At 39.8% G+C, this 220,530-nt stretch overlaps 3 protein-coding genes and 2 non-coding genes across 8 annotated transcripts; 1 reads left to right on the top strand and 4 right to left on the bottom strand.

Moving 5' to 3' along the window:
• Positions 1 to 30,172: 30,172 nt before the first annotated feature.
• On the bottom strand, positions 30,173 to 33,535 carry RPL12 (ribosomal protein L12). Its single transcript, XM_074211117.1, has 7 exons — positions 33,363 to 33,535; positions 32,191 to 32,264; positions 31,563 to 31,661; positions 31,319 to 31,400; positions 30,946 to 31,032; positions 30,322 to 30,434; positions 30,173 to 30,225 (listed from the first exon to the last, which is right to left on the bottom strand). The coding sequence occupies exons 1-7, from the start codon at positions 33,397 to 33,399 to the stop codon at positions 30,220 to 30,222; spliced, it is 498 nt and encodes a 165-aa protein (XP_074067218.1). The 5' UTR covers positions 33,400 to 33,535; the 3' UTR covers positions 30,173 to 30,219.
• On the bottom strand, positions 30,656 to 30,784 carry LOC141510680 (small nucleolar RNA SNORA65). Its single transcript, XR_012475108.1, has one exon. It is a non-coding gene; the product is annotated as a small nucleolar RNA SNORA65 (small nucleolar RNA).
• Positions 31,111 to 31,243, bottom strand: LOC141510679 (small nucleolar RNA SNORA65). Its single transcript, XR_012475107.1, has one exon. It is a non-coding gene; the product is annotated as a small nucleolar RNA SNORA65 (small nucleolar RNA).
• Positions 33,536 to 34,772: 1,237 nt separating the features above from the next.
• LRSAM1 (leucine rich repeat and sterile alpha motif containing 1) lies at positions 34,773 to 74,966 on the top strand. Of its 4 annotated transcripts, XM_074211113.1 has the most exons (25): positions 34,773 to 34,888; positions 35,395 to 35,489; positions 36,822 to 36,878; positions 39,187 to 39,231; positions 40,709 to 40,789; positions 41,901 to 41,969; positions 50,817 to 50,901; positions 52,629 to 52,750; positions 53,524 to 53,614; positions 54,224 to 54,354; positions 54,611 to 54,640; positions 55,896 to 56,018; positions 57,452 to 57,591; positions 58,247 to 58,291; positions 59,605 to 59,675; positions 60,624 to 60,723; positions 61,455 to 61,542; positions 62,381 to 62,455; positions 64,760 to 64,840; positions 66,759 to 66,854; positions 68,243 to 68,341; positions 69,284 to 69,415; positions 72,581 to 72,659; positions 73,172 to 73,317; positions 73,539 to 74,966. In XM_074211113.1, the coding sequence occupies exons 2-25, from the start codon at positions 35,418 to 35,420 to the stop codon at positions 73,662 to 73,664; spliced, it is 2,184 nt and encodes a 727-aa protein (XP_074067214.1). In that variant the 5' UTR covers positions 34,773 to 34,888; positions 35,395 to 35,417; the 3' UTR covers positions 73,665 to 74,966. The 4 variants fall into 4 exon arrangements, with proteins under 4 accessions (XP_074067214.1, XP_074067215.1, XP_074067216.1 ...); XM_074211114.1 differs by lacking the exon at positions 50,817 to 50,901 and having other exon boundaries at positions 41,901 to 42,021; XM_074211115.1 differs by lacking the exons at positions 34,773 to 34,888; positions 35,395 to 35,489; positions 36,822 to 36,878; positions 39,187 to 39,231; positions 40,709 to 40,789 and having other exon boundaries at positions 41,934 to 42,021.
• Positions 74,967 to 76,613: 1,647 nt separating this feature from the next.
• Positions 76,614 to 181,638, bottom strand: NIBAN2 (niban apoptosis regulator 2). The gene is made up of 14 exons (XM_074211112.1): positions 181,407 to 181,638; positions 126,686 to 126,816; positions 114,630 to 114,758; positions 112,700 to 112,805; positions 110,520 to 110,687; positions 97,295 to 97,410; positions 94,827 to 94,931; positions 94,157 to 94,319; positions 92,578 to 92,765; positions 91,681 to 91,836; positions 90,747 to 90,863; positions 90,546 to 90,653; positions 89,177 to 89,288; positions 76,614 to 80,439 (listed from the first exon to the last, which is right to left on the bottom strand). Exons 1-14 carry the CDS (start codon positions 181,459 to 181,461, stop codon positions 79,763 to 79,765), a joined length of 2,331 nt encoding a protein of 776 aa, XP_074067213.1. The 5' UTR covers positions 181,462 to 181,638; the 3' UTR covers positions 76,614 to 79,762.
• Between the last annotated feature and the right edge of the window lie 38,892 nt (positions 181,639 to 220,530).

The following is a 220,530-nucleotide window of genomic DNA, read 5'->3' as shown; positions in this document are numbered from 1 at the left end:
CGGCCCAGGATGCCCTCGGCGGCCTCCGGAGGGGCCCCACCTCCCGAGAAGCCCGGGAGCCCAGCCGCCGGGCCGGCCTGCACGGCGCAGCCGCGGCCTCTGTCGCCAAGAACGCGAACCCGCGCGTGCCTCGCCCTCCGGAGATGAATGGAAACGGCCTCTCTCTCTGAGTCGGAATCAAGACGGGAAAAGGTTCCTTCAGAGATTTAAGAAACCGCCATCAAGTGGCCCTGGTAAAGTCGTGGCGGCTCTAGGTGGCCTAGGGGATAGCGCGCCGGCCCTGGAGTCAGGAGGACCTGAGTTCAAATGCGGCCTCAGACACCTAATAATGACCTAGCCGCGTGGCCTCGGGCAAGCCACTTAACCCCATTGCCTTCCAGCCCCCCCCCAAAAAAAGTCCTGCTTGTCAAACAACGTGGGTATCAGACAGCGTAATGGTTTGGGGGTAAGGAAGACCTGAGTTTGACTCCCACCTCCAACATTAATAGTCATTGACTATTATTAGACATTAATAGACATTAATGGTTATTCAGGCAAGTCACTTTAACTGATCTTGGCCTCAGTTTCCTGATCTGTGAAAAGGGAAGAACACTTACCCCAATAGCATTGTTGTGAAAATTAAAAGACAATTTTTGGAATGCAAAATGCAAACTTTAAAAGGCTATATAAATATTATTTATGATAATAATAATTATTATTATTGTTATGCGCACCTAGAGAGGTTGAAAAACAAAATGTTCATGGCACTAACTTGTCATTCCCCCCACCTTGAAAAAATATCAAGGACCTACCTTGAGCACAAAGAAACCTAAAGCTGGCAGGGACCTTGGAAATCATCTAGTCTGTACCTCTCAGTAAAAAGGAGTATTAAGTGCGGTCCAGAGACAAGCCTACTGTAAATTAGTAGCAGAGTTTCTACCAGAAGCCAGGCAGGACTCTTGCTTCCTAGTTGTCTTCTCTTGTCACCACACACTGCTCCTGGAGAGCTTCCATCAAAACCCCAAGAACTACTTACATTCTTGACCACTTTGATAATTCAGTGGCTCAGTGAACTCGGTCATTTGTGGATGAATTGATTGATTGATGTTCCTTTCACCGGTGCATATCTGAAACTGTTGCCTGCCACCTTTCTTTCACTGTGATTCTGGGTCATTTCTTTCTATAATCTTTGCACAGAAGACCCACCCAATATCCTTTTGCAGGGACTTTTAATGCTTGGTGAATGCCATACAAAGAAAAACAGAAAGATTCAGAGAGATGCTTAGGGAAGTCAACAGGATCATTATTAAATTAGATAATGTATATAATATAATTGTTCAGTTTTTCAGTCATGATTCCATTTGGGGTTTTCTTGTCAAAGAGTATTTCCTTTTCAGCTCATTTAGGAAACTGAGACAAACAGACTTAAATGACTTTCTAGGGTAAGTGTCTGAGGCCAGGTTTGAACTCACAAAAGATGAGTCTTCCTGACACCAGGCCTAGTACTCTATCCATGTGTCAACAAGACATTCAGTATACCCCAATGTGCATAAAGGGCTTTATAAATACAATCAATGTTGATGAGGATGGGGTTGATGATGATGATGATGATGATGATGATTCAAAGATTTTCACTGTTTCATAAAAACTAAACTAAAGTAAACCAAAAGAGAAATACTTTTTTGGAAAGGAACACAGTTCTAACATATTCTTTATTTGTTGTTTATCAACCCACCTTGTAAAATGCTAAGAATCACATGTGATGGATGCCCTTTTCAGATGGATAGGCAATCCCAGCTCACAGGATCACAGAATTATAGACTTAGAAATGAAAGGAATTTTAGAGGAGCACTATCCCATCTTTTTATTTTACAGATGAGGAGACTGAGTCCTACTTAAGGACAAGGTCACATAAGTAATAAATGGCTGTAAATTTTTTCCATTAGTCTTTTATATGCACACTCACTTCTGGGCATTAAAAAAAATGCTTTTCTTGGCGCTATACAGTGAGGGCAAACACTGACTCTGAAACAGTCAAAGAATACCTGTTCAAGGGTGAAAGCCTTATATAGATGTGTGACAGTTCTACTTCAGAAATCTTCCATTCTCAGAATTTCTAAAGAAAAATTTTCCTTTCTATTGTATCCTGCCAAGAGGCACACCCAGAAAGCAAGCTCACCAAGCTTCTACAGGATTTGGTATTATGCAAGCCTTTAAGGACTGGGTCTTTATTGGCCAGGCCATTATATATCTATTGGGTAAAGTAGAACTTAATTCGTCTAAGACATTTCACAATTTACATTCATAACATTTTTGTGAGAACACTAGAATTAAAAAGATATACCTTCAAGAGAAGCTCAGAATTATCAGACAATTTCCCAAAAGTAATTATCTATCCAGGAAAACCCAAATAGATAAAAAGTGTCTGTTATATAGATTATGATATAATAGTTGGATGAACAACCCATTAAACTGGTCGCTTGTGACCTTAAGTGCCTTCAGTGCCTTACACAAATTCTTCAAATGGACAGTGAACTGATTAGAAGAAGGACAGGTTAATTGTTAGTAACTTTTTAATAAAAATGTTTCATATATATTCTTAGATAGCAGTATAGTATCTGTTATCCCTGATTCTGACTATATGATTCATTCTTCTTCTTTTAGTCAGACATGTGCTCAGGGATATATTTTACATCATTCCTTAGCTGCAAGTCATGATTTTCAATATGTTGAAAGTTTGAATTTATGTGTCTTTCCATTGCTCTTTGCAATTTGCTTTCTGCAATTGCTCTCTACAATTCATTACCAATATATTAGTGGGTTCATGATTGTACATGTATAAACTATATCAGATTACTGGCTGTTATGTGAAGAGGGGAGAGAAGAGGAAGAGAGAAAATTATGGAACTCAAAAGCTTATGAAAAGATGATGATATTGTAAATTATCTTTGTATGTAATTGGAAGAAAATAAAATAAAATGACATTCAAACAAAAAGTTTATTGGGGTTAAATAATGGTACATTGGATTATAGAATGCAACCCAGTCTTTCAAGTGTAATTCAGTCTGACTTCCTCCTCCTATTCAACTCAGGGAAACTCATTTGTTGTTCATCTTCAGGTTCCAGTCCTAAGATATACATACTGATGGGGGAGTGGGGATGGGGAGAGGGGTTCAAGGAAGACTAGCACCTCTGGTAGAAAGACTTATTGAATTCTTTTCAGGGCTTTGGTGTCCACCAGTCATTAGCATAGATTGTGGCCACACCCTAGTAAAATTATCTTGGCTGACGGGCTAAACCAGGATAACGGGTTAAACAACAGGCCTCAAACCCATTGGTGAGTTAGAAGGTGAAACATGTGAAGACTGCATTCCCTTTAAGATAGGCAGATAAGAACATTTTGTTCCACCTGCCAAGAAGGTGACTAAAATAGGCACAGCGAAATGCTTAGAGCTTGATCAAATATCATGATAATGTTTGATCTTTGTTCTCAAAGAAGACCATGACATCAGGGAAGTGATTCCATGACAAACAAGAGAATTGGATTTGACAGAGGGGCTATGCTAGGTCACCAGCCTCACTTTCTTCTCTGGAGTCATCTGGGTCCAGTGGCCAGATATGAATCAGGACAACTGGAGGTGGCCCTGAATTCTAGGCAATCAGGATTAAGTGACTTGCCCAGGGTCCCACAGCTGGTAAAATATCAAGTGCCTGAGATTGGATTCAAACTCAGGTTCTTCTGACTCCAAGGTTGGTGCTCTATCCACTCTATCACCTAATTGTCCCCCACCTGACATGTTGATTGTCTTGGCAATCTACAAAAGATTAAATCAAAATCTAATTTATAGATTGCCAACATTTAATAATGAACTGTCATAAACCAGGTGGCTTAGAGTTGGCTCCATCATCAAGGTCATCCATTGCTTCCCAGCTATCACCAGTCATTCTTGACTTTTGTCCTGTCACTGGATTTTAATGACTCTGGAAGAAAGAGTAAGGCTTTGTACGACTGCCTCACTTAAATTCAATACCCATGCAAGTCGAGATATGACTTAATAATATAATTAGTCCTCCTCCCAAAAGGACAAATAACAATTCAATGGGCTGCCTATCCAACTGAGCTCATCTTGTGGATAATACATGTATCAACAGATTTCTCCCTTGTGAAGGGCTAGATCATTTCTTTCAAGTAAGTTTTTTCTGTGCTGAAGGAATGAAAAAGAATTGTGTCACATGCCCTTTTGTGCTGAAGTTACAAGTACAAAAGTAAAGATAGTCTCTACCCCCAAGAAGTATGATTCTAGAAGTAGAGCAATACACCTTTGTGTTGAAGTCACAGGAATAGTGAATGGGGTCATATTTGCTAGATTGACACAACGCTTCTAGAAGTGATGGAAATTTTGATTTGATCATGTTTCCCCAACAATGGACATGACCAGGTAGAATATATGGGAGAAAACTGGTTTTGCTGATAAGATCTAATAGTCCATTTCCCATTTTTTCCTATTGACTCAATTTTTACACCATATTTTATCTTCGAATTCAGCTTTCTCCTGTGCTTCAACTGTAAAAGCTCTCTCTACCTGCTCTATTAACTGAGATGGTTCATGACTGTTATCAGTATCATTTTTCTATACATGCAGTTCATCCTCATTAAGTCCCTCATATTTCCCCCCCTCTCCTCCAATCTACATGCTTCACCTGAGTCCTGTATCTGAAGATCAAACCTTCTGTTCAGCTCTGGCCATTCCAAAAGGAACATTTGAAATTCCCCTGGTTCATTGAAAGTCCATCTTTTTCCCCGGAAGAGGACATTCAGCCTTGCTGGGTAGTTGATTCTTGGCTGCATTCTAAGCTCTTTTGCCTTCTGGTATATTGTATTCCAAGCCCTACGAGCTTCCAATATAGTTGCTGCTAAGTCCTGTGGGATCCTGACTGCAGCTCCACAATATTTGAACTGTGTCCTTCTGGCTGCTTGTAATATTTTCTCTTTGACTTGGGAGTTCTAGAATTTGGCTATAATATTCCTGGGGGTTGGTTTTTTGGGATCTCTTTCTCGGGGGGATCAGTGGATTCTCTCCATTTCTATTTTGCCCTCTGCTTCTAGAATATCAGGTCAATTTTCCTGTAGTAATTCTCTGAAAATGATGTCAAGGCTCTTTTCCTGATCATGACTTTCAGGTATTCCAATAATTTTTAAATTATCTTTCCTAAGGCTGTTTTCCATATCAGTTGTTTTTTCAATGAGATATTTCACATTTTCTTCTAATTTTTCATTTTTTTGGTTTTGAAGTATTGATTCCTGATTTCTGGAAAATTCATCAATCTCCCTGAATTCTATTCTTTGTCTGAAGGATTTGTTCTCCTCAGAGAGTTTTCTTATCTCTTTTTCCATCTGGCCAATTTTGCTTTTTAAAGCATTCTTCTCAATAACTTTTTGAACTGTTTTATCCATTTGACCTAAGCTGTTTTTTAGCATGCTATTTTCTTCAGCATTTTTTTGGATTTCCTTGACTAAGCTGCTGACTTCATTTTCATGTTTTTCCTGCATCTCTCTCCTTTCTTTTCCCAGTTTTTCTTCCAACTCCCTCATTTGATTTTCAAAGTCTTTTTTAAGCTCTATCATAGCCTGAGCCCAATTTCTGTTTTTCTTGGAGTCTTTAGATGCAGGAGCTTGTGCTTCCTCATCTTCAGACTGAGTATTTTGATCCTTCTTGGGCTCATTTGCAAAATATTTCTCAGTGGTCTTCCTCTTGTTTCTTTGCTTGTTCATTTTCCTGGCCTAAACCTGTTTTTTGGGGTGCTTCCTGAGCTTTTGGGACACTCCCACAAGGATCTCAGTGTGTGAGGTTCTGTCCTCCCTCCTGGTCTGTGAATGACCATAAGCGCCCCCCTCTGCCATGGGGCTGAGGGCTGAGGTGGGGGGGCCCTGTTGTTCTATGGGGGGGCCTAGACTGAGATCAGGATCTGAATGTGGTCAGAACCCCAGAGTCCTGTTCCAGAGGCAGAGGACAGAGCTCTGCAGTCTCTCTTCACTCCCCTCCCTCAGCTCAATGGGCTCATGCCCTGGAGGCTCCTGCTTACTGGCTCCGCCTGCTTCTGTTTCCAGGTCTGGGCTGCCAAAAGACCAAGCTGCTCGCTGTGTGCCCTGAGGGCTGGGCTCCAGGTGCTCGCCCTGGCAGAGGACCCCAGCTGTTACCCCACTTTGTGCCAGTGCTCCCAGATATTTCACATAATAAGATTTTTTTTTATTACAATGAGCTATTGCAATGATATGGAAGGGGGAAGGCAAGGGGGAATGAGGGAACCTTTGCTCTCATCAGAGATGGCTAGGAGAGGAAACAGCAAATATACTCAATGGGGTATAGACATCTGGAGTAAGAAGGAGGGGGGAGCAGGGGGAAGGGGTGGGGATGTGAATAAAGGAGGAGAGGATGGACCATGGGGGGAGAGTGGTCAGATACAACACATTTTCTTTTTCACTTCTTGCAAGGGGCTGGGATTGGATGGCCTGCCCAGGACCATAGGGCCAGGTGGATTCTGGGCCTAAGGATTGGTATGGGGGCTCAGGGCTTCTTGGCCCCAGGACCAGGGATTTATCTGCTGTGCCACTCAGTGACCCTACAGCAGAGTCAGAGTGAAAGGAGAGAGAAAATATAGTACATGGTAGTGGAGAAATAAGAAAGGAGGGAGTTGCGATCAGCAATGGCAACTTTGGAAATATATGGAAGTAACTTTTGTGATGGACTTATCATAAAGAATGTAATCCACCTGCAACAGAGTTGTTGGAGTTGGAACACAGACTGAAGCACATTTTTTGTTATTATTATTATTTGGGGGAGGGTGTAGGGCAAGTGGGGCTGGGTGGCCTGCCTGGGGCCACACAGCAGGGTGATCTTTGGGTGTCTGGGCTGGATTCGGACCCAAGTGCTCCTGGCTTGAGGGCCAATGCTCTGTCTGCCACCCAGCCACCCCTACTATTATTACTATTTTATTTTATTATGGGTCTTTTTTTTTTTCCTTCTTTTTGGTTTTTGCAGGGCAGTGGGTATCGGGTGGCTTGCATGTCACACGGCTGGGTGATTGTTGGGTTTATGAGGCTGGATATGGACTCGGGTGCTCGTGGCTCCAGGGCTGGTGCTTCGTCCATTGCGCCACCTGGCCATACCTACAATTATTACTATTTTTTTTTTATTTTAATTTTTTTCTCTCCCCTTTACATTTTTCGCCCGAGCAAGTCTATCTATATTCATGGGGGGGAGGGGTATTTTGTTTACTTGTAAACAAGAATATTTTATTAATGTAAAAAAATTTGTACAAAATGAGAATAAAAAATAAATTAAAAAAAAAGTTCTAATAGTCCACTGGGAATAAATGCAGTAGGGCAGTTAAGTGGCTCAGAGGACAGAGCCCTCAGCCTGGAGTCAAGGAGAACTGACTACAAATCCAATCCTAGGCACTGGCTAGCTGTATGATCCTGGGCAAGTCACTTAATACTGTTACCTCAGTTTCTTCATCTGTCAAATGAGCTGGAGAAGGAAATGGCAAATCACTCTATCCCAAATGGGATCACAAAGAGTCAGACATGACTAAACAATAGAATTTCATCTGTAAACATTTGCTATTCCTTTCTCATATATTTTTTTTGGTTTGTTTTTTTTTTTTTGTAAGGCAAACGGGGTTAAGTAGCTTGCCCAAGGCCACACAGCTATGTAATTATTAAGTATCTGAGACCGGATTTGAACCCAAGTACTCCTGACTCCAAGGGCCAGTGCTTTATCCATTATGCCACCTAGCTGCCCCCTTTCTCATATTTTTATTAAGGATGAGCTTAGTACTTGCATAGCATGTTCTCATAAGAATGTTTAAGAGATGAGAAGATAGACATGTGAGTGAGCAACTGTTTATTTTGTCATCTTTTTTAATGATCATATTTTTTAAAGATATTTTCCATTTTTTATAATTTCCCCCTTTCTAAAATGTTTTGAAAATTTATCTCTGAATATTATTAAAATTGTTTCACCTTAGAAATATGTTAAACATGATTTCACATGTATCGCCTATACCAGATTGCTTTTCATCTTGAGAGGAAGGGGAAGAAGGGAGAGAGAAAAATTTGGAACTCAAAAATCATATAAAAAACTAATGTTGAGGGGCAGCTAGGTGATGCAGTGGATAGAGTACTGGCCCTGGAGTCAGGAAGACCTGATTTCAAATCCAGTCTCAGAAATTTAATAATTACCTAGCTGAGCTGGGCAAGTCACTAAACCCCATTTCCTTGCAAAAAAAAATGAATATTGAAAAGTATCTTTCCATGTAATTGGAAAAAATAAAAATTATCTACCAAAAAAAAATTTCAACTCTAGCACTGATTTCTTTCTCTTTATGTATCTGGCTATTTCATTTTCTTAAGTATATTTGTCACTTTTTCATATTATATAATGGAGTTCCATTAAGATGGTTCTATTATGTGCTGCAATTAAAATAGATTAATACAGAAATAGAGGTAAACTTATTTTATTTCAAAATTATTTGTTGTTCTCTCTCTACTTCCATCTACAAATACTTTTTAATACTGTATTTCCCCATATATAAAACGCACCTTAATTTTGGGGCCTGAAATTTGAAAAAAATGTATTTCACAAAGTTATTGAACTCGTTTTATTCGTCGTAAAATTCATAAAACACTGTCAAAACTCCCATTCATTATCTCATTCTCATCTGTGATTGATGAGGATGAGGCTTTGACTGCTTTCCTGCCTGTACTCTGGTCTGTGGTTGACCACAAGTACACCCTGGACAAGTCTGGTGCATGAATGAATGCTTAGTCTATTGTGTTTCATGGTCCTGAAGCACCAATTGTGTCCTCCTTTGAAATCAGTCACTTCTTTTCATCAGCAATTCTTGCTTCATGCTGAACCATCATTGTGGACACAGAAATTCCAATGGCCCTTTGCTCTTCAATCCATCTCTTCAACTTCCCTCTCTAACTCAGGCTATTTGTCTGACTTGCCTCTCATGGCCTTTTTCTGCCCAGCCTTTTTCAATAGGGTGTCTTTTTCCCATTAACCAGTCTACCATTGTTTTCTCAGTTGGAGCAGGACCAAAATGACATTCAGCAGCAGGATTTCTATTCACTATTGCAAACCGGATCACTTTGAATTTGAATTCAGCACTGTAAGAAAATCTTTTCTGAGCCATTTCTGGGCAGATTGTGACAAAATATAATGTACTACTGGCAATGAAGGCAAAACAATGAGCACAAAGACAATAAGCAGGAAAAAGTTTGAAAAGCAAGTAAAACAATCTACAACCACTGTATAAGACACTCCCAGTTTTTAGACCCCAAATTTTTCAGAAAAAGGTGTGCCTTATACATGTGGAAATATGGTACTTTATAAAAAATATCTTTTCCCCCAATTACATTAAAGAAAATTTTTAACATTCCTTTAAAAAAAATTTGAGTTACAAGTTTTCTCTCTCCATCAATGCCTCCCCCTTTAAGACAGTAAACAATTTTTTATATATGTGCAGTCATATAAAACATATCTCCATATTAGTCATTACTTTTGATACTCTTGTGAAGAAAGGAAATACAATTTGTCTGCCAAGCTTGTTATTCAGTATAAGTCAAGAAGACTTTACTGGTTTAAAATGAGTGCAAATAGCAATTGTTTTTTGTTCTGGTCGGTAATATTGAGGGTCTTCCCCTCCCAGATAGATATTTTTGTGATAGCAATTTAGGCCATCTTTTTTTTCTCGAGTCTGACCCAACATGGAATCGTTGAATGAGAATGGCCTCAGACAAACTGAGATCTGGGGAAGACTTTAATTTAGAAAGGTTATCATCCACTCCATCCTGAGTCATTGCCAGTCAGTTTGATTTTTGTCCTGCCAATGGAATTTGATGCCTGTGGAGGAGAGAGTGAATTTAAAGACTGTATCACTCAGCCTCACTCTTAAATTCAATTCACTTAAAATTGAACACACCTTTGTAATGTCATTGATCTTCAAGAATTAAGTATGGGAGGGGCGGCTAGGTGGCATGGTGGATAAAGTACTGGTCCTGGAGTCAGGAGTACCTGGTCTCAGACACTTAATAATTACCTAGCTGTGTGGCCTTGGGCAAGCCACTCCCTGAGTGCTCAGCCCACTGAAGGTAAAGGAGTAGAGGGAGACCTCCAAGGTCTATCCTCTGTCCCTGGAACAGGACTCTGGGGCTTAAGCCACATTCAGATCCTGGTCACAGTCTAGGCCCAGCCATACAGCAGGGACCTCCTTCATAGCCTCAGAGCAGAGGGGTGAGCTAGTGGTCATTTAACAGACCAGGAGAGCAGTCAGAGCCTCACATACTGAGGTCCTTGCAAGAGGGTGTCCCAATAGTACTCAAAAGCTCAGGAAGTACCCCCAAAACCATGCACAGGTTGGGGAAATGAGTAAACAGGAAAAAAAAAGGGAACCTGACCATAGACAATTACTTTGGTCCCATGGAGGACCAAAATACTCAATCTGAAGATAAGAAAGTCCAAGTTTCTGCATCTAAAGACTCCAGCAAAAACGGAAGTTGGGCTCAGGTTATGGCAGAGCTCAAAAAAAAGATTTTGAAAATCAAGTAAGGGAGATAGAAGAAAAATTGGGGAAAAAAATGAGAGAGATGCAGGAAAAACATGAAAATGAAGTCAGCAGCTTAGTCAAGGAGATCCAAAAAAATACTGAAGAAAATAACATTTTAAAAAACAGCTTAGGTTAAATGGATAAAACAGGCTAAAAAGTTATTGAGGAGAAGAATACTTTAAAAAGCAGAATTGGCCAGATGGAAAAGAAGATAAGAAAATTCTCTGAGGAAAACAAATCCTTCAGATGTAGAATGGAGCTAAAGGAAGCTGATGACTTTGCAAAAAATCAAGACACAATAGTTCAACACCAAAAGAATGAAAAATTAGAAGAAAATGTGAAATATCTCATTGAAAAAATAACTGATCTGGAAAACAGATCCAGGAAATATAATTTTAAAAATTATTGTGTGGGGCTGCTAGGTGGTGCAGTGGATAGAGCACTGGCCCTGGAGTCAGGAGTACTGGGGTTCAAATCCAGTCTCAGACACTTAATAATTACCTAGCTGTGTGGCCTTGGGCAAGCCAGTTAACCCCATTGCCTTGCAAAAATCTAAAAAAAAAAATTATTGTGCTCCCTGAAAGTCATGATCAGGAAAAGAGCCTTGACCTCATTTTTAAAGAATTTCTACAGGAAAATTGCCCAGATATCCTAGAAGCAGAGGGTACAATATAAATTGAGAGAATCCATTGATCTCCCCAAGAAAGAGATCCAAAAAAAAAAACAACCCCCCCAGGAATATTACAACCAAGTTCCAGAACTCCCAAGTCGAAGAGAAAATATCACAAGCAGCCAGAAAGACACAATACAAATATCATGGAGCAACAGTCAGGATCACACAGGACTTAGCAGCAACTACATTAAGGGCTCATAGAGCTTGGAATATAATATTCCAGAAGACAAAAGAGCTTGGAATGCAACAGAGAATCAACTACCCAACAAAACTGAACACCCTCTTCCAGGGGAAAAGATGTACTTTCAATGAAACAGGGGACTTTCAAATGTTCCTGTTGAAACAACCAGAGCAGAATAGAAAGTTTGACCTTCAAGTATAGGACTCAAGTGAAGCACAGAGAGTGTAGGAGAAGGGCAAATTATGAGGGACTTAATGATGATGAACTGCATGTTTTCCTGCATGGAAAGATGATACTGTTAATACTCATATGAACCTTCTCATGAAACAGAGCAGGTAGAAGGAGATTTTATAGATGAGGCACAGGAGAGAGCTGAATTTGAAGATATAATATATTGTAAAAATGGAGTCAATGGGTGAAAGGGAAATGTACTGGGAGAAAGAAAAAGGAAAGGTAGTATAGGCTAAGATATTTAATATAAAAGATATTTTATGTAGCTTTTGCAATGGTATGGAAGGGGGGAAAGCAAGGGGGAATGAGGAAACCTTCATAAATGGCTCAGAGGAAACAGCATACACACTCAATAGGGTATAGACATCTAGAAGAAAAAGGTGAGAAGGTGGCAGCTAGGTGGCACAGTGGATAGAGGACTGGACCTGGAGTCAGGAGTACCTGAGTTCAAATCCAGCCTTAGACACTTAATAATTACCTATCTGTGTGGCCTTGGGCAAACCACTTAACTCCATTTGCCTTGCACAAAAGAAAAAGAAGAGAAGGGGGATGGGGGAGGGGAGGGGAGGGGGGATGTGGGTGATAGAGGAGAGGGTAGCTAATAGGAGAGGGTAGTCAGATATAACATATTTTCTTTTTTACTTTTTGCAAGATGCTGGGATTGGGTGGTCTGTCTGGACTATGGGGTTGGGTGGTTGTTGGGTCTTTAGGGTGGGATGTAGGCTTGGGACCTCCTCATCCCAGGGTCAGTGCTCTGTCTGCTGCACCACTCAGCTGCCCCACAGCTGAGCAGGACAGAGTGAAAGGAGAGAGAAAATATAATAGATGGTAGTGGGGAGGAATGAATGGAGGGAATTGCAATCAGCAACAGTAACTGGAAAAATATGGAAGTAACTACTATGATGGACTTATGATAAAGAATGTGATCCACTGGAGACAGAGCTGATGGTATCAAAACACAGACTGAAACACATTTTTTTCCTCTTACTTTATTTCTCATGAGGTTTTATAGTTTTGTGGGGGAGGGGTATTATATTTACTCTTAAGAATATTTCAGTAATGTGTAAATAAAAGAAAAAAATAAAATAAAAAGAATTAAGGATAAAAATGATAAACAGGATGCTCTCAGTAAAAAACTTACATGAGCAGAAGCAATGGGAAATGTACTACATACAAAGTAACAGCAATGTTGTAAGATGATCAATTGTGAATGACCCCCCTTTTCTCAGCAATGCGTTTTTTGAACCAAGAGAACTCTGAAGGACTATGATAAAGAATACTATCCATCCCAAAGAGTGAAGGATGAACAGCAGCAAAAACATTTATATCTGTATTAGTTGATCCAAATGATTCAGAATAATTCCAAATGACTCATAATGAAAAATGCTATCCACCTCAAGAGAGAACTGAACTCTGAATGCTGACAGCAGCATATTGCTTTTCACATTCTTAATTTTTCTTTCTTTTTTTTTGCAACATGGAAATATGATTTGCATGACTTCATATGTACAATGGGTATCATTTCTGCTTTCTCAGTGGGTAGGAAAGTGTTGAAAGGAGGAAAATGCTGAATTCAAAAATGTTAAAAATCTGTTTTCTTTCACAGTATAGGCTTGCATGGAAATGTGTTTTATGAGATTACACATTTATAACCTATGCATAATTGCTTGTCTTCTCAATGAGGAAAGAAAGGAAATGGTGAAAAATTTTGGAACTCAAAATTTGAAAAAAAGAATGGAAAAAATGTTTTATATGTAATTTGGAAAATATTTTAAAAAGAAAAGAAAAAGAAAAAAGAAAGTGATACTGTTGATGAGGGGAAAATACTGCCCTCAGGGAAAGGGATAGGGAAAGATGATCTATGGGAGATGTTTGTTCTAGGTGAAAAACTCAGTTAAGAAAGGCTATATTTTAATTCACAGGTTACTGCAAATTTCACATGTTATTACAGAAAGTTCACAAGTTACTTCAAAAAGTTCACAGGTGACCACAAATAGTTCACTGGTTAGTCTCTGAAGAGGTAGTGAGATAGCAGCTACTTAAAGGACAGACTGATTAACAAGAGTTGAGACTAAAGTGCTCAATGGAAAAAGAGAAAAAGGAAGGAAGCAGTCACAAGATGTGACTGGGTTTAGACCCATGTGGATACATCATGGAACTGAGACCATAATGGTAGGACAGGGTGAGAAAGGAATAGTAAAGCTAAAAATGGAAAAGAGAAGAAACTTAGAGGAAAGAAAGGGAAAAGAAATGGCAGGGAGAAAGGAGAAAAAAAGAGAAGAAAAGATTATATCCATATAGATCTAGCCACAAGGAGCTTGGCAGCCTCAGGGTTGAGAGGTCTGGAAGCCACTGATCCAATCATCCTGCTATCTGTTCCCAGATCTCTGGAGCCAGTTCACCACTGTAAGACCTGGGCTGCACTGTGCTCCTCTTTTACCCTGGTACAACAGACCCTTTCAAAAGGAAGAGTCAACGATGGTGGCAGGAGAATAGACTCTCTTAGGCATTCTCTCCAAAATATTTCAAAAACCTTAAAATTACAACTCTAAATTTTCGAGAGACAGAACTCACAGAAATATTCAATGAGGCAATTCTCCAGCCTAAGGTAACCTGGAAAATAGTGGGAAGGCTTTGTTCCATGGGGTTGGAGGGGCAGAGTGAAGGAGCTTCAGACTTCCAAGAACAACTCTGGGGCTCCTGGGTCCCTGGGAGCTCCAGCTCTTGGCAACAGAAGTAGTTTCCTGATCTGCACCCCAGGGAGCACCAAGCACAACTTAGAAGATCAGCAGGGTATGATCTCTGCAAGAATGAGAGCAAAGCCCAGGCCAGCATGTCCCTTCTCAGTGTGGCAGCAGCCCTCAGTGCAGCCCGGATCCCAAGAAATAAAAGCAGGCCTGTAGAGCCACCCAGCAGCTGCTCCCTAATTGCTCAGCCAGGAAGGTAAAGGAGTGGAGGGAGACTGCTGAGGTCTGTCCTCTGTCCCTGGGACAGGACTCTGGGGCTTTGACTACATCCAGACCCTCCTGGTCACAGTGGTCTGGGCCCCAGAGGGGTGAGCTTGTAGCCATTCAACAGAGCAGGAGAAAAGTCAGAGCCTTGCATACTGAGGTCCTACAGGAGTGTCCCAATAATACTCAAAAGTTCAAGTAGCACCCCCAAACCAGGCACAGGTTGGGGAAATGAGTAAACAGAAAATAAAAGGAACCTGACCATAGACAATTACTTCGATCTCATGGAGGACCAAATTATACAATCTGAAAATTTGTAAGTTCAAGCTTCTGCATCTAAAGACTCCAAGAAATATTGAAGTTAGGCTCAGGTTATGACAGTCCAAAAAAGATTTTGAAAATGAAGTAAGGTAGGGGCGGCTAGGTGGCTCAGCTGATAAAGCACCAGCCCTGGAGGCAGGAGTATCTGGATTCAAATCTGGTGTCAGACACTTAATAATTACCTAGCTGTGTGGCCTTGGGCAAGCCACTTAACCCCACTGCCTTGCAAAAAAAAAAAACCTAAAATAACAAAAATGAAGTAAGGGAGATAGAAAAAAATGGGAAAAGAAATGAGAGAGATACAAGAAAAACATGAAAATGGAGTCAGCAGCTTAGTCAAGGAGATCCAAAAAAAATGCTGAAGAAAATAACATAGTAACACAGTTTACGTCAAACGGATAAAACAACCCCAAAAGTTATTGAGGAGAAGAATGCTTTAAAAAGCAGAATTGGCCAGATGGAAAAGAAGATAAGAAAGCTCTCTGAGGAAAACAAATCTTTCAGATATAAAATGGCACTAAAGAAAAGTTGATGACTTTGCAAGAAATCAAGACACAATAATTCAACACCAAAGAATGAAACACTAAAACAAAATGTGATATATCTCATTGAAAAAACAACTGATCTGGAAAACAGATCCAGGAAAGATAATTTAAAAATTATTGTGCTCCCTGAAAGTCATGATCAGGAAAAGAGCCTTGACCTCATTTTTAAAGAATTTTTGCAGGAAAATTGCCCTAATATCCTAGAAGCAGAAGGTACAATAGAAATTGAGAGAATCCACTGATCTTCCCCAGAAAGAGATCCAAAAAAGAAAACAAAAAAACAAAACCAGACTCTTTCCGCCAATTTTCCAAGTTGTCTTGGGCTGGAAAATTTTTTCACTCTACTTTTTGTGGGTTCTGACATTCTAGCATTTGTTTAGAGTCATTATTTAAAGGTATTTGGAATGGTTTCAGGGAGAGTTCAGGCAAGTTCATGACTTTATTCTGCCATCATGGCTCTGACCCCTCCCTCCCCAACCTGGTTAATTCTTCAGACAATATATTAATATAGGTATTTCCATTTCATAAAAAAAAAATCTACTCTCCTTCTGATTTAGTTATTTCTGTCAGTGGCACCATCATTCACTTGGCTTCTCTTGTTTGACACCTTGATGTTATATTGACTTTTCCCTCACCTTTCATATTTAATCAGTTCTGAGGCTGATCCTACCTTTCCCTTATTTCTTGCCTTCTTTTCCTCTCTATCATCATTGCCAACACCCTAGGACATGTACTTATTACCCAGCTTTCACAATAGTTTCTTAACAAGTCTTTCCATTCCTATCCTTCCTCACCCATTCTCTTTAGGTTCTGTCAAAATCATCTTTCTTTTGTATGTAGACCTGCACATGTCACTCTACAGCTCACAATCTTTCAATAATTCTCTACAATCTACCAAATAAAGTTTAAACCTGCATTTGGATGTCACATCAGCAAAAGAGAACTACTGATATCCCAACAATTACAAGTGTAATTCTCCCTATAAACAGGAAGACCTATCAACAGAGAGTCATAATTTTATATACATACCTCTAGACTTAACAGAAATAAATTCTTAAAGCAAAGATGTTGTGTGAAGATGATGTTGATACCCCTGCTCAATTTAACCAGCATTTGCTCACTTCTTTATGATTTGATATCAGTGATTATATTAGTGAATTAAGGAAAATGATATTAAGTTTGAGTTAATTGTGTTAATTAATGCTGTTAGGATAGGACTTTTGATTGATCCACCATGTACTGGTGATTCTATTAATTGTATTTGATTTATCAGCTAGTTTCATATCATTAGACCTAAAAGAATGTAATTGTTACATTATTCTAATCTCTGACAAGTAAAGAGCTTGTAATAAGATTCTTTTGCTTCTCCACTCCTATGAGTCACTGTGACCCATTCCCTAGTGACTCTTGCTTCAAAACCACAACTTTTTTGGACCCTAGGACATTGTTGGTTAACCACTGGTCTTATGAACTGTTTAAGATGCTGAAACAGGGTCTCATATTGACATTATAACCTGTGGAAAATCCCTACTGAGGTGCCTGTAGTTAATGAGCAGCAGTTAATGACATTAAAGACCTCCTGACAAGATGGTTATGATTGATAGACATTTCCCTTAGCCAACCATAAGATTTGCCCACTTCTGGAATTGACCAGTCATAGAATTGTACTATCTTATTCTGTTTTTAGTATTCCCTCAATGGTTATAAAAATAAATTTTTTTTTAGGTTTTTTGCTAGGCAATGGGGTTAAGTGGCTTGCCCAAGGCCACACAGCTAGGTAATTATTAAGTGTCTGAGACTGGATTTGAACCCCGGTACTCCTGACTCCAGGGCCAGTGCTTTATCCACTGCACCACCTAGCCACCGCCCCTAAAAATAAATTTTTCTTCAAGCATTGGGGTCCCTCACTATGAGAAAGGTCCTAGACCCAACTGATTGCTTTCCCTAATAAATTGATTGATCATGCTCATAGCTCTGAGACTTTTGCTTCAGATTAGAATTTTCTGACTCACAGTTATGAGGCATAAATGACACTATATATGTAAAGCACTTTTCATAAAGTGCTATATAAATGTTGGTGGTTATTATCATCATCATCATCATTATCATCATTGTGTTCCTACTGTCATCAGGCCTTCAGTCTGATGATTTCATTCTCTTCTCCTTCTTCTGCACTTCTAATGAGATCAAGCAATCTTTATAGAGCAAAGTTATACCATTTATTGGACTCTCTAAGGAAAATGTATGCATACATACTTTAAAATTTTATCTGCACTTTCTCAAGTCTGTTGATGATGTTTATCTTTCTATCTCAAAGATGGCCATGACATCAGGGCCTTTTTTGCCATGAGAAAGAAGTGAACAGGATTTGAGTGAGGGGGGGCTTATGCTAGGTTACCAGCCTCACTTTCCTTCTCTGGAGCCATATGGCCAGATATGAATCAGAACAACCTGTGGTGGCCCTGGATTCAAGGCAATCAGAATTTAGTGACTTGCTCAGCTAGTAAACATTAAGTGTCTGAGGCCAGAGTTCAACTTGGTGCTCTATCTACTATATCACCTAGCTGTCCCCCAGTTGATTTGTTGATTTTCTAGGCAATCAAAAATAGATTAAATCAAGTCATAATTTATAGATTGCCAACAATTTAATAATGAACTGTCACAAACCAGGTTGGGTTGAGCTAGTTCCATTACACTCCTGCTTTGAAGCAAAAGTAATCTGAGCCTAGGAAGAATTGGTCTCCCTTTGGTGGGCCTACTCTGTGGAATTGTCTCTGCCCTCCTTGTTCCTTATTACAACTACCAGGTTCCTTCTCTACCATCACTTGGTAATATCTCTTCCTTGGAGGTCCACTCATTCCATATATATTATCTGATCAAGATTCTGGTTAATGTAATCTACTGATTTCCAGGACATTCCTTCTTTCCTCAAAGATTTCACTACCAGGCTCCCATTCTTTCCTTATTTCCTGCTCTCATACAAGAGGACTTCAATAGCCTTATTGATATTCCCTAAAATATCCTAACCTCCCAGTGCCTCAATTTACTCATTCCTTATTATTCCTTTTTCCATCCTATCTCAGTCACACACATTGGTCATGCTCTTGTTCTTGCCATGATACACAAATACACCATTTCATGAACTCTGAAATTTCTTTATCTGATCACAATCTCTTGTCATGTCACATCTCATCCTGTCCAAACCCTGTTTTTCATCCATACTCTGATCCATCCCCCCACCCCACCCTCCTCTTATCTTAAGTCTCTTGTCTTTTTATTGTATCTCAGATTTTTCCCTGGCAGGATTTAGTTTTGGATCACTCTCATTATCTGCTGTCTTGGCATCTAAAACATGTGTTGCTTAATAAAGGTGGGGAAAAACCATGAAATCATGCTGACCAGATTCATTATAAATTTATGTTATAGGACCTCCTCTGGATCCTCTTTGTTGCAAGGCAATTCTTTTACAACTCTCTATTTAACTCACTGTCCCACTTGCCACAGCACCTTTTCCAAACTTTTTCATACCTTCTTAGACTTTCTGGGGCTCCTCTTTTCACCACCCTCTCAGCTGAGATCCTTGATTCATATTTTACTGAAAAAATTTGAGACCACTCATTGAGGATTCTCTCTTCTCATATCATATCATTTATCTACCTTCTGCCACTATCCCCTCCTTTAGCCCTATTTCACATGAGGTGGCCCTTCCTGCTAAAACAAGCCCTTCTCCATGATTAAGTGATCATCCTTTCCATCCCATTTCCTCCAGCAGATTTGTCTATTATCTCCACTTTCTCAGTCTTCAATCTTTCCCTGTCTACTGGCCACTTCTCTCCTGCTTAAAATGTGCTCATGTTTCCCCTTATCCTCAAAAAACCCCTCTGATCCATCTATCTTTGTTATCTATTGCCCCTTATCTCTTGCCTGCCTTTGTGGTTAAACTTCTTGAGCTTACAATAGTTTTTTGTCTACAATAGAGGTCTCTATTTCCTTTCCTCTTCCCTTCTTCTTAACTCTTTCCATTCTGGTTTTTCAAACTCATCATTCAATAGAAAATTCCAGGGATCTGTTCTGAGTCCTCTTTTTTTCTTTCTCCATATTATTTCACTTGATGACAACATCATATCCTATGAATTCAATCATCATCTTTATTCTGATGATTCTCAAATCTATTTATCCAATTTTAACTCCTCTGCTGGTCTCACTTCTTTAACTGCCTTTCACATATCTTTTTTTTTTAGGTTTTTTTTTGCAAGGCAAATGGGGTTAAGTGGCTTGCCCAATGCCACACAGCTAGGTAATTATTAAGTATCTGAGACTGGATTTGAACCCAGGTACTCCTCCAAGGCCAGTGCTTTATCCATTACGCCATCTAGCCACCCCTGCCTTTCACATATCTGAAACTTGATGTCTTAGACATCTTAAATACAAAATGGTAAGAACTCATCTTTGTCCCCAAATCCTGACTTTTTCTTCCTTTACTTCCCTATTACTGTGAATATCACTATCATCCCAGCCACCTAGGTTCAGTCTTAAATATATATCATCTTTTATTTTTTCTCTTTTTTTCCACCCTCCTGTGTGACTTTTTGTCAAGTCAAATCATCTTTTGAATTCATCTCCTCCTTTCCTCTGACACTGCACTACCCCAGTGGATTTCACTATCTCATGTCTGAACTATTAAAATAGCCTCCTGGTTGGTATTCCCGTTACAAGTATTTACTTACTCTAGTCCATTGGTGTCAGACTCAGATAGCAATAGGAACCACTAAACCATGCATAGGATCCCTATGGGAAGCAAATTGACTTAGGAAACCCCATATTATCCTTGCTTATGTTCTATTGTATTTTCAGTTATTTTATTAAATATTTTCCACTTACATTTTAATCTGCTTTGGGAAGCTCTTGGGAATATTGTGTATTTGATAATTCTAGACTAAAGCTTCCTCAAGGCTGCCTATGAGATCTTTCCGAACCATAAGTCTGATCATGTGACCCCCTTATTCAATTAGCTTCAGTGACTTCCCATTGCTTTCAGAATTTGAATATAAAAACCTTTGTTTGGTGTTCAAAACCTTTCTGGTGTTCTTGTTCTTTATATCCCTCCACCCACAATATACTTTGCCATCCAATGACATTGCCCTCTTTGCAGTTCCTTGAACAAGACACTCCATCCCTGGACTCTGGGCATTGTTATTGGTTGTCCACCATGCCTGGAATGCTCTCCCTCCTCAACCCTACCTCCTGACTTCCCTGGCTTCCTACAAGTCCCAGCTTAGTTCTCACCTTCTGCAGGAAGCCTTGTCCAATTCTTTCATTCTGGTGCCTTCCCTCTCTATATTATCTCCAATTTAACATATAAATAGTTTGTCCATAGTTGCTTGCATGTTATGTTCTCTGTTAAACTTTGAGTTCCCTGAGAACAGGGACTGTCTTTTGCCATTCTTTGTAAGCAGTACTTTGCACAGTCATAGGAAATAGGCAATCAATAAATGTTTACTGACTGACAAATGGAGCATTTGGTATTCTTTTTTTGTTTGTTTTTTGTAAGGCAATGGAGTAAAGTGACTTGCTGAAGCTCACATAGCTAGGTAATTAATAAGCATCTGAGACCAAATTGGAACTCAAGTCTTCCTGACTCCAGGGCCAGTGCTCTATCCACTGTGCCACCTAGCTGCCTTTGGTACTTTCTTATATATGGTCATTAATACATGGGATGTCTCCTATGTTAATACAATCCAAACATATGATTATTCTAACAAAAGGATAAGAAAGAAAATGTAAAACTAAACAATATTGCTAAAATTAGACCTAGTACATATGGTGTTATCTCAATGCAACAAGTCAGAAACATACTATAATTGCTCAGAACCAAGTTCTGGACTTACACATAGATTGGATTTAATCATGGATGCCTCTTACACAAATCTTCCTTTGTTTTATGCCCTCAATTTGTTTTTTTGTAAGGAAGAACAGAAGTTCTCTATAAAAAGGGAAAATGTTCTGAACTCCCATGCAATAAATCAAGCTGGAGAACTATCAAGGAAAGGCCTTATTCAACTTGACAAAAACCTACAATGCAGAGAGGACTTTCCACTAAACCCAGGAAATGTCAAAACAACTTTTCCTTTCAGGAATTTATCTTATCAAGAGAATCACAGGAGGAATTTACTACCCTCTTTCTACACTGCTATTCTGGTATTTACAGAAGTTATGTGAACATTATCTATCTGCTGGGTCATGATAAGAGACAAAGACAGATATGGAAAGCTAGAGATTCCATTAGCTACTTCATATATATCGCAGCTCATTAAAACTAAATAATTAGACAGTGAATAAAAGATGTTTGTATCCTCATGGAAACTAAAAGACAATAAATAATGACTAACAGACAATTTTTAACTGTCAGTGTCAGTGCCAGTGATAAGTACTGAGAATACAAAGAAAACCAAAAGATAATCCTTGCCTTGGAGAAGCTCACAATCTAATAAGGGAGATAGTTATGTAAAAAAAATCTATCTTCAGGTTCAATTGAAAATAATTAATAGAGGGAAGGTACTAGAACTAAAAAGTGTTGGGGGATGGGCAAGGAAATGGTTGGTGTTGCCACAAAGATCAGGGTTCTTGGAAATAAAAAACTTACAACTAGCCCTGAAGGTGTGAAAGCTCAGGATTTTTTATTTCCCAAGCCTGCAAAGTTCAGATTAAACTTTTTTCCTTGCAGAAATAGTAAGTTACTTAAGGACAGGCTAAAAAAATAAAGGTCTGGGGGAAAAAATAGACAGGCACAATTGATGTTTTCCTAATATTAAAAAACAAATATTTCTCCTTCAACAGGATTAGGCAGTGTTCCCTATAGAAGATGGGAGGTAAAAGGTCAAAAGGTACACCCTCAGTAAAAAGAAAGATGCCTCTATAAATCGAAGTGAATGCAAAGTCATGCATTGAAGGAAGATACAGCAGAGTCCAAGCTGATTCCAGCAGTGGGTAGTGGAGAGAACAAGTCTTTTTATAGAGTTTTGGATATAGGAGGTAGGGTGGTATGGTTTCTATAGGGACTGGGAGCCATTGGAGTCTCCATGGAAGCTGCATTTTGTCTGGGGGCTCACCAAGATGAGATTGTGCATTGTTTGGAATTTCTAGGAAAGGACATGATTATAGGGCTCTACTGGCAACAATGAAACTCAGGCCTGGATTCAACATTCCAATCTTTTTGTTTTAATTTTACTAAAAGGGGGATTGGGGTCGGAGGTCAGTTCTTCTGGAGCTACTTCCAGTTGAGGACAATGATGTCATCAGATACCACAGAGGGTAAAAGATGGAACTGTTGGTAGCCTTGTGCCTGAAATAGCATAATGCATTTGGCCATCTGAGATGTTGCAGTGTTTACTGTTTTGTGGATGAAGGATATAAGCATCTGAAACAAAAGAGGACCTAATAAGATTGCCAAGACGACCATGATTAGTGGGGTTAATCTGGGAAGGAGCCAAGGGAGTATATGGGAAAACTGAAATTGTTAGCTGATTTTTACTTAATATGTGAGGCTCTTGTCAGTTTTTTAGCAGCATCCTGAACCAATCCAGACTTATCAACATAGAAACAGTATTCTTTGTCCAGGAACAAAGGCCTCCCTTCTTGGCAGTAAGTCCAAGCCCCAACTGTTTTGAAATGTTAGCAGGGGCGGCTAGGTGGCACAGTGTATAAAGCACTGGCCCTGGAGTCAGAAGTACCTGGGTTCAAATCCAGTTTCAGACACTTAATAATTACCTAGCTGTGTGGCCTTGGGCAAGCCACTCAAATCCATTTGCCTTGCAAAAAAAAAAAATGTAAAAAAAAGTTACAGAAGCTAGGGAATCCAGTTGCTCTTTAATTTGTAGGAAACTTGGCTACATCAAGAGTTTCCTGAAGATCTTCTGATGATAGCTGCTTAAAGTTATACAGAGAAGTTATAATACCTATAGCCACTAGGTATAAGAGTGAGGGTCCTTGGTACCTTGTGTCTTCAAGGTGGCAAGGAAGGGTCTGGTTCTTGGGGCTACTTCAATGTGGGGCAAGAGATAGATCAGGGAACAAATACTTGTTCAGTTGCTATGAAGACAAAGATAGGCTGTGTTCCCATAGAGAAGATCCCATCTTCTTTCCAGCATATACCAAGGTGGAAAAGAGGTGAGCAAACTCATTCCCCTTCCCGTGGCAAAGTGAAAGGGAATTCATGAGGGCCAGGCATGTCATAGGTCTTGGCCAGGGATCCTGCCCATGGACTTGATGGGTTGGGAAAGAAGTGGGTAGGGGAGATACAAAGGCCTCCTTGAGGTGGAGTACAGATATGACTCTGACAGGTTTTTTTTTTTTTTTAGGGCAATGGGGTTAAGTGGCTTGCCCAAGGCCACACAGCTAGGTAATTAAGTGTCTGAGGCCAGATTTAAATGCAGGTATTTCTGACTCCAAGGCTGGTGCTCTACCCACTGGGCCACCTAGCTGCCCCAATCTGACAGCTTTGATAAGCTCAGGAGGGTATCAGAGCGAGCAGAAGCCCTAATCAGTGGGGATTGGAACTGTGGGAGGGATTTATGTCCTACATGGAGGGAATACTGAAATTGAATTTTCTTGCTTTTGGGGAAGGCAGTTAATCTGAGTTAGCCAGGGACCTTGCCATATGACCCCTTTAGAGAGGTGGCTTGTTTTTCATCCAGTGTATATTCTGAATTCAGGGAAGGCAAAGCGGTATGTATAGGGTTGGCCTTCTCATTTCCACTTGTTACAGAGGTAGACATGTCCTGATGGCAATTCACTTAAACCCATGGCCTTGCAAAAAAGGAAAAGTAAGGAAATCCCTTTCTGCCCAGATAGAGGCATAAGAATGTTTAATATGAAAAGCATATTGGCAATCTGTGTAGATGCTGTTTCCCTTCGCTAGAGAATTCGAATTAAAGTAGTCTTCATTTCTGTGGGATAATTAAGGTGAGAGTCTCAAGTTAAAAACGGACAGAAACTTTCTCACTATTGTTTATAAGACTTTAATTCCAGGGGCAGCTAGGTGGTGCAGTGAATTGAGAACCAACCCTGGAGTCAAGAGGACTGAAGTTCAAATCCAATCTCAGACATTTAATAGTTACCTGGCTGTGTGACCTTGGGCAAACCTCATTGCCTTAAATAAAATAAAAAAAAATACTTTAATTCCTATAAGGACTCATCAGAGAAGGGAAGAACAGCATTTTCCCTATATTTACACCAGAGGGATCTTGGAATTCTTCAAGTCAAGAATAAACCTAACAGGATACAAAACAGAATTATTCTGTGAAAGGAATCAATTTCAATATACGGGCTCTGCCTACACTATTCTCTACTTCAATTCTGATAAACATTGGTTTATTTTAATATTTTGTGGAAAGGTGATCATCACAATTGGTAGCATTTTAAGCATTCTAATATCTGAAACTCCAAGTTAAAAAAAGGACATTTTAAAATGTATGGACCTTCTTATGTTCATTGCATTCAATTATGGTGATGACCATAAAGAGATTTTGAACTTTATGATTCAATGTAAAAATCACATATATCAAAGTGACAACACAGACTGCCTCTAGGAGTATATAATAAATCAATAAATTATCCGAGGAGCTCAAATCCAGGACAGTTGCCCAAACTCTATCCATTGATCAGATTTGTCACAACCTCCACAATCTCCAGCTTTGAAGTGATGAATCTTCATAACTGCAACACAAAAACGAAAGGGACTTAATCATTTATTATGTGGATATCTATCTCACAGTGCTGTTATGGAGAAATAATAATTGAGTTTAAGCTTTGAATTTACTTGAGCAAGTAATTTGCTCTAATAAAAGTAGAATTTATATTAAAAAAACTGCATTAGGGTAGCTAGGTGGAATACCGGCTCTGGAGTCAAGAGTACCTGAGCTCAAATCTGGCCTCAGACACTTATTACCTAGCTGTGTGGCCTTGGGCAAGCCACTTAACCCCATTTGCCTTGCAAAAACCTAAAAAAAACCTGCATCAGACAATAGTGGGGTGAGTGGGCATTTTTGCTTTGCTCCCATTTTTATTGCTTCATAAGAATTATAATAATTTTTCAATAATTCTTTATCTAGATTATTTGTTCATTTCTTGCTTACTTTTCCTCCTATAATTAATGTGGAACTTTTTCTTCTGTTTTTTTTATTTTGCATCAAGATATTATACTATAAAAGTCTCTCTAGACTTCTCTGTAATCCTAATACTTATTAGTCTTAGGTTGTACTCTGGTATTCCATTACCATTAATAAATTATTTAACCGTTTTGTTATTTTAAAACTTTTGAATTGCTTCCAGCCTTTTTTTCCTCCTCTAAAAATTCAATAATTTTACATTGAGATTTTTTTCAGAGATGACATGACTATGTGACATAGAAGATGACAATCTCTAAGAAATTAAGAATGACCCATTGGATAATCAAAAACTACATAGTGTAGGTATCATCTGTAGCCAACCACCCACAATAACCTGTATACAAAAAGGGATGAAAAAGGTTATCATTAGTAGAGGAACAGACATCAAATTGGTGATTAATGCTTGGAAAGACTCCATCATTCCTGGTCACAGAACTTATTTAAGTCTGAAGGTTTCTGAAATGCTCTCAGAGAATTTAGGTTAGTGATTCAGCAGGCAGGAGGCACATCAGTTTTGATCTATCCAATGAAGAAACTCACCATTAAGAACAAAAAATCTAGATACAGAATGACTGAAAATGGAAGAAGAGAAAGAAGTACAATAACCAAGCCCAATATTCCAGATGAAGTTTGACTAGTGAGACTATCACTTTTTCATTCCTGGAATTCTGACCTACCTAGAATGGATCAAAGTTTACCATTATATAGTTTTCTTCCTCCTCCCCATCCTAGGATAGCAAATAATCTGATATAGGTTATACTTGTACAATCATGTTATAAATTTCCATATTGGTCATGCTGTGAAAGAATAATCAGAAAAGAGAAAAACCTTTCATCTGCAGGTCTGTAGTTGTTTCTCTGGATTTGGATCCAAGTCTTTTGAGGAGTATTGTGTTCTCATGGTTGGGCTCACTCAATATCATTTCTTGTAAATCTTTTCAGATTTTTCTGGTATCTGCCTGCTCATCATTTTTATGAGTGGGTTTACCATGACATTCATATGCCACAATTTGTTCAGCTACTGCATGTATACATGGTTTGGTTGCCCTTTGAATATAGTTCCAAATTGTTCTCCAGAATGGTTGCTTCAGTTTACAATTCCACCAAAAGTGCATTAGTGTCCCAGTTTTTCCATACCCCCTCCAACATTTCCCTTTATTAAATTAGCCAATCTGATAGGTATGTATTAGTACCTCAAAATTGTTTTAGAACATTTATGACTACAGATAACTTTTAATTTACCTGTTCATATTCTTTGATCATTTACAAAATGGGGAATGACTTGCATTCTTATAAATCTTATTCAACTTAAGAGAAAAGCAAGTAGTACAATAACCAAATCTAACATTGTAGATTAAATCTGACCAATGAGACTATCACTGGAAATGCTTTTCTTAGTGCAGCTCCAAATAATATTTGTGGTTTGTTTTTGAGGTAATCAAGTTTATGTATTATTTGCCCAGGGTCACACATCTATCAAGTAAGCTCAATCCACTGCACAACCTTGCTCCTCCCCGCACTAGCTTTTGAAGCTGCTTTATCAGATTGCCAACTGCTATTGGGCTACTGGTCCATTAAAACTCCTAGATCATTTTCAGAAAAATTGCTAACAATGCTTTCTTCCACTTCTGTGAAAGTCATTCTTTAATTTTATCTTAACATTGCACATATTTCCAGGCAGTTAATAGACAGTTTACTAAATATTAAATTGAACATGCAGGAATAGATTTTGCTTAATTATTATTTGTTACAAGGGCTTTTTAAAAAAAATTTAATTGTGAAGGAGTAAAAGCAGTTTGGGGTTAATTAGAAATTTTTTTTTGCAAGGCAATGGGGCTTGCCCAAGGCCACACAGCTAGGTAGTGTCTGAGACCAGATTTGAACTCAAGTACTCCTAACTCCAAGTCCAGTGCTCTATCCACTGTGCCACCTAGCCACCCCTTAATCAAAAATGTAACCTTCAATACCCATCCAAGAGCAGTCAGATGGCACAGTGGATACAGTGCTGGGCCTGGAGTCAGGAAAATTCATCTTCCTAAGTACAAATCTAGTCTCAGCTACTTCCTGTGGGGCTGTTCTTAGTTGTGTGACCCTGGCAACTTAAACCTGTTTTCCTGTAGAACCAAAGAAAATGGTAAACCACTCCAGTATCTTTTCTAATACCCCAATTGGGGTCAGGAAGAGTCAGGACCGAACAATTAACATGTATCCAAGGACAGGGAATATAAAGAAAAATGAAAGTGTCTTCAAGGGTCAACAGGTCTTGTGCTGATTTGTGATTTTCCAAACCGCTTTCAGAAATAATATAATTTCTATTTAAGTATTTTAGCAATCATATCACTGGCTTTTTGTGCTTAAAAACACTCAAGTGTTCCTTAGTTTCCATGTGAACTTCAAATCCTGCTTTTATAGGACTACTCTGTACTATTACTTTTCCTTCTCCCCATACTTATGGGCAGTTTTTTTGGACATTGCTGTGAAGCAAAGAACTTGATTTCTCTTCTAATCTGTCATTAAAATATCCATCCAGTTAAGTCTAGCTGTCTTTTATGTTCACATCTTTTGTTCCCTTCTTTCCAGTCTAAAACCACCCAATCCACACCCTTCTCTTCTAGAAGATATTCTTCAAATACTTATTTTTCCTAATAGGCAACTAGATGGTGCAGGGAACAGAGGACCAGTTACGCAGTTTAAATCTGACCTCAGACACTTGATACTAATATTAATTTGTGATCCTGGACAAATCACTTAATCCCAATTGCCAAATACCCAGAGCCATCTCTAGTTGTCCTAATCCATATTTGGCCAATGGAACCAGATGGCTGTTACTTCAATCCAAATCATGTGTATGTCATAGTCTTTGAGTTCAAGAGACAAATTAAAACTATTTTCTTCATGCTTCTACCTCTTAGAAATGCCCATGCTACCTACTGTCAAAGGTGAGTCAAAATGCCACTTCCTAATATTATCTGTATTGATTGACCCAGATGTTAATATTTTTTGATCTCACACACACACACACACACACACACATTTTCTCTCTTCTCCAGGAGCATACAAGCTTGCTGAGGGTAGGGACTATCTTGTGTTATTGTAATACCAAACCCATGGTAGTCATTCACTATTTGCTCAGTTAAATTAGGAGATAAGAAACGTACCCTGTAAACAGATACAGATTAGGAAAATTAACAAGGTTCAATTAAATTTCTTCAACCTCATTTGTCAAGTCTGGTTAGGAAATGTTAGTTTTTTTCTGAGGAAATAAAGGTTACACCAGCACTTTCTGAAATCAGAGAATCTTGGGAGTTACCATCCTCCTCTATAAAATGGAAGGGGCAGTAGATGAAAGGGAGTCATTTCAAAACACATCTATTACAAACAAAAGCTAATTACTCCAGTGGGATGCATAGGGCAGGGGCTCCTAAGAAGATTGGTCCTAAAGTGGAAAACTAAAAACCTTGCTTTTCTTTTCCCTCTACCAATTTCTTTCATTTTTTTTCAATTTTCTTTCATGTTCATAAAATAAACTCAACTTCTGCAACTTACCAGTTCCAGGTAGGGAAAGAAGTCTATTACACTTAGTGGCTCAGGAACCAGAAGGGAATTTAAGTGCCCTATTCTCATGTAACATGTGGGTTTCAAGAAAAAAAGGAAGCTTATAAAAGTAAAGCTACATTAATCTGTCATATTTCCTAATTCCTCAACCACTCCCCCTACACTTATAAATAAATAATGCTTCCTTCTAGTTGTTTTTAACTCCCTAAAACCCACAAGGAATCCTTGATAATGCTGGATATGAACAAGTGCTACCACCCAGTGGTGACTTCTGAACTTGCAACATCAACTTGGTCTAATTATTCCTAACACCTGGAATATATAAATTGCTGACAGAACCAAATTCATTTTCTTCAGAAATAACTTTCTAAGAATTCAAGATATTAATTAATGCCATGGGCACATCTCACTCAGTTTTCTCATGTGTGAAATGACAAGGTTCAAGAAAATAAAGTGCTTTCAACAGGTATACTTCTGACACCTTAAAATCCATTCTATTGCTAAGTCTTTGCTAAGCTTTATTATTGAAATTCCCAAGAATGGGAGACAATTTTCAGACAAATTTAGACTCTTAAAAGTTGTTCCTTTAGAACATCGCTTCAATTTCTTGATTCTCAACTTCTAGTTATTGCCATTAATTGAACTACCTAAAGTCTACATTGAAAGGATCCTCATCCCGCAATTATCCATCACATACAAGGTTTTAAAGAAAAGTAGCAGGCTTTTCCCCATTAGTCTGTAAAGACAGCAAACTCTGCTCACTCTTGAGGTCATTTTGGCTAGTTCAGCCATACTTCAATAACTTCCCTGTTATTCTTAACACCACCCTCCCTCCTCCAAATGAACTGAAAAGTAGTTAAAAGTTATTGCAGAGCAAGGAGGCTAAGACAATAAGTTAACAAGTTATTTTCCAGAATGTGTGGTAGCTTCTGACAGAAAAAAATGAAGAGCCTCTGTCTGTTGTCAAATGTTAATTTATTGCAAATAGTCTCCTTTTCAGCTTTTAACTCTGTGGACAGAAGAGAAATATCATCAGTTTTGTATTATTGTTATTATTGTCCCCAAAAAGGATAAAACAAAATTAAGAAGTTAGATTAATACTTACTGCTGGGCATTCCACTGCCCCACTATTGATGTCATCAATGACATCATGAGGATGTCTGCCATCAATGTTGCAGCCCACAGACTGGGCTGTTCCAAGGATCTCTTTAATAGTTCCTGTAACAAAAGGGCAAAACAAGACCTTAAGCTTCTAAGGCCTACAATTTACTCAACCCAGTATTCTCTAAGGTAACAGAATTGAATCAAACCCTGACTTTTGCTTTAAGAAAGTAAGCATTACTGTATCAAGTATTACAAATAAAACTTCCAATACTTGACAAAGCTAATCTGTTTTAGAGCCCAGAGTAGATGGTTTCTTTAAGATTTCCTTAGCTACTCCATGTTCCCAAACTTTCGGCACAGAGTCACCCACAAGCAGAATAACCCTGTTTCCTAAGTTGGGTTTTTCTCTCAGCTCACCACTGGATTGCACCAGCCAACAACATAGACACAGGTGCAGTGGCAGGTGGCTGAGGACAAACAATCACAAATAGAGGTGAGTCCTTCTGCATGACCTTCCTATATACATCCCAGTCTTGGATACTTGCTCAAAAATCCAAGTAGCAGTCTTAATTTTAAAAATGTCACACACATCTTAATTCTTCCTAGTATCTACCATGGTTCTTACCAGAGAGTTCTCTTGCCAAGGATCGGTGCCTCATCTGTCTAGCAATGTTGACAATCTCATCAAAAGTGATGTTTCCACTGTGTTTAACTAGGCAAAACACAAGAAATTCAGTTAATACCCCCCATCATAATGCAGGGCAAAGTAATAAGACCCCTGGACCTAACAAGTTGTTCCCAAGCTTTCGGCACAGAGTTACCCACAAGCAGAATAACCCTGTTTCCTAAGCTGGGTTTCTCTCTCAGCTCACCACTGGATTGCACCAGCCAACATTATCACTGGAACCAGGTGCAGTGGCAGGTGGCTGTATGCAAAACCAAATTCCATACATTCCTAGGGAACACCTTCAATCTCCTCTGCAATAAAATAAACTTACTATTTTTCTGCTTCTTTCTGTCTCGAGGAGGTTCCTTTAGAGCTTTGATGATCAAGGCTGAGGCAGAAGGCACCACCTCAATCTTAAAAAGAGAAAAATTCATTATAACTCATTTCAATCAGGTTTAAAGTTTCAAAGAGTTTATGGGGATTGCCTTATTACAGTTGACTAAAAACCCAAATTACGTGCCCAGCAACCCAGATTCTAATTATTAACAAGAGAAAATTATCACCAAAATAATTACCTGGGCCTGTCTGTTCTGAATGGTAAGTTTTACTGTAATCCTAAGCCCTTTCCAGTCACCAGTTGCCTTGGCAATGTCATCACCAACCTTTTTTGGAGACTAAAATAAAAAAAGAAAAATAATTACATGTACCACAACCCTAATGGGCCTGCCTAGAGATTAATGGGTCGACTGGAGGGACCTATCCTGTCTTCCAAGTAAAATCAATCAAAAATTTGCTATTTTGTGTGTGTGGGTAATTACAAGTGTCTAAGGTCAGATTTGAACTCAGATTCTTCTAATTCCAGGGCTGATGCTCTAACCACTGCCTCCCCAGCTATTTTAAAATAGAGATTAAGATAAGTTGTATAAAGCACCCCTAATTTTCCATGTAAATAGTAATTAAATGGACACAAGCAATTCCTTAAGTTTCACAAAACTAGATAATTCCTCATTGTCACAAGTTTTCCTAATAATTTCTCAAATATCTAAATTTTAATCTTTAGAGATAATGAAACAATTTTTGTGAAGCTTTCTCAGTAATTAATTTACTTTGCTTCAGTCTCTTAAATTAGGTGCAAGTCTGATTACTTAGCAGTCCACTAAAAAAATATTGAATGCAATATAAAATATCCTTACAGTAACTTACCAAACCCAAGGGACCAATTTTTGGGGCCAGAGCTGATGTGGCACCAACTTCACCACCAGTGCACCTTAAAAACACTAGAGAAACATCCAAAGATTAAGACCTTTAAAAAAAAATGAGGCTGTGCATATAAATTACAAGATTCTAATTTTCTGCAGGGAAGGGGAAAATACAAAATATTAAGATAAATGAAGGATGGATGCAAATCTTAATCTTAGTATACTCATGATACCCAAATGTTGCCAATTTGGGCTTGCACCCCCGTGAAGGTCTGAAAACAATAATTAAGAGCATCTTTGATAAACATATAATTCTAAAACTTAAGATTATGGTAATTGTTTGCTGAATTATAACTTTCAAGAGAGTATAATTAATCACATATTTTCTTTTGCAAGCTAAGTGTCTGAGCTCACATTTGAACTCAGATTCTCCTAAATCCAGGGCTAATGATCTAACCACTGCCTCATGTACCTTCCCCCCACAAGTTTTAAAATAGGTTTTATTATGTACCCCCAATTTTCCACGTAAATAGTAATTAAATGGACATAAGCAATGCCTGAAAGTCTCACAAAACAAGATCAATTCCTCACTGTCACAAGTTTTCCTAATAACTTCTCAATGCCCAAATTTTAATATTATGCTTTAGAGATAATCAATATGAGAAATCAGGACGTTATTCTCTGTATGATTACTGAGTGCAAATTGTTTTCTGAATATTTCTTTGAGATCTCTTAGCGAAAAATCCAGCATCCAAGCTGAGTTAAGAGTCCTTTCGGCAAAATAACTGGATTAGTATCGAAAGTGTTAACGGAGTTAGCAGCACTCTGGGTCCACTTCAGTTTTGGGTTTAGAAACCCAGAGCGGCTCTCCTCTACCCCCGCTCCCGCATTTTCCCCTAGAGAAAGCAATCCCAGAACCCTGAGCCCTTCCTACTCGAGCTCGGGAAGCTCGGGTTTGGAGACGCCGGAGTGGGGAGAAGGAGGGGGAGATCCCACAGACCTGGAGCGTCACATGGGGAAAGAAGATTGAGGGGCTCGGAACCCCCTGGGTCCAGGGGCAGAAACTGGCCGGAACACAAGAAGAACCGTGCGCACGCGCGGCAGGAGGCTGGGGGCCGACTTGGCGAGAGAAGTAGGCCCCGGTTCTCCCATTCCCTCCCTGGCCCAGAGACGCACCGACTTTGATTTCATTAGGATCAAACTTGGGAGGCATGGCGGCGAAGAAGGTGGAGGCTCGGTCTCGATGCTGCGGGGTGGCTGCCGGTGTCGGATGAACCCGGATTCGGGACGACCGAAAGAAGTTGCACCTTCACCACCACGAGCTGGAGCCAAAAGACCGGAAATGGCAGGCGTAGAGCCGGATATAGGAAGATCCAAGTCTCGCGAGAATCGTCGCAGCACCGCCGCTGACGCTCCGGGAGCCATGTTGCTTGTGGGCGGGAGCTGGTGGCTGGGAAGCCGGCGATCGCGGTGAGCGGCGGCGGCTGCTTCTCTCGGGGTAGGAGGGGAGGCGGGCACCGACCCTTCCCCCTCAAGTCCCCGGGACCGCAGCTCCTCCAGATCTTGTCCCCGCTCTGATCCGGCAGTCTCGGTCTCCTCTATGGCGGAGGTTTCCTTTCCCCCCTTTGGTTGGCTGGGCGGGGGGTTTTGGTGGGGCGGTCCCTGCCCCCTTCCGCGCCCCGGCGTCTCCCGCTTCCGCCCCCGGCGGACCCCCTGGCCCGTCAGCAATGGGTTCCGCCCCCACGCCCTGCACTTGGGGATGTTTGGGCCTCCCCATGTCTCGGGGCCTCCCGGCCGACCCAGACACTGGGCCCCGAGAGTTGTGGCGAGGCCGCGGCTGGACCTTTCTGCCCGACCTCCCCAGGTGCGGCTGGCAGGTGCCAACCCCCCGCCCGAGCGCTTTGGGCATCTTCGGGAGCGTCACCCTCTGTTTCACACTCCTGTAGACAGACATGGGCGCTGCAGCCCCGGAATTTTGGTTCCACCTCCACCGCTAATTCACCTCCTGACCTTGGGCAAATCCTTTCTCTTCATCTGCAAGAGAAGATGGTCTCCGTGCTTCCTCCTGTAGAGCTGGGGCATCCTGAATCCATAATTGTGCCACATCCTCTTAAGACAGCTTCCGGCCAGGTTAGCCTGTTGCTGCAAGGGAGCATGACTTAACAAGCACCTCTTTGGGCTAAATGAATGGGAACCGGAGGCTCTGTCCCTTCTCTGGTCTGGCCCCCTGGCTTCCTTCAAGTCAGCAAGGAAGCCTTTCCCAGCAGCTCCAGCACCATTACTGTCCATAACTGGGCCTGCTAGTTTGTACATGCTTGTCGCCCCTCCCCGTTGTGAAATCCCTTTCTGTATCTCTCCCCATGTTTACTTGAGTCCCTGATTGAATGGGGTGTAGGGGAGGTTTACATTATGGAATGTAGTGTTCAGTCAGTTCCTTTAACACAGACTGGGGATAGGGGTGGGGGCAGGGGCTCTGCTAGATGTCATGGAATGATCCAAGCCCAAAGTCAGAAAGACTGACCTCAGACACTTGACTGACTGACCTTGATCAAGTCACTTAATCTTGCCTGTCACAGTTTCCTCATCTGTAGAAGGAAATGACAAACTAGTCTGCCAAGAAAAACCACCAAACTCCAAATGAGCAACAGAACTGAAAAGGACCTCAGAGATCATTTAATTCAACCTTATCAGAGGACTTCTTGGTATGGCACAAATGCTTTAAACATAGTAGATAATAATAATAACCAGCCTAGTAGTCATTGTCTTGTTGCTTTCAACTTCAAGGATATGTAATCTTTGCAATGAGAATGATCCTCTACTGATATAGATTGCAATCCTCATATTCTTACCAGTTTTCCTGAGTATTTTTTGACCAAAAAATTAATTACTCTGGCCAAACTTGGTACTGAGCCTGGCCACACTTAGCTAAATTGTTTTCTAATGCTTCTTGGTGGTTCCAGTGTTGGTCACTGTCATCATAAACATACCATGTACAATACATCCTAGTGATCATTGGTCACAGGACAATGAACCCTTTGTTTATGAGCTTAAGGGTCAATATACATAAAAGTTATTTAATAACTACTAGTTGATTTGATTTCTACTGTTATGAGTTGGAGGACTCTTGAAGTTATTGTTTTGTAATTCTACCCAGATAGATGGCTAAATACATTCTTCTGTATTCCTGCTTTCTCTGTTTATTTCATAGAGACTCAGTGATTACCCCAGAGGATGCCCCTCTTTTTCCGAAAAAGGAAACCCTGCGATGAGGCTCGGAAACGCTTTGAATACCAGATGTGTCTTGTGAGTGTGAATTCAGGTCTCATTTTCTCCTGTTCATTCTTCGATTCTATTACTCTCCACTACAACTTACACTCTGCAGTGAACCAGAGAGAATAAGCATCAACTGAAATACTGGGGATATATAATTTGAAGAATGGAAGACTCAGGTTGGGGTGAGGTGGTGGTTATGGTAACTATTTTCAAGAAAAGTAAAAGTGGGATTAGACTTGTTCAATTTAGCCTGGATGTAAAAAAAGTAAGTGGACATATGCATTAATAGGTAACTAGATGGTACAGGAGATAAGAATCAGGCCTGGAGTTAGAAAGACCTGAGTTCAAATTTGGCCCCAAACACTTATTAGCTGTTAATTTAACTGATTGCCTCCCTTTCTTCTGCTGTAAAATGGGGATAGTAATGTGCCCACCAATAAAATTGTTGTGATGATGAAATGCTAAGAAATGTCTCTTTAGAGCCTTAATATCTTCAAAGGGGTTTGAGGGAATTAAGAAAATTGAAGGTCTTAGGACTGTTTTTGTTCTTAGTGTCTGGAGAGGAGAAAGAAAAAAATAGAGTAATGTTTCTAAAGACCTTTCCTCACAACAGTCCTGTGAGTTGGTATGATATGAGAAGGCAGCATGGTTGAGTGAGATTTCTAGATTGGGAGTTGGGATGTCTGACTTTGAATGCTTACTATGCCACATACTTGCTGTGTGACTCATGAAAAGTCAGTTTTACTTCTCAGAACTTTAGTTTCCTCATTTGTAAAATGGAGACAATAATACTTGTGAAACTTACCCCACAAAGTTTACCCTAAGAAAAAAATACTTTGTAAGACACCATATAATTGTGATTATTACTGGCGCTACTCATGGTGTGAATTTCTGTTGATGTAAATTAAGTTTTTGTCTTCTGTTAAAATGTTTAGTTTGGGCTCACATGATTTCTGAGGTCCCTTTCATGTTTGAATCTATGATCCTGCTATATATGGTATTAGGTACTAGAGAAGCAAGAGTAGATGATGTTCAACTAGAAGCCAACTTCATCATAAGCATTTTATAATATTTTTACATAATTTCATAGCATATAATTCATGAGTTTTTTCCAACTCTATTTACTGTTTTATTTGACCCCTTGAATGTCATCTTGTTATAATTTCTGATCTGTTTGATTCTGTGACCCCAGGCAACTGGCTTCTTCCTTCTCATGCCTTGCTTTTTTCTTCATAGGGAAATGATTTCCATAATCCTTTTCAGATCTTAAATTCTGTGATTCTGTGATCAGATTTCCAACTTTCTAAGGTTGCTTAATCATTGTTAATCTTGAAGGATTGTTTGGTAATTTTTTTCTTTTAGGCAAAAGAAGCTGGTGCAGATGACATTCTTGACATATCCAAATGTGAGCTCCCAGAGGTAATGTGATGGTGGTACTTGAGTTATATGTTTAATTTGACTTATTTTCTTGGATTTTCTGTCTTCAATAAGGACAGGTGTTTTTTAAAAAAGTTGCCAAAATGAGATAGTAAAATTGAAATTTCTGTAATTTTTTCCTCAACTGACAAATTACAGGTGATAATTTGACAATGTATGCTTTTCAAAAAACCCCCCAAAAAATTAGAAGAGATTACTGTTAACCTCTTAAAATGCTAGAAGAGTATGGATTGGGGGGGGGGGTTCATGGGTTTTCTGGCAGGCCTTTCCAATGGGATATTTCACATTTTCTTCTAGTTTTTCATTCTTTTGATTTTGTTTTATTGTTTCCTAATTTCTCACAAAGTCATCAGCTTCCTTTAGCTCCATTCTACATTTGAAAGAGTTATTTTATTCAGAGAGCTTTTTAAATCTCTTTTTCCAGTTGGTCAATTCAGCTTTTTAAGGCATTCTTCTCCTCATTAGCCTTGTGGAGTGCTTTTTCCATTTGACCCAAACTGGTTTTTAACCTCTTATTCTTTTGGGTGTTTTTTTGTATCTCCTTCATTAAGCTGCTGACTTGGTTTTCATAATTTTCCTGCATCACTCTTATTTCTCCCCAATTTTTCCCCCTATCTCCCTTATTTGCTTTTCTTTCTTTTTTTTTAAGGTTTTTGCAACGCAAATGGGGTTAAGTGGCTTGCCCAAGGCTACCCAGCTAGGTAATTAATTATTAAGTGTCTGAGGCTGGATTTGAACTCAGGGACTCCTGACTCCAGGGCCGGTGCTCTATCCACTGTGCCACCTAGTTGCCCCTCTTATTTGCTTTTCAAAGACTTCTTTTGAGCTCTTCTATAACCTGAGACCAATTACTATTTTTCTTGGAAGCTTTGTATACAGAAGCTTTGACTTTGTCGTCTTCTGAGTGTATATTTTGCTTCTCTATGGGACCAAAGTAATTTTCTATGCTCAGATTTTTTTCCCCTGTTGTTTGCTCATTTCCTCAGTCTATGACCTGTTTTACTGTATTTCCAAAGGTTTTGGAGGGTTTTGGTCACACACACCTCCCAGGACCTTAATTCTTTCAGTATCTGCTGAGAGGCTCTTGCTGCTCTCTTGGCCTGTACTGTGGTCTGTGGATAATCACAGGCACTCACTTCTGCCCTGGAGCTGTGAGGAGGGTCCCTGCTCCTCTTTGATAGTATGGAGGCCCAGACTGGGCTCTACATCTGAGTGTGGGCAAAGCAATGGAGTCTTGGTAGGCCTTTTCAAAGTGGGAAGAAATCTGTAGTTAGACTGCCAGGGGACCTTGTAACTCTTCACAGTTTTACTCCAAGGTGAGAAATAGTTCCCAGAGGCAATGTGGAACTTTGAAAGTCAAAAAGAGACATTCAAGGCTCTTTTTAATGTGAAACTAAGGAAATCTAGGCCTTCTTATAACTCTTTCCCTTCAAATAAGCTTCACAGAATGTATGCCCGTGGTTTTCTTGGTTGGTATTATGAATATTAATGTATTAATAAAGACACTGTGACAGAAGGCTAAGCTTTGTTTTATTGATCAATAGTTTTACTTTGTTTTAAGTATAAGCTATTAAGTCCCCCCATTTTATGTTACTTTTTTTTTTAAGGGTTTTGCAAGGCAAAAGGGGTTAAGTGATTTGCCCAAGGCCACACAGCTAGGTAATTCTTAAGTGTCTGAGACTGGATCTGAACCCAGGTACTCCTGACTCCAGGGCCGGTGCTTTATCCACTACGCCACCCAGCCGCCCCTTTATGTTACTTTTTAAAACTTATTTAGTATTTTATTTTTCTCCTATTACAGGTAAAAACAATTTTTAGCAATCCTTTGTGAAATTTTGAGTTCCAAATTTTTTCCCTTTCTCCCTTTCCACTCCCTTAGATAAGCTGTGCTTTTGTTTTTTCAAGGCAGTGAGGTTAAGTGACTTGCCCAAGGTCACACAGCTAGGTAATTATTAAGTGTCTGAGGTCAGATTTGAACTCAGTTCCTCCTGAATCTAGGGCCAGTGCTCTATTCACTGCATCACCTAGTTGCCCCGATAAATTATTTTTTTAAATGCTCGATCATTGGTGACTATTGATCAACAATGGCAGGGCAGAAATCAACCTCTACAATTGCTCTCCAAACTCTCAAGATGTGTATCTGGAACCTTCAGCTGCTTTCTTCCAAATGCAATTCTTTTCTGTTTCATTTCCCACCCCCATTGTGTACTTACTATCCTCCATTCAGGGTAAATTAGCCAGTGGAAGGTTATTAGATGGGAGCTAACACTTTACTTTGATTTTTCATTAGATTCCATTCGGGGTTTTTTCAACATGCAAAGTACTACAGAAGAAGGTAAGAAAGTCTTTTAATTTTTAAAAAAAAATTTTGCAAGGCAACAGGGTTAAGGCACTTAAGGTCATACAGCTAGGTAAATATTAAGTGTCTGAGCCCATATTTGAACTCAGGTTCTCCTAACTCCAGGGCTGGTGCTCTGTCTCCTGGGCCACCTAGCTGCCCTGCAAGTCTTGATTTTGAGGGGGAGATTTTGGTGGTTTTTTAAATTTAATTTTTGGCTTCATTAGGTTTGTTTCCATAATTGTTGTTCTGATTGGGATCAACAATAATCATAATTCACATTTCTGTTGGGCTATGAGGTTTGCACTGAAGTTCCCTTGTATATAACAACCCTGTGAAGTGGGTCATGCAAGTATTACGTTTTCATTCTACATATAAAGAAACTGAAACCCAGAGGATGAATTGCCCAGAGTGTGACAAAGTGTATGTTAGAATCAAGATTTGAATCCAGGTTTCTTGACTATTGCTCTAATATAGCTGCTTCTCCTAGTTCAACTCTTGGTCCCTGAGTTATTCCTCTTTAAAATTTCTCCTTTGTCCCACGTCCCTCTCCTAAGAGAGACCAGAACAAAGCCATTGATATTTCAGAAAAACACACCTAACTTTGATCCAAATATTTTCTAACTGAAAATAAGAAACAAGCTTTTCTGCCATGGCTAGATATTTAATTAAGCAGGTTGAATGAGCTACCAGAGACTGAAAAATTGGTGGTGTTAACACAGTCCTTTGTGGGAATATCTGATGATAGTGGTAAAGTGCTGATTACTGTCATCCTTATAGGATGACATACTCACAGGTCAATGTTACAGGTGACTTTAAAGTCATCCATTACAACCTCTTCTTGTGACAGATGAGAAAATAGGGCCCAGGCCATGGGTGACTTCCTATGTTCACACAAACAGCTGAGCCAGAATTTGAACCCAGACCCTCTAGTTTTGAATCAGATGCACTTTGTACTATACAGAATGCGTTTTTTTTTTTTGATAGAGTAGAAAAAGCATTGAATTTAGAGTCAAGATTCCAGCTGTGATTTTGCTACTAACTTGCTCCCATCCTTGGTGCAAATCCATTTCTTCCTCAGGGACTCAATTTCTTCTTCTGTCAAGTATGAGAACTGGACTAGATCTGGTTTCCTTAACCTTAACCTTTTCCTCTTTGGCAAACTGGTGGGCCTGTGGGCCCCTTTTCAAAAGAATGCTTTTAAATAATTGAAGGACTTACTCAATTTCAGTTAGAGGTTAGTGAAAATAAAGATAAGTTTTTTTTTCCCCAACCAAGTTCATGGAACACTCCAGATTAAGAACCCCTTGATTAGACAGTTTCCAAAACCCCTTCAATTCTAAGTTCCATCATGCTAAGGTTGGATATCTGTTTCAAATGTATATATACTTTTCTTTTCAGTCTTAAACTGCACAGGATGCTTTTTTCTGAAACCTTTTAGATTGTAACACTATTCCAACTTATTTCTTTATAGGTGTTGATTGTTCATACAAATTTCCTCACTTCCTTGGTTCCCCCCAAATCTTGCAGCCTCTTGAGCCTTGGAACTATCAAGGTAATATGCTAGTTCTCCTCAAGAACCTTGATGTTGGCTTGAGATCAGGGTCATTTTTCTGTTATTTAGTTGTTAGTAAAACTCTGCTAACTTCCACATGTATATGGTATCATCTGTAGGGATGGGTAACAAGAATGAGAATACACTAAACCTGTGGGTAATTTAAAAGTAAACCATGGTGAATCCTATGATAGTTGGGCTTGTTATCACATAGCCTGATCATATTCTCTCCCCAAATATAACATGTCTGATATATAATCCAAGGTGACCAAGATGATGAGGAGCTTAGGGATGGTGCCAGCAAAGGCTCTTGTAGAGGAATTGAGGATGGTCAGCCCGAGGAAAAGAAAATTTAGGGTAGTCATGAGAGATGTGTTTTAAGGACTTCCTTCTGGAAGGTGGATGATGCCCATTTTGCTTTAATCCAAGGGGTAGAACAGGAAACAGTAGTTAAAAGCTGCAGAGACAGCTTTCAGTTAGGAAAGGAAAAAACTCCTAGAATGGGGCTATATAAAAGGGGACTACTTTTTCATTACTGGAGATGTCCCTGGAGAGGCCAGGAAATACTGGTTGATGATGTGGCAGAATTTTTTTGATCACGTATGAGGTGGCCGTGGTGCCCTGAGGTCCCTCTCCGCTCTAGGGTTCTGTGACCAATTCTGCGTGATCAGTCATCACGTGATTACTGAGGGTCTGCTGAATACCAGGCTTTATAAAAGGATATAAAAAATAGATAGACCTGATCTTGAAGGACAAGAATTTTCAGTTTAATAGGGGAGGAAAAATATCACATGAAAAGTTAAATAACATAGATAACAGTATATGAGACATAAGGCTGTGCATAATTCATTATTGAATAAATGATTACTAATCTAAATTTGATTTCAGAAGAGAGAGAAATTATCCTGGGCAAGTCTTCATGATGGAAATGGAATTTGAGCTGGGCCTAGAGGGATAGAGGTGAATGGACTAAAGTTTCCATTATAAGGATGTCCCCCCCACCTTTACAAAAGAGGTCCCAGGGCATCCTTCTATTCTATGGAAGGTTTCATTTGATGATCTTTCAACTCTTTGACCAGTGGTATGTGAAAGATTTGTCTTCCCTTGGCAGGTGTTAGACCTTCATGATAACCAGTTAACGGCTCTTCCCGATGCACTTGGACAGCTAACATCTCTTCAGGTACCCTTCATACTCAGAACTGTGGTCCCTGAGACTCATGAATGGAACTTTGGTGAGCAGCTGCAGGAAGGGCACATCTCTCCTTCAATTCTGTACTTTGTCCTTGTGGTGTCAAAAAGGCCATAGTGGCATTCTGTCCTGTGGGGCTTGCTCTCCTCTGGCAGAAGGCCCCTTTCCTCTGTGCTTTAGTTAGGAGGTCCCTCTCTACTTCTCAGCAAAGACAGATGATGACAGCAGAAGTAGAGAGTTTGGAGGGTTGTGAGGATTTAGAGGCAATAGTGGTCACTTTGAGATATCAGGGAAGGTTTCTTTGAGGAATGGATTTCAACTCAGGCATTGAATGAGATGTTAGACTTAACTGGAGAGAGTAGAGAAGGGCATTATAAAATAGCATGACCAAAGACTCAGAAGAGAGACCCAGGTGTGTTTAGTGAATCCAGGCAGATAGGTAGGTTGCTGAATAGAACATAGGCCCTAAAGTCAGGAAGACTCTTCTTAATCTGGCCTCAAACACTAAGCTGTGTGACACTGGGTAAGTCACTGAAATCAGTTTGCCTCAGTTCCTCTATAAGATGAGCTAGAGAAGGAAATGGCAAACCAGTATCTTTACCAAGAAAACCTCAAAAGGAATCATGACTGAACAACAACAACAACAACATCACTATAGCATGGAATGTATGAGAATAGTAAGATATAAGGTTGGAAGGTTACAAGATGTGTCTTGGACTCAAAAGATCTGGATTCAGATCAGCCCTGATAATCAGCTAGGAGACTATCCAGAACTTGCCTGTGTCTCTCAGCCTGTTTTTTTTTAACCGATAAAATGAAAACCACAATATGAACATTACTTCCTTTACAAAGTTGTTGTAAAAAAAAGTATTTTGCAAACCTCCAGGACCTGTACAAATAGGTTTTATTGTTTTTGAAGATCTGATCTGTGGTTTCACTAGATTATGGAGCTACTGATGAGAAAACTTCACCTGCCAAAATATTTTTTTTTATTTTTTTTTTCAGTTTTTTTGCAAGGCAAATGGGGTTAAGTGGCTTGCCCAAGGCCACACAGCTAGGTAATTATTAAGTGTCTGAGGTCGGATTTGAACTCAGGTACTCCTGACTCCAAGGTCGGTGCTCTATCCACTGTGCCACATAGCCACCCCACACCTGCCAAAATATTGATGTTTGCTTGGCCCCTTTTAGTTTTAGTAGTGAGTGGTTAAGTGATTTGCTCTGAATTGCACAACCATTATGGATCTGTTTAGTAGAAGATGAATACCAGGCTCATTGAGTCTGAATGTGACTCTGGGACCACTAGACTTTGCTACCTTTCATAATAAATCAGTTGCTTTCTGTGAAATTAAGATGTGTTATGATTTGTAGGTCTTGAACTACAGGAAAAGAAATTTATTAGGCAGAGCATGTTCAGCATTATGCTGTAGGAAGATCAGTTGGAAGTATTTCTTCTTAATTTTAATCATCATTTAGAATTTATTAAGCTTTTTACCATATGCTAGTCATACAATGAAAAACAAAACCAGTCCCTGCCCTTGAGGATCTTTTTTGGCAAAGAGAGAAAACATATACAAATAAATATGTTTGATGTACCTAATTCTTATTGAATCCCTTAAATATCTCCATATCCAGGGATCATAGTCTACTTCTACTATCTCTCTTCTACTCACCTTTCTACCTTCTCTTCCTTACCACTGCCTTTACAGATACATGATAATTTGGAGAGGGTTACAAAATAAGATTGATGCTCCAAGCCTAATAGAAAGTGTACCTTTCAAAATGCCATTTACATCAAGAGTAAAAAACTATAGAGTCTGAATACAGACCAAAGCATATACTATATTCATTTTTAATGGCTTTTTTTTATGGTTTTTTCTTTTTTTTTTTCCTGATTCTTCTTTCACAACATGACTTCTATGGAAATATGTTTAGCATAATTGACCATATGTCACCTGTATCAGATTACTCACTGTTATGGGGAGCGAGGAGGGAAGGGAGAAAGGTAGGAAAATGTGATACCCAAGATCTTAATGAATGTTGAAAACTACTTTTACTTGTAATTGGGAAAAAAATTTTAAAAATATACCTTTCCAACTTTATCTCCCACTCTTCTTCTCCCTAACTCTGTGCTCTAGGGTTGTATTGTCAAAGTCAAATGGAAATGGATCCCTGCTGGCTGCATATTGAATTAGAAAAACCATAAATTAACATTATCCGTGTTGTATTTTTCTTTATTTTGTTAAACATTTTCCAATTACATTTTAATATGGGCTTTACTTAATAATTTGCAGACTGGGAGTTTGCTCTAGGTTTTATATTAACAGCTGGTGGAATCAGGAGGAACCTGATGGTGATACTTGAGTTGGGCCTAAAGGAAGTGAGGAATTCCAAGAGGCAGAAATGAGGAGGGACCATGTTCCATGCTTGAGGCTGACACAGAGAAAGAGATGGAATGTTTTATGTGAGGAAGGGTAAGAAGGCCACTTGACTGGACCAAAATGTATAAGGAGGGGAGCCACATAATTGGTCTGGAAGGGTGGAATGGGATCAGGCTGTGAAAGATTTAAAATATTAAACAGAGGAAAACTAGGAGCCACCAGGGTTTACTGACTAAAGAGCAACATGGCCTGACCTCCATTTTTTGTTTGTTTTGCAAGGCAATGGTGTTAAGTGACTTGCTCAAGGTCACACAGCTAGGTAATTATTAAGTGTCTGAGGTTGGACTTGAACTCAGTTACTTCTAACTCCAGGGTTGGTGCTGACTTCCATTTATGGAAAATCAAAAGGCAGCTGTGTGAAGGATGGATTGGAGAGGGGAAAGGTTGGAGTCAGGGAGACCAAAGCGGAAACTAGTGATGGTCCATTTTAGAGGGTTAATAGAGCCAGAGCTAGGTAAAGGCAGTGGTAAGGAAAAGGTAGAAAGGTGAGTATAAGAGAGATAGTAGAAGTAGACTATGATCCCTGGATATGAAGGTATTTAAGGGATTCTATAAGAATCAGGTACATCAAACTTGTGAAGTGGTTGATGATTAGAATGGTAGTAACCTAGTTAGAAGTAGAACAATTTGGGAAAACTGTTCTAAGAGCACAGTTCTAAGAGCTTTTAGTTAGAATACTGTGGCAATGGATTAGAGGCAATTCTTTCTTCATTTCTTTCTTACTTGCCTAACCTACCTTGGAATCCTCCCCTCCCAATTCTTTTTGTTGTTGCTTTTTTGGACCAGATACAAGTGGCCATTCTTTTCCTCCTCTTTTTCTTCACTAATTGGGTGTTGTCTCAGTCAAACTGAAACCTGTTTCTCAAAAAGATCAAGGTCTCCTACTGTATCCAGGGCCATCTCCAGTCATCTTGATCCATATCTAGCCACCAGAACCAGATGACTTTGGAGGAGAAAGCAAGGCTGGTGACTTAGCACATCCGCTTCTCCCCCCCCCCTTAATCAAATTCACTTGTGTGTCATGGCATCATATTCTTGATGTCATGGTCTTCTTTGAGAATGAAGGACCAGGGGGTGGAGCCAAGATGGCAACAAGAAGGGATTGCGTCTTAGGTGCTCTCTCATAAAACTCATAAGCTAAGGACTCTAATTAAACTTTCAAGAGACAGAACCCACAGAGGGACCCAGGAGGAAGTTCTCCTACTCAAGGTAACCTGGAAAAGAGCAGAAAGGCTCTGCTCCCTGGGGTTGGGGGGGCAGTCCGCCAGAGGGGTGGCCCACCAGAGCGAAAGAACTTCAGCCTCCCAGAGGCAGCAGCCCCAGGGTGCTGGGAGCCGCAACTCGCAGCAGTGGGGGAGTCTCCTGAGTTACACCCCGGGGAGCACCAGGCACAAATTGGGGGAACAGCAGGGGACCTCTGCCAGAGAAAGCACATGGAGCCCAGCCCTCAGGGCACACAGCAAGCAGCCTGGCTAGCACAGCCCAGATCCAGGAAACAGAAGCAGGTGGAGCTGGTAAGCAGGAGCCCTCAGGGCATGAGCCCATTGAGCTGAGGGAGGGGAGTGAAGAGAGAAAGAGACTGCTGAGCTCCGTCCTCTGGCCCTGGAACAGGACTCTGGGGTTCTGACCACATTCAGATCCTGATTGCAGTCTAGGCCCCCCCCCACAGAACAGCAGGGCCCCCCTCACCTCGGCCCCGTGGCAGAGGGGGGCGCATGTGGTCATTCACAGACCAGGAGGAAAGACAGAGCCTCACATACTGAGACCCTTGTGGGAGTGTCCCAAAAGCTCAGGAAGCACCCCAAAAACAGGCTAAGGCTGGGAAGATGAGCAAGCAGAGAAAAAAGAGGAACACCATTGAGAAATATTTTCCCTGTGAGCCCAAGAAGGATCAAAATACTCAGTCTGAAGATGAGGAAGCACAAGCTCCTGCATCTAAAGACTCCAAGAAAAACAGAAATTGGGCTCAGGCTATGACAGAGCTCAAAAAAGACTTTGAAAATCAAATGAGGGAGTTAGAAGAAAAACTAGGGAAAGAAATGAGAGAGATGCAGGAAATACATGAAAATGAAGTCAGCAGCTTAGTCAAGGAAATCCAAAAAAATGCTGAAGAAAATAGCATGCTAAAAAACAGCTTAGGTCAAATGGATAAAACAGTTTAAAAAGTTATGGAGAAGAATGCTTTAAAAAGCAAAATTGGCCAGATGGAAAAAGAGATAAGAAAACTCAGGAGAACAAATCCTTCAGACAAAGAATAGAATTCAGGGAGTTTGATGAATTTACTGGAAATCAAGAATCAATACTTCAAAACCACAAAAATGAAAAATTAGAAGAATATGAAATATCTCATTGAAAAAACAACTGATATGGAAAACAGACATAGGAAAGATAATTTAAAAATTATCGGAATACCTGAAAGTCATGATCAGGAAAAGAGCCTTGACATCATTTTCAAAGAATTACTACAGGAAAATTGCCCTGATATTCTAGAAGCAGAGGGCAAAATAGAAATGGAGAGAATCCACTGATCCCCCCGAGAAAGAGAGCCCAAAAAAACCAACCCCCAGGAATATTATAGCCAAGTTCCAGAACTCCCAAGTCAAAGAGAAAACATTACAAGCAGCCAGAAGGACACAGTTCAAATATCGTGGAGCTGCAGTCAGGATCCCACAGGACTTAGCAACTACATTGGAAGCTCGTAGGGCTTGGAATATAATATACCAGAAGGCAAAAGAGCTTAGAATGCAGCCAAGAATCAACTACCCAGCAAGGCTGAATGTCCTCTTCCGGGGAAAAAGATGGACTTTCAATGAACCAGGGGAATTTCAAAAGTTCCTGTTGAAATGGCCAGAGCTGAACAGAAGGTTTGATCTTCAGATACAGGACTCGGGTGAAGCATAGAGATGGGAGGAGAAGGGGAAAATATGAGGGACTTAATGATGATGAGCTGCATGTATTCCTGTATAGAAAAATGATATTGATAATACTCATATGAACCTTCTCAGTTAATAGAGCGGGTAGAGGGAACTTTTATAGTTGAAGCACAGGAGAAAGCTGAATTCGAAGATAAAATATGATGTAAAGATGGAATCAATAGAAAAAAAGGGAAATGTAATGGGAGAAAGAAAAAGGAGAGGGGGGAATAGGCCAAGATATTTCATATAATAAGATTTTTCTTTATTACAATGAGCTATTGCAATGATATGGAAGGGGGGGAAGGCAAGGGGGAATGAGGGAAACTTCACTCTCATCAGAGGTGGTTAGGAGAGGAAACAGCATATATACTCAATGGGGTATAGGCATCTGGAGTAAGAAGGAGAGAGGGGGGACAGGGGGAAGGGGTGGGGATGTGGAGGATGGACCATGGGGGGAGAGTGGTCAGATATAACACATTTTCTTTTTTACTTCTTGCAAGTGGCTGGGATTGGAAGGCTTGTCCGGGACCATAGGGCCAGGTGGATGCTGGGCCTAAGGGGTGGTAGGGGGGCTCAGGGCCTCTTGACCCCAGGGCCAGGGATCTGTCTGCTGCGTCACTCAGCTACCCTACAGCAGAGCCAGTGAAAAGAGAGCGAAAATATAGTACATGGTAGTGGAGAAATATGAAAGGAGGGAGTTGCGATCAGCAATGGCAATGGTGGAAAAATATGGAAGTAACTTGCTATGGACTTATCATAAAGAATGTGATCCACCTGCAACAGAGTTGTTGGAGTTGGAACACAGACTGAAGCACATTTTTTATTATTATTATTTTGGGGGGGTGCAGGGCAAATGGGGCTAGGTGGCCTGCCTGGGGCTTCATAGCAGGGTGATCGTTGGGTGTCTGAGGCTGGATTTGGACCCGGGTGCTCCTGGCTCAAGGGCCAATGCTCTGTCCGCCACCCAGCCACCCCTACTATTATTACTGTCATATTTTATTTGGGGTCTTTTTTTTCTTTTTCTTTTTTGGTTTTTGCAGGGCAGTGGGGTTCCGGTGGCTTGCATGTCACATGGCTGGGTGATTGTTGGGTGTATGGGGCTGGATGTGGACTCGGGTGCTCGTGGCTCCAGGGCTGGTGCTCCATCCATTGCGCCACCTGGCCATACCTACAATTATTACTATTATTTTTTTTATTTTAATTTTTTTCTCTCCCCTTTACTTTATCACTCAAGCGAGTCTATATTTTTTGGGGGGAGGGGGTATTTTATTTATTCTTAAACAGGAATATTTTATTAATGTAAAAAAACATTTGTACAAAATGAGAATAAATATTAAAAAAAAGGAAAAAATAAATCCAATTCACTTGCAAAAAAAAAGAGAATGAAGGACCAACACCAACAACAACCACTGCCCAGTCCAGTCTGAAGAAATATTGTACTTTGCAATTAGGTTTAGTTGTTGTTCCTCCTGATCACTTTGAAAAGTACATCATAGTTATCTCTGGGTTTTTCAACTGCAGCAAAGAACCAGGTGCTCAGCAGGGATCAGGGAAAGGAAGCATCGTCTCTGTTTTCAGATTGTGTTCAGGCTTTCTGTTCTCATTCTGGATCCTCTACTTTCTCTGGAGCCAAGAAATGATTATAACAACTTGCAGTAGTAGGATAGGGATAATGCAGGCCCAGGCAGTGCTTTTGCAATTAGTTTTCATTTACCTACTGGAGAAGTGGAGGTGACATGTGCTTGACTAAGCCCAAGATGGTCTAGTGTCCAGTTCCTTGGGATTATTTACCAGATCCTTTTTTAGGAGAGTTCAGTTAAGTTCAATTCAGCAAGCATTTGTTAATCACCTGTTGAGCTGTACTAGGCTCTGGGGATCAACAGACAAAAACAAAACTTTCCCTACTCTGTCCTGGGGAGAAATGGCAGGTAGCCTAAGAAGTAAATACAAATTTTCTATAAAAGAGATGCAAAATATTTTCCATGGGATGAGAACCCAACAGTTGATGGAATAGGTACCAGACTTTTGTAGTAGGGAGCCCATGACTATGGGAGACAGAGGGAGGAGGGATGGTATCCTAGGCAAGCCTGGGTAAAGTAATGGAGGTGAAAGAGAAATGAGATATAGGCCTATTTGACTGGTACACAGAGAGAGAAAAGATAGAGGGGAAAGAGGGAAAGAGAGGGAGAGCACAAGTAAGTATGAATAGAGAGAGAGAGAGAGAGAGAGACAGGAAGAGAGAGTAGGCACATAAGCAAACATGAGGTGAACTAATCTTCTAAAAAGAGGCTAGAACCAGATTGTGAAAGACTTTGTGGGGTTTTTAATTTAAATTTTATTTTTTTTCCAGTTACACATAAATAGAGTTTTTAACATTCATTTTTTTTTAGGTTTTTTTTTTTTTGCAAGGCAAATGGGGTTAAGTGGATTGTCCAAGGCCACACAGCTAGGTCATTAATAAGTGTCTGAGACCGCATTTGGACCCAGGTACTCCTGACTCCAGGGCTGGTGCTTTATCCACTTCGCCACCTAGCCGCTCCTTTAACATTCATTTTTTTCTAAGATTTTGAGTTTCACATTTTTGTCCCTCCCTTCCCCTTACCCCCCCCCCCCAAATGGTGAGCAAGCCAACATATCTCCACTTTAGTCATGCTGTGAAAGAAGAACCGGAACAAAAGAGAAAAAAGCATGAGAAAGAAAGAGAACCACAAAACATTTTAAGTGAAAATAGTATGGCCTAGGCTGCATCCAGACTCCACAGTTCCCTCTCTGGATATGGATAGCATCTTCCACCACAAGTCTTTTAGAACTGTCTTTGATCACTGCATTGCTGAGAAGAGCCAAGTTCATCATAGTTGATCATCAAATAGTATCTCTGTTTAGGTATACTGTTATCCTAGTTCTCCTTTGTGAAGGACTTTAAGTACCAAAAGAAGAGTTGTGATTTTATTCTAGAGACAGTAGAGATGCTGAGGTTTCTTGTGCAGAGAACAAACATGATTAGAACTTTGATGTAGAGACATCAGATTAGTTGCAGTGTGGGGATAGTTCAGAGAAGAGAGAAATTGAAGGCAAGGAAACCTGTTAAGAAGCTACAGCTGTGATCCAGTAAGACATGATTTAGTGAGATGTGATGAAGGCCTGCCCCAGTGACTGGGTGAAGAGAGGCAGCACAGTTGACAGTTACTAAGAATGGTAAAGCAGATTGCTTTGAATTTATTTATTTATTTATTTTGCTTTCTTTGAAGGTACTAATGCCTAATGAAATGGGCAAGGAGCATTAGGAAGGACAAGTACTTTTTAGTGTATTGAAGGGCCTGAATAATAATTGTTCACTCTATCATTGAGAGATGAACTTTAAGTATGCCCTTTGAATAGTATCTTTAGGGCTCCCAGGTCCCTCCCGTGGAAGCTCTGCTGTTACCCTGGAGAAGCCATGGCATAGACAACTTGTAGTTTCTTATTCTCTTTTCTCTCTGTCTTAGGTCTTAAATGTTGAAAAAAATCAGTTGAAATGTCTTCCACAGTCCATCGGGGACCTGGCCCAGCTCCAGACCCTCAATGTGAAAGGTATGAGAGCAAAAAAGACTCCCTGAGTTAACTGAATTAGATCTGAGCCATCTAGTGCCTGTAATGCTCTGAGGAAGCTTGTGGCTTAGTGAGTAGAGCCCTAGGCCCAGAGTCAGAGTGTGTCCTTGAGGAATTCACTTAACTTCTGCCTGACAAAAGGGATCCTCTGGAGGGGGAAATAACAACACTCCAGTATCTCATGAAAACCTCAAGTGGGGTCTCAAAGAGTTAGACACCACTGAAATGACTGAACAACAACAACACATGCTTTCAGCAGATATCAAAATTGAAAGAAAGTATTCTATAAGGAAAAGATGCCACAGACTAAATGAGCTTGTGATCAAGAATGAGCCCCACAGTGATTAGAGATAAGGTTTGTCACAAATATTTTGAAAATATATTTTATGCTCATAAAACATTTAAGAATAGATTTTGATATTTTGTTTTCACATTGCCCAGATTTCCTCTCATATCTCATGTCATACTCTTCCCAGAGAGCCATCTCTTATAACAAATTTTTTTTAAATGAGGGAAGGAGAAAAAAACATGCAACAGATCAGATGAATACATCAAAAAAAATATCCAAGCCTACTCCTGATGCTATATGCAGTCTTCTACTCTTAATGGATCTCCCAACTTTGCAGAGAAGGAAGGAGGAGTATCTTCTCATATCCCTTCTTTGGAGCCAAGCTTGTTATTTATTATTTTCAAAACATTCTATTTTTGATTGATTTATAGTTGTTCTTTCCATGTATATTGCTGTAATCATTGTGTATATGGTTTTCCTGCCTCTCTTTACTGCACTGATCAGTTCAGATAAGTCTTTCTGTGTTTCTCAGTATTCATTAGGCATTTCTTATAGCACAGTAATGTGCTATTACATTTAAGTACCATAGTTTATTTTGCCATTTCCCATTGTTCAGGCATGTATTTGTTTCCCAGTTTGTTGCTACCATGAAAAGTACTGCTATATATATTTTGTTGTATTTGGAACTTTCTTTTTTGTCAATGATCTCCTTGGTATATATGCCTTGAAATAGAATTTCTGGGTCTTATTCACTTTATTTGCAGATTCCAAATTGCTTCCCAGAATGGTTGTAGCAACTCATAACTGACATTAACATGTCAGTTTTTCCACAACTCCTCCAATACTGACAATTTCTATCTTTTGTCTACTTTGCCAATTTGTTGGGTATGAGGTAAGATGTCAGGGTTATTTTGATTTGCATTTCTCATATTATTAGTGATTTTGATCCTTCTTTCATTAATGGTTTGCAGTTCATCTTTTTAAAAATGTTGGTTCATATCTTTCATGTTCTGTATTGAGGAATGGCTTTCAGCATTATATAAATTCTGTTTATTTTCTATATTTCATGGATATCAGACATATTTCATATAAAGATTGTTTTCCCCACTTGATCATTCCCCTCTTCCCCACATGGGGCTTTAATGACTTCTCAGATTCAAAACATTTTGATATAGGGAGGAGATGGGATTGGAAGTCAGGCCTGGGGACTCAGGTTTTCACTCTTTCTCAATGCTTCTTAGGCAGGTTGCTTCTCCAGGTAGTGCTTTAGTATCTTCATTTAGGGCTGTCAGCATCTTTTAGAGAGAGTGAATCATGTTAAATGTATTGAATGTGTTGGAATAAGTAACAGAAGATCCCTGGAGCCCCCAGGGCTTCAAGAGTTGGAGTACTGAGATGTGGGCTTGCGGTTTTTCCATAGATAACAAACTGAAGGACTTGCCTGACAGCTTGGGGGAACTTCGTAGCTTGCGTACACTTGACGTAAGTGAAAATCTGATACGGAGACTGCCCCAGATGCTGGCTCATGTCCGGACCCTAGAGGTAAATTAGAGCCATGTTCATCACAACTTGAATTCTATTTGATTTTCTCCATCAGCATAATGGACAGTTCTCTCTTTTAGGAAAATAATGAATCAAATGTTTATTAATCACCTACTATGTACCATTAACTGTGCTAGACCTCAGGGACACAGAAACAATCTTTTAGGGGAGCTAACAGGTACACTTATAAATAGACATAAAATAAACTCTAAATAATTTTGGAGGGGGAGGTTCCAACAGTTGGGAAGGGTTAGGTAAGGGGCACTGGGAAAGACTTCTTATAGGAAGTTGCTCTTGAGGTGAACTTTGAAGGAAACGAGGAATTCTAAGAGGCAGAAGTGAGAAAGTAGTGCATTCTAGGCATGGGGAGCAGCCAATACAATTGCATGATGATGGAAGTTTTGCTTGTGAGGTACAGCAGGAAGGCCAATTTATTTGGACCATAGAATGCTTGAAAGGGAATAATGTATGGTAAGGCTAGAAAAGTAAGTGAGGGTTTTGGCAGCACTTGAAGTGCCAGACAGATGAATTTATCTTTGATTATAGAGTCAATGGGAGCCCTCTAGAGTTTATTGAATAGAGGAATGGGACATGAAATGAAGAGACAGTCCCAAGAATTAAAACCTGGGGGATGTTCCTCACTGTTAGAGCAAGATTTCTTTGCTTTTATTTTTAAAAAGTTCTAGGAAACTAGCCTCAGACTGCTGAATATTGGAAGAAGGGGAGATCTCAGGTATGTTGGAGGCTTTGCTTCCATCCTTGATGTTTTACAGACTTTGAGCCTTGATGCTGCATCCATGGTCTATCCACCTGAGGCAGTATGTAGTTTGGGTACAGAGGCCATCCAGCAGTTTCTCTGCAAAGGTAAAATCTAGGCTTTGGTTTCTGATATTGTTTTGATCACTACATGAAGCTCTCAAACATGAGTAAAGGCATTGGATAGGAAGAGAGACATGTCCAGAGTGTTCTTTGAACCCCTTTGGTATGCTTTATTAATTTATGAGCTAGATCCCAGGATCTTTCTGAAAAATAATTAGTTCTTGGGACAATTTACCAACTTGCTTGGGACTCCAAATCCTTTCCAACTCTTTCCTGTGCCTTCCATTAGATAATCACTCCTGTCTATTCCAAATTTAAATACTATAAATAATTGTTTTATAGTTGGTTTTATCTGCTTCTAGTATCCATATTGAGAATCTTTTCCATTTGGCAAAATCAGGCCCCTACCCTTTTCTGTGTTCTTTTAGTCCAGAGATACATATGCAGGTGATTGTTCTCAGGCAAAAGGGATTGAGTAATCTCATTGGAAAACTTAAATTTGTCAGGGAGAATTTTCTTTTGATTAGAAAATCAATCCATCTTGGATAGTAGATAAGTGATGGAAGAGGATGTTTAAGTTTCAAGACCAACTGGGGGCTCTGGTCTGGCCTTTTTCCTTGTCATTTTGATAAGCCTGATCCAGATTTTTTTCAGAATCTGGACTTGAATACTACCCACCCTCCCAGTTTTTACTCCCAGTGTTGGAAAGAGATGGAGGAGAAACTTCAGTGGATAGTACTGATGGATCAATTTGCAGCTATGTAAAGGAGGAGACTGAGTGGCAGGTGAGAATTGGCATGTTGACTCAGAGACCCCCCCACTCCAGACACAAATACTTAGGGGGCTCATGGTCTTTGTCCACTCCTGTCAGAAGGGTACATAGAAGAAGCCCTAAATGTTTCCTTGTCCTGCCTTGAGTTTATTCCTACAAGTGAATCCTTTGTACTTCAAAGACTGCACTAAAACTGAGCATAAGATGGGTTTGCAGGGGTTCTTGTCCAGTTCTCTTTTTTTTTAACTGCCTTCATTTTTGTTTTTCAGAATAAATTCTTAGATTATGAGAAGAGAAAGGTGAGCAAACATGCTGAAGTCCTACATCTTTGAAAATTGGAAGCCTTCAAAAACAGAAGGGTTTGAATGGACATACTAGAAAAACCAATGTTTCGTTCTCTCTGAGAAGAGAGAATTGAATTATAATTTATATTTTTAGAACTAACAGAACTATCTGAAAAAAACTGACATTGCTGTTCCTATGTTGGTTGGTAGCAGAGTTGTTAGGAGTATTGATCTTGGACCTGGTTTCAATTCCTGTCTCTGACATTTAATAGCTATGGAGCTGTGGGCAAATTACTTACTCTTTTGAGTCTCCCTTTTCTGATCTGCAAAATGAGCATAATATCATCTGTAGCATTCAAATGTATATTGAATATTCCACAAAATTTAAAACTATATAAATATTAGCTTTATTATCATTGTTGTTTAGCCCCAAGGTATGTCTGAAGGACTAGAAGACCTAAGTAGTATTAGCCCCATTCTATACATAAACACTGAGAACAGAGAAGAGGGTCGGTCTCTCTCTCTCTCTCTCTCTTTTTAAGGTTTTTGCAAGGCAAATGGGGTTAAGTGGCTTGCCCAAAGGCCACACAGCTAGGTAATTATTAAGTGTTTGAGACCAGATTTGAACCCAGGTACTCCTGACTCCAGGGCCAGTGCTTTATCCACTGCGCCACCTAGCCACCCCTAAGTGAGTCTCTCTTGAAAAAGTATAATCCAATTCCTCTTATCAGACAGGGTAGAAAAGGCTTCCTGTGGCAGACCAGATGTAACCTGGCTCTCTGCTAAAACAAACCGTGACTGTTTCAATCAAGAAGCTAATGCAGCACTCAAACCAAATATTTCTGTATCCCATGCAGACTTTTTCTCTCTGATAGTAATTTTTAAGCAGTTGGGCTGTAAAAGTATAGGCATTGTTTTTCTCCCTATAGTCTTAGTTTTTTTCTGACCTTTTCTTGGGTATGAAAGAACTATGTGCTATGTTTTAGCTTGATTTTTACAGGGTGGAGCATTAACTATTCTGGTTCTTTGCCCCAGAAATACCTTGAAGTCTGTATATACTTCTCCATCTTCTGTATCTGTAACTACATGCAGAAACCTATAGAGGTTTCTTCACTGTGAAAAGTTGCATATTATGGAGAGATATTTAGGCTTGGGATTTGATCTTTATGTTAACTTACTGACCTAGATTCAGAAGAGAGCAAGATCTGGGAGCATCTCTTTCCATTTTCTTGCCTTGACCCTCTGGATTCCTGTTTTGTTTTTTTTTTAGGAACAAAAAATGCTGGAGAAGTTAGAATTTGAACGTCGTTTAGAAATTGGTCAGCGGGAGCATGCACAGCTCCTCCAGCAAAGCAACATTCAAAAGGATGAGATATTGCAGACCGTCAAAGAGGTGCGTCCCTATCAGGGCCATGGGCAATAGCCAATAGTGACTGTTAGCATGGGCCTGGCTGGTCTATGTTGGATCCCCCAAAGCTTTTTTTGGCAGTGAGGTAAGATCCAGAGAAGTGAAAAGTTTGAAGGCTGTTGTTCTCATATGACTGATCCCCTTGGAGACTTCTTCCCCTCCGCAATCCATTTTTACTTTATCCTATAAATTTGAGATGACTGAGAGACAAGCTAGATTTTTGTGGCATGTGAATACTGTCCTGGTGCCTTTATTTCCCAAGACTTTCCACAGGATTGATGCTTGAGATCACATCTCCCTCAGTTTCACGCTTTATTTAGTGAAGAGGGAAGGGAGAGGGATAGATCCTGCCATAGTTTGACTGACAGTGCCACGAGGCCCATCATTTGGAGATTGTAACTTGTACTGACTACATCCCTGACTGGCATCCAAATTTTTAAATCATTCTACTGTCGCTCTAGTTAGACTTGGGTCAGATTTCCTGACCTTGCTACCAGACAGAAGTTTATATTTAGCACATTGCAGATTTTGTCATCTTCTGTGACATCCTGTGGATTGCCTGCCTAACCTTTGAGTGATCTTGATTTGGGATGAGACTGTGTGGTTAGGGTTAGGGTTAGGGTTAGGGTTAGTCCTGGACTTGGAGTGGGAAGACCTGATATGAATCCCAACTCTGCTTGGTGACCTGGTGACACTAGGCAGATCATTGTGCCTTTTTAAGGACTCAGTTTCCTCATCAGTGATTCATCTTGATAATGGTTGTGTGAAGTGGAAGAACATCAGATAACACACACTTCTCTCTTCCTGGGGAATTGTGGGAGAGCCATGTGTGATCATAGAGCTGGAAGAGATGTTGGTGGTCTTCCAGTCATATCCTTTCATTTTACAGAGAAGGAAACTGAGGCTCTGAGTGATGAATCATCTTTCCCAAGATCTCATGGATACATGGCAGAGCCAGAATTTCCACCCATGTTGTTTGACTTCAGGACTCTTTCATCACAGTGTCCTATTTTATGTTAGTTCTTTGGTACAAGAGAATTCAGCCAGGTGGCAGTATTTCAGGAAATGATTTGTGTATAAAATATGAGGGATCAATAAAACTTTAAAAAAAATTAGTTAAATTGAAGGAATAAAACCAAATCACCTAGGTCCCTTCTAATCCAGCTCCGACTAAAATCCTATGAATCTCTGTTGGACCACAGATGGATTCCTCACCATCTCTTTCCCTGCCATTGTTTTATTTGTATGATGTAAGAAGAACAGGGATTTGTGAATACAGAAACATTTATCTATTCCTCATTTCTGTCCTTCCCTCAACTCTGATCCTAAAAGCTGCTGCATTCCAACTTATTGAGGAATGGGAACTCTAATTCCTGGGATTTTGCAAACTGCCTCAAGTGCTCTGCTTTCTTCCCCAGGAACAATTTCGGCTGGACAAAGGCCTGTGTGAGCATCAGCGCTACCTGGATGGAGAGCGTCAGCGTCTACAAGAGCAATTGAAGCAAACAGAGCAGAGTATCTCAAGCCGGATTCAGAGGCTCCTTGAAGATAATCAGAAGTAAGCCCTCTGGGTCCCCAGAATCCTCCTTCCCCAGCCTTCAGTGGGCAGCTTGCTCCTTATCACATAAAAGTCTTAGCATCCGAGCCAACCTTATATATGGATAGCTTCCTTCATAGTTTGATTTGAAGGACACTGGGAAGGCCCCCTACCAAAAAATACCTCCCATTAGAAATTATGGATACCTAAGATTTTGCCATTCAAGATTCGCTCTTTGGGTGAAAGCATCATTTCTTTAAAATGCAGTTGTCCCAGAAGAGTTGCATATCATCATTATCATTTTAGAGTGATTTGTTCATCAGGGCCTTTCCAAAGTGACTGCCAGCTGACAACAGGTTTTATTCTTATAAGGGAGGGAGCTATCGAGGGCATGTAGAGGTTAAGGTACTGGACCCCTGAGACAAAATGAGGGAATCTAGAGCATGCCACTGTACTGGGGAGAAGAGAGGCCTCAGAAGACAAATTTCCTCTCCATCATTCTGCTGAGAACTAGCTTTGCCTTGCTTGCATCCTCTGGCAACAAGTCTTGATTGCCTTAAGTGCTTGGTCCTGGGGCTAGGTATTTTAATTTCTCATATATGTCAGGGATACAGGAACAGGTTCTTGCAATATTAAAGCGATCTGCTCCTGAGGAACTGTTTGATTCTTTCCACAGACAAAGGAAAAATTCTGAAATCATGAAGTCACTAGAAAATGAGAGGTAAGTGTTTAGCTTATCAAAAGCTTGTGGAGGGCAGCTTGGTGTTGCAGTGGATAGAGCACCAACCCTGGAGTAAGGAGGAACTGAGTTCAAATCTAGCTTGGACATTTAATAATCACAATGCTGTGTGACCTCAGGCAAGTCACTTAACCCCATTGCCTTGCAAAAACCCCAAAAAAATGCATTTTAAGATTTGCAGAGTGTCTGGGGGCAGCTAGGTGGCTAAGTAGATAGAGCACCGACCTTGGAATAGGAAGAGCTGAGTTCAAATTCATCCTCAGACACTTAATAATTACCTAGCTGTGGGACCTTGGGCAAGTCACTTAACACCAATGCCTTGCAAAAAAACCTTAAAAAAAAAGCTTGTGGAAGTTTCTTATGAGCTGTGAGAATTAGGTCAAAAATTTTACTAAAAATTCTCAAAAGGACTGGGAATGGAAGACTGACTCATTTTATCTACTACTGAGAATTCATTTTCCTTCAGAAATGATTGGATTAGAAATTAATTACTAGGGGTGACTAGGTGCCGTAGTGGATAGAGCACTGGCTCTGGAGTCAGGCATACCTAAGTTCAAATCTGGCCTCAGACATTTTAATAATTACCTAGCTGTGTGGCCTTGGGCAAGCCACTTAACCCCCATTGCCTTGCAAAAAAAAAAAAATTACTAGCTTCAGATTATTTTAAAATATCCACTAGAAATTTATATTCTTTTTTTTAAAGATTTTATTTATTTTGAGTTTTACAATTTTTCCCCCTAATCTTACTTCCCTTCCCCATCCCGTATAGAAGGCAATTTGCCAGTCTTTACATTGTTTCCATTATATACATTGATTGAATGTGATGAGAGAGAAATCATATCCTTTATATTGTTTCCATTATATACGTTGATTGAATGTGATGAGAGAGAAATCATATCCTTAAGGAAAAAACATAAGTTTAAGAGATAGCAAGATTAGACAATAAGATATCAGTTTTTTAAAGAAATTTGTATTCTAAGGTCACCTGGATTCCCAAATATCATCAAGGACCTTCATTGACATTTTGACTACTGACATCAATCCACATCAACATCTTGCCTTCTCTATCATTAGTACTTATATAATTGGCAGGATCTCCCTTCTTTCAATATGTTTTTCCTACTGTGAGACTTGCAAATTGACTCCTCAGCACTTCTCATTCCCTAAGAGAATTCACTTAATTACTGATAGAGCTTTGGGGACATAGGTACTTAATTAGAATGTCCAATGAATATCTTCATTTGATATAACTGGATTTGATATTATATTTTTTTGAATGAATGAATACTTTCCAGGATAAAGATGGAGCAACTCATGGCCATAACCCAGGAGGAGACTGAGAATCTACGCCAAAGAGAAGTTGCCTGTAAGTCTTAGAGGCAGGGTCCAAGTCTTAGTTTATGCAGCCATTGGTTATATGGAGAAGAGAAAGACCTGTGTTGGGCAACTGGCAGAGATTTACTTGGCAAATGTGTGGCTGTGGCTTATACTCTGTATTCTGAGGCTAATCAGTTTTTTCTTTCTTGTCATCTCCTGGGAAGATAAAATCTACTCTTCATTATTCAGCGTAATGGAGAAAAGCCTACACATGTCAGAATTATGGTTAATTGAAATAACATATAAATTGTGTATTAGGAATTAGTTTAGGCAAATGAGGCAGCCACTTATCAGCTAAAGTACTAATTTTTTAGTTTAGAATCTCGCATCTAGCTAGCTGGATTTAGAGTGGGAAGACTTGGACCCTTCAGCCAGCCACAAGATCATATGTAGCAAATATTTTCAAATTTGTAAGCAATACAGTAGAGAAGACCAGTTTAATTCTTTAAAAAAGAATTATTTTATTAGAGCATCTGCTTCTCAATTTCTTGCTCCATGTTGTCCCATATTTCAGTTATTTCAGGCTTAGGTTTTCCAAAGGCAATGATGCCATAGAATTCTTCCCTATGGTGTTCCTTTTAGAATAGGTCCATCTTACTGTCTGAGGCAGTCAGGAGGGTTTAGTCCAGAGAAATGGGGTCTAGAAGGAGAGTGGGATGATTTAGGGATAGGGATGTGCTGCTGGTTAATGCATTTGCACTTTTCCATGTCAATTAGAATTTTTGGGGCCAAGCAATTTTTATGAACCAAGTAACCTGATTTCCCTAAATACTGTATTTACTAACATAATGGTTGCATCTCTATTGGGATTATCTAGAGCAGCATTGTGTGAATTATGTAACAGAGCAGTTGCTTAATTGTCAGATGCTAAAGTTAGACTTCCAGTGTCCCAAACCCGTCCTGAAAGATTGTGATAGGTCTTTGATGTTTTCCTCAGCTGCCATGCAACAGATGTTGACAGAGAGCTGCAAAAATAGATTCATTCAAATGACCTATGAGTCTCAAAAGCAAAATCTGGTCAAGCAAGCCTGTTCCAGGTAAGGTCTAAAGGAGCCCTAGACCTGCTCAAGAGGGATGGGGCTGGGCACAGCTGGTGATTGAAATGCCTGTGCCTTTTCTTCCCTCTTCTGCTTCCATGTTATCTTAAGTGAATTGTTTCCTGGAAGGAGGCTGAGATTTAGTGAGAAAAGCACTGTTCTTGGGGCTGGATAACTTGGGTTCATATTCCTGTCCTGCTAGTTAGTAACCTCATAGTCACTCAAGAAAGCTGTCTTTTCTCTGGGCCTCAATTTCCTCACTTCTAAAAATAAGGATTGGTTTAGATAATTTCAAACTTTCCTTCCAACTCGAAGTCCTGTGTTCCCTCTCTCAGTGTCTGTTTCTTTACTTGTGAAATGGTACCCAACTTGTTCAACCACCCTGTATTGGTGGGTTGTGTGAATGACCATGATGCCCTTTAGAAGCTATATACAGGATTAGGAGTGGGAAGCACCAAAAGAATAGGTTGGGCTGTGTTCTGCCTAGCTGAGTAATACTCTGGAGTTTGGAGATACAAAGCCAATTGGACTAAACTAACCAGATTAAGGCATACAGGTAGGTAGAAGTAGGTCCTGAACAATAGTGCCAACATATTTGGAGAAACAGAAACCTAACTTTTCCCACCTCTGCTCAAATGTATTTTCTCTGAATTATATAGGCTATTTTTTCTCTCCTTTCTTCCTGTTTGGATTTGGATGGAGCAAGGCTCATTCACCTGTCTTTCTTCCAGCATGGCGCAAATGGATGAGAGATTCCAACAGATCCTGGCTTGGCAGCAGATGGATCAAAACAAAGCCATTAGCCAGATTTTGCAGGAGGTGGGTTGGGGAGCTAAGCAGACATCTGTCACTTGGATCTTGGAAGCTGGGCCAAAAAGGAGACTGCAATCCAAAGTTCTTGGTGAAAACTTCTAATCTGCCAAAAACCTGAACTTCTAAGTGGTACATGTTAGGAAGGAAAAAATTGTTCCCCCAAGAAAACTCTCCCCTAGGGATTTGGAGATTGCATGAGTAAGATTTTCACTTCTACACCTAAATTAGACAACAAGGACAGAGAACCTCCCAGGGATTTCTGGGTGATACTTTCTTTTCATTGTATCTCCACACAAATTTCATCAACTGGTAGAATGCTGCCTGTGGCCCCTTGAGCATGGATGGATGCTCATTGAGGTTCAGAGTTAGAGTAGTTTAAAAATTGTGATTAGTGGTTAATTATCCAACCACCAATCCAAAGAGTAGGCAACATCAGGTAATAATTTTATCCCTCTACATCTTCATAGACTTACAAATTGGCCTCAAAAATCTCATAAGGTACTATTCTATGCTCTTCTCCCTACCTCAGTCTTTAATTTTCCTTTTTCTTCTATCTCTATCTCTTCTCTTTTTCTAAACATCTTTTCTATTGTGTTTCTCTTTTCTCCTTTCATCTTTTTGTCTACTACCTTTATAATTTTTTTTAATATTAACTGTCAATGAAATTTGATGGTCCCTGAGTTTAACTTTTAAAAGCAATTTTAGGTTTCTCCAAGAAAAAAAATTAAATTCTCTTCCTTTTTTTTTTTCATGTGGCTCACCTCAGTTTTATTCTGAGCCTAGTATCCTCAATGGAAAAAAAGATTCTCCCTCTTTGCTAAACAGAATGCAATTTCTGTTACAGAGTGAAATGCAGAAAGCTGCCTTTGAAGCCCTTCAAGTCAAGAAAGATCTCATGCACAGACAAATCAGAAACCAGGTGAGCTCCAGGTCACCAGAGGTAAAACCATGTGAGATTTCTAAATATTATGTACATCCTCTCAATCAGCAGAGAGGAACCTTACTAGATTGCTGCCTTCGAATGTCTGAAGGGCCATCATGTTCAAGAGGGAACCAAGAGAATGGAGACTGTATGAGTATAAATTACAGGGAAGTAGTCTCTCAACTTCGAATTTTAAAAAATTCTATCCATCTAGAACTGCTTCTGGGACATCTTTTCTGAGTAACAAAGGGAATACTTGATTACTAGAGGCAACTTTCATGAGCCCTTCAAAATGGACAGTGTTTGAAGAGAGGTTGAATGATCAACTGGAATGATATAGAAGAGATTCCTCTACTGAGTTGGAGGTTGGCCTATAGGACATCTTAGTGCCTTCTAAGACTTAATATTTTATGATTCTAAATTTGTCATCACATTGGTTTTTTGGATATTTCCAGAACTTTCCAATTGGGAAAATTTAAGAAAAGGTTATGACTTTTGACAGTATAATGTACATGGAAATAGCATTGCATTAGGAGTGAGGTTTCTAGTCCTGGCTCTGCCACTAACTCATTGGGCAACACAGTTGTTGACTCATTAACGTCTCTGGGACTTGGTTTCCTAATCTCTAAAATGAGGGAATTGGAATAGATAATTTTTAAAAATTAATTGTTTTCAATGAACAAAAATCCCTCTTCTCTCCTTCCCCACTCCCCACCTCCCCCATGAAAAAGAAGAAAACAACCTTTGTAATAAATGTGTATAGACAAGCAAATCCCCACATTGGCCATATTGGACTAGGACTCTAAGGTTCTTTTGAGCTCTCAAAATCTGATTCTGTGCCTGACTAGGGGAGAAGAATCATGCCTCCCAGGGCTTGCTTCACATAAGCAACAGTTCCTTACCTTATCACCTGATAACCACAAAGTTGCCCAGTCTGAAGGGGGAGTACACTTGAGTACTCTTCCTTTGAGCTAGTAAACTTCACTGGGATACCAAAGGCAAGACTGGTTAGTCTCCCTAAATTCCCTTTTGATAATGAAGGATGTTTGTTTACCAGGTATGTGTGTGCAGGAAGGAATTGCTCTGAAAAGGAACTTGTCCATGATTGCAAAGCCTGTCTGCTATAAAATATAGATGGGGAGGGCTCATCCTCCCTATCATTCATGCCATCTTTTGCTGAGGCCCATTCTAGTGAGCTGAGAAAATTCTCACTGCTTCATTCATTTAAAACCATCTACTAGGAGAATTCCGGAGATATTTTTGAGATTCATTCTGATTCCTGTCCAGGAGGACTGGATCCAGGAAGTCTTTGCTATCTTGGTAATGGCACTGGAAAGAACACTGGGTCTTGAACTTTTAAAAAATAGAGAAAATGATGAGAGATAGATTGGGTTGTAGTATTGACCCTGTCTCTGATAACAGGGTAAGGTTAGCTGAATGATTTCACTTCTGTGATCCTCGGTTCCTTTTTCTGTAAAACAGGGATAGTGCTCTACTGATCACACAGATTTGCTGGGAAGATTGCATGAGATGGATGTCAGAGTAAACTGTAAAGTGCAAGGGATTATTATTTTATTATTTGAAAATCTCATAGCATCATCATCATTAAGCATATCTAAATTTCACATTCTTGCATGACTTTTTCTGATATGACTTCCTTTTTTTATTTACCAGTTTAATTTAAATTCCACATTGGCCAACATTAAGCTCTTTTGTGTGACCTCACATGACTGGCTGGGGAGTGACAAGTTAGGAGTAGCCTTGGCTGAATTGGGCTCTGTCTCACATTATGCTCCCGTCATCTCAACTGGCTTGGAACTCCAAGCTTCCCCTTGGGGGCTTTGAAAGGAGACTCTTCCATTTTGAGGAGTTGTAGATAGGGGTGATTTTTGACATTCCAAACCAGCTGTCTCCTAACAGTTTCTGAGCTGGTGCCTTATGGGAAAAGTCAAGAAGCATCTTTCATATTTCTTAGCATGAAACAGGTCTTTCCCTGCAACTCTAACAACTATTGGGGGGAACAATTTAGTTAAAATGGGAGCATGAGATTGTTTCACAGGTAGAGAAAAGGCTAGCCAGAACCCCAGTAACATCACTGCTTCTGGGATATCTTTTCTGTGTAACAAAGGGAATACTTGATTACTAGATAATTAAAAGTACTTAGCAGAATTTCCATCATCCTGAAACTCCTGCCTTTCCCAAAGGGCTAATTCGGGACATCATTTAGGGCTGTTTCCTACAGCAGAGTAAATCATTCCTTTCTAAATGTAAGTTAAAAACACTGTCTCATCTTCTGTTTAGATTAAGTTAATAGAAACTGAGTTATTGCAGTTGACACAGCTGGAGTTAAAGAGGAAAGCCCTGGACACAGAGGCACTGCAGGTATGTAGGGTTCTTTGGTCTGATTCCATCCCTTCCACCTGCAATGGGTCTTGCTTGGGGGATCTCGCAGCCCTGTGCATTTCACTTCTGATTTTCTGCAGCCTCCAAATAAGTCCATGTGTGAGCTAGGACTTTCTGTGGGAGGAAGGCCATTGAACTGACAGTGAAGAACCCTGGGTTCTAGTCCCAGATCTGCCCCTTACTCACTATGTGCCTTTGGCCAAGTCACTTGTCCTCTCTGGACCTCAGCTAAGTCTCTGCAAAGTGAGGGGGTGGACCAGGTGATCTCCAAAATCCCTCCTAGCTCTAATGGTCTATGTTCTGACATTTTGTGTTCTAGGGTCTCTTCCAGTTCTATCATTCTGTTTTATGTTCTAACATTTTATGTTCCAAGGTCCTTTCTGGTCCTATTGCTTCATAATTCCCCAAACCCTGGCTCAGACTCAGTTTAGGTAGATTTGGTTTGTGGTTGTTTAGGCAGAGGTGGGATGGGCAGTTTCTTTTTGGAAGTGCAAGAATTGGGTGAGTTTCCATCTCAAAGCCCCTTCCCACTTTCTTGAACCTTCAGATGCTATGGAAATGTGAGTCATTGTCATGATCATTTTGTGTTTGTTTTGTTTTAAAATGGAACGGCCACTGGGCCCTCCATGAGTTTACCTCATGCTTCCAGGCCTGCAGCTTCTGCCCACTTTGTTGCCACCTGTTATCCTAGGGATGCCCTTTTTATGTTGGAAAAATTCTGGGGGAGAAGGATCAGGGAAAAGCTCAGGCTGCCTCAAAGGATGAGACTCCTGTGTCCTTCCCTTTGATGTCACATTGAACCTCTCTGACAGGAGAATCTTCATATGCCCTATCCCACTGGCACATCTGTCTATAGGGAGACTTGGATTTCCTTAAACTGGACCAACCAACTATTCTTTCCACTTGCTCCATCTTTTTGCCCTTTTGAATGCTGACTCTTATGTCCTTCTCTGTTCAGCATGGCCTTCTGGGAAGTATCTGGAGTAGTCATGACTCCAGAGCTGCCCTCCGAATCTCCTGGTGTGGATAGGCCCCTCTACCAGTTGTCTGAAAGTATTTGTTGTTCCAGGGTTCCAAGCCCAGCTCTTACACTAAAACAGGTTCTGACAAAGACCACTTCCTAACTTGGAACCTCATCTTTCTGCCCTTCACTCACTGTATCAAATGAGGGACCTGGATTAGATTATCTCTTAAGTCTCTTTCAGATCTATCATTTTTATGGCTCTCTCTGAATGAAGGGGAAGAGCAGCAGTCAATGTTCCATATGTCCCTGTCCAGGGCAGAATTGCCAGTCTCTCTTGGTGGTCTGATGGTTGCTCAGTCCAGGAGCCTCTTTTAGGCATTTCCCGGTGGGTTCACTTCTGGGTGACTGAAGTGTGTGAACCATGACATAGTTGAAACAGGTTTCCCCCTCCAGCTTTCACCACCTCATTTGTATCTACCTACAGACTTATTCTACAGTCAGACTACATTACAGGGTGATGCTGGCTTTTCTGCAAGTTATCATTTCTACTTTTGTTTTTTCATTCTCTCCAGCTCCTCATTGATAAGCCCACCACTCAGACTCCCTGTGCCAGCAGTGGGACTCTTGAGCAGGTGTGAGGAGCTCAGAATCCCAGAAAAGCAGAGAGGAGTGATGACCTCAGGCCCACAGCTTGTCAGAACTTGTGCCTCAGCTAGACGTCAGGGAGGATCAGTGGGTCACTGGGAGAAGGGCCAGGTGGAAGGGGTACAGCTCAAGAGACAGATAAGTCTGGTGTTTCTGTCAGCACTCCTTGTTATCTTTGAAGAATTGTCTGTGATTTGGGGTTCTGACAACACTCCCTGTGTGTAAATGGGTATCTGAGATAGAGCATTTTCTTGCAGTATGGAAAAGGAATCTCTTTGTACATTGTAGGAAATGATCTCAGAGCAACGCCGGACCCTCAGCTCCCTACTGCAACAGTTACTCAAAGAGAAAAGTCAACGAGAGGAGGAGCTACAAGGAATCCTGGTGAGTGTCTCTGATGTTTGTATGTATGCATTGTGTGCCTGTCCTCCACAGTAGTAACACTGGTTCCATAGTATATTGGCTTGAGACCATGTTTTAGGATTATCGGTCCCTGGGCTAGATTGATAGCATTATAGAATAAATACAATGATTAAAACTATCTTTCAAGTTAAGTTCATTTTTAACTTTTATTAATATTTTGTTCTTTACCTTATTACCTTTGTTCTTTACCTCATTCTTCTGTATATCCTTCCTCTTTTCTTTGCGAAACCCTCTCATAACAAAAGAAAACCATTCATGTAAAACTGACCCCACACTGTGTATGTCTACATATAACATATTCTGTATCTTTAGTCATCCTCTCTCCTGAGTCAAGTTTTCATTGCAGTTATTGAAGTTGAGTTTTTTGTTGTGTTTATTTTCATTATCATCATTATGTTTATTAATTACTTGGTTCTACTTAATTTATATGTACCAGTTCATGTAAGGCTTCCCTTGTTTGGAATTTCTCATATTTATCATTTCTTTGAGTGAAATAACATTTATTTACCACAATTTATTCAGCCATCAGTGGGTTCCCAATTTGTTTCTAGCATTTTTCTCCTTGATATGCATTTTAACCACATTTTCCTACAAAAAGTCTGGAATGGGCAAAAAGATCTTTCCTCCCTCCCTCCCTCCAGATATGACTTTGCATACCAACAGTTTGACTAGTGTTTTTGTGATGGGTTGCTCAGCAATTTGAGGTGAGTGATTTTGGGACAACTCTTTCAAGGAAAACTACCCTGGTTAAAGAAGTCATTTGCTTCTCAAAGAAGGCAGGTGGATACTTCCCTCTGACTTGTTTTTTTTTTCTTTCTTTAAATTAATTAATTAATTTTTTAGATTTTTTTTTTTTCAAGGCAATGGGGTTAAGTGGCTTGCCCAAGGCTACATGGCTAGGTAATTATTAAGTGTCTGAGGTCAGATTTGAACCCAGGTACTCCTGACTCCAGGGCTGGTGCTCTAGTGACTGTGCCACCTAGCTGCCTCATCCCTCTGACTTTTAAAAACCCAACTGGGTAGCCCCTTTGCCTAATGTCTTGATCAAAGTGCTGTTGTCTTCCCCAGAAACTGAGAGACTCTTAGACCTTCCTCCCTTGTCTTATAGTACAAGCTACTGTAGTGAGCACAACAAGTTGAAGTAGAGCATTCCTGTGACCCATCTACTGTCAATAGTCCTCTCTGAGCAACCCCAAACTATGTCCTTAATGAGTACAGATGATTTTTTTTCAAACTGGAGAGAAGAGTACTTGAAAGCTCCTGGTGACCCTACCTTAGTGTTCCTTTGATGTCAAAGGATCTTTAACTTCTTGATTTGGAACTAACATAGTCTGCTTCTTTCTTGACAGCTGGAAATGGAAGCCAAAAGTGAAACCACACAGGAGAACTACTGGCTCATTCAGTATCAACGCCTTTTAAATCAGAAGCCCTTGTCCCTAAAACTGCAGGTAAATCAGAATACCTGAAAATGGGAAAATTTCCTGTCCAAAGATCATGCTTTTTTTTTTTTAGAACTTCCATATTTGTCATTCTTTAAAATGGGAATAGATTCCCACAGTTGATTCCCTGGAGTCAAGTTGCCCTTTTTGCCAACCCTGTCTGATCTTCCCTGGCAAATTCAGGCAGTAATTGGATGGGAGGAGCAAAAATTCCCCCATTAGATGCCTTGGTAGTAGTTTTTAGTATTCACTCCCAGAGGCCAGATTTGTGCTGGCCTTGCCTTCTTCTTCTAACCTGTATGTTTCTCTTCCCTTTGATCCTGAGGTTGTATCAACTCCTGATCATTGTGTTTATCATGATGGAGGAATTCTTTCCTTTTCATATTGGAAGTGTAGACTTTACTCTGCTTCTCTAAGGTTCTAGAATTCTGAATAGCAGTGTGGTATAGTCTTTTTGAAATGGGATTTTCTCTTATTCCCAAAATGTGTTTACTTAGTAGATATTGGAGGTCTTGCTTAAGCAATGAAAATGGCACAGTGGTTAGAGCACTGGTCCTGGAGTCAGGAGTACCTGAGTTCAAATCCAGCCTCAGACACTTAATAATTACCTAGCTGTGTGGCCTTGGGCAAGTCACTTAACCCCGTTTGCCTTGCAAAAAACCTAAAAAAAAGTTTTTTTCTTTCCTTGTCTCTCCCATTTTTTTTTTTAAGTAGTTGCTGCAAAGTAAATGTCCCTTTGTGGATCAACTCAGAGACATTGGCCCATAGGCCCCAAGAATGGCCTGCAATAGATGAAAATGTAATAGGGAAAAGATTAACAAAATAAATAAAGCTACATACATTAACATAGGTAATGTTAATTTGTTTTTTTTTAAGTTAGTATGATGCCAGGAGGGGATTTTTGAGTTAGATTACATGACTCTAACTGGCCCTTTTTTGCCTTCCCCCCAGGAAGAGAGCTTGGAGCAGCCACTGGTAACCCTGCTGATAGAGCTTTCAGCTGAACATTATTTGCCCATCTTTGCTCATCATCGAGTCTCACTAGACATGCTGAGCCACATGAGCCCTGGTGACTTAACCAAGGTAGGCAATGGAACATTATGTGATTGGGGAATATGGGAGACAGAATGATCATTTTGACCCTGCCCTTAGTCACCTTCTTTAAATATTCTTTACAAGCTTCTTATGGTTGTGCAGGACTGTTTACCTGAATAAGATGTCTGTTGGGTTCCCTATGGCCCATGTGATATACCTTAAACCAGCTTGATCTGTTTTGTGCTAGCTCCAGAAAATTACAAGTTTCCAGGGTTGGTTCAATATTAGGAAAACTTAGTATAATAAATTATATCAACAGCAAACCTATCAGAAATGATATGATCATATCAATAGATGCTGAAAAAGCTTTTGACAAAATACAGCACCCATTCCTATTAAAAACACTAGAGAGTGCAGGAATAAATGGACTGTTTCTTAGAATATTAAGCAATATCTATCTGAAACCATCAACAAGCATTATATTCAATGGGGAGAGGTTAGAGGCATTCCCAATAAGATCAGGGGTGAAGCAAGGATGCTCATTATAACCACTATTCAATATTGTATTAGAAATGTTAGCTTCAGCAATTAGAGAAGAAAAAGAAATTGAAGGAATTAGAATTGGGAAGGAAGAGACAAAACCCTCACTCTTTGCAGATGACATGATGGTATATCTGAAGAATCCCAAGAAATCAACCAAAAAACTATTGGAAACAATTAGCAATTTTAGCAAAGTTGCAGGATATAAATTAAACCCTCATAAATCCTCAATTTTTCTATATATGACTAGCAAGCTACAGCAGGAAGAGCTAGAAAGAGAAATCCCATTCAAAGTAACTTCAGAAAATATAAAATACCTGGGAGTCTATTTGCCAAGACAGACTCAGAAACTTTTTTAAAAACAATTATAAAACACTTCTCACACAAATTAAATCAGATTTAAATAACTGGCAAAACATCAACTTTTCATGGATAGGTTGAGTTAATATAATAAAAATGACAATTCTACCGAAACTAAACTACTTGTTTAGTGCCCTACCAATCAAAATTCCAAAAAATTACTTTAATGAGTTAGAGAAAGTTGTAAGTAAATTCATATGGAGAAATAAAAAGTCAAGAATTTCCAGGGATTTAATGAAAAAAAGTGCATAAGAAGGGGGCTTAGCCCTACCTGATCTAAAATTATGTTATAAAGCATCAGTCATCAAAACTGTCTGGTATTGGCTAAGAAATAAAGTGGTGGACAGGTGAAATAGACTAGGTGCAATAGCAGGAATTGATTATAGTAATCTGCTGTTTGATAAACCCAGAGTCCAGCTATTGGGATAAAAATTCTGCAATAAAAACTGCTGGGAAAATCAGAAGTGTAGTATGGAAGAAACTTAGATTAGACCAACACCTCACACCCTATACCAAGATAAGATCCAAATGGATACAGGATTTAGACATAAAAAAAAATACTATAAGCAAACTAGAAGATCAAGGACTAATTTACCTGTCAGATCTTTGGAAAGGGGAGCAGTTTATGACTAAAGAAGAGATGGAGAACATCACTAAAAACAGACTAGATGATTTCATTTACATTAAATTAAAGCTTTTGCACAGACAAAACCACTGTAACCAAGATCAAAAGAAATGCAGTAAACTGGGAAACAATCTTTATACAACTGTTTCTGACAAAGGACTCATTTCTAAAATATACAGAGAACTGAGTCATATTTTTAAAACAAAAAGCCATTCCCCAGTTGACAAATGGTCAAAGGATATGCAAAGGCAATTTACAGATGAGGAGATCAAAGCAATCCATACTCATATGAAAAATTGCTCTAAATCATTACTTATTAGAGAAATGGAAATTAAAGCTTCTCTGAGGTACCACCTCACACCTCTCAGATTGGCCAATATGACCAGGAAGGATAATAATCATTGTTGGAAGGGTTGTGGGAAATCTGGGACACTATTACACTGTTGGTGGAGCTGTGAACTCATCCAACCCTTCTGGAGAGCTATTTGGAACTATGCCCAAAGGACAACAAAAATGTGCAAACCTTTTGATCCAGCAATAGCACTACTGGGTCTATACCCTGAAGAGATGATGAAAAAGGGTAAAAACATCACTTGTACAAAAATATTCATAGTAGCCCCGTTTGTGGTGGCAAAGAATTGGAAATGAAGTAAATGTCCTTCAATTGGGGAATGGCTTAGCAAACTGTGGTATATGTATGTCATGGAACACTATTGTTCTATTAGAAACCAGGAGGGACTGGAATTGAGGGAAGCCTGGAGGAATTTGCATGAACTTATGCTGAGTGAGATAAGCAGAACCAGAAAAACACTGTACACCCTAACAGCAACATAGGGGTGATGATCAACCTTGATAGACTTGCTCATTCCATCATTGCAACAATCAGGGACAATTTTGGGCTGTCCACAATGGAGAATACCATCTGTACCCAGAGAAAGAACTGTGGAGTTTGAATAAAGACCAAGGACTATTACCTTTAATTTGGAAAAAAAACCTGATATCTTATTGTCTGATCTTGCTATCTCATATTTTATGTTTCTTCCTTAAGGATATGATTTCTCTCTCATCACACTCAATTTGGATCAATGTAGACCATGGAAACAATGTAAAGACTGGCAAATTGCCTTCTGTGGGGATGGGGGTTGGGAAGTAAGATCAGGGGAAAAATTGTAAAACTCAAAATAAATAAAATCTTTATAAACAAAACAAAACAAAAATTACAAGCTGCCAGCAAGTCTGCATCAGCTCCTGTTATCATTGTTCCAGATCAGACCTCTTTCTCCCAACATGTACACTTATAATCTTCATCTCTCACCAGGAATCTCTAGCATTCATTCTCTTCCTGGACACAGTCTGACTTCTCCAGAGGTCCGGTTTCATTTAAAAGCCATCTTTTGTTTCCCACATTGCCACATAAACTGCTGGGGTTTCAAAATCTGTCATGATGCAGTGGTGGGATTTAGCCTGTAGGGGTCACGTTTTAGCGGGTTAGTGTAGCCTAAACCGTGACAGACAGCCAGACCTGGGCCCCCGGTGGCATTTTCTGAGGTTAGGGCTTAGACCATGAAGGGCCTTCTGCAGTGCTGTGGATTCTCTCCCGGACAGAGACCCAGCTATTGAGTTGGGGGTGGGACTAGGTTAACCCAAGATTTGTCTAAATCTGGAATTTTCTGATGCTTTTGCTTCAGATGGGCATTTCTGAAACTGGCCTGCAGTATACACTGATCAGGAGAGCCCAAGAGCTGCTGGATGTGAGAACACAAGCAGGTACTGACCACCAGTCAAATCTGAAAATGAGCATGATACACCCAAATTTCTCAAGAGAAGGCACTTGTTATTATAGAGCCTTACTACTCTTGTTCTTCAGACTTCTGACTGTTCTTGATATTTATCCCTAGTTTACAAAATGAAAAACTGAATTGTAGAATGAGTAAGGTCTGGTCTGAGACTTCTTTGAAAGAGCTATGACCAGCACTGAGATCTTGGGTCCCTTGAACATCACTCCCTCACTACGTGGTAGTCAACTTAGGGGACCCCTGATAGATCTCTTTCCCTCAGAAAAATGGTTTAGAGCAGAGATCACCAGCCTGGGAGGCAGGAAGCTTACTTGTTTCTTCACTTAACTTTTTGGTGCTTCAGTCTCCTCACCTATAAACTGGAGATCTGTTCTCTGCCCTTTTCCCCCTTTACCTCTCAAAATTGTTAGAATTAAGTGAGATAATAGATGGGAAAGTGCTTTGTGAATTGTATCACTCACTGTCTCCTTTGGTGCCATGCAGAGTTCCCGAAGCTTGTTGATGGTGAGGCTGTGGAAGTTCCAGAACCTGCCTCTGCAGAAGAATATCCTGAGGCTGTGACCCCGACGGCTCCCCCTGCACAGCTGGATGTGCAAGCTTCAGAATGTGTAGTGTGTATGGAATGTGAGGTAAGGACTTAGTGGTGGGTGTTGTGGTGGGAGCTGGGAGAAGTATTGGTTCATTCAGTCCCATTTTATTGGCAATAAGCCTCTAATGCTTTTGTGCCAGCCCTCTCTTAGATTATGCTCACAACTTTGTTCTTGTAGGAAATTGTCTTTTTGCTTTGGGGAATCTGGAAATGGCTTTTAGCTTAAAGGATGCTCGTTCTATCTATTTCTTTAACTTTTAGGCCCAGATGATTTTCCTCAACTGTGGTCATGTCTGCTGCTGTCAGACCTGTTGTCAACCCCTTCGGACCTGCCCACTGTGTCGCCAGGACATCATACAATGTCTCCGCATCTACCATAGTGGCTAAGCTGGGGAGTAGACCGTTCCTAGACTACAGAATGTTCCCTGACTTACACCAGGTTGCTGGTATAAGACTAGGGGCCTTTTTTTCTTCCTCCAACCCCTGTCAGAGATAGCATGTGACCCTTTTCCTCACAGCTTCTCTCCTCACTAGCCGGGTTGATGGGCTCTGATTGCCAAGCACTTTTTTTCCTCCCTTGGATAAATTATTTGCTCATTTATACATGCTTTCCTCATCACCAGACCCATGAAAAGTCTGGTTATACAGGGTGCTTCTAGAAACAGGAGTCAGGTTAGAGTTGGGAGAGGAGATACCATAGTGCTCTCTTCTCAGAACAGGAGCAGAAAACTTCCTTCCAGTTCCCATAAAGACTGAAGGAACAGGACCAGCTTACCAGTTCCTTTGTCTATACTTGAAATACAGAACAATTTTAGGAGGTCATGATTTTGACTTAGTATAATTATGAAGGGGATAATGGGGATAATCTATGAAGCAGAAACTTAGGGTTTACTCCCATTGGCTGTTAGTATAGGCCTTTTACTCAGGGCATTAAAAGCCCTATCTTAAAAGAATGTAGAAAAGAGTCACTGGAGGAAGAGAGGGCTAAAGATTCATTGAAGGTATGGAGGACCTCAGTAGGTAAAGCCCGTTTGGGCTTGCCCAGAGGTAGAAATGACATCCTTTGTGTGTCTGGCTGTTCTACATATTTACTTCAAAGGGACACAAAGTGAAGGCTTGGAGGGTCTCTGTCAGGAGGAATCCTAGTTGGTCTTGACTAGCTGCAGAAATGATGCCCTGTTATCATATGTCTTGACTGTTCAACATCTCTGCTTCAAAGCGGTGCTTTTCTAGGTATGGGCCACGTAGCTGACTGCTAAAGTGGACAGGACCCATGGGCCCCTCGGGGAATGGCTAGTAGAGAATGATGGAACCATTCCCCAACGTATAAGATGCAATGTTCAGCCCAGGAAAGCCCAACCTGCTCTGGATGAGGTTTGATAGAGCTACTCCTGGCAGAATGGAATCTCCTTTGGTGAACCAGCTCAGTGCATCTCCTATTTGTGTACACCAAGGGGGCGGCTATCTCCATTGCAAACTGAGTTAGGGCATCCAGCAAGGGCCGCCCCTGGAGGGAGGCAGAGAAGGCATACCCAGAAAAAGCCATCCTTTCCTGTGTGGCCCTTTCTTTTGCCCTAGTTGATTAAAGCTGCTGTCCTGTCCCTTCTACCTCCAGACCCTAGTGCAGTGCATGAGCAGCAAGGAGCTCTTAAGTCTCAAAACAAATAAATTTCCACCTTCCCACCCTCAGTGCCTGAGTTGTCTTTGTGTACTTGCTATGAGCCAGTGAGGGTCATGCTTAATGGGCAGGTAGAGACTATTTCCCTGGTAGGAAAAGAGCTAAGAGCAAGAATAAACTTAAGAGAGAGGATGGGGAGTAAAGGTAGAACCAGAGCCAGAAGGGATCTTGGAAATCTTTAAAAATGGTGAACTCTAGGCCAAGGGTGACTTGTCCAAGCTTAAGCCTTCACTGGCAGAGCCAGGCGCAGTGCTCACAAAATGACTTCCAATGTAGTGCTTTTCCTGGTACGTTGCTGGATCCTCCACAAAGGCCGACAGCCCCCTCCCCCTTCCTTGATCGCATTTGAATCCTGAGAGTTGGATTGAACTTTGTTCAACTTCAATCCTGAGAGTTGGCTTAGCCTAAAAGGAAGAGGGGAGGCTGTCATAGCCTGGCCCCTCTTCTGCGTCTGGCTGGAGGCCAACTCTGGGGGCCTCCAGATTAGTTTAACTGCAGGGAGCATTGGACACAGGCTTTCTGTTCACGGAGGCAAGGAGCTTTCTGGTTCCACAAGGAAGACTTGGCTTCAAGGCCTGGGTGGGTAGAAGTTCAGATGCCTAGAACTTGAAGCCTGGAAGGCACCTTCTGGACAGACAGTGACTTGGGGGAGGGCCTGAGAGGGAAGGCAAGCATGTGCATAACACCTTCTCTCCCTTCAGCTTCCTCCACATGATAGTTTACATAAATCACCTTGGATTCTTTCTCTGCATGTTTGGCTTTGGAGGGTTAGGAATGAAGCTGGATGGAAAGCCTGGGTGGGCCTGTGGCCACCAGGGGGTGCCAGGCTCTCAGGATAAGTGAGGGACAGCCTCCAGGTAGCTTCCAGCCCCACCCACAACCGCAATGTTGGAGGCTGGGCACCAGCTGCTTCCAGCCTCAAGAAAAGCTCTGCACCTCTAAAACCACAAAGGGGAGGAGCCAAACAGCAGAGGTTCCCTGGCCTCCTGCCTCCCCAACACAGCCGTACTTGTCCTCACCTATCTGGCCTAAAAACAATATACACAACAATAACAACATGGTCAATGCAAAGAACAAACACAATTAGAAAGAATGCTGGCCTCCAATGAAGAGATTTGAGAGGACTGCCTCCCTCCCCTCCCCCCCAACCTATTCCCTTCATGGAAGTGTTACTCACTGCACCTGTCTTTGGAATTTTGCAATGTATAGATCAGTTGTGTTGATTTTTTCCTCTTTATTTTTTCTTTTTTCTCCTCCCTCCCCCTTTAAAAAATGTGTTAAATAAGCTAGGTGTCTGAGAGGGGGAAAGAGAAGGATAATGGGGATAACTATGAAGGGGATAATGGGGATATCTATGAAGATATAAGAAACAGAAAACATCAATAAAAACCCATTTAAAAAATACAAGTAGATGAATTCCTCTTCCTGAAGGAACTACTTTGTCCCCTTAGAAGGACAAAGCTGGCACTCTTTTGCCCCTCTCCTCCCTGAAGCAAGTTGAGGTTTTTAAGCTCCAAGTAGTTCAGATTCAAGCTTTAAAACAGTAACCCGGCCTGACCCATCTTCCCACACGCCTGCCGGGGACCTGGACAGAGGCAGTTTACCAATCTGAGCATGTCTCATCCTTCCTCCTCCTCTGAAACAGCATACAATGGGGCTGGCTTTAAATAAAGCATTTATTAATTAGTACGAGCATAAACATTTTATATAATATTTTCAATACAATATCTTGAAAGAGGCAGATTGGAAATACTCCAAGGGAAGGCACTTGTAAGGGATCCTGAGTGGTTCAGGCTGGACCCCGGTAAAGAAAAAAGAAAAAGTTTACAAGGCATTTTTTAAAACGGAATGTTTGTAAAAGATTTGGATTAAATTCATAGTGTGCTTACAAGTATCAACTGTCCATTTCAGAGAGTGAATTCCAGGACCCTGCATTTCAAGCCCTCATTAGGCCACATGGCTTTCTTTGCCTTGCCCTTGAATTGGCTCCACCCCATGTTCCCAAGACTTTTGCCCAGGATGGAAATATGACCCAGCCCCTTACTTGCCCCCTAGCCTCAGGAAGCTGGTTTGCTCCAACAGGATGTGATGGGTCTGGGGGAGGGAGTAGAGGGAAGGGAACAACTAAATGGGGGGGAGGAGAATTTCCTTCCCTGGCCTGCATCCAAGCCACATCCTGAAGAAGCTATTTTTTTCCCTTGTTTTTGTTTTTTTTTCTAATAGAAAAGGGAATATGATTAAGTCACTGGTCACTGGTGGTGGAGGTGGAGGGGTCTGTGAGTGCAGATGGATTTTAGCACAGCTCACAAAAGACTCACCATGATCTCACCTTTCCCAAATCCAGAATAACTTTTCAGGAATAAGGGTCCGATAAAAACGGAAGTCAACTGCAGTGCCAAGAATTAATACACGATGATGTATAAAAAAAAGCCAGGCAGGCAGGTTTGGAAGGAGCGGATGCAGTGACTAAGATCACCTGGTGAGTGTACTGTGTGTATGCGTGCCAGACCAAAGCTGATACTGAGATCCTGTGAGTCACATGCTGGGATGCCCACATCTCTGCAAGAGCTTGGGAGGCTCCATCCACAAACATTAGTAGGCCCCCTGTATTGGTCAGTGACTCCAAAGTTCCCCAAGTCAATTTTCATTTGTGTGAATCTGGGTATTGGCAAGGTATGAAGCATTATTCTCCCAGATTAGCTGGAGAATGAAATATAGAAAAGATCCCTTGCCTAAGCAGACTCAATTCTTTGGTCTTTTCTCTTTTAAAAAAAGGAAATTTACCATGGTCAATTTTTTTTTAAAGGCAAGAGACCATGACCTCTTCCCCATAAGAAATGAGAATGCATGAAGGAAGGAAACAACTCCAAAGAACTGATCACATGCAACCAAAACCCATGTTCCAAAAATGGGATGGGGATGGTGCTAAGGTTGGCTTGGTGATTAAGGGAAGTAACCAGGACCAGGATTCTGCACAATTTCCTCACTCTATAACTCTACCAGGGACATAATATAGTTTGGTCCTCTTGAAATTCCAGATAATACTTGCCTCCACTTCCCTTATCCCAGATGGCTGGGATACCCTCCTACCTAAACACAGTTTTCAACCTCTTTGACACTCCTCCAGGAGAGCTATTCCCTGTAGCCAAGGCTTCCTCCTTTCCTGAGGTCCCATGTGGCCTTAGGATGCTACAAGTCATACACTCTGCACATCTTCCTGGCCCAATTCCTAGTTCACATTCTTATGTGCCTTCCCAGCTTCATTCCTATGTCACACAAACTAACTTCTCCCAGCTCACCCCTCGTATAAATTCCCTCCTGACCAAATCCCTTTCTCCCACCTAACACTTTAACTCTGCTATCTTCAACCTTTCAAGTCCTATGTTAAGACCTAACCACCACTTCAACTACAACCCAAATGTTTCAAAACAATGAATATTTGCTTTGGGAGCATCTAAAATAACATCTAAAATACTCCTTCCTTTAGAACTCATGCACTGGAAAATCTTTCTCTTTTCCATCTCTAGACCTAAAGTCCTCCTGATACATTCTAATGGGTGGAAAACTTTAGAACCATTAGAATGGACCAAGGCAATGACCTTTCTCCTCCCACCTCAGAATGGATACAACAAAACTTGATCCCCTCCCCTGAACTAGAAGATGGGGCTATGTCCTTGACCCCTCCACAGGCTTTTCCTCTGACAGATCAACAACTCCTGGCAGTGCTAACAAGGCAGGAAATTTTCAGCTGGGCAGCTGGTTCAGATCAAGTAGTTGCTGCCATGGCTATCACTGTGCCGCCCTTTGGAAGAAAGGTAACTTGCTGGCTGGGAGGACCAGTGGACACTGAGCATATCACTCATGGCCAGTCCCTCCAGCTGGAGATGAGAGCCAGAATCTTCATCTATCTAGAGAAAACACTCCAGGATGGAGGTGATGAGAGGCTAAGAGAACGTAGCTCTCCTACATTCTCAGAAGCCACTTGGCCTTCAATGAATTCAGACCCCTTTGGTTTCTTTTTCCTTGCCCCTTTCCTACTCCTTTGGGGAAGAAATAAGAGGAAAGGAAAGGAAGAATGGAACTGAAAAAGGCAACTTCCTAGATAAGCTGTGATCTTTAGAATAAGACTGATCACTATGAAGTCAAGGCGAGGGTCAGATTCATTTGATAGCTGCCCAGGGAAAAAGATGGGGATGGGCACCCGTTTCTTCCTAATTCTCCCTCCTACCTTTCTTTTCCCACAGCTGACAAGGGAAAATTTTGACAGTATGCCTGTTGCTGTGGTCAGGTGGTATTCTTCTATGTCTCTTCCTCTCGATCTCAAACAGGAAAAGAGACATGGGATGGACAGTGAAGGGGTTGTGAGGGGAGCCAGGGTTGTATTTTACTTACTGGCCGCTTCCTAATCTGATAAAGTGACTGACTGGACAATGGACTCTCTCACTCATATTTCGACATATAAACACATATGTTTGTGACTTGGGAGAGCAAAAGGATGAATCCTTGGGGAGTTCAGAAAGAACTGAGGTTCAGGGGATCCCAGGCTCCTCGATAATGTGGGGTCCAATTTTTCATCTACCTTCTAGTCCATCCTTACTCCTGAACAAGACACTCTTACAATAGATATTGAGTGAACAACCCCTTACCCCTGTCCTTCCTGGCTTACTTCAAATTCCAAAAGATCAGCAGTGTCCACTTTTGGGAATGGGTTGGAAATGGGGTCTGTGGGGGTAGCTAGGACTTCCCATTGTACATACACCTGACCAGAATCCAGAATCCATGGGGTGAGGAATGGAGAGACTCTGGCCTAAAACTCAGTCTGCACACCTGTGCTGTCTTCTGTGGTGGTTTGGACATATGGCTTATTCCCCTGGCCAGATACCTCTTCCCCAGTCTCCTTGTCACTGGGCTTGGAGCAATTGCCATCTGCTTCTTCCTCAGAGGGGAGATGTCGGATGGGAGTAGCAGGAGGTGAGACAGCCTCCTCACCTGGGATGGAGGGTGGGGACTCATGGTGGGTGTGATTAAGGGGAGACCCCTGATGGTCAGGACTTTTCTCTCCCTCAGACTCCAGGGGCTGGGGGCTCTCCCTGGGAGACGTTCCATTAGTGAGCGGCTCAGCAGCAGATTGGGGGCTCTCCACCTGGAGCTCCTTCACCATTAGGCCTCGTAGCTCTGTGACGTTGTCTGGGGATGCAGGGGAGGAAATCGGCTCCTTCTCAGGCACTCCAGGGGACAGCATTTCTGGGCATGGCTCATAGGGCAGCCCAGCCTCATCATCATGTATCACTGAGACGACCTGCTTTGCCCGTCGCCGTTTTTCTGCAGACAGGTCTGCCTCCCCTGGGCTACCACTGTTGTATTCCTCTCCCCAATCAATGGGGACACCCTCCGCCAGCAGGTGAAGGTTGGGGTCACTGTTGTGCATCACCATGCTGTCCCTGTAAAGGTTGTGTTTCCGCTGTACTGCTGCCTCCTTCACAGCTGCAAGACAAAAACAGAGGATTATTCATTCAATATCCATTCAGTACCCTCCCACTGCCCCCTGATTCCTCTAGGTAGGCCTGTCCCATGGACATGTAACAAACATGTGAGGTGAAGGATACAGAGATGAACAAGATAAGGAACACATAACTAATTGGAAGGGACCTTGCTGATCAAACTCCCAAAAGAATCCCCTCTGTAATACCCAGCAAATGGTCCTTCAGCCTTTCCTTGAAGACTGCCAGTGATGGGGAATACACTGCTTCTGGAGGCAGCCCATTTCCTCTTTGGTGAACTTTGACAGCTAGTTCTCCCTAACCACTCTCTAACCCTGCAGCTCACACCTATTGCCCCTGGTTCTTCCCTCTGAGGTCAGGCTATAGGTCTAGTCTCTCTTCCATGGGATAGCCCCTCTCCCATGGGATAGTCCCTCTTCCATAGGATAGCCCATCTTCCATGGGATAGCACCTCTTTCATGGGAAAGCCCCTCTTTCAAAGGATAACCTTTCAAATACCTGAAAACAGATATCACATTTCTCTTGAGCTTTCTTTCCTCTAGGCTAAATATTCCCAATTCCTTTAGGCAAACCTCCCCATGACTATCCTATGAGGTAGAGCCCAGAACTAAATATCAAAACTCCAGAGGTGATCTAACTAGAGCTAAGCACAGCTGGGCACTCATCTTTTTATCCTTGGAGCTATTTGGCCGCCATAAGCTACTTAGTCTAAGATTCATGGAAAGGCCCCCTTTTTGAGAAAAACTGCTATCAAGTCATCACCTTCCCCACCTATTTGTAGAGCTGATTTCTTGAACCTAAGTTTAAGAGGTTTACAGTTTTTCCTATGACTATGTTTCTTCTTCATTTCAGCCTGTCATTCTAGCCTGTCAAAATCTTTTAGAATTCTCATTTTCATTCAGTGAGCTAACTCCAATTCCATTTTATTTTTTTAGGTTTTTGTAAGGCAATGGAGTTAAGTGGCTTGCCCAAGGCCACATAGCTAGGTAATTATAAAGTATCTGAGGCCAGATTTAAACTCAGGTATTCCTGACTCCAGGGATGGTGCTCTATCCACTGTGCCACCTAGCCACCCCCCAATTCCATTTTAACCCTAATTCCATTTTTATTCCATCTTCCATCTTTGTGCCATTTCTAGATATGCCAACTATGCCATCTATGCCTTTATCCATGAAGTGGATTTCCCAAGGTCACACAGCCAGGTAATTATAATATCTGAGACTGGATTTGAACCTCCTGAATCCAGGGTCAGTGTTCTATCCACCGTGCCATCTAGCTGCTCCCATCTGAAATGAATTTTAATAGCAGAGGGCTGATCTAGCACAGAGCTCTGTAGAAGATCACAGTAGTCTACTAGTGATATCCACTCTTTCCATACTACTGTACTATCTACTAAGCTAGAGGGCAAAGTGACTAGAGCACCATGAGTCCTGGAGTCTGGAGGACGTGACTTCAAATCCAGTCTCAGACACTTACTAGCTGTGTGATCCTAAACATGTCACCTAACCCTGTTTGCCTGAGTTTTTATAGAAAGAAATGGAAGAAAATAGCAAATCACTCCAGTATCTCCATAACTTAAATGGGGTTATAGAGAGTCAAACACGACTGAAACAACTCAACAGCAACTCTGTGGAATCAAAACTAAAATAGAAATAGAAGGAGTTGGACTACTGACTTGGAAAACTACAAATTAACATAATCTATGCTATATTTTATTATTTATTTTGTTAAATATTACATTTTTATCTGGTTCCACCTCACTAGTTTTCCAAGTCACAAGTTTCACACTTCTGAATTAACCTATATTTCTCCATTATTTCCCACAAGAAAAGCATGAGATACTTTTAAAAAGATACTTTCAGAATTTACTTAGTAAAAGTTAAAAATTGTTTTTACATGTAAATTTTACATGTTATTCAAACCAAATCTAAAATATCATTCCCCTGAACCACCTAAATAAAGGAAATAGTCTGATGTAACTCTATTCTTTGTTTTATTTTATTGCTGTCTTTTGTTTTTTGATAATTTTCTTTTCCCCTTTGTAATAAATAATTAAAAGAGAAAAAAATTCATGCAAAACCAACTAACACCCTGACTGCACCTGATGGCATATGCAATATTCCACACCCATAGTCTCCCACCTCCCCATGAAAATTGGGAGGTGCAGTTTCTGGGGACAAGTCTGGTTACTATAATTACAGAATATTTATTCTCTTCTTATTTGTGTTCTTGTTACTTTGTTTTCCTGGTTCTACTTATTTCACAATGAATCATTGCTTGTATATCTCTTGTTTTCTTATGGCACAGTAATGTTCCATTTTATAAATAAATATGTATATATATATATATATATATATTTAGATTTTTGCAAGGCAAATGGGGTTAAGTGGCTTGCCCAAGGCCACACAGCTAGGAAATTTATTAACTGTCTGAGACCAGATTTGAACCCAGGTACTCCTGACTCCAGGGCCCGTGCTTTATCCACTGCGCCACCTAGCCACCCTGTGAACTGGGCTTGATGAAGTCAAGCTAGCTCTTTGTGGTCACCATTTTCTTTTTTAGAAGTTCAGAAACTTTGATAATACACATCAAAATTTTCCCTGGTACTCAGCTCACAGGTTTATAATTTGCTGGATTTTCTCTCTTTGTCTCTCAAATAGAGACATTTCTCCCTTCTCCAGGACTTTCCCACAATAATCTAAATATCAATGACAGTGATTCGACAAACACATCCACCAGTTTTTTCAGTCCCCAAGGATATAATTCCATCTGGGCCAAGTGATTTGAATTAATCAAGAGCAGTTAAATGCTTTCTTACCTAATCTCTTTACTTATCCCCTCCCCCTACTCATTTAGCTGCCAAGCCTTTCAGATTCTACCACTTCAGCATTTCTCCAATCCAATTTTTCCTCTCCACTTGCCCTGCAGTCATCATGGGCTTCATTACCCCTCACTTGTACTACTGTAACTGTCTCCAAAGTAGGTTCTTTATGTCCAGGACTATCCTCTTTCTAAACTCTCCTCCACAAAGCTACTAAACACTAGGTCTGATCATGTCATTATCCAGAGTTTCTTTCTATTTTAGGATAAAATACAATTTACTCTGGCATTTAAAGCCCCACAGTCTGTTTCCAGGTTAGCTTTGCAGGTAGATTAATAATAATAATAATAATAATAATAATAATAATAATAATAATAATAATGATGATGATGATGATGATGATGATGATTAGAGTTTATATGGTATTTTTAGAGTTTGTAAAACATTTTACAAATATCTCATTTGATCATCACAATTATTATTAGATCCATCTTAAAAGGTGAGAAAATGATTCGCTAAGAAGCACATGTAGTTAAATTTGAACTCTGGTTTTCCTGATTCCAGAACTCTTCACTGTGTCACCTAGCTGCCCATTAATATCATTATACATTAATATTTCCTGGGCTATATAGGATGTTCCCTATGTCATGGACAGGAAAAACCTAGACAAAGCCTATCCCTCCTCTTCCCTCACCCCTCCACGTCCAGAATGCATTCCCAACCTCAAGGCTCAGCATAAGTGCCACTAGCTCGAACAATATCGTTCCACTTCCCCTGAATGTAAGACCCTCGGCCCTATCACTGTGTATCTGTTTAGTACAAAACCTATATTTACATCTGTGAATATGCTGCAACCCTTCCAGGAGAGAATAAACTCACTGACAGTGGACAAGGGCGATCTTGTAACAAATACACTCAAGCACAATAAATTCCTGCATTGGCCATGTCCCCCAAATGTTCTGCCTATTGAATCCATTTCCTCTTCTTCAGAAGGTATGGATCATGCTTTTTCACTGGTCTTCTGGAATCAGAGTCACTTTGGTCTTCATCTCCTTTTAAATATCTAAGTTGTTCGGTGAGCTCTTTGGCAACCACATGTCTTCTTTGGGATTGTTTCCCATCATTTCATTGAAATTTCATTCTAGATCTGTGTGTCAAAGTGTGTGATCACAAACTATGTGACTAACTTTCCTCTTTACCATAAATTTAAAGATCACTTCCCTACAGCTCCTGTCATTTATACCACAACCAGTTTCTCAGATGTTGGTGAAAATCAGATCCATAAGAGAATTCTCCTTTGTTGGTTCCTTCACTTATTAAGGCAAGAAAAGAAGTAGGCACCTACTTTTTAGTTGATCTACTTTTACTATTATGAAAAGAACTCTGGAAAACTCAATAATCCAGCAGAGAGGTTACATAGTAACAACAAGAACACAAATAAAAAGAGAATAAATATTCTGTAATTATAGTAACCAGACATCCCCAGAAATTGTACCTTTTACCTTCAATAAGTGAAACCTGATACTACTATTATTTTATAATTCAAGAGGCATTTTCTCTTTCTGTTCCCATAATCTATAGCATACACCAATCATTAAATCATTGTTTGTCTACTGATGTTTGATTTGATTTGTTGCTCTGTTGATGTTCTTTCTTTTTGTTTGATTGATGTTCACAATAAGCTCCAATGACTCCCCAAAACCTCCAGGATGAAATATAAAAATTGTCAGTTTGTCTTTTAAAGCCTTTCCTATCTTGGTTCCTTCTCACTCTCTCAGTCTTCTGCAAACTTCACTTTGCCTTATTTATCCCAGCTATACCATCCTATCTGTTGTTCCTCACACACAACTCTCCACAATTCAAGAATCCTTGGTATCCTCCTCTCTCTGTCTCTCATCCTTCCTGGCTTCCTCTGTCAAAGCCCACCTTGTGGGGAAGGTCTTCCCTTACCTCCTAAGGCCATGCTGTATCCATCTTGTTTGTATACAATTGTTTGCAAGGTGTCTCTTCAATTAGATTGAGCAAGCTCTATCTAGGAGAGCAGAAGTCTGGTTTTCACTTTGTTTTGTATCTCAAAATCTTGCACAATAGTCCATAGCAGATATTTAATAAGTGCTTGTTGATTTTATTCACTCAAATGCTCTCATTATACAACACATCACACCCATACTGGATGTTCTCATACAAATATTTCTTCTTAGTATATGTTACCTCCAAACCATGCTTTTACTGATCTTGTTCCTTTTGAGTAAAGTACACTAGTCACTAGTTTCATCTCTGCCAAGTTTTAGCTATACCTTTGGAGTGAAATGTCTCCTTGCATTAGAAATTCTTATTTATCTTGTTTATTGCCTAAATGTTATACATTTGTATATAGGCAATGAGACCACGGGTTTCATTACTGTCTCCTGTAAGTTTCAAGATGTCTCAAAAGATATTTTTCCTGCATTGCAGCTTTTCTCTATTGTCTCTAGTTTGACAGATATGTGTAGTCGATTTTCCTCTTCCCCTCTACTTTTCAGTCAAAAGGTTGTGTGATTAGTTTTGTCAGAGACCAGGCAAAAACATTCTGAGAAGCCCTAGTAAGCTACTATCCTTGGCCTAAAGCTGTCATATTCCTATATTTTAAGATATGATCCAGAAATTTTAATCAATTGTTCACCACTCCAATCAGCTTTTTCTCTTCTAAACCCCTGACCCTGATAGGGCAGAAGTGTTGAAGATACTAACAGGATGCCTATTTTCTTCAGTTTCTTGCCCCACTTTATAACCATTGGTAATGCTTTCCATTCTGTGTGACAGTGTGTGTGTGTGTGTATATCATTTATGCCCAGATGAATCACAAGAAGTGGGTAGTAATCACTTATTTTGACAAATCCTGGAAAGTTTTCTATAAAAATAATAGCTAACATTTTTATATGTATATATGACTTTAAATTGTGCAAGCCACTTTAAGTATATTATCTTATTTAACCAACAGAACAACTCTGTGAAGAAGGTGCTATTATTAATCCAATTTTACAGATGAGGAAATGGAAGCAGGAAGATGTTAAGTGACCTGCAGCCAATCAATTGTTGAACTGTCTTTTGAGTTTGATCTCAACCCAACATTTCATTCACTACCCTACCTTGTTGCTTTCATGTCATCCAGAAAGACAATACACCTTTCTATCATAGTTATTAGGTCAACAAAGGAACAATCTCAGTTCTTTTTCAAAGCAGGAAATCATAGCCATTAGTACTCATCTCCTTTTCCTCTGACACTGGACTATGTTCAGCCTAATGGCACTCACATCACCATTTTAGCACTCTCTGGAGAACACATCCATCTTTAGAAAGAATCTCAAATTTAATTTTTAGCCCCACGGACTTGGTAGCCCTTCCTTCCTTCCTCTTTTGGGTTAAAGACTTCTATCTACCAACCTCTGGAAACAGGTTCAGTTTCCTCTAGGAAACATCAGCTTCTTTTTTTTTCCCCTTGGTTTTTTCACATTTGTAAGGACTGCATAATTGTCCTTGAAAACTTTGGGTGGAAAGGTATCCCATCAACTTCCCAAATGCAAATCTCCCTAGAAAGTGAGTCCAGCTTGTATAATTTGCAGTCACTTGGCTAAGTCAGAAATAAGAATTCTACTGTGCTTACCCTTTGATCCAGTAAAATCACTATTGCATCCCAAAGAGATCATTAAAAAAAGGAAAAAGATCCTCATGTACCAAAATATTTATAGCAGCTCTTTTTGTGGTGACAAAGAATTAGAAACTGAGGGGATGTCCATCAATTGGGGAATGGCTGAACAAGTTATGATATATGAATGTAATGGAGTAATAAATATTGTTCTAGCTTTTTTTTTTTTTTTTTTTTTTTTGGTTTTTGCAAGGCAAATGGGGTTAAAGTGGCTTGCCCAAGGCCACACAGCTAGGTAATTATTAAATGTCTGAGACCAGATTTGAACTCAGGGACTCCTGACTCCAAGGCCTGTGCTCTATCCACTGTGCCACTTAAGTCTCCCCATAAATATTGTTCTATAAGAAATGAGCAGGGAGATTTCAGAAAAACCTGGAAAGACTTCCATAAACTGATGTTGAGTGAAGTGAGTAGAACCCAGAGAACGTTGTACACAGTAATAGAAACATTGTGGTCAACAATGAACAATCACAGTTCTCTTCAGAAGATCATAGCTATTAATACTCATTTCCTTTTCAACTATGGTAGATGTAGTTCTGATTCTCAGCAATACAGCAACCAAAGAAAATTCTAAAAGACTTGTGACTTAAAATGCCATTCACAATCAGAGAAAGAACTATGGAGTCTGAATGCAGATCAAAGTATACTATTTTCACTTTTTTAAAATTTCTGTTTTCTTTCTTGTGGTTTCCCCCTTTGATCTGATTCTTCTTTCATAGAACTGACTAATATGGAAATATGTTTAACATGATTGTGCATGTATAATCTATATGAGATTGTTGTCTTGGGAAAGATGGAGGGAGTTTTACAAAAATGAATGTAGAAAATTATTCCTACATGTAATTGGAAAAAAATTATAAAAGAAATTAAAAAATATAAATACAAATCCTGTTCATTCAATTATTAGCTCCAGTAAATGCTTCCTGCCCTCCCATCTATACTTTACAGTCTTATATCACCTTTGTTCATCTCTGCTCCCTTTGATGTTACAGTGTAACAAAGTTGATTGAGCATTCAGTTTAGTCCCTTGCTAAAAGAATGGCAGAAGACCCTAGTTCATCCCTGTGCTTCTCCAGTAAAGGACAGAGCATGTGGTGCCCTAAAAGGGCCAGGAAAGATGTTGGGGCTCATTATTCCAACTACAATAAGTCTAGATTATCTTTTCTCTTTTTTATTCCCTTGTAATGACTTGTCAGGCACACCTTTATTTTCCTTCTTTCAACAACTACTAAATATCCACACCCAACTTCCTTTCCTTTCTCTCAGTAATTACTAAGTCATATCCATTTACTTTATTTCCTTTTTTCTTACTCACTTACTCACCTTAGACCTTTTCCCTCAAGGAACTTAAAGTCTTAAAAAAAATTAGCTAGCATTTATAGCAACTAGAGTGGTTTATAATATTATCTTATTTTATCCTATTCTTTCTCTTTTTTTTTTTTGTTTTTTTTGCAAGGCAAATAGGGTTAAGTGGGTTGCCCAAGGCCACACAGCTAGGTAATTATTAAGTGTCTGAGGCTGGATTTGAACTCAGAGACTCCTGACTCCAGGGCCAGTGCTTTATCCACTGCGCCACCTAGCTGCCCCATTTTATTCTATTCTTATCCCCATTATTCAGATATGGCAAATAGGGCAAATAGAGGCTAAATAGTTGGGCAGGGTCATATGGCTAGTCATTGTCTGAAGCAGGATTGGAACTCAGGTCTTCTTGACCCACTGTCTTCTAAGACAGAAGATGAGACATTTACAACCATGAAAATTTCAAGAACAACATAAGATTTAACAGTTCAAGACAATAGTGGAAAAGATGTGGCAGTTGGTGACACAGGAATTGGCAGAGAGGGGATGAAGATGTTCAAGGCCACTCAAGGTGTGATACAGGAAGTGGGCTCAGGTTTCTACACATTAAGACAGTCCTCTTACTGCTCTGTCATTCTGCCTCCATGGCTTCATACCCCAGGACTAAGCTTACCCATCCTTAAATGGCTCATCTGACAACCCCAGTTGAGTTGGAAGTCATTACCTACAGTCCAGTAGTATTGGATAGTTCCAAACTCAAGACTTCTTTGCCAGGAAAACATAAACAGCCAGGAGCCTGTGTGTGTGTGTGTGTGTGTGTGTGTGTGTGTTTGTCTCACAGACACACCAACTGACCTGAGCCAATCCATTTAAAAGTTGCCCATTTGATCATCCCCAGCCAGCAGGGGCCCTTACCCTGCATGATGTCCTTCATGACTGTCTGTAATACGACCTCTTCATATGTGTTCTCCACTAGGATGAACCTGGCAAAGTCTTCAAAGATCAATTCCTGGAACCTGGGGAGTTCCTAGAGAGATGAAAAGGTGATAGTTCAAACTGTGGAAGAGGAACATAATGGAATTTTATTGCACCCTAAAGAATATGAAGAATTCAGAAAAACTTGGGAAGTCTTGGATGAATCAAAATGCAGTGAAACTAAGTGAAGAATCAATATCATGAAAACAACTATTAATACAATGAAATTTAATTAGTACTGAAAGACATGAGGTTGCTCAGATTAATGCAGTTACCAATTATGACTGCAGAGATCTGACAAAGATCTCTTGGCAGACTTGTAGTGGATTATTTGTAGAGAATGAGGCATACATCTTCTCAAGTTGATTACTTTGAATGGACGAAGGATTTGAAGGATATAATGAAGGATACAATGTCGGGAGAGGGTAGTGGGTAGAGGAATTATTGGGAAGAGATAGTGACAAAAGAAAAGAGCATCAATAAATATTAAAAAAGAAAGACATGAGATCAAGTCTATGCAGGGCCAGTCTGGTGGTTTGACTCAAACAGAGCTATCTTGGGGAAGCAGCATAGAGATGCCCTCAGGATTTCCAAAGAACACTTCCTTTGCTCCCTATCTGTCAGGCAAAACTTGTCACTGAGTAGGTATAGAGGAAGCCAACTGGGGACAGCATAGTCTATGGAAAAAGAAAAAGCCTTGGACTGGGAGTCTAGTCTTTCCTTTATGACCAATTTGCTCCATGACTTTGTGACTTCATTTCTGCAAGTCTCAATTTTTTCATCTAGAAAATAATGGCATTGAACTAAACCATCTTCAAGGTCCCTTTCCACTAACATCCTAAGATACTGTCAATCAATCATAGCAAATAATCTAAGATTTCATGATTTTATAATTTTAGCCATTAACAAGTTCAATGCCACAGCAATTTGGGAAATTGGGAAAAGAGAGTTAAGTGACCTTGGATAAATGATCTCCCCTCTCTGAGTCCATTTAACTCATTTTTTTTTTAAAGTGCAGAGTTTTGGGGTTTTTTTTAAGTTTTTGCTAGGCAATAGGGTTAAGTGGCTTGCCCAAGGCCACACAGCTGGGTAATTATTAAGTGTCTGAGACCAGATTTGAACCCAGGTACTCCTGACTCCAGGGCTGGTGCTTTATCCACTGCGCCACCTAGCCACCCCCATTTAACTCATTTTTAAAATGGAATTAACAAAATAATTACTAAAATACTTATATATCTTGAACTACTAGGAGATATTCAGATCCTCCCCACCAACATCTCCACCTAGGGTCCCTTGCTCAGGGTCTCACCGACTTGCAGGTGGGGGCCAGTTTCTTCAGCAGGAATGGGATGGTAATCTGCAACAAGGCTTCTCTGAAGAATTTCTTCCGTACTGTACTGCTATCATAATCGTACTTCTGTCAAGAGAGCAAGAGAGCACTGGTTAGGGTCAAGGGTAATGGGATGTGGGAGGATCTTTCACCAGGGCCCAGGTGGGAGCCTCATCTTACCTTCAGTACACGCTCCAGGATGCGCTGGATGGATTTGCATAGCTCTTCCTTGGTGGGCCCTTTCCCTAACTCCTGGTGCAGGAGTGTCTCAAAGGTATAGACAGCATTGTCCATTTGCTAAGGAGGGAAGCACAGAACCCATACAGAAGTTGTTATCTGAAATCATTGGACATCTCTCCTCACTGAGAAACCAGTCTTATTTAATCCTTAAATTCCCTGTCCTTGGCCCACTTTATCCATCCATGCCTTTCCTGGTAGTTTCCCTGATTTCCCTGAAGACTTAGCTCAAAGCCCACTTTTTATAATTTCTTCTCCTTTCAGATTACCTCCTGTCTACTCTGTCTATATTTTTCAGTACCTATGTTGTCTCCCCCATCAGAATGTAGGCTTCTAAAGGAATTTTTGGCCTCTCTTTGTATCCTTGGTGCTTAGCATTGTGACTGGCACAAAATAAGTAGCTAAGATATACTTGTTGAATAACTATGCATGTATAACCTACATTAGATTACTCTCTTGTCAAAGGCAGGAAGAAGAGAGAAGAGAAGGAGGGAGACAAACGTGGAACTTAAAACCTTACAAAAAATGATTGTGAAAAACTATCTTTCCACATAGTGTGTCTGTGAATAGGGGATAGGGATTGTTGCAAGGCAGGACAAGATTATAGTTTGGTTACATGTATTTATCTTTTTTTATCACTAGCTAATATAGCTATTTATTTCTCTTTCCTTTGTCCAGGGCAGATTCACTGGGCAGATCCAACAAATCAAAACCTGCAGGATCACAGTGTCTGGAGTAATTACCCCCAATTCTCTGGGGCAACATCTGGAGAGACATTCTGCTCTGACCCCTTCTATGTCTCTCTCCTGTTTTCTAAGGCTCAGAGGACAGAGAGGGAGAAGTTTGGGGGGTGGATTTGGGTCTCTGAGGCTCCTACCTCCCTCATGTGGATCTGGGCTCTCTGTTTGAACACAGATGCACTGGAGACATCAAATCGCTGCTGTAGCCCCTCGAGCTTCAGCTGGTCCATCTTCTCATAACAGCTTTGCATTTTGACGGGGTGGTACGCCAGCTGGGAAAGTTTCTCCATATACTGGGAAGGCAAAGATGCTCTGAGTGTGATACAGCATTTGTCTTCCCCAGGGCAGTATCTGATGTCCTCCACCATTCTGACTGAGACATCTGTGATGTCTGCTTAGCTTCAAAGTGTGATAGACACAAACCACCAGGATCCCACACAAGAGGAACCTGAACTCCCATCATGTCAGTGGAAAAGGCGGTAAGGTGTCACTGAAGATAAAATACTAGACCTAGAGTCATGAAGACCTGACTTCCCAACCTGCTTCAGGTACTTATTTAGTGTAGGATCGTGAGTCAGTCATGACTTGGGCTTGCCTCAGTTTCCTCATTTGTAAAATGGGAATAATAATAGAACCTACCTCCAGGCTTGTTGAGGATCAAATGAGATAAAATTTGTAAACCAAAAATGTCATTTAATTCTAGCTCTTTTAGCTTAGACACCATCTCTTTCAACTCTCATTTTATAGATGGGAAACTGTGGACCAAAGAACTGTCTTGTCTAAGGCCATTTCATAAGTTGGTAGCTGAGCCACAATTAGAATCTAGGTCTCATAATTCTTATTCTAATGCTTTTTTTTTTTTAACCACACCATAACTTTCCCTTAACCTCTTTCCACAGTCCCCTTCCCGGGATCTGTCATTCTTTATTAACAGTCTGTGTTCCAAGGCCTTTCCAATTTTGACATTCTTTATCTCTGTAATAGGTCACCCTGTTTGGTTATTTTTCAGTTATTTGGGCATTAAGGGCTTTTACCTCTCCAAGCTTATCGATTCCTCCCTCATTGATGACATTCAGGTTCATATCTGTGACCTCCTTGAAGAAGACATCCCGAACTTCAGTGAAGCCTTGGCTGGTAGGGATCATCAAGGCTTCCAGAATGGAGGGGATGTAAGGCTGAACATGGTTTCGGACACAGACCTCAGCTTTGGGGAGGATGAAAGCTAGACCAAGAAGAATGAGATGAGATTCAATCAAATGTCAGCATTAGAATGGAATGACAATGTCAAACCTGTATCCTCCCACCCAAGTCCCAGTAACCATCACTTCTTCTCACAGAACTACATTAAACAAGAGCATACATGAACTTATTTTTTAATTCTGATAATTTTATTTCTTGTTTTGTTTTGAGTTTTTTTTGCAAGGCAATGGGGGTTAAGTGGCTTGCCCAAGGCCACACAGCTAGGTAATTATTATGTGTCTGAGGCCAGATTTGAACTCAGGTACTCCTGACTCCAGGGCCGATGCTCTATCCACTGTGCCACCTAGCTGCCTCCTGATAATTGTATTTCAAAACAATTGATTTCCTTTGTAATCTTATGTATTTTATTTTATGCATTTAAAATGACTCTGAGAAGGGGCCCATGGGCTTCTCACTGCTCAAAAAGTCTATTACCCCAAACTGGTTAAGAACTCCTGGAATGGAGGAAATTGTTAAAGTCTGGGATTAAACACTACTAGGCAGTGGTGATATGTGTGTCCTGCTTTTCTTACTTCATTGGTAGATCTTGGAAAAGAACTAACTCAAGAAAATAAAGTGATTCTCCCCTCCCCCCTACAACTTGAAATGCTTTCCCACTGCCCTTCCAGCAATATCTTCCTTTGAATCCACTTCTCTCTCTGGGAAATCTTTCTTGAAGCTATTATCCACTCACTTCCTTTCTTAGCAATAAAAAGTCTCAAAGAGTAGTATGATTAGGTCCGGTCTTAGAGTCCCAGGACCTGAGACTACAGCTTTGCTACTTAAAACCTGTTTGAGGGGCAACTAGGTGGCACAATGGATAGAGCACCGGCCTTGGAGTCAGGAACACCTGAGTTCAAATCCGGCCTCAGACACTTAATAATTACCTAGTTGTGTAGCCTTGGGCAAGCCACTTAACCCCATTGCCTTGCAAAAAAAAAAAAACAACAACCTGTTTGACTGTGGGCAAATCATTCCACCTCCTGGTTCTCATGTTCCTCTTCTTTAAAATGAGGATGTTCAACCAGGTGGAGATGCCTTGCAGCTCAAGATTCCTGGTCCTAAGACTAGATTCTGAAGATCTATTCAAAAGGCTTCAGGATTTTCAGGGTATGGAACCGCTATAAAATTAAGAATTACAAGAATTACATCAAAGTACCCATGGTAGCTACAAGTAAACTCACAAAAATGATCAGATTTTCAAAATTCAGAACTAAATGTTTCAGGATTTCATTTTTGCATCTATCACACTGCTAGTGCTTTGGCAATGGGTCCCTAAGCTACAGACTTGGAGAACAGCAAGGGTGGAGTGAGGGGGACGTCTGTGTATGACTGAGGGGCTCACAGCAGTCCTGTCCTCCCAACCTACTGTACCTCGGATTTTGCTAGCCAAATGCTCTTTGGAGGTAATGATCTGGTCCATATCTGTGCGGATGATGCTCTCCATGGCTGGCCGGGCCATCTCACATTTGGAGGCCATAGTCTGAAAGTGGGCTTGAGTCTGCTCATAGACCATCCTGTACACGGCATCTGAGATCTATGGGAACAAAAGAACAATCAGTTTTACTCTCCAAGGACTGCCTTAGGGAGGTTCCTTTTTCCTTCTTCTGCACAGAGGTGAGGGTGGTCTCTGATTTATACAGAGAATCCCTCTTGGGCTCATGACACCTTGTTCCTAAAGGAGCCCACAGAGCTGTGCTCTGCATCATTCATCTCTTCATATCATCATGCAATCCTAGATACTCTAGGGTGAAGGGACCCAACAAAGATTAGGCCTTGTACCTCTAGGGGTTCATTATGGGATTAGGCTAAGTTCTCATAGCACAAAGCCCCAATCAATATAGCAACAGGCTCCTAGGTTGGAGGAAATGCAACAGTCAGGATTAAAGCTCCACCAGGGCAAGAAGGGTTCAGGGTTTGAAATAAATGTTAAATTTTCACTATTTGAAGGTGAGAAAGGCCTTTAGAGAGCTCCTCAATAGTCATATTCAGAGAGACAAGCCTACAGATGCCACTTCAAGGCTATCACTTGCTTTGTGCCCACCTGAATCCATTGCCTTTGTCTCTCCTGGGGTTTGCCTTTCATCCGGGGGCTTATCGCATTCTTCAGTTCAGGACCCAGTTCCTCCATCACCAGATTACTCAAGATCTGCATAGAGAGAGGCAAAGACCCAGACAGACAGACAAAAAGAAAAAGATGATCAGACATCCTCAAAGTGATGCTTCTTAGCTTTCAAGTCTTCTCACCCTTTATTCTCTTCCACATCAGGCAGAATTCATCAACATCTACCTTCCTGCTATTCTTACACATGATACTTCCATTTTCTGACTGAATATCTTTGTACTGTCCCCCATGCTGGGATGTTCTCCTTCTATATTCTCACTTACTGGCTTCACTGCTTCCTTTAAGACTCATGAAGTCCACCTTTTTGCAGGAGGTCTTTTCTGGTCTCCCTCAATCCTAGTGCCTTCTCTCTGAGATTTCCTTCTGTCTACTTTGTAGATATGGGCAGCTAGGTGGCACAGTAGATAATGTGTCAGGTTTGGATTAAGGAAGACTCCTTTTCCTGTGTTGCCTCAGACAATTGCTTACAGGATGTATGACCCTGGGCAAGTCACTTAACCTTGTTTGTAGCTAGGTGGTATAGTAGATAGATCACTGTGCTTGGAATCAGGAAGATTCATCTCACTCAGTTCAAACCCAGCATCAGAAACTTATTGGCTGTATGACTCTGGCCAAGTCATTTAACTCTGGCTTGGTTTCCTTATTTGTAGAATGAATTGGAGAAGGAAACAGCAAACTACTCCGGTGTCTTCACCAAGAAAATTCCAAATGGAGTCACAAAGAATCCGACATGATTAAAATGACTGAACAACAACTTTGTAGATATCTTGTATATATATTATTTGCTATTTGTATGTTGTCTCCCCATTAAAATGTGAATCCTTTGAGAGCAAGGACTATTTATTTTGATCTTTCTTTGTATCATCAGGATCCAGTCTGCCACATATTTTGCATTTAATAAATGCAATGGGGAAGCTAGGTGGCTCAGTGAATAGAATACCAGCCCTGGAGTCAGGAGGAACTTAGTTCAAATAAAGTCAGACACTAATAATTACCTGTGACCTTGGGTAAGTCACTTAATCCCATTTCAAAAACCAAAAAATTTTAAAAAATTTAAAAAAATATATATGTTTTATGACTGAAGCTCAACTTGACTTGCTGAACTGGAAATATAAGAGGTCCTAGCTGGATCCATCACCAAACATTTAGTGCAGTTCAATCATTCCATTTGCTCTAACTCTTCATGACCTCACATTTGAGGATTTCTAGGCAGAGATGCTGGAGTGGTTTGGCATTTCCTTCTCCAGCTCATTTAACAGATGAGGAAATGGAGGTAGACAGGCTTATGTGACTTGCTCAGAGTCGCACAAATAATGTCTGAGACTGGAATTGAACTCAAGTCTTCCTGACTCCAGGCCCAGTGCTCTGTCCACTGAGCCATCCAGCAGTCCTAATTATATAAAGATGTCACTTCCTTCTCAAAAAATCTCCTATGGCTTCCCACTACATTCTGCCTTTCTAGCCTCCTCTCACATGCTTCCCTCTCATGTATCATACAATCACATAATTTTAGATTTGGGAGGAACCTCAACAACTCTCTATTTCCATTACCTGAAAAAGGAGAATCACAATGACAGCAGCTTATGCAATCAAAGGTCACCACCTCCACTTGAAGACCAGCCCAGAAAGGGACTTCTCTCCTCCTCACCCCACCCCCCATCCAAAGCAGCCCATCTGACCCCAGACAGCTCTAGATCATTAGAGAGTGTCTCCTGATATCCAACCTGAATCTGCCTCGTGGTGACCTGCCCCAATTCATTGCTTTTGGCTTTCCCCTCTGGGGCCAAATAGAACCATTATGATTCTGTTTCTACTTGACAAGCCTTTCAAATCTTGAAGACAGTGATCTTGTCCTCCCAGAGTCCTTGCCAGGCTCCATATCCCCATTCCCAAGATCTCCAGGACACTAGGCAATCCTGGCTACCTGCCTTTGGTTGCCTTTCCTAACCTCCATTCCCCCAAAATGCACAGAAGGGACCCAGATGTGGTCTGAGTAGGGCAGAGAAAGATGTGACTAGCACCTCTTAGACTTTTCTTGATGCATCCCAGGACCACAAACACACCTTTGGACCACACAGGCCAGTGCAGCACCCAGGCCTTCAGACAAGCAATACCTCCCCGGACTTGGGCTTGTGTAGTTTAAGGCTTTGAACTCCAGACTTTACATTCACCACCTATAATTCTTAATAGATTTGACCCAATGTGCTACCCCTTGCTGACATCCAATGTGTTTGAACTATTCCTTCTAGTTTGGTGTCTTCTGCAAACTCCAACTGCCACCTCCTCTATGGCTTTTGTGCAGGTTAATAACATAATAATAATAGCTGGTGCAAATGTAAAGACAGTCTCACATCCTGCCTACCCCCAAGATCTCTCCTGGGCCTTACCTGCACCTCGTTTCCACAGAGCATCTCCCAAGTACCATACTGTTCCTTTGACTGACGGTACATGCGGATGGCATCAGTGAATGCTGGGCCCTCAACCTTGGAATCCTCGGGAATGCCTGTCCAAGAGAGAGAGGTCATCTCAGAATAGCCCAGCATCTCCTCTATAGGCTTAGAGATCACAAGAGTGGGATTGAGAGTTGGTCCAGATTCAGCCCGGATTCTGGTCTGAGTCAGTGAAAGAAAGAGTCTTGTAGAACCACTTCTTTTTCCCTCTATCACACTTCAGTCACCAGGCTTAGAGCCTCAAGTTATCTTAATTCCTCCCTTCTCTCTATGCTACCACAGTGAGTTAGTCCCTTAGTCCTATAAATTCTTTTGCAATCTTTTCTGTCTGTTTCCTGTTTTCTAAGCTCCCATGGCATGGAACTGCTACCCTGGTTCTAGACTTCTTTACCTTTTATTAAAATAATCTCCTAATTGGCATCTCTGCCTGAGGTTTCTCCTGCCTTCATCCAGGTGTACCTTCCCTAAAGTTCCCAAGGAGTCATGTACTTCCCTGCTCTAACATCTTCAGGAGTCCCCCCACTGTTTATGGGAAAAAGTTTGAACTCCAAAGGACATTCAAGGCTCTCCATAATCTGGCACTGACTTACTTTTCCCAAATTTCTCTTTCTCCCTGCTACCTAACCCTCCATACCAGAATGGTATGTGCCAAATTCCAAAGGCACCTTTGCTCATCTCATCCTCTCCTACTTCAGAGGTTTCCCTCTGCATCTTTTCTTCATGAAATCCTATTCATCCTTCAATCCCATTACTTACATGAAGACTTCCTGATCTTCTTTCTATCTAGCTCACACTGACCCCCCCCCTTTCTCCTTTCATCTGGGGTTAAAGTGTTTATTATCTCAAATTTCTGTTGCTTGTATCACTGAATCATTTAGCATTTATTATGGGCCTGCTTTGTGCCAACATGTGGTTCATAGCATAAGCAAAGGGAGTGGGGAAGATGAAGGAGAGGCAGAGGGATGGTCTTTCAGGTTCAACCTGGATTGTAGTCTGCACATGATTGGCCTCCATGATAGGTCCATCCCTTCTATATTCCAGCTCTGCCTTCTGAATTCTAACTTCTACTCTGTTGTTGTTTTTCCTTCATTCTCCAAGAGGACCATGACATCAGGGAGGTGTTGCCATGAGGTACAAGCAAATTGAATTTAAGTGAGGGAGTACTGTGCAAAGTCACCAGCCTCGATTTGTCCTCCAGAGCCAACTGAGTCCAATGATCAGATATGAATCAGGATGACTAGAGATGGTTTGGATGCAATGGGAGACCGTGGCCTTTTTATCAGGTCTCAGTTTGACTGAGGCAGCACCCATTTAGTGATTATACTTTAAAGACCAACTGAAGAGCTAGGCAGCCTTCCCTATTTCCAACTAATTTCAGCAAGTAAGTCATTATTTTTCCTCCCTCAGGGCTCAGTTCGCTCCTTGCTTATGCTCTTCCAACATTAATACCTTATTGACTAATATGGAAATAAGTTTTACATGACTGCATATTTATATGTATATATATATAAAATTTAAAATTCTTACCTTTTTAGGGAGGGGAGAGGGAGAAAATTTGGAACTCAAAATTGTCTTTAAATGAATGTTAAAATTGTTTTTACATGTGAATGGAAAATTTCTATTAACAACATTACTATATTATTCATTTTGTCTATATGTATGATTTCATCAGTATAGGGAACTTCTGGTAAAGAAACCCCATCCCTACCAACGCAAAATGCAATTTATAGTCTTAGAAAGTTGTCAGGGGACACTGAGAGGTTATCCAATTATCCAGAATCATACAGTTTGCATATCTCAGAAGTGGGATTTAAACCCAGATAGTCCTAGTTTTAATATTGGCTCTTTATTCCCTATACTACATTTCAGAAAATTTTTTGTCATTGTTAGTATATGCGTTGGAACTATAGTTATCTTGCATGTATCATACCCTGCCCCCCAAAGATGGGAAGCTCCACGAGGGCAAGGACCATGTCTTATGTGGAGTCGGGAAAACCTGAGTTTAAATCAACCTCTTAACACATAACTAGCTCTGTGATCTCAGCCATGCCACTTAAACTCTATGTGCCTCAGTTCCCTTGTCTGTAAAATGAAGATATGTACTATTGTACAGGGTTGTTGTGAGGATAAAATGACCTAAAGTGTTATAAAATGCTTTGCAAAGCCTGGACTACTATCTCAATGCCAGCTACTACTACTATCTAAAGCTTTTATTTCCCACCAGTGTCTAGAGCACAGACATAATACCAAGATATGACCAAGGTAATGGAAGTAGACATGGAAAGCAGGATTCAGATACAAAAGATTGAAAAAGAACTGATATAACTTGGCAACTAACTAGATATGACAGGAAAGTGAGCAAGAAGGAGTCCAACACAGCTTGGGGCTCCCAGCCTAGTGACTGGGAGTGTTCTGGATCCCTGAGCAGAACTAGGGAAGGGCAGGAGACACAGGAGGTGCCTGATGAACTGGGTACCAAATGGCAAAGACACGCTCTCCCCTCCTTCCCTGTCCACAAAGAGAACAGAGAGCCTCCAGTGGCAAGTCTGCTGCCCAAAATGATTGAGCCGGTCAATCATTTGACAACCTTCTTTTTCCCATCAGGAAGGGAATCCTGGGCTGAAGTCTAAGAAACCTAAGAGGACAGGAAAGACAGGAAGTTGCCAAACCCAACCGAGGGGAGAGAGAGTGGTTAAAAAGAAAAACCAAATAAAGCCAAGGCTGAGTCATCACCAACACATGGTCTAGAGAGCCACATGCAAAAGGAACGAGAGAAAAAGGGGAAACATGCATTGTGTTTCAGAAACCTCAACTCCCACTGAAATGAATGCAAAGTGATTCAACACCCCCACTATTATCATCATCACCCCAGCTTAAAAAAGATCCCCTGAACTCTGGAGGCTTTGATTACCTGCTTCCCACCATCTTCACTTCCCAAAAGGATCCTCTCTAGCTGTTCCTCCCCCAACCTTCCCATCCCCCATGGAAACAGCACAGCAGCAGGAGGCTGACTGAGCCCAGCTGTGCTGGCAGGGAACAGCTGGATTTCTGTACTGTGGGAACCACCAGCTCGAAAAGGTTCAGGAGTGGGCGAGCTGGCATCCCTGGCCAGGCAGCAGAGTCCCAGATGCCCCAGGCCCTTGGCCAGGCACAGTAGAGGGGTGTGGGGCAGGGATGGGAGGAAACACTGCTGGGGATGGGGGTGCTGGACAACCCCTTGTCTCTACCTTATTATTCAGTTGGTAGAAGGGAGAGAAGCAAGTGAGCTGGGTGGCAAAAATAATATTAATATCAGCAATAAACAAAATGATTTACCTGTACTATTTAGTTTGCTAGATAGACCTGGGGTTCTTGGTTCATTAAATAATCCAGATTCCAAAACAGAGGAGGTGGAAAGATCCATTCTGTCCCCTTCTCCCCAAGGTTTGCTTTAGGTTCAGTCAAGATGTTGGCTATCTCCCTTCTCTCATTCAAGTATAATCTGCCTCTGAGTGCTGGGAGTGAGGGATAGTCAACTCTCAGGAGAGTCCCAACCCCCAAACCCCAGTCCAGATGCAACAAACTCTTCTCAGAACTCCTTTGGTTCAGTAGCAGGAAGAAAGCTTGTGTTCTACAAAGGAGATCTGGTCAGTTCCCTGTCAATGCAGTTTCATTAAGAAAAGCTGCAAGATAGGGTATAAATGAATTCTGAATCAAGAGTCAAAAGACCCAGATCCTGGCTCTGCCATTAACTTGTTTTAGGACCTTGGACAAGACACCTGACCTCCAATACTCAGTTTCCACATTTAGAAAAACAAGGAAGTTAGACGGAGGGATCCTAAGAATCCCTGCCACACATACTTTTCCTAAGACTGGAAAAGTGTGCAACCTATGGGCTGGGGCCACCCCTAAAGTCCAATGGTTTATTGGAAGTGAGAATCAAAATCCCAAATCTGAGGGGATGGGGAAAAGAGGTACTTGGTTAAAGATGTAAGATTTTAATTAGGCCAATGAAATGTTGCCTGCATATTAAAGGAGTTCTTTTCCACGTGAACCTGTAATTTTATTGCTGTAGCAAATTCTTCTGAAGAAATTCTATCAATGTAGATCTGCAACTGTTCTGTAACTTAATGGTCTTGGAGAGTTACCTGGGCTCACAGTGGTTAAATGACTTGCCCAGAACCACACAACTAATCTTAGTATGTGAGATGCAGTAAATAAGCTCAGGTCTTCCTGACTCTTGGGTAGGCTTCCTAGCCCCTAGGTCAGTCATGTAGCTTCTCACAAATCCATACATTTAAATTCAATTCAATTTAATTTTAAAAAATCAGAGAAAACATGCAACAATCCATCCAATAGCTGAAGGCAGTATAAGATGGGAGTCCTAGGCTTCTCCCCAAATCAGGAAGAGTCCTGGGGATAAGGGGACATTAAGGGTATCACATAAGCCTCCCAGTTTACCTGGAGCTTATAAAGATATAAGGCAGTGGCTTACTGGTGATTTGATTCTTTACCTCCCTTGTCCCCCTAGTGACAGATAAGGGGTCGTCTTCTTTACCCTCCCCAAATTTGTCTCATTCCTGTCCTACTGGCAAAGGGAATGAAAAATATATACAGTATCCTTCTTTATAGCTCAATAACTACAATATATTCCTCCTCTTAGACTCTGTTTAGGCCTCTGAGAAGTAAGTGAATGACTCCATCTTATTATCTTTTAGGGGGGTTTTTTTAGATTTTTTTTTTTGTAAGGCAAGTGGCTTGCCCAAGGCCACACAGCTAAGTAATTATTAAGTGTCTGAGGCTGGATTTGAACTCAGGTACTTCTGACTCCAGGGCCAGTGTTCTATCCACTGTGCCACCTAGCCGCTCCCCCATCTTATTTTTTTTTTTGCAAGGCAAATGGGGTTAAGTGGCTTGCCCAAGGCCACACAGCTAAGTAATTATTAAGTGTCTGTGGTCGCATTTGAACCCACATACTCCAAGGCCAGTGCTCTATCCACTGTGCCACCTAGCCCCATCTTATTATTTTTTTAAAGTTTTATTGATGTCCTAGACATTTCCCAACAAAGGCTGTTCTCCATGAATCTCTACTGAACTGCACTTATTTTTTCCTTTTTATATTTTGTTTTTCTCCCAGTTACATGTAAAAACAATTTTTGACATTTGTTTTCTTTTAAATTTTGAGTTCCAATTTTTCTTCCTTCATTGAAAAGGCAAACAATTTGATATAGGTTATACATGTGCAGTCATACAAAACATACTTCCATGTTAGTCACTGAACAACAAATCAATGGTCAAAGAAAAAGTTAAGCAAAATTGATTGAGGAAATGCTCCTAATCTAAGCAGAGTAATTGAAGGGAAGCACTGCCAGAGAAGGAGAGAGATTTAAGACTGAGGTATGTTATTGGTGTGTTGTCTCTGACTGTGAGCTGGGCACAAAAGAGAACAAAGGGGGCGGCTAGGTGGCGCAGTGCTTTGCAGTGGATAAAGCACCGGCCCTGGAGTCAGGAGTACCTGGGTTCAAATCCGGTCTCAGACACTTATTAATTACCTAGCTGTGTGGCCTTAGGCAAGCCACTTAACCCCGTTTGCCTTGCAAAAAAAAAAAAAGACTAAAAAAAAGAGAACAAAGAAAGTGCATGAGAGAGAGATAGAGACAGAAACTAGAGATTGAGACAGAAAGAGAAACAGAGGAAGAACTCTGGGTGTGTGTGTGTGTGTGTGTGTGTGTGTGTGTGAGAGAGAGAGAGAGAGAGAGAGAGAGAGTTTAGAATAGAATGCAAACTGGTCTGATTTCTCTTTTACTAAATATAATTTCTCCATTCTTTCCTTCAAGGATAGCCCACACTTCTAGACCAGGGATTCTTAAACCTAGTTTCCCGGTGAAGCTTTCCCACAAGGAATATACAGATTTCAGGACATTCTGTGAACTTGGATGGGAAAAAATTATTTTTATTTACATAAAATTGGTTTCTTTTGCAGTTCTATTTGTTTAATTTTATTCATTTAAAAGCATAACTTGTAGGAGTTAATAGATTTCACCAGATTGCCAAAGGTTTTTATAATACAAAATAGGAACCCCTCCTCAGGAGCTTCCTCCCCCAACCCCACACTGCCAAGACTATTAACTATGGGATATGTCAATACAGCCTCATCAATATTGTTCAGGCTCAGAATGTTCCATGCCCAAGGCTGTTTCAGTAACACTGATTAGTTTTACTCTATCATCTAAATGAAAAGGAAACCATGGGCCAAAACATCAAAGCTTTTTTTCCAAGGTCACCCAGTTAATGAGAACCAGGACTAGTATTAATAATAATAATAATAATAATAATAATAATAATAGTAATTTATGCTTATTCCATGGTTTATTGCTTACAAAGCTATTTCCTCACAATAGCCCCCATGTGGCTAGTAGTGTGAGTATCAAATATCCTTATAAATGAAAGAGAGGTAAGATAACATAATGGCTAGAAAGTTGTCCTTGGAGTTAAGTAGGAAGACCTTGGGGATCAAGTACTGGCTCTGACACATACTTACTAGCTATGGGAGTAAGCATAGTAAATATAGACAGTAAATCATTTATTTATTTATTTTCCAAGGCAATGGAGTTAGGTGCCTTGCCCAAGGCCTAGGTAATTATTAAGTGTTTGAGGTTGAATTTGAGCTCAGGTCCTCCTAGCTCCAGGGCCAGTGCTCTATCCACTTTGCCACCTAGCTGCATTCTATAGACAGTAATTTAATCTCTAAGTGGCTCAAGAAAATCTTTATAAATGTCAGAGAAATCTACACTGGTCAAGGGAGTTTTCCACAATAAGAGTTCCCTATGTCAGTGAAATCATTGGCTCAGATCTCGCCCTAGTCCCATCTCCCAGATTCCTTTCCCTTAAAGAAAAATAATTAGGGATGAGAAAGAACACTAGAGGTCAAAGAGACATAGCAGCTTGGTCCAAGATGGTACTCATCTATTAATTGGCAGAATAAAAAAATAACCCAGCTTTCTCAGACACTATTTGTCCTTTGTCTTCATTGGATCAGTCCCTTCCAACTCAAGATTTATGACTATGATTCCTGGGTCATGTTGGTTCATCATTATCCCTTGGTCAAAAGCAAGCATAGTTTTTCTCTTTGTACCTATGCTTTTCCTACTTTTGCTACATTTCTTGCCTTTGGCTGCTAAAAGAGTCTGTGGCCAAAACCCCCTAGGGACAGCTGTTTAGACAGTTCAAGACTGATGTGGTGATGATGAGACTGTCTCTGAACATGTCCTTCTTTCAAGGACATTTTAACTGTGGTTACCACTATTAGCACCTATTAAACTGGACTTCTGAGCTCTCCCCTCCCTGCTTCATCCTGGAAGGCTCCAATGTGAGCAAATTAAAAGTTCTGGACTGAAAACATCATCTGTCCAAGGCTCCCAAGAACATTCCAAAAAGAAAATTTCCCACAATATTCAAACTAGAGAAAAGACAGGGCAGTGATTTTAGCAGAAACTTAAACCAGGTATTCAACAGTTCTAAACAGATTCATGAAATAATCAACAATTATTTACTTAATAAATACTATGCTCTCAGCCCTGAGAGAGAAAAAAAAAATCACAATTTCTTCTATATGCATATCTGTCTAATAAAATACATTTTCATATGTTATCTCATCAAACTCTGTCAAGCATCCTGTAAGACAGAACAGTACCATTATATTGGTTTTACAGATGAAGAAGGTGATGACTAGCTCAAGGTCACATAGCTAGTAAATGGAAGAAACCAGGGCCAGAATCCTGGTTTTCTAATTCCTGGTCTAGGGCTTTTTTTTTTTCTAGAAACCTTCCCCATACAAATACAAGCTACTTTGTAAAAAGAGGGAAGATTCATTGATCAGCTTGGGTTTTCTTGATATCATATTCAACTCAAATGAGCTATTTTGATGGAGGGGGAATGATGGTACCATTCATCTAAAGTGAAGATAATTGAAATTATTTCTTTTGGGTCTGGGAATGAATTCTGGTTTCTCCTCAGTATTTTATCTTATTTAGATTTTGCCTAAGTCTGGAAACGGAATGGTATAGTGAACAGATCAACTGGATCTGGAATCAAAGAGACCTGAGTTCAAATCCCAGCTCCAATACTTCTTGGTTATATAGTATTTGGCAAATTACTTAACCTCTCAGTCACATCTGTAAAATGGGTATAATGCAAGGTTGTTGTGAGAAAAGCTTTTTGTAGACTTTGAAGCATTGATACTGTTTCATTGTCAATGGTTCATAATTTAGTTTTCTTGTTTGTCTCTCTTGCCAATGTGAATTTTAATTTTTGCTTTATATGAATAGTATGATTTCAATTCCTGCTCTCTTGGGAATCACAATGAATACAAAGTAAAATTTATTCTAGTCGATCCTTTTTATTTTTGTCTTTAACTTCTAGATGTGTTTCTTTTACACAGATAATTGTTGTTTTTTTTATTCGTTCTCCCACTCTTGCATTATTGGATTGTTTTATCCATTTATTAAGGTGGTCAAGCTTGTAGTTTAAATTTTATTCCCTTTCTCTTCTTATTGGAACTTTGTCCTTGTGATTGGTTCTGCTTATACTACTTTGACGTAGACTATATCTAGAGGCTATCTCCTTTACTCTGTTTCTTCCTTCCCTCATTTTTCCTTCTTTCCTCTCCTCTTTCCTAGACCAAATAAGTATGAGATTTAAAAATTTTTCTTTCCTCTAATTGTTTATTTTAAATAGTATTCTTTTGCTGAACCTTTTTCGAAGAATTTTTCCTTTGCTCTATCCTTCTCATTACTTCTCTTCTAGCCTACTCCAAATTTTATTTTCTGATTTATAGACTATTCCTTTACCTGTTCCTTCTTTATTCCTTGTGGCCACCATGAAGGTGGAAGCTTTTTGAAGTTTGGAATTTTAACTTATCACATTTACAAGTTTTTACATTTACAGTTCTCCATCTCTCCCAAATTTTTGGTGTTCCCCACTCTTAGAAATATCAATTCATAAAGGAAGAATGTTAACTGGAAGCAATGTCATATAGGAGTTACTCTGTGTCCCTATTACTACCTTTTGTCTTTCCCATGATCATGCTCAGTTCCAAAGGCTAGGTTGACCTCCTGTTTCCTATACTACCAGACTTCTCTGGGTTAAGATGGTGCAAGAAGAAGCAATGAGAAGTTTCTGTGTTCAACACTCTCCTCACTTTAATTAATATCATGTGCATGTCATGTCATCATTCACTTAATATTGTGGTCTTTGATTATGAAGGATAATAAGCATCATTTCTGGTTATGTGATTCCATACTTAATTCCATACAAATTGCCCCTCACCCTGAGTCCTGGCTACCACTGAAGGCCTCTACATCTTCTCTCCTGGGGTAGGTTGGCAGTCACAGAATTTGAGAATTTGAAGGAACTTTGGCAGCTATTTGAGCCACTCATACTTAAAAGAATTCCTCACAATTATAGTCCCAATACATAGTTGTCCAGCTTTTCCTTGAACACCCAGAGCTATTTTTTTTAAACATTCATTTTAAAATTTTCAGTTCCAAATTTTCTCCCTCCTTCCAGCCTCTTCCCTATCCATGGAAAAGGCAAGGAATATAATAACCCATTATACACGCGAAGTCATGCAAAACATTTCCATAATAACCATGTTGCCAAAAAAAAGCAAGAAAAATAAATCAAGTAAAAAAATATGCTTCACTCTGCACTCAGAGCTCATCTCTGGAGATGGAGAGCATTTTTCATCATGGGGCCTTTGGAACAGGAATGTATCAAATAGCTTCTGTGTTAAAGAACCATATCATTGTTGACTAAGATATATTTTTGGTTGCAGCTTGAGATCATTTGTTTTTTGGAATATCTTACTTTATTTCTTGCTTTGGTTTCTTGTGACTGAGGAATAACTTTGGGATATTCTAACTGGCAATCCTTAATATTTAAAAGTGTTCTCCCTAGTGATTATAAAATTTGTTGTTTTATGTTTATAGCCTTAGAGTTTTAAGCACAGTTGTTTTTGTCTTGATGGTCATCTGAGGATTCAATTTATCAGTACTTTGTTGTTGGTAGTCAATAGTTCTGAAGAGTTTTCTTGCATTATTTCTTGCTCTATGACTTTCAGACTTTTTCATGTTCTTCTGGGAGAGCTATGGTACTCATGTTATTGGTGAATGTATCCTGTTTCCAAGGTCAATAACTGAACTATATAGAATGTGTGTGTTTATTTGGTCAATATGGTTGCCTTTTGCGTTTCTTCTGTCAATTTTTCTTCTGCTGTTGTGTTTCTGTGTTCTAAATGAGTCACTTTCTCTTTCAGAGCTTCTATTTTCTTGGAAAGAAAATCTGTCAAATCTTCAAACAGAGCTCTATTTTCTGACCTAATATCTTTCTACAATTTTATTTTCTTTTGATCCATTTTGGAATTTCTATTTGATTTTTCATCATCTCTGGTGAGTCAGCAGAGATATCTTCTGGATCAGGGAGTTTTGGTTCATTTTCCTTCTTAATATAACAATTATTAGTGTTCTGGCTGGTGTTTTATTCAATCTTCACGAGCATCTCTAGTTGACTTATCTACTTTCAAGTAGATTCAAACTAGATTTTTCACTCAGGCTGAAAGACTCAAAGTCCAAAGGATAAGTAACTACCTCCAGTTTTATTCCTCATTCTTTGGTCCTTCACTTCTCTACTTTTCATAGTCTCATAAGGTTCTCAAAAGATTTTTTTCTGAAGCACAAGGAGATGGGGTTCCTTGTATAACCTGTGTATACTATGTAGAGTGACATAGAGACAGTGGAGTTCTTATTTCATTTTGTTTTGTGTGTCTGTTTATTTTATTACATTTTTTACCTTGTGAAATATTTCCATCTCTTACTTTGAGGTTTCAACTTTAGCATAATTTCTTCTTCTGAGGTTTTTGGGTTGCTGAGGCTTGTGAAAAACAACCATTCCATCACTATATCAATCATGTAGCCAGAATTGTAGATTTAACTATTATATGAATGTGAGATCACTATCATTATTACAGGTTACCATTGACAAGTTTGCATTCCCGGAGAATCTGAACTGGCAGGAAAGTAAAATATACCAGATTCCTCTTGAAGGGCAGGGAAGAAGCAAACTTGGGACAAAAAAAATCTGCCCTAGACATGCTTTTGATCAGGAAATTTATCTTGCATGTGACTACATGATAACTTCTGAGGTTTCTCTACTTGGATCACAAACAGCCCCAGGGGCCTTCAGCAGGTCAGAAGCAAGGATTCTATTCTTATGTCAATGCCACCAGATTGAGGGCAGAAAGGTTACAGTCTCAGAGTTGGAAGAGATCTCACAGATTATCTGGTCTAACTATCAATTTTTAGAAGAAGAAACTGAAGTTCTGAGAGGGGAAAATTCAAGCAATAGGAAACTAGACAGGTGGAATCCAGGTCATCTGATCCAAATCTACTACTGTTCATTATCCCTCTGGGCAAATCTGTGTCAGAACAAAGGGTCAAAGGTCCCGTCTTGGTTCCCTGAGTTTCTGAATGGGCCCAAAGGTATCTCTGGACAAACAGATCTGAAAGATCTTTAGCTAATCATGGTTCCATCTCTAATATGCCTAATGACATCACCCCATTTGGGAAGCTGGATAATTGCTCTTTAACTTACCTAGCATAAAAATAAAACAGATCGATTGGGACCCCTGCATATATGGGAGGGGAGAGAAGGTACAGCAATTCCACCTGCGTCACAGTTCAGATCTTAGCCCCAACCTTCTATTTCGCTCACAGATTACTGGAGCCTCAGGCCCAAACTTTAAATAGAGGACTATCCATTTTCACAAGATCCTACCTTTCCCAACATCCTCATCCTTCAATGCAGCCAGGCTGCCTGGCCTCATTGTGGATCAACTGTTTTACTGAAGGGCCCTGAAAACTTTAACTCCACTCAGCCTTAGAGAAGAAGGGAAAGAATAGGGGGTAGATGTTCAACATGAGGTCCCTGGACTGTGGCTTCTCAAATGTGCCACTCCTAGGCCCAGACCCTCTTCTTTCTCCTCCCATGCTCCACCAGCCCCCTGGGGAACAACTGAACAGGCTGCCTTTTGTGAGGTGGGCAACATGCCCAGCTCAAGGTGGCAGAAGCAATTCAGATGTGATTGATGACCTGCTTCTCACCAAGGAGCCCTTTAAATCCTCCCACTGCCCCCCTGCTACCAAATTCCAGTCCAGCTTGGACTCAAGAAGTAGCTTTTGAACTGGCCGAAAGATTAGGGAGGATGGGGTGGGGTAATATGTAAATACCTAGAGTCCAGGGCCCTGTGCCAAGACCCAACCCTGTCAGGTCTCTGTTCCCAGCCTGCAGAGACATGCAAGGTATAACCTGTGCTGGGGCATGCCATGACAGGAGAGGGAAAGGGAAGGGAAAGCAGGGAGCTCATTGGTGTGCTTCTGAAGCAACAGGGATATGAGCTCATCTCACTTGTAGACTTCTCTAAGCTAATGGAGTTGAAAACAAATCCATTCTCCAGGTTTTCAGATTCAAAGTTTAACTGAAAAAAAAAAATAGTTTAACCAAGAAAGTCATCCTTCCGGAATGCAGGGAGAATATCTCCAGGATACTAGGTTACCAGATAGGAAGTCCAATAACTCAGGTTCTTGGGCCCTCTGCACCAGAAAAAAAGGTTGTGACCCTAGTTACTGGAAAAATTAATAGAATCATAGAATCTTGGTACTAGAAGGGAGCTTAAAAACTACCTGTCTTTCTATAGATGAAAAATTAGAGGCCAAGAAAGTTATGTTCACTCATCTAATATCATATGATAAATTAAGAACAGAGTTGGGACTAGAACTTGGGTCCCTTGACTTTCTGCTCCATCATTCTATCTTAAGTTGAGGACCAGAGAAATAAAATAATTTTTTCAGTGACAGAAATGGGTGGCCTTGAACCCCAGGCTTTTGACACCTTGTTCTGTTAGCATCCCATTGCTCTCTGAAGGTGCTCAAGTCAGGACCTATAGTCCAGCCTAATATGTATTTACTTTTTCAAATTTGATGAATTTCATGGAATCAAATTCTAGGAGGAAAAACTTTCTTCTCCATCCCACAAAGATCTCATTCCCTTTCATTTCCCTCTTTAGGAGTTCTTCTTGAAGACCTCTCTCCCCCTCAATCAGGCTCCCTCTCCTGCAGACCATACTCACCATTGTTGCAGTGCCGGACACAGTCCTGGAACACAGCCAGCCACTTTTCCTGTTCGGGCTCTGTCATCACACAAAAGTAATAGTGTCGAGAATATGGATGCCAAAGGATCAGGGGGTACTGGGTTGGGCACTTCAGAATTGGAGCAGCACCAGATTTGGGGACTGGCCCTGTGGATGAAAAATGAAATCATGATAGCATCATGTTATGCTCCTATAGAGATTCTTTCTCTATCAAATCATATTTTATCTTAACAAACCTTTGAGGTACAGAAGAAGGAAAACATGATCCCCCTTCAACACCTGAGAAACCCAGAACAAGTCACTGACATTTAATCCTAGATCTAGAGCTGCAATGGACGTCAGAGATTATCTATTCCAACCTTCTAATTTTGCAGATGAGGAAATGGAGACTAGAGGTGAAATGATGTGCCCAAGCTCATGGAGAAAGGTGCATATCTAGGATTCTTACTCAACTCCTGGGACTTCAACGTCAGCCTTCTTTCTACTAAACTTTGGGTCTGAGATTACCTAATTTTCCTTAAGGGTCATGCACCCACCCTCCCAACACTAATGAGATCCATCTGGATTCACCTATCTTTCTCAGCCCCAGGACAAAATATCCAGGATGAGAACTTCTCTATTCTCCTCTAGGGGACTGGTTCTTGCAAAACCCCTCCTCTGTCCTAGACCAAGTCCCTTGTTTCCAAAGAAGATCACTCGTTTACAACTAGAAGATGTCTCAGTGGCCATTCAGTCCAACTACCTCTCTTTATAGGTGTAGAAACTGAGGCACAGAGAGGTTGAAGTGACTTGCTCGCAGTCACACCAATAGCAATTGACAGAGCTGAATTTCAAAACCAGACTCTAGTCCTCCCAATTCAGCTCTCTTTCCACTACATGAGGGCTGAGTCCCCTACTAGCCAGGCCTTCCTTGGCTGCCATATCCTAGACAAAGACCTTTTCATACCCTCAGACTCCTATGGAAAAAGCATTCCTCTCACTCAGAAGGCCACAAAGGGGGAACCTTTGAATCCATTGGTGTTTGTTTAGACACAACAGATCTGGGGCAGATTACACAAACTTTAGGCTGATCACAGACACATTGCAGCTGTCCCTTCTGGAGAGAGATATTATACCTAAGAGACTAGAGACTTTGCTCCTGGGAACAGACCACAACAACCCCCTCTTATTTCCCAGGGAGGAGGGAACATGATCCTCTAAGCTGCAGACTATCTTTTGGGGGGTATTTTTTCAGGGGAAAAGAGCAAAAGAGGTGGGGGGGGGGTTAAGGAAGAGTTGGGATAGTGATGGGGAGCATTAATAAAGAGAAGAAAACAAGAAGAGAGCCAAGCCTGGGGGTACTGTGGAGGAGACAGGAAACCAGGGTTCTAATCCTAGTTTTGACACTAACTAGCAGTAATTCTTCAACTCTTTAAGTTTCCTGAGCTTTAATACAAGGTTTGAGATAGATCTTGAAGGTTCCTTCCAGTTCTAACACCCCATAAGAAGGTTCAAGAGCAACTACGTGGCACAGTGGATAGTACACCAGGCCTAGAGTCAGGAAGATGAGTTTTTCTGAATTCAAATCTGACCTCAGATGCTTACTAGTTGGGTGATCCTGAGCAAATCACTTGACTCTGTTTGCCTCAGTTTCCTCATCTTTAAAATGAGCTAGAGAAGGAAATCATAAAGTATTCCAGTACCTTTTGCCAAGAAAACCCCAAATTTGGATCATAAAGAGTGATATACCACTGAAAAACATCTAGAGAACAACAACGATGATCCAAGGAAAATGGTGACTATAGTGGATCCTAAGACTTTACTATGAATCCTGCATAACAGAATTGGCATCTATATTGGCCCACTTCCTTTTCTTGACATCTCTTTGAATTCTGGTCCCTCGTTTTCCTTGCTTTAGTTTGCAGAGATGAAGCCAAGTGTCATCTTGGCTGTACAGCTCAGATGTTAGAGCCTGGTGTTTATAAGGTTGAGGTTACAGGTTCAAATCTCATCAGTCATTGAACTCATACTCTGCTCCATGTCCAGTCTGTAACCTGAAGCCAAGACGGTTCTTCTACAAATATGTGCCACTGATCATCAGGCCCTTAACTCTGGGCAAACCCATTCTACTCTAAGAAAGATATTTTAACCCTGCAGTCATCTCTTTCCACCCATATTACCTGGTAAAGAGTTACCAACGAGCTCTAGGTAGTGATCCACTGAGGTGAGGATTTTATAGCCTGCACTGTTGATGATGGCACGGGGTGGGATCTGTCTCTCGTAGGCCTGGAGGATTGAAAAGAATGTCAGTCTAGGAAAGAACCACTGCTGGATTCCAAAGTATATCCCAATTCCTGGCCCCTGGAATGCCATTCTGGCTGCTGAAAGAAGTACTAACCCTTCCCAACACCATAATTCAACCCCAATGGTTCTTTTCTTGAGTATTGCAGATAAAGAATTGAGGGAAGAGGAAAGGAGAGTAATGACTTTTAAAAAACACCAAGGGAAGGAAGTCACTTAATAATGAGTCCAAACAGATGCTAGACAAAGCACTTGTCCAAGAATTCAGGTATCAAATGAAGAAAGAACTTGATGGTTTCTTTGATCCCTTCCAAGGCTAAGGGCCATATTAACAGAGCTGAGCTGGCATTTTGACCTCTACCAGTAGGTGCCACCACCCAACATGTGAAAGTACATTCTTAAAATGTCTTTAAAAAGCTTCAAATTATATAAAATGAAACCAAGCCTGATTTTTATCAATTCTGTGTACCATATTTAGGGACATGATACCATCTGGGAGATGAAATTCAGTTTAACTGCTTAGAGCTTGCTTGAAGGAAAGTTTTGTGGGGAGAGGAAGTAGTAACCAAGGGCAACAATCAATTGAGGCTTTATCTGTCTATTCTGATTATCCATAGCATCCCTTCCCCACCCAGGGATGCAGATAAAGAAGAGGTAGTCAGTTTTCTTTTTCTTTTTCTTTTCTTTTATAACAACCCAGCTGCTCCTTCCTTTCTGTTCCTCTCCTAGAACAACATTTGAATCAGATAATCAATAAGCCTTGCTATGTGATAAAGGTCAGTACAGTACATGAGAACTGAAATCAGGAAGACCTGGGTTTGAGTCCTACCCCTAACACATACTGGCTGTGTGACCATGGCTAAGTTGCTAACCATCTAGTGTTAATGGCAAATCTCTAAGACCATGATAATCTTTCTCAACCCAAGATCTGGCCTGTTTGTTCACTAGTTACACTATAGTGCTAACAGAGAGGTCTGTGTTACAAGTTCAATCATGATGCTGGCACTAGCAGCAAAGAAATCTTTTCCACAGCCACAAACTGGAAGAAAATTGCAAAATAAAGTGTGGTTTAATGGAAAAAAATACATCTTACCATAAGATGTAAGTGCCAGAGAAGGTATATTGGATCTAAAGAGTTTCCTAACCAGGAGTGAGACCACAAATTCAATGTCTATCCTCTCCCTATTTCCCAGGCAATGGTAATACTGGAGATACTGGATGCTACCTTTGCCCCCTTAGGAGAGGAGTTTATATTGGGGCAGGGATAGGGAGAAAAAAGGGAAGGCCTAGACTGGGTGTCCAGCAAGGAGTTGGGATGGGAAGTGGGGCTGAACAAAGCTTTCCTGACAACTCAGATACAGAAAATAATAATAATGATGATGATGATGATGATGATGATGATGATGATGATGATAAAGAACACAACTGAGAAGACAAAAGGCAAAACTACTACTTTCTACTACAATGAAGGACTCAGAGTAGGGGGAGAGCTCACACCAAAGAAAGAAAGTAGGGGGCAGCTAGGTGGTGTAGTAGATAGAGCACCAACCCTGGAGTCAGGAGGACCTGAATTCAAATTTGATCTCAGACACTTAATTGCCTGTGTGACCTTGGGCAAGTCACTTAACCCCATTTCCTTAAATAAATAAAAAAAAATTTAAAAAAAAGAAAGTAGATTTGAGTCTAAGAACTTTCTCCACTGACTTGGTGAAACCAGAAAGTCTGGACCTAGACCCCTTACAGCCCCTCCTCACCCTACAATTGTTCTGTGCCCACTCCAGTCCAGGCCCCTACTTCAATAGTACTTACAGCTTTGTTCTCATACAGCATGAGTCCATAATTGTGTGGCACAAGGCTAAAGCGATTCCTCCATTTTTTGCTGTCTTCCAGGTACTGAAACAGGTTTCCAGAGAAGATGACTCTTTCATCCAATGGCACCTATGAGAGGGAGCACAGAAGAGGTTGGGAACTAGGGTTTCAAAAGGTGCCAGTCGATGAATGGTAGACCTGATGCAAATATACTCACAAGTACTTAGGATCTAGCCTGTTTCCTCACCAATTACATCACAGTGCTAACAAAGAGATCTGAGTTACAAGGTCAATCCAGATACTGGCTACTTGTAAGAACAAAATCTGTTCCACATCCACAAACTGAAAGAAATTGCAAAATGAAGTGCAGTTTAATGGAAAAAGCAATGCACTAATAGTCACATCTGGGTTCTAGTTCTGGTTCTGACACTGAGCTGCTATGTGACCTTTGGAAAGTCACATCTCTATAGACCTCAGAGAGGGACTAGACTGGAAATTCTCTAAGCTCTGTTCTAACTTTAATATTCTATGTTCAAAGGTCTCATCTAACTTTAAAATTTTCTTGTTCTCCAATTCTAGTTTTACCAAGACTATGAAAAGAAGGGCCATTGGAATTGCTATCATGGAGGCTCTTCTCTGATGCTTTCATTTGATAAAAATCTGTTCTGTAGGCTTCCTTTGAACTCTTCCTTATGTTCAGAACTCCAATCAATACAGTGATTAATTTTGACATTAGAGGTCTGATGAATACATCTTATCTTTAGGCACACAGATGCAAATTATAGGTATGAAATGAGGCATGCATTTTCTAACTCAGTAGATTTTTTTAATTAATTTTTATTAAAGATATTATTTGAGTTTTACAATTTCCCCCCCCAATCTTACTTCCCTCCCCCATCCCCCCCACAGAAAGCAATCTGTCAGTCTTTACTTTGTTTCTCAGTAGAGTTTTTTAAATTAAATTTTATTTTCAAATAAAGATTTGTCTTCTCTCTCTTATCTTTTTCCCTTCCCTTCCCCCCAAACCCATTGAGAAAGCAAGAAAAAGAGAATCAGGGGTGGTTAGGTGGTGCAGTGGATAAAGCACCGGCCCTCTAGTCAGGAATACCTGGGTTCAAATCCGGTCTCAAACACTTAATAATTAACTAGCTGTGTGGCCTTGGGCAAGCTACTTAACCCCATTTGCCTTTAAAGAACCTAAACAAACAAACAAACAAACAAAAAACCAGAACCCCTATTACAAATTCTTATAATCAAGCAAAACAAATTCATTCATTGGCCCTGTCCAAAAAAAAAAAACAATCTGTACTATGGGTCCATCATTTTTCTATCAAGAGGAATGTAGCATGTTTTATTGGTCATTGCACTGATTCGAGTCTCTAATTCTTTTAAGGTTCTTTGTCTTTGCAATACTGGAATTACTGTATAAACTGTTCTCTTGGTTCTGCTCACCTCTCACTTTGTATTGGTTTCTGAAATGGTCCCGTTCATTATTTCTTATAGCACGACAGTATTCCATCACATTACTATACCAAAACTTGTACAGCCATTCCCTGGCTGACCTTGGTTTCCAATTGACTTAATTTCCATGATTCTACTTATTCATTATGAGAAGCTTCTCTTGGAAATGAACTGATAATGTAAAAAAAAGTAAAAGAACATCAATAAAATGTTAGAAAAAAAAGAATTTTGTTTAATAGCTGGAAGAGAGGAGGGAATTAGCTTTGACTCCTTAGGATAATTAAGTCCTAAGAATAGCCCATCATGATGGGGTCTCTGGGGAGAACACTAAACTAAGATCAGAAAGCAGAAATGGACCACTCATTCATGCCACAAATATTTTTTTAAAGTGGCTCTGATGTATATCATACTTTGTTCTGGGAATACAATGATGTAAATTAACTAATTCCTTCTCTCAAGGAAATTATATTCTCATGCAGAGGAAGTATGACACATACATAGATAATACAAGGTAGAATGTGATGCAAACAAAAAGAGAGATTCAAACTAAGTTTTCAAGGAAAATTTAAGGATGGGAAGGATGCTCTAAACTGGGCAAAGATTAGAATCAAAATCAGGGAAAAATACAAAAAGGAGGTGGCAACCAAGATGAATCTGGAAGGAAGAAAAGATTCTGAAAAAGAGATAAAGAGGATGGCATGAATTCCACATGTGTCGGCCTGTCATCATTAAGTATTTCTTAAGCTTCTAAGTGTGAAGCTCCTTGCTAAGCACCAGGGATCCAAAGAAAGAAAATGAAATTTAATTGACTTAACTTTTGGTTGTCATGAACCAAACCCAAAGGTCCTCCAGAATAATGGAGTTGAGAGCTAATTGGAGCTAAAGCCAAACAGGCATATTCCAAAATGACTTAATTGGAATAATAAAATATTTTCTAAATTGAAAATGAACCAATGCTTCATTTATTCGGTGTTTCTGCATGGGCGAGGACACAGTCCTGTGCCATTGTTCACCCTCTAGGACCCTCTCTCAAAGAGCACATTCTGAATGTGATTTGATGCTCCTGTTCAGCATCATACATCACTTCCTCCTGCTCTTCAAGGGGGAAGCTCAGATAAATTTTTATTTTTTTCAAATGAAAACCCATTGTACACAAACAATAGGGCTTCTTAAGCTGCTTCCTACCCAGGGATTAAAAATATTTACCAAAAAAAAAAAAAGTGGGGGAGGGGGAAGGCAGTGGCTCAGAATTGTGCATTAGCAAAAATCACAAAACACTGGAAGCTTAAAGATCTATATTTAGACTCTAAAGCAGACGCTAAATTTGGCAAGCACATCTCTCCCCCATTTCTAGTAAGACACAGAAGGATCTATTTTCTTGGTCTCTCAGCTTGGTCTCTTCTGGGGCGTGTCCACTCTCCAGGACTGAGGTCTTTTCCTTGGTTTAGACCCACCCATCCCCCTCTCCTTCAGTTGGTCTTCCTCCCCAGTTTGGGTAAAGCAGATTCTCAGAAGGATGGGACATATGTCAAATCTTCTCATTTAAGACAGGGGCTGATTTTCCCAGAAAGGCTCAGTCTTCCTCTCCCTGGTTCTGCCCCACTAAACCTTACACAGATTATAATAATAATAGGTGAATGTTAGGAGGTTTTCTGGTTTGATGTTATTTACAAAACTGTCAAATAACTAAGTGACAACTCTATTAGAAGTCCAAAAGAAAAAAGAAAATTGAATTTCTAGGCTGAAATTATCTTAGAACAAGCAACACTCTTTGTCAGAAAGCCACATAGAATTACAGACTACTGAAATGTGAGAAAACCAGAAAGATCATTTCTCCTCCACACAAATATTTAAAGCTATAAATGAGGAAGGAACTCAATCTCTGAAAAAAGAGAGAGAAAAATGAACCAAATTAAAGGATAATAGAGAAGAAAGACTCCTGGGAGGCAGTATAATAGAGAAAAAAGAACATGGGATTAGGGAATTAAGAGATTTGTTTTCTACCTTCAGTTACTTAAAGTATGACCTTGGGTAAGTCATTGTAATGTGACGATTATTCTAAATGATTTTGAGAATCCAGTTCAAGCCTAAGACTTCTGATGCTAAAGTCAAGAAGAATTATTAAAACAGAAGACTCTGAAAAGAAGGGGGGGGGATGGAATAGAAACTAGCTAAGAATCCCTGTTGACCTCAGAAATTGAAGGAGGAGAAGGCAAGAAAGGGAATAAAGAATCTTGTTGAATAAACCCTTTCATTGTAAGATGCAGACATTCCTACTGGGGATTCTCAAGGAATGGAGTCATTTTCCCTTGACTTCTCCCCAAATCTCTCTCAACTATCCAGTGGGAAAAGAGACTGAGTCATAGACTCAAAGAATCATGGAATAAGAATTTCATAGTGAGGATAGGATCTTCAAACTCATATAAGTTCATATTATAGATGAGGAAACTGAAGTCCAGAGGGATATAGTGATTTAAAATAATAAATACTGTCAGTGGCAGACCTAGGGCCAAAATGTCATATACCAACTCTAGGATACTCACCACCACCCCAACACACAACTCATCTCATTTTAGCTTTTGATCTGATGGAGTTTGCCTATTATGGTGCTAGTCTCAAGAGATAGAGACATTAGAAAGTGTCTGTTAGCAGTGGGTGGTAGAAATTTTAACAGTAATTTTTTTTTTTTAATCAGGCCTGTAGGATTATGAGTCACTCTTCTAGACTAGAATGTATTTTCCTAATCCAGTACTTCAAGATCCATTCTTTAAGGCTCAGATCATGTTCCTCCTTCTTCAAGCAAGCCTTCTGGGTAGAGCTAATCTCTTCCTTCTCTAAACTCCTATATTGTTTCCACACTATTCATTTCATTAAGTGAAATCTTAATCAGATTCTAACACATATTTAGATGTTGCATGCATAAATATCTTGCTTCCAGTAAGCAACCTCAAGTAGGGGTGATTACCTTAGATTTTTTTCCCTGCATCTCTCACAAGGTAGAAAAAGTATGTTGTGGCATACTTGATTAGATCACTTTAAGGGTTGTGGAAACATCCAAGGTCCAGGTGGTTGATACATGGTTAAGCCCATCATGGGTCCCAGTGAAAATCACTTCCATCATAGTTCTTAGCCTCCTCAAGGACCCAGAGACAGTCTGATCAGGGTTCTCAGCCTCCTCTCTTCTCCGATTGTTAGAACTTCATGCAAAGAGATGTGCACAATCATGCTAAGAAAACACATTGCCATCACTTCCAGGATTTATCCTGGAAGGCTCAGAAAATTTATTTATCATTAAGGGGATTAAATTATTCTTAAACCCTTCATGACTTCCAAAAAAGGAAGATTATTTTGGTAAGGTTTCAAGAAAAGATATATCCTAATATCTATCCCTTGGGTCTAAGGGAAATAGAGCAGAGATCTCCATCCAAATATTTTAAGAAACACACTTTTCTTAGATTCCCTGTATATGATCCTTTAGTAAATTGAATAAAGAGAGAGTGGACAGTTGGAGATTGGAAAAGGGTTGGAGTGGTGATAAGAACCTCATTTCTCCAATTAGGGAAGCACAAGTTCTAGATTCTAAGAATCTTGAGTTTTTCATGCTTTTAATGTTTACCATTTGAAAATATGTTGGGCTGGGCCCTTAATCTCCCTCAATCTCAATTTCCTCATTTGCAAAATGAGGAGTTGGTCAACTGGATCTTAAGTTTTAGATCTGCCATCTTATACATGGGTGATAGGGAGAAATTAGGTTGGAGAGTTATTTAGGGGCCAGATACCCTATAAATGCCAAATAAATGATGATCACCATGTTATAGGACATAATCTTCATTCATTCTTAGATCTCATGTAACTACATCCTCTGAGCTTGGAAAATGACCTGGATTTAGAAGGTCACATTATTCACTTATTAATTTAACAATAATTTCTCCCTAGTCTCCTCTCCCCTTTCACAGGATCATAGGATTGAAGATTTAGAGTAGGAAGGGACCTTAAAGGTCATCTAATCCTACTTCATCTTACAAAACCCAGAGACATTAAATATCTTGCCCAGTATCATACATGTGGCAGAGTCTGGATCAGAACTTGGGTCCTCTGTTTCCAAACTCAGGACTCACTCCTTCCCAATGCTACTCCTTCCCACTTTGCCACTCTCTGTAGGAATGTGTATGCACGTGCATGCATGTAATATTTGTGTTTGTTGTTGTTTGTCCGTTTTCAAAGAGGAATCATTACATCACAGGGTGATGTCTTGACTTGCATGTGAATTGTATTTGAGTAAGGCAGAGTTGAATAAAGTAATTAACACTCACTATCTCTTCTAAAGTCATCAAAGTCCAGTGAGAAAAAGTCAAGACAACTGGTGATGACCCAGGATGTAAGGGATAACCTTGGGATCTTTGATGTCTGACTAAGTTCTAAGTGTTCCATAGCTCTAGGGGAAGTCATATGCTTTTTTTCTCTCCAGGAGAATGTAAGTTTCTGGAGAATTGGGGTTGCTTCATTCTGTTTTTGAATCTCCCACAATGTATGGTACATAGTAGGTGCTTAATAAATGCTCACTGATTGATTGGATAAGTTACCATTTAAAGAACACTATATGCTTTGCAATTATTATCTCTATTTATCCCCACAACCAGGCTGAACCCCTACTGGAGGCACCATGAGCCAGGGTTCCTACTAAAGGGATCATGGTCCCAGGGACTCTTCTAGGTACCATTGGATATAGATCAGAGGTGATCAAGTACAACTCATTTATTTTCTAGAAAAGGAAATGAAGGGAATGTGAGAAGATGAGTGATGTGCCTAGGCACACAGCTAAATGAAAGACAAGGAGTAGCAAAAGGAAAAGAAAGCAAGTTGGATTATGAATTCTTGACTGTGTGCTCACACAGCTAAGTACTGGACTCAGCAGAGAAAGAAGCCTCCAGCAACATCAGTTATCACATGCTACCTGCGCCCTGCCTACATTGCTATCTTCATCTCCCACATGACCTGCTCACAAATCATTGGAACATCTAGAAGTTCTAAAGAACTCAATTCCATATGAGACAGGAAGGCCCATGGATACCAAACAAAGTAATTTGGTACCAGGCTGCATGAACAAAAGTACAAATCAAGAGAGAGGTTGGTCCCATTATGTTCTCAATAGATTGAGATACAGCTAGAATATTGTATTCAGGCCTGAACATCCCATTTTAACAGGAAGACTGACAAAGGGGAGGACAGCAGCCAAGGAAGGGGATCAGGATAGTAAAGAATTTTTGAAGCTAAGGACCTGGAACAAAGGGCTTACCCCAGAGAAGAGAAGGTTTAATGACGGAAGTGACATGACTAACATCTTCCACTATCAGAGGAGTCATCATATAGTCATCATGTATTAGAATTGCTCTATGTCTTGTCTTACTCCAGAAGGTGGGACTAGGATGAGAGCACGGAAGGTCCAGAGAGACAGATTTCAGCTCAATCTATGAATTGAGGCTTTTGAATGATGAGGAGAGTTGCCTTTTTTTAAAAGCACTGGGTCCCCATTACTAGAATAGTCCAAGTAGAAGTTAGATGAGTATTCATCTGTCAGGATGTTGCAGGAAGGATGCCAGGAATGGCTAGCAAGTTGGACTAGGGTCTCTTACAACTCTGAGATGCTATGTCTATAACAACAAAAAGTGTTTTGGAATGTCTAAGTTTTCCATTAGCTAGACATTAAGAAGTAGAAGCTCTCCACACTGTAATCTGCTTCAATCATTTCATCTGTAAAATGGAGATAATGATAGCTTTCCCTTCTTTCACTCTCTTACTGATAAGGTATAAAGATTAAATGAGAGTGATGCATTCTGAACTTTTGAGAAAAATGTGCTGCACAAGCACTGGATGAGCTCAGTCATCTTCATGACTGCTATTTTCCTCCACATCCCTCTGGGGAAGGAGTGTGCCCAACTAATATACTCATGAAGCATACAGGTGGAAGCCAGAGAACAAAAGCTACCATATCTCAGATCAATAGCCACAGGTTCCTCTCTTCTCCCAGAGGGAACAAAATGGAGGCCAAATCCAGTGACTCCAATATCTTGTTTCAACTCCAGGTCTATATTTCCATTGCCCTTCTCTATCACTGGTATTCTTCCTATAGATCTTACTGATGCGAAATGGCAGAATCTCAAAGTTGGAAGGGACATCAAAGGACATCTAATTCAATCTATATCTGAACAAGAATTCTCTTTACAACAACTCCAACAAGTCTCTGCTCAAAACCTCCACCTACTACCTTTTGAGGTTATTCAATAATAGTTATCTTTTGGACGACTGAAATGGTTGGATCCCTTTTTCTTTAAATGGAACTTAAAAAGTCTCCTCTCAGCAACTTTTTTTTAAATTTTTATTAAAGATATTGAGTTTTACAGTTTTCCCTCAATCTTGCTTCCCTCTCCCCACCCCCACCCCACAGATAGCACTCTGTCAGTCTTTACTTTGTTTCCATGTTGTACCTCGATCCAAATTGGGTGTGATGAGAGAGAAATCATGTTCTTAAAGAGAACAGAATTCTCAGAGGTAACCAGATCAAACCATAAGACATCTGGTTTTTTTTTTTCCGAATTAAAGGGAATAGTCCTTGTACTTTGTTCAAACTCCACAGCTCCTTATCTGGATACAGATGGTACTTTCCTTTGCAGACAGCCAAAAATTGTTCCCAATTGTTGCGCTGATGGAATGAGCAAGTCCTTCAAGGTTGAACAACACTCCCATGTTGCTGTTAGGGTGTACAGTGTTTTTCTGGTTCTGCTCATCTCACTCAGCATCAGTTCATGCAAATCCCTCCAGGTTTCCCTGAAATCCCGTCCCTCCTGATTTCTAATAGAACAATAGTATTCCATGACATACATATACCACAGTTTGCTAAACCATTCCCCAATTGAAGGACATTTACTGGATTTCCAATTCTTTGCCACCACAAACAGGGCTGCTATAAATATTTTTGTACAAGTAATGTTTTTACCCTTTTTCTTCATCTCTTCAGGGTATAGACCCAGTAGTGGTATTGCTGGGTCAAAGGGTATGCACATTTTTGTTGCCCTTTGGGCATAGTTCCAAATAGCTCTCCAGAAGGGTTGGATGAGTTCACAGCTCCACCAACAGTGTAATAGTGTCCCAGATTTCCCACATCCCTTCCAACAATGATCATTATCCTTCCTGGTCATACTGGCCAATCTGAGAGGTGTGAGGTGGTACCTCAACGAAGCTTTAATTTGCATTTCTCTAATAATTAATGATTTAGAGCATTTTTTCATATGGCTATGGATTGCTTTGATCTCCTCATCTGTAAATTGCCTTTGCATATCCTTTGACCATTTGTCAATTGGGGAATGGCTTTTTGTTTTAAAAATATGACTCAGTTCTCTGTATATTTTAGAAATGAGTCCTTTGTCAGAATCATTAGTTGTAAAGATTGTTTCCCAATTTACTACTTTTCTTTTGATTTTGATTACATTGGTTTTACCTGTGCAAAAACTTTTTAATTTAATGTAATCGAAATCATCTAATTGGTTTTTAGTGATGTTCTCCAACTCTTCCTTAGTCATAAACTGTTCCCCTTTCCATAGATCTGACAGGTAGACTAGTCCTTGATCTTCTAATTTGCTTATAGTATTGTTTTTTATGTCTATGTCCTGTAACCGTTTGGATCTTATCTTGGTAAAGGGTGTGAGGTGTTGGTCTAATCTAAGTTTCTTCCATACTAACTTCCAATTATCCCAGCAGTTTTTATCAAAGAGGGAGTTTTTATCCCAGTGGCCAGACTCTTTGGGTTTATCAAACAGCAGATTACTATAATCCTCTCCTGCTTTTACACCTAGTCTATTCCACTGGTCCACCACTCTATTTCTTAGCCAATACCAAACAGTTTTGATGACTGATGCTTTATAATATAATTTTAGATCTGGTAGTGCTAAGCCACCTTTGTTTGCATTTTTTTTCATTAAGCTCCTGGCAATTCTTGACTTTTTATTTCTCCAATATGAATTTACTTACAATTTTTTCTAGCTCATTAAAGTAATTTTTTGGAATTTTGATTGGTAGGGCACTAAATATATAGTTTAATTTTGGTAGAATTGTCATTTTTATTATATTAGCTCTACCTATCCATGAGCAGTTGATATTTGCCCAGTTATTTAAATCTGATTTAATTTGTGTGAGAAGTGTTTTATAATTGTTTTCAAAAAGATTCTGAGTCTGTCTTGGCAAATAGACTCCCAAGTATTTTACACTGTCTGAGGTTACTTTGAATGGAATCCTCTCAGCAACTTCTACTGAATTAGTATTGATAACTGGGGCCAAGCAGAAGCAAAGTATGATCTCTCTTCTATAAGACAGTTCTTCAAATATTTGGCTACAGCTATAATGCCCACAGTGAGTTTTCTCTCTCTGAGCAAATATCAATAGTTTCCTCAAATGATCATTTTTTTTAGTATGACCTTTAATTCCATTTATCACCTGAGTTCACTTTATTTGGACAGATCCCAGTTCAGTCTTTCTCCACAAAACATTCCAGATGTTGTTTGACCAAAGCAAAATACAGTGGAACTACAGCTTCCCTTATCCAGGACACTATCTCTTTCATCACAGCCTATGAAAGTGCTGCCTTTTTTGGTTTGTCTTGTTACATACAGGGAGAGATTTTACAAAAATTTAGTAGCATGGGTTTTTCTCATGTCATTAGAGTACTCTGTGAGCTACCACAACTGGATAATAACACCTTTCATTCTGCCAGTCCCTTGCCCCCAAAACATTCTGCACATAAATTCAAACTCCTGAGCCCAACCTAGCATTCAAGGCCCTCTACAATTTGAGCTCAAATTATTTCTCCAGATCATTTATCTCTATCATTCCTTTACAAAAACCCTCTCCTCTCTCAGCCTGATCTCTCTCCTCATTTATCTTCCCAATAATCTCCTTCTTATTTCTCATCCCTACCCTGAAATGGCTAATTTCATGATGAAATTGTAACTCTTCAACAATCAGAATCCTACTACTCTTTCAAACTCAGTTTCTTCCTGGTGATTTACCTTTCCTCAATATTACTGTAATATTCGCTGCATTGCTTACTCATTTACAGCCTACTCTGTAATGCTAGTTATATCCATCTTATTGTCCTCCCACCCCATACAGTCTAGCATAGAGTGCTCAGGAAATGTTTGCTGATTGTAATGTCACTCTCTTAATACCAACAAGCCAAAATTATAAATGCAAAAAGATGGAAAGGCATCAGATGCCTTTTGAAAAGGCAACAGATTCCAGTGAAAAAGATACTGGAAAACACAAATTTTTTACTAACATAGGTTCCAGGGACCATCATGGCTTGCCTGGTTAATTTTCCAGTTTCCTCCTTGTTCCAGTAAACTCAAAATGGGTCAAACAGAGAGAACAGGATGGAAGAGGAGAAACAGGGCTAAGACATGGCAGTCTAGCCCTTGAATAATGAACATCATCCTAATGTTTTTGACTTCAATGGACCTCTCTAGATTTTCTCCTCATTTCTAGGCTGTTTAGTCTGAGCTTGTCAGATTTTCTAGACAGATGGCAAAGATACATACACAGCTGGCATCTTGGCAGGCCAAAGGATTGGCGGTACCTGGTGGTGGAGTCAGTGTCTTGTCCCCACAAACCTTGGAACTTATTTCTTTAAGGCCAACTTAAGTCTCAATTCTTCCAAGAATATTTTCCTGAGCTCTCTAGTCTTCTGTTAAGCATTTCTTAAGTTAGCTAACTGTGCTGGGTTCTAGAGATAGTAATATAAAAATAAAAGCAACCCTGCCCACAAGGAGTTTCCATTCTATTGAGGGAGACAACATGTACTCAGAAAACTAAATATAAAGGAGACATAAAGGTGATTAACAAGTGACTTCTGTGGAAAAGGACATTAGAAACTATATGCAGTCATCTCTCTATCTCCCTATCTCCTGCAATTGTTAGTATGCACCCATTAAAGACAGACAGATGACCAACAATAGAAGCCCGTCCTTGCTGTCTCTCATACTAAACCACAAATTTCCTTCAGGGTGGGAATTATGTCTGGTCTTCCACAGTGCTTGACAGGGAGGGCTTGTACATTATAAGGGTTCAATTAATGTTTCTTTTATGAACCTCTACAGAATAGGTATTCAATTAAGGTTTGTGGAATGGTTTGGTTGACACCAAATCCTGGGTCCTTGGCTTCTTTGGTATACTCTTTGGAGCTGTGAGATACTAAAAATGTGCAACCACGAAACAACACTCCATCAAGACAACAAGATGCAAGAAAGCAAAAAGGTGGTGGACTACAGGAGTCAAATAAGGCATACCCTTTCAGACATGGCCAACACATTTCTTTGTTTTATCTTTATTTATTTGTCCCCAGGAGAGTTAGAGGGCAGTAGGACAAGACATTGATGTAAATTAAAAGAGGAAGGAACTTTAATAGAACACTAAAAAAAATTTAAATCCTCCAAGCAATATTTTAAAAACTAGGATAATACCTTCTTGAAGGGGTTCAATGTGAAATTGAAAAGTCCCAGATGCCAGAGTCAAGTCTACAGTAGTGATATCAGTGATAATGAGCATACCTTTCGCCAGAGCAGCTGGGCCTGTGGCCCCCCAGTGCCTTCAATCTCATAGCGCTTGCTATTGAAGAGAGCGACTCCATATTGGTCTTCGTAGAACTGGAAGAAATCTTTCAGAATCTTCCCAGTTTTTTCTAGAGGGGAAAAATAACCAATAATAGAAATTGTATTTAATCACTGACTTGGAGAAACATTTTCCTGGGGTAATTAAAATAAGATGGTCCCACCCATCACTCAATCTGTGAAATGGGTGGATCTCTGAAGTGTTCTCAGATCTATATACTGCCAGAGACAATGGGTAGGGGACATTGACTTATTTATTAGTTTATCAACAAGGATTTATTAAGTGTCTTGGTAAGCTAAGTAATGTGGCAGATAAAGTACTAGATCTAGAGTCTGATTCATCTTTGTTCAAACCAGGCCTCAGACATTTACTAGCCGTGTGACGCTGGATAAGTCATTTCACTCCATTTGCCTCACTTTCCTCCTCTGAAAAATGAGCCACAGAAGGAAATGGCAACCACTCCTGTGTCTTTGCCTAGAAAATCCCAAATGGGGTCATGAAGAGTTAGACATGCCTAAAACAACCAAACAACAACAAAATCAAGTAAAAGGTATGGAAGTCCCAGACGCAGTAAGTTAGGGTGGACAAAGACATGGAGACAGAAGATGGAAGGTTATGAATGTGGAACAGAGAGTCCAACTTGGCTAGAAGGTAGCATGTGGGAAGGACAGTAATGTATAATTAGTCCAGGAAGTTAGTCTGGGTTCAGGTCATGGAGGACTTTAAAAGTTAGAACTTATATTTTATCCTAAAGACAATAGGGAACTACTGAAGTTTATTGAGTAGGGTGGTGGCATAGTTTACAAGAAAACCACCTTGGCATCTGTGTGGAGGATGAACTGAATGGTACCAATTGACCCAAAGTTCTTTCTCCATTTGACAACCCTGCCTTTGAGGTCCTGAAGGATGACCCTTTTTGTATTACAGATATAGGAGGGCTTTGACAATCATACATATACCATTCCATCTACAAAACCTACTGTGGGTCTCTGAGGGGATACTTCTTTCACAGAAGGAAACTTAGTTATGATTAATCATAGCTCTAAAATAAGAAAGGTGAGGTTTTATGGAACTGCTGAGGAAAGGAGAAAAGGGAGGTGACTTGAAAAGGGAGAAGAATTATTCCAAATCCCAGAAGTATAAAAAGCTAATCATTAACAAAGAAAGGCTCAGCAAAGACAGAATAGAACTGGGGCTCTGAGTCAAGACATTCCCATTCTTAAGGAAAGTGAAAGCAGGTACCAGGCATTTTTTTAAAGTCTTACAAATACTGTTCCCAGGGTTGGAAGAAACTTCAAGAGATCACTTAATACAACTCCCTGCCTTCATACAGATCAGGTGTTACCTAGCTTGGGTTAGCAAGCTCTGAATATGAAGTCACAACTGGGTTCAAATATCTATTCTGTAACTTGCAACCTTGTGACCTTGGCAAAGTCATTCAATCTCATTCAACCCTAATTTACTCATTTCCAACATTTCCAAAATGAGGGTGGGGAGGATGAAATAGATGATTATATCTCCTTCCAGTTCTAAACCCTATGTTCTCCATTTTATTGATGAGACAATAAATGGGAAAGGACAAGCACTAGATCTCAATTATCTTGCATATATTATCCATCTTGCTCAAGGAATAAGTGTTAAGGGGGAACAGATGTGAGAGAGCTGCTTATAAATGTTTCCATTTCAAATGAACCAACCTTTTGTCCCACACTGATCACCAACTTTGTGTTCAGTATAGGGCTAAGGCTCTGCAGAAGAGACAAAAATATCTACAAAGGGATTTCCGTACTCAAAAACTTGACAGCAGTTTAGTTGGGGAGATAGGCCCTATCCTCATGAAATAGCTAAAGAATCATGACTAGAGAGTACTATATAGTTAATCATATTCTCAATCATGTAGTTCAACAATAGGGACTAGAGGAGCTTGGAAGAGGAAGAGTCATTGTGGGGTAGAATGACCAATGAAAGTATTGTGGAGGAGCTGGGTCTTGAAGGAGGAAGGGAACTTCTGGAAAGAGGACTGTGTAAGTGAAGGGTTGGTGACAAGAACAAATGTGTCATATATAGGAATATGATAATTTTCTCAGAAGAGAATTCTCAGTGACCTAAGAGCCCCTGGAACAAGTGCCTAATAACTCAGCATTGTGGGGATTTTCCTTAGAATGGGCATCCATTTTGGAGTCATCTAATAAATTGGACCAAGATATTCCCTTTACTTCCTCCACTTCAAAAAACAAATTTTTGTTAAGGCTGATTTGAAAGATTTGTCTGATTATTAACTCCTTTCCCAAATTACTCTTCTTCCAGGGGCTAGCATGAAAAGGGGTCAGGATGCTACCCTACAATTGTTGCCAAGTAATCAGCACACATGTCAATCAACAGCCAAGGAGTGCCAAGTAGCCAGTGCCAAAATAAGAGCTCAGGACTGATTGATCCTGGCCAAGGCCAGGTGTCCATATGGTCAACAGAGAGATGACAGAGGCACAGTTAGCATTTTTGAGACAATATATACTCAAAAGCAGCTTCTGTACTGAGGCAGAAACAGCTGCACTTAAGAAACTGGAAAATCTGGGGGAAAACTGGAAGAAATTGGGGGAAAGTCAACATTCTTTTCTCAGATTGCCAATATAGGGCAATGGGGTTAAGTGGCTTGCCCAAGGCCACACAGCTAGGTGTTATTAAGTGTCTGAGGCTGGATTTGAACTCAGGTCCTCCTGACTCCAGGGCTGGTGCTCTATCCACTGCACCACCTAGCCACCCCCCAATAGTAACATTATGAAATGATCAAGTATGATCAACACAAACACATCTCCTCTCAGCAGCTCAGTGATCAAGGGCAATCCTGAGAGAACTATAAAGAAAAATGCCACCCATATATGGATTCTGAATGCAAAGTTCTCTCCTTTCATGAAGTTTTCCCAAACTTAACCTCCCTGGCCCTCAATTTCTTTGTAATATGAAGTTATATCTGAAGGTAGAGCAAAACATAATAAACAATTCACTTTCTAAAATTTCTTTTATATATTTTTTAATCTCTCTCATGTTTTCCTGACTTAGTTCTAGTTCTTCTTTCACAACTTAACTAATATAAAAATGTTAAATATCATTTTACTCATATAACATATATCAGATTTTTGCTGTCATGGGGAGGGATAGAGGTAGAAAAATGTGTAACTCAAAAACCTGCAAAAGACTGAATGCTGAAAACTATCTTGGCATATAATTAGAAAATAAACAAATAAATAAGGAAAAGTTTTTTTTAAAAAAAAAAGAAAGAAAAACTGAGTCTCCTTCTGTCTGCAGTACATCCTGGAAAGGGTGGCTTCAGAAAATTCATAAAAGACATATAAATAGATGCAGAGTAAAATGAGCAAAACCCAGAACCATTTATTTAACAATGGACAGAAAAGCAACTCTGAAAGATTTAAGAACTCTGATCAGTATAATGACCAACCAGAATTCCACAGTACCCATGATGAAGCATGCTGCTCATCTCCTGATAGTAAATACACATTTATTAAATCTCTACTATGTCCCAGACACTGTACTAAAACTGAGGATACAAAGAAAGTCAAACAAAACAAAACAATCCTTGCCCTTGTGGATTTCACAGTCTAAAGGGAGAAATAACATGGAGAATAGTAAGTACAAATAAACTATATACAGGATGAGTTGGAAATAATCAACAGAGAGAAGGTACTAGAACAAAGAACAATTTGGAAAGGCTTCTGGTAGAAAGTGGGATTTTAGTTGGGACTTGAAGAACATAGAAGGCTCTCAAACAATTGTTGACTTGCTTACTGGAATATCCTGGGACCCAGTGGAGAGAGCTCTGGATTGTAAGCAGGCACTCATTATATACTAATTGCTAGGTTAGAAGAAGGGAGAGGGGGAACATGACAGGGCTAACTAGATGTGGGCTGGCTCTCATCCTTACCAGCAGCTGAATCTCACCCATTCCAGTTACCATCCTCATATCCAGTGTTCCTTCCAATCTAGCAAATCTAATAAAAACACCTTGCATCTTTATCTTCCTCACACTTCTTTGACACAGGTTGGGGGAGGGGAATGGTATGATAGGAACACAGGTTCAGAAAAAATGGTTTGCCCTAGAATTATATAATCACCACACTCCAACTCTCAACTTGGCCCTTCAGATGTTCTGGGAGCACTATTTCTTCCTGCTAGGATAGCCTCACTTCTTTGCAGACCTATAAAGCCCTGACGTTCAAAGGTTCTGGCCAAGAGGGAAATCAATGGCCCTTCCCGCAGGAGTCAACATGTGGAATGAGCAGGAAGCCAGAAGCCCTTGCCAAAGGGCTTATCTTCCCTAAACCTAAAGTCAGCTACCTGGGGCTTTAAGAGAAACCATCATTGATCCAACAGGAGAAATAGCAGCAGCATCTTTCCAGAGGAACTGAAAGAAGGTGTTTGTGGTTTCCAAGCAAAAGGTAGCAAATGGAAAAAAACCAACCACAAAATCAAATAATCAAGCACCTATATTATTCCCTTAACAACTTCATCATCACTTGTCCTCCCAGAGGGTCATTTGGATGAGATAGGAAAGGATTTGTAGAAAATCTTTATTTTCCCAGGAGGGTAGAGAATAGAAGCGGCCTGGACAATATGCCCAGTGAGGGAATGCATTGCAGTGAGGGAAGGTGTCTCATCAGATCTGCTGAGATTACTTAAGCCACCACCAAAACTACCAAGTACAGTGCTCCTTCCAGTTTGGCAAATCTTACGAAAACACCCTGAATCTTTATCTTCCTCACACCTCTTTGAGATAGGCTGGGAGAAGGGAATGGCATGATAGGAACACTGAGATTCAGAAAGGATAGAATGGTTTGCCCAGGAATCATATAATGAAAAGAACACTGGGAGTTGGAGGATCAGAGTTCAGACCCTGTCTTTGACACTTAATATGTGCTAGGGGATGCAGTGGATAGAACACTGGACCTGGAGTCAGGAAGATCTGAGTTCAAAGCCAGCCTCAGACACTTTACTAGCTGTGTGACCCTGGGTAAGTTATTTCATCCTGTTGACTGGATTACAGGGATCCCTCTATAAAATGAGCTGAAGAAGGACATGGCAAACCACTCCAGGATCTTTAACTAAGAAAACCCCAAATGGGGTTATGAAGAGTTGGATTAACCCGAAATGATGGAACAACAAAAACAATATGGCCTTGAGAGGCTATTTAACCTCTCTGGCCTCAGTTTCTGCATCTATAAAATAAAGGAGTTCAACTAGATTTCTAGGGTCCCTTCAAGTTCTAGAATTATGATCCTAAGACCTTATGAATCATTTTTATCCCCTGCCACCATTCAATCCAAGCTCAGGATCAAGGCCTTCAACCATTGCAATCACAGTCTCCAGTTTTGTCCTAGATTAGACCCTGAGTCCTTAGGTTGTTAAAACCTAGAACTGTTCCAGACAGAAGGAACAATACTCACTTCAGGAACTCTCTGATTACCCCCAAACTTTTCTGTCCTAGCATGAATGTGAAGACAATACCTCTAGAGATATAATGAAGGCTCCAAATTCTACAATTCAAATCAGTAAATATTGGTTGTGCTTTCTATGCACAAACCATCGATGTTAGGGACCCAGAGATGAAAGTTGACGGTCCCTGCCCTTGAGAGATTTGGGTTCCATGATTGTTCACTCATTAAAGAACTATGGAGAACCTCAACTGTCCACTCCTACCTAACCCAAGATGGACTATCCTGAAAGAACCAAGGGACAACATCCTAGGGGTAAATTTGCCAGATGAAATTGGATACAGGCACCGAAGGAAAAGGAGAACTCTGAGATTTAAGGCTAGATGATTGAGAGAATGGTGATGCTAGAGAAAGGTGATAACAAAATAGGGAAGTCAGAGCTAGTTGGAAGGAGAGGGTTCAGCAGTATCAGGAAAGAGTTCAAAGTTGCTGAAGAGCCTGGCAATTGGAAATATAAGTCAATAGCTCAGGAGAGATGTCAGGCTGGGGATGGAGGTTTGAGAGCCTATAGAGGGGACAGAGTTAAAGTCATAGGATCAGATAAGGCCACTGGGAGAGAAGATATAGAAAGTGACAAATGTACTCCTTGGAAAGTACTTGAACTAAGGGAGTATGAGCACAAAGATGATCTGGTAAAGGAGACAGAAAAATGATCGGTTGGAGAAGTTGGAGGGAAACCTGGAAAGTGATGGTATATCATGGGATCCAAGGAAGACTTTCAGTCAGAAAGGACATTGTGGAAATGTTAAGTACTACAAAGAAGTCAAAGAATATGAGGACTGAAAAGACAGTGATTGGTGATTAAGTGGTCACTGTTGACCTCTGAGATAGAAGTTTCCATAGAGAAGTCACATCACAAGACTTGAAGAATGAGTAGTAAGAAATTAGAGAAAATGAGAATAGACAACGCTTTGGGGATATTTAGCAGTAAAAGGAAGGAGGGCATAATGGACTGAGGAAAGGTTTTTATTTGTTTGTTTTAAAAAAGTATTGAAAGAAACCAAAGCTTGTTTGTAAAAAACATGAAAAAAGCCTGGCATTGGTTGCCAAATGAATACTAGATATGATACATGCAACTGGAGTCTACTTTGGGCTAACATGGAGGTGGAACTGAAGATGAGACTAAAAGGAAGAGTAAGTTTGATAGGTAGAGCTAAGCAGGAGAGGCATGATGCAGGAATGGACATGGTGAAGTTGGCAGAAATGGAACACTCAGGGAGGGCCATGGAACAGAAGGCAGGAGATTGAGGTTGAAGCTAGAATGTATTGGACCCTGAATTCTAGACTAAGAAGTATGAATTTAACTAGTTTCACGTGATCCAAATGCTTTACAATTTCTATTTCCCCTGCTTGAATGGTGTCTGCTTTGACACAGAGCCACCAACCTTAAAACTAGCATCCACCTTGCCCACTGTTCAAGGGCCCAGCATACATCTCCAACGTCATTCAGCTGCATGAGATGATTGTATGATCTGTCTTTTTTTTCCCATTCCTTCAGCCCACCCATTCCCTCACCCTCCAAATGCTATCCCTTCACAATTCTTTCATCTTCCAAATTTGAATTACAGTCAACACATCCCTTGGAGCCAACCAACCCTAATGATTTTATTACTCAAATTCCTACCACATGGTCCCCGTATGAACATTGCTAAGTTCTTTCAGAAATCTGATTTTTATTAGACATTTTCCTCTAAATAACTCAGCCTTTTCCCTTGGTCTTTCTCATCCAGACACCTTGTAACTTTTCTTTCTACTCCAATGATCTTGGGAAAAATAAAACAACACGGACTTTCATAAAGCCTTAGAAGTGAAAGATACTGTTGATATTAGCTAGTCCAACCCTTCTATTTTACCAATGGGGAAACTGAGGCCTGGTGGTTTTCTTTTGTTTTTTTTTAAACTTTATTTACTTAAGGCAATGGGGTAAGTTAAGCCCCAGGTCACACAGCTAGGCAATTATTAAGTGTCTGAGGTCATTTGAACTCAGATCCTCCTGACTCCAGGGCCAATGCTCTCCAACTAGCTGCCCCAAGGCCTAGTGGTTTTAAAGTGATTTGCTGATGGCTATTTAGTTCATGGCAGAGCCTGGAAGAGAATAAAAGGTTTTTTGACTCTCTAAGGTCAGTGGGTTTTTTGTTTGTTTTTATCTAAAACATCATTTCCACAACATAATCAGAGGAGATCAGATCTTTTCTTCCCTTTTCGTTTTCTCTTCTGGAGCATTAGGTCCTTTTCCAGAAAGCAATTCCAAGCTTTAAGATTACAGTTTCCATTGGGGCGGGTTAGGTGGTGTAGTGGATAAAGCACTGGCCCTGGAGTCAGGAGTACCTGGGTTCAAATCCGGTCTCGGACACTTAATAATTGCCTAGCTGTGTGGCCTTGGTTGGGCAAGCCACTTAACCCCATTTGCCTTGCAAAAACCTAAAAAAAAAAAAAAAGATTGCAGTTCCCAGTTCAGTGTATTAGGCACCTAATTCAAACAAGGTTCTGTTCTGGCTTTCGGGGTACAAAGAAAAGTCCCTTAAATCAAGGAACTTACAGGTCAGTAGGGGAAATGAGGCATACAGATAAACTGTAATCTATATTGGAAAATTATTAAGAGCATAGAAGAATCAAAACACAAAGGTTTGAGAGATATCAAGGGCAAGGTAAGGTCAAAGATGTAAGAAGTTTGATATCAAATCAGTAAAAATTTTAAACTTCATGAGATGGAAGAAGAAATAGAAGGGATTAAAAATAATAGCTACTATTTATATAGAGCCTACCATGTACCAAGAATGTGTTAAGAGCTTTACAAATATTGCTTCATTTGATTTTCCTAATAATACTGGGAGGGAAGTAGTATTATTATCCCCATCTTACAGTTGAAGAAACTGAAGCAAGGCTAGGTAAAGTGACTTGCCTAGGGCCAACTCAGCTAGAAGTTATCTGAGGGTGAATTTGAAAGATCTTCTGGACTCAGTGCTCCATTCATTGGCTGGAGCTTCAACAGACCTTTTTTTATTTATTATTTTTTAGGGTTTGTTTTTGTTTTGTTTTTTTGCAAGGTAATGGGGTTAAGTTGCTTGCCCAAGGCCACACAGCTAGGTCATTATTAAGTGTCTGAGGTCGGATTTGAACTCATGTACTCCTGACTCCAAGGCCAGTGCTCTACCCACTGCGCCACCTAGTCGCCCCCAACAGACTTTTTTTTTATTACCAAATAACCTTAGCTTGAATTCAATTTACATAATCTTTCTGAGCATCTTCCCTGTGCTAGAAGCACTGTCCAGGATACAGAGATGAGAAAGACATCATCCCTACTTTAAAAATTTAACAAGGGGCAAGGAATATGGATACAACTATGACCCAAGAGAGAATTAAGTAGCTACACAAAATAATATTCATTTTTAGTCTGGGATGGGGAAAATGAAGATCAAAGGAAGAGTTGAGTCTTGAAGGATGGACAGATTTCAGTATGTGGGAATTGGAAGGAAGGATAGGGTATTTCAGGTCAAGGGAATGGTATGATAGAGGAAAAGGAGGAATTGTCCTAATCTGATCAAAGGAAAAGGTTCGGTGAGAGATAATTATTTCTTTGCTGGGTCATCTGAAGTTCCAACCTCATCTTTCTCCCTTGCATAAATCATGCCTGTTGCCATTTGAGCATACTCAGGTTGCTCCTCTGATATTGAATAGGAGGAACAAACCCCCAGATCACTTTCCATTCACCCCATCACAATAGGGGTCACTCTGATCCCAAAGCCCTCTTCCTCCAAGATGCATATTTCAAGAACAATTCACCCCCATGTTCCTAAGCAATAGTCATTGAACCACAAACCAGATCCAGAATATATGTAGAAGGCAACTAACTGGCTCTAGTTTATGGGTGAACCAAGGGAGGCCCAGAGGAGTTTAATGACTTGTCCAAAGGTCATCCAGGAGTCATTGGCAGTGAGGTTAAGAATCAATAGGTCCCACCCAACTAGTCAATATATTATAATATCTAGAAGTGGTAGTAGCTCTGCCTGGTGGGAACTATTGACAAGAGCAAGCAAGGCTGGTTGGGTCAAATGAGGGTTTTTGAGGATAGAGGAGACATAAACATATTACTAAGCAGTAAGGAAACCAGTAGGCAGGTAGCAATTAAAGATTAAGGGCAATATGGAAAATATTTTTATGGCAATAATTATGACAATATTAAGGTCAAATATGAAAAACATATTTCACAATAACACACTAACAAATAAATATCAAAAGCTATTCAGGGAACATAGGGTGGATCAATTCAGTTCTACTAAGATGCCTACAGCATCTTAAAATAAATAAAAAATCTGACCCACATTCTGGTGGAATAGCCAATGTAGCACCCAGATAAACAGGTGGTAATTAAGAGAAAGGTGAGGTGAGGAGAATCTGAACTAAAATAGTGACTGAGGGGAAAAAAAAGAGGATGGAAGTGAGAAAATTGCTGTGGAGGGGTAATGGACAACTAGTTGGATGGGAGAGGGGGGAAGGAGAGCTAGGCATCAAGGCTGTCTTCAAGTCACAAACGTGGGTGACTTGGCTGGCTGGAGCCTCAGTAGGAATGTCAAAGTTTTGAAAAGAGGTAGATGGAAGGAAGGAAGATAGAGTTCTTTATAAGGCACATTGAATGATGTAAAACATTTGGATACAGACGTCCAGTAGGTAGTTGACAACATAGATCGGTAGTTTTCTTTGTGCAAAGAAGATAGTTGTGTATGGATATGTTTACATATAGATAGACACAGATAAGATAGAAATATACAGATAGAGGTATTTGGGAATCCCTTGAACTCATAGTTGATAATATCATCAAAGGAGAGTGTGAAAAGAGACATAGTCCAGTTCATAGCTCCAGGAGACACCTACACTAAAGATGCAGGTGATGATCCAGCAAAAGAGACAGAGTTGATAGCATATGACAGGTGGGAGGACAACCAGGAAAGAACATGAGCAGTCTCATCAAAGCCAAGGAAGGACAGATCATCCAGGAAATGGGATAAGCATCAAAAATCTGCTCAGAGATCCTTCTGGTTGTTACTGCTTACTGAAGTTTTCCAGCTGGAGGGCAGAATGTGAACTGAACCTTGCAGGAAAGAAGGTTTTGAAAGGTAGAAATAAAGACATCAAGGAGCATTTCAAAATGAAGAATAATAGAGGGTGAAGAAGTAGGTAAACTGTCAATATATTCAAGGGATGCACAGTACAAACAGAAGAACATACCCTAGAGTGAGGAAGCTTAGTGGACAGACTTTTAGGTAGAGAAGCAACAAGATCACAGTATTAGTCACAAATTAGAGTTAGAGTCACAAATAAGTCAGATTTTAAGGATGATAGTGCCATTAAACCCTGGAGAATAATGTTTGTCCTTCATTTTTTTTTTTAGGTTTTTGCAAGGCAAATGGGGTTAAGTGGTTTGTCCAAGGCCACACAGCTAGGTAATTATTAAGTGTCTGAGACTGGATTTGAACCCAGGTACTCCTGACTCCAAGACTGGTGCTTTATCCACTATGCCACCTAGCCACCCCATGTCCTTCATTTTCGAAGAAGACTACAACATCAGGGAGGGGATGTCATGATAAGCATGTGAATTGTATTTGAGTGAGGGAGGTTGGCTGTGCTAAGTCACCAGTCTCACTTTCTCCTCCAGAGCCATCTGAGTCCACTGGTCAGCTACAAAGCAAGACGACTGGAGATAGCCCTAGAAGCAAGGCAATCAGGGTTAAGTGACTTGCCCAAAGTCAAACATCTAGTATGAATCAAGTGTCTAAGGCTGGATTAGAATTCCTGTCCTGACTCCAAGGCCAGTGCTCTAACCACTTCGCCACTTAGCTGTCCAAAACAAACCCAGGAGAAGGTAGCTGAGGAACTGGGTTGGGGAGGAAGACATCTTGTTTGATGGAACACGGAGGAGGTGATGGAAGTGCTGGTAAATGTTTGTTGGATGAAGTGTCAAAGAATGAAAGGTCAATGTTAGAGAGGTTTCCACACCTATTGCCTCAGGACTCCCCAGACAAATCTCCTAGCTTGGATAGAAACCCAGTGGCACTCCTACACAAGTACTAATTTGTGACAGTAACCTTGGATCCCAGTCACACCCTACAGCTTCCAGGGCTACCTGATAAAATGACCCTAATCATCTCTGCCTTATAGCCCAGTCAGCCCCCTCAATAAAAGGATTCCTGTGTCAGCCTCGGGTGCAAACACTCTGCTCCTTTCTAATCTCAGGACTCCCTGCCTTCCCTTCTGGGCATGCCTCCCCACCTGTGGTCCATTCTGAAGGAAAGGCTAAATCATATTGCCAAATTAGGGAGGCCATACTCCAAAGGCAGGAGACAAGACAGGAAGGACTGTGTAAAAAATAGCTGAAGGGTAACAGGAGCCTGCCTTGCCCATTTTGGGAATGAACAATAGAATTACAGATTTTCTAAGCTGGAAAGAACTTCCAAATCAGTGTTCCCCACCTTATGTCCCATTTCAATGATTGAAGTCCACACGGGTTAAGATACTCCAAGGTAAAATTTAATAGCAAACTGAGACCAGAGTCTAAGTCTTTGGAGTCCTAATCTGGTGTTTTTCCCACCACACTTTATTACTAATTTTTTAAATTCATCTATATGCATATATTAAGCATCTACTATATATTATACTGTATTAAACCTTGGAGAAACAAAGGCAAAAAGTTAAACATTATCTACCCTCCATGTAAAACATTTTTAAAATTTATTTTTTTCCAATGAATCTATTTTCTCTCCTTTCCTCTTCCCCCACTGAAAAAAGAAACAAACCCTAGGAACAAAAATGCATAATCAAACAAATTCCTGCTATGGTCATGTCCAAAAAATGTCTCATTCTGTGTTATCTATCACCTTTGTCTCAGAGAGTGGGTAGTACATTTCTTCACTAGAAGAAGCTTACATTCTTTTAATTGGCAGATGGGGAGATACTATTTAAATTTGAAAATCTAAGACCCTTTCACCCCTGTCCTAAGCAAAAGGAGGTTCCCAGATCGAGGCCAAGCTAATCAACGGAAAAAATAGTAATCTCTGATTTTCCAAACTGACAAAATGGAAGATCATGCTACTTCCTCCTGGGGTAACTCATGTTATGAGAAAAGAGAGTTAAGCTACAGTTGTTCAGAGGCCAATGGGAGGGATTGGGGGAGGGTAAAAGAGAGGCAGACAGATCAAGACAGAGACAGGAGAGGAGAGGAGAGAGACAGAGATATACAGAAAATCCCTTCTAATTTCTCTTCCAAACATCCTTGGGCAGGCAATTCTTTTGCCCTGTCCCTAACTGTAGAATGTATAAGTTAGATTGAGCTGAGAACAAATACCCCGTTATTACACTTAGGTGGGGACTATTGACAAGCTCCTGGAATAGCTTAGACAAGTTTGATGACAGAGCCTGGGAAGCAATTTGCCTTCTTTTTCTAGGAGTGGTTGTAGAGTCAGGTTTGTGGACCTGGTTCAGCCAGAGCTGAGGTAGCCACAGTTGTGCCCCATCCTCCCATTCCTTTGCTCCCTAAACACACCTAACCAAACAAAGACAACCCCAAGAGGCCCTCACCCAGTCCTTTGGGACCAGTTTCAAGCCTAAGAGGTTTGCTGACTGAAACCAGGTGGGCACACCCCAGGGGAGTGGCTGCCCCAGCAACTGGACTAGCTGGTTTTAGGAGTACTTAGGGAACAGACCAAACCTGACCCCCAGAAGATGGAAGGCAGAGAACCAGGACCTGCTCAGCAGTCTAGGAGAGCTGTTCACTGTTATACAAAGAAGAAAACAGCCCAGACAATTCTCTCCAGCATGTAAGGAGCTAGGGACCCAGGGCAGGGAAGAGAATGAATTACCTTCTTGGAACTCACATTTAACTTGCTCAGTTCTTTCTGTTACTCAAACTTATAGAATTACAAACTTTAGGGAGAAGGGAACTCAGAAATAAATAAGTTCAATACCCTTTATTGTACAGAAGAGGAAACTGAGGCCCAAAGCCATTTGCCTAAGGTCATGAAGAGTTGGTGACAGAATTCTTTCGATTATAGTATGACTTGTGGATTACTCATTTCAAAATAGCCTCTCTCTGCCAACAGAGGAGTTCTTGTTTTCCACCTCTACTCCTCACTCTTCCAGGGTGTGGCTGAGGAATTATAAACCTAGAATTTTAGCCTTCTCCTTGAGTCTCAAATTCCAACCCTTTCACTGGCTCTACTGACAGTTATGGTGCCCCCAAAGTGAAGTACAGAGTCACTTAAACCCAAAGGATCACTGACTTAGAGATCAAAGAGACCCTAGAGAGCTCTAGTCCAAACACTTCTTTTTTACAGATGAAGAAACTGAGGCTAAGAGAGATGAAGCCACTTGCCCAAAACAGATAGTAAATTGAAGATCTGGGATCCAAAACTAGGTCCTCCAATTGCAGATGCATTCCTCTTTCCCCAGCACCACACTTATCGGCCCTTCCTTCCTGACTAAGGGAACAAAGCAACTCTGACCTTGATGACTCAAGGTTGGTCCCAAAGAACCAGGGTCTCAGCAACCAGAAAAGCAGAGGGAAAGGCCCCTTTCCTTAGGGAAGTAGAGTGCCTTCGGGAATCACTTGCCTTGCTAATATAAGGAAATTATTCTGTAAAATGTAAAGGGCAATATAAATTTCAACTACAATTACTGTTATATTGGTATTATGTTACATTATGTTTGGTGACAAAGTGAATACAGTGCTGGATTTAAGTCACAAAGACCTGAATTCAAATCCTAGCTGGTTGATGGTGTTTATCTTTCATTCATGACATTAGGGAGGTAATCCATGACAAGCATGTGAATTGAATTTGATTGAGGGGGTGCTGTGTGAAGCCATCTGTGTCAAGTGGCCAGATATGAATCAGAATGCCTAGAGATGGCCCTGGATGTGAGGCAATCAGGGTTAAGTGACTTGCCTAAGGTCACACAGTTAATAAGTGCCTGATACTGGATTTGAACTCATGTCCTCCTGACCTCAGGACTGGCACTCTATCCACTACATCATTTAATTGCCCACTCAAGACATTTATTAGCTGAATTTAACCTCCATCTGCCTAAGTTTTCTCATCTTCTTGATCTGGAAGCCTCCTTCTGCTTAGGAGGGGGTGGAAGGGTCTTAAATCTTCAAATTTCAATACTATATCTGCCAATTAAAAGAATGTAAAAAACACTCATCAGGATTGTTATGAAGATCAACTGAGAACATAAAGTAGTGTTCAAACCTTATAAATGTTATAGATCATCATTATTATTATTATTATTATTATTATTATTATTATTATTATTGGTATTGTTATTGTTATTACTATTATGGAATTTGACAATCTCTATCCCACACCCCCTAAGAATCTAGCGACTCTTGTCTTTTGGGAGGGAGTTCTTCCTCAATCTGTTCAAATTATCTGTTATTCAGAGTTTTTATTTGAGAGAAGTAAAAACTTGTAGCTGTCCTACCAATTTGAGTTACCTAACAGTGTTGGGAGAAGGAGCCTGGGAGACAGATTAGGTTTGGCTGGCCTCTTTTGACTGGAAAAGTTATTACCAGGTAGGGCAGTGCCCAAGGAAACCTCAAATATGGGCTTCCTGAGGCACAAGGAGTTTCCAGGAACAGGAACATTGAGAATTATTAAAGTCCCACCCTCCTGAACTAGAGAGAAAAAGACTAATTTAATGAGCACCCAAGATGTCCCTCTTTATGAGGATAATGATAGTATGTTATATAGTACTTTAAGTTTTATAAAGCCTTTTCCACACATTTGCTCATTTAAATCACACAGCAACCCTGGAAGGTAGGGGTTATTATTCTCATTTTACAGATGAAGAAACTGAGTTTGAGAGATGGTTAAATGACTTGACCACAGTCATATAGCTTAGTAAGGGTCTGAGGCAGGATTGGAACTCAGACCTTTCTGACTACAAATCTAGTATTCTGAGAACTGAACCACCTATCTGAGGAGTATTGAAAGCAGCACTGTAGAAACACCACTGCACTAGATGCTTTGCTTTGAGTCCTGAGTAACAAGATGCCTAGGAATGTAAACTCTTCCCAGACTGCTGCTGCTTGGTCTAGCCTACCTCACTTGCTGTTCTCACCCCTTTTCCCTTTTATCTCCTCAGATTCTATCTCTATGCCCTCTCTTCTTTACTGTCTATCACACCCCTGGTCTATAGCTCTCACCTGGATGAACTAAAGATGCCAAAGAGGAGGGGACTCAGCCATTTTCCTTGACATGTTTTTCAATGGCAAGAGTTTTTCTTCTCAAATGCTAGAATTGGGGAATATTTGCCATCATGATAAATGACAACCACAAGTCTGATCCAGAGTTGCTCTGATCCTGGGAGGAGTCTCACTGGCGCTGATTTGAACCTAGTCCTAAAAAGTCTATAATCTGTGAGACACAAATCTCAGTGGATCCTCATACTAGAAAGGTATACTTATGTGCAACTCAAAAAAGTCTCAATTAGACCCTCCTCTGGCCATGCCCTCTCTTCTGGTATCAGTTGTCCTTCCTCTCCAACTAACTCATCTCCTCCACTACCTTATACCCAGATTACCCCCAGAAAGCTCCACTTTATGCTTATAATGCCATATGAATTGCCAATCTGAAGTTGATTAAAATAAATATGTATAGGCCTATATATCAATTTATAGAGATATACACATATGTGTTTAATCTGAGGCTACAGGGTGATTCCAGATGCAAAAGGGTAGAATTTCAGAGCTGGAAGGTATAACTGAGTTATTTCCAACAAAAAAAGTCAAACAAAAAAGCAAGATGAGCCACAATCATAGAGTTAGACCTATAGAGAAGTACAGAGGTCACCTAGTCCAACTTTCCTATTTGGCAGATGAGAATATGAGGATCTGGGGCAGCTAGGTGGCACCAGTGGATAGAGCACCGGCCCTGGAGTCAGGAGTACCTGAGTTCAAATCCAGCCTCAGGCACTTATTAATTACCTAGCTGTATAGCCTTGTGCATGCCACTTAACCCCGTTTGCCTTGCAAAAAAAAAAAAAAAAAAACAACCCTAAGAGAATATGAGGACCAGACAAATTAAAGTCACTGATCTAGGAAGTGACAAACCTGAAACTGACCTCTAAATCCAGGACTACTTCCGTTACACACAAGGTCAAGGAGCTCCAGTTGGAAGCATTTATCTTGAACTTTATCTAACTCTACCCCAGCTTTCTGGGGGCAGTCTAGGTATAAGGTAGTGAAGAAGATGGGTTAGTTGTCAACGATCAACTTGTGAATGACCTAGCTATTCTGAGCAATACAATAATTCAAGGCAATTCTGAAAGATTTATGATGAAAAATGCTATCCACTTCCAAAAAAGAACTGGAGTGTGAATGTAGATTGAAGCATACTATTTTTGCTCTCTTTATTTTTCTTGATTTGATTTTTAGTTGTTTCTTTTGTAACATGGTTAGTATGGAAATATGTTTTGCATGACTTCACATTTATAATCTATATCAAATTATCTGCCTTCTCAAGGTGGAGGAGGGGAGAGGAAAGAGATAACATGAATTCAAATTTTAAAAAAATCACATATTAAAAATATTTTAAATGTGATTAAGAAAAATTTTTAAGTTATTTTTAAAAGTTCTAACCTAAGTTACTCCCTGTTGTCAAAACCTAACTCATTTCCCTTCCTGTGGGTCTTTCTTTGGGCTCTGGTTCTAATGGAAATGCTTTCCCTTCTTCCATTCCCAATACTGCTGCCCCCCACCAAGTCTATCTCCTTAAAAAACCCTACCCATCCTTTAAGACTCAGTTCAGATGCTATTTCAGTAATGTAGTCTTCCCTGGCTCATTTCAGACAGAAAGATTCTCTTCCCTTGCCCTTTCACATCTGTTTTGTATCTCTAATAATACTTTCTACCTTTATTAAAAATAATAAATCCTACTAATACATATAATACTTTCTACCTTTATTAAGAATAATAAATCCTACTAATACATATAACATACTTTCCCCCAACAACTCTGTGAGGTAGGTGGCATGAGTGTTATTCCATTTTTTACAGAAAAAAAGAAGTTTTTAATAACTTTAGAAATTCAAAAAATTGTTAAGTATTCTTTTGAGAGGGATAGCATGGTACAATGATAGAAATAACAGTGGCTCTGTCCCTAGCATTTACTATCTACCTGCCCTTGGACAAGACCTTTAACCTCATTGATTCTGTTTCTTTATCTATGAAATGGACCAGTCGGAGTGATGGCCTCTGTGAAACCTTCCAGGTCCAAGATCCAAGGATCCTAGAAAGCTGAAGTTCTTTAGAGGATGATTGGCTCATGGACCCACTGCCATTTATTGTTTTGAGACAGGATCTGATTCCAGATGTCCTAACTTTGTCCAGTTCTCTTTCTACTGCCCCTCTCCATTAAGAGTTCTTACCTCCTCTACTGGACTATGAAGTGAGATTCTAGAGAACCTGAGCACTCCCTTCATTATCCAAAGTTGGCCCCGGGGAGGTCTAATGAATATTTGCTGAATTGAATTGGTACCAATTTGTGCTTAGCACCTTTGAGTTTTGTCCCTAAATCTAGCTACAACAGTGCTCTGGCAATAAGCATTTATTAATATACTTACTTATTAATACACTAATATATACCAACCACTGAATGTTTTATGGCTTATAGAAAATCTCCAAGAGTAATATGGGGACCACTGGGCCCCCCAAGTCCCCTTAAGGGGGTCCATGATGTCAAAACCATTTTCATAACAATAAAATGCATGACAAAACAATAATATGTTTTAATTTCTAATACAGTAAGCATCAATAGATGTAACTCATATAAACAAAAGTTCTTTGGAGTCCTCAATAATTTTTAAGAGCGTAAATGGATCCTGAGATCAAAAAGGTTTATATTATCATGATAAATATTTAATAACCAGGAAGGCAGTGGATAAAGCATTGGTTTTGGAGTCAGAAGGATCTGAATTCAAATCTAGTCTCAGAACCTTCTAACTGTGTGACCCTAAGCAAGTCATTTAACCCTACTATTTCCCTTCCAAAAAATTCACCAGTTTACTTTTAAATTTAATCTGCAATATTTTCTCCATTACTTTCTCATCTAGACAATCAGCAAAACTATAGATAAAACTTTGATTTGTATCATTTGCTGATTTCCAAATTATAAATGCTCACACTGAAAATTTAACAAAGGGATCCCCAGAGACATATTAGCTAGTTTCAATACACTCTGCAGCAATATCAATGTTTGTGGACTTCTGTGTTCACAAGGTCTAGAACGGATCCTCAGAGCTTCCTGAAAGGGCAGCCTGTGCTTTATCTCACACACAACTGGGGTGAGCATTCAAGAGACAAACAAGTACAAGGCCTGACCTTACGCCTCTGCCAATTCCCATGCAACATTGCAGGTTTCAATCTAAGAAGGATTTTTCTTTCAGGGAGTGCAATGGGGCAGAGGTAAGATTGGGAGGGAGGGAACTCATTAAATCAGACATCCTACAAGGTAAAGAGTTGATCCCTCCAGTCATAAAATAATAGCACTAACAACATAGAATTTAGAGCTGAATGGAAATATAGGGATGTGCCAGTCTCTGATTATATAGATGAAGATACCAAAGTCCAGAGTTGGGTAGTGCCTGGCCCAAGGGTCACAGAATCTGTTAAGGAACAGAACCCAGAATGGAACCTAGCTTCTAGTGCCCAGCTTCTAGGCCAATGAGTTGACTCCCAGGGAGCTAACAAACTCAGGATTAAAGGGGAAATAGCAGAAATGTTGTAAATGCTTCCTGGGAAGCAATCTCTGCACACACATTTCTTATTTGAATCATCTTGTACAAAAAGATTAATATGGAAATGTCTTACATAATTGCACATGATATATAACCTATATCTGATTGCTTTCTGCTTCAGAGGGGGAAGAAAAGGAAAGAGAGGGATAAAATTTAGAACTCAAACAAAACTTGAAATAAAAATGTTTTTTAAAGTGGGGGAAAATTTTTAAAAAAAGACTACAGCTCAGCTACCAGACTTCAGATCATTTACCTGTGAGAACTCTGACAAGTAAACACCCCTGCAATTTAAGGTGATGTTTTTTAAGTATCTTATGATAAGCCATAAGAGTCCAATTGGAGAAACCCAATCTCACAGTAACAAGCCTAAAAATATGTGGAACTAAAGAGCTGATTGTTAATAAACACTCAGATAACCAATGCTGATGTTGTGGAATAAACTGAGCCTCCTCTACCCACCTACCCCCACGCCTCCTACAAGAGGAATTTTTCCAGCATTTACCAACAAGTAACTCAACCCTTCAGAGACAGATATATTCAGCCACAAAAATCAGATAGTGGAGGCTTAAAAGTCAATCTAGAATCTTTTTTTTACCTCTCTTTGCTTAATTTTCATGGGAACATCCAACCTTGGTCACCCCTTGATAATTGGTTGTTGTTCCATGAGGAGCAATCCAAGAAGTTTCCTGTCTGAGACAAACTTTGCCGTAATTACAATCATTTCAATCATCTCTTTTCTCTGATCCATCTTATCTACTGCTATTCCCCTAACTGCTTACCTTACTTTGACCCTCTGTTCTAGCCTGATGCTTGGCTTTCATGGATTCCTTCAATCTGACTCTTACCCCACACCTTGGCTTTTCTACACACTCTGTTAACCTGTTTTTGCCTTGGTTCTGGTTTAGACTCATAGACACCGACAGAGATTGAGATGGGGAGGGAGGGCATGGGCAGAGAGAAGAGAAACCATAGTAAGAAAAACTAAAAGATGGTAAATGTTGGGAGAACATGGGTGAGACCACTGAAATTGTAATGAAATTTCAATGGAAGTTCTATGAAAATTGGAAAACTATTCTTGATGATCTGAATATGTTAAAATTCTACATTGTCCACTCAACAACATGTTTCTGGATCCCCTCCCCCTGTCAACAGTAAATCTGCTTATGCTAAGAATCAAAGGAAAAACCACCATGTTTAGGGCTGATCCCCAAGGAGGGAGAGACAAGGAATCCAGGTGAGTCTCGGATCCTACCTCTACCCACCATCACAGGTGGAAGTAAGCAGGGATTTCTTGAAGCTGTTAATACTATTCTTGTTTGGTAAATATTTAACTAAGGCTCACCCAGCAACAACAGGTCTCTTAAGCGAGTTTAGAGGTGGGAGGGAAGGGAAAGGGAAGCAACTGAAGTAGAAGATCCAGGGAAAATGCCAAAAAAGGTATAAACAAGTGGGGCTGGCAGAGCCTAGAGAGGATAGACCGCTGCTGCCCCACATCCTGCCCGTTCAGCTTACACCTCTGAGGACTCTTGAATGGGAGGAAGTTGATTCCCATCTTAAAACAAACAGTGAAACAAAAGCTCTCTCATCCTCTACACTTTGGTCCATTCCTCTATGCCCCCCTCCCCAATTCCCAGCTGACTACCCCCAGAAACCTGGCTAACTATACCTATGCTCTGGAGCCAAAGGGTTATCTTTTCCTGCCCTTTGTGGTATCCTCATCACTCACTAGCACTATGACACTGAAAAAGAGATGGACAGACCCCTAGATGAACCCAGGCCAAGAGGGTGTCAACTCTAGAGCAGGGCTAAGGCCTCCTAAGCACACTGATGCTAGGCTGAGCTTCTACCACCTGTGGCCATCTAAAACATTTACCCAAACAATCCCTGTCACAAGACCTGAGATACCTACCCTTCTCTTTGTAGTTAAGAATGAATTTTGAGTCTTTGCTGCTTTAGAATGAATTCCTCTTTCTGATCAGGAGGTATACATAAGCCTGTAACCGATGATTTCTGCTATTATTCTCTGTCTCCCCTTACTCCAAATCAGGCTGGTCCTTGGACAGGTTGAGCTATAGATTATCTCTAAGGACACTCCCAAATCTAAATTATATTCCAATAGAAGCTCCTTGAGGACAGGAACTTTTTCATTTTTTTATCTCTGGATCATAGCTCTAGAACTGAAAGGGACTTCAGAGGCCACCTACTTCCCTCATTTTACAGAGGAGGAAACTAGGACCAAGGGAAGGTAAATTACTTGCCTGAGGTCACACAAGTAATAAGCTGAGTAAGGAATTAGATGCTTTGATCCCAGGGTCAATGCCTATTCCACTTGACCTACTACAAAAACTGTGCCTTAAAGTCCATTGAATAAATGAATGAAGAAAAATTCTGTTTCATGGGATAGAAGAGAAGAACATTGTCCACAGTCACGTAGGAAGTAATTTAAAGAGGCAGGATTCAACCTTGGCCAGGTCCTCTAAGCCACATCTTGCCTCTCACTTCACTGGCGACACCAACCAATCACAGACCTATAGGATGTTAGTGCTGGAAAGAAAACTTGAGATCGTGTAAGTTTATGTTAGAGATGAAGAAACTGGTCAAAGGTAGTTTGTAAACTCTGCTACTGGAGGGAGGTTGAGGCTGAATGAAGTATTGCTTGGGTTCAGGAGTTCTGAGCTGCAGTAGGGCTAAAGTTGATTGGGTGTTCATACTAAATTTGACACCAATAAGATGAAATCACTAAAGTAGAGAATGACAGAAGGAAAAATACTTAACTAAAGTCACATAGCAAGTTAGTGAAAAAGTCAGGACTATAACAGATCTTCTATACCCATGGACCATATCCTTAGAGCACCACTACACTACCCAACTCTGCTTCCTTACAACTAGCCTGGGAGATGCTTGAAGGTAGAAATGGAACGGTGTAGGATAAATAGCACTAGCCTAAAGAAAATGAACCAGTCTAGCTGACTTCTGTCTCTGCAGCAACTCCTAAGCAGCTCAACCTCCCACACTGCTTCAAACCATAGGAGCATTCGGTCTGTCATAGAGCCAAACCTCAGGGACCTCAGGTCTACCTGAGCTTCCCTCCAGTTTTCTCTTCATTTCCTTACAAGTGGACTGTCAGATCATAGGAAAAATATCCCAATGAAGGCAGCACTGCTGTAATGAGATATGATCTGCCAAGTCTCATCTCCTCTTGCTTAATCAAAGAAGTATTAAATTTTTGTGGGCCTCAGTTTCTTCATCTCATTTACTTCCAGGTTTGGGTAGCTTGTAGCTCAGTGGATAGAGTACTGGATCTCAAGTCGGGAAGACCTGAGTTTAGAGCTGACTTCTTGCCTGTTATGACCTTGGGCAAGTCACTTTACTACCTGCTTGTTTCCTCCTCTATAAACCAGGGGATAATAGCAATACTTACCTCCAGGATTGTTATGAGGATCAATCAAGGTGATATTTGTAACCCATTTTGCAAACCTTAAAGTACTATATAAAACTAGCTATTGCTATTATCTAAGCTAAGGATTTATAAATCATATCCTGGTCTGGTATACCCCATTATGCTGAGCACAATGCCAGAGTCTCTGAGACACTAAAATAAAATACTTGTTTTATTTCTTGTTGATTCCCACAGGAGTCTCCGATTACCACCCTGTTAACTTCCACAAAACAATTATACAGCAGGGTAGTCCAATGACAGCCTCCTCATCCCTCCCCCACTGCTCAATCACCAGCACTGCAGGCAAAGGGAGGCACCTCATGCTAAGTTCAATAATAATTTGGAATTTGAACCCTCAACCTCCAGAGTTCAGAAAAGCCCTAAAGAACAGAGAAACCAGTAGAGGAGCAAGGAAAACCAGGCAACTGACCTTTTCCCACAAAAGGTCCTCTCTATGCTCAAGATAGTTTCAGAATACCCTCCAAAGGCAGCCCTCCTCCCCACCTAATCTCCACCAAAATAATGGGATGCTGTTAGTGACAAGTCCTGTGACTTTTACAACACCAGAGGGTCGAATGGTGCATGACTCTCTCTGCCATGCAGGTGTTCACTGCTGTTTCTTGTGATGCATTTAGTATCAGAAGATGTGGACTGGAAAGAGGACTGAACAAAGGACAGCTCTGAGAATAAGATTTCCTGTCACTCAATGAGTGACATAAAAACTCTCACCCAGTACAGTATATCATGAAAGATGTCACCTGGTAACCAGAGATTTGGTTTCTGATGTTCACACCCTTCCCATGTATTTACTGCCTTTTTCATGTGCCTACTCCACTTTCCTCAAAGGTTACACAGAAAGAGGAAATGAAGAGAGATCAATCAAAATGTTGAAAAGTCACCAAAACCATTCAAGCAGTCAACTCTCAATTATTATGGGGATGCTGATACAGTGTATAGATTGTGCAGATCCCCATCCATTCATTAGTCATCATCACCTCCTCCTTCTCACTCATTATCAACTGACAGGGAGAGAGGGGGAGCCAGAGATTAAAGAGGAGATGAATTTAGTAGAGTTCAGACCATTGTCACTCCCTTCTTGCAAGGAAGATTGAAAAAAAAACCAAGAGGATACTTGGTGGGGGAGGAACCATCTGATTGCTCATACATAGCTACTTCACATTGTAGGAACAAGGTGAGTTAGAGGAGACAGACAGGCCTTCAAGTATCTCTCCCCCACCCCCCATGCAAGGCCATTGGGGAAGGCTATGCAGCTAAATCAAATTATATTTGTCTACAGATGAAACAAGGTTATAGTTCACATCTAAGGCAGCCTTGAAGAGAAAAGCCACAAAAAAGGCAGGCATGGGGGGGGGGACCTTGGGGAAAATAGGGAGAAGGCACTGTTACCAGGGAAACTGTTGTCAATACAGGAGTTTCTGTATGCTGATTCAATCTATTTCTGCCTCTCAGGTCCTTTTTTTGGTTGGTTTTTAGACATCAGCTGGCTGGCACCACCTCTTCCGCTATCTACTGTGGTCTTGAAGCACTGTTTGGTCCCCATGGCAGTGGGGAAACTCTCTAAAGTTTGGCATCCAGGTTTATCATCTTAATTCACCCTACCCTGGGGAAAGCTCCATGCATAGGATCTTGCCAAATGGGACCACTAATAAATGGAACACCCTCCCCCATTACTGCAGACTCCAATGGCTTTCTATTAGCTCTAGGACCAAATAGAGATTCTTCTATTTACTGCTTAAAAGTTCTTCACTACATATTCCCCTTCCTATTTTTTCAGGATTTTAACACAGTTTTCTCCTTGTTCCTTACACTATATTTCATCCCCCACTTCTGTCTTTGTATTGGCTGTCTTCTACACTTAGAAAACTCATCCTCCAAATCTCTACCTCGAAGAATCCCTGGTTTTCCTTTAAGACTCCCCCCCCCCCCCCAGCAACTAGGGTCTTGTAATGCTACTTTCTTTTTTCTTTTTTTTTTTTTTGATTAAAATATCTTAATAAATGGCACACCTCTCTCAAGGGGAGAAGGGCTTCTAATGCTACTTTCTAGCTTTGTTGTTGGTGGTGGTGGTTGTTTCAGGTCGTATCTGACTCTTCCTGACCCCATTTGGAGTTTTCCTGGCAAAGATACTGGAATGGTTTGTCATGTCCTTCTTCAGCTCATTTTACAGATGAGGAAAATGAGGCAGAATTAAACAAACAGGGGTGGCTAGGTGGTACCATGGATAGAGCACTGGCTCTAAAGTCAGGAGTACCTGAGTTCAAATCCAGCCTCAGACACTTAAATAATTATATTGCCTTGCAAAAACCTAACCAAAAAAAAAAAAAAAAGAATTAAACAAACAGCCAGTAAGTATCTGAGGCCAGATTTAAACTCAGGAAGATAAGTCTTCTTGACTCTAGTCCAGAGCTCTAACACTGTACCACTTAGCTACTCTGTAGCTATCTTGTAGATACTGATTTTTGGATATGTTGTCTCCCTCATTAGCATGGAATCTCCTTGAAGTCAGAGATAATTTTTGCTTTTTCAGGGTATCTCCAGTGAGTAACTCAGTGATTGGATCATAGTATATATATATATATATATATATATATATATATATATATATATGTATATATATATTATATATTTAATAAATACCTGTTGATTGACAGAGCTAAGTTCAATACAAATAGATTAAAGGGTTTTTTTTTTAATGGTTCTCTCACTCTATTTTAAAATAAGGTTACCTAAACCACCTGAGCTTCATTAGCTGAGTCCCATTCATCTCCCTCTGGGCATCCCTGATGTCACTGAAAGGTTAGCATCTCACTCATGCTTAGAGGAAAGCAGCAGGCCAGCCATGTTCTCTGGGCCCTGAACCAGGTTTCTTCCCCACCTTCTCTCTTGAGAATTTGAGACTGGGCTTCTCCCTTCTGTCTTTCCCATGAATCCCAATGCAACCATGGCTCTTGAGTCTGAGTAAAATTCTTGGTACCCTAGTTTTTCCTGATGGAAGCTCCAAGCCCTGGCTGTTAGAAAGCACCCATGCTATCCCATACATCCTCTTTGGGGTTAGAGAATAGCAGTTATCTCCCCCTACCTCCAAACCCCAAATTTTGAGCTTCTCCATCTATGCTCGGCCTGTCTGAATACTAATTCCAACTTCTGGATTGTTTTGCCAGCAGGAAATCCAATCCTCAGTTCTGGAATGTGGGCACAAACAGAGTGACTTTATGCATATGGGAAGGAAAGTTTATTCAAATAACAAAACTCCCTCCAGCCTATCCTTCCAAGCTGTGCAAGAGGTCTTGGGCCCTCACTCTCAGTCAAGCTGGCTGCTGGCCATCTCTTCCCTCCTGCCTCCTCCCTTCCCCCATGCTGAGAGTCATTGGGTTGGATTTATTGCACAGAACCCAGGAATATCAAGATTCACTTCGGGATACAGAGCAGGGTAGGGCCTCACCAGTGCCTCAACGGTATTGTTGTTTTTCCTCTCAATTTCAAGTCTCACCACCTTAAGGAAACCTTCCTTAACTACTCTGGACCCATACCAATCTCTTCCCAAATCCCCATATAGCCTATGCTGAGCAGTTGATTCTAAATTATGTCCTGTATCATTCTCTAATTCTGTATTATTAGATCATGACTTTAAGTGTGGGTCTTGTAGAGACACTCAGGTGGTAAGCCCATTAAGGACAGAGACTCTGTTTTCTATTTCTTTGTAACCCCCCCTCCCAGACATAAAAGTCAAGTTATTTTTTTAATTTCTCTTTTTTAAAGGACTTGTGATGAAAAATATCATTTACATCCACAGAAGGAATTATAGAGTCTGAATGCAGACCAAAACTTACTATTTTCGATTTAAAAAAATTTATGCATTATGATTTTTCCCTTTTTTGATTTGATTCTTCATATGATCACAGCATGATCAATATAGATACGTTTAACATAGTTATACACGTATCGTTTACATTAGATTGCTTTCTGCCAGGGGAAGAAGAGCAGGGAAGAGAGGGAGGAAGAAAAATGTGAAACTCAAAACCTTATAAAAATGATTGTTGAACATTATATTTTTAAAATATTTTTTAAAACATCTTTTTTTTAAAAAATTGTTCAATGGGAGAGAAATATAATAAAGGATTACATAACTTTTTTTTTGCAAGGCAATGGGGTTAAGTGGCTTGCCCAAGGCCACATAGCTAGGTAATTAATTATTAAGTATCTGAGGCTGGATTTGAACTCAGGTACTCCTGACTTCAGGGTTATATAACCCCTGGTTATATAACTTTTTAAAAAATTTAAAAAACCTTTTTTTATTTGATACCAAGAGGCAACATGGTAGAACTAAAACCTGGACCCACTGTAAGAAGACCTAGATTTTAATCTCAGATCTGCTGCTACTTAGTTGAGTGATTCTGGGCAAGTCCCTTCACTTGGAACCTGCTTTCTTCTCCTAAAAAACTGACCATGTTGGATTACATGATCTTCCTCCTAATTCCAGATTGGATTATGGTTCTAAAGACTCTTGCTCTCTCCCACTGTGGCAATGCCAGGCTAGAAGCCACCCTTTCCTTTCTAAAGGCTTTCTAAGCCCAACAGTGAAACACAGGACAAGCCCTCTGGTTTTGTTCACCACCTCCATACAGTGGGCATGCCTATCCCTCCATGGGGAAGGGTATTTATAAAATTTCAGCTTAATGTGACAGGAAGATGACACTATGCTGAGGAAATTCAGGGCAGAAGATGCCCAGGTTATGGGCTGTAGCTTGAGCTCCAATTCTTGTAGCTGAGAAAAACGCTGCTGTTTGGGTATCACTTTATTGTATACACTTCAACATGGTGTTTTCCCAAACAAGTGAGCTGACATTTATAGAAAGTCTATCTGAGGGGTTGCTAGGTGGCGCAGTGGATAGAGCACTGGCCCTGGAGTCAGGAGTACCTGAGTTCAAATCCTGCCTGAGACACTTAATAATTACCTAGCTGTGTGGCCTTGAGCAAGCCACTTAACTCCATTGCCTTGCAAAAACCTAAAAAAAAAAATCTATCTGACAAATCTTTGGTCCCAATGCTGTCTTTCCTCTGATAATTGGTATTTTACAAGCTATTCGTTGCTAGGAATTTTTTAAGTTACATAAATTGATATAGCCCAGGGACCACCTAAATGGAATACAAAGAATATCAAACTCAGAGCCAGGCACAACTTGTGTTTGAATTCTGCTTCTGTGACACAGGTAAGTCACAACCTCTTTGTCCTTCAGTTTCATCTTCAGAAAAAAGATGCATATCTGTAAACCACTAGGATGGAATTGAAAATCAGTGCTTTGTAAAACTCAAAATATAAATATGAACAGTTTATTTTCTTATCATCATCACCCATAATTTCTCAGAGGCTTGATTTAGAGCTTGAAGAAACCTAGATCACTGAGGCCAAACCCTTTATTTTATAGAAAAGAAACTGAGATCTAGAGAGGGAAACCGATTTGCCAGTCATCCAGGTAGTCAGCAGTAGGGATGGGATTTGATATCCTGTCTTCTGGAGCCCTGAGCACATCTCAATTTATTTTCCACCAACTCTGTTACTACTTTTGGGATCCTGACAGATTGCTACTTTTCTTCATTTGTGAAAAGAAGGGGTTGAACCAGATAACTTTTCAGGTCCATTCTAGCTCTAAGTCCAGAGTTTAAAATCTACCCTAAGGGATACAATTTTCTCTTTTAGTGCTTAAAGACTTCAAAAGATACAGTGGCCTTGCCCATGCTTTCAGGTAGTCTGGGTCTTATTGTCCTCATTTTATAGAGGACACCACCTGGTACAAATATTGAGAATGGAGAGGGAGCAGGCAAGAAGAAACAAACACATCACCATTAGCAAAGTAAAAGCTGCAATGAGCCCCCCCCAAAATGTCCCCTGTGTGCCATAATTTTATAGGCAAATGCTAATCACATTTCAGCTCTTTCAAGCTTTCCTGTACTTGAATGAGGGACTTCTGAAGAATCATAAAATTTGCTCAGAAAGATCTTAGAGATCATTTAGGTCAAAACTTTTCTTTAATAGGAAAATGAGATCTCCATGAGGAGTGATTTATTCAAGGTCACATGACTAGTACATGAAAAAGTCAACCTTCAAATCCAGGTCATGTTGTTTTACTTAGTCACATACTAAGCTGTGACCTTAGGCAAGTCACGACTCTGGGCCTTAGTTTTCCCATTTGTAAAATAAGGGGGTTGGCCTAGATGATTTCTGAAGTCCTCCTTTCTGATTCTTCTATGATGCTATGATCTACAATTTAGTCATCTTTACACTACCTGCCTCAGTAACTCCACTGTCGTTGCAGGGCCAAGTGAGGTCTAAGATACCCTAGGGGTCAGTCTTGAATTTCTAGATTCAATGAAGGGAATCTAGAGAGCCTACTTCTACCTTCTGGCCAGATTCCTTCTGTAAGAATGATACCTTAAAACTAAGATAAGGCTAGAGCTCATTCCTAGGCTATACTGGGGCCCTTTTTTTCCTGACGTTGAGGGCCAGAGGAAATTTTTTTCCTTCAAGCAAATGAGAGAGTTACTGCATCATTGCTCAGTGACAGTGGGTTCTGATAGGATAGAAGGAAGGCAGGATAATTTATTTGCTACAGGATTCAGATCAGAAGACAGGCTGAATGCTATGCATAGGCCTTCAGAAAATTCTTTGCCTACTGCTTTGCTTCAATAAATTTTTGATGCATTTGAAAGCTTTACTTTCCTAAATTTTTAAAAATTCTATTTTTTCCAATTACATGTAAAGTTAATTTTCAACATTCATTTTTGCAAGATTTTGAATACCACATTTTTCTTCCTCATTCCCTCCCTTCTTTCCTCCTTCCCAAGACAGCAAGTGATCTGATATAGTTTATACATGTACAATCATATTAAACATATTTCCAGATTAGTTATGTGGTAAAAAAAGAATCACAATAAAAGGGAAAAAAAACATGAGAAAGAAAACAAAACAAAAATTAAAAAACTGGAAATAGTATGCTTTGCTCTGCATTCAGAATCCATAGTTCTTTCTTTGGATGTGGATGGATTTTCCATCACAAATCTTTTAGAATTATCTTTAGTCACTGTATTGTTGAGAAGAGCTAAGTGTATTATAGCTGATCACACAATGTTGCTGTTAATGTGTACAATGTTCTTCTGGTTCTGCTCACTTCATGCAGGATCAGTGCATGCAAGGTTTTTCTGAAATACACTTCACCATTTCTCATAAAACAATAGTATTCCATTACATTCATATACCACAACTAAGTGATGGACATCCCCTCAATTTCCATTTTTTTTGCCACTACAAAAAGCCCAATTGAAAGTTTTTAAGATTAAAGGAAAAAGGGGTGGCTAGGTGGCACAGTGGATAAAGCACCAGCCCTGGAGTCAGGAGTACCTGGGCTCAAATCTGAACTCAGACACTTAATAACCACCTAGCTGTGTGGCCTTGGGCAAGCCACTTAACCCCATTTGTCTTGCAAAAATCCTAAAAAAAAAAAAAGATTAAAGGAAAAAAGGCATTTTTCTTTTTCCCAAGGTATGACCCCAAAGATCTCTCTAAGCAGTGATGGTCCATGAGAAACCTTTTCAAGTATGTAGGAATCAGGAGCCTTGGAATCTAAGGCAGCTAAAGGTTCACAACCTCGTCATCTGATCCATAGTGGTCACATAACCCCACCATTCCTTAGCATCTTCCTCCAAAAGATTTGCTCAAATGGGGTGTTAAATTTTAAAGCACTTTGTCAGATGAATGGCTAAAAGAAATGTGAAACCATCCCCACCACCACGTGAGAAATATATCTGTATATCCCTCCTTCCAGCCACTAGATATCACTCACTTCTCTTGCTTTTTGACTTCTTCAACAGCTCTTGGTTGTTCTTCCATCTGATACCTGGAGTGATTGTATCTCATCTCTCACCTGGTGGGAGTTGAGTTTACTTCCAGGGACTATTTGAAGGACTATCATGTAAAACACAGGCAGCTTGGTCTGTTTCTAGAGTTGGAAAGGCAGTCTTGGAGTCAAGAAGACTAAAATTCCCATTCCACTTCAAATACATACATACATACTGCATGACCCTGGTTAAGTCTCTAAACTTTCTTGGTACTCTAAGGAACTCATCCCATAACTGGCAGAGAAGTACAAAGTTCTATTGGTAGAGGAATTTTCCACAACTGGGAACGCTAAAAACAATGAAGTCAGGAGTCCAATCTATTTATACTCTATCCCTATGCCTATACCCATGTAGAAGAAGCAATACACTTGTCCAGAGAGCACAATGGGACCATCAAAAGGGTAGAAATTACAGAAATATTTCATGTATGAGGAAGAACTCTGGAAGAACTCAAGCTGTTCAATAAAGGAATGGGCCACTTCATGAAACAGAATGTTCCCAGTAAATCTCAAGAGATCCAAATGACCCAGAAGTCTTCTAGTCTGACCAAGAAATAGAGGAATCCTTTCTAGGACATCCCCAAAGAGTGATCATCTAGTCTCTGCTTGGAGCCCTAAGGCAGTCCCATTTCACTAGGGTAAAATTCTGTTAGGAAGTTTGTTTCCCCCACTACAACAAACCTAGATCTGCCTCCCGCCTACTAAAAGGTATTCAAGCTATGGCTAGATGAGCACTGGGGATACAGCAAGGTGACAGAGCAAGATGGATCTAGAGTCAGGAAGACCCAAGTTCAAACTTAGCCTCATACAATTAGCAGTGTGAGCCTAGGCCAATCACTTTAACCTCTGCATGTCTAAATTTTTGAGATTCTATAACACAAAGAGAAGAGATGTTTATTTGAGGAGGGGAGAAAAGTAGAAAGAAGAATATTTATACTCAATATTTTGAACTTAGCTATTCAGTTCAGTATAATACATTCTTTTAAAATTTTTAAGTTATGACATTTCCTGTAATGGCTCAAGTCAAGCATTTCCTTAGGATGTTAAAAGTAAGAGATTGTTGGAAAAGTTTGCATGTCATTCAATCAGTCAAACCCTTAATCCCCAAGAAAGCATCCTGTTCTCCCACCCTATGCCTCCCTTCTATCAATGAACTCAGGCAACCAGACTTCCTGGTTCAGAGAAAGATCACAGATGGGCACCTACCAGAGGGAAGTACAAAGGCAAGGTAAATGTCTACATTTCCAGCTCTAGATCCTGTAAGAGAGGAGTGAGGAGGGACTTCATCTCACATACTGGGGCAGTCTGGTCAAAAGCAACCTGGCACAATTAATCACAGAACTTCAGGGTTCATCAAGACAATAAGCCAGCAAGCTTGTGTTAGGCACCTACTGGGTGCTAAGTGCTAGGGATACAACAAAAAAGGTGAAGAACACCTCCTATCTTCACACAACTATGTACAAATATGTGAGAGACTAAATTGGAAGTAATTTCAGAGGGAGGGATCCAGCATTTAGGTAGACTGGGAAAGGCTTCTTGCTAAGAGTGCAAGCCAGGGTAACCAAGAGATAAAGATGAAGAAGGAGAAAATGCAGAGCTGGGAAATAGAGTTTTGTTCCAGAAGCAACCTGGAGGCCAGTGTCATGGACTCTAAGAATACATGGAGGGGAGGAAAATATAAGGAGGCTGGAAGAGCCTGATTAGACAGGGTTTTAAAAGTCAGAGAGTTTCTTATTTGATCCTGTAAGTGATGAGCCACAGAAGTGTACTGAATGGGGAATGAGGTAGGGGATGTGATATGATTATTCCTATGCTTTTAAAGGAAGATCAATTTTTAAAAACTGGAAAGGACCTTGGAAATAATCTATTCCAGTCTCCCCACTCAATGAAGGGAACTTTTCTTACAGGATGGTAATACCGGTTTATATCAACATAGAATTTTATAGCTACAAAAAACTTCATTTGATATCTATTCAGGTAAATCTCATTATCTCCACTTTACAGAACAGGAAAGTGGAACCCATAAAGGTTAAGTGATCTGTCCAGAGTCAGGTGATTACTAAGTGGTAGAAGCAGGACTCAAATTCAGGTCTGAATGCAAACCCAGGACTCCTTCCATTTTGCTGAGTAGCCTCTGAGGCATGAGTTAATATGGCTTCCTGGACCATCAGGAACAAACTGATGACTTAGGGGCTTAAGGAGTAAACTGCTCATTAGCCTTGCAGAGATTCTGCCTAGGGCCAGGTTGCCAGCTTTACAAGTATCTCCAGCAAAGCATGTGTCATTACTGCAATCCCTAAATTGCATATGATAGAATAGAGTCACTGAAACTCTTTGTACAAGAAGTTTGCTTGGTGATGTATCTGGGGAGCAAAACCAGGTATCCAAGTTCAGTGATAAATGACAGAGACAAGCAAAAGAACTGGAAGGGTGAGGTAAGTTTGGGGGCAAAAAGCCAGGGGTTGATAAAAGGTCACAGAAAGGGTTGAGCTACCCCAGAGCACTTCAGAGTACTTTAAATTGATATTTTATTAATCTTTTAAAAAACATCACAGATATTTCCCAATAATTTTTCTCACTCCTTTGCCCCAATAGGACCCTCCCTCATAAAAGTGGATATAATTCAGATCTAAAACTATATTATAAAGTGGCAATCATTAAAAATATTTGGTACTGGCTAAGAAATAGAGTGCCCTAATCTCCCTGTTAGGTACACAAGACACAATAGCAATCTATTGTTTGATTAACTCAAAGACTCAAGTTTCTGGAATAAGAACTCACTATTTGACAAAAATGACTGGGAAAACTGGAAAATAATATGGCAGAAGCTAGGTATAAACCAGAAGCTTAAAAATAGATACATGATTTTGACATAATATAATATCAAAAGTCAATTAGGGGGCGGCTAGGCGGCACAGTGAATAGAGCATGGGCCTTGGGTTCAAATTCAGTCTCAGACACTTAATAATTACCTAGATGTGTGGCCTTGAGCAAGCCACTTAAACCCATTGCCTTGAAAAAAAAAATCTAAAAAAAAGTCAATTAGGAGAGTAAGAAATAGTTTACCTATCAGATCTATGAGAAGAAGAATTTATGACCAAACAAGAGATAGAGAACATTATGAAATGCAAAATAGATAGTTTTGATTATATTAAATTAAAAGATGTTTGCACAAACAAAATCAATGAAATGAAGATTACAAGGAAAGCTGAAAGCTGGGAAACAATTTTTATGGGCAGTATTTCTGATAAAGGCATCATTTTTTTCAAATATACAGAGGACTGAGTCACATGTATAAGAATACAAGTTAAGCACAAATGATAAATGGTCAAAGGATATAATAGGCTATTTTCAGAAATTAAATCTATCTTATAGTCATATAAAAATATTATATGTCACTATTAATTAGAGAAATGGAAATTAAAATAACTCTGAAGTCTAACCTCATACCTATCAGATTGCCAGAAAAGGAAAATGATAAATACTGGAAGGGATATGAGAAAACTAGAAACTCCACTGCTGTGGAGTTATAAACTGATCCAACTATTCTTTTTTAAATATAAATAGTTTATTTATTTTCCAATTATACACAATAGTAGTTTCTACCTGTAATTTTTCATGTTTTGAATGTCACAATTTTTCCCCCCAAGCTCTCAGAAGACAGTCTGATAATCTTAACATTGTTTCTATGCTATATATTGATCAAAATTGAATGTGTTGAGAGAAAAATCATATCCTTGAGGAAAAAATAAAACATAAGAGATAGCAAAATTACTTAGTATATAAGGTAATAGTCATTAGTCTTTGTTTAAACTCCATAGTTCTTTCTTTGGATACAGATGGTATTCTCCATCAAAGATACCCTAAAATTGTTCCTGATTATTGCATTGAGGAAATGAGCAAGTCCATTAAGGTTGATCATCACCCCCAGGTTGCTGTTAGGGTGTACAATGTTCTGGTTCAGCTCATCTCGCTCAGCATTGGTTCATGCAAGTCTTTCCAGGCTCCTTTGAACTCCCATCACTCCTGGTTTCTAAATAGAATAGGGTTCTATAACACACACACACACACACACACACACACACCCCTGCACTTTCTTCAGCCATTCCCCAATTGATGGACATTCACTGGATTTCAATTCTTTGCTACCACAAATAGAGCTGCTATGAATATTTTTGTACAAACGATGTTTTTATCTGTTATCATGATCTCTTCAGGATATAGACCCAGTAGTGATATTGCTGGATCAAAGAGTATGCACTTTTTATTGCCCTATGGGCCTAATTCCAAACTGCTCTCCAGAAAGGTTGTGATCTAACTATTCTTAAGAGCAATTTGGAACTAGGCTTAAAGGGCTATAAAATTCTGTATATCCTTTTATCCATCATTATCACTACTAGGTCTGTATCCCAAAGAGATCAAAAATAAGAGAAAAAGACCCAAACGTACAAAAATATTTAAAGCAGCTCTTTTTGTAGAATCAAAGAATTGGAAATCGAAAGAATGTCCATCAATCGAGGAATGGAACAAGTAGTGGTAGATTAATGTAATGGAATACTATTGTTCTATTAGAAAAGATGAGCAGGTGAATTTCAGAAAAAGAAACTGGAAAGGTTTATATGAACTGATGCTGAATGAAGTGAGCAGGACCAGGAGAACATTGTATATAGTAATAAAAATTGTGTGATGATCAACTATGAAAGGCTTAGCTTTTCTCAGAAACACAGTGATCTAGGAGCAGTTAGGTGGCACAGTGAATAGAGTACCAGCCCTGGAGTCAGGAGGACCTGAGCTTATATCCTGCCTCAAACATTTAATAATTACCTAGCTGTGTGACCTTGGGCAAGTCACTTCACCCATTACCTTGCAAAAACAAAACAAAACAGAAATACAGTGATCCAAAACAATTCTAAAGAACTTAAATTTTTTTTTTGGTTTTTCTTTCTCATGGTTTTTTCCCTTTTGTTCTGATTTTTCTTTCACAACATGATTGTATAGCATAACCTAAACAAATAAAATTAGATGCGGTACAATTAAGGGGTATGACTCACTAGCCATGTCTGACAATGTACGTCTCATTGTGTACCTACATTCCACCCTTTTCACAAAACAAGGGACTCAATCAGTTCTTTAAAAAGTTCAATGAAGGGGGTGGCTAGGCAGTCCAGTGGATAGAGCACCAGCCCTGGAGTCAGGAGTACCTGGGTTCAAATCCAGCCTCAGACACTTAATAATTACCTGGCTATGTGGCCTTGGGCAAGCCACTTAACCTCATTTGCCTTGCAAAAAAAAAAAAACCCTAAAAAAAAAGTTCAGTGAAGTATAGCATTTTTTTAAACAGTGAAATTCACACCCACTCAGACTAATGAAAGACTGAGGCACAAAGTTAGTCCAGATGTAGAACTAAAATATGGGATGTAGATTAGGAGAAAAAAGATAAGGGTGAAAGGGGTCAGGGAAAAGAGATGAAACTTCCTCAGTCATTCTCCCCCCTCACCAATCTCTCTCTACTTACTGTTTCCTTCCTATTTATTTGGGGAGGAAATAGAGTTAAGTGACTTGTCCAGATCACACAGCTAGTAAGCATCTGAGGGTGGATTTGAACTTTGAACCTCCTGATTCCAGGACCTGTGCTCTACCCCAAGCTACAGTTTCATTCCTTACAATCTACAAACAAGTTAAGGTCTCCTCTACCCTTAAAAAAAAAAGCCTTCACTTGGCCTTGTCAGCCTCCCTCAAATTATCATCTTTCATCTTTCCTCTCTTTCATAGTCAAACTCCTAAAAAAAAAAAAAGCAATTTTATCCTCATTATGTCAATTTCCTCTCCTGCCACTCAATTTTCACCTCTCTGCAATCTGGCTTCTCACCTGACCATTCAGCTGACACTTCTCTCTCAAAAGTTGCTAATGATCACTTACTTAACTCAATTTAATGGCTCCTTCTCAATCCTCCTTATCCTTTCTCAAGCACTCAACACTGTTCATGCCCTTCTCCTCTTAGTTATTTTCTCTTCATTAGATTGTGATGATATACTGATTCTCTTCCTACTTGTCTTATTTGATGCTTCTTAAGTTTCTTTTCTTAGAGCATTACTTATGCCCTGCCATTAATCATAAATAGCAAGGGCAGCTAAGTGGCGAAGTGGATGGAGCACTGGCCCTGGAATCCGGAGTACCTGAGTTCAAATCTGACCTCAGACACTTAATAATTACCTAGCTGTGTGGCCTTGGGCAAACCACTTAACTCCATTTGCATTACAAAATCCTAAAAAAAAAAAAAAAGTCATGAATAGTCACCAAGACTGTCCAGGGCTTCCTTTTGTCATTATCATCATCATCATTATCATCATGATCATAAGACACCATTGTATCTCTAGGGTCTTTTAGTGTTTGCTAAGCACTCTACATATTATCTCATTCAATTCCCATATTAATCTTGTGAAGTTGGTGCTACAAACACAATTTCCATTTTACAAATGAGGGGACTGAGGCTGAGAGAGCTTAAGTGACTAGTTCAAGGTCATACTAAATATCTGAAGCAGAATTTGAATCCAGGCTGTCTTAACTCTAAGTCCAACACTCTACTCTCTCCATATTTTTCCTCTTGGTGATCTTACTAGTTCCCATGGATTCAGCTATCATCTTTATGCTGATGACAGAGCCAGAATTTAGCATTAATGAAGGGCTAACTATGTGCCTGTCATTGTGTTAAAAGCTGGCATTATATATACAAGCCCAAAAGACAGTTCATATCCTCTTGGAGCTTATATTCAATTGGTGGGGAAAACAATACAGAAAAACATAAGACAAGGGACTTGAGAAAAATAAGCATTTCATGAAAAGGGGTCCTGAGCAGGAAGTCACAAATGAGAGAAGAAGTAGTAGTGGCTCCCCAGCACATATTTCTTGAACACCAGCACCAATTGCTTATTATACATTTCTACCTAAAGGTCCCATGAGCATTTTAAGCTCAACTTATTCAAAATGAAACTCATTATCTCCTTCCATAAGATCCACCTTTCTCACAAATCTCCCTATTTCTATTAAAGGCACAACCCATCACTTAGGTTCCAGTCACCTAGGTTCATAAACTCCAGCCTCTTCCCTGTCCCTCACTCTCCATACTCTGATTGATTCTATCATCTCTCCAATGTATCTTTTATCTCTCCCTATTTCTCCAGCCCATCTCTAGTTCTGGCCTTCATTATTTTTCACCTAGCCTATCATAAGAGCTTCTTAATTGGTCCCATATTTCCTATGTCTCTCCCTTCTTCATTCCATCTTTCACATGGCTGCCAAAAAAATCTTCTAGTTTAACCATGTCACTCCCCTACTCAGGAAGTTTCAATGGTTCCTATCTCCTCTAAGATGAAATACAAATAAATGCCCTCATAAAGTTCTTTAAAATCTGACTCCTCCATTTTTATCATTTCAGGTTTATTGCACCTTACTACCTTGCCTGTACTCTGCATTCCAACCAAACTGATTTATGTGTTATCCTTTAAACTTGGTCAGTTTGTCATCAATAAACATTTATTAAGTGTCTACTATAGGTTAAGCACTATGCTAATTACTGAGGGTACAGAGAAGGGCAAAAGTCAAGAATCTCATGATCTAATTAAGGAGACAACAATAAGGCAAATATGTATAAACAAGCTATCTACAGGATAAATGGGAAATAATGAATAGATGGAAGGCACTGGGATTAAGAGAAATTGGGAAAGGCTTCCAAGAAGGTGAGATTTTAGTTAGGGTTTAAAGGAAGCCAGTTGTCAGAGAGGAAGAGGGAGAACATTCCAGGCATGGGGGGCCCGGAGCTAAGAGATGGAGTGAATGACCTATTTGTCAAACAAACGGGGACCAGTAGAATAGAATCAAGGGATATATGTAAAAGAATAAGGTAGAAGACTGACAAGGTAAAAATAGGTTAGGTTATTAATGGCTTTGAATACATCATCTAACTTGTGCTTTAAGAAAGTCATTTTAGAGACTGAATGAAGGATAGTTTGGAGAGGGGAGAAACTTAAGGCAGGCAGACTCACCAGCAAGTTACTGTAATAACGAAATGATAAGGTCTGTTCCAGAGTAGGGCAGTGTCAAAGGAGAGCCAGGGAAACATTTGAGAGATGTTGCAAAGGCAAAATTTACAGGCCTTGGGGACTATTTGAATATGGGGAGGGGCGAGGTGAGAGATAATGAGGAGTTCAAGATGACTCCTAGGTTGGGAGCCTGGGGGCCTAGGAGGAACAGTGTTGTCCTCTGGTAGAGGGGGGAGGGTTTGGGTGGGGAGATAATGAGTTCACTTTGGGCATTTAATCTAGCAGCAAACTTCATGACTGCACAAACATTCCTCCTCAATCCTAGAACATACTCCCTCTCTTCCCCTCTACTTTTTGTTTTCTTCAAGATTCACTTAATGTGCTATCCTTATGGGAAGCTTTTCCTAGTTCTATTATCAACTAACTCCTTTGGTTGATGTTTTATTTATTTATTTTTTGTCTTCAGGTCCCTGGGACATACATAATAACTGCTTACTAGATTGAAAAGGTTTATAGCTTCCTCATGGCTAAATGGGGCACGGGGGCTAACCTCCTTATCTGAGTTTGGGATAGGAAAAAAGAAACTACCTTTTGTAAAGGCCATAATAAAACTAGGGGTCAGAATGTTAATAACCAACACTGCATGAGCTTTCAGAATTGTCCAATTGACTAAACCATCTAGAGGGGGGGAAAAGGAACACTTAAGACTGAGATTATTTATGTCACCTCACATTTACATATTGCTAGAAAGTTTCCAAAACTGTTATCACATTTACTTATCTTTTTTCCAAACTCACAATAATCCTTCAAGGTGGACAGGGCAGGATTTTTTTTTTCTATTTCATTTTCCAGATGAGGAAACAGGCACAGAAAGATGAAGCAATTTACCTTAGGCCACATAGTAATTTAGTGGCAGAGCTGGGAGAAACTAAGACCTCAGTCTCCTAACTTCTATTCAATATAGTGCCCTTTCTCCTAGGATGCCAACTCCCTTTTGCTACTGATTTCATAAGTTCCAGCTCAGAAGTAATGTAAGAAGTGAGACTTGGGAGAAGGAAGGACCCATACAAATCTTCATCCTTAAACCTGAAACCTTTAAATCACACCAAGATTATCCAGGATTCAGGAGAAAGGGAAGAAAGCCATTGTGTGAAGTGGTATAACCTGTGGGAGGAGGAGCTGGTGGCACCAGACTGCCCACAAGTGCCCTCATGTTCTCTTTCCCTCTCTTTTCGCCCCTCCACATACATGCATGCACATATGCATTCACAAATATGTATGTCCATACACACATATATATGATTTTTGTGGTTCAGTTATTTCAGCCATATCTGACTCTTTGTGACCCCAACTAGGGTTTTCCTGGAATGATTTGCCATTTCCTTCTTCAGCTCATTTTACAGAGGGGGGGGGAAACTAAGGTAAATAAGGTTAAGTGAGTTGCGTAGGATCATACAGCTAATAAGTGTTTGAGGCTAAGTTTGAAGTCAGGTCTTTCTGACTCCAAGTCTTACACTCTAGCCACTGTAATACCTAGCTACACACATACACACATACACACACACACACACACACACAGATTATACACATACATATAAATAACTGTCTCTCTTCAGGCACAATCGATTAACGTGTGTGTATTCATTATACATTTATACACATATATGTATAAACTATAGACACACATATATGACAAAGAGACAGAACACTAATCATTTTCAAGTAAGACGGGCCACACACAGCCAGGATTGTTCCACCCTCCAGATGTGAGCAGATGTCAAAAATCATTATTAGACCTAACCAAATTCTCAAGTCTATCCCACCCCACTGCACCTAAACATCCAACTTCATTCTGTTTCCCATTTTTTGTTTTGTTTTGCTTTTTGCCTTGGTAAACCCAGCACCAAAATAGTACCTGGGCATATAATAAATACTTGATAAAATGCTTGCTGATTTAACTCATCTCTGAGACAAGACATTTTGGGTTTCTGTCCCTGGGCATCTTCCTAAAACTAATTTCCTTGAGTTCTCCTATAAAATAAAGGGTTAGACTAGATAATCTATAGCCCCTTCAGGTTCTTCCATCCTAGGGAGCTAGGACTGGATCTATACAAAAGTCAACTTTGAAGTGGATAAAGGTACTCACAAACAAAGCAGACACACCAAAGAACCTTTTGTTTTCTCCTCAGTTAGGGTCCTAAGCCTTCTTATTCTGGATCTTTAGGGACTAACGGGAAAAAAAGTCTGTCTATGGTAGAGTTGGCACAGTCAAGGAACTACACTTGAAAATCCTTAAGATCTGCGGGGGGGTGGGGGTGGTAAAAGAAGCAGAACAAGAATGGAGTAAGGGAGGGCAGGGAGAATGAAAAAAGAATGAAAAAAGAGACCCCTCCCAAAGGGGAGGAGAGGGAACAAGAAGAGAAAAAGGCTGTCTGAGGGGGCAAGAATAGGAGGAGGGAAGGTAATGGGTGAGGGGAGGGAATAAAATTACACTCAGATCTAAACTAGAACAATTTTTTTTCTTCTTCTGATGCAATTTTGTCAAGGAAACAGGAAAGGAGGGAAGAAGGGCAGGGAACCCTTGAATTTGCTTAGCAGGCTCCCACCCAGAATTTTATGACTGAGGAAATTTTCTCCCTCCAGCCATTAATCCCCTGTACATGGGTTGAAAGGGCCTATTTCTCCCTACAAAACTCTGGGAGGTACACTTGGTCTCTCAGCATAATTTCAAGGAAGGAGAAAGACACCATTGTCAAGGTTACACTGCAATACAGATATTTCCTTTTAAAAGGAGTTTTAAATAAAGAATTGGTTCCAGTCTCAACATGCTTGGGTTTATGGGAGGGAGAGCATGTCCCCCATTCCCCAAATACTCTAAAAGATAGGAAACTTCTTTTTCCAACTCAAGCAAGGTCAAAAGAATCAAAATTCTCTTCCCAACACACTTAATGCTAGATAGCATGCTTCTTCTTTTTAATTTAGGAGGCCAGGGAAAGTTCTCCAAGATCCCCACCAGTGTATAGGAGACATAGTGGTGACCAAGATGCAGCTCTCCTTTATCACTACTGCCTGGAAAAGGTTCCTAGGTTTAAGAGAGAAAAGTCCCCTGAGACCAAGATAAAGAGCCACCTCTTCTTCTTCCTTTTAAACTGATAAGATCAAATTTAGAGATAGAAGGGACTTTTAAAATCATCTTAGAGCAATGCCCTTATTTTACAAATGAAGAACCAGAAGATCCATCAAAAAAACACTTAAGTATGTACTTGGAGCCAAGCACTACATAAAAAACAGTCTGTGCCCCCAAGTGTGGGAGAGAATATACCAAAAAAAATTAAACATACGGTATAAATGGAAGGAAATCTTAGAAAGTATTAGCAATGGAGGGGTCCAGAAAAGGACTCTTATAGATTTGGACTGTTTTTTTTTTGGGGGGGGGGGGGCTGAGTCTTTAAGGAAATCAGGAAAACTAGGACATAGAGGTAAGAAGTGACAGCATGCCAGGTATGAGGGGTGACCAAATGCAAAGACTCAGAGATGAGAGATAGAATATAACATACAAGCAACATAGATACCCAAATATTATCTGAGCTAAGGTCAGCACAACCAGACACTGATAATTAGTGATACTGATGGCTCTATTCTACTGAGGTCTTTCTTGTTCCAGTGTCTTATCATGACTTGGAATATTACCAGAAGAACATATGCTATTTGAGTATAAATTCTAGGATCTTCTACTAGATCAGAAAAATCTAAGGGTCTGATAGGCAAAGAATCATAAATTCAGAGCTGGAAAAGACCATTGGGGGCCATCTGGTCTAACCCTCTCACTTTACACTGGAGGAAACCGAGGCTCAGAGAGGTTGAGTGATTTGCCTAAGAGCACACAGTGGTAGAACCAGAATTTGAATTTATGATTACACAAATTTTGTCTGAGGACCAGTCAGATTCAGAAGAACTCTTCATCATCAGGCTGGCTTTTGGTGGGGGGGACAGATACTTTGTTCAGCCATAGATGTTCTCAAAGTTCATCTCTTAGATTGGAGATGGATTGTTCAATTAAAAGAAGTAGAGGGAGTCCCCATGCTGAGAGAACCACAAGTCATTAAATGCTGAGTACTCAGCCCAAGTCCTACCACCACCTGGAAGTCTCTTTTCTGAAGACCCTCTGCTTTCTCTCTTTTCTATATTCCTCCTTCCTGAATTTTGAATGCTATCAATTGACCTTTAATTACTCTTATTGTTTTCTGGGTAAGCTTTGTCTCCAGAGCTACACCTTAAAGTCCCAGAAGGCATAAAGTCAAGTCTTATACATCTTTGTAAATGCAACACTGAGATATGCTCAATACATATCCTACCAGATTTTTGAATGGCTGGTTTTCAAAAATAACCCCCTCCAATTTTTTCTTGTTATTTACATAGTTTCCATGATGTCTCCTCCAGTAGACTGTAAGATCCTTAAGGGCAAGGACTTTTTTCTTTTTGCATTCCCTTTGTTAGTCTACTGCCAGGCAATAAGAGATGTTTAATAAATGACTCAAAGGGTTTACAGGCATATTAGTGGACCACAAGTTTCAGCCTCATCACATTGTTTGGACCTCATGCTTCCAATTACATGCCGCCCTTCAACAGCATGAAAAAGAATAATACTGTGGGCAAAATAAGCGTGAGAATCACCCGACATGATAATTTCTAGAAGTCCCTTCCAGCTCAGACACTATGATCTTGGTCCTTTTGGCCAATTTCTGATTAGAAAGGTCTGATTTAGGGTGAACAGACAAAGAATGTTGGAGCTGGAAGGGACCTCACAGATGAGGGCTCTGAGGTTCAGAGAAGTTATTTGTTCTATATCACTCAGCTAGTCAGCTAATGGCACAGTCAAGACCAGAAACCAGATTTCTGAGGTAGTATGTATGTTGAACAGAGTAAATGCTCAACAAATGTTTACTGAATATTGTTGAATCATCTATCGAATCATCTCTGAGGGCCAGTAAGTTTTACAGAGAATAGATGCTTCTTTCCAAATTGAGGGCAAGAAGGCATATCAAAAGAGAATTTTTTAATTTCTCTGGATTAAATTGTATGCCCCACTGCAAAGGCCTCGGTTAGCAGATGATGAAATCAGGTTTCAGTGACCCAGCCTAAGAGTACTTACCTTAGTAGACTGATGGGACCTTGAGGGAGGCATTGTACCCTGAATCAAGGCAGAGTGCCAATAACTAAAGGCAGAACTCAAGGTGAATTTCTCAGAAGCCAGAGAATATTTCTTTACCCTATAAATTTCTTAAGAGAATCGAGTCACCAGTTTTGACTCAAAACTCCCTCCCTTTCCTCTTTCCTTATGTTTCCTCCCAAAAGTCACCCAAAGCACTGGAGAACAGAATGTTGAGGTCCTGTCTCCATGTTTAATGTGTCAAAATGCCTTATTATAAGTATGTGCCCAGGTCTGTATGTTCTGGTTCCAACAAATTGTGAGTTCCTCTAGGGGCAGACACAGGGCTGATCTTTGTGCCCAACACAGAGTCTAGATCTGTGGGTGTTTTGTTTGTTTATTTAGTTTTAAAATTATACCCCTTATAGGCCCCACCTCTGGGCCTAGAGAACTAATCATTCTCTCCAGCTCCCTCCTGCTTGCTGGCCACATTATCCTTATGTTTAGTTCTGTTATATCCCAAGATGGCAAAAACTAAAGCAGCAATTTTAAAGTAAGCTGAGTGTCTGGGATCTGAGTATAAATGTTCACATCTCTTAACACAAGGGGCATTCCACTCCAGGATAGCCTGGCTTCCTAAATTTTTTAAGGGCTTTATCAGAAATTCATCAAAGATTAGAATCATAGAATATTAGAATCAAAAGAATCACAGAATGTAAGATCAAGTTAGAAGAGACTTTAGAAGACCATCAAAACTGTCTATGGCAGCTAGATGGTGCAAAAGCACTAGCCCTGGAGTCAGGAGGATCTGAGTTCAAATCCAGCCTCAGATACTTGATATGCACTACCTGTTTGACCCTGAGCAAGTTATGTGACCCTGACTGCCTTGCCCCCCTCAAAAAAAAAAGACTGAGTTTGACATGTTTAAGAATATGTGGAATACTTTTAGTTACCTTTAAATTACCCTTGAGGAATGTGAAATAAGTCAGGAGGAAAAACTGACACAAATCAAAGGCCTAAATTCTTATCCATTCGTGTCACTAATTTACTGTGTGATGTTGAAACTTTGGTTCTGTTTCTTCACTTTTTTTTTTTTTTCGGTTTTTGCAAGGCAAACGGGGTTAAGTGGCTTGCCCAAGGCCACACAGCTAGGTAATTATTAAGTGTCTGAGACCGGATTTGAACCCAGGTATTCCTGACTCCAGGGCCGGTGCTTTATCCACTGTACCACCTAGCCACCCTGTTTCTTCATTTCTAAAATAAATGGGGTATACCTGACAGAGCCTTGCATTCAGGAAGATCTGAATTCAAATCCTGCCTGAGACACTAGTGGGGTTGTGACTGGGCAAATTATTTAATGTCTCAGAGCCTTCCTTCAGTTCTTTACAGATGAGGAAAATCTGTAAAATGATGGGGTTGGAGTCACTGGCCAATTAGGTCTCTTCTAACTCTAAATCTATGAACCTGTTATTAGATGAGGTCACTTCTAAGACTAACATTTTATAACTCTATGAGGAAAGAAGTCCTTAAAGGGTGAGATTCCCAAAACTAGAGCAAAATCCCTAAAGAAAGAATGTGGATTGTGTTGGGAGGGCAATGAATTTATCACTATGGCTGGAGTGAAGAAGATTAGAACTTTCACATGTCCCACCTCTATTCTCCCTTCTGTTTTGTAACAGGGGCCTGCATGCTGAAGGAGAGGTAGAGGAAGGGCACAAAAGGAGGGAAGGGTCCAAGAGTAAACACTATCTGGTGTGGCAGCTCCCCCCCAAAAAAATTCTTGTTACCAGGAGGTTGAGGCTGGTATACCATTTGAGCTACAGAGTTCTGAGCTATAGTAGAGCCAAAGGTTACTGAGTGTCTTCACTAAGTAAAGCATCCATAAGGGTGAGCCTCCAAATTGGGGGGGGGGGTGATAACCAGAATGCCTAAGGAATAGGGCTCAGGCTTGAAATGGAGCAGGTTAAGGCTTCTAGGTTAATTATCAGTGATATTGGTGCCACCTGTACTAGAATGGCTGATGTACTTCTAGCATGGATGAGACAGAGTCCTAATCATAAACAAGCAAAAAAAATCAAAAACCAAAAGAAAACAGGTCCAAATACTATCAATCAGTCAATGAGTACTTACTAAATGCTTTCAGTGTGTCCAGTTAAAGTTAAAACCAGGTCCATCTGGGAAAGACTACTTTGCTGAGAAAGGAACAGCTCTGCTAGGCTTACAGAAAATCAGATCCTTCACCAATGCCATCATCATCTCACCCTCCCTCCTCCATTACCCACCTTCTGCACCAGTAGAAGGCTTGACACAGACAGGGACTGTTCAGGCAGGAAGAGACAAGCTAGGACATTCCAAAGAAAGAGCCCACAGCCAAGCCACAGAGCCCAGAACAGAACCTGGGGGGCGATAGAGGGGGGTGTGTGGCACAGCCCTTTCCAAACAACTTTCAATGGCTTTTTGTTGCCTGCTTGATCCTTAAATCTCAGCTACTCAGCCTGACATTCAAGGCCTTCTATTATCTGGCTCCTGGCCCCAATTTACCTTTCCAGACTTATTTTCTCATATGCAACCCAAGAGTCTGCTCACTGTCCCTTAATACTTCTTGCAGTTTTCCTTCCCTTTGTTCTGGCAATTTCCATTACTTGGAATGCCTTTATTTCCAACCTCTAAGAAGGCAGCTCATCCTTCAAAACTCAGCTCAATTCCAATTTCCTCAATGAAATCTTTTCTGACAGCCTCAACCCACAGGGAGATCTTCCTCTAGTCTCCAATGATTAAGTGTATTGCCCTACATACAAATGAGCATCCATCATAAAATGTTTCCTATTGTCAGTTGTTTTTTTTACATGTTCTACATCTTTTCCTTTCAATATGACTATAAGCTCCACAGAAACCATATTTATTTAATAATGATAGCTGACATTCATGTACCACTCTAAGATTTATAGGGTCTTACAGGCATCTAAATGGATCTTAATAATAACTATGAAAGGTATTGCCATCCCCATTTTACAGATGAGGAAACAGGTTTGGAGAAGTTAAATGAATTACTCAGGTTTGCAATATTAGTAAGTAATCTATATGAGATTACTTTGCATCTATTCTGTATATATCTGGTATGTATGTTATTATTTACATGTGGTCTCTACTATTAGAATGTAAATGCCTTAAGGAAAGAATTATTTTCGCCTTTCTTTATATTCCTAAGGTTTAGGACAATGTCCAGAACATAGGAAATACTTTTAAAAAGTTAGGTGACTATCAGAGGTGTAACTCAAACCTAGCCCCCTCCTGACTCCAGGACCTGCTACTTTATCTAATCATTTTACAGAAGAGAAAAGCAAAGCCTAATGTGCCATAAAAATGAACACAAGACTAGTCATTAGATCTTCCTAGCTCCTTGCCAAGTGCTTCTTTCACAAGAGCAGACTGCTTCGTACCCCCACAACATCTAGCCAGAGTAGGTAGGTGTTCAATAATAACATCTGACTGACTTCTCACCAATCCAAATCTGCCTGCAGATAAGCTCCAGGTTGAAGGGGTTTTTGGTCCTTCTTCTCCAAAGATTCCTGACCAGAGGAAGGCCATGTTTTTGCTCTGTAACTCCATCTATCCACCACTTGCCTTTACAGACTCCATCCTAAATGGGCAAAGTGGGTAGAGTACCAATCCTGAAGTCAAGAGGACCTGAACTCAAATGCACTCTCAGACACCTTGGGCAAGTCACTTAACCCTGCTTGCCTCACATCCAGGGCCATCTCCAGTCCTCCTGATTCATATCTGGCCACTGGACCCAAATGACTCTGGAGGACAAAGTGAGGCTGGTGACTTAGTATAGCATGCCCTCACTCAAATCCAATTCCCATGCCATGTCATGGCATCACCTCCCTGATAGAATGGTATTCTTCAAGAATGAAAGACAAACATCATCACCATCTCAAATACATAAAACTTAGTGACTTGTAAAGTTACGCAAAGCAAGAGCTTGAAAAAAATAATGGAAAGAACGAAAACCCCAACCTTAAAATTGATAAGATATTGCTGAAGGAAAGTAGATCAAATTATACATGTGGCTAGTATGTATAGAACATAAGTTACTGAAGTGATTATGCTTTCTTTTTTGGTCATTTATTTTTTATATCACCTTTATTTCTTAATATATCTCTCTTCCTCTTTCTTTACTCAATGAGAGAAAGAGAGAGTAAAAACAAAGCTAACACATCAACCAAGTCTGACAGTGTATTTATTGTTCCAAACCTATTGCTCCCTACCTCTGGAAAGAAGGGAGAGAAGAGTATTCTTAGATGTTTTCACTGGGGCCATTAGGACATTAAAATTATACATAGGCTAGATTTTCTATATGCCAGGCACGACTTGAGCAGTCAACTCTTATTTGTCCTGCTAACCCAACCAAATACCCAGCATTACCAGCAGCCTATTAGATTAAGATGATATACATTTGCCACCCAATAAAGAGACTGGATGTTTCTTGCCTGTCAGTTACCCATTCTGGGCAATCCCTATTCATTGACTACATAACACAACAGTTCTGAACCAAGCAAGAGCTGTTAGCATTCCAGGATCACAGATCTAGAGTTGGAAGAGACTTCCAGGGTCATCTAGTCCAACCTCATCATTTTACAAATAATAAAGGCTTAGTAAATACTTGTTCAACTATTGTTCTATAAGAAACCATGAGGGAGGCAGCTAGGTGGCACAGAGTCAGGAGGACCTGAGTTCAAATCAGACCTCAAATACTTAATAATTATCTAGCTATGTGACCTTGGGCAAGTCACTCAACTCCACTGCCTTGTCAAAAAACAACCAACCAAAAAAATAAACCATGAGGGATAGAATTTCAGAATAATATGGAAAGACTTGCATGAACTGATGCTGAGTGGAGTGAGCAGAACATTTTACACCCTAACAGCAACATAGGGTGATGATCAACTATGATGGACTTGATCATTTATATACAGTACAATATCAAACACAATACTAAAAACTTGTGAAGGAGAAAACTATCCCTATCCAGAAAAGGAAATGTGGAGTTTAAATGCAGACCAAAGTTTACGATCTTCAATTTTTTAAAAAAGTTTCTTATGAATTATGTCATTAAATTTCTCTCTAATTTTTTCTTCTATCTGGATGTGATTCTTCTTTAATAACATGATTAATATAGATCTATGTTTAGCATGGTTATAGATAAAAGAGACTATATTACATTGCTTTCTGTCAGGCAGAAGGGGGAGAGTAGGGAAGGGGGAAAAAAAGTGTAAGAAAAAAATGATTGTAGGTAGATAGAGCACCTGCCCTGGAATCAGGAGGATCTGAGTTCAAATCCTACCTTAGACACTTAATAATTACCTAGCTGTGTGGCCTTGGGCAAGTCACTTAACCCCATTGCCTTGCAAAAACAAAAGAAAAAAGAAAAAGAAAAGAAAACTACCCTTATCTGTAGTTGGAAAAATAAGAAAGAAATTAATTAGAAATAAATAAATAAATGCTTGTTCACTTAATGACTTACAGATGAGAAAACTGAGACTCAAGGAAGTTAAGTATCTTGCCCAAGATCACATAGTGTCAGAGTAGAATTAGAACCTAGGACTTTTGGCTCTGAAATCAGTGCTCTTTCCACTCATTCTCTAAGTGGGGTTGAAGTATGGATGCTGTGGGTTCAAGTCCTGACTCTGACAAATACTGGTTTTGTGACTTCGAGCAAGTCACATAGCTTCAAACTACTTTGGATAATTCTCTAAGCTTTTAAGTTGCAGAGGAGATAACAACCTAAGCTGCTAGAGACATCCTTCAGCAGGAACTTCCCTACACCTGTGTGAAATCCCAGGTGCAGATCCTATTGTTATCCTCGCCTCTGCTTGTGGAGTGCTTTACTGTATCACCACTGACCTGGGCTCCAGGAAGCAAATTGCTTAAGAAAGAGGTTCACTCTTTCTAATCAAGCAAATCACTCCTCTCTTCTGAGTGTCCCATGATTTAAAGTCATTCATGAAGCACACTTGCCCTAGGTACATCTGAGATTTCCTGACACACATACTCTTATGGCTAACACTTACTGACCCTATGTTTCCTGTCTTCTCGGATCCTTATAGTCCTGAGCCACTACCGATCCATTTCTCTTCTCTCCACCCTCCTCTAACATCTATAGCCTAGATTCTAGGATTCTATGAGTAGCAACTATTGACTGGCCACACCTGTATGGTATTAAATCCTTGGCATCTTCCCTAATCCTTCCCTAAAGCTGAGTCCACCCCTTTTTACAGAAACCCTTCTTCCTCTAGTCAGGGAAGTTGAATGGTTGGGGGGGGGGCATCTAAAATGTTGCTCAGGAATTTTTGAAACCACAGGATGATGCTACAAGGAGACCCGAGGTTAAATGAGTCATGAGCTACACTGGAGGGGAAAGGGGAGGAGGCTGTTCAGAAGGAGATTAGCCCTGGTCAAAGGCAGATTGTTCATGAGTTTCAGACATGAGTAATAATGGGAGTGATGTACTTGTGCAACCTATACAAGAGCTTTTGACACATGATGGGCTATTCCCTCTCCCCTCTTCACTCAGCCCCTGCAGGCCTGTCCTTTTATCTTCCTTTGCCTGTCTTGGGCCTGGTATCTACCCAGGCATAGCACCCAATAGAACAGGTATCAGTTAGATAAAATTGCCCCTCCCTCCTCCATGGTTAGGGTCTCTGAGTTATCACACTGAAGATCCCCAAAGATACTCTGTACTAATCATGGCTACAGTTGATGAGGGGAGGGACTGAATGATTACAAATCCTTCAATCTGCTCCTAAAGCAGCTGTGCATTTGGGAGGTCAAAGTCAGTGAACTTTAGCAATTCCTTGCTCAAGGACAAATCCCTTAATACTCTCCTCTTCCTTCAGTACAAGAGTCTCATTTGGCTTGTCTCCAAAGTCAATTTTGTTCACTGAGCAGGGTACCTTGGATAAGTTGAATTAAGCTTTTCTGAGTTGGGAGGAGGTAGAGGAGAAGTGGGTATGAGAAAGATGTTGTCTCTGGCAATTAAGTTGACTAGACAAAAAAATTAAAAGACTATTATAGTCCTAAAACAACTTACTAATTACAGATTTCCTTCTAAAAATGGTATTATTAAGAGGTAGATTTCAACTCAATTTTACATTTAATGAGCACATACTATGTGCAAACTCCAAGTAAGATTTGGATCCTTTCATTCTTAACTCTGTGTTAGACAAATCACATGCATCCTAGTTCTCATAACCAGCATGATGGGTATTGCAACTCTATGGTTTTTTGGGGGGAATCATCATTCTGTAAAGTAGGGGTTTAAAACTTTTTAAAAAAACACCAATCCCTTTGGCAGTCTAGTGAAATTCATAGACCACTTCTCAGAACAGTGTTTTTTAAATAAATAAAATAAGATAATCCGATTATATTGAGAAAGTTATCAAAATACATTTTTTAAAATTTATGGACCCAGGTTAAGAAGCTTTTTTTTATTCAAGAAAGATTTTATTTATTTTGAGTTTTACAATTTCCCCCCCTAATCTTGCTTCCCTCCCCCCACCCCCACAGAAGGCAGTCTGTTAGTAAGACGCTTTTTTTAGAGAATACAGAATAGTATAGAAATTTGTGCCTCCTCTATACTTGGAAAGCAAATGAAAATGCCTCCCTCCTAAGAAGGAAGGAACTATCTCACCTTTGTATTTTGTATCCCCAATATTTAGCACATGAAAAGATTTTTTTTTACCTACATCCATGCCCAGACTTACCAATCAAAAAGACCTCTCTAGTGTGACAATGCTATGTGACAGAAGCAATACCACACAAAAATAAGATGGTATCAATATCTGGGCATAGATAGTGAAGGCAAATCATCTGACAAATGCCAAACCTCACTTTTCTGGCCCAACTGCACCCATTGAACAGTCCATTGGGTATCACTTCCTGTTCATTGTGGTTTCCTGGTCCTAAGTAAGTCGATAGTTAGGCACTCACATATCTCTAGGACAGTGAGAACATGAAGTTAAAAACCACAGGCAGCCCTTTACTCAAGAGAGATCTGTGGACAATCCTGTAGCTGCAAACATTTTTTAAAAGATATATTTATTAAAATTTTAAATTTTTTTATACTTCAAAGATGTATCTACATCTAACATTTATTAATCATCTACAACACTGTCCTTACCTACATTCCCTCACAACCATGGCCCAATCTCTGGAGACCAACTCTCTGCTGTATCTTCCAGTAATGGGGAACTCATTACCTTGCAAGGGAGTTCGTATCCTATTTTAGATGGTTCTGTTAAAAAGCCCTTCCTTATATTGAGTCAAAATGTTTCTCTGTTAATTTCATTCACTGGCCCTAATTCTGCCTTCTGATACCACAAAGAATAAGTCTGTTTTCTCTTACACAAGACTGTTTGAGTAGCGATCCTCATTACCACTACTATGTAGGCAGTTTGCTTGGTCCAGAAGCTGCAGGAGCATACAACCCCTACTTTATAAGCTTGACCTGAGATTTTTTTTTTAAGTATCAACTACAGACTATGTTTGACTGTCCAAGTAAAATACAGACAAGTGGTCATTCTCAGAGTTCTATGGTATAATAGAAGTTAAAAGCTGGGCTGCTATCCCTGAAGAGAAGTCATGAGAATACCAACATCAAGAGTCTTTTGTTGCTATGAGGTTGAAATGCCAACTTTTGGAGAGGTAGGGGAGAGGCTAGCTTGGGACACCCACACTTGGGAGAAATGGTAGGTTCATTACCTGATTCCAGGATCCTTAAAAAGGGATCAGGTCTGTCATTTACCCCACATGGATACTGATGGGTAAGCAAGCTGATGCTTGTAAGATGCTTTGAAATCCATGGATGAAAGAGACTGAATAAACAAAGCATTATCAACAGTTGGAAAGCTCCTGACCTTTGCCAGGACTTGCTGCCTGCCTTTCACCTGCTGTGGTGTTTATTGGGGGGGAAAACCTATCCTAGGAAACCAATCTTCAGGATAGCAAATATTGTCCTGACATTTATGGAAAGGGATGCTCCTAAAGGTGGCTTTTAAAAAGGGCTGGAAAAGGAAACACTACATAGGGTAGTTTTTTGGTAGTTTCATTGCTGAAATGAAAGTATCCCCAAAGGAGAAGTCATGAGAGAGACAGAGTCTATGGGACCCTAAGGGGATGAAATGGCCCCTTGTCTCTGAAAGCAGCATTTCCAAGGTTGCTCAGATCAGTGGGAGGTAAAGCATTAGATCCTACATTCCCCTAGCCCCTTTCAGACTTCAGCCCCAGGTGGGGCTGGACCAGGAATTTGAGGCATTTGAAGGAGGGTTATTAACTAGTGCTGAAGAAAAGCAGGTCCTTGGAAAAGGCCTCCCTATACTCTATACTGGTTTCAGCAAAGCACATTCAACTGGTATCATGGGGGGCAGGTGGGGAGAGAGAGAGAGAACTTGAGATAAACCCTCTCTTTCCTCTCCACCTCCCCAGGGCAGGCTCTGCATAAACAGATCTCAGTAGAACTGGACCTCAACAAAAGTCCCTTTAGCTTGGACAGAAGAGGAGCCTTGGGAATAATACCTCTGCTTTGTGTTTCCTAGAGACTTGTTCATCCCTCCTTTGTGGCCCTATCATTTTCTGTCTGGTATCACACAATTCAACTCCTCCAAGCTCCTTGAGAGGTCTTAGGATAATAGGCATACCTTTTGTAGATATTTTATTGAAGGAAAATTAAAATGTTATGGGCTGAGGTCCTAAGAAATGCATTTATATCAAATTGGTAGAAAGTATCTACAGCTGGTTAGGAAAAATCAGCTACCCTGGAATTTCTATGGGGTTCTGCTTGGATGGTGTCTGTCCCACATTCCAGTCTCCTGAGTCTGTATTCTGGGTTCTCAGAAAAACTGGGGACTGGAATGTTAGCAGGCAGCCTTCAGACCTTGGAAGGACCCAAAGCAGCTTCCACCCACAGTGGCACCCCGAAGCACCCGGACTCACCACACCCTCCTTCCTCTGGAAGACTGAGTGGGGAGGGTGGAGAAAACTCATCTATGGAAGTCATGGCACAGCAGCTAACATTCATTTACACTATTTCCTCATCCTCATCTTCTAGAAGACTTGGCCGAGGGAGTCAGAAGTATCTGTGAAGCTCCCTAAGAGTCCAGGACCGGTAAGATCCCTGTACCGACATTTCCTGAACGGCCACTATAAATGTCTACTGAAGAGGACACAGATTTACAAGATGATAACTCCCAAGAACGAGGGCTAGGAAGTGGTCAAGGAAGGCTCCAGGAAGGAGATGGGACTTGCCGCTAAGGAGCTTGGCAGGAAGGGCAAGAATGATGAAGCGTGGCAGGATTCAATGGGGCTGTGAGAAGAGGCTGACTGTCCAGCCCTGCTGCTGACCGTTATTAAAAAAGTATGTTCCGCTGGCCCTCAGCAAGTTTGACAGGGACGTTCCCAAGTCGCTGGCAGCCCCAGGGATAAGGGCTCGGAGCAGAAGGGGAAGCCTGCAGGAGGCGGCCCCGGGGCCGGGCCAGTAAAGCCTGGTAGGAGCCACCAGTCCGTCCGGAGCCTGCAAGGAGGGAAGAGCCGGAGAGAAGCTGGGCCCGAGTCCCGGCCACCGACCCGGGGACCTAATAGCAGGAGCGGGCCCCCGGGGGACGGCGCTGGGCGCTCACCCTGGAGGAAGCCAGCCCGGGCCCGGGAGCCCGGCGGGGGGCGGGGAGCCACAGGGCGGGAGAGTGGGGAGGGAGGATGGGAAGGAAAAAAAGCCGGCGGGGTGGCGGGCCCCCCGGCGGGGGCTGGGGCGGGACTCCGAGGGGAGCTCACCTGCGATGTACTGGCGCCGGCCGTCGTCCAGGTGCGTGGACAGCACGTCCCCCATGGCGGCGGCGGAGGGGACCGGCTCAGCCTCCCGCGCAGCCCCCGACGCGGACCCTGGCCCACCAAGCCCGGGGCCGAGCTCGCCTCCCGCGCGCCGCGCTCTCAGAGCCCGGGGGCCCTCTCCATAGAGCGGGCAGTGTCCGCTGTCCGTCCGGCGTCCGCCTCCGCCGCCTGCTGCCAGCCCGGGAAGCCCGCGGCGCCTGGGCCCGGAGGAGCTGGCTGGGCTGGGAGCCCGCCCCGCAGCCGGCACGCCCTCGGCCCGGCCCGGCCCACCCTGGAGCCCCGGGGGCGGGGCCTTGCCTGGTTCTGGGGCTGGGAGGCAGGGGAGAGGGAGGGGGAGAGCCAGCGAGCCAGGCCGGCCCCTCCGCCCCTCGCTCTGGTATTTCCCGCATTCCCCAAGTTGTGGAAAGAGGGGCGGTGGTGCAGGAGGTGAAGAATACGCAAGTCCTCGGGGTGGGGGGCAGGCCTGAGCCCCGCCTCCATCTCCCCTCACCTCAGCTGGACTGGATCTCACCCAAGCTATTGTCAGATTGGATGGAGGGCTGGGGGGCAGAGAAAACTGCCAACTCTAACGGTGAGACAGCTGGGGGGTACCATCTGTCCACCTCGCCTGTTAAGGTCACTCTCTTGTTCACGTATATTTTTAAAAACTTTACATAGATTTCCCTTCACCTAAATATATGACATCTTTCTCTCCTCACCCACCGCTCAGAAGCGCCTCAGCCTTTATCCTCCCAGATTCCCAAGGTGTGTCTGTCTTACCAAACTCTCCAGAGGCATCAGAGAGAATCAGGGAGTGCCCAGGAGGAAGGTGTGGTCAGAACACCCAGCAGGTTGTAGAACTCTGGCACCAAGCTGCCAGCTTTGTCTGGGCTCAAGGTAAACTATCTACTGGATTGATTTGGGCAGTTCGTGTGTGAGGGAGGATCTGCAATAGAAGTGAAATGGCAATGAATTTGACTTCACATGTAAAACTGAAAAATTGCTTGCCTTCTCAAGGTGGGAGGGGGAGATCACTTTGGAAAATAATTTTTTTTAAAAATGATTGTTAAATTTTTATCATACATGAAATTGGGAAATGCTTAACAAAGTAAATAAAAATATTTTGCAAAAATAAATGGCAATGAAGAGTTAGTTTGGAATGGCAGCATATTAGGGAAAAGGGGGTCTGCTGGGTCATGGTTCAGGGCACTTTCCCTTTTCCAGTATAAGGAGGGGTTGATAGGTTGTCATCTGTTCATTTGGAGAGAGTACACACCTTGATGAGATCATTAATTATACTCAGGAAAAGGAAATAACTTGCCTAGGGTCACAGGTAATCAGTCATAGAATGGGAAAGGACCTCAAAGTCATTTATTCTGATATTTTGTCCTTCAAAGAAAGAAGACCATGACATCAGGGAGGTAATGCCACAACAAGCACATGAATTGGATTTGAGTGAGGGGTTGCTATGCTAAGTCACCAGCCTCATTTTCTCTTCCAGAACCATCTGGGTCCAGTGGGCCAGATATGAATCAGGACAACTGGAGATGGCCTTGGATGCAAGGTTGTCAGGCTTAAGTGACTTGCCCAAAGTCACACAGCTAATAAGTATCAAGTATCTGTGCTGGATTTGACTTCCCATCTTTCTGATTCCAAGGCCAGTGCTCTATCCCCTATGACATCTAGCTAGGTGGTGAAGTAGATAGATACCTGTCCTAGAGTCAGGAGGACCTGAGTTAATATCTGACCTCAGATATGTAATACTTAACTCAGCTGTGTGACCTTGGGCTAGTCACTTAACCCCATTGCCTGGCAAAAGCAAATAAATAAAGGAAATAAGGTCATTTACTCTAACAGGCATCTGGAGCATTGATAACATCACAAACTGACCTTTTTTTTTTTTTTTTTTAGGTTTTTGCCAGGCAAATGGAGTTAAGTGGCTTGCCCAAGGCCACACAGCTAGGTAATTATTAAACTCTTTTTTTTTGTAAGGCAAATGAGGTTAAGTGACTTGCCCAAGGCCACACAGCTAGGTCATTATTAAGTGTCTGAGACCAGATTTGAACCCAGGTACTCCTGACTCCAAGGCCAGTGCTTTATCCACTATGCCACCTAGCCGCCCCTACAAACTGACCTTCTAACCCAAGTTTGAAGTTCTCCAGGACAGGGAACTCACCATCTACCAAAGTAACTTACTACATTTGGGAACATCTCAAATAGTTTAAAAGTTTTCTTGACAGAGCTAGGCTTCAAATCCAGATCTTTTGAATCCTAGTCAAGTGATATTCTCATTAGTTCCCCTTTAAACAAACTTGGCATTCCTCAGACCAGAGTATTTCAAAGCTTTGTCTTCCCTGTCTACCTTTCTTTTCTCCAGAACTAAGTATCCCTATTTTAGGGGCTCAAGGAATTTTAAAATTGAGTTGAACAACTAAAGGTTTAGAATAAATCTTTTCCTATAAGTGTAAAACTCCCAACTCTGAGTATTAGATTCATGCATATTCATCCTTTTTCCCAACAAGCCACATAATATAGTCAAAGGGCTAGCTAGTCCCACAGAGGGTTTCTAAGACAGAAGGAAGCATTCTTTATAAAATTTACAATACTGATTCTCAGGTGTGGCATGTAAATATTCTCTGAGTTCTGGGTTGACCTTGAAAGAAACTTAATTGGCATCCACTGGAACAGGCATAAAGGTCAGAAGTGATGGGAGCTCACAGGGTTAGGTGTAGAATGTAGGGCTGCAATGGAAAGGAGCAGTGTACTCCGGAGGGTAATGAGACCTGGGTTTAAGTTCTGGCTTTATTCCTGGCATGATAAACAAGTCATAAAACCTTTATTATCCCTGGTTTCCTCTCTTTTAAGTTAACCATGGGGCAACTGGGTGACAAAATAGAGCACTGGATCAAGTCAGGAAGACTCATCTTCTCAAGTTCAAATCTGGCCTCAGACACTGGTTGTATGTCCCTGAACAAGTCACTTAATTCTGTTTCAATTTCCTCATCTATAAAATTAGCTGGAAAGAGAAATGGCAAATCACACCCTAAAAGGGTTACAAAGAATCAGACACAACTGAAAAAACAAATGAACAATAACTGAATATAGATGCCATAAAAAGGAAGGGTTATTGGTTATTGTTTTCTTCATTTGTAAAAGATGGAATGTTTTATTACTCATCATGGGGAGCCAAGAGACTCCCCCATCCTTTCCCAGGTTCCATGGTTCCAGCTACCATCAGTCTAAAGAAATTTTCTATTTTCAAATAATTATCCAGACCTTTATCTGGTTCAATACAAAATGCCATCAACAATGGAGACTAAAGACGAAGAAGAGCTCATACTATTCTCCTTTATTTTGTCTTTTAACAAGGTTATTTTTACCAGCAATAAATGGTAGTTAGAAGCAAGGTTAGCCTTGGGGTGAAGTACTTCCACCCATCCATCAGATTTAGAGGCTAACTCCTTCTTTCCCAGCCCTGTAATCTCTAGGTCAGCTGAGCATTCATTCATTCATTCAATATTTATTGAGCATACTTTCTGCTGGGAAGGCACTTAGGGAGATATGAAACAGTCTCTGGCCTCAAGGAGTTTATAAGCTAAGAGATAGGAATTGCATGCAAAAAATAATACAACACTAAGCAAGGTATTCTGAGTGGCATATGTATAGGTCATATGAGCACTCTAGGAATTCAGAGGGAGAAATAACAACAAATCATGTTTCTACCATGATGTAAAATTTACAAAATGCTTTTTCTCACATATTGAAAAATATAGCATAAGTATTATCATATTCCTTTTGTGGATAGGGAAAGTGGGACTCAGAAAGGATGGAACTTGCCTCATGTCACATAGCTATAAATCTCATATGTAACTCAAACCCAAGTCTCCTTGACTCCAACATTTCTTCTGCTTCACCACCTACTATAGGAGAGACCCCTGAGGGCGATTGGTAGTTGGTTGGGGGGAAACTTCAGAGAGGAAGAGATATTTTAAACTGAGGGCAGAGATCCAGGTTGGGGACTCTAGGTAGAATAGATGATGAAAGGAACTAGAAAAAGGTATTTTCAGGGAGGGGATGATTAGTAAACCAATTTGACCCAAGTGAAAGATTTGTTTCAGGTAAGATTGATGTGGAGATCCTGGAATACTAGCCTAAGAAGTTTAGACACTATTGAGTAGGCAATGGGGAAGATTATAAATTTCTTAAAAACAAAAAAACCACTTCTCAATTTTCTTTCACTTAAAAAAAATGTCATACAGCACTTTTAGAATGGGAGGCACTCAGGAAATGAAACATAGACAGAAGATCTCTATTCCAGGAGATGGGGAAAAATATTGTTCTAGCTCCTAGGTTTCTATGAAAAGTAGCTTCTTCCTTTTTACCCTTAGTCTTCTCCCTTCCACTCTTGCTCCTTTTTGTCATGGTAGTGAGGATGTTTTGGGTGGAGTGATCAAGGTGCCCTGAGAAGTGGGAAGAATGAAAATATGTTTACAGATTTGTGACTGGACAAACATAGATCCCCCCTCCCACGAAGAAGAGGAGAGAAGGCCTGACCAATAGAGCTTGTTTTTCTGCTCCTTCACCACCCCCACCCCTGTGAAAATGCCACCTACCACCCCTGAGTCACTCATTTTCCCTAACAGGAAGTGTCCTCTGCCAGCCTTCCTCCTTCTCCTCCTCAAGCCTAGTCAGCCCTACCCCACCCTACCCCCAGGAGCAAAGCAGCTGGGGTACCCTGAAACAAGGGAGCTCAATGTGCAGCAACCAAGAGACAGCATTCAGGGTAGAGCTAGGAGGAGTCCCTTCCCCCCATTATTTTCCCATTCCCCTCCTTGTTGGCACTCAGCCCCCACAAACCTGTCAGACCTGAAATTGTAAAAAAGAGCAAAATAGAATCAACAGCAAAACATGTGAGTGTTTTTAAAAAGAAGATTCTGTGCCAGCCTGCCCATTTCGTGCCACTTATAGGATTGACATCTTCCTGGTGTCATCAACAGCTGGGTAAAAAGTGCTTCCCTGCCCCCTCCTCCACACACTGTCAGGGTGGAAAAAATGTGTTTTCAGGACATTTTGCACAAGACCTCAAAGAGTGTCTGACCCAAAGCCAGAACTCATTGCCTATTTATCAGCCCCCATGATGATGACTGAGGGAGCTCCAGTTTGATATGCTTTCATTCCTGGCACAGTCTCTTGAATTCAAACTCTTTCATTGTTCATTCAACAAATATTTATTAAGCACTTACTGGTTATAGAGTATTAGAACTGGAAGGAACAGGGAACACCAGAGCTGGAGGGAGGCTTCAAGATCATCTAGTTCAGTCCTTGTCACTTTACAGACAAGAAAAGTGAGGTCCAGAGAGAAGTAGATTTCTTACTTTAACAAAGTGATTCAGCTGGGAAGTCACAGATCTGGGACTAAGCCTAGGTCTCTTTGTCAACCAGAGCCACACTATTATTTGAAAGGCCCCTTATTTTAGTTGCTTTGAAAGATACAAAGATGAACAAAAAAGTTCCTGTCCTCCAAGGGTTGGAGGGATGTGGGGCACACAATATGTGGACAAGTGAAGCAACAAGAGAGTTATGATTACTTGTCAAATCAGTGATACAGATAACTGTTTTAGGAGTTCAGACAAGGAACTGAAAGCTATGGTGATTAAGATTTCCATAGAAAAGATGAATTCAGTTTATATAGATGAAAGGGGAAAGAAAAGGGAAAAAAGAATTAAGTGAGGACTATACAAAGTGTTATAAATGTTAAGTCAATTGAGTCTCACAATATCCCTATTGGGCATAAAGCACCAAGCCTTGAACATAAATGTGAAGTTGAAAATTCTACAGGCTTATTCTCTAATCTGAAGTCACTAATGCAAGTATTATCACACATGAACCCACATTCACTCACATAGCAGTGAGCTAACTCAGTGCTAATTGGGAGGTATTTTTGTCTTCTGCCAAATCTCCTGGTTTCAAAACCAAACCACATGGTTTCCTGCTGGGACACCTATGGTCATTGCTCCAGCTACCACTCAGAATGGTGATTCAGAGTCACAAAGGGAGTAATCAAGTAACCCCCCTCCAGGCTTCTTTTCCTCCTTAAAGTAGATTGAATGAATAAGAATCTAAAATTAAGAATCTAGAAATGACTAAAAACCATGGACTATCTGTTTTGAGGGCATGGGGTCTCTAGAGTCATAGACTTAGAACTGAAAGAAGGCCTCTTGGAAATCACTAAGTCCACTTCTTTTTCCTACTTCTCACAATGCTTTTGGTCTTCTTTGAAACTTTCCATCTTTCCTTCTTTCCCCAGAAAACTCATCATTGAGAAATATCCATATGGTGCAAGATTGAGTCTTCCTGGTCCTCACATTTCATAAGTATCCTTGACCTCTTTGACTGGACTGTTGGACTGTAGAGCAAACCCTGGGCTCCAGGGCCTCTATTTAAAGAAGGAATTTAGCTTGAACTTATCCCCATTTTCCACCAGCTACATTGTTTTTGTGGGCCTCTCCCCCCCTTCATTCACCATCTTCATTTTCCTTTTGTGGGCTGTCTTCCCCATTAAATTGTAAGCTCCTTAGGATAAGAACTCTCTTTTTAAAATTTTAACTTGCATTTATATGTGCAGTTCTGGAGTCAAGAAGACTTGAAATAAACAATCTTAAATATTTATTGACAGACCCTCTCATTTTACTGGATAGGAATAGGAAATGAAATCTCAAAGGGATTAAATAATCTTTTCAGAGTCAGACAGCCAGAACTAGAACCAGATCTACTAACTTCCAGTCAACTGGTCTTTTCACTACAATATACTACAGTCTACCATCTAGTCAATATATTTCCCTTAACTTTTCCTTCCATCTGACTTCTATTCTTTTCTTCCTTTTCATAAAAAAAAGATAAAGAACAGAGAAGGGGAGTAGAAAGTCAGGGTTGTGAGTGGGTTAGAGAAAGTGAATTGAGAAAATCAGAGATCACCACTACAAAGAGAATAAGAAAATAGACTTTAGGACAGGGATTCTTAACATTTTTTGTGTATTATGGACCTAAGACTTCTATGTATCCTTTCTCAAAGTAATGTTTATATTTGTTTATATTTTTTGAGACAATCAGGGTTAAATAACTTGCCCAGGGTCACACAACTAGCAAGTGTCTGAGTTCCAATTTGAACTCAGATCCTCCTTGACTCCAGGGACAGTGCTCTATTCATTGCACCACCTACCTGACTCCAGAATAATGTTTTTAAATGTATAACATATAATACATAAGATAACAAAAAAAATATTATATTAAAATAGTTTTCCAAACTTTAAAAAAAATTCTTGGAACTCCTGAACCTTTCTTTTTTAATTAATTTTTTAAATTAATTTTTATTAAAGATATTATTTGAATTTTACAATTTTCCCCCCTATCTTGCTTCCCTCCCCCCACCCAGAAAGTACTCTGTCAGTCTTTACTTTGTTTCCAAGTTGTACCTTGATCCAAATTGGGTGTGATGAGAGACAAATCATATCCTTAAAGAAGAGAAGAGAAGTCTAAGAGGTGACAAGATCAGACAATAAGATAGCTGGTTTTTTTCTAAATTAAAGGGAATAGTCCTTGAACTTTGTTCAAACTCCACAGCTCCTTATCTGGATACAGATGGCACTCTCCTTTGCAGACAGCCCAAAATTGTTCCTGATTGTTGCACTGATGGAATGAACAAGTCCTTCAAGGTTGAAAAACACTCCCATGTTGCTGTTAGGGTGTACAGTGTTTTTCTGGTTCTGCTCATCTCACTCAGAATCAGTTCATGCAAATCCCTCCAGGCTTCCATGAAATCCCGTCCCTCCTGGTTTCTAATAGAACAATAGTGTTCCATGACATACATATACCACAGTTTGCTAAGCCATTCCCCAATTGAAGGACATTTACTTCATTTCCAATTCTTTGCCACCACAAACAGGGCTGCTATAAATATTTTTGTACAAGTAATGTTTTTACCCTTTTTCATCATCTCTTCAGGGTATAGACCCAGTAGGTGCTATTGCTGGGTCAAAGGGTATGCACATTTTTGTTGCCCTTTGGGCATAATTCCAAATAGCTCTCCAGAAGGGTTGGATGAGCTCACAGCTCCACCAACAGTGTAACAATGTCCCAGATTTCCCACAACCCTTCCAACAATGATCATTATCCTTCCTGGTCATATTGGTTAATCTGAGAGGTGTGAGGTGGTACCTCAGAGAAGCTTTAATTTCCATTTCTCTAATAATTAATGATTTAGAGCATTTTGTATATGGCTAAGGATTGCTTTGATCTCCTCATCTGTAAATTGCCTTTGCATATCCTTTGACCATTTGTCAATTGGGGAATGGCTTTTTTGTTTTAAAAATATGACTCAGTCCTCTGTGTATTTTAGAAATGAGTCCTTTGTCAGAATGATTAGTTGTAAAGATTGTTTCCCAATTTACTACATTTCTTTTGATCTTGGTTACATTGGTTTTATCTGTGCAAAAGCTTTTTAATTTAATGCAATCAAAATCATCTAATTGGTTTTTGTTGATGTTCTCCAACTCTTCCTTAGTCATAAACTGCTCCCCTTTTCATAGATCTGACAGGTAAACTAATCCTTGATCTTCTAATTTGCTTATAGTATTGTTTTTTATGTCTAAGTCCTGTAACCATTTGGATCTTATCTTGGTAAAGGGTGTGAGGTGTTGGTCTAATCTAAGTTTCTTCCATACTAACTTCCAATTATCCCAGCAGTTTTTATCAAAGAGGGAGTTTTTATCCCAATGGTTGGACTCTTTGGGTTTATCAAACAGCAGATTACTGTAATCATCTCCTGCTTTTACACCTTGTCTATTCCACTGGTCCACCACTCTATTTTCTTAGCCAATACCAAACAGTTTTGATGACTGATGCTTTATAATATAATTTTAGATAAAGTAGGGCTAAGCCACCTTCTTTTACACTTTTTTTCATTAAGCTCCTGGCAATTCTTGACTTTTTATTTCTCCATATGAATTTACTTACAACTTTTTCTAACTCATTAAAGTAATTTTTTGGAATTTTGATTGATGGGGCACTAAACAGATAGTTTAGTTTTGGTAGAATTGTCATTTTTATTATATTAGTTCTACCTATCCATGAGCAGTTGATATTTGCCCAGTTATTTAAATCTGATTTAATTTGTGTGAGAAGTGTTTTATAATTGTTTTCAAAAAGATTCTGAGTCTGTCTTGGCAAATAGATTCCCAAGTATTTTATATTGTCTGAGGTTACTTTGAATGGGATTTCTCTTTCTAGCTCTTCCTGCTGTATCTTGCTAGACATATAAAGAAAAGTTGAGGGTTTATGAGGGTTTATTTTATAACCTGCAACTTTGCTAAAATTGCTAATTGTTTCCAGTAGTTTTTTGGATGATTTCTTGGGATTGTCTAGGTAGACCATCAATGTCATCTGCAAAGAGTAAGAGTTTTGTCTCTTCCTTCCCAATTCTAATTCCTTCAATTTCTTTTTCTTCTCTAATTGCTGATGCTAACATTTATAATACAATATTGAATAGTAGTGGTGATAATGGGCCTCCTGAACCTTTCTAAGAATTTCATGGATCCTGGGTTAAGAACCCCTGCCCTAGGGTGAAATTATTGCAAACAGAGTCCAAAAATCTATTAATATTATAAAGCTTTTCTTTGACCACAGCTTTTCGCTCTCCTCTTAGAGAGTAGCTATATTACATACTATAATATCAAAATATCAAAGATCCAAAATGTTTGGTTATGTTTATATAACATGGTTTCTTTTGTTTTGACTTTTCAAAGGATTTTCACCTATGCACTGAACTTCAAGAGAGCAGGGACAATGAACCTGTTCTGTAGCCTCTTTCCTCTCTCCCTCCAGCCTAGTACATAGGGCCAAAAGGCTCTTACTTAATAGCTTTCCTTCTGTAACATTCTATGAATACACCAGGTGACAGAATGTTTGAGCAGGAAGGAGGGACCTTAGAGGTCATATGCTCCAACTGGTGGATTGATTGATTTTGATCAGGAGACAGAGGTGGGGAGGCCATTCTTATGCCAATTTAGCACATAGGGAAAGTAACAGAAATCATTAAATAACTCCTTCAGGGTCAGTGTTGGTAGAATCAGGTCTAAACAGCAGGTTTTCTGACTCCCAGGCCAATGTTTTCTACTATGTTGTCTAAATCCTAGGTGGGGTGGGGGAGGGGGAGGAGGAAGAGAAGGTAGGTAGAGTTCAATTCAATTGAACAAAAAAAATATATACACACATAACTATGTTTGAGAACAATAAGACTGAAAAATTTGCCATTTAAGGAAGCTCGACTGATACATAAAGTATATGTCACCAGGATTCAAGTCCTTCTCTTCAGAGGTCTCCAAATTTTCGCCAAAACCTTATATTATTACTAGAAATAAGGCAGTTTTTCCTCTCTCCTCAGTTCAACCTATCAGGATAGATTCATCAGCCCCAGAACTCATGAAGGGAAAAAAATATCTTTTTGTCTCTCTACAAATCATGGGGCCTTGTATAAGGGAGCTTTTTTCTTTGTGTGTGTGTGTGTGTGTGTGTGTGTGTGTGTGTGTGTGTGTGTGTGTATGCAATGCAATCCAATTCAATTCATTTTAACAAGCCTACTCTGTACCAATCACCAAACTAGGTACCAAAGATGCCAAGACAAAATAAAAGTCTCTGCACTCAAGGTGGTTGAATTATTTGGGTAAAGCAAATGTGGAGGTAAATAAATTGAAAATATAGACAAAATATTTGCAAAATAAATTTAGTGTTTGTGGGGGGAGGAAGGAGGGAAGTTATAGATTGAGTTTTTAGTTTCCTTGGTAAAGCCCCTATTTTGGTACTGAGTATAAGAGATCAGGGCTTATTTGGTTACTTTTGTATGATCTGACTGCTGAGGGAAAAGGAGACTAGGTAGAGAAGGAAGTAAAATACAAAGCCCAAAGCTGAGGTTTTTAATCACCTACATACAATAGAACAGGAGATGGGGAGGAAAGCTAGCTTTACATTGTCAGTTTATCCAAGATCTTTTGTTTCTCAGCCTATTGGTGTGGTGCCTTCTTCATGTCACTCTTTGGTCTCTGTTCTGTGAACTAAAACTACAGAAGATGCTCAAAGATTCATGGTTGGCTATGGCCTGCATAGGATAAAGTTCAAACTCATTTAAACCTTTCTGGCTTAATTTTTCTAGCCTTATCTCCTACTACTAACTTATATATACCCTACCTTCTCCTCAGGGGTCAGTAAAGCCCTGACCCTGTAAACCAAATTCTGCCCATTTATAAGGCTTAGTTAGAATTTGGTCTGTAGTTTTCTTACTCCTGCCCTAATCTAAACCCCTTGGGGGCACATCTTATGATTTTTTTTCCCTGAAGCTACCCCTTTACTAATAGTTCTTTTTAGTGAGGTATTTGTCCCCTACTCAGTGAAGATGAGGATGGATGCCCAGGGTCACACAGCCACTAAATAACTGAAGTCGGATTGAACTCAGGAGGTATTTCTGACAACTGGAGATGGTCTGTTTTGAGACAATCAGAGTCAAGTGACTTGCTCAAGGTTACAAGGCTTAAAGTGTCTGAGGCTCAGGTCCTCCTGCCTTCAGAGCCTGGACTCTGTAAACTGTATGGAGGTCAGAAAGATCTCCTGAGATCAAATTCGACCTCAGTTATTTAGTGGCCATGTGCCCCTGGGCAAAAGGGAAAGGGAGGGAATAAGCATTTATTATGTGTCCCTATCCAATAATCAATCAAAACAATGGCTACCATTTATATAACAACTTTAAGATTTCCTCAGCTATCTTATCTTCAAACCTAACCTTAATGACTGAATAGGCTTGGCCTTATTTCAGAGACCAGGAAAAGACCTAGCTTAAAAAGCTCAAGGTCTCCCATCCAATTCAGGGTCATTTCCAGTCCTCTTGACTCATATCTGGCTACTGGACCCAGAAAGTGAGACTGATGACTTAGCACAGCAACCCCTCACTAAAATTTAATTCAAGTGCTTGTTTGTTGGCTTTTTCTTCAGTCACCAAGACAGCCACTTAACCCTGTTTGCCTTGCAAAAACCTAAAAAAAAAAAATTATTGAGGACCCTCCCTCAAAAGAACTCTTGTTTATGTTGGTTATGTCTAATCAAATCTGACCATATTAGAAATTGAAGTGACTTAATATTATTTAAAAAAAAAGAAGAGTCTGATAACCACTGTTGTACAGCTTCTTGCCTCTTCTTTACTTCAAATTGAGGTGGGTAGTGGTCCACTTTGACTAGCTGGCAAAGGAGAGGAAAGCTCCAAACCTTACGTGTCCTGGGTTCCTAGTGCTCTAACCTCCAAAGTAGTCATCCTTCCAAAACGAAAGGCAAACATCAGTCAATCAATTTAGCATCTCTGGCTTCTCCTCAGACCCTCTCTATCCTAAGAGGTAGGTTCTAAAGAACAGCAGCTAAGAGGTTAACTTATTTGCCTGGGCTCATACAACAATTAAAAGTCTGAGGCCTACTCCAAACTGAGTTCTTCCTGAAAGAGTTTGGCACTCTATTCAAAAAGTCACTCAACAATCAATTGACCCTTTTTAAAAAATAATTTATGTAGAATTGGAATTAATTGTTTTTAAATGTTTGATAGAATTCACTTGTAATATCCAACTAGACTTGAAGACTTTTTCTTAGGGAGTTTATTGATGGTTTCTTGGTCTTTTTCTGAAAAGGGGTTATTTAAGTATTTTATTTCTTCATCTATTAATCAAGCTAGTTTGTATTTTTGTAAATATTCATCTATTTCACTCAAATTATCAAATTCATTGGCATATAGTTGGTACAAAATAGCTCCAGATTTTCTCTTTAATTTGAACTGGTGGTGAGTTTACCCTTTTCATTTTTGATAATAGTAATTTGGTATTCTTTTTTAAAAAAATCAGATTAACCAAAGATTTATCTATTTTATTGGCTTTTTCATAAAACCTACTCTTAGTTTTATTTATTAAAGCAATGGTTTTATTGCTTTCAATTTTATTAATCTCTCCTTTGATTTTCAGTATTTCTAATTTGGTATTTAATTGGGGATCTTTAATTTGTTATTTTTCTAGCTTTTGTAGTTGCATACCTAATTTATTGTTCTTTTTCTCTATTATATTCACATAAGCAATTAGAGAAATAAACTTTGCCCTAAAAACTGCATCCCATAAACTTTGGTATGATATCTCATTGTTATCATTTTCTTGGATAAAATGATTGATTATTTCTATGATTTGTTGTTTTATTCACTCATTCTTTAAAGTCAAGTTATTTAGTTTCCCATTAATTTTTTGTTTATCTTTCCATGGTCCTCTATTACATTTACTGCATCATGATCTGAAAAGTATGCATTTATTATTTCTGCCTTTCTGCATTTGATTATAAGTTTTTTATGCCCTAGTATATGGTCAGTTTTGGTATAGGTGCCATGTACTGCAGAGAAAAAGGTATATTCTTTTCAATCCCCATTCTGAGTTCCAAACTGACTTCAAATTGAGTTTTTCCTGATAGAGTAGAGCACTCTATCCAAAAGGGGTATGTATGTTCCTATTTTCCAAGGTACCCCAAAGGGGTCCATAGGTACATATTGGGTAGGTATGTTCAACAATCAACAGAATTTGTTAAATGCCTATTATATACCAAAGATGAAAACAAAGACAAAAAATGAAAATCCATTCTAACAACTTACAATGAAAGGACACAACAGGTGCAAACATTAATATATTAGAATAAATACAAAATAAATACAAAGTAATTAGGGAGGGTACTAGTAATGGGAGGGGGGAATCCAGAAAGCTTGAGAATTTTTTTTTAGGTTTTTGCAAGGCAAAGGGGGTTAAGTGACTTGCCCAAGGCCACACAGCTAGGTAAGTATTGCCAGAGGTCGGATTTAAATTCAGGTACTCCTGAGTCCAGGGCCGGTGCTCTATCCACTGCGCCACCTAGCGGCCCTACTTGAAAATTTCTTGAACCTTACTCTCATCAGAATTGGATAAAAAAAACCCCATCATCATTTGGATATAGAAATCTATCATCCCAGTATAAAGGAAGGAAGGGAGAGGGTTAACAAAGGGTGTGGAGGATATCGACAAAAAGGGAGGGTAGATTGGGAAAGGCAATGATCAGAAGCAAAATACTGAAATCATTGGTAAAGAGGGACAGGGTGAAAGGGAGGGAGAGGGAGAGGGAGAGGGAGAGGAAAAATAGAATGGAAGAAAATACACAATAATCATAACTTTGAATATGAATGGATGAACTTAACCAAAAATCAGAACAGATAGTAGAGTGGATTAAAAAAAAAAGTTTACAAAAGATGATCTTTGAATGGCATCTTGAAGGAAGGGAAAGATTCTGTGAAGCAAGTATATTTCAGCCTTGGGGACCAGCTGGTTTATGCTTGCTGAAATCCTACCTATCCTTCAGGGGTCCAACTACCTCTATCTCCCCACCTCAAGGAGTGATTTCTTCATCTACAAACCTGACTAGCATTTTATTCTATTCATACCTTTCTTTTTTCTTTTCTTTTCTTTTTTTTTCTTTTCTTTTTCTTTTTTTTTGGCAAGGCAAAGGGGTTAAGTGACTTGCCCAAGATCTCACAGCTAAATTAGTATTCAGTGTTTGAGGTTGGATTTGAACTCAGGTCCTTCTAACTCCAGGGCCAATGCGTTATTCACTGAGCCACCTAACTGCCCCCATATTCATACCTTTCTTGTGGTACTTTTTAATACTGTTTTGCCTCATCTATAGGTGCCTTATCTCCCATTCTAGCCTGTAAGCTCTTTGAGGGTAGGTACTATGCTTTATTCATCATTGTAGCCCCACTCTCTTAGCACAATGACTCCTGCTTAAAATAATTCAATATATATTTGTTCAAGTATGAATAACTGAAATGTTTAGCTTTCAAAGAGAATTTGTATTTTTATGAGGACCTTGTTATTCTGAAAGAATTTTTAATTGGTAAAATACATAGCTGAGAGGGAGGAAAGGAGGGGAACTTCCTCACACTTCTTGTCCATTTGGAGCAGATATCTCCCTGATTTGACACCACACTTCTGCAAAATTACTAACCCCTGTTCTATATAGATCCCAAGTTCCTTCTTCCGTTTTCCCTTTAATTTTATGAAACCTTGAAAATAACAGATAGTCCTATAAAAATAAGTAAAAGGAAAAGCATATTAATGCAGTGTTTGTGGACTTGTAAACTCTTCCAACCATTTTCAGAAAATAACTTACAACTATATTGAAAGTGTCATTTAATTGTATATACTCTTTGACCCAGCAATATCACCAGAGTGGATGTGTGTGTGTATGTATATATATATATATATATATATATATATATATATATGTATATCCAAAGGGATGGGGAAATAGGGAAAAACAAATAAGCAAAGCAAAATCATATAACACTTGTCTAGCAAAGAACTAAAAATAGTAAGTATTCATTAATTAGGGAATAACTGAATAATTATAGTATATGAATAATGAACTATCAGCACACTATCAGAAATACTGAACATGAAGAATGCAGGGAAGACTTCATTCAAATATATAATGTAATGAGAAATTATTAGAATAATTATGTTTACATAAAGTTCACAATAATGCAAAGGAAAAGAACTTTGAAAGACTCCAAAACTCTGATCAAAGTATTAAATAATCAGGGCTTCATAAGGACAATGATGCATGAGCCAATTAAAAAAAAGCATTTATTGAACACCAGCTTTCTGCCAGGCTCTGTGAGCATGCCTTCTGACTCATAGCAAAGATTAAGGTTGAAGACCAAGATCTTCTTTTTCATACCTGGCCAATGGACTTATTTTGCTTAGTTTATCAGAGAGTGGGACACAAGTTAGTGGGAAGTGATGAAGATGCGGGAAAAAAAAGAATACCAATACAACATGAAAAATACACAAAACAAAACAGAAGAGTTCAAAAGGGGACACAAATTGGGCAATTTTGCTGCTGATTTATTAAATTTAATGCATACTTATAAAACCAAACTGTACTTAATTGCAGTTCATCATTTCAGGTGCAGTCTTCTGATTTTTTCTTTTGAATGTGTCTGTTAAGTTTATAATTTTTTTTATATTAAAAAGAAAAATGGAAGAAAATGAGTGAGAATCTCATCAGGAGTCAATGAATGGGAATTCTTTGGGGTCCCTTGGAAAGCCTGGTCCATAAATTCCTCAGATATCTGCTTCCTTAATTTCCAGGCCTGAATTCCAAGACAGTCTGGTTTGTCTTCAGTGACCACTTCCCCTGGGTCTGGCCTATATGAACTTTTTCTAGTGGAAATCTATTGCCCTCTAGCGATAGTAAATAACCTGCCTTTAACTGGACTAGAGTCTATTTAGAAATTTGGTTTGTAGGGAGAGAAATAATCCCAGCAGCCTTATGATGAGAAACAGAGGTAAAGGGGCTGATTTAGAACTAGAAGGCAGATTTCCTAACTCTAGACCCAGCATCCTTTCAATGACATCTAGATGCTTCCATAGACTTCATGTCCTTTTTCTCTGAAGTAAATGGCACCTATACCTAAATTGACCATGTACTAGGACATAAATACCTTACAATCAAATGCAGAAAAACATAAATTGCATCAGATCATGTTGCAATAAAAATTACATGTAATAAAGGGTCATGGAAAGCTAAACCAAAAATTCAATTGGAATCTAAATAACTTAATTTTAAAGAATGAGTGAATCAACAACATATCATAGAAATAATCAATAAAATATATAAATCTTTGATTAATCTTATTTTTAACAAAAGAAAGAAGAAAACCAAATAATTATCAAAAATGTAAGTGTGTTGGGGCAGCTAGGTGGCACAGTGGATAAAGTGCCAGCCTTGGAGTCAGGAGTACCTGGGTTCAAATCCGACCTCAGACACTTAATAATTACCTAGCCTTGTGGCCTTGGGCAAGCCACTTACCCCCATTGCCTAGCAAAAACCTAAAAAAAAAATGTAAGTGTGAACTCACCATCAATGAAGAGGCAGTTAAAGAGATAATTTGGAGCTATTTTGTCCAACTGCATGCCAATAAATTTGATAACCTGAGTAAAATGGATACATATTTATAAAAATACAAACTGCCCAGATAAACATAAAAGGAAATAAAATACTTAAATAACCCTACTTCAGAAAAAGAAATTAAAGGAACCATCAATAAACTCCCTAAGAAAAAATCTCCAGGTCCAGATGGATTTACAAGTGAATTCTACCAAACATTTAAGGAACAATTAATTCCAATTCAATATAAAACATTTTAAAAAATAGGAGGAGTTCTGCCAAATTCCTTTTATAATACCAGTATGGTGCTGATACCAAAATCCAGGAAGAACCAAAACAGACAAAAAAAATTATAGACAAATATCCCTAATGAACATTGTTGCAAAAATTTTAAATAAAATTTTAGCAAAGAGATTATGGCAAGTTATTACTAGGATAACATACCATGATTAGGTAGAATTTATACCAGGTACGCAGAGATGGTTCAATATTTGGGAAACATTCAACAAAACTGAACATATCAATAACAAATACCACAAAAATCATTTGATTATCTCAATAGATGATGAAAAAGCCTTTGACAAAATACAATATCCATTCCTATTAAAAGCACTAGAAAGTATAGGAATAAATGGAGTTTCCTTTAAATAATAAGCAGTATTTATCTAAAACCATCAACTAATATTATATGTAATTGGGACAAACCAGGGGCATTTCTAATAAGATCAGAAGTGAAGCAAAGATACCCATTATCACATTACTATTAAATTTAGTATTAAAAATATTAGCTTTATCAATAAGATAAGATAAAGCAATTGAAGGAATTAGAATTGACAACGAGGAAGCAAAACTTTCACTCTCTGCAGATAATATGATGGTACACTTAGGGAACCCCCAAAAATCATCTTAAAAACTTCTTGAAACAATAAATTCAGCAAAGGAGCAGGATATAAAATAAACCCACATAAATTATCAGCATTTCTATATATGAACAACAAAGCCCAAGGGCAAGAGATAGAAAGAGAAATTCCATTTAAAGCAACTGCAGACAATATTAAATACTTGGGAAATTACCTCCCAAGACAAATCCCCAAATTGTATGAATACAATTACACAGTATTTTTCACATAAATAAAATCAAATCTAAACAGTTGGAAAAATGTTGATTGCTCATGGTTAGGTTGAACTAATATAATAAAAATGACAATTCTACTCAAATTAAATTGCTTATTCAATGCCATCCCACTCAAACTACCAAATAGTTATTTTATTGTTTTAGAAAAAAATAGTAACAAAATTCATCTGGAGCAACAAAAGGTCAAAAATATCAAGGGAAATAATTAAAAAATGTAGAGGAGGGGCAGCTAGGTGGCGCAGTGGATAGAGCACTGGCCCTGGAGTCAGGAGTACCTGAGTTCAAATCCGACCTCAGACACTTAATAATTACCTAGCTGTGTGGCCTTGGGCAAGCCACTTAACCCCATTTGCCTTGCAAAAAAAAAAAAAAAGACAAACCTAAAAAAAAATGTAGAGGAAAGTGGTCTTGCTCTACCAGATCTAAAACTATACTATAAAACAATAGTCATCAAAATTGCCTGGTACTGGTTTAGAAAAAAGGGTAATGGGAGCAGCTAGGTGGCACATTGATAGAGCACCAGCCAGGGAGTCAGGAGGACCTGAGTTCAAATCCAGCCTCAGACACTTAATAATTACCTACCTATGTGACCTTGGACAAGTCATTTAACCCCATTACCTTGACAAAAAAATAAAATTAGAGAAAGGTACCAGTGGATTAGGATAAGAAATAGTGGTAAATGACTATAGTAATCTACTAACATTAGTATCTGGGATAAAAACTCACTATTTGACAAAAATTATTAGGAAAACTAGAAAACAGTATGGCAAAAACTAGGTATAGACCCACATCTAACACCCTATGTCAAAATAAGTTCAAAATGGGTGCAGGATTTAGATATATTTGGACATATTTGGATATATTAATTTGGATATATTAATTAACAGCTCTAGAAATACTCTGTTGGATGTATGGAAAGAGGAGAAATGTATGATCAAACAAGAAATAGCATACATTATAGATTGCAAAATGGGTGATTGTTGACTAAGTTAAATTAAAAAGTTTTTGCACTAATAAAACCAGTACTACCAAGATTGGAAGGAAAACAGAAAATTGGGATACAATTTTCACAGCTCAGGGTTCTGATAAAGGTCTCATTTCTAAAATATATAGAGAATTGAATCAAATTTATAAGGTTACAAGTCATTCCCCAACTGATAAATGGTCAAACGATATGAAAAGGCAGTTTTCAAACAAAGAAATTAGAACTATATACATATATATATACATATATGTATATATATGTATATATATATATACATATATATAATCATATGAAAAAATGCTCCAAATCATTACTGGTAGAGAAATGCATATTAAAACAACCATGAGGTACCACCTCACATCTATCAGATTGACTAAGATGACAAAAAGGAAAAAGGATCAATATTGGAGAGATTGCGGGATGGTTGCGACATGAATGCACTGTAGGTGTTGTGAACTAATCCAACCATTCTGAAGAGTAATATTCCCAAAAGGCAATAAAATCTATTATATCCTTTGACCAGCAAGAAATCTGAAAAAAATGGGAGAAGTTCCATATGTTCCAAAATATTCATAGCAGCTCTTTTTGTAGTAGTAAAGAATTGGAAATAGAGGAGACGCCCATCAGTTGGGTAATGGGTAATTAGGTAATACAAGTTATAGTATATAAATGTTATGGAATACTATTACTCTATAAGAAACCATAAATGGTCAGACTCTAGAGAAACATGGAACAAATTACAAGAACTGATGCTGAGTGAAGGGAGCAGAACCAAGGGAACATTGTACTCATTAACAACAATATTGTGAATTGATCCATCTTGGTGGATGCAGGTCTACTCAGAAGCTCAACCCTGGGAGACCTGCTATGGACAATGCTATTCCCATCCAAAGAAAGAAAAACAAAACAAAACGAAACAAAAAACCTACAGAATTTTATGGAATAGTGCTTTCTCTTTTAAAAAGATTTAAAAAAAATATCTCTTATGTTTTCCCTTCCTATCTCATGAGTTTCTTTTCCCTTAGTTCTTTTCCTCATTCAGAAAATGATTAATCTGTAAACACAAATACACACATATATGTGTATATATATACACAAAATCACACAATATTACAAAGTTCACCAGGCTGTTCATCACTGAGGGGAGTGGGGTGAGAAGGGTGGGTGGAAGGAGATTATATGTAAGTTAAAAATATGCATATGCATGTGGATGAATGTTGAAAAACTTTCATAACATGTAATTAGAAGAATAAAATAAAATAAAATATCAATTGAGACAAAAAAAAGACTTCATTCCCTTCCTTAATCTAGAAAGGTGAAAATTCAGGGATGTGCTAGAGAGCTGATTGTTAAATTTTCAGGGTAAGCATTTATACCCCAGAAATAATAAAATACTATAAGCCAGGGATTGGTTTATTATTTTATTGATTTAGTCTCTAGACTTAAGAAAGGGATGGAAAAATGTTAATACAGATTAAACTTACAAATATATTAAGTCTACAGACACACACACATACACACACACACACACACACACACACACACACACACACACACCCCTTTTCCCCCCGGAAAACCAGTTATTAAATGTTTATCAACTTACTGCCTGGTAAGATAATAAAAATAGTTCACATTTATATTACATTATATTTTATGGTTTATAAAGTGTTTTATTATAAGGTTATCTTATTTGATTCTTACAATGGTCCTGCAAGGTAGATATCTCTATTTTATATTTATTCATTCAATGGGACCCTTAATAAACATTTCCTGGGTAATTGCAGTGGGGATACAAAGAAATGAAAACCTACTCTCATGCAACAACCCTTTCACTGAGGGTAAGAGACTTGTCCAAGGTCACATGGCAGATACCTAGCTTAGGTTGATGTGAGAAGCTGGCTCTTTAATGACTTAGTTCTTCCCACTCTAACACGCTGCCTCGGCATCAGGATGAACCTGGATGTAATTAGGAGAGGGAAGGGAAGGCAGATTTTTCTTTTCTCTCAAATCATGATAGGTATTTGGAATAGGACCCAGAATGTAAGACCCAGATTCGTTGTTAGAACATGGAACTATTCTAACATAGACTGTTAGAGCTAGAAGGAACCTTAAATAACCCAGGTCACAACCTTCTCATTTTACATTTGAAGAAACTGAGGCCTGAGGGGTGGGGTCACTTATCAAATATTACTCAAAAGGGAGAAGATGATGAATCAGGAGTAACATTAGAATGTCTGACCCTTACCTCTTTTGAATACTTTTTCAAATATTTTTGGGCAGCTATGTAGCTCAGTGATTAGAGTGCAAGGTCTAGATCAGGAAGATGAATCTTCCTGAGTGAATCTGTTTGCAGATACTTTACTAGCTCTGTGACCTTGGGCAAGTCACTTAACCCTAATCACCTCAGTTTCCTTATCTGTAAAATGGGTTGGAGAAGGAAATAGCAAACACTCCAAAATCTTTGTGATGTTGACTCCCCCAAAGGGATCACAAAAAGTGGGTCACAACTGAAAAGTACCTAAACAATAGCAATTATTAGCACTGTAGCACTGGGGGTACCCTCATCTCATGGGTAGAGTTATACCTCATAGGGAAATATACCCCAAGTTTAAGATCCACTGAAAACCATGACTTACCAACCCTACTATGATTTTCTTTTTTTCTCTGGACACAAGTGCTTCAAAGCATAGGCATTTAGTGGAATAGCATTGTAAGAACAATAGCAATAGAACATTCCCAGCCTTAATAACTAAGCATTTATTAAAATATCAGCTATACACTGGACAGTGAACTAGTCATTGAGATTCAAATACAATGAATGAAATAGTCCCTGCTCACAAGGATTTTACAATCAAATGGAGAAAACAGTAAATTGGTATATACAGAATAAATATGAAGAGAATAAATATAATTGAATACATAATAGTCTGGAAGGGAAGGTACTAGCAGTTGGGTAGATTATGAAAAGCTTTATGTAAATGATGTTATTTCAGTTGTCTTAAAAGGAGAGAGAGAGATTCTAAGACAGTTAGGCAGAGTTGTAGATAGAGTACTAGTCCTGGAGTGAGAAGGACCTGAGTTCAAATCTGAACTCAGACACTTGACACTTACTAGCTGCTTGACCTTAAACAAGTCACTTAACCATGATTGCTTCACACCCAGGACCATCTTCAGGCATTCTGATCCTTGTCTGACCACAGTAGATGACTGTGAAGGAGAAATTAGAACCAGGTGACTTAGTACATTTCCCTCCCCACTCAAAAACAATTCACTTGAATGTCATGGCATCACCTCTGATGGTCTTCTTCAATTTCTTCAAGAATGAAGGACAGGGGTGGCTAGGTGGTGTAGTGGATAAAGCACTGGCCTTGGAGTCAGGAGTACCTGGGTTCAAATCTGGTCTCAGGCACTTAGAAATTGCCTAGCTGGGGTATAAGTGGCTGGGCAAGCCACTTAACCCCATTTGCCTTGCAAAAACCTAAAAAAAAAAAAGAACGAAGGACAAACATCATCAACATCAGCATCATCAAACAGAAAGTTTCTGGTAAGCAGAGAGCAGAGGTCAGGAGTACTTTCCACACCTAGGGAATATAGGCCTAGAACACAATCTCTCACAAATACACACATCATCAGAAGAGAAAGTGGGAACTTCTAGGGATCCACAAAAGGGGCAAACACATAGGGACATGGCGAGGGTACATGTTTGGGAGAAGCAGCTCATGCTTCTGACACTGCTGGTCCAGATGATGTTGGGTTGAAGAAGGAACACATGCTTCAGGGCTACTTGTGTCTTCTTCTGGTGATGTTATCAAAATGCTTCTCCTTTCCAGGTCTGGCTTCTCTTGTAGGTGTGTAGCCCCACTAGTTTCCCCTGGTCTTGTTGACTTCTTGGGCACATAATGGTGATGATGATGGCTCAACTGGTCTCAGATGTTCACACAATCTCTTTTGGACATAGCTGCTGTTAGTAGCTCATGAGCTCATCATCTCAAGGTTACCCACTAGTCATCTCAACTTCAGTTTGTTAGGCTGCTTTGACAATTTGGTTGTAATTAGTTTAAGATGTAGTGACTGTAAGGGCAGACTGACTGGTCTTTTTAGTCATAATGCTATATCCAGATAACAAAAGAAGGCAGAGTAAATTCAAGATAAGATTAAGTCTTTTCATCCAAAAGTTTGGAAGATGTTTCCCTTTCTTACAGATAACTATTCAATTTAAGATTGTTAATTAGTCATATATATGACTTTGTGATGCCATTTTGTGGATTGTTTTGGCAAATACTGGTGTTCTTCTCCAGCTCATATTGCCGATGAGGAAACTGAGGCAAACAGATTTAAGTGACTTACTCAGAGTCACATAGCTAGTAAGTGTATAAATTCAGATTTGAATTTGGGTCTCCCTGACTCCAGGGCTTGGACTCTATCAACTGAGTAACCCAGCTGTCTCCTAATTTAAGATTAGATAATTCACAAATCCTTTCTTACCAAAAAGCATGCATGCCAATGAAACTGATCCAAAACAAATGCCATACTAATGAGATAAGATTTTCCATTTATCTGTACCAAATTCTTACCTTTATTATGTATATATCTCTCAGCAATAAAGCCTTATTGCTTTGGCTAGTGGAAAAACTTTGCTGCCTTCATATAATAACAACAGCTTTCCCTTCCATAGTACTTTGAGATACATAAAACTTTTTCATTACAAGAACTCTGTGAGGTAGAGAGCACAAGTATATTATTGTCCATTTTTTATAGATTACAAAGGCTAAATGATTTACCCATCATCAATAGAACTAATAAATGATAATCCTGGATTTGAACCCAGTGGACTCCTGTGTTCTTTCCATGATATCATATTTCATTTGATTCTTACTCTAGCTCAGGGGTAGAGAGAGAGAGAGAGAGGCTAACAGACTTCCTTTTAACCCTTTAACCTGTTCTGGCTTCACTTCCTTCCTTTCATAACCTAGATGTTTAACTATTTAACTTCACTATCAATTCCCTTTCAAACTCCTACCCCCTTTTCCTTTTGCCATATACACCTCCAATCCTGTATTTCCCCTATCACTTATCCTCTGCATGCACATATTGCTAAATGTTGCTATAGCATAGTAACTGTGCTGACTGTGTATCCTACAAATTTACATGATCTAATCTCAACTGTGTCCAACAATTCTTTTATTAATCTATCCTGATTGATTATCCTTATTGACTTTTCAAACTTTCTCCTTTTCCCTCAGAACTTCCTCTTTTTTGTTTTCTACATATGATCTCACCTCCTACTTTGTTGAAAATCTGGAGATCATCCTTCATGAGTTCACTCTTTTCTCCCCTACTCTGGATCTCCAAAGCTCTCACTATCATCCCCTGTTCTCTCCTCTTTTGCTTCAGTCTTTGATTAGAGATGACTCTTCTCCTTACAAAGACAAACCTTTTTGATTTTATCCCTTCCTATTATCCCAGATTGACTTCCCATCATTCTCTCTGTCTCTCTTTTTTTCAAAATCTTATCTACAGACTTCCTCTCCATTATGTGAAAATATACTAAATCTCCCCCATTCCTAAAAAATTTTCCTTTGACCATGCCATATATACCCTCAATATATTGTCTTATATCTCTTCATTCTTTTACAGCCACATGTTTAGGAAGGGTTATTAACATTCATTATCTTTAATTTCTTATCTCCCATTCTCTTCTCAATCATTTGCAGTATGGTTGGATACCAAAATTCAACCAAGACTATTCTCTCAAAGATTATCAACAATTTCTTAACTGCTAAATCCATTGGCCTTCTCTCAATCTGCATTCACTAGACCCTCTAAATAGCTTCTGACACCTTCAACTTCTTCCTCCTAGAAATTATCTCTTTCCTTGACTTCCATAACACTGATGTCTCTTGATTCTCCTCCTACTGTTTGAATGTTCCTTCTTATTTTCCTTTACTGTTTTATTATTTTTGTTGCCATCCATAAAAATGTGTGCTCCTTAAAATCCTGTCCTTTTCCCTCTATTCTAGCTTTACTCCATTTCTTAGTAGCATCATCAAATAGGTTCAACTATCATTTCTAGGCAAATGACTCCCAAATCTATAAATCCAATCCTAATTTCTTTCCTTATCTCATTCTCACTTTACCAAATACCTTATGAACCTCTTCATCTAAGTGTACCTTTGGAATCTTTCATATTGAAATGAAACTCATTATTTCTCTCCAAACTCCTTATTTCTGTTGAGGGTACTAAACATTCTTCTAGTTAACTAAGTTAAAAATCTTCAAGTTGTTCTTGAATCTGCCCTCTCTCTTCCCCCTAATATCATAACAATTGCCAAGTCTTGTTCTCTTCTACCTCCAAAATATCTCTTGTTAACTATCCTTTTCTCTCTACCGATACATGCTGTCCTCTGGCTCCAGTTTGCATTATCTCTATCCTAGACATTTAACAACTGCCTAATAGATTTCCCCACTTGTTTTTTCCCTCCCTAATCCATCCTTTCTGTAGCTGCCAAATTGAGATTTCTACAACACTGATTGAATATCTCACCACTACTCAGAAGCCTTCATTGGTTCCTTATTTTCTAGATCTTCAACCTAGAATTTGAAGAGCTCCATGATATGACTTTCATATTATTCCTCTTCACACATTCTCTAGGCCAGTTAAACTGGCTATTTGGCTGTTCCTGGTAATGACATCACATTTCTAAGACCTTTGTATAAGCTCATCTCCACTTCTTAAAATCCTTAACTTCTTTTTAAATTCACTTCAAAATGAGCTCCCACATGAAGTCTTCCCCCGCCCCAGGTGTCAGTGCTTTCTCCACTTGAAAATGATTTTTATATTTTATTTTATACCTTATCTTTATACATGTTATATCTTCACAATAGAATGTAAACTCCCTAAGGACAAGAATAATTTTGTTTTTGACTTTGTCTCCCTGTGGCCTAACATAGAGCTTTGCACATTGAAGACACTTTATAAATATTTGCTTAATTGACTTTGATTTTCCTTTGCTGTCACTGTGTATCTCTCCCTTCCCAAGAAGCAGGGTCTTACATTTCTGTACCCAAGATGAGTACCCTGATGTCACCTCTGTTTTTATCTTGTATAACTTTGCTCTACTGCACTTACCTGAACATTGATGCAAATATTTGCAGAAGGCTGATTCTAGATAATCCTGAACTAGCAGTAAACTGGGATGTTTTGGGACCAGAAATTGATATAAAAATTATGAAGTGTGGAAACCAATTAGGCAATTGTTGCAATGATCTAGGAGAGAGATAATGATGACTTGAACTAGGTTAAAGCATGTCTTAGTGGAGAGAAGAGGTAGATTTGAGACAGGTAGAATAGACCAAGACTTGATATTATGATATTAAATATGATATTAGAAGGGAAAGAGAGCAGGAAGAGACAAAAATGACTCATTGGTTATAAATCTGGGTGCAAAGAAAGGATTTTTAGAAGTAAAAGTGATCTTAGAAAGCACCTAGTAATATGTTTTGCAGATTGTACATGTAAAATTTATATAAAATTGCATATCATCTTGGGGGGAAGTAAAGTAGGAGAAAGAGAGAGAAAGAATTTGAAACTCAAAATTTTTAAAAAAGAATATTAAATTTGTTTTGACATGTAACTGGGAAAAATATTATTTTAAGTGACTTATCCAAGTCATTTCACAGAAGGTAGAAAAATACAAGACTGGGAATTTGAACTTTGAACCAAATTCAATGAATTGGTAAGTACTCATTTGGTTGCCAGCTATGTGCCAAGGCACTGGAGATGCAAGTATGAAGAATAAAGCAATCTCTACTCATAATGAGCTACATTCTAACGGGGAGACAACAAGCATATATAAAAATATATACACCAGAAATATATACAAAAGAGTTTAATACAGGGTCATTTGGGAAGGAGGGGCTAGCAGTTGGAGAGGAGAGAAATCAAGAAAGGATTTGTGCCAGAGATGGTGTCTGAAAGGAAGAGAAAGGGCTTATGAGGTGGAAATAAGGAGGGAGTACATACCAGACATCAGGGATGGTGGGTTTAAGGGAAATGTAATGGGAGATAGACCAACTTATCTGGGTTGCAGTGTGGAAGGGAAGGGAATGGTCAGTGGGGCTGGAAAGAGATATTGGAACCAGGAAGCTTAAGGCTTGAAAAGAGAGGAGTTTCAATTTTATAATTAGTTTACATTTTATATAAAATGTGCCACATGGACTTTATATTTCATTTATGCAAAGTTCTTTCTACTTCCCCATGCTGTTCTGAGATGAGAAGCAGGCCTAGTGGAGATAGGGAAAGGGAGCCTGGAGGCTTGGGTTCTGGTCCTGGGACTAGTAGGCAGAACATGATCCTGGGTCACTCACTTTCCCTCTCTTCCCCCAACTGTAAAATGAGGGAGTTGGCCTAAATGATCTTGAAGACCCATTTCTCTTTCTAATATTCAATAGTTCCATGACTCTTGCTTTTTTTGTGGGGTTTTTTTTTGTTTGTTTGTTTTAACATGTAATGTCCTTTTTTTCTTGTGTTGCTTTGTTTCATTTTAGGTGGGAGGGTGGATTTCAGGGAAAAGAAGCAAGGAGGAGGGACAGACAAAGGAAGTAGGGGAAGCGATAGACAAAAGGATAAGAGGGGGAAGGAGTCCAAAGGGAGCTGGTAGGAGGAGAATGGGGAACAGATGGGAAGCAGGAGCGGAGGATGGCAACCGACAAGGTGACAACATATGTTTTCCTCAATACTCAGAGCCTAAGAAAATCAGGACTCCTCTTGCCACCTGGCCACTTTACTCTTCTAGGGCTGCCAAATTTTCAGAGAGTTAAGTAAAAGGGTTATATATCAGGGCTGATTTTGGAGCAAACAGAATGGACTAAGGATCATTAAGAGCAAGTATTCTAGACCTTTACACAAACTGACGCCCCCCCCCCCCCCCACTAGAATACCAATCTGTCAACTAGGATGTGAAGCAAGTTCACATTGGAATAGCTTCTCCAGTGTCTTAAACCATGTAGAGCTGGAATCTTTGACCAAATGGTGAACCTGCAATTTACTTTTTTTTTTTAATATATTTAACATGTACATAGGTATAAAGGAGATTTTACTCTTTACTCTTTAAAAACCATCATAGGCTGATGATACCTCTCCCCCACCCCCAATGCCCAGAACTCAGAATGTAGCAGATGCTTTGGGGATCAGGCTACAGTCTCAAAGGGGAGAAATCAATCAATCAATCAATAAACATTTATTGAATGCCTCTATGTGCTAAGCAACTTCTTTGGTGGTGATGGGATATGACTTGTATCACATATAAAGGAGCTTTCTGTGTGAGGATACCCCGGACACTTCATTTACAACCTAGATACAAAATTGCAAAGGAAATTTTAAATACTTTCTAGGATATCATAACTTCAGTTTCCTTATCTGCAAGTGGGGAAGAGATTCCATGCTCTCTGAGATCTCTTCCAGCACTAAATCAATGAGGGAAATATTTTGAAAAATGTCAAAACTAGGTAGATTTCCTTTAAAGTGACTCAGCGTAAACAGATCTGGCTGTTTGATGAATGCAGACATACATATTCCCAAATAAGATCCTTTATCCTGACGTTGTCTGGCGCAGTCCCTCTCTCCCATCATGTGACATCCTTCCTGAATCATGGAACTCCCTCCTCTGTCCCCTCCTTCTCACTCCCCCTTTTCTCTGTATCTCCCCCTTTTCTCTGTATCTCCCCCTTTCTTTCTGTTTCCTTCTTTCTCTATTTCCCTGACTCTTCTCACCTTCACCCATCTCTCTCTCACACAGACACACAGACACACACGCAAACAGTCTTTCATGGTCATGAGCATCTGGTCAGGGTTAATTCTCTGCAGAGGACTGGCTGCTGCTACCATTGCAGCATTACCTGGAGGCACCTTGTGGCTGTCTGGGGCTTAGCATTGCCTTGGGCTGCAGTTTATAATGAGAATAACTCAAACTGCAGTCTTCTCTTGAGCAGAGATCGGGATCCAACTGCCCTTCCCTGGTAGGGAGAGAACTTGTTTTGGGAACAAGACTGGGACAGGAAGAAATTCAGACTCATATGTCTCTATTGAAAAGGACAAAAGTCTTATTATCTCTGCACCCTCCACCAAGGGGCTTGGTCTGGGAGGCTGGAATTTATTGCTGTACAGTTGAAACTCTATTTTTGGGAGAGTATGGTCAAAAGTAACTGGGAAACTTCACTAAAACTAGGTGCAATGAACTCTAACATAAGTTATCAAGATAAAAAATAGACTCAAGCTAGACATAGCTTCAAGGTGTTAAACTAGTTTATATTTCAGAATGAATTTCAAAAAGGAAATAACACTTTCTATTTATATGGCCCTTTTTGTGATAGACCATGCCAGTGAGGAAACTCTACCAATATAGATTCTCACCTCCTCTGAAACTTAAAAGTTTTAGATTTTAGAGAGTTACTAAAAGAACAGAGAACTTTAGTGATTTGCTCAGGATCACACAGCCAGTATGTATTTTTTGATTGATATTTTATTTCTCCAATTACATTTATGGAAATTTTCAACATTCATCCACTTGAATATTAATAAGTTAACATAATTTTCTTTCACCCTCCCTTCCCCTATCCCCTCAGCATTGAACATTGTACAAGTACATTTATTTATTCATGTTAACATATTTACATGTTAGTCAATTTGTGTACGAGGAATTTAGACTAAGGGGAAAGAAAGAAAACCATGGGATTGGAAGGAAAAAAGATAAGATAAATTTTAAATAGTCTTCATTCAGATTCTGTAAGTTTTTTTGGTTTTGTTTTCTTTTTTTATTTGGATGTGGAGCCAGTATTTTTATAGACAGTACTGAGTCCTTCTGACTCAGGTTAGAGCTCTCTATCTACTACTCCATGCTACTTTTTGCTAATGTGGCACTTGACAGCTTACAAAAGGCCTCCATGAATATAATCTCATTTTATCCCCACAACAATCCTCTGTGGTAGGTGGGGCTGTCAATTATTATCCCCATTCTATAGATGAAGAAACAAGGTCTAGAGAAGTGAGGTGATCTCATTAAGGTCACATAAGTAATAAATGAAAGGACCAGGGATCAAATCCAAGCCTTCTACCTCCTTGGCTCTTTTCACTCCTCCAAGCTGAATCATCAGACCAATAGATCATCTTGCCACTTTATCAGTAGTCAGTTTATCAGTATCTCCTGAAAAAAATCTTAGTTCCAACTCTAAATTGGACAATGGACGAAGCTTTTGGCAGAGATGCCCTAGACAGAATGGAAAGATTTTATCTTTCGGGTGTCTGGGAAAGTTTCTGTTTCTCCGCTCTCTAAAAAAGTCAAGAATTCTTTTATTATATTTATTAAGAAATCTAAACTCAGGTCAATTCAATTAAGCAAAAAAATTTTTCCCTCTAGGAATCCTACTCCTGAGCTCTCCTCTGACTCTTTTTGCTTAGCACAGTGACTGGTCCACAATAATAGGGCTTGATAATGTTTATTGATTGCTTATATCTTGATTGCAGATGCTGGAAAACTGAGGCCTCCTACAAGTGGCTGCTGCTGGCCCGTCCTTTGAAAGGAGGCAGCGGCAGATTATATATTGCTCTGACTTCTTAAGACACTTTACCAAAGTGTTCCTTTTTCTCTATGACAGCTAATTGACTTTCAGTAAATTTCTTAATGTAAAGGAGCTCAATGAGATCAAAGGAAAGAAACACATAATTCAAATTGTAAAAAAATTAAAAGGTGGAAGAGGAGAAGGAGGAGAAAGAAGTGGAGTAGAAAAGAGAAAGAGGAGAAGAAAAGAAGGTGAAGGAGAAGGAGTGTAGGGTTCAGTATGGGGGGGTAAAAGCTAATTAAATTTATTTGCCCTGATGAATCAGTATGATTTTGGTGAATGAACAGTGGACTAGGAGAGCCCAATTAAGATCTTGGCTCTGACACAAACTAGTTACTTGACTTTAAGCAACCCTGTCCAAGACTCAGTTTCCCCCATCAATAAAATGACAGTCGAGGATTGTAGTTCATTCCATTCCATTAAACATTTATTAAGTATGTATTTTATGGAAAGCTCTGTGACAGGTACTGGGGATTCAAAGACAAAAATGAAATGGTCCTTGCCCTTAGGGAATTTATATTTTACTAGGGCAGAGGAGGGATATGTATTTGTGTGTAAATTATATGTATATATATATATATATATTACATATACATACTTAAAAATACAGATATATATGTATAAAATATATGTGTAGTATAAGATTAGTTGAACAAAGAAGAGAGCCCTAGGGATATAGAGGTATTAAACAATGTTACCCAAAGGAAGTAGAACATGAATATCTAGATGACTTCTAAGTTCCCTCCTAGCTCTAACATTTTATGAGTCAATGTTCCTTCACTAATTTTCTGCTTCATTGTGGTGTAGAGGAGGCCCTGGGTTTCTCAAAGGCTATGACAGAAGGGCACAAATTCTGTCAGGTTCTAGGAAAGTGGGAAGGCTATGGGCATGAGCCTAGTGATAAACTATAATATAGTTCACATACAAGTCAAGATATCACCCTCAAAATGTCATTGATTCTCTTTGAGAATGAAGTGTGAACAATAATTTATGCTGTCTAAGAACCATCCTAGCTAAATTGGAAAAGATTAAATCAAAAGGCTGATGAACTTGAAAATGGATTTTTTGACCAGAACAAATCTTAGATTATCTGCTAAGTTCAACAGTGTTGTGTTTGTGATATTGAAATATTAAAATAGTTCATTTTCATGACCAAGCTAAATTAGTCAGTGTGGATACTTCCTCCCACGGTAGAGATCAAAATCCATTTATACCTTTTTGGTTTCTGCTACTCTTCTCTATATATCATCTTGTAAAAACTTTCACTGGGGGTTCACCAACCAAGCTGAGAGCCTTCTTCTTGATGTCCTAACATTGCAGATATTAATGGATAACATTGGCTCTCTGTCTCTTCCATTCATTATAGAACAGACCTTTTTTGGTCATAAATCTCATGAATTAAACTTTTCTATTGCTTCTCTTATGCAATTTTTCATCACCCATTATGAATGTGAGCAATTTATCACCAATAAGGAATAGGGGTTGCCTATGCCTATTTAACTACATGTCATAATCTGGCCAATAGACCTTTTTTATCTACTTGTTTTTCCTGTTTTCATAGGTAGAAAGAACTCTTGAATGTTTATGGACCTTATCTTTAGTACACATTTTTACTTACTATAATATTTTAGGATTTGGTGCAGTTAGTACAATAACATCTGACTACAGAAGTATCTGGAGAATTTCATCATCTTTAAGTAGGGTCTGACTTGGATATTGTATCAGACAACTCCCAGGACAGTGGCAAATATTTTTGGCAATCATATACTTCCTTGTTTTAACCTAGCTTGATATTAGTTATCAGAGTATCATTAAACAAAATTATCTTTTTTATTATAACTTTCAAATACTTTTGATTGGTTTAACATATGCATGGAGATTGCCTTGTTGGAAACAAGATGACCTTTTGCAATACCAGATCAAATGCTTCTTTATGGTCAAGAAAGAAGAATCTTGTAAGCTTTGTGCCTTTTAGTCAGGTGTGGACAATTGAAATGCCATTTGTCTCAGACTATTGTTTGTGAAAGCTTTCCTATTAATTTTTCAAAATATCATTACCAAAGATGACCTCAATACATCTCCAGATTAATCTGATGAAGGTTTTGAAGAGAAGAGAAATTCATCATATGGGTAGGTAGTTAGTGACATTTTTCTCAGTTGCCTTTTTCAGTAATATTTATTTTATTTCCTCATCTCTTTCAGGTATCTTGAGAATTGATCTTTTAATGCCTTTAAAACCATCTTGACTCCAGACCAGATCTTTGTGTGCACCTGGTCTCCTCCAGTACCTTTTCTCATCTTTGTCTTATTTAAAGCCATTGCTACTTCCACATGTGACACATTGGGAACTATGATATTAGAAGATCAAAGCAATGACTTCATTATAACTGGTAGAAAAAAGTTAATTACAGAAATCTTGGCAGATCTTTTCTCTCTTTGTTTGGTATCCTTCTAGTTTCTTCCAGAAATGCTCACAGTAAGTTCTGGTTTAAATTGGGCCACTTGCTTATACTGTTTGTAACCTTAATTTTTCTTCTGTTGTTTATTTCTGTTTGATGACTCTTTATCATAATGTTTTAAAAAGTTTCATTGATACCTTTTGGGTTTTTTTAGTTGTTTGTTTTTTTTTTTTTTTTTGCAAGGCAATGGGGTTAAATGGCTTGCCCAAGGCCACACAACTAGGCAATTACTAAGTGTCTGAGAGCAGATCTGAACTCAGGTACTCCTGACTCCAGGGCCAGTGTTCTATCCACTGCACCACCTAGCTGCCTCTGATGCCTTTTGTTTTTAAGTCAGTCATTTCTGGACATGTAGCTCCCTGTCCCATACTTAATCCTTTTTGGCAACCAACAGCCCCTGCCCCAACCCTTCATACTTTCTTTCTTTCTTTTTCTGTAAGGTAATGGAAAGTGTTGTTTAGTGACTTGCCCAAGATCATCTAGCTTGGTGATTATTAAATGTCTGAGGTTGGATTTGAACTCAGGTTCTCCTGACTCCAGGGCCAGTGTTCTATCCACTGTGCCACCTAGCTGTCCAGCCTCATCCCTTCAAAACAAAAATCCAAATGAGCAAAACCAATTGACCCAGCTGAATCTAATGGAACCAAGTTCAAATAATGAACCAAGTTTGTTAATGGAACCAAAATTCAATAATGAACCAAGTTCAAAGAGGAGGTTTCTCCTCTTTACTTAAAAGAGAAAGAGGTTTTCACCTTTTTTTTCAGTAGTACTGATATTGGTCACTGTATTTCATCATAGCTTAGTTGTCTTTTGCATTATTGTTGACATGTGTATTGTTTGTTAGGTTTAGCTCACTTTGCATCATCTTCCAATATTCCTCAAATATCCTTCATATTAGTTGTTTCTTATGATCCATTATATTCAAATAACATAATTTGTTCAGGGAGTTTCCAATTGATGGGCATTATGTCTACTGTACTACTGTGTACTGTAGTACTGTGTACTACTATGTACTACTGTACTACTGTGAATATTTTGACATAGATGAAGTCTTTCTCCCTACCCTGAGGCATATGACCTATAGTGGTATCACTAGATCAAAGAGTATGAGCAATTTGGTGATTTTCATCATATAATTCCTAATTATTTTCCAGAACTGTTGGACCAATTCATATTCTACCAGCAGAGTTTGAGAGTGTCCTGTCTTTTGGTAGCCGCTTCAATATTAACTATTTTCATTTCATGTCACTTTTGACACTTTGTGAGGGAAAAAAACCTTAATTTACTTTCATTTATATTTTTTATTAGTGATTTAAAGCATTTTTCTTATGATTGTTAATAGTTTATGATTTTTCTTTTGAAAGCTATTCTTTCACATCTTTTGACCATTTATCTGTTGGAAAATGACTTTTGGTTAATATTAAATTTTTTCTGCACATAGTTCATTATTTCTATTACATAGATATGAATTCATCCTTAGTTCATGATACTCTACTTTCAAGTTCTCAAAAATTTAGCATACTATGGTCACAAGATTTATAATACATTAGTATTTATACATATATACAATATATTATTTATATACACATTTGTGTGTATGAATGAATATACACACATAATATATAAAGTGACTGAAAATAGATCAAGTTTTCTGATATAATAACATCCATCTCTGGATATCTCCTAACCCTAAGTTCTTTAGGTGTGACCAGGGATTCCTGAATCATTTATACAAATAGTTCATGGAAAGGAATAGGAGAAGGGAGTATCTGCACCTCATCTCAGAATCAGGTTTTAATTACCTAAGCAGTTAGGTGCTACAGTGTTTAGAGAGCTGGATCTGTTAGTAAGGAAAGCCTGATTTCAAATCCAGCCTCAGACATTTACTAGTTTTGTGATCCTGCACAAGTCACTTAACTTCACTCTGCTTTAGTTTCCTCACTGTAAAAAGGAGATAATCATAAGATCCTCTTATTTCACTCTTTTGGTATTCCTGCTCTAAGAAGTCTCCAGTCATGAGCTTCCTTATTTCCCATTCTCTACACCATAGAAACTCTTCATGTCCTTTTCTCCTGCCTCAAAGCATTCTCCTATTGGCTGACACTAACTTTTCATTTGGGTCCTTGAATCTTCTTCTCCAAGATACTGTTTGACTGATTATTCCTTTTGTGTCATCTTGAGGCTGTCCCTTCCTATTGGTTCCTCTCTCTGTCTATAAATGTATCAAAGTCTCACATATTCTAAGGAACCTTTCCTAGGTACTTTCCCCTTCAAAATATTGTTCTACACCTATCTTTGCCTTCATTGTTTTATTTCTATAAAGAATAATCTATACTTCTTGTTTCTACTTCCTCATCATGACTCACTCTTCAATCCCTTGAAAAATGATTTCCAACCTCATTACTCTGCTGACACTGTTCTTTCCAGTGGCTTCTTGGCTCCTAAATCCAATATTCTTTTCTCAGTTCTCATTATACATGGCTAGTCCTGAAGGCCTGGAATATTCTCTCACCACTCTGTCTTATAGGATGCTTAGCTTCTTGCAAAGCACAGCTCAGACACAAACGAAATTGGAAATCTTTCTTGGTCTCCTCATTATTAGCTCTGTCCCCTTTACCTTCCACATATCACTTCGTATTTATTCTGTAAAAATTTGTATTTATATGGTCTGTATATGTGCTGTTTGTCACCCAGGAGGACCTGTACTTCTTGAAGGCAAGGACATGGTTTTTGTAACTCCAATGTCTAGCACAGTGCCTGCCATGTAGTGGGTATTAAGAAAATGCCTGTTGAAGTGAACTGAATATTTGAACATCCTTTCCATGATCTCCTTCCCTGCCTGGACTTCCTTGACTCTACTTTTTCCTGGTTTTCTTAGCTGCTTGGTACTTATGGGCCCCTCTTCCCAGTTCATACTCTTTCCTCTATACATTAAATATGGATGCCCTTTCCCTTCCCCAGGCTATCTTTTCTTTCTCCTCTTCCTTTCTTCCTTCTTTTTCTTTTTCCTCCTCCCCACCCAAATGATTTCAATCGTCTCTTCTTTGCAAATAGCTCTCAGATCTATATATTTGACATTCACCTCTTCCCTGGAACACCGGTTGCCCACATCCAACTGACTGAAGGTTTGGCTCACACATCAAACTTGATATATTCTATATGGAACTTAACACATTCCCTCATTAAACCTTCCACCACCCTTCTAACCATAGTAAGCAACAAATGCTTGTTAATTTGGGTTAACACTGGCTGAAGTATAAGAAAATCCTTTAGAAACTAAAGTATCAGAGAAATATGAATGATTTAATACCACTGCCTTATTTCACACCACTTTGACTACTCATCTGCTCATTCAAAAATTTCTGCCAATTATGCCAAATGTATTTCAGGGTTCCTTTCACAATGATCCTCTTTAATACTCAATCTTTAAGAATATGTGGAGTCTAAAAGTGGGAAACATCTCTATTACAACCCCATTTCTGTAGAGAGTATTTGGGAATATGTATTTATGGTGAATTATAGCAATTTGGTCTGGAAAGGAAGTGTGGGGCAGGAACACAGAAGACCTTGAATCCAAGTCAAGATGTTCAAACTTGACTCTGTAGCAAAAGGGAGCCAGTGATGTTTTCTGAACTAAGGAATAACTTGATGAAAGTGGCATATTAAGAAAATTAGTCTGGCAACAGTGTACTTTAGCATCTTGGATACAAAGATATTGCATAAACTACCTTTTGATCAAGAACATTCAGGGGAATTACACTAGAGAGTTTTATTCCATTAATCATAGAATTCAATCATTGAGTTGGAACAGCTTTCTGCATCATCTGATCCAGTCCATTTTAAACATGGGGAAAGAGAGGCCTAATCAAAGTAAGTAACTCACAATTATACTGGCTTTCACCCACATCTAGAATGCTCTTTCTCCTTGTTTCTGTCTTTACTTAAAGACTCACTTGGAGTCCCACTTTCCTAATCTCCACTAAAGAGAAATCTCTTGATCTCTCCTCTCTTCCCCTCTTACTGGTAGAGCTTTTCTGTTGACATTACCTCTCATTTACCCTATTTATATCTTATATGTACATAGTTGCTTGCATGTTGCCTTCCTTATTTAATATGAGCCCTTTGAAGACAGGGGCCGTGTTTTTGCTTTTCTTTATAACCCCAGCTATGAGTTTAGTGCCTTCCAAAGTAACTGTTTATTAACAGACTGAACTACACTTCAAAGGTTTAAAAAGCTCTTTCCCAAAAATAAACCAGTGAAGTGGGAAGTGTAAGTTTACAAATGAGGAAAACAGACTCAGAGAAAGTGATTTAACTATGTATATAATTCAATCATAAACCAATCTTAAGTGTCACAACTAGTATGTGAACACAGAGCTCTGAACTTCAAGTCCAGGGTTCTTTTCACTAGAATAAAACCAAGAAACAAAGTAAATGAGAAACAACTTCTCCATTTTCAACAAACTTCTATTAAGCAAATTCAGAGGCCCTTAACTGAGTCCCTAAAGAGTGTTTTATTAATATTAGACAACCAACACAAATTTGGAATACTCTGGATGTCCTTTGGGAACCAAGGATTGAATAGGCAAAATGAGCTGTATCTCAGAGGAGTGAGAAATAGCAGTATACTGATATTGGAGTCTGAGATGTTTTGGTAGAGTTGGACGTGGGTGGGGGAGGTAGGTCAGTTTGGATGTCAGTTAGGGATGGAGACATCCTTCTCTTTTCTGTCAGTGGAAGTGTGGAATTGTTGAAGTTGGAACAGCTGAGTTCAAATTCTGATCAGCTTCTTACTTTCTTTGCACAAAGCTAGACCTCGGCTTCCTTATTTGTAAAATGAGAGGACTGGACTCAGTTAACTTTCGCAGTTGTCTCTTGTAAGCTAAGATTTCTATTTACACATATGCCCTTGGGCTAGGTCTATTCACTACTCAGGGTCTCAGGTTTTTCATGTGTAAAATTGTGGGGTTATATAAGATGATGGTCCATGTCCCTTTAAGCTGTAGATCCAATTATTTCATATTTCCTTTTCTCCAGAAGCTCACAGATGCCCCTCCCCACCCTTCATTCTTTGTCTCTTGACTAAGGAGAAACAAGTCTGTTTCACTTTCGCAGCACTAGTATTTTCTTTGAACTTGAAAAATGGTATTCTATTAATACCTCTTTATGGATCCCCTAAAAAAGCACTGATAGATGATCTGTATTAAAATATTTCTCTCAAGAGGATTCGTAATCAATCACCATTCTTCTCATCAACAGCTACTAGTTTTTCCTACAGAGAGAATCGCTTAGATATAGCCCTCACCTGCTCTCTGGGAGCTCACCCCATGTTAATTGTGGACAGTCTTGCCTTCCTCAGTTATGTTCTCGTTTTACTCTCTCCGGGTGGGCAGACACCTTAGACAAGTCAGGGTCAAGAGCCCTTTGGGGAGTCTTATGTGGAAGGTTAAAGTATAATTGGGCAGGTTGGGGAGACAGCAGTCTAGGGAGCAAGAAAACAAAATGCCCATCTCCCCTTCTCCAAGTAGGTCAACCTCCAGCAGACTGATTTTTTTTTTTTTTGCCTTTCCATTCCAATCCAATCCAACCAACATTTTTAAAGCTTCTCTTAGTATAATTCAATGTATTTGCCCAAGGGATAAGACAAAACGAAAAATAGTCGTTATCCTCAGAAAGCTTCTATTCATTGCCGGGAACATAATATTTAAATAGATACGATATACCCATAATTTGAGGAGGAGAGGGAGCAGGCACCACCAAGAGGGTCAGGAAAGGCTTCCAGGAGGAGGCCATTCATGATGAACTTTGAAGGAAGCTATCTATTTAAGGAAGCAGTGTGTGTGTGTGTGTGTGTGT

Source organism: Macrotis lagotis, chromosome 1 (genome assembly GCF_037893015.1).
Source record: "Macrotis lagotis isolate mMagLag1 chromosome 1, bilby.v1.9.chrom.fasta, whole genome shotgun sequence".
Classification (NCBI taxonomy): Eukaryota; Metazoa; Chordata; class Mammalia; order Peramelemorphia; family Peramelidae; genus Macrotis; species Macrotis lagotis.
Note: the sequence above shows the minus strand (reverse complement) of the source record. Positions and strands in the feature narration are given on the sequence as shown.

Bases quoted from the DNA above. Each gene is read 5' to 3' on its own strand.
- LRSAM1 (XM_074211113.1), top strand. From the start codon at position 35,418: ATGCCCCTCTTTTTCCGAAAAAGGAAACCCTGCGATGAGGCTCGGAAA. The intron at 36,879-39,186 runs GTAATGTGATGG...ATTTTTCATTAG, and splicing joins CCAAATGTGAGCTCCCAGAG to ATTCCATTCGGGGTTTTTTC. The intron at 60,724-61,454 runs GTAAGGTCTAAA...TCTTTCTTCCAG, and splicing joins GTCAAGCAAGCCTGTTCCAG to CATGGCGCAAATGGATGAGA.
- NIBAN2 (XM_074211112.1), bottom strand. From the start codon at position 181,461: ATGGGGGACGTGCTGTCCACGCACCTGGACGACGGCCGGCGCCAGTAC. The intron at 92,766-94,156 runs GTACAGTAGGTT...TTCTTGGTCTAG, and splicing joins TTTGGCTAGCAAAATCCGAG to CTTTCATCCTCCCCAAAGCT. The intron at 90,654-90,746 runs GTAAGATGAGGC...CTCTCTTGACAG, and splicing joins TCCTGGAGCGTGTACTGAAG to AAGTACGATTATGATAGCAG.
- RPL12 (XM_074211117.1), bottom strand. From the start codon at position 33,399: ATGCCTCCCAAGTTTGATCCTAATGAAATCAAAGTCG. The intron at 31,401-31,562 runs GTAATTATTTTG...TCTCTTTTTAAG, and splicing joins TTCAGAACAGACAGGCCCAG to ATTGAGGTGGTGCCTTCTGC. The intron at 31,033-31,318 runs GTAAGTTTATTT...TGTTTTGCCTAG, and splicing joins CAGAAAGAAGCAGAAAAATA to TTAAACACAGTGGAAACATC.